The 258,052-nt window shown below is 44.6% G+C and overlaps 2 protein-coding genes across 3 annotated transcripts; one reads left to right on the top strand and one right to left on the bottom strand.

Moving 5' to 3' along the window:
- Positions 1-15,044: 15,044 nt before the first annotated feature.
- Positions 15,045-137,212, top strand: LOC115075977 (beta-1,4-galactosyltransferase 3-like). Of its 2 annotated transcripts, none has more exons than XM_029576989.1 (7): positions 15,045-15,094; positions 26,232-26,917; positions 72,489-72,724; positions 89,891-90,078; positions 102,984-103,106; positions 116,298-116,402; positions 135,060-137,212. In XM_029576989.1, the coding sequence occupies exons 2-7, from the start codon at positions 26,650-26,652 to the stop codon at positions 135,211-135,213; spliced, it is 1,074 nt and encodes a 357-aa protein (XP_029432849.1). In that variant the 5' UTR covers positions 15,045-15,094; positions 26,232-26,649; the 3' UTR covers positions 135,214-137,212. The 2 variants fall into 2 exon arrangements, with proteins under 2 accessions (XP_029432849.1, XP_029432848.1); XM_029576988.1 differs by lacking the exon at positions 15,045-15,094 and adding an exon at positions 15,160-15,625.
- Positions 137,213-172,445: 35,233 nt separating this feature from the next.
- Positions 172,446-201,181, bottom strand: CXCR3 (C-X-C motif chemokine receptor 3). The gene is made up of 2 exons (XM_029577258.1): positions 201,123-201,181; positions 172,446-176,490 (listed from the first exon to the last, which is right to left on the bottom strand). Exons 1-2 carry the CDS (start codon positions 201,132-201,134, stop codon positions 175,390-175,392), a joined length of 1,113 nt encoding a protein of 370 aa, XP_029433118.1. The 5' UTR covers positions 201,135-201,181; the 3' UTR covers positions 172,446-175,389.
- Between the last annotated feature and the right edge of the window lie 56,871 nt (positions 201,182-258,052).

Here is a 258,052-nt window from a genome sequence, read left to right as displayed (position 1 = left end):
TCCTCATAGAGGGATTGTTCCATCCCCTTTATCATTTTTGTCTCCTTCTCTGTACCTTTTCTAAGTCTGCTATATATCTTTTTTGAGATGGGGTGCCCAGAACTGCACACAAAATTCAAGATGAAGTTGCACCATGGAGTGATACAGAAGCATTATTATATTCTCTGTTTTGTTCTCCATGCCTTTCCTAATAATTCCTAGCTTTCTATTAGTTTTCTTGGCTGCTGTTGCATGTGAGCAGAAGATTTCATCATCTTATGAACGATGATACCTAGATGCTTTTCCTGAATGGCGATTCCTAATGTGGAAGCTTACACTGTGTAGCTATAGTTTGGGTTACTCTTCCCTAAGTGCATCACTTTGCATTGTCCATATTAAATTTCATTTGCCATTTGCATACCCAGTCTCTCAGTTTTGCAAGGTCCTCTTGCAATTTGTCACAATCCGCTTGCGATTTAACAACTTTGAATAATTTTGTGTCATTGGCAAAGTTGATCACCTCACTTGTTCCCATTTCCAGGTCGTTTATAAATATATTAAAAAGCAATGGTCCCAGAATGGATCTCTGGGGAGCTCCACTATTCACTTTCTCCAATGGGAAAAATTTACCCTTTAGCCCTACCCTCTGTTTTCTATCTTTAACCAGTTGGCAATCCACAATATTACACTGCCCCCTATCCCATGACTTTTAAATTGTATAAGGGACTTTGTCAGTTGCTTTCTGGAAATCCAAGTACACTATATCAACTGGGCTACCTTTATCCACAATCTTATTTATGCCCTCAAAAAATGTAGCAGATTGCTGAGTCAAACCTTCCCTTGGCTAAATCCATGTTGGATTTGTTTCATTAAGCTAAGTTTATCCATATGTTCAGGCTCCCTATATCTCTCTTATGCACAGACAAGTAGGCTCCTTCTTTCTCTCTCTTTCACACATATACAGGCTCCCTATCTTTCTCAAAATAAAGCACCGGCAGGCACCATCTCTTACATATACACATACAAATGGGCTTCTCTCACACACACACACACATACAGGCAGGCTTTCTCCCCCTCATATTCTCACTTATAGACAGAGAGGCAGACTCCCTCTCATTCTCACAGAGAGGCAGACTTCCTCTCTCTGTCTGAGAGAGACACAGGCAGGCTCCATCTCTCTCTCACACACAGAGAAAAGCAGGGTCCCTCTGTCTGTCTCAGATACACATACACAGCCAGGCAAGCACGTTCAGAAACACACAGACATAAACAGGCTCAGTCTCTCTTTCTCACCCATATCAATAGCCAGGGGCCTGTCTCACACATACAGACGCAGTCACCTTATCTTTCTTTCCCACAGATGTAGGCAGGATTTCTTTTTCTCACACACACACGAACAGTCTCACATACAGAAATGCATAAAAGCATCTTCCCTCTCTCTCTCATAAGCAGGCTCCCACTCACTCTCTGCTCTTACACATACATACACAAAGCAGGCTCCCTCTCATAGACACACACACACACACAGTCATTCTCCCTCTCCCTCACACACACAAACACAGATAGGATTCCTTTTCCCCACATTCATATACACAGAGAGCCAGGCTATCTCTTTGTCGCGCACACACACAGTGTCAGGCTACTTCTTTTTGTAACACACAGAAAGACTTCCTCTCTCTCTGACACTCATACATATCTACAAACACACAGGGGCTCCCGTCCCCTCAGTCAGGCAGGCATCCTCTCCCTCACACATATATACACAGAGGCAGCCTCGCACATAGAGACAGGCTCTCTTTCTCTCACGAGTAGATATTAAAACATCTGGCTATCTAAGTTAGCCAGATAAACTTATCTGGCTAGCTTAGACTGGATATTCAGTTGTGCAGCTGAATTATCCCCACATAAATTGCAGCTTAGCTGGACAAGTCTTATCAATCTCAATTTAGACCTCCTATTGTGCAGGTCCAATTTAGATAACTTATCCAGCTATGTAGCACCACCCTGTTACATCTATTGCCTGCCCACAAGTTATCCATCTAAACACTTAGCCAGATGGATGACTTATCTGTCTAAATGGCAGTTGTTGAATAAAATTGGATAGTCAGTGGCCGCCACTTCGCCAGATAGGTATGAATTACCCGACTAAGTAGTTTTTGAATATTGACTTCACTGTCTCTGACATAGGCATACAGAGGCCGGCTTCTTTTCTCTCTCACTTTCTCACACACACAAAGGTAAATTCCCTAAATGGGCAGACTTCATCCTGCTCTCACACACAGAGCCAGGCTTGCTTTCCCTCTTCCTCATATACACACAAAGGCAGGACGGCTGTCCCTCACACATATCCTATCCCTCCCCCCAAACACAGGCAGGCTCTGTCTCACACAATCGTGCATGCACATAGAGGCAGGCTCACTGTCTTACACAGACACATGCAAAAAGAGGCAGGCTCCTCTCTCACATCCACATACAAAAAGGCAAGCTACCTCTTTTCTCTCTGTCTCACTTAGGCAGGGTCCCCCTCTCACACACAAGAGGCAGGCTCCCTCCCCTTCTCACATAGAGGCAAGCTCTCAGTCTCTCAGGCGTAAGTAGCCTCTCTCTTGTTGCACAAACATGCAGAGGCAGGCTTAACTCTCCCTCATGTGCATACACACACAAAGGCAAGCTCTTTTTTTTTTCTCTCTTACATGGACAGGCTTCTCTCCTCACACACACAGGCAGACTCCTGTCACTCTTACAGACACACAGGCAAGTTTGCTCTCCTTCTTGCGCACACAAGCAGGCTTCCTCTCTCTCTCTCTCACATGCACCAACAGGCAGACTGCCTGCCTCTCAGGCTCCCTCCAGTCTGTCTCTCACACACACAGCAAAGGCTCTCCTCAAAAACACACACAAATACAGGCAGGATCCCTCTCGTCTAACACAGACAGGCACACAAATACAGGAAAACAGAGGCAGGTTGCTTCTCTCACACAAATGCAAGCTCTGTCTTTTTCTCTCTCATGCTTACATGGGCAGGATTCCTCCCTCTCTAACACATAGGCAGGCTCATATTTCCTCTTTCTCATACAAAGGCAGGTTCCTCACACACAGGCAACTTCTCTGTCTCACAAACAGGCGCATACCCAACCCCACACCCAGAGGCAGGCTCTTCATTTCACACACACCAAAGGCAAGCTCACATACATATAGGCAGATTCCCTCCCCCTTACACATACACAAGCAGACTCATCAATCTCTCACACACACATGCACGTTCTCTTTCTGTCTCACACACATGCATGCAAATAGAGACAGGTTCTCTCTCACACAGACACGCACAGAGGCAGACTCCTTATCTCTCCCTCATGCATGTGCACACATAAAGGCAAGTTCTTTTTTCTCTATTACACCCAGGTAGACTTCCTCTCTCTCTCTCACACACACAGGCAGGGGCATTCTCCCTCTTCCTCTGACACGTAGATAGGCTCCCTTTCCCTCATTTATTTAATTTAATTAATTAATTTAACATTTTTTTATTACCGACAGCCGTTTGCACATCGTATCGGTGTACATTTAACTCAGAACTAACAGGCGGTGCCTTTACATGGAACGGAAACTAAAATTAAAAGTTAAACAGGTATTACAACAGATAAGGTAAACAAATTAATAATAATTGAGAAATAATGTACAATATATTTACAAGAGAGTCAACAGTCATATGGACAAATGGTTTTCATACATCAAGTGGAGGGAGTACAGGTAGGCTCCCTCTCTGGCTCACACATATGCAAGATCCCTCTTACACACACAGGGTTGCTTTCACAGAAAGATTCAGGCTCTCTCTCTCACACAAGCAGGCTACTTCCCGCTCTCTCAGACAGATATAGGCAGGCTCCCTCTTTTTAACATGCAGGCAGGCTCACTTTTGTGTGTGAGTTTTATTTTATGCCATTTTTAACTTTTGTTTATAAATGTGTTTGAGTATATTATGAATGTGCAAGTTGTTAACTGCCATGAACTTTTGGATTATGAGCAAAATCTAAGTGTTGTATCTGTGGACTTGAGCTGAGGTGAGATTGGCTTTACCTGCAGCGAGGAGCCCTGCATCTTCTCTCTGTCAGCAGTCGGACCCACTTGAAGTAGAGACAGGTCAGGAGCTTCACCTTTACCAGCCCATGTTTCCCTTGGGTTGAGGCTTTGGGTGCCATGGCTGGTAGGCGAGGTTCATTGTCGATTGGAGATGAAGTCCAAGGCCCGACTAGGGTTGTAGGCAGGAAGCGATCAGACATAGCCAGAGTCCAGGCAAGGAACAACACCATCAGAGCTCAGGCGTAGCCAGAGGTCAAAACCATGTCTCTGAGGGAAAGGAACTGATAGGGCTTGGGCAGGCAAAGGCAGCAACAGGCTGGGCAGGTGAAGGTTGAATCAAGCTAGGAAGCAACATGCACTACTCAAGGTAGCTGAAAAAGGGAGCATCCAGGGAACTGCCCTTATATAGGGCAGCGCTGGTGACAGTACAGGAAAATTAGTTCTTACCTCTTAATTTTCGTTCCTGTAGTATCACGGATCAGTCCAGACAGTGGGTTGAGCCTCCTTTCCAGCAGGTGGAGACAGACTAAAACTTGCAGGATGCCCTATATCAGGACAGAGCCTATCCTCTAACCCTTCAGTATAACGTATGTCAAAGCATAAAACAATAACCCAAGAACAGGATCAAGCAAGTAACCAAAAAGCTCAACGGAGCAACCATAGATTAATGTAGAAGCATGGTATACCTATACGCTCTTGCATAAACTTGGTATAAAATAACCACCAAGGCTTCCAGTGTAAATGCTCAGAAATCTTGCACCAAGGAAAATATGAAAATCTGCAGACCTGCAAGAAAACAAGCTTCGAGAGGACAGAAGACAGACAGGGAAGGGCGTCTGGACTGATCCGTGGTACTACAGGAACGAAAATTAACAGGTAAGAACTAACTTTCCTTTCCTGTACGTACCCGGATCAGTCCAGACAGTGGGATGTACCAAAGCTTCCCTAAACTGGGTGGGACCGAGACAGTCCCGCTCGAAGCACTTGCCGCCCAGAGGAACCGAACACCGGAGGGTGTACATCCAGACGGTAGTGCCGAGCAAAAGTGTGCAGAGACGTCCAAGTGGCGGCCCTGCAAATCTCCTGCGGGGAGACAGATTGACTCTCCGCCCACGAAGTAGCCTGAGAATGCAGAGAATGGGCCTTCAGACCCTCAGGAAGCGGACGACCTTGACAAAGATACACCGAGGAAATGGCTTCCTTCAACCACCGTGCAATCGTGGTCTTAGAAGCCTGCTTACCGTGGTTGGGACCACTCCAAAGGACGAAGAGATGGTCCGATACCCGGAAGTCATTGGTGACCTGGAGATAGCGAAGCAAGACTCGTTTCACATCTAGACGACGAAGGTAGTCACCCGCCGTACCCGCAATCTCCTCCGGAGAGAACGCTGGGAGTTCGACCGACTGGTTGACATGAAAAGCGGAGACAACCTTAGACAAGAAGGAAGGAACTGTCCTGAGAGAAACCCCGGAATCGGAGAAACGCAAGAAGGGCTCGTGACAGGACAGCGCCTGAAGCTCGGAAATAGAGACCAGAAAGACAGTCTAGACTGTCTATCTCTTCGCCACGCTACGCTCAAGAACCTTGAGCGTAGCGTGGCGAAGAGGCTCGAAGGCAGCCGTACAGAGAGCACGAAGGACTAGGTTGAGACTCCACGATGGACACATGGCCCGAGAGGGGGGGGGGGGGGGGGGGGGGAGGTGTCTAACGCCCCTCAGGAAACTAATCACGTCAGGGTGAGCTGCTAAGGCATGACCGTCCACCCGACCCAGGAGAGAGCCGAGCGCTGAATGCGTAGAGAACTGAAGGAGAGGCCCTTAGAGAGACCCTTCTGAAGAAAAGAAAGAATCAAAGGAATCGACGCGGAGCGGGCAGGGACACCCGCCTCCGTACACGCGGACTCAAAAACTTTCCAGATGCGCACATAGGCCAGAGAAGTCGACTGCTTCCGGGCTCGCAGCAGGGTGGAGATGACCTCCTCCCTATAACCTTTGCGCCTCAGGCGACGCCGTTCAAAAGCCAGGCCGCAATACAGAAGCGATCGGCCTGGTCGAAAAATACAGGCCCCGGCCGGAGGAGACGAGGGAGATGACCGAGGCGCAGGGGCCCATCCACCGCTAGATTGATGAGATCTGCGAACCACGGCCTTCGCGGCCACTCGGGAGCGACGAGAATCACCGGTCCCCTGAGAACTTTCCCCACCAGAGGTCACGGGGGAAACACGTACAGAAGGACGTCCGCTGGCCAAGGTAGAGCCAGAGCATCCACGCCCTCTGCGCCGTGCTCCCTCCAGCGGCTGAAGAACCGATTGGCCTTGGCATTGCGCAGAGTCGCCATGAGGTTGAGGTGAGGAGGACCCCATCTGTCCACTATCAGAGCCATGGCCACGTCCGAAAGCTCCCATTCTCCCGGATCGAGCGACTGCCGGCTGAGGAAGTCAGCTTGAACATTGTTTTTTCCGGCGATATGAGAAGCCGCAAGGTACTGTAAGTGATGCTCCGCCCAAGCGAGGAGATGGCTGGCTTCTAAGGCTACTAGGGGACTGCGAGTGCCCCCTTGGCGATTGATGTAGGCGACTGTGGTGGAGTTGTCGGACAGGACTCGTACCGCCTTGCCGCGGATCAGGGGAAGGAACTCCTGAAGGGCCAGGCGAACCGCCAAAGTTTCCAGTCGATTGATGTGCCAGCGCGACTGAGTCTGGGACCATGTCCCCTGGGTGGACTGAGAAAGGCAGACCGCACCCCAGCCCAACAGGCTGGCGTCCGTGGTCACTATCGTCCACTGTGGAGCTTGAAGAGGCATCCCTTGCAGGAGATGAGGAAGAGACAGCCACCACTGTAATTCATCGGTAGTAGACTCCAAGAACGGAAGGACTACATGGAACCGCTCCGACACTGGTTGCCAACGAGACAGCAAAGCTTTCTGTAACGGACGCATATGAGCAAAGGCCCAGGGGACCAGATCGATGGTAGAAGCCATGGAGCCCAGGACATGGAGATAATCCCAGGCTGTCGGGGAAGATAGCGCAATCAGATTCTGGACCTGATCGATCAGCTTGAGGGCTCGCGCCCGAGGTAAGAATACCTTGCCTACGCAGGTGTCGAAGTGTGCTCCCAGAAATTCCAACTCCTGGGAGAGCTGAAGCTTGCTCTTGGAAAAGTTCACTATCCACCCGAGAGAGGCAAGGAGCTCCAAGACACGATCCACCGCCCGCCGGCAAGAGGTCTCCGACTTGGCCCTGATGAGCCAATCGTCCAGATAGGGATGGACGAGAATCCCCTCCCGGCGCAAGGCCGCTGCCACTACTACCATGACCTTAAGAACATAAGAAATTGCCATGCTGGGTCAGACCAAGGGTCCATCAAGCCCAGCATCCTGTTTCCAACAGAGGCCAAAACCAGGCCTCAAGAACCTGGCAATTACCCAAACACTAAGAAGATCCCATGCTTCGTGAAGGTGCGAGGAGCGGTCGCGAGGCCGAAGGGGAGCGCTCGAAACTGGAAGTCCTGGTTGAGAATGTGGAATCGGAGATACTTCTGGTAGTCGCGGTGGATGGGAATATGAAAATATGCTTCTGCGAGATCAAGGGAAGCAAGGAACTCTCCGGGATGGACCGCCGCAATGACCGCCCATAGGGTTTCCATGCGGAAGTGGGGGATCTTGAGGGCCCAATTGACCCTCTTGAGGTCCAGGATTGGGCGGAAGGACCCGTCCTTTTTTGGCACGGTGAAGTAAATAGAATACTGGTCGGCGCCAATTTCCCCTTTTAGGACTGGGACCACCGCCCCCAGATCCAGAAGCTTGGAGAGAGTCTGGACCACCGCAAGGGGAGAACAGAAAGAGATCTGGAAGTTCCCTGACGAGGTCGAAAGCGTACCCGTCTCTGATAATGTCGAGGACCCACTGATCCGACGTGATTTTGACCCATTCCTCGAAAAACAGGGAGAGGCGTCCGCCGAGGTAAGGGACCGAGGAATGGGTCGGCTGAACTTCATTGCGTGGCAGGTTTAGCGGTGGTACACACGGGCTGGCCCTCGCGAAAAGGCCGCCTGCCACGAAAGGACTGAGACCAGGACTGCGCACGAGAAGACCCCCTCACAGCACCGCCCCGCCCGCGAGAAGCGGAGCAACGCTGACCCCTGAAGCGTTGCTCCGCGAAGGACCGAGAAGACAGGGCGGTCCTCTGGAAGCTTATGGACCTTGTTGTCAGCCAAGGAGTCCCTAAGCTTGTTGAGGTCCTCGCCAAAGAGCATCTTACCTTTGAAGGGAAGCGTGCCCAGCCGGGTCTTCGAGGACTGATCAGCCGACCAGTGGCGTAGCCAAAGAAGCCTCCGGGCAGCCACTGCCGAAACCATCGCCTTCGCCTGGACACGCACCAAATCGTAGAGGGCGTCTGACACGTAAGCGCTTACCACCTTCAGACGTTCGGCTTGTTCTGCCTCACCTGGCGGAAGCTCCCGGGCGCAGAGTAACTGTTGGACCCACTGGAGGCCCGCCCGCAGCATGAGACTGCTACAGCAAGATACCCGAACCCCAAGGGCCAGGACGTCAAAGATGCGCTTCAGGTGAGCCTCCAGCTTACGATCTTGTGAATCCTTCAAGGCCGTGGAACCTTCCACCGGAATCGTGGTGTGCTTGGCCACTGCAGAAACATAAGAATCCACTGATGGATATCGCAACAGCTCCAAGCCCTCTTCCGGGAGGGGATAGAGCTTATCCAGCGCACGCCCCACCCGGAGCGCACCCTCAGGAGCCTCCCATTCCCGCAGGATAAGGAGCTTAAGCATGGGGTGGAAGGGAAAGGTGGAGCCTGGAGCCCTCCCAAAACCGGGTTCATATCCTTAGGGAGTGAGGCCATGAGATTATCCACGGAGGGACTTGCCAGACCCAGCTCCTCCAAAACAAAAGGGAGGAGGGGCGCTAACTCCTCCTTACGAAAAAGATGAAGGGCTCTGGGGTCATCCCCCTCTGGGGGGGGGGGCATCCGCCGAATCCGAGGAAGCAGCGGGGTCTGAGGACCTGGGAGACACCGGTGGGGGGAACCCCTGGGACCACCCGCATCTGAACTGGTCCCTGAGGCTCCGCGGCTGGTCCAGTGGTCAACGGCGCTGAACAAGGGATTTTTGGCGGGGGGGAGGGGCTTTCATCCATCTCATGCAGGCTAGCTAGATAAGATTTGGGCATGAGGAGGACGAAATCTGCGGAAAAAGGGACCCTGGATTTGCCGAGAGGGGGGAGCGAGGGAAGGTCAGGACCCCTCTCCTGGGGACCCGCAGGGGCCAAATCGGGGGTTAAATCAAAAAAATCCGGCCCCCCAGCCCCAGGGAGCACTGAAATCGGCCCCGATGAAAAATCCAAGATGGCGGCAGTTCCCAGGCTCTGCCATGCCGGGAGGAGTGGAGCCCCAGGCTAAATTTGCTTGTCCTGCCGAGGAGGGACCTTCCCCACCCGGCAGGCAAGCAGTGCAGAGGCCCTGATGCGAAAAACACAAGAAAGACAGGCTCTCAGCCGGGACATAGCTAAACCTCAGCTGTAGAAAAAAAAGCTGAAAAAAAGCTTGATTGACAGCCTGCACAGCAGGAGAGAGCAGGCGGGAAACCTGCTGCCTCCTTCTCTGACTGCCGGTTCTAGCCCTACTCTGACCAGAAAAAAATAAAAAAGCTGGTCAACTGCTGCAAATAAGTTAGAGGTAGGTGAGTACCTACAACTTATTGAAAGTTTAACACCTTTTAACTTTTTTTTTTTTTTTTTTTTTTTACACTGAGCGTAGCAGCGGGTTCAAAACCCTCTCTGCAGCCAGAGGGGGAACGAGGCCCAGAGAGCGTCAGTCCCCACACCTGGAAGCGTCCACGGACTCAGGACTATGCAGGGAACCCCCTCCTGCAAAAGGGGACAAGCCCCCCTGAGCCGGGCAAGAGCTGGGAGACGGACGTCTCCCACACAAAAAACAGAAAAGCACTAAAGAAGGCAGAAATTTCCTTCAGAGATCCTTTTTGTTTTTTTAAAAACAACAACCAAAAGAAGTACTTGCTTGAGCCTAAAGAGAAAGAGGCTGACTAGCCTACAGCAGAGAACCGAAGGGGAGATGCTGCACCTGCTGCAGACAGACGAACACTGAAGGGTTAGAGGATAGGCTCTGTCCTGATATAGGGCATCCTGCAAGTTTTAGTCTGTCTCCACCTGCTGGAAAGGAGGCTCAACCCACTGTCTGGACTGATCCGGGTACGTACAGGAATATGAGCGGCAGGGACTTTCCTGTCGCAGTCCCTTTAAATAGGCCAACATCAGGCACGTAGGCACCTAAGAGGAGATGCAGTGCTTTGGTAGTGTCCTGCTGCATGTGTTCGGCCTGTCAGCAGCATTTCAGTGGCGGGAGGCAGAGTGGCTAGCTTGGCCACAAAGTTAAGGGCGTTGGTTTGCAGGGGCAGCCTGCGGACCACCAAACACAACAGTACCCCACTCTTAAGCCCCTTCCTCGGGCTTTGGGTTTCCTGGGGTACCGCTGATGAATGTTTAGAAGGTTGGGGTCCAATATGTTAGAGAATGGCTCCCATGAATTTTCTTCTGGGCCATAATTCTTCCAGGAGATCGAATACTCTATTCTTTTACCCTCCGGTAGGAATCCAGGACTTCTTCAGCGTATATATTGTATCTCCATCAGCAACAATCTTCTGGGGTTCAGACAGCACTTTGAAGGGCTAAGAAAGTACTAGTGGCTTGAGCAAAGAGACATGAAACACGTCGTGGATTTTAAGTAGGCGGCAAGTTTAGCTGGTAGGTGACAGGGCCCACTTGCCATAATACTGAAAAAGGCCCAACGAAGCGTGGTGCCAGTCGCAGTGAGGGAAGCCGAAGACGTAACTGTCAGGTACTTAGCCAAACCTAGCCGGCGAGAAATAACAAGCTCCTCCCCATTTTTTCTGTAGTTTTTGGCTTTCACTAGCTGTCAGGTGCGTTTCCTGTAGGCAGGCTTCTGTGGGTTTGCATTTTCTAAGTTGCTGTAGAATTTTATAGCGCTTGATTGGCGACCCTAGCCCATTTACGTTCCAGGACACTATTTTGGTAATATCACCCATTGCATAAAATTGCTCGGCTAATCACCCCCGTACCAACCCCAAGGAAACTCAAAGAAAAACCGAAGTAAGCCTTTAACCGCCCCATAGTGGACAGATAACATGGCCTCAAGCATATCAACCCTACTAAAATGAGCAATTGACACACATTTCTCCCCTCATTACCCACCACCCCCCCTCCCTTTCCTCTTAATCCCATCCCCAATCCCCAACTACAAATACGTATCCTTCCTAATCCCCTTAAATGGGGAGAGAGTCACGTACTGATGCGGGCGGGTGCCCCGCTTCCTTCTTGCCCTCGCCGCCTGGTGCTTTATGGCTAACAGGCGGATGTAGGCTCGCCTCAGGCGTAAACAGTGCTGCATGTCCAATCCGATGCCTATCCTCAAAGAGATGTACCGCAGGAACGTAGATGGTCCTCTCCACAAAAGCAACTTTGAGCCCTGGAAACATAAGCAATGGGAGGATAAAAAAAAGAAAGAGAAGAAAATAAAAACACATAACAGTCCTAGCAAAGAACCAGTCCGGACACTACTCTGAAACATTCGATCCTGTTCCTCCCTGCAGTAGGGTGTGCCTCGTGGCGTAAGAGTCCCAGAGGTCCTCTCCCAATATCTGTCCCTGAAGGAGATATAGACCCAGCGAGGGCTAAATAGCCCGCCGTCCAAGGCGCAGTTTCAGGCACCAAAAAGAAAAAATAAAAAAAGAATCCAACAAAGAGAAAGCAACGTCCTCTCATGAGCAGGGGCCCCTGCGTTACATAGGAAAAGTCTACCAATTACAAGGTGGCCAGTCCTCACCACCATGTCAAGGCCATGTGCGGGTCATAAATTGTTGTGCAGCCTCCGAGGTTTCAAAAAGGTGCGTACGATTCGCGTGTCATATTTTGAGTCTGGCTGGGTACTGCAAAATAAAGCGAACCTGCTTAGAAAATAAAGTAGAGAAAATTTGAGAATAGCTCCGTCTCTGCCTGGAGACTTTGGCCGAGTAGTCCTGAAAAATGTGGACCCGGTGATCTTCAAAGGCCAAATCAGGTACATTCCGGTATGCCTGTAAAAGCTCCTGTTTGTGAGCATAATTAAGGACTTTGGCGATTACAATTCTGGGTCGAGTCTCCCCTTCTCGTCTCTGACCTAAGCGGTGAGCCCTTTCTATGCGAAAAACAGAGAGTAACTCCGGTAAATGAAGGGCATCCAGGAGCCAGCTTTCTAAAAAGGACCCCAAGTTCTTTTCCAAGAGCGTTTCCGGTAAGCCCACTAATCTCATATTGGATCTTCTGCTCCGGTTCTCCAGATCCTTGATTTTTGCTGCCTGTGCTTCCAGTTGCGATGCCATCGCAGTTAATTTTGTAGAAGCCGTGGTAGCGTCGTCTTCTAAGGTTCCCACACGCGTTTCAATTTGCTCCAGTCTTGGATTGAGGTCTGAAAGAGCCGTGTGAATAGCGGTGATCTGAGAGGATATTCACGTCCAACGCTTCCATAAGAATTGTTTTTAACTGCTCCGATATTGCTGGTGTAAGTTGGGTAAGGCAGGGACTGAGGGCGAATCTTGCGCCGCCGCCATCTTGGCTTCCCCAGGCTTCGGCTTATCCTTGTCCCTTTTCCCCGTTCGTAGAGGCATGCCAGCTGGTGAGCGCTGCATATAGTTGGTTATGGACATGTATTTAAGCCGTAGCACCCCGATTCAGTCCAAAATAGGCGGATTGCAGATTTAAAACAAAGAGAAATCGGAGCGGGGCACCCAGAGCCCTCTTAGGCACGTCCGACCTAGCTCACCGCATCATGTGACCCTCCACAACATACTTTTAAATGACTAGAAGAAATAGGATTAGGCAACAAAACAATCAGCTGGTTCAGATCATATCTAAGCAACAGATATTTTCAAATCAGAGATTCTATGTCAGAAAAAATAGACCTTCAGACAGGAGTACCACAGGGATCCGCCCTGTCTGCCACACTTTTCAACATATACATGCTGCCATTATGCCACCTGCTAGCCAGCCTGGGAATCACTCACTACATATATGCAGACGATATTCAATTTATATTACCCATTGATGATACAATTGAGAAAACCTTAAACATAGCAAACATGTATCTAGACATCATCAAACAACTATTAAATCAAATGGAGCTAGTAATCAATATAGAGAAGACAGAATTCCTTCATTTAGAAAGAAAAAAAAAACCATGGAGATCTCACACAACCCAATCACACTCAATAACAACAAACAAATGATACTTGCAGAGAAAGTCCGGAATCTAGGAATAATAATAGACACAGAACTAAGCTTAAAACAACATATATCCATAAAAGTAAAAGGATACGCCAAACTCGTGGTCCTCAGAAAACTTAAACCACTTCTAACGACCGCCAACTTTCGATCAGTACTACAAGCGCTAATATTTGCAAGCACTGATTATTGCAATACCCTTCTACTAGGCTTACCATACACCTCCATAAGACCACTACAACTATTGCAGAACACGGCTGCAAGAGTATTAACTGGAAAAAGGAAGAGAGATCACATTACGGAAACACTGGCTGAGTTGCACTGGCTTCCCATTGAACAAAGAATACAGTACAAGACACTATGCACCATACATAAACTAATACACAACGAAAACGCAGACTGGCTGAACACAGCCCTTCGCATACATGTCCCCAACAGAAATCTAAGATCAGCCAACAAAGCTCTTCTGACGATTCCATCAGTCAAGACAGCAAGAGTAACGCAGGTAAGAGAAAGGGCCTTATCCTTAGCGGGACCCATACTATGGAACTCCATGCCCTTGGAATTAAGACTACAAAGAGAAAACAAAACTTTCAGAAAAAATCTGAAAACTTGGCTATTCAAACAAGCCTTTCAGAAAGAGAAGGGAGAATAGAAGCCAGGGAAGTGCAAGGTACAAAACACCCACACAAACAGGAATCACTAAGGGTGTATGTTTTTGTTTTAATAGAATTCATCAGTAAAGGATAAGTTACTTATGGAATGAGTCCTTGACTCAAAACTGCTATAGAATTGACCGGGACATGATAGTGTTCACTAACATTGATTAAAACTATGTTACCGAACATTATGGCACCTGTGTAAACGGATAGAGGTTAATAGCATTACTTTGTGCCATACTGTAAACCGTTGTGACGGGGCCCACCTTAAGGACGGTAGAGAAAAATATTTAAATAAATAAAGGTTAGGACAAGTTCCTTGAGGGGAGAATTGCAGAAAGCCACTGCTTATTCTTGGGATAAGCAGCCTGGGATCTCTCTACCCTTTGGGATCCTGCCAGGTACTTGTGACCTGGCTTGGCCACTGTTGGAAGCAGGACACAGGGCTTGATGGACCCTTAGTCTGACCCAATAAGGCAAGTCTTGTGTTCTTAAGTGCAAGGTCACAAGGGTCAGTAGTGGAATTTGAACCCTGGGTCATGGCTCATTGCTCTAATCATTAGGCTATTCTTCCCTTACACTTGCACTCTCTCCCATGCTCACACAGACATTTTTCTCCGTCTCTAAACACACAAGCTGCGGCAGCAGCTTCCACCTCTATCCCCCTTTCCTTCCTTCCTTCCTTTCCATTCATCTGCCCACACCTTCCTTCCTTCCCCTCCAACCCCTCTCCTCACACCTCCCCCCCCTTTCTCTCTCCCTTCTCCTTCTGCTTTTACCCCTTCCCTTCTTAGTGAAAAGAGAAGGGAAGAGGAGCCGAGCTGGGTGGAGGTGAGAAGAGGGCGAGTGAAGCCTTCCCTTTCAGTCACTTCAGCCTCGGATCAGGAAGGGCAGCACAAAGCGGGACAGGAAGAAACCAGGATGAGCAAGAAGCAGAAGCAAAGGGCCCCAGCGTCAGGCTCAAGGGCGCACAAAGCAGAAGGGGACAAGCAGGAGGCCGAAACCAAGGTTTAAGCAAGAGGTCCTGGGCGGCAGCAGCAGCAGAACCGGCGGTGTGAAGGAGTCCAAGGGGGTGAGAATGAGGGGCCCTGGGGGTCACCGGGTCAGCAGGGGCCGAGCACTGGCCTGGGAGGAGCCCTTTTCTGTTACTGCTTCCTTCTCCTCCCATCGCAAACCTCTTTCCCATCCCCCTCTCCTCACCTTTTCTTCCTCCGGATCCCTCCCCTCCCCTCCCCTCCTGGGCTGTGGATGGAGGAAAGGGCACTCGGCAGCCTGCAGCGAGTTGCAAAGCTTTGGGGAAAGCAGAGTTGGGGGTTTTCTCTAGAAAGGAAAAGGATGGATGTCTTTGCCCCCTCCTCCTCTATTCTCCTCCATTTTCTCCCTCCCTCCCTCCCTCCTCGGCGGCGGCGCCGCCGCCGCTTCGGGAAGTTTTGGGGAAAGCGGGAGGGGTTTTTCTCTCCATAAACAGGAGGAAAGGTAGGAGGGCTCTGCGCAGGCGCATTGGGAGAGGGGGGGGAGGGGGCGCGCGCGCGCTGAGGGCGCGGTATAACGGTACCGATGAGTGCTCGCTCTGTAAGGCGCCCGGGTGCTGCCGTGCTCGCAGGTAAGGAGAAGCCGCCCCTCCCCCTCCCCGAGTAACGGTACCGGGGCTGAGGCCTCTCTGCCGGACGCCGCCTCGCGCCTTTATTTCTCCTCACTTTCCTGGCTCTGCGCCTGTAACTTTGCCTCCCCCCCCCCCCCGAGAAGCTCTTTCCTTGCTGTCATCAGGGCTCCCGCTTATACTGCGGTCAGTCCTGCCCTAACTTAACCCCACAAGGGAAGTGGCTTCGCTTCTGGAGGGCAGGGAATGGTCAGGACCCCGCTTTCCTGTGGCGGGCGGGGACCGCTTATGTGGCAACGCTTGGTGTCTTCCGCTCCCCAGACTGCTGCTCACGGGGCACTGCATGGGGCACTGCTGCTCACGGGGCACTGCTGCTCACGGGGCACTGCTGCTCACGGGGCACTGCATGGGGCACTGCTGCTCACGGGGCACTGCATGGGGCACTGCTGCTCACGGGGCACGGGACACTGCTGCTCACGGGGCACTGCACGGGGCACTGCTGCTCACGGGGCACTGCACGGGACACTGCTGCTCACGGGGCACTGCATGGGGCACTGCTGCTCACGGGGCACGGGACACTGCTGCCGGGGCACTGCACGGGACACTGCTGCTCACGGGGCACTGCTGCTCACGGGGCACTGCACGGGACACTGCTGCTCACGGGGCACTGCATGGGGCACTGCTGCTCACGGGGCACGGGGCACTGCTGCTCACGGGGCACTGCACGGGACACTGCTGCTCACGGGGCACTGCACGGGACACTGCTGCTCACGGGGCACTGCACGGGGCACTGCTGCTCACGGGGCACTGCACGGGGCACTGCTGCTCACGGGGCACTGCACGGGGCACTGCTGCTCACGGGGCACTGCATGGGGCACTGCTGCTCACGGGGCACGGGACACTGCTGCTCACGGGGCACTGCACTGGACACTGCTGCCGGGGCACTGCATGGGGCACTGCTGCTCACGGGGCACTGCACGGGACACTGCTGCTCACGGGGCACTGCACACCGCACTGCCCCCAGCCCCTGCTCCCCTCCCGCACTCCCCTCTTCCACGCTCATTCTCGGATGTGATCCCCCCCTTGATCAGACTTGGGGTCCACGAGACCCGCACCATCCAAGCTTCTTAGCGGTTTGGGAAGGCTCCTAGCACTGAGCAACTTTTTTAAAACGGGGGAGAAATCTCCAGGAAGTTGTTGATGGAGGTTTATGGCATTGGAATTTTGACACGGAAACACTAAAGATTTAATTACCCGGCTAAGAAATGAAGATTTTGCATATATGTAAATACATTCAATGTTTCAGAATTAGAATTTTCACATTTTGGTTTCAGCTGACCTCTTTCTTTATCTTTAGAGGAAGCTTACATATAGAGAAATGAGAGAATAATTTTGGATTGTAGGGATACCCAACCCAATGGGGGACTTGTTATAATTGTCAGAGCTGGAAGATTAAACCTGCTACAACAATTTTCCTTCACTGCTTTCCTTTCTTTGTCTCTTCTCTCCTCTCACTATTTCTTGCTATTTGCTGGCATATCTTTTTCTCCTTCCTTCATGTCTCTTCACTCATGTCCTCTCACTTAACTTCCTGCTTTTAAAACATGTTACTTAGTACAAGTCACACTTATCACCTCACCCCAATGACTTTTGTTTTCACGTCTATACAACTTTGTATAAAACCATTATACATATCAATTTATTGCTTGAATCCCTTGTACATATCTTATCCCCATGTGTCTGTTTTCACCCTCCCCCCGCCCCCCCTTTGTCATGACTATCCCTACCCCTCCCTCCCTAAGTTATTTAGTTTCTTGCTCTGTTACTGCATTTATGTTACATACTGTTATTTGTAAAGGCTTCTGCCTATATATCTTATGGTTGTAAGTTACTTGTAAACCGGCACGATGTGCAAACGGCTGTCGGTATATAAAATTAAATAAATAAAATAAATAAATAAAAAAATGTCATTTTTCATATTTCTTCCAAGCCGTCTCCCCCCTCCTCAATGATCCTCTCAGTTCCCCCTTCCTTCATTCTATTTTTTCTTCATGCCTCAGTTCCCCCCTTCATATGTGTCTTGTTGTCACTGTCTGTTGCTACCCACCACTTCCATAGCTGTAGCCACCCTCTCAGGCTGATCTAATAAAGCAGCATGGAAAACAGGCGCTCAGTGTTCAGCGCCCGGCCGCCTCTCCTGGGCTCAGTGTTCAGCGCCCGGCCGCCTCTCCTGGGCTCAGTGTTCAGCGCCCGGCCGCCTCTCCTGGGCTCAGTGTTCAGCGCCCGGCCGCCTCTCCTGGGCTCAGTGTTCAGCGCCCGGCCGCCTCTCCTGGGCTCAGTGTTCAGCGCCCGGCCGCCTCTCCTGGGCTCAGTGTTCAGCGCCCGGCCGCCTCTCCTGGGCTCAGTGTTCAGCGCCCGGCCGCCTCTCCTGGGCTCAGTGTTCAGCGCCCGGCCGCCTCTCCTGGGCTCAGTGTTCAGCGCCCGGCCGCCTCTCCTGGGCTCAGTGTTCAGCGCCCGGCCGCCTCTCCTGGGCTCAGTGTTCAGCGCCCGGCCGCCTCTCCTGGGCTCAGTGTTCAGCGCCCGGCCGCCTCTCCTGGGCTCAGTGTTCAGCGCCCGGCCGCCTCTCCTGGGCTCAGTGTTCAGCGCCCGGCCGCCTCTCCTGTGCTCGCGCTGTCAGGGAGGCGCTAGGGACAAATGTGCGCCCCTAGCGCCTGCTCTGCAGTGGGTGCCCAGGAGAGGTTGGCTGTTGACAGGTTAGAGAAATGGACGTTGGTTAATTGAGCATCTCTTTTCATAATCTGGCCGCCGGCACACTTTTTAAAAACTTTTTGTTCCTCCGACTTAATATCGTCACATTTTTGGGCTGCTCAGAAATTAACGCCTGCTCTGGGCACGACTTCATTTCTGAAGGTTAAAATGTGCGGGTCGGGCACACTTTTTTTTTGGATTGAGGGAGAATAGCTAATAGCCTTATCAACATGGATTTGCATGTCATGAGCGCTATTAGTTTCGGGGTGGGGATTAGACCGATGTTTTGGACGCGCTAATCCCCTTATGGAATAAAGGGTTGTGGACGCGCATCCAGCCATGGGTTAAACGGTGCGCTTGGCTGAGCTCACTGTATTGGATCGGCCTGAATAAGTTCCAGCAGTCCTGTCCAAATGTTTCTTTAGTTTGGCAGTAGTAAAATAGTACTGGAAATCTCCCCAGCCATCAGGCCGATCCAATATAGTGTGCTCAGCCAAACGCACTGTTTAACCCGCGGCTGGACACGGGTTTTGGACGCATCGAAAACACGCGTCCAAACCTCCCCCCCCCCCCCCTGCAAAACAGCACTCATCACGTGCAAATAAGTGTTGATGGCGGTGGTCATTGTAAAAAAAAGTGTGCAAGAGGCGTGGTCATTGTTAAAAAATACCATTCTAGAAGCACAGTCCAGATGTATTCCACACATTAAAAAAGGTGGAAAGAAGGCAAAACGATTACCGGCATGGTTAAAAGGGGAGGTGAAAGAAGCTATTTTAGCCAAAAGATCTTCATTCAAAAATTGGAAGAAGGATCCAACAGAAGAAAATAGGATAAAGCATAAACGTTGACAAGTTAAATGTAAGACATTGATAAGACAGGCTAAGAGAGAATTTGAAAAGAAGTTGGCTGTAGAGGCAAAAACTCACAGTAAAAGCTTTTTTAAATATATCTGAAGCAGAAAGCCTGTGAGGGAGTCAGTTGGACCGTTAGATGATCGAGGAGTTAAAGGGGCACTTAGAGAAGATAAGGCCATCGCGGAAAGATTAAATGATTTCTTTGCTTCGGTGTTTACCGAAGAGGATGTTGGGGAGGTACCCGTAATGGAGAAGGTTTTCATGGGTAATGATTCAGATGGACTGAATCAAATCACGGTGAACCTAGAAGATGTGGTAGACCTGATTGACAAACTGAAGAGTAATATTTATTTATTTATTTATAACTTTTTTTTATACCGAAGTTCAAGTAACAGGGTTACTTATCATTCCGGTTTACATTACAACAAGTAGCAAATAATGACAAATATGTCTTACAATGAACAAGGATGTGAACAACTTGGAGAACATAACTAGGAAAAAGAACAATGTGTGCAGTTACAACGAATTGGATTTAAGGGATATCAAACTAAATAGGAGGGAAATTAACTAATGGAGGGGGGAGGGGGGAAGAAGTTATTGTGGCTGAGTAAACATAAACTTAGGTCATGGGTAGCGATAGTCTGTGACAGTCTGTGAAAGCTATGGATGACTCAATAAATTATGGGAATGCTTGACCGAACAGCCATGTCTTGAGTCTTTTCTTGAACGTGGTAGGGCAATGAATCAGCCTGAGCTCAGGAGGAAGCAAATTCCACTCTTTGGGGCCTGCAGTGGATAGAGCTCTTTTCCTTAAAGATGTTTTAATGGGAGGAGCGTGTAGAGTGCCTTTTTGCGCTAATCTTAGCGGGCGGGATGAAGTGTGAAGTTGAAGAGGAATTCTGAGGTCCAGTGGAGTGTTGTTGAAAATGGCTTTGTGGGTGATTGATAAAAGTTTGTAGAGGATTCTAAATTTGACTGGGAGCCAGTGGAGCTTCTTTAGAATCGGAGTTATGTGGTCCCTTTTGTTGGATTTTGTGAGACACCTTGCTGTTGCGTTTTGTAAAAGTTGAAGAGGCTTTAAGGTGTTGACAGGAAGGCCGTGTAGCAGTGAATTACAATAATCGATTTTCGAGAAAATAATTGATTGTAACACTGATCTGAAATCATGGAAATGGAGGAGGGGTCGAAGCCTTTTTAGAACTTGGAGTTTGTAGTAGCACTCTTTTACCGTGGTGTTGATGAAACCCGAGTAATTTAGTTGATTATCCATGACGACCCCAAGGTTTCTGACTCGAGGGGAGAAAACTGAGAGCTGTGCAAGGTGAGAGCTGTTTAGTGGAAGGTTGCCGTCTTGAGTGATCAGGAGGAACTCTGTCTTGTTGGCGTTGAGTATTAAGTTAAGGTTTGTCAGGAGGTTGTTAATGGAGAGAAGGCAGGAGTTCCAAAAAAGAATGGTCTTGTGCAGTGACTCTGTGATCGGAATAAGGATTTGGACGTCGTCTGCATATAAGTAATGGATTAACTTTAGATCAGAAAGGAGATGACAAAGTGGGAGGAGATAGATGTTGAATAAAGTGGGGGATAGCGATGAACCTTGAGGGACCCCTAGTGTGGAACTGAACGGTGGTGATTCCTTGCTGTTGATCTTGACTTTATAGTTTCTGTTCTGGAGGAAAGATTTGAACCAATTTAGAGCTTTGTTTTTGATGTCGATCTCGGATAGTCTTTCGATGAGACAGTCATGGTTGACCGTGTCAAAGGCGGCCGAAAGGTCGAGAAGGATGAGCAAGCAGGGCTGTTTGTTTTCAAGATTCATGAGAATGTTGTCTGACAGAGATAGAAGAAGAGTTTCGGTACTACGGGATTTGCGAAAACCAAGTTGTGCCGGGGAGAGGATATTGTTATTGTCAAGGAATTCCAAGAGTTGTTTGACTATTCTTTCCAGGATTTTAGCAATGATCGGAAGATTAGCAATCGGGCGAAAGTTGGCTGGGTTATCTGTAGAGAGATTAGGTTTTTTTAATAAGGGTTTTAAAATGGCAAGTTTGAGGGGGTCCGGGACCAGGCCCTGAGATAGAGAGGCGTTGATGATCTGGGTGATGGGCTTCGACGTCTTTGGCGCTTGCTATAAGAAGGTTAGCTGGAATCGCATCAAGCGGGTGTGAGGATGGCTTGAGTTTCCTTAGAAGGTTTTCTATCTCTAAAGGGGATGTAAGATCGAAATCCTCTAAGCATGCCGTTAGTCGCGAGAAGGCTGAGGGATGTTGAGAATTGCTAGAGCTGAATAGCAGAGCAGAGGAGCATGGATGGTGCTGGGTAGGAACATTATTATCTGTACGGGAGGCGAGTAAGTTGATTATTTTGTTCTTGAAGTATGTGGCAAGTTCGGTGGCTTTAGTCGCAGCTTTGTCATCAGGAATAGTTGATGTTGGTGGTTTGGTCAGTGATGAGACCAGGGAGAAGAGGGCTTTTTGGGTCGTAGATGAAGTGATTGATTTTTTGAGAGTAGAAGTCTCTTTTTGTCTGAAGAATGACGATCCTGTATTTGTGCATGAGCGATTTAAAGGCCGAGAGGTTAGAAGAGGAGGGGTTCCTTTGCCAATTCTGAGCCTTTTTTCTAAGTTCATGTTTCAAGTTAGTTAATTGTGGGGTGAACCATGGTTTTGTTTTTTTTGTCATTGTTGGAACTGATGACTTTGGTTATAAGAGGGCAGGTTGCGTCTGCCACTTTGTTTGTGATTTTTAACCAAGAGGTCAGAGCAGTGTCAGCATCCGTAAGGTCGATTTCGGTTAACTCCGAAGCTAGGTGAGAGATGAGGGTTTCCTGGTTACATAACTTTCTGAGTTGGACTGTGGATTTCTGTTTAACCGAGGGGGTTGAATGTTGGTTTCGAAGGGAAGTAGAGATAAGTTTGTGGTCCGACCATGGAATTGGCAGACATTCGATATGCGAAGCTAGATTAAGGCCTTGGTTGATGAAGATGAGATCCAGCGTGTGTCCTGCTTTGTGGGTGGGTTCATTGATGAGCTGCGTGGATCCCATGCAGTTGAGGGAGTTGAGGAAGGATTCGCAATTGGAGGAGCGAGGAGTGACGTCCACATGAAGATTGAAGTCTCCTAACAGAATGGTCGGCATGTCAATGTTGATGTGTTTTACAATGTATTCTATTAATGGAGACGGGTCTGAGTCGAGATGTCCCGGGGGGGCGTAAATAAGGCCTAATTGTAAATGAGGGGATTTGAAAACTGAGAATTCAAGGGAATGTGAGGAGATAGACGAATGTAGCGACAGACCAAGATTTTTGTTAGCAGCGAGTAGCAGGCCGCCACCTCTTTTTTTCAGTCTTGGGATGGGGAATATGTCGAAGGTTTGTAGGGGGAGTTGATTGAGGAGGACCGAGTCTTCAGGTTTTAGCCATGTTTCTGTGATGGCGCACAGGTCTGGCTGTTCATCCATGAGATAGCCATATAAGAGGTGGGGTTTTTTTGCGAGTGACTGAGCATTCAGTAGAGTTAGGGAGAATAGGGTGAGACCCAGGAGCTGGTTGAGAGGTGAGAGCATGATGGGGATAAGTCATTTTTGTTGTTGTTGTTGGGTGGTTGAGTAGCCGAGTTTTGTTTCTGTGTGTCTCCTGCGGGAGTGTATGGTAGGAATGGCTGAGAGGAGCATGCCTGTTATCTGTGGGCCCAAATGAGCGGGCGTTTAGGCTGTGTGAGAGACGCTGGAGATCAAACGCAGAGGGAGTAAACTCAGAAGAGTACTGCAGAGTCCGGTCGGGTCTAGGGGCGTACAAAGGGGCATGCCCCTTTGTCGCGCCCCTTCGGCGCGCGACGCCGGGATGGAGAGCCCGAATTTAAGGGCTCTTACCTGGCTGCTTTAGGTAGTTTCGTCACTTCCTTCTTTTTTTTTTATTGGTTTTAAATTTGGCGCGGTTTTTCCTTCTGCCTTCTGGCTTCCGATTGGTTCGGAGGCCTGTCCCACGTGGGTTGAGCACTCGGGAGCGGAGGTTGTGCGTTTCTGCAGGGTTGGCGGGGCTTGGGTCCCTATCAGGGCGGCGCCGACTGCGGAGGGCTGAAGGTCGCTGTGGGAGCGCTGAGAGGTGAGCAGCGGAAAGGATCGCCGGGATGGAGAGCCCGAATTTAAGGGCTCTAATAAATCACCTGGACCGGATGGTATACACCCCAGAGTTCTGAAGGAACTAAAAAATGAAATTTCAGACCTATTTGTAACCTATCATTAAAATCATCCATTGTACCTGAAGACTGGAGGATAGCTAATGTAACCCCCAATATTTAAAAAGGCTCCAGGGGAAACTACAGACCAGTTAGCCTGACTTCAGTGCCAGGAAAAATAGTGGAAAGTGTTCTAAACATCAAAATCACAGAACATATAGAAAGACATGGTTTAATGGAACAAACCAAAGTGGGTAGTGGATATCGATGGACACCCATCGATATCCACTACCCACTCACGCTGCACATCTCTTCTAGACCCATCAGAGAAGCTTACAAGGGCTCGCTACACCCTCCCCTGGCCAAATCCACACTCCACTCATCCACCAAAGATCTAGCCTTCTCGACAGCGGCGCCAACCATCTGGAACGCTATGCCCCCTGACCTTAGACAAGAACCCTGTCTACTGACATTCAGAAAAAAACTCAAGACTTTGCTATTTCTACAAGCCTTCCCCTGCTCTGTGACCTCCCCAGCTACAGCAACACTCCAAGGTCCTCTAGTCAATGTACCCCAATTCTGACATTGTATATGACCTGATATTAGTTTTGAGTTACTCATGCCTCTGGCTCTTCCTCCTCCCAGTTCGATTACCCCTGTTTTATTGTAACTTTTCGCTATATTTGTTTATGTTAAGGTTATTGCCCCATTGTTCCTTGTTAAACCGATATGATATGATCTGTATCATGAATGTCAGTATAAAAAAGCACTAAATAAATAAAATAAAGTCAGCATGGCTTTACCCAGGGCAAGTCTTGCCTCACAAATCTGCTTCACTTTTTTGAAGGGGTTAATAAACATGTGGATAAAGGTGAACCGGTAGATGTAGTGTACTTGGATTTTCAGAAGGCGTTTGACAAAGTTCCTCATGAGAGGCTTCTAGGAAAAGTAAAAAGTCATGGGATAGGTGGCGATGTCCTTTCGTGGATTGCAAACTGGCTAAAAGACAGGAAACAGAGAGTAGGATTAAATGGACAATTTTCTCAGTGGAAGGGAGTGGGCAGTGGAGTGCCTTAGGGATCTGTATTGGGACCCTTACTTTTCAATATATTTATAAATGATCTGGAAAGAAATACGACAAGTGAGGTAATCAGATTTGCAGATGATACAAAATTGTTCAGAGTAGTTAAATCACAAGCAGATTGTGATAAATTACAGGAAGACCTTGTGAGACTGGAAAATTGGGCATCCAAATGGCAGATGAAATTTAATGTGGATAAGTGCAAGGTGATGCATATAGGGAAAAATAACCCTTGCTGTAGTTACACAATGTTGGGTTCCATATTAGGTGCTACTACCCAAGAAAGAGATCTAAGTGTCATAGTGGATAACACATTGAAATCGTCGGTTCAGTGTGCTGCGGCAGTCAAAAAAGCAAACAGAATGTTGGGAATTATTAGAAAGGGAATGGTGAATAAAACGGAAAATGTCATAATGCCTCTGTATCGCTCCATGGTGAGACCGCACCTTGAATACTGTGTACAATTCTGGTCGCCACATCTCAAAAAAGATATAATTGCGATGGAGAAGGTACAGAGAAGGGTGACCAAAATGATAAGGGGAATGGAACAGCTCCCCTATGAGGAAAGACTAAAGAGGTTAGGACTTTTCAGCTTGGAGAAGAGACGGCTGAGGGGGGATATGATAGAGGTGTTTAAAATCATGAGAGGTCTAGAACAGGTAGACGTGAATTGGTTATTTACTCTTTCGGATAGTAGAAAGACTAGGGGGCACTCCATGAAGTTAGCAAGTGGCACATTTAAAAGTAAGCGGACAAAGTTCTTTTTCACTCAACGCACAATTAAACTCTGGAATTTGCCAGAGGATGTGGTTAATGCAGTTAGTGTAGCTGGGTTTCTTGGAGAAGTCCATTACCTGCTATTGATTAAGTTGACTTAGAAAATAGCCACTGCTATTACTAGCAACGGTAAGATGGAATAGACTTAGTTTTTGGGTACTTGCCAGGTTCTTATGGCCTGGATTGGCCACTGTTGGAAACAGGATACTGGGCTTGATGGACCCTTGGTCTGACCCAGTATGGCATGTTCTTAAGGGTGATGGGAGAGAGAAATTTCATCTCCAGAGATTTGTCTGGCTGACTCCCAAAGTTAGCTGGACAACTCATTTGAATATTAGCCATAAATTCCTGAAAAGTTGCTTCTGCTCAGTGCCATGTGTGGCCACCAGAATTCACTTGTGTAACTGGTAAACATTTTTAAATGCATCTCTGATCACTAGTTTTCTCTCTGCCATTTCAGTTGTATCCCTAGACTGTGTAAATGTGTATTGCTCTCCTGAGTGCGCAGAAGGTGTGATTAAGTAGTTTACTTTGTGTAGTGCAAGGATGTCACCAGCCCAGCACATAGTACTTCCTTTTTATTAATGGTTGCATGTGCCACAGAGCTACTTCCTGGCTGGGTTATTCAGCATTTCTCAGTGCATGTGCTTGCCATGTGCCAGCTGGAGTATGCTACCGATAGGAAAAAGTACTGGTAGCTGCACTGTTCATGCATGGTTAATAGTGAAATGAATTTGGTTATCGGTGCATGCCTTGCAGATGCTTATAAAGATTCTAGTGTACTTGTGCTGTTTCAAATGTTAGCATTTCTGAATTTAGTAAACTGGTATCTTGCTTCCAGATCATATGGTAGTAACATGCTATCTCTTTACTCTTAGTAATTCATTCTATTTTAAGAGTCTGCCTCTGTTCGAACCGTTAAAAGGAGTTGCAAGCACCACTTGTAATTGCATTCTTTGTGTTTTTGTTTCTTTAGGCTGGATTATCTGGTATGCGGAGGATGTAGAAAGCAGTAGAAAGTTCTCTTGCTGGATGCGGTTTGTTTAAAGAGAGCAGCAGGAATTTCTTAAGGCTTTTGTATTATCAGCAATCAGCTCACAGGCTCCTAAAGAAAAAATAAAGTGCTTTGGAATCTCTGCATTTTTCTGCTTGCTGGTGACCCAAGCAGTCCAAGTTTTTTTTTTCACATTTTTAGATTTCAGAGGACTTCAAGTTTGTATCAGCTTGAGACTGAGCCATAATCTTACTTTTTCTGACCACACTGATCACAGAGAGACCTTGAAAGACTATGATCAGAAGACATATCTAAGTCTAGATTTGATTTTTTTTTTTTGGGGGTGGGGGGGAGGAGGAGTTATTTTTGGATAATTGATTTCAAAATTTGAGAATAGATAATGGCCTTGACAAAAGGAAGGTATTTGTTGCTTTTCCTTTGTGTTCAACTGGTGGTCATGGCCTTGCTCTACCGGGAGGGTTATAGGAAGCGTATGGCTTACTTCTTGGGAATTTTTTATAAAGGGGGTAACCCTTCCCTGCCAGGACTGGGCTCCTTCCACAACACATCTCAGCCTAATGATGTCTATGCCAACCTGAGTCTGATTCTGAAACCTGATCTACTGGAGGAAGAACTTCCTTACTGCCCGGACACCTCACCTTTCATAGGTAAGGAGCCCTCCTCTCATTTCGCAGTTGCAAATACCTGTGATTGACGTTCAAGGAAACACAAGCACTCTGAGGTGCTTTCATCATGAGAGTCAGAAAAATGGCTTACATTAGGGCAAGTTAGAAACTAAAAGGTACTGAGAGTCCTGGTCTGCTGACTTGTGAGAGTTAAATGATGGCAGTTGAAGCCCTAAAGGGGTGTTGCAAACGTGCTTATTTCTTTGTTGTGTGTCATGTATGTGTTCTGTACTGTTTTGCCTTGATGTGCAGAGAGGATGTGTTTATAATGAGCTTTCTTAAGAATCCATGGTGGTGGGGAAAGGAGGGTAAAGTAGGATCTGTGGCATTATAGTATGATGTTTGCATACTAATACCAATATATAAAAGTTTTAAATAAATAAATAAATTATAGTAAGTAGGGAAAATGGGCAGATGTGCATGGGCTATGTCGTACCTGTTGTGTGGTTTTGTTTTTTTTTTGTTAGTAAACTTTTTTGTAGCCTGTTTTCCTTTCCATGTATTTCAATGGAGTACAACTCTTCATTGGAGACTGAGGTTTCAAGGATGGGATCACTTTAGTTCCAGGAAATGGAACAATGACTTTCAACTTTCTTTTAAGCACAGGATCAAAGCTGGTAAAATTTTCAACGATGTGGCCAACCTCAGGCATACACAAATTCATGTAACTGTGTGTTCCTCTTGGTTGCTCAGCTCATCCACTGCCAGTTCCTTCCCAGCCAATTTCTCCCAACATTCTTCCCCATTTCAGACACTGTCCTGTTCCTGTCCCTCACACATTCTAACCCCCGATAAACCCCTACTCCTACCAGGCAGCCTCTGCCATCTTATCCTCATTTTCAACCCTTCCAAGCTGGCTCTCTCTCCCCATCAAATTCTCTTGAGGCTTGTTGCTGATGCTGCCTCCAGAATACCTATGCTATTTTCTCTGAGGACAAGCAGGATGGTAGTCCTCACACATGGGTGACATCATCTGATGGAGCCCGATGCGGCAAACTTATGTCAAAGTTTAGTTCATATAGTATTAGAAACTTTGACAAGGCATACTGAGTATGCCCTATACCATGCATCCATGCTGGGTCCCTCTTCAGTCTCTTCCGCGGAGCTGTAACCTTATCAGGTATGCATCCTCTGCCTGGGGGCATCCGGGGTTGCTGCTTATGCGCCCATATGACCCTGAAGGGATGTCTCATTCGCGTCATCAAATTGGATTAGCTCTTTGGGTCGAGGAAGTCTGAGCCATGGCATTGAAGGACCTGGGAGCTGCATCGATGGATACCTAGACATTGGCGGGACTGTCTGTTCCATTGATGCTGCCGGCAGATAGGGGCGCTGGAGACAGGCTGTTGACAATCTGGTCTTGGCCGAGGACACCGGATTAGTTGTCTTCAATATTGGCATCGGGGAAAGACAGGGTCAAGACCGGGCTGAGCATTGAGGAAAGTCTAAGAAGCATAGTCACTAGTCCCCTTCAATGCGCGGGGATGTACCGACTGTTGCCGCAATACCCCCGAAGCGATCGCACGGTGAGGAGAGCCCATTCTCTTTTGATGCCAGGGGTCCGCGATGGTCTCCAACCGGTCCTGATGTCAGTCGCCAATCTCCCTCAAGGGTCCGAAGATGATCTGGTCACTCCTCCTCCGCCCTCCCAGTCAGTGTTGGCATTGGCATCGTTTGAGGAGGCGCTGGAATGACGAGTCCAGCTGGAAGTGGAGTGGTACTAACTGCACCGGAGCCAGTGCTGCCCGTCCTTGTACTGCTTCTGGAGAAGCTCAACATGCTTATCAGTACGTTACTGACCCAGCTGGCGTCTGTTCCTGGGACAGTATCAGTGCCCAGTGGGACACCGAGGCCTCGCCCTACCGATATGGTGGTTGTTTCCAGTTCCACCTCGAGGAAGCTCCACCAAGGCCAGCAGAGATGCCGAGGCCTGTAGACCCCCATCTAGTTTTACCAGTGCCTGCACTTCTGGAAGACTTAGCACCTAGGGCCCCATCCACTACAGCATACAGTGAGGATGAAGGTTCCGATGATCCTACAGAGTCATCCAAGGACTCTGATGGTCTCCTATCAGACCCTTCACCCCCAGATAGATAAAGAAAATCCCCACCTGAGGACTTGACCTTCACAGGGTTTGTGAAGGTGATGGCTGAAGCCATCTCATTTCAACTTTTGATAGAGCAGGATGCCAAGTACAAAATGCTTGAGATCCTCCAGTTCATGAAGCCTCCTAAGGAGATTGTGGTGGTTCCGGTATACAAGATCCTTAAGGAGTTTCAACTGTGGATATGGGAACACCCCTTCACAGTGCCTTCCGTTTAAGAAGGCAGACAGGATCTACCTTGTCCAGAAGGCTACCGGATTCGATATGTGTCAGCTGCTTCACCAGTTGGTGGTCAAATCTGCCATCGTGAGGGCCAAGTGCTCTCAACCCATTCCTCTGTGGTCTGGGGAAGGACTACAAAGCGATGGACGCTCTTGGGAGTAAGGTGTGCCAAGGCACTATGCTTATTGCCCGCATTGCTGCCTACAACTCTACATGAGCCAGTACTTGCAGGACATCTGGAAGAAGGAGCAGGAGGTGGCTAAGCAGCTCCTCAACAGCAGCAAGACACCCTAATGTCACTGGTGCACAAGGGTCTGGAGTGTAGGAAACACAAGGTCTGTGTGACCTACGATGTTTTCGAACAGCATCGAGAGACTTTGCAGCAGGAATCTGTGCCTGTAGAATGGCATGGATGCGGACCTCATATCTCCAACCATATGTACAGGAACAACTTGCTGATGTCATGTACAGGAGAGCATCTCTTCGGAGATAGGGTGAGGGATGCTGTGGCCCAATTTCAGGACCACCAGGAGACCCTCCAACAACTCTCCGCCAGTACTCCTGATCCATCCTCCTCATCCAGGAGGCTATTGAGACTGGGGCCAAGGAAGTCTTTCACCAGAGGAAGTACTATCCTCCACCTCCTTGCTCCCGTCAACACCATTGGGGCTCCCGCAGCCGTGCCAGGCAGCAGAGAGCCCCCAGACCCCAGCCAGCTCTTCATGCAACTCCTGGGATGGGGTTATGACCTGGCAGTAGGGAGCGTAAGTCTGTTGCCTGTCCTCGGGATGATTGATCCTCTGGTTGGGGGTAGGCTGTGGGTTCTTTGCGAGCCAGTGGCCCAGTGTAACCTCTGACCAGTGAGTTTTGTCCATCATTTGCCAAGCGTACCAATTGAATCCATTGGGTGTCCTGCCAAATTGACCTCCATGCCCATATTGGGGGCAGGTAACGCTATCAGGAGGTACTTTCAATGGAGCTCACCTCCGTCTTAACGGCCAGAGTTGTTGAGCCCATACCACCAGGGCAAAGAAGGCAGGGATTCTACTCCAGGTACTTCCTAATTCCAAAGAGAACAGGAGGATTGTGACCTAAGGGCCTTGAACAAGTTTCTGAAAAAAAGAAAAGTTCAAGATGGTTTTCCTGAGCACCTTGATCCCCCTTTGCAAAAGGGGGACTGGCTATGCTCACGCAATCTAAAGGACGCATACACTCATATCAAAATCTTCCCAGGTCTCAGGAAGTATTTCTGATTTGTGGTGGCAATACAGCACTTCCGAGTATTGCAATTCGGGCTAGGGTCTGCCCCACAGGTCTTCGCAAAATGCCTGGCCGTGATGGCAGCGAACCTCTGCAGACTGGGAGTGCATATCTTCCTGTATCTGAACGATTGGTTAATCAAGAGCACATATCTGGCAGGGTCGTCAGGTACATGCGCTTGATCATTCGGGTGTTGAATACGGTTCTTTCTTAACTACCCAAAGTACCATCTCAACCCGTCACCTCAGTTGGACTTCATAGGACCCCTGCTAGACACAGCTCAGGCCAAGGCCTTTCTACCCTGCCAGAGGGTCATCGCCATGGCAACCATTGTGACAGAGATTCAACAGAGCCAGCAGGTGTCGGCCTGGCACATGTTGAGGCTGATGGACCAGATGGATGCAACCATCCATGTTACGCCTTTGGCATGTTTATACATGTACAGAGCCCAATGAACCCAGAGGTCACAGTGGTGCCAGGCCATTCAGGGCCTCCAAGATTGCATCCGAATTACTCCATCTCTCCGGGACTCATTGTCTTGGTGGCGGGTACTTTCCAACCTGGAACAGGGGATCTCGTTTCAGATTTTCCCCACTCAAATTGTCCTAACCACGGATGCATCTACTCTGGAGTGGGGGAGCTCATGTAGATGGCCTCTGTACCCAGAGTCTCTGGTCCACTCAGGAGCATTCTTGTTAAATCATCTTCCTGGAGCTTCGGGCAATCAGGTACATGCTCTGGGCTTTCAGAGATTTGGCTTTTCAACAAAGTTCTCTTGATCCAGACGACAACCAGGTAGCCATATGGTATATTATCAAGCAGGAAGGCAAGGCATGGCACTTCCTGTGTCAGGAAGCGGTCCAGATCTGGTCATGGGCTGTGACCCATGGGATGGTGCTTAGGGCCATGTACCTGGCCAGGACAAAGTACCTGGTGGCAGACAGGCTAAATTGAGCCTTCAGACCCCACGCGTGGTCCCTGGACCAGGGGCAGTAGCGAATCAGATATTCCGCCTTTGGCGGAACCGAGACTTAGATCTGTTCATGTTCTTCTGCACCAGGAAGGTGCTTCTGTCCTGCTCTCTGTACAGGTCAGACGGCAAACCAGCCTTGGATGCCCTTGCCTGTCATTGGGGCAAGGGTCTTCGGTATGCGTATCCTCCGATTCCCTTAGTAGGGACAGAGGGACTATGATCCTCATAGCCCCTCATTGGCTGAGACAGGTCTGGTTTCCACTCCTGTGGGAGCTGTCCATCAGGAAACTGATCAGTTGGGGGTCTTCTCCAGATCTCATGCACAGGACAGGCTGCGGCATCCTAACCTCCAGGCCCTGTCGCTCATAGCCTGGATATTGAGAGGTTAATACTGCAGCCACTTGATCTTTCAGAGGATGTGGCTTAGGTCTTTGTTTCCAGAAAGCTTTCCACTAGAAAGTCCTATAGACTGAAGTGGAGGAGGTATTCTTGTGGTGTGAGAAGAAGGCCCTAGATCCATTCGCCTGCCCCCCACAAAAACTGCTTGATTACCTTCTACACCTATTGGATGCTCGATTGAAAACCAACTCAGAGTTCATGTGATTGCAGTTGGTGCATACCACCATGGTGTAGATGATACACTCATCTCTATACAGCCTATAGTTGTACCTTTCATGCAGGGCCTGCTTCAGTTGAAGCCTCCCCTGAGGCCTCCCGCTGTTTCTTGGGACCTCAACGTGGTGTTAGTTCAGCTGATGAAAGCTCCTTTTGAGCACTGTACCTAGAAGGTTGTATTTTTGGTGGCATTCATTTCAGCGTGCAGGGACAGTGAGCTGTAGACCTTAATGACTTACCCACCTTGTACTAAATTTTATCACGACAGGTTGGTCTGCGTACACACCCCAAGTTCCTGCCTAAGGTGGTGATGGATTTCCATCTTAAACCAGTCAATTGTCCTGCCAATATTCTTTCCCAGGCTCCATTCGCACCAAGGCGAACGAGCACTGCATAATTTGGACTGCAGGCGAGTTTTAGTCTTCTATCTGGAGTGGTCGGAAGCCATTGCCAAAAAGACAATATCCAATTGCCTAGCAGACTGCATCTCCTTCTGTTATGCCCAGGCGGGACTGCATCTTGGGGGTCATGTCAAGGTTCATTCTGAAGAGCCATGGCAGTGTTTGTGGCCCACTTGTGAGCAGTTCCCGTAGAGGAACATCATATTACTATATGGATAGGAATGGCTGACGTGACAGTAGGTTTGGCCAGTCTATCCTTTGGAACCAATTTGAGGTGTAGATCTCAACTCTCCCAACCTAGGGCCCATTGCTTGGGTTCAGGCTGTCTCCCCTTTTGTTACTAGCAGCACCAGTGGTGGTGGTGTGCCTGTTGGCACCTGATTGGGTATCTGTTGGTCCCCTTTTTTGTTGGGGAGCAGACTGTAGCTAGAGATTCACCCACGTGTGAGGACTACTATCCTCATTGTCCTTGGAGAAAGCAGAGTTGCTTACCTGTAACAGGTATTCTCAGAGGACAGCAGGGTGTTTAGTCCTCATGAAATTGACCCGCCACCTCTCGGAGTTGGTTTGTTCCTATTTTTTATTTTAATCGTAATTCTACATTTCCTAGCGCGTAGCAGATGGATTCAGGACCAATGGGTATAGTGTGCTCCTGATAGCAGTTGGAGACGGAGTCAGATTTCAATCTGACGTCAGCACCAGTACATATACCCGTGCAGGAAGCTCTGCTCTTCAGTATTTTCCATCTCCATAGCAGTTCGGGACTCTATACACGCTTGCTCAGCGTTAGAGTATTCAAACCAAAGAAGAAAGAACAAAATTCCAAACAAAGAAGAAATCTTAACTCTCCAGACGAGCCCCGCTCTCCTGTGGTGATACCTAAGGGTCCCTCCCCCAGTTGAGATTTCCTGAGGTGATTTTCGAGATCCCTCAGTCCGGCAGCCGGTTCCTGGCGTGGACTTAGCCTTCGGCAATGGGAGTGGCTGAGAGGCAGCGGATGCAATACCGAGCGCGGCGGTGAAGATACTTCCCTTTCCCCCGCAGCCGGAGACCACCTGGAACGAAACCTGGAAACGTTGAGACAAAGTAAGGTAGAAAACATTTTCTAAGTCTCCTGTCTCTGAGGCTCGGATTGCCACACAGATCGCCTGCCGGCATCTGTACCATCGGGTTGATCAGCCCAGGCCGGTCTAGACCCCGATCGGATACGAGGTCCCTCCAACGTGGAGACCCTCTGGGGTGGTCGCCATCTTGCTCACATGGTCGCTGATGCCATTTCGTCGCTCTGTCCGCCTAACTGAACTGTGCGCACAGGGTAGAGCTGGGCGCGCACAGGGTAGAGCTGGGCACGCACATAGGTGCCGTACGCACAGCTACGCACACAACTGTGCCAGGCGCACAAGTTAAGGCCGTGCGCACAGTGGCGCGCGCATCCCGGCCTATACGCACATCTTGGGCACATTCAGAGCGCATAGCTAAGCCTCCTGGCGTGCACATTAAACGCACAGACCGGGGTTTCAATGACCTACGCGCACAAAACCATGGCACCACCAGCCAAGAAAACCAAGGCGCAAACCCTTTGCTCAGCCTGCCACATAAGAGCGGCGCAGCACTAGGAGGCCACGGCTCTGTGTCTACAGTGTGAGGAGGCCCTGGGAGAACCCGGACAAGGCCCTCCCCAGCCAGTACAGGAATTCGGATCCACTGATAGTACCCCTGACCTCTCTATCCCCAGCACGACCCTCCCTCAAAAGGGGTCCCTGGGGAACGCAGCGGCCTTTAATCTAGACCCAGGATCCTTCTCTTGGGTAGAATTCTTTAAGGATCTACACACCTTTGTCCACATGCAACCGCCACCGATGGCACAGACACATCCGCCACCAGAGGACCCTTGCCTCCCAGGGCCCTCCAGGCCTTCCAGTGCCGTGCTTCCCCCGGCCAAAAACCTCCCCATAGGCGACACGGACACCTCGGACGAGGATCAAGACCCCCTGGAGGAAGGGGAAATTCCTCCAGGAACGGAACCTTACCGAACCATGAGGCGTTTCTTCTCCAAAGAAGAGATACCAGATCTCGTGGCTCTCAGCTTGAAGGAGCTCGCCATTTCAGGCACAAGTGCCACAGAGGAACCAAAGACGAACCCTCTCCTAGAAGGGCTCCGTCAGGCCTCCTGCCATTTCCCCTTGCTGCAAGCCGTACAACAGCTGATCAACTTGGAATGGGATGCCCCGGAGGCCAATTTCAAAGGGGGGCAGGCCCTGGAAGCCCTATATCCACTGGAACCCTCAGCCAAAGATTTACTAGTGTTCCCCAAAGTGGACGCCATGGTCTGCGCGGTCACAAAGCGCACTACCATCCCAGTTGAGGGAGGAGCGGCACTCAAGGATGCCCAGGACAGACGTCTGGAATCCATCCTTAAACAGTCATTCGACGCATCAGCTATGTTACTACGGATTGCCGCCTGCTGTGCCGTGGTAACATGCGCCTGCTTATCCATGACCAGCAACACCGCACCTGGCGAAGCACTAGAACAGCGATATCCTTCCTCACGGATGCGAACTCTGACCTGATACACTTCAGCCAGGGGCATCTCATCCGTAGTGGCAGCCAGAAGGCAACTCTGGCTCCGAAGTTGGTCAGCCAAAGCAACCTCCAAGACGAAACTCACAAGAATGCCTTTTAAAGGAGCCCTCCTATTCGGAAGCGAACTGGAGAAGTTAGCCGACAAATGGGGTGAATCCCCAGTACCTCAGCTATCGGAGGACAAGAAAAAAAGAAGCCAATGCCCCTCTCCCCCGATTACCTAGGGGCAGAGGTTCACAGCATTTCAGACCCTACAAGAGTATATATCAAGCCCCTCGCCCTGCAGGCAGGGGCCAGTCCTTTTGGAACAAACACAAGAAGAGGGGAGCCGGCTCTGGCACAGGTCCCAGCATTATCCCACAACGAGAATCAGCCGATCCATCCACAGGAAGAAGCCATAGGGGGCAGGCTTGCCCTATTCTACCAAAGATGGGTCGAGATAACAGTGGACAAGTGGGTCCTAACCATCATTCGAGAGGGATACTATCTGGTCTTCCACAACATCCCTCTGGACAAGTTCGTGAAATCTCCTTGCCACGCACCCTCCAAGAGGACAGCAGTGGAAACTACACTGGCCAAATTACTCTCCCTAAAGGCCATAACGCCGGTGCCCATGCAACAACAAAATACTAGGCACTATTCCATCTATTTTATCGTCCCCAAGAAAGAGGGAACGTTCCGGCCCATCCTGGACCTCAATTCGATCAACCACTACCTGAGGGTACCACACTTCCGCATGGAAACCCTGTGCTCGGTCATAAAGGCGATACAGCCGGGAGAATTCCTTACATCCTTGGACCTGTCAGCAGCATACCTGCACATCCCGGTCCATCACGAGCACCAGCGCTTCGCAATCCTGGACCACCACTACTAGTTCCGAGTGCTACCCTTCGGGCTCGCCACAGCCCCTCGGACGTTCACCAAAATTATGGTGGTAGTAGCGGCGACACTGAGTAAAGAGGGAATCCTCGTATACCCATATCTGGACGATTGGCTGATCAGGGCAAAGTCTCCAGAGGAAAGTCATCAGGCGATCACCAGAGTCAAGGCCCTACTGGAGAACCTCGGGTGGGTTGTCAACACAAACAAGAGCTGCCTACAGCCCTCCCAATCCCTAGAATACCTGGGAGTCCGGTTCGACACCAGACAAGACAAGGTCATTCTTCCCCCTACGAGGAGAAGAAAACTGACGAACCAATTGCGAAACCTGCTGACAAGTCTTTGCCCCAAGGATTACCTCCGCCTCACGACGTCAACCCTGGAAGTGGTCCCATGGGCAAGAGCTCACATGTGACTGCTACAGTGCTCCCTACTTTCACGGTGGAACCCAGTGTCCCAGAACTACTCTATTCGACTGCAGCTCCCGGAGGAGATACGGAACAAGCTCCAATGGTGGCTACAAGAAGACCATCTGAGCAAGGGAGTAAGGCTATCCCCACCGACCTGGATCTTGCTCGCTACGGACACGAGCCTACGAGGGTGGGGAGCCCACTGCCAGGAACTGATGGCCCAGGGACAATGGGACAAGGAAGAATCGGGATGGAACATCAACCGACTGGAAGCCTGGGCGGTCAGATTAGCCTGCATACGGTTCAGTGTCAGGCTCCAGGGCAAATCTGTCAGTCATGTCAGACAACGCCATGACAGTTGCCTACATCAACTGCCAGGGAGGAACCAGAAACCAACAGGTGTTCCTGGAAATAGATCCTCTAATGGCATGGGCGGAAGCAAACCTACAAGGGATCTCAGTCGCCCACATCACGGGAAAAGACAACGTCACTGCGGAATACCTCAGCTGAGAAAGTCTAGACCCAGGGGAATGGAAGCTGTCGACCACAGGAATCCAGTTGATAGTAAAATGCTGGGGAACCCCAGCCATGGATCTCCCTGCAACCCAGTCCAACGCCCAAGTTCCCAACTTCTTCAGTCGCAGACTAGAGCCATAATTCCAAGGGATCGATGCCTTCGTCCAGACCTGGCCTCAGGAAGACCTGGTATACGCCTCCCCCCCCCCCCCCCCCCCCCCGTGGTCACTACTGGACGGGATCATCCGCAAGATAGAGCACCACAGGGGCCTAGTACTTCTAGTGGCCCCGGACTGGCCAAAAAGGCCGACGTAGACGGGCGAAGACTCGTGACGGGGAGCCCTCTCCCTCTACCTCCACACAGGGATCTGCTCCAGCAAGGCCCGATCCTCGACGAAGACCCAAATCTATTCTCTCTCACGCTCTGGCCATTGAGAGGACACGCCTGAAGAAGAGCGGATACTCTAGGGCGGTGATCGACACCTTGCTCCGAGCACGCAAGTTCTCCACATCACTGACCTACATACGAATATGGAGAATATTCGAAGCTTGGTGCGAAGACCACGACATCCTTCCGCTAACAGTCAAAATCCCCACAATCCTGGAATTTCAGCAAGACGGTTTACAGAAGGGGTTGTCTCTCATCAAGGTTCAGATGGCTGCTCTGGCCTGCTTCAGAGCCAAAGTGGAAGGCACCAACCTAGCATCTCATCTGGACATCTCCCGCTTCCTGAGAGGGGTCAAGCAGATTCGACCACCCCTAAAATGGCCAGTAGCCCTATGAAACCTCAATCTACTACTAGACTTCCTAGCGGGAGCCTCCTTCAGACCTATCCGAGGTCTGTCTCTACGATTCCTAACCTTGAAGACTGTATTCCTTGTGGCAATATGTTCGGCCCATTACATCTCCGAAATTCAAGCACTATCCTACTGAGAACCGTTCCTCAGGTTCACACCGGGATCCATACAGCTATGCACGGTCCCGTCCTTCCTCCCAAAAGTGGTTTCTCACTTCCATCTAAACCAAACCTTCTCGCTGCCATCTCCAGATGAGCATAAGGGCTCAGAAGAATCTCGCCATCTTCGCCATGTTAACGTTGGCAGACTCCTAGTCCGATACCTAGAAAGGTCAGAACCCGTACGAAAGACGGACCACCTATTCGACCTTCACAGCGGGAAGAAACCAGGGGAAGCAGCCTCACGGGCAATCATAGCCCGCTGGATCAAAGAAGTAATCAAGGCGGCCTACTTAGAGGCAGTCAAGCCTCCACGTCTACAAGTCAAGGCCCATTCCACTAGAGCCCAGGTAGTGTCCTGAGCGGAAACAAAGATGCTGTCATCCATCGAGATCTGTCTGGCGACGACATGGTCCTCCATTCACACCTTTGCCAGGTTCTACTGCCTGGATGTTCAAGCTCGGGAGAACACAGCATTCGCAAGGGCAGTACTAAGTGGGCCACGGGCAGCCTCCCACCCGGTTCGGAAGTAGCTTTTGTACATCCCATTGGTCCTGAATCCATCTGCTACACGCTAGAAAGACGGACCACCTACCTGATCACTTACCTGATAATTTCGTTTTCCTTGGTGTAGACGGATGGATTCAGTATCACGCCCACGGCTGCCGCTATGCACGAAAACCTCGGGTGTCAATTCCCGAGAGCAGGACAAATACAGGTAAGCCATGCTTCCCTTCAGCTAGGACATCCATAGTTACCGGGTGTCGGCGTTTCTCAGTTGAGGGCACTGGCGGTCTCCAGCTATAGTCCACGTCAACCAGTTGAAGTTGATCACGTTTCTCAAGTTATTAAAGTTAAACAAAGTTAACTAAGTTAATCAAATTATCCAGACATACATATATCTATCCACAATTGCTTTGCGAGGAGAATACTGAAGAGCAGAGCTTCCTGCACGGGTATATGTACTGGTGCTGATGTCAGATTGAAATCTGACTCCGTCTCCAACTGCTATCAGGAATACACTATACCCATTGGTCCTGAATCCATCTGTCTGCACTAAGGAAAATGAAATTATCAGGTAAGTAATTTCTCCATTAAGAGACTGAAGAGGGACTCCACATGGATGTGCCTAGTTAAAGTTCTAGGAACTTTGACATCTATTTTCTGCATCAGGGCTCCATCTGATGCTGTCCTCAGAACACCTGTTACAGATAAGCAACTCTTCTTTCTTCTTGCATTGAATGACACTCAATAACTTTGAATTGTGCAGTGCCTAACTCCTGAACTATTCTCGTAATCTCTTGAATAGCACAAAAGCTTGGGCACTTGCTGAGTGCCATGTGCTGCCGGAAGAACAGCTTTTCCAAAAGCATTGTCAGCAGCAAGCCTTTGGAGAAGTTGGAGGATGAGTGTCAGGGATCTGCACTTAGGGTCTGTGGGAGCCATGTTTGGCTTCCTGACCTTACAACGAAGAACATTGAAAAAGGTCTTGGGGACAGTTACAAACAACACAGATTACTGTAATGAAACCATCATCTTTGCTGTCATCTTTCTTCATTTTAGTTGAATTATGCATAAAGTAATGTATGAGTGATATAAAATTGCTGTCTTTCTCCCTTTATTCCATGTGCACTGCTGGAGTTTTCTCATACTTCTGAAAGATTAGAAGGGAAGGCTCTCTAAAGATGGTAATGAGTCCTCTTGCCAAAGATCCAAATGCATTTTGATTTTATAGAAAATCAGTATATTGAATAAAGATTACCACTATCGTCAGATAAAAATACTCTCAACATAAAGGGGAGTCTTGTGGCTGAGCTGGGAAGAACAGTGAAGACAAATATTCCACCTATCTTTTAAAGTTTTTACTTTTTATATGGCTTAGTTTTTTTTGTTAATTTATTTTGTTAATAAAATAGTTTTTCTGCCCTTTAACTTTGATATTCTCATCATAACAACTTCACTCTCCTCACAAAAAAAGTATGCCTGATTATAGCATGGTCTTTTATGTCTCTTGTCAAGAAGCCGAGATTGTGAACTTGTACTTGATGGTGTATGTCTGGGGAAAACGACTAACACTGGAGGGAAGAGAGAGCAAGAGGAAGAATATTTCCATTAGATGACACCATTGTCTGTCTGAATGAGACTATTTGACTCACCTTTCAGCAGCTGAATTTTTTTTTAATTTTTGTTTTTTACACTAAGCATAAGAAAAACATTTCTTTGCGGCATTTTCTCTTGTTTTTGTTTTGAAACTGCCATACTAAGCCAGCTCTAAAGGTCCATCTAGCCTAGCATCCTGTTTTTGACAATAGCAAATACCAAATATCAATAGGTAATTGGTGAAAATATATTAAGAAAGGTAAGATGTTCACTCATTGGAACCTGTTCCAGGCCTGAACCCAACGCGTCGTGCCTTTGTGGTAACCAGACAGTCCCCTACTGTTCCACAGTGCCACAGTTGTGTTGTGCCCATTGGCACCTTGTTCGGTCACTGTTGGTCTCGCCTGTTTGCAGGGGCAGTCTGGAGCTTGGTATTCACTCACATGTGAGGACTACCATCCCTCTTGTCCTAGGAGAATGCACTCGTAGAACAGCAGGATGTTAGTTCTCAGGAATCCCACCTGCCTCCCCACGGAGTTGGATTCTTTGGATTTGTTTTATTTTTTTCGCTTGTATTTTTGCTATGCTACGAGACTGAAGGGGGACCTTGTGTGGACGCGCGGACTGTAGCAGGCTGGGCATGCTCAGTCTGCTGGTCAAAGCTTCTAGAAACTTTGACAAAAGTTTTCTGTGCCGAGCTCCATCAGATGATATCACCAACATGTGAGGTCTAACATCCTGCTGTCCTAGGAGAACACCTGTTACAGGTAAGCAACTGCGCTTTATCCGTCTAAACGGCTAGCTGGCTCTATTTAAAGCTGTATGCAGCTAAATTCTGGGTCGATGTGGGGGTGGGTAGGATGTGTTTCAGAGTGGGCCAGAGTTAGCCATATAACTTATGTGGCTTACTCTGATATTTGGCTAGTTTATGTGGCTAACTCTGGTCGCACCGTAGAGCTGTCCTAAAGTTGGCCGGATATACATATCCAGCTAACCATGCAGGGCCAGCGCGTCCATTAGGCGAACTTTGGTGGTCGCCTAGGGTGCTGAGCTGTAGGGGATGACGGAGAGCAGCCACGTGGTGCCACAAACGGGGCCTATCCTGCTCGCGGCAAAGAGCAATAGAGCTGTGTGCTTCTCAGGGCCGCGAGCTGCACACAGTCTGCGCCGAAACAGGTGGGGGGTGGGGTGGGCAGCTAACTTATCTAGCCACTTGGTGGCTGATTATTAGTCCCCACTGTGTTTACAGCACTCACTACAACCATGCACGAGTGGTTTTATTATGATCCAAGTAGAATAGGAAGTTTTGGCAGGATAAAGCCTCTTTTTTCCAGCTGTTAAAAATGTAATGAAAGAGTGGCCAGAAAACAAATAACTGAATGACTTACAGACCAAGATACTTATTCTTTTCACAGACCTGCTGGGACATGTTTTAAAAGAATCAAAATGATCTGTCAGATGTGGATGCAAAATGGCAGGCTGATATATTTGACTTGTCCAGTTATAACCGTGGCAGCATTTTACACAGTGTATAAAAAAGAATGTTTTAAAATTCAGAGAGAGAGAAAAGGCTGGGTTGACAGCATAGCTCACATAGACAAGCCTGGACATATGTGACCAGAGGTAGAAATAAACCATGTGATAGTGGTCATGTGAGAACACCTGCATAGAAAGAAAGTACTCGCACCATGAAAGTTTTAGATTTGTGATGCTAAAAGTGAATTTGTATGAAACCCCTAAAAGACAGGAAATAGAAAGCAAGCAGCAATTGGCACTAAATAGAGATGGTAAAGATCTTTCTTGTGGACCTTGACACTGAATCAGAAAGATGCCCACTAGAAGAAATTCTGCATGTGAACGACGACAGTGAACGAAAAACAAAGTGACAGACACAGAGAAAGAGGAACTCCCATTGGATAAAAACATTTTGATTGGCTGGATTCAGTCTTTGACATCAAGGTTACTGATAATGCGGTGGATTCTACGGATATGGAGCTGAAACAAGCTACAGCAGATGCTGAAGCGGATTTGCTGGAAAAACTATAAGCAACAGAGGTAAGGACAAAAATCTTTAATGGTGATTAATCATTTGTTGTCAATTTCATGTCAGCATTCCATTGTATAGGTAAATGCATGTCTGGCGTGTGTCCGAAATACGGTCCCGTGTCGGGGCAGCAGCTCTGTGGATGACTGTGTACATATGGCGGCTTATATGGTGAATTGTTCAAAGTATCTACAAGAAAATTGTGATACATTGTACAGCAAGCATTCTTTCCAGATAAGTTCTTTAGTAGTACAAAGTTTTCAAGCGCTATGTTCTCAAGTACTGACTTTCACGTTCGGTGATTGATTACACTTCGGCAATTTTAATTCCATCAAAAAACCTAAATATTTTTCTAGTCCATTATATCTACTGGGACTTGGTTACAGTTTAAATGACTGATTATATATAAGGCTGAGCTTGAAAGTGTTTGTCTCTGATGATGACGCCTAGTATGAAGGTCATTAAAAATTGCATGTGCATCTTTATTGTATGATAATGGAGATGTGGTTGGTGTAGTATTACTTTGTACAGCTGATGAGAAAACATTTATGTGCTCCAGTCAACATCCTTATTTAAAACAAATAGATGAAATTTTTTTTCACTTAACATACAATTAAAGCTATGGAATTCATTATTGGAGGATATGTTACGGCAGTTAGCATAGCTGAGTTTAGAAAAGGTTTGGACAAGTTTCTGGAAGAGAAGTCTAAAAACTGGTATTACCAAGCATTAGCAACATGGAATCTATTTAAGGTACTTGTGGCCTGGATTGGCTACTGTTAGAAACAGGATGCTGGGCTTGATAGACCCTCAGACTGACCCAGTATGGCAATTTATGTTCTTAAGATGGTCTCATTTATCTAACTCTGTCTTCCTCTGTTCCTTGTGACCTTGCTTCTCCAACAGAGCAGAGGAGCTGCTAATGTGGGGGTGGGAGGGTTCTTCTGTGGCTCTGACGGTCTTCTCTATGTACTTCTCCAGGTTAGCCCCTCCTAACACCCGGAGACCAAACTCATTCCCTGACTGCTAAGAGCTCTTTGTAGTGGGTGCATACAAAGATCTCTCTTAACATGAAGATATTCACATGTGGCCCTTAGTGCAAAAGACTGGGCTTTCTCATAAATTATGCAGAGTCCAACCTTGTTACAACTCAAACTCTTCAGTTCATTGGAGCAAAGATCCATATGACCCTTTGCAAAGCATTCCTGTCCACTGACAGAGCTCAAGTCCTACGCTTTCTCTGCCTTCCAACTGCAACAGCAACATACTTGACAGTACACTGAGCTCTTGTTTTGTTAGGTCACATGACAGCTGCAATTCATGTAGTCTCTCACACATGCGATGCGTACAATGGGGACTGAAGATCCAATGGGTGTAGTACAGACAGCCCATGTCAAAAAGAATAAAAGCAACAACCTTAATGAAAATGGACATATCTTAGTGGCTGGCACCATCAGTCTTAACAGAGGGGAGCACTTTTTCAGATTTTGCCACACCAACTTATTCTCACAATGGATGCCTCAACACGTGGGTGCGGAGCCCATTTGCTTCATTTAAACACAAGACTTTTGCTCTCCGAAGGAAAAGAGCTTTCAGATCAACCTTTTGGAATTGAGTTATAAAGAATGCATTCCACACATTTGCGCCGAAACTTCAAGAGAAATGTGTGATTCATGTGGACAATTAAAGTAGCCATGTTTTATATAAACAAGGAAGGAGGGTCTGGTTCCAGGACACTTTGCAAGGAAGCAGTACAGATTTTAGAATGTGCAGAAACACATTCCATCATCCTACAGGTGATTTACTTGCCAGGGGTAGCAAATATGAAGCAGACAGGGTCTTGACCAAGTAGTAGCAAATGATCTATTTAGTCTCTAGCAACTTCCTTGGATAGATCTCTTTGCAACAGAGCGCAACAAACAATTGGACAGGTTCTGCTCCCATTCACCCAAGCCAACAGAGGGAATCCCTTGAAACGTTCTTAATTCCATATGCCAGGGGCCTTTTCTACATCTGTCTGTACCTCTGATAGCTCGAACAGTCCAAACATGCTTCCGAGAGGGAGCGAACATGATTCTTATTGCACTGGCATGGCTGAGACAGCCCTGGAATGCCTATCTAGTACAATTTTCCATTCATTCCCTAATACCATTGGGGAACAGTGCAGATCTACTAACTCAGGAAATGGGAACTCTACTCCATTCTAAACATTCCTCTCTCCAACTGACGACATGGAGATTGACGGAGAGTACTAGAGCTCTTCAGACTACGAGTATTTTCAAGACATTATAGTGTCTGCTAGGAAGCCTTCAACTCGGAAAAGGCATGCCGTCAAATGGTGACGATATTCCGAGTGGTATCTCATCAATAGAATTGGCCATTCACTTGACCTCTGAATACTTATTAGAATATTTTCATACTCAATCTCATCCATATGAGTGCATTTAAGCATAATAGTGGCTTATCAAACAACAAAGGATGGACCTTCCATTTCGACTCATCCACTAGTATCTCATTTTATGAATGGTCTTATTCATCTTTGCCTGCCAATCCATAAGCCTCCAGTTCCATGGGACATAAATGTGGTCTTACAAAGGCTTATGTTTCCAACGTTTGAAACTCTGGAGACAACCTTGTTAAAACACTTAACGTGGAAAGTGATTTTTCTCATCGCACTAACTTCACCAAGACGAGTTAGTTAACTTCAACACTGGTACACTAGTCCCCATACTTACAATTCCATAATGATAAGATCTTGCTTTGGACTCCTCCAACTTTCTTGGTGAAAGTGGTATCTGCATTTCATTTGAATCAAAACATCTTTCCACATTTTTTCCAAAACCACACAGTAATGACAGAGAGAAGACGTTACACATTTTAGACTGCAAGCAAGCTTTAGCCTATTACAAAAGAAGAACTCAGTCCATCAGACAGACATCCCAATTATTTGTCTCTCTTAATCCAAATGCCCCAGGCTCGGCAGTGCCAAAGAGAACACTATCTAATTTGATAACTCACTGTATTCAGTTCTGCTACACTGCACATTCTACTCAACTGGAAGGGTTGATTAAAGCTCATAAGAACATAAGAAATTGCCATGCTGGGTCAGACCAAGGGTCCATCAAGCCCAGCATCCTGTTTCCAACAGAGGCCAAACTAGGGCACAAGAACCTGGCAAGTACCCCAAACACCAAGAAGATCCCATGCTACTGATGCAATTAATAGCAGTTCCTATTCCCTAAGTCAACTTGATTAATAGCAGTTAATGGACTTCTCCTTCAAGAACTTATCCAAACCTTTTTTGACTAACCACATCCTCTGGCAACAATTCCAGAGCTTAACTGTGCGTTCAATGAAAAATAATTTTCTCCAATTAATCTTAAATGTGCTACTTGCTAATTTCATGGAATGCCCCCTAGTCCTTCTATTATCCAAAAGTGTAAATAACCAATTCACATCTACTCGTTCAAGACCTCTCATGATTTTAAAGACCTCTATCATATCCCCCTCAGCCGTCTCTTCTCCAAGCTGAAGAGCCCTAACCTCTTCAGCCTTTCCTCATAGGGGAGCTGTTCCATCCCCTTTATTTTGGTTGCCCTTCTCTGTACCTTCTCCATCGCAATTATATCTTTTTTGAGATGTGGCGACCAGAATTGTACACAGTATTCAAGGTGCGGTCAGGCATTATGATATTTTCAGTTTTATTAACCATTCCCTTCCTAATAATTCCTAACATTCTGTTTGCTTTTTTGACTGCTGCAGCATACTAAGCCGACGATTTCAAAGTATTATCAACTATGATACCTAGATCTTTTTCCTGGGTGATAACGCCTAATATGGAACCTAACATTGTATAACTACAGCATGGGTTATTTTTCCCTATAATGCAACACCTTGCACTTGTCCACATTAAATTTCATCTTCCATTTGGATGCCCAATCTTCCAGTCTTGCAAGGTCCTCCTGTAATGTACCACAATCCACTTGTGATTTAACTACTCTGAATAATTTTTATTATCCGCAAATTTGATAACCTCACTCATCGTATTCCTTTCCAGATCATTTATAAATATATTGAACATTACGGGTCCCAATACAGATCCCTGAGTCACTCCACTGCCCACTCCCTTCCACTGTGAAAATTGTCCATTTAATCCTACTCTCTGTTTCCTGTCTTTCAGTCAGTTTGTAATCCACGAAAGGACATCGCCACCTATCCCATGACTTTTTACTTTTCCTAGAAGCCTCTCATGAGGAACTTTGTCAAATGCCTTCTGAAAATCCAAATATACCACATCTACAGGTTCACCTTTAACCACATGTTTATTAACTCCTTCAAAAAAGTGAAGCAGATTTGTGAGGCAAGACTTGCCTTGGGTAAAGCCATGCTGACTTTGTCCATTAAACTATGTCTTTCAATATGTTCTGTGATTTTGATGTTTAGAACACTTTCCACTATTTTTCCTGGCACTGAAGACAGGCTAACTGGTCTGTAGTTTCCCGGATCGCCTCTGGAGCCCTTTTTAAATATGGGGGTTACAGCCACCCTTCAGTCTTCAGGTACAATGGATGATTTTAATGATAGGTCTGAAATGTTATTTTTTAGTTCTTTCAGAACCTTGGGGTGTATACCATCTGGTCCATGTGATTTACTACTCTTCAGTTTATCAATCAGGTCTACCACATCTTCTAGGTTCACTGTGATTTGGTTCAGTCCATCTGAATCATTACCCATGAAAACCTTCTCTGATACATCTCCAACATCCTCTTCAGTAAACACTGAATTAAAAAAATAATTTAATCTTTCCGTTGTGACCTTATCTTCTCTAATTGCCCCTTTAACCCCCCTCGATCATCTAATGGTCCAACTGACTCCCTCACAGGCTTTCTTCTTCGGATATGTGTAAAAAAGTTTTTACTGTGAGTTTTTACATCTACGGCCAACTTTTCAAATTCTCTCTTAGCCTGTCTTATCAATATCTTACATTTAACTTGCCAACGTTTATGCTTTATCCTATTTTCTTCTGTTGGATCCTTCTTCCAATTTCTGAATGAAGATCTTTTGGCTAAAATAGCTTCTTTCACCTCCCCTTTTAACCATGCCGGTAATCGTTTTGCCGCATTTACAACTTTCTTAATGTGTGGAATACATCAGGACTGTGCTTCTAGGATGGTATTTTTTAACACTGACCAAGCCTCTTGCACACTTTTTACCTTTGAAGCTGCTCCTTTCAGTTTTTTTTCTATTTTTCTCATTTTATGAAAGTTTAGAACGGGAGTCATGGATTTTCTTACTGTCCCTCCCTTCCAGTCATTAATTCAAATTTGATCATATTATGATCACCGTTATCTCTCTCACCAAATCCTGTGCTCCACTGAGAATTAGATCTAAAATTGCTACCTCTATTGTCTGTTCCTGAACCAATACTACCCCTAACTAATCAAGCTAGATATTTCACTTGGATGCAGCTCCATCTGTTAGCTTCGTGGACCCTTGGGCCGATCGGAACCAAAGGATGAACTGCTGAGCGAGGTGGCAGCAGAGGTCCCGACCGGGAGGCGGCAAGGACGGAGTCGTGGATGGCCGAAGGAAGAACCAAGGAGGCCCTATGCGACCAAGGGCTTTGGCGAGGAAGAGGGAGACTGTGGAAGTGGCGCAGAGGTGAGAGGATCTTCGCCCTGGAAGCCGATCCTCCCCCGAGAGGAGCTCGTAGGAGTTCGGCCGCTGGGACTTAGGAGATTCACCCTGGAAGCCGGAGTCCCCCCAGGAGGAGCCCGTAGGGACCTGGCCGCTGGAGTTAGGAGGACCCACGGGGGCCGAGTCAGACGGAGTCCAAGATCGAGTGCCGGAGGGTCGTCGTTCGCCAGTCCAGAGTCAGGAACCAAGGGATCACCGTAAGCCAGTCCGAGGTCGGAAGCCAGAGAGTCACCGTAAGCCAGTCCGGGGTCAGAAGCCAGAGGATCACCGTAAGCCAGTCCGGGGTCAGAAGCCAGAGGATCACCGTAAGCCAGTCCGGGGTCAGAAGCCAGAAGATACCAAGTCGATACAGGAACGCAGCAACTGGATGCTCGGTGAACTGAGAGAACCTCGTTGCAAGGCAGGGAAGGAGCCTCGCTGCAGGACTTAAGTAGGGCTAGAGCGTCTGACGTCATCAGGAGGCAGTCCAGTGGTTTCCCGCGCTGGCCCCTTTAAATTCAAGGCTCCCGAGCGCGCGCCTAGGGGGCGGGGCCAGCCACCGAGGGACGCCGGCTGCTCCGGCGGGGCGGAAACGCGACGGCAGAGGGACCTGCAGGCCCGGGAGAGGTAGGCCGACGTCGGGGCTGCGGTGGTGGAGGTCCCCGGAGGCCCGGGGAACGCGGCCCGGCATCGGAGCTGCGACCGGGTGGGTGCCGATCCCGGGGCTGACCCGGGATCGCAACACCATCACTGCTCTCTACATTAAAGGTGGGGGTGGAAGGGAAATAGAACCAAGAGCTAAGAGAAACAGATAAGTATGAGAGAAAAAATGTGTGAAGCTTGCTGGGCAGACTGGATGGGCCATTTGGTCTTCTTCTGCCGTCATTTCTATGTTTCAATTGCTCCAAGCGCTGCCTCAGCAGGAACCTTTTCACACTCCCCTGGTGAAGAAGTAGCAGGGCAGACAGCTAAATCTGAGATATTCTAAACTTCCAACAAAACAGGGAGGACGAAGGTGCCGGCAACAAAGTTCCACTCTGACCTCCCCCTACAGACACAAAGGCAGCATCATCACTCCGCGCTGCTGTCTGATGTGGAAAGTCGGCAGTCGCAGGAGCCAGCGGGAGCCGAAGATCTGAGGGACTCAAGGAGCCTTCCCCAGGCGATTCCAGCACTCCCTCTCCGGTACTCGCAGCGAAGACAGGTACCCCCTCAATTGTAGCCTAGCCAGAGGCAAATGTTTTGTAATCAGTCGCTGACCAGAAGGGACTGGGGGTAGATTCGGACCTTCCCTTTGCGCTTAGGTGGCATCTTTAGAGGAAAAACAGTGAGTAGAAACAGAGAGCGATTTAGCATGTCTGGCTCACACCGCCATCATGACCCCATTTATTGCTGCTTGTAATTGTTCAAGACTGTTACAGGTCCGTATCCCTAAAGTATTTATTTATTTATTAACTTTTATTTACCGACATTCGTGAAACACATCATGCCGGTTTACATAGAACTCAATTGGGAAATACAGTATAACAATATAACAATATAACAGTATAACATTGAAACAATAGGATGTTACTAAAACGAGAAGCAACAAACAGAAAAACCAAAAGCAAAATACAGCAAAATAAATAATGTTAAAGGAACATGAGGAGTGTAGTTTTGAAAGGAGGGTAGGCAGGGGGGGGAGGGCGAGGGGGGGGGAGGGTAAGGGGTAGAAGGTAGGAAGGGTGGGAAAAGGGGGATAAGTAAGGGAAAGAAAGGTATAGATAGAGGCAAAAAAGGGGAGAGAAAGTGGGAAAAGGAAGGGAGGGGGAGAAAGGCTTGTTTGAAGAAGTGGGGGGAGAGAAAGGCAGAAAAGAGGGATACCATGTACAGATGGCTAATGTACATGGAATCGCTTAACTAGGTAGGATTATGGAAGAGTTGAAGTAGGCGGTATTCAATGGGGTAAAAGGAATTCTTCAGAGGAAGGACCTGGGAAAGGGGGGGAGCAAGGAGTAAAAGGTAGAGCAAGGGGGCTAGGGGATATTAAATTTGGTTTGTGTCGGGGTAGGCCTGTCGGAAAAGCCATGTCTTGACTCCTTTCTTAAATTTGTGAAAGGATGTCTCTTGGCGTAGGAGGGTGGGGAGGGAGTTCCAGAGGGTGGGGCCAGCGACAGAGAAGGCTCTCCCTCTGGTATGAGTTGAGTGTGCTGTTTTGAGGGATGGGATGTGGAGAGTGCCTGTATGGGTTGTTCTTGTGGGGCGGTTGGAGGAGTGGTAATGAGGCATTTCATCGAGCCAGGTGTGGTTGTGTTTATGTAGGGTGTTGTGAAGGATGGTGAGGGTTTTGTATTGTGAGCGGAAGGAGATGGGCAACCAATGTAGGTCCTTTAGTATGGGGGTGATGTGGTCTCTTTTGTGCGTACCGGTTATGATTCTGGCCATGGAGTTTTGTAGAATCTGAAGGGGTTTGATGGTGGTGGCGGGGAGTCCTAGTAGCAGGGAGTTGCAATAGTCTAATTTTGTGAGCATGGTGGTCTGTATGACTGTGCGGAAATCATTGGTGTGGAGGAGGGGTTTGAGTTTTTTTAGGATGTTAAGTTTATAGAAACCCCCCTTAAGTAGAGTTTTGATGTGGGGTTTAAAACTTAGGTGCTGATCTATGAAGACGCCCAGGTCTCTTACAGACTGGGTCTGAGAGAGGGTTGTGGTAGTATTTTGAGGAGTGTTCTGTCGCATGGGGAGGGTGAAACGTTCAGGTTGGTTGGAGATGATAAGTAATTCTGTTTTAGAAGTGTTTAAAGCTAGATGGAGTTCAGATAACAGGGTGCTTATGGTGGTGAGGCAGGATTCCCAGCGTTGCAAGGGTTCGCTTATGGATTCTTGAAACGGTATGAGAATCTGCACATCATCTGCATATAGGAAGAAATTCAGGCCTAGGTTGGAGAGGAGGTGGCATTAGGGGTAGGAGGTAAATATGTCCTAATACTTCAGCATCTACTAAAATTATTGTTGATATGGCTAGATGCCTTTGTTTAACCACTATAGGGTATAGATAAAGTTGAAAAACCAATCCTTGTGATTATAGATGAGATCTTAATAGGTACCTGTTCCATATAATTCTCTCTTTTGTCGTGTGGGTATTAATGTATCGGCCTGATGTTTATATGACCGATCAATAAGCTGTCTGGGTTGTTCAATGCAGCTGTTCACTACAATCTAAAAATTGCTCCTAAAATTATACTGCAGACTGTAATTAGAGCTCTACTCAAAGTTAGCGTTAATAATGTGACTTTTAGAATGGTAGAACATAAGAAATAGTCTATATTTAAGGCATTGTATTACAGTAGGTTTTGTTATTGAGGCTTTTGGAGGCATAGAAATCTCAACAGGTATGGAACTGGGCTCTGTCAATGAAACTTCAAGATTTACTAGCTCAGTTGTTCCTGCCTTTTTTTGCCACCATATCCACTCTTGGAGTGTCATTGCTATCGTGATCACCCTGCTGTTGATATGGAGTAATCTTGAAATTATCAATTGATAATGTCTGTTCCTGTTTTTTCTTGTCCAGTATCACAACTATTCTTGGGTTTATAACTTTAAAAATAAGAATGGTTTGTGCCAATGTGGGCATAAAAGGTCAGAGTAAATACCCTGTCTTGGAAAAGAAGGCCAGGAACAAGTGAAGAGGGGGTGATGAAATGTCGCTATCATCCAAGGTACTCGACAAATCCTGTAAGGGAGTCAGATGATCTTCAGGGTGGGAAAGGAAGGGCAGCAAATGCAAGGCACTGTTTTCTTATACGGTGTAACCCCCTCCGTGCCAGGTAGATTATATAGATCAAAGTGCACCACAGGCATTCATGGAAACCACTGCAAGTCTCGTCCACATAACAATTTAGTGAGAGCTCGTTTTACGTTAGCATTTTCTGTTCCACCTTGCCACTGCTTTGAGGATGGTGCAGAGCACTGTATGCCAAAGTGATACCTAACACTTCTGCCTAGGACCAGTATGTTTGTGATGTAAAAGCAGGTCCTTGGTCATAGTGTAAGATTTTTGGAAGAGCTATTGCAGCTAACGACTTGATATCAATCCAGGTGTGTTTACCAGAGGTAGTTTTAACGGGGTATAACCAACAAAACCCAGTGCAATGGTCAACACGTTCCAATGCATGATATTTTCCATGATATGGTGGTAATACTGTATGTATATTCGGTCATAAGGATTAGTGGCACATGGTGGGGAGAGGTATGGCACTTCTGGTTATTTATTAGGATTTACCAATAAGCAAGGTTCACATTTAGGTAGCACTCCTTGAACCATCTTAGCCATATTGGGCCACCAGTATCTTTTCTTTCATTTCATCAGTGCCTCCTTATAAGTGACCTAAAGAGAAATGTGCCGTTTTAACCAATCCCAGCCATGCTTTTACAGGAGGTACAATTCGTAAACCTTCAGGCCTTAACATTTGACACATCCCTTTTTTAACTCCATAGGTGAAATCTTTTGGGTAGTCTAGCAGATTCTCCCATTCGTATCCAAGACTTGATCAAGTTCCTCCTTGAGACCTGGCATATAGTCAATAACCATAACTTTGATAGCATTGCTATCTGCCTGGGAGTTTCCCATTGTATGAGGGGGAGTCCCAAGAGCTCTGTTTCCTGGTTCATGTACAACTTGAATATCCTGACACTTTGAAAAAAGTTTGTTGATATTTTTCCACTTTGTTATATGTTCCAAGGGTTTCTTTTTGGCTGTGACAAAACCATTAGAGATCCAAGTAGGTAGGTCATGATGAAATGATGGTGCCAGATACGTGCTATCTGGGATAACTAAGATAGGTGCTGGTTCTTTCTGAGCCTGTTAAAGGCCAGTTCTAATGCTGCGGTTCTGCATACTGGACTGTGTGACCATCCAGAGTCACATTATATTGCTTCTTGATTTGAAAACCTGGAACAAATTTGCCTAATACTGTACCCATTCCGGCAGCATTGTTTTTGCTACAATCATCTGACTTGATAGCTGAGCCATCGGTATAGTACACTGATTCATATTCTGTTAGTGATCTGAGAGGTATTAAAAACTTATTTCCCCATCGCTGCTTCTATAGCCTCAGTGAGTGACTGCAAATCACGTAAGATTGAGTCATAATGAAAAACTAGTTATGGATCTTCAAAGAGAGCTAATCACTTCACTGATTTTGTAAGGTCTTGCAGTCACAGATTGGTTGGATACGCAAATGGGTTTGTAAGACCAGGGGCAAATTGACCTATCGGGGCATCAGGCATGCCCCGGTGGGCCGGTCTGGCCAATCATGTGGGTCAGTGTATGTTGGTCACAGTGGCTCTATGCTGGCAGAGCTGGAGCTTCCCCCAAGGTTCTTCAAGGTCTGCTGTGGAGGTGACAGCTGTGGCCATATCGGCTCCCCACCCCTCCCCAGGCAGCAGTGTGACAGTATGGGCTGGCTCCCTGCTCTTCTCCCCGAGCAGCAACAGATTAGTACTGTCTTGTTCCCACGTGCACCTCCCCAAGCAGCATCGTGGTGGTATAGGCAGGCTCCCCAAGGTCCTCCCAATGCAGCACCGTGGCGGCAGTGGCCGTCTCCTCAGGCACCCCTGCTCCTGAAGCACTGCAGCAACAGGAAACACTCTTGTGGCTGCCTCTATCGCTTCCTGTGTTAGCGGGAAGCAGCCAGCAGATTTCCCACGCTTTTGCCTCACTGCTGGTTGAAGACCTGCTGGCACCTCCTTAATAACGAACCACAGCAAAAAAATAATGATCCTTATCCCCTCCAGCATCGGGGCCTTATCATGGGACACCTCCAGGATTATCAGCAGATAGCCTTACCTGCATTCCTTCAAGACCTGTGTGAGCAAAACAGCTTGTTTAAAAAATATCTTCAGATGCCAAGGGGCTGAAAAGTGAGAGAATGCTAGTGAATATGTGGGCATGTGTGAGCAAGTATGCATGTATGTGTGAATGTGGGAGCATGAGCAAGAGCACGTGTGTTTGTGAGCAAGTATGCATGTATGTGTGAATGTGGGAGCATGAGCAAGAGCACGTGTGTTTGTGAGCAAGTATGCATGTATGTGTGAATGTGGGAGCATGAGCAAGAGCACGTGTGTTTGTGAGCAAGTATGCATGTATGTGTGAATGTGGGAGCATGAGCAAGAGCACGTGTGTTTGTGTTTGAGGACGAGCACGAGAGATAGGAGAAAGTTTGTGCATGTCTTCCCCTTCCCAGCCCCTAGCTAATCCACAACAATCTCATGGTGACTATAATCAGAAGCTCTCAGGTACCTAGAGTGGAGTATTTTTTCTTTTTTTTATGTTTATTATTTAATTATTGGGTAGTGTTTGTGTCTGCTGTTGTAAAATATTTTATTGGTGTTTGGGAAATGTTCAGAAATGTATATGAGTTTTTAATTAATAGATGTTCTATTCACCAGCTGTTTTTGAAATATGTATTCTTTTTATTAGTACGGGTTTACTATTATTGATATTATTTGGTTTTGAAAAACAATCCCCTGGGCTGATATTTTCCTGCAATCCACCCTTGGGTGAGACTAAGAGAGAGTAGAGAAATATCTTCATTCCTGAACATACCCAGATCAGTCCCGAAAAGTGGGTTGTATATCCCAACCAGCAGGTGGAGTCAGAGAACAATTAGGCTACATATCGAGAGTGCCACCTGCAGTTTACGGTTTTGTTTACGGTTGCTTCCTGAGGTGTTAGGCGCCTTCGTGGGCCATCTCTCAGTAGAAGCCGGGCGTCCAGGGAATTGGATATTCCTGTCAGGGTTTCGCCCGCCACAGTTCGGTGTCTGACGACCAGGGGCTCCTGGCTACTCACCACCATCTCTGCTACAGCTGCTCCCTTGTCTCCTGCAACAGCTTTTCTCTGTCTTGGTAAAGTTTAATTAAAAAAAAAAAAAAAAAGAGCTGTTTTCATTGCGGCTGACTGACAGTCTTCAGTGCTGAGGTAAGGAGAGGTGTAGGAGGGACTGGGTCTTTTAAGGCCGGCCGGGGAAGCTGTCAGCAGTGTTCCCCTCAGCTCCCGGGGCTCCGGGTCGTTTTCTGAGGGCAAGGTTGAGTTTGTTTCTCAGTGTGACTCGTTTACTTGCCGCTTCCCTGCTGGGGGCCTTGCGATTTCACTATAGACAGTCTCCTTTCCCACGGCACGGCTGTGCGCGTATTTTTCTCCTCATCCTTAGCCCGCAGCACGAAAAGTTTGTTTTTCTGGTCCTGCCTGACTGAAATGTTCTCCGCGTCGCGGCTCTAAGCCTTTTTTTTTTTTTTTATTCGCACCCTTTTCTATTCCACTTCAGACTATCTGCGCTCTGCTGCGGATGGGACCGAAAACAGAATCGCAGGCCTGCCGCACGTGTGGGTCACGCGGCCAGGCGTTAGATGCGGCCTCTTTATGCGCAGCGTGTTCCCCGGGGTTAGAGTGCTCTTCAGGGCTTCTTGCCTCCTCTCTCGGGGAGGGAACATCTGTCTCGGCTTCGCGGGAAGAGGATTCTCCGCGTGTTCTAGCCCCGGTGAGGGAAGACCTCACCGGGGGAACTGATGATATCACCCCAGCCGACTCTCCAGTGGGGGAGGGGGACCCGGAGGGGTTTTCCCCAGAATTTGTCCTCCTTATGCACCAAGCTTTCCTGGCAAGGAAACACTCGGCGGTAAAGCAGCCCTCCTGGAGGCAGGTTTGGACCCCACCTGAGAAAAGAGGTCGGGGTATGGACCCTTGTCAGCGCCTCTCTGATCAGGCTCACCCCACAGGGGATTCTCCCCAGGGTATGCGAGATCCGATCCCGGGGTCTGGGGGTGACACTGGCTTCTGGGGTAGTAGGGGCAGTAGACCCGGATCCGCGCCCGGATCCGCCTGATATGGATACTGATGAGCCCGATGACCCTCCTGTGGAGGGGGATGACCCCAGCGTGGTGCGTTTGTTCAGTCGGGATGAGTTAAGACCCCTTACTCCCCAGGTCCTTGACATTCTGGGACTTAAGGTTTCTCAAGAAGAGTCTGACAACGAGGGCATCAATCCAGTCCTCGATGGCATTAGGGGGGTCCCACAACATCTTTTCCTCTGCCTAAGAAGGTTTGCAAACTAGTGACCCGGGAGTGGGAGACTCCAGATTCCGGCTTGAAGGTGGGCAGAACTATGGCGAAACTGTACCCGTTATCGTCTGATGTTTTGGATTTACTGAAGATTCCAAAGGAGGACACCGCAGTCTCATCAGTCACGAAAAAGACCACTATCCCGGTTGCTGGGGTGGCTGCCCTTAAGGATATGCAGGACCGCAAGCTGGAGATCCAGTTGAAGCGAGCATTCAAGGTTGCCGCGCTAAGCCTTTGGGCGGCAGTTTGCGCTAGCCTCATGCAGAGGGCCTGTCTGTGTTGGGTCCAGGAGTCGGCTGCCGGGGCCGATACAGGCGACAGTGGGGCTCTGCAGTCCACCTGCCTAGAAGCAGGCATCACTTTGTATGATCTGGTGAAGATCTCGGTGAGAGGTATGGTGTCCTTGGTGTCAGCTCGGTATCTCCTCTGGCTGCGAAATTGGGCAGCGGATTTGTCCTCCAGGTCCCAGCTTTGTAATCTACCCTTTAAGTGCAAGCTCCTGTTTGGGGAGGATCTGGATCAGCTAGTAAAACTGCTTGCCAAATCCAAGGGCAATCTGTTGCTGGAAGATAAAAGATCTTCTAAGAAAGTCATCCCTCCTCGAGCTAGGTTTTCGGACTCTCGCTTCTACAGAGTGGGTAGATACTCCTCACCTCCTGCTTCTAAACTTGCTTTGGGGCGCCAGCAGTCCTTTCGAGGGGGTCACCGGCCCGGAAGAGATTCGGGACAACCTGGTGCAACGAGCACCCATTCGGTCGTCGAAGCTGTTGGAGGCAGATTATCCAACTTTTACATGGAATGGGCAAGAACTACATCAGACCGCTGGGTCTTAGAAGTGATCAGACGGGTATGCACTGGAGTTCTTGCGCCCGGTCCGGGAGGATTTTGAGGAATCCCGAGTGACCTCAAGTGTCAAGCGAGAGGCGGTCCGGGTGTCTCTACAATGACTTCTCGAGCTCAAAGCTATTGTTCCAGTTCCGGAGGCTCAACAGGGACGAGGTCAGTATTTCGTGTACTTTGTGGTCCCCAAGGAGGAGAGCACGTTTCGGTCCATCCTCGATCTGCAGAAGGTGAACCGTTGCCTTCGGGTTCCTCGCTTTCGTATGGAAACCCTGAGGACAGTGATGGCCACGGTTTGAAAAGGGGAGTTTCTTGCTTCTCTGGACCTCACGGAGGCATATTTACACATTCCGATCCGGCTGAATCACTAGAGGTTTCTGCGGTTCAAGGTCTTGGGACGACACTTCCAATTTCGAGTCCTCCCATTTGGTCTCGCAACAGCTCCTCGCACGTTCACCAAGGTGATGGTGATAGTGGTCCACCCGTATCTGGACGACTGGTTGATTCGTGCGAAGTCTCAGGTGGACTGCGAGAGATCAGTGCACACGGTGATGTTCACATTGTGATCCCTAGATTGGGTAAGCAATGTGCAGAAGAGTCACTTGGAACCCACTCAGAAGTTGATTTATCTTGCAGCACAATTCGATACCTTGCTGGGCAAAGTGTTTCTAGCGGCAGACCGAATAGGGAATTTGCAGGAACAAATACATTCCCTTCTTCGAAGGAACAATCCCACAGTGTGGCATCATCTTCAGGTCCTGAGCTCCATGGCTTCAACCTTGGACTTGATTCCTTGGGCTTCGCTCACTTAAGACCTTTACAGCGTGCGCTTTTGTCTATCTGGAGCCCGGTGTCGGAGCAATTCCATCTACCAATGCCTCTACTTCCGGAATCCAGAGCCTCATGAGAGGCTTCTACGAAAACTAAAAAGTCATGGGAGAGGAGGCGATGTCCTTTCGAGGATTACAAACTGGTAAAAGACAGGAAACAGAGAAGTAGGATTAAATGGTCAATTTTCTCAGTGGAAAAGGGTAAACAGTGGAGTGCCTCAGGGATCTGTACTTGGACCGGTGCTTTTCAAAATATATATATATATGATCTGGAAAGGAATACGACGAGTGAGATTATCAAACTTGCGGATGATACAAAATTATTCAGAGTAGTTAAATCACAAGCAGACTATGATACCTTGCAAGACTTGAAGATTAGGCATCCAAATGGCAGATGAAATTTAATGTGGACAAGTGCGCAAGGTGTTGCATATAGGGAAAAATAACCCTTGCTGTAGTTAAACGATGTTAGGTTCCATATTAGGACCCAGGAAAAATCTAGGCATCATAGTGGATAATACTTTAAAATCATCAGCTCGGTGTGCTGCAGCAGTCAAAAAAGCAAATAGAATGTTAAGAATTATTAGGAAGGGAATGGTTAATAGAACGGAAAATGTCATAATGCCTCTATATCGCTCCATGGTGAAGACCGCACCTTGAATACTGTGTACAGTTCTGGTCGCCGCATCTCAAAAAAGATATAGTTGCGATGGAGAAGGTACAGAGAAGGGCAACCAAAATGATAAAGGGGATGGAACAGCTCCCCTATGAGGAAAGGCTGAAGAGGTTAGGGCTGTTCAGCTTGGAGAAGAGACGGCTGAGGGGGGATATGATAGAGGTCTTTAAGATCATGAGAGGTCTTGAACGAGTAGATGTGACTCGGTTATTTACACTTTCGAATAATAGAAGGACTAGGGGGCATTCCATGAAGTTAGCAAGTAGTGCATTTAAGAATAATCGGAGAAAATTCTTTTTCAGTCAACGCACAATAAAGCTCTGGAATTTGTTGCCAGAGGATGTGGTTAGTGCAGTTAGTGTAGCTGGGTTCAAAAAAGGTTTGGATAAGTTCTTGGAGGAGAAGTCCATTAATGGCTATTAATCAATTTTACTTAGGGAATAGCCACTGCTATTATTTGCATCAGTAGCATGGGATCTTCTTAGTGTTTGGGTAATTGCCAGGTAATTGTGGCCTGGTTTTGATCTCTGTTGGAAAAAGAATGCTGGGCTTGATGGACCCTTGGTCTGACCCAGCATGGCAATTTCTTATGTTCTTATGTCTGTCATGGTGGCTGTCACTGGGGGGTGGATTTGGACACTCCGAATTGGCTGATAATCTCCACAATGCCAGCCTCTCAGGTTGGGGGGGCGGTGTGTTCAGACAGGTCCGTCCAAGGGCTCTTGTCGGCGATGGAAAGATCCTGGTCCATAAACTGGCTCGAGACCAGGGCTGTACGTCTGGCCCTGTGGGCGTTTCTTCCCTGGATCCAGGGCAGAATGGTGCGAGTCTTCTCGGACAATGCGACAACGGTGGCGTACATTAACCGGCAAGGCGGGACTTGAAGTCCCGCCGTAGCACTGGAGGCACGTCTTCTGTTCACCTGGGCGGCGCGCCATCTCGAGGGCATTGCCGCATCCCATGTCGCGGGAGTAGAGAATGTGCAAGCTGATTATCTCAGCCGTCAGCAACTAGACCCAGGGGAATGGGAACGAACTCTCGAGGCGTGGAATCTCATTTGCACCAGATGGGGGAACTCCTCAGCTGGATCTGATGGCAACGCAGGCGAACGCAAAAACAGTTCGTTTTTTCAGCTGTCGCCGAGAACAGAGCTCGGTGGGCATAGACTCTCTCGTGTGTCCTTGGCCCATGGGGATTCTGCTGTATGCCTTCCCGCCCTGGCTTCTCTGTCGCTTAGAGTGGCACCCAGGAAGAGTGATTCTGGTGGCGCCGGAGTGGCCACGTCGTCCGTGGTTCGCGGATCTGGTACACTTGGCTCTAGAGGATCCACTTCAGCTGGCTCATCTAACGCATCTGCTCCGTCAGGGGCCCATATTTTCAGATCGGAAGGATCGCTTCTCTCTCGCGGCTTGGCTTTTGAGAGGTGACGTTTATGCTTGAGGGGTTATTCAGAACAAGTCATTTCCACCCTCCTACAGGCGAGATGTCCAGCCACCTCTATGGCCTATGTGATAGTTTGGAAGCTTTTTGAGATGTGGTGTCAGCGTTCTTGCGACCCTTTAGCGGTGCATGTTCTTTGGGTGCTTGACTTTCTGCAACAGGGCCTCACTAAGGGCTTGGCATTAAATTCCTTTCGTGTACAAGTTGCAGCTCTAGGTGCCTTGCAGGGAAAATTTGACGGCTATTCACAGGCAGCGTATCCTGATATTGCTCGGTTTCTTAAGGGGGGTCAAACATTTGCGTCCTCCCACATTTGGTGTGTCTGGATTGGAGTTTGAATTTATTCCTGCGAGTTCTATGTGGTGCTCCTTTCGAGACTCTTCGTGGAGTTTCCCTGAAAGATCTGACTTTGAAAATGATGTTTTTGGTGGCCATTTGCTCGGCCCGTCGAATCTCAGAGTTTCAGTTGCTGTCTTGTCGGGATCCGTTTCTTCGGCTTTACGACGATCGGGTATCGTCACATACGGTTCCATTCTTTGTCCCTAATGTGGTTTCAGCCTTTCATGTCAATCAACTGTGGAGCTTCCGGGGTTCCCTATCTGGTACCGGGAGTTTTCTCAGAACAGAGACCTTCATCTTTTGGATGTGCGGAGCGCCTTATTGCGTTATCTGGAGGTTACCAATGACTTCAGACGTTCTGATCATTTGTTCGTTCTCTTTGGCCCAAAGAAGGGGGACAAAGGCGACCATATCTCCGTGGATTAAGGAAGCTATTTGCGCGGCATACATAGCCTGAGGGCGGCAGGTGCCTTTGGGTCTCAGAGCTCATTCCACTAGGGCTCAGGCTACCTCCTGGGCAGAGTGTCAGTTACTGTCGCCTCAGGAGATCTGTAGGGTGGTGGTGTGGTCGTCTATTCACACTTTTTTATGAAACATTACCGATTGGATGTTAAGGCTTCTGATGAACCATCCTTCGGAGAGAGTGTGCTTCGTGTGGATCTTTCGGGTTCCCGCCCAGTATAGGATGGCTCGGATACATCCCACTTTTCTGGACTGATCTGGATATGTTCAGGAAATGAAAATTGGTTCTTACCTGCTGAATACCACAGATCAGTCCAGAGGCCCACCCCTTTCTTCAGATACCAAAACACTGTCTTGGCCAGAACCTGCTTAAGTTTTTTATTGTTGAAGCTCCTTTTTTGCAGACATGATTCATGGAGCAGTTTTTAGCAGTTGTTCGGTCTGGTTTTTTTGCCAGCGATGAAGTGGTAGTCCGGAAATTTGGTTGGGTGCTACCCTTTGTTATCTAGTTCTGTTAGCATGGGCTTTGGGTACAGGTCAATACTGAGTGACTGCAGGTGGCCCTCTCGTTATGTAGCAGTGCCCAAAGTTCTAATTGTTCTCTGACTCCACCTGCTGGTAGGGATACACAACCCACTTTTCTGGACTGATCTGTGGTATTACAGGAACGAAAGTTAGCAGGTAAGAACCAATTTTCATGTCCCTTTGCCAGATCTCTTCCTTTCAAAATCCCTTTAAAAATTGCAGCCATTAGTTTCTCTACCAGGATAAACTTTTTCTCTGCTAGTGTAAATAACCATGAAACAAATTGCACCAGTGATTCAGTACCATGGTTCTAAAAATATATATATACCATGGTGTGTGTGTATATATATATATATATATATATATATATCTCTGAGCCTGAGATATAGAAACATAGAAATGACGGCAGAAGAAGACCAATCGGTCCATCCAGTCTGCCCAGCAAGCCTCACACTTCTTTTTTTCTCATACTTATCTGTTTCTCTTGGCTCTTAGTAACCTTAGGTTCTATTTCCCTTTCTCCCCCACTATTAATGTAGAGAGCAGTGATGGAGCTGATTGTAGAGAGCAGTGTAGAGAGCAGTGTAGAGAGCAGTGATGGAGTTTGATTAGTTGGGTAAGCGGCAGCATAGCTCTCTGCCGTTGAAGCAGAGAGCTGTGCTGGATATGCGTGAAGTATTAGTTTTTCTTCTCCCCTGCCGTTGAAGCAGAGAGCTATGCTGGATATACATTGAAAGTGAATTATGCCTTGAAAGTCACATTAACTATCATCAAATATTGAAAAGCCTAATAATTGGTAATTGAATAAGCCTAATAATTGGTAATACCTATAGCCCATGAACCCATCCCTGTTTTTTTGTTTTTTGTTTTTTTTCTTTTTTTAATTGGGAGATGGCAGCCCTCCATCCTTCCGCTCCGTGAAGGTGGAACACCGGCCACTGGCCACTGGCATCCCGCTCCGTTCTACCATATGTAATGCTTCAGAAGGATTACGTGCAGAGAGCACAGCCGCCTGATTTAAATCATCTATCAGGGAATTTAAACATGCTTGTGCTTCTAGAATCCAATTAATTTGTGGTCCTCCCTTAGCATCTGTTAAGATTTTATAGGGAGGTGCATTTTTTTCTGAAACATCTTGTATAAAACTTCTATCAAAATTTAAAAAACCTGAAATCAGATTACAGAGTGATCTCAAAACTTTTAAGAAAGATTTAAAAACATGGCTCTTTAAACAAGCCTTTTCCTAAAGAGACAGGAGGATAGAGAAAGTACAGGGACACGCAGAAGAGAATGAACACAACACCACTATCATAAAGTGCATGATATTATTTTATTCAATCTTACAACTAAAAAGTAAAACTTCAAACGAAGAGTAACTTAATAGTACACCCGGGCAAGACCAGCATTACTCAAATATTGATTTTATTTATGAAATTTTAACCGAACTTTATTGGCACCTGTTAGAATGTACGATAATCCACACTTACCTACCTTATTTTATGTGCCTATTTGTAAACTGTTGCGATGGTATATAACTTAGCGACGGTATAGAAAAGATTTTAAATAAATAAATAAAAATTGTAATTGCTTCAATGTGGTAGGAGATTTAAGTTGAAGCAATTTTACTTTAAATCTAGTGGTCAGACCATGACCTTCCTCTGAAATGGTAAAATCCAAAAACTCCACCATATGTTTCCCTATGGGAAGATTTCTTAAGGGAGACAATATATTCAGCCGCTCTTAAAATTGACTGACTATACCTTTATTAAAGTGTTTAAATGTTCATTTTCAGTGTGATCAGTAATATAGATATAATCTACATAAACTGAAATGTTAGGAAGGTGTTTCAGTAGGTTTGCCACGTCAGCCAAAAAAATGTTTGGGGAGTTCAAAAACCCCTGAAGCAAACACGTCCAAACACATTGTGCCCCTCCCCAAGAAAGGCTGTTAACCACTGACTTTCTACTGTAATTGGTATAGCCAAAAACCTATTAGGCAAGTCAGTTTAGTTTTGTAGGTATACCTGGAAAGCTGCAACAAAATACTATTCGAATGACAATTTTGTGCTCCTATCAAAGGAGTAACCCTGTTTACCTCTCAATAGTCTAATACCATTCTCCAGGCCTCATCTGGCTTGGGAACTGTAAAACTGTATTCATAGGGCTGAATTTTTGGATCAAGACCCTCAGTGTGCTTACATCATCAATACCTTTTTGTGTGACAAGTATGACTAAGTGATTAAATTGTTTTTGTATCTGTGACTATATGAATAGATTTGATCTTCTGATGTCCTACCTGGTTTTCAAAGGATTGCCAGAAGCACATGTATTGGTATAAAGCTCTTTCATTCTCTGCTTGCCATTGGAAGATAAATCGGAGTTATTAATCAGTCTTTTGATTTGTTCTTTGACATTAATACGAGTTGGGAATTGTAGTAAAAGGTACCTTCTGTATCTTATACCACGGTTCTTCATCTATACCTATTACCTGGATATCCCTTTTCCATCCATCTAGGTAACATGACCAAAACACGTCTGTCAGTTGAGTCCTATGTATGATTGAGATATTCCATTGATCTACTGGGGTTTCTTCTTTAAGCCAATGACTGGGAAAACAAGTTATCTCTACCATTGTGTCATAATGTCCTGAAGCCTGATGGTTCCCATATTTTCAACTAAGCAAGTTCATAGTATAGTCTATTATTCTTTGCTATTAGCGTTTTCTGTATTTGTGTTAATTTTTTTAACCTTAATTGTAGGTCTCGTCCCCAGTACCTCACTGTGGGCCTATCTTCGGGGATGGTTTGGTTTAACTTGGATCTGAAGAAGCTGGCTATTGAATTTTGGATTGGTTTTCTAGGGGTTGATTATCTGTACAGCGAAAGCTGATATCCAGGATCTCCTCCATACTGCTATGGGGCATATACCCTAGGGTGAAGATCATACCTAGGTGTTGGTTTCATTTCATTGCCCCCTCCTTGTGGTCTGTTCTCTCTAGGTTGGGCATCTCTAGGCTGTCGGTCAGTGGGCACATTTTGCCTCACGCTCTGCCACTGATCTCGCTTTCTAGGCTGATTAGTACGTCCCCTATTTCCTTGCTCATCTCAAGATCCTTTACCATCAAGTCCAAAGATACATAATATTTATGTTCTACGTGTTCTGCTTTCTCTCTATTCATGGCGTGTTACTCAGCTCTCCTGATCACAGCCACCACTAGGTGCGGAAAAGTAATAATACTTCTAAGTATATCCCAAAGCTTCCATGTGTAAATATTAGGCCTATCTTGAAGGCTACCACCAGCCCATTCTTCTTATTTATTTTCCCCATTGTATCCTCAAACCTGGAAATGGGGATTACACCCATCGACTAGGGCTGATCTGGCTATTTCCCACATGGCGGCCCTCTTCCGGAGTCAGTGCATACGAACTGTGAACCAGTGCATTGACTATTCTCCGTCCTATATCTGGATTGTTTACACTCATTACTTCAATTCCAGCAATCTTACTACCTAGCCATACCACAATATCCATAAATTTAGTGGGTGTTGATCCAATCACACCCTTATCTGAGTTATTGGTAATATAGCTATTAAAGCTGCTCCCATAGTGGGTCTCATTACAGCTGTAGGAGTGGCCCTCATCATATCTTCTGTAATGCTCCTTATTAATACAATTTCATTTCTACATTGGTTAGCATTTAAATTAGCCACCTCAGCTGGTGTGGCTGGGGAGTATTCTTCTGACAAGGAATCACCTGGAGTCCAAGGTTCCCTAGCAACCGGTCCATGCCTATTGATAGAGGCAGGAAAATGTAAAGCTGCTCCTAACCAGCCTGATACAGCTAGTGCTGTGGCAGTAACAGTTATTAAATCATGAAAATGTATTGTTACATCCACTATCCTCCAAGCAGGTACTTGTAGTTGGATGAGGGCTGTGGCAAGGTATCAAGGATAGGTACTTCATATTCAGATTCTCCTGGACCCCATCCCCCATGTTAGATTCTAAAAGTAACCTTCTTTCCATGTCCTTGCGCATTGGCTTCTAGTTGGAATGGCAATGCTGTTAGGTCTGGCAATGCTGAGCCTCCCTGGATTTTATCGCTGGCTAATGTAGTGTAATCGTAATCTCGCTCTTTTGTTATGCCATATAAATGTTATTAAAGTTCTACATTTTTTATTTCTTATCCATATAGGTAACATTTTTAAGCTGTCTAATATTTTTTGGTAATATCACCACTTTAATTACAGCACCTCTTCCCATTAAAGATAATGGGAATGCCATCCATTCTGTAGTAAAGCAGAAATGTTATTGATCACCGTTAAAATATTACACACACAACAGTTTTTCAGAACGGGCCAGCCAAATAACCTCTATACCTAACATAAGATCTATTTATTTATTTATTTATTTAAAGGCTTTTATATACCGGAGTTCATGTACTAGTACATACCACTTCGGTTTACACAGAACCAATATTGGAAAATTACATCAAACAAGTGGGTATAAATAACAAGGCTAACTTTGTAGGAACTTAGAACTTGAGGTAAAGGAGAGAACAGGACCAAGTGGTAACAGATCAATGTAAATAGCTAAATAATAAATACAAATTCTTACAATAAATACAAATGCTTACATATTACAGTTTTAATATTACAGTCTTAATATTACATATTAAGATATGCCATATTGGATCATACAAAAGGGTTCATCAAGCCCAGTATCCTATTTCCAACAGTGGCCAATCCAGGCCATAAGAACCTGGCAATTACCCAAACATTAGATAAATCACAAGCTACTCATTGCTTATTAATTACTGTAATAGCAGTTTATGGATTTTCCCTTTAGGAACTTATCCAAACCTTTTTTAAACCCAGCTATACTAACTGCTGGAACCACATCCTCTGGCAGTGAATTCCAGAGCTTAGCTATGCACGGAGTTAAAGAATTTTCTTTGATTTGTTTTAAATGATCTAATTACTAACTTCATGGAATGCCCCCTGGTCCTTCTATTATCTGAGAGAGTAAACAACCAATTTACATTAACTTGTTCAAGTCCTTTCATGATTTTGGAGACTTCTATCATATCCCCCCCCCCACTCCCAGTCGTGTCTTCTTCAAACTGAACCTCATAGTATCTATATTCCATTTCAAAGGAAAAGGGGCATTCCAACCATCCTTTTAAGATACCTGAAGGAGGAAAGCCTCAGATTTATTTTTAATCCCAAAAAAGTCCCAAAGGTCTCTATCGCTGTGGTGATCTATCCCAGATATTCTGTAGGGTTGCCAATGAACAACAACATAGCAGCAGCAAAGAGACTTACTTTGATATTTGTACACTCAACATAAATGCCTCCAAAACTAGGCATATCATGCATTTTGTTGGCCAAAGCCTCCAATAAGACATACAGTAGAGGTGATAATGGGCATCTCTGCCCGGTTCCTCTGTAAAGTTGAAAATGCTCCGATAACACTTATCTGCGCTATAGGCTTCTCATACAAGAGCGTGACCCATTTCAGGAAAGGTTTTCCGAATCATCTGAATTTCTCTAATACCCACCACAGATATGGCGACTCCATTCTGTCAGATGCTTTTTCTGAATCTAAACTAACAAGCATCCCCTCTTAATTTAACTCCTACTCCTTCCCATGAACAGCTAATACTGCTTTTAAAAGATTCAAGGAAGGATGTCAACCCTTGATAAACCCAGTCTGATCTGTGGAGACTATTGGTTTTATAATATTTACTCTATTAGCTAAAATCGCCACCAATATTTCAATGTCTTGGTTGAGGGATATCGGCTGGTAAGATTCTGGGCACAATAGATCTTTACCAGGCTCCAGAATTAGTTACCATTGCTAAATTATGGCCAGGTTCAAAATGACCTATCTCCTCAGCTAGTGTAAACATTCTTTAAAGGGACTATGAATCTCCTAAAATCTTATATAGCTCAGGCCCAAATCCATCTGGGCCTGGTTTCTTATCTAATTTCAATTGATTGATATATATATTTTTTTTAATTTCAACTTCTGAATCGGGCCATCTAATGCAGCTGTTTGCGTGAGTTCAAAAATTGCCTTATTTTGCTTTTTGATCATGCTTGCTTGATTAGAAATTATAAGACCCCTGAAGACTGCTTTTGCAGCTCTCCAATATGTTATGGCATTAATATCAGGTATGTTGTCATCTTGCTTATATTCCTGCCATTTGTTTCTTAAGAACTTAATAGTTGTTATTATGGTAAAGTGTAGGTGACATTTTCTACTTCAACTTCTGTCATCCTCTTCTGCCAGTTTTAAATCCAATGATATAATGGAATGTCTGAGTAGGGGACTTCCACAATCTTATCAAACCAAGTATCAGAAATTAAAAGCTAGAGTTCACTTGATGTGCATGAGAATAACATGAGAACTCTCTGTCCTGTATATGCAAAAATCTCCTGAATCAAGGAGCTATATATCTCTTGTGACATAAAACCAACTCCACTTGATTTTTCTTGCAGGTTTTGGAAGGGTTAGAATCTACTATTGGATTATTGGTAATATTAAAGTTGCCTCCTATTATGTAGGTGTACTGTGTCCATTCCGATATCTTAAAACTAAGGAAGAGAAAAAACTACGAGAAGCTTTTGTTAGGGATGTATAAATTAGCCAACACAAATTTAACCCCATGCAAGGTTATTATTATAATATACCGTCCATTAATATCCACATTTCGATGCTCAGCTTGAAGTCTATGCCTTGTGGATCATGGTGGCTACTCCTCTTTGATGGGTAGAAAAAGATGAGTGAAAACACTGCCTAACTCACTCTTCAGATTACTGTGCTGGACTTCCTTAAATCTCTTGAAGAAATGCATTGCTGATTATCATCTTTTGGAGAGTTGTGAAAACGTTTTTCTTTTTATGGGGGAGTGGAGCCCATCTATATTAAAAGAACACACTCGATCTATTTCCATGGAAAAGTGAACGGTGTACAGTTAAATTGCCAGTTTTTACTTTTGGTAGGCTCTGCAGCCTAAGCCTCCCATCCCTATTTTGTAAATTCCGCCCCTAACCTTTTGCAGTCCTTTCACTATCTGTTTCCTAGAATCCCTAGTATATGATAAAACAGACATCCATTTATACCACAGCAGCCACACCCATACACAACCCATATCTTTCACCCACACCCTCTTACAAATTCCCCCCACCCCCACTAAAGCAGAAACCTTCAAACTTCCTGTCCTTCAGCCAGCAGAAAATTGCTCCATCCTCTGAGATAGATTGTCTTCTGCCGCAAGATCTTCCTTTCTGCTCAAGCACAGGAGTCTCCTGGGACCAGCAAAATACAGGTTGAAGAATCTGTGTGTTTTGATAGTCATGTGGCTGCACGAACATGCAGGAACAGTCAATTGACAATGCCCAGCTATTATAATGAGCATGATACATCCTTGTCTGCTGACTAGTCAATGCTGCACATCTCTGCAATCTCTCATGTGAAACAATGATACATACCTTAGTTCAGTTTTCCCATATTATGGAGAGAGAAATTTAGTACCATTTAGAAGAGACTATTTCCATTCCAAATATCAATAGGTATTAAAAATGGTACCCCATAAAACTTATAGACTAGTTAGCCAGCAAATTGTGCTAATTCAGGAACATGGTAAAATTCAGTCAAATGCGCGTTCCTGTTTAACACTAAACATTTAACACCCCCACTGATAAAATTTGTAAAGTGCGTAACAAGTGTGTTTCCAACTTCCAGAACAGATATCGGGAAAACCAGAGAAGAAATGAAGTTAGTCATAACCTGAGCTAAGTTAAACAAAACGAGCAGTTCATTGCGCCATGTGATTCACTTTCTCCGCCCTTGAGTCAACTCAAGACACTATACCTTGCAGAATTCAGTTTCTCAACAAATACCTTTGCTTCTGCACTTAAAGTTATTATACGGTAATTGTTTCTCTATTATGGATAATACAAAGACATGCAGGAAATTGAAGCACGAACTTTATTCCCTTATGAAAAAGTTGTGTGCGTAATGGGGTAAGCTCACGCCAGGAAGACATAACTTTAATGGAATAGTCTAGGAAGAGCAGTATTTTGAATTCTCCATTTTTAAGCTCCTTATGCTGCAGATATGCAGTCAGGAACTACATTTTGTCGGTATAGTTGAGATATTTAACTATGATTTCTCTTTGTCTCTCATTGTTGTGACCAAAGGGGCCCATGTGGTGTACTGTTTCAACAATGACTGGCCGGCCCGTTGAGCTGAGGCCAAGCTCCTCCGGCGGCCATGTTTCGCAAAATATTAAAATCTTGTCTGATGTTAGGGATGCAAGGACCCTTAATATGCACATGTTGTTTCATCCACTTCTGTTTTCAAGTTCATCAGGCTTTTCTTCTAATGCCTTATTTTTAGCTTGCATTGCTGTAATGGAGGAGTCAACGGTATCCTGGTGGTCTTTGTTAGCTGACACCCGCCCGTTCAGCTCAGTTAGTCACGTTATAGTTTTCAAACTTGTCTATTAATTAGTCAACCAAGGACTGCAATTTCTGCAGTTTATCTGTCACTGAAGAGGTAATGGCATGCGCCAGTTCTTTAATCATTGCTTCCAAGATACCCTCAAGACTTGGGCCTACCTCCAACACCATCTTGACTTCAGCAAGGGCTGCTGTTTTATCAGCTCCTCTCCATTTTGGATGACTGGTCATTTCCGTGGATTTCTTTATTTCAAAATTATCCATGTAATCACACCGCTGGATATTTATTTGAACTTTCTTATATACCGCATCCTCCAAAGTTCGGGGCAGTTTGCAAAGCACATTCATAACTAATAAGGCATAAAATAGACAAAACTATAAAATAGACATAAAAAATGGAACATAGATGCATTAAGGTTTACTGCTGGTTATGTGCTTATAAGGTGTTGGAGCAGCTCTAAGCCACAGATTTTCCTCTTATCACTAGCCCCTAGGGAGAGGGTAGCTAGAGCTTCTTCTCAATGTGTCGCCACTGGATATTTAAACACGCTTTCCCGGTTGCCGGTGCTTTTGCAACAGGTCTCGTTCTCATCTCCAGGATTGCTCATTGCCAGTGTTCCCAGCATCTTCCTGCCTGTTGCTGTCTGTTTCCTGTGGGTCCTGTACCTCTCCTGGTTGTTCTTCAGTGTATGGTTGGTCCCTGTTTTGGTTCCTTCTGATTGCCCTGTGGTGTTTCCACTTTTGATTCCGTCTCCTTCCTGCCTTGACCCCAGACCTGATCTCGACTCTGTTTGGATCTCAGCCTGCCTTGATCCCAGGCCAAACCTTGTTGCCTTTCCTTTCGCTGCTTGTCTTGATTTCAGCCCACCCTTTCTCAAGTCTGTACCCTCTCTTGGATTTCGACCTGTAAGTCTTCCTGGCCTCCAGAACCCGCAGACGTAACCCAAGGGGGGGAGGAGGTTGGTTAGGCAGAAGATCTCCGTCCATGGTGATTCAGCACTATCAACTTAACAATAGTCCAGGGGCTCACCCCCCACTTTCCATGACACTTTAAAGAATAGGAATGAAAAGGCGAGTTCTTCAGATCCCGAGCAGTGCTCATAGCTGGATAATTAAGCACTAGTGCACAGAAGATATAATTACTGACGCTGCCACTGAGTTGTGAGTTATAGTGAGAAAGTTTGTTGGGTGCAACTAACGGAGCTTAATGCTGCTGTGAGTACTGAGCTGGTGGCAGATAAACAACTAAAGCTGAGAATTTGAGTTTTTTTCTTGTCTTAGTGAGCGTGTCTGAAAAGGGTTTTGAGTTTTAAATCAAACCAAAAGTGAACTAATGAATTGGATTGTACTAACCCTTGAATTACTTACACTGCACTTCTTTACCTTAACTGATAAGGAAGATAAGTTGACACCCAGTCAGAAAATCCCTATAAAATTTGGTTTCGCACATGTAAGGAGGTACCTGGTATCCCTATATGAAGGAATTTAATCTAATTTAATTTAATTAAATTTAATTTAATTAAATTGAATTTAATCTATTATACTGTATTATAGTTCATCTGTTCATTATATTATATTTGATATGTTCCATGTAAACCGCCTACCCGGCGTTAGTTATCTTTGTTAAATGTGAACCGGAGTGATATGTATTATATACAGGAACTTCCGGTATATAAAAACCAAAAAAAAAATAAATAAATAAAATAATGGAAACTAAAGAATAGCTGTTTCTTGTGAATGCAGAATTTTGTATCTTAATCCAAAGAACATACATTAAGCTGTGTATAAATAGGTAAGCCAGTTGCTACTAGTGTGATTAAGCTAAGTGAATCTGGCTCAGGGAGTTTTAAATATTGCTATTGGTTCTTGCCATTTCTTGTCTTATAGTACAAGAAATGTGCAACCTTAACCTGGGTCTAATTGGAACTAGCCTAATAAGTGCTGTAATATATTTTTGTTTTACTGTTTAGCCTTGAGTGGAAGATTCGTTAAAAGTTGGAGTGAAGTTCTGTGCCCCTCTCGTTTTGTTTAGATGAATAAAGTGTTCATAATCTGTATTAAGTTTCAAGCCCTATAAATGTGAAGCTGTTGACCGCCAGGACCTGAATTACTAGAGAGAGAGAGTCCTCAGAATTCAGGAGGGGAAAGGTCGCCGACCTGTGACTGAGTGACATTGGCCAATCACACTGTCACACTAGCTATTCACTGTCTCCCCCACACAGAGCCAAAGCAAATTGCAGCACCCCCTTTTGGAGCAAACCTCGTATCTGTCACAGATATAGAGTGGAGGAAGTACATGTTGATATACCTCATACATAGTCATTGTGGATTTCCTGAAATCTTGACCTGATTTGGCATTTCAGGACCCGAGTTTCCTACCTGTGTTTTAAAGCTTTGAATATTAACCTATAAAATGTATTATATTACGTATTTATGTATTATGTAAACATTGTCATACTAATAAAGTTATTTGAATCTAATATTTCATTGTGATTCTTTTTCAGGAGTATATGTTCTTTTCTCATGTTGAGTCATGCCTTTCTGCAGAGAATGGCAGTCAATCTGTCCACCTTGTTTAGATTGTGTGGATTGTGTAATGCTATTAGTGCTTATGAACCAAAGTACCTCAATTAAAATCCAGAAAAAGTTTGGCCACTGCAGATTTTTTATCTGCTCTTTTTATAGAGCTGAAATCCTACCAGAATCCTCCCTTTCATTGATCGATCTTCATTGACACATGCATCCCTCATAACTCCCAAAGCACATAAATACAATAAACTACATGATAAACTGTCCAATATTAAGAGATCCTCTAAAATTAAATTGTCAGCAGGTTTATAAAGTCTCACTGGAATATTTAATGCCCTCTGAAAAAAGTGGTAATGAAATGTGTGTAGGGCTCTTTTGCAACTGCACATGAGAAGGTAATTGAGTCCAGTAGCCTTTCTCTTGATATGCACTAATGTGATATGTTTTGGTTGCTCTTAGAGTAAATCACCTGGGTTTATATTGTATATTGGAGTGGACTTTTATTAATAAGTTGTGTGAAATTCCAACTTAAGCAGTTGAGGCAGACTGTCCCTGATCATGTTTTTCCAAAGTAAGGAGCAAAACAATCTGTTTGTTTTCCCCAACTAGGAGGACCAATCAGAGTTGCCTTTCCCCCATCATTAACTGTGGAAGAAATCATGCAGAAAAATCCTTTTGTGACACAAGGTGGCCGCTATAAACCCCCAGACTGCGAGTCCAGTCATAAAACTGCAGTGATCATACCTCACAGGAACCGAGAGCAGCACCTGAAGTATCTGTTATATTACCTGCATCCCTTCCTACAGCGCCAGCAGCTCAACTATGGAGTATATATCATCCATCAGGTACGATATTAGCCACCTCAATGCATTATCTACCGAATACTCCAACCAAATGCATTTCCCAGCAAGTATCAAATAGCTCGAAACATAAAAGATGTTGGCAGATAAGAACTGCCACAGGGTCTACTCAATCTCTGGCAATTTTCCTCTGCCACTAACATTCCTCTGTATCTGTCTCTGACATGTTTGAAATTTGCCACTATTTTGGCTCACTGCTAATGCAAGTTTCTTCCAAGTCTCCATTAGTCTCTCGGTGAAACAATTTTTTCATATTCCTTTTGAGCTTCCCTCCCATAATGGCTCTCGTATGAGGAAAGAGCTGTTCAGCTTGGAGACGGGTCAGCTGAAGGGGGGATATGAGAAAGGCCTATAAAATCTTGAGTGGAATAGAACAGGTAAACGTGAATCTGTTATTTACTCTTTCATATAATACAAAAGCTAGGGGACGCTCTATGAAGTTAGTAAGCACATTTAAAATAAATCTGAGAAAATTCTTTCACCCATTGCATACTTGAGCTCTGGAATTCATTGCTAGATGTTGTGATAGAGGCAACCAGCATAACTGGGTTTCAAAAAGGGTTGGACAAGTTCTTGGAGAAATTCATAAACTCTTAGTAACCAAGCTGACTTGGTACAAGCCACAACTTATCTCTGGGTGTTAGCAGTATGGGATCTGTTTACTGTTTGGGATCCTGACAGGTACTTAAGTCCTGGATTGGACGCTGTTGGGAACAGCATACTGGGCTTGATGGAGTCTCTGTCTGATCCAGTATGGCAATTCTTATGCTGTAAGCTTCATATGATCCCCTGTACGTAAGCTTTGTGGAATATATTACCCTGTGTTACCTTATTGAAGCCTGCTAGATATTTCAAGGTTTGTATCCTATCTCCCCTTAAGGAGTGAATGTCAGTGCCCTATTTTTGTGGCTCTCCTTTGAACTATTTATTCCTTATCATTGCCCTTTTTGTAGTGTGGTATCCTATTATTGCCAGTAGTAGCTTTATAATAAGAGATGTCTTACCTATTGATAAAAATTGCTTTTTTATCTTTCTGCTGTCCTTACTTATGGGAATTCCCTTCTCCTCAGCTGCCGGAAACAGAGTGCACACCCTTTTATTTGTCCTCCCTTGTGATGTCACGTCCAGCTATAAAGGGGTGTGTGGCTTTAGGCACTTGTCAATAATCTGTCTCCAACAAGCTATGGACTAATAAAGACAAGTTCGTAGTCAAGTTCCCAAAATCTTGGTTCAGCCATGGCCTGGTTGAGACTATCAACTCCTGAGCCAGTAGTTTGTAGGACCTGACTTTTTTTTTTTCCTAGTGGTAGCTACTCCCAGAGAGAAATCCTCTCTCTGTGAGGTCCCCTCGAGTTCCTCTCTTCTCGACCGCTCGCCTCGCCCCGCGCTGCCGGCGCAGACCCGCCAGAGTCCCGGGTCTACCTGACTACATGCGGCCGCCTCACCTCGTCCAGTGTTCCAGCCGCCGAAAGCAACGCCCACCTGCGACATCAGACCCGCGACCGGACCCTTTAAAAAGGCAGGTCGCAGGTGCCCTGCGCCTGGCATCACACGCCGAAGGAGCACGACAAAGGGGCCTGTCCCTTTGTGCGCCCCTTTTGTGCCACCCCCATTTTGCCACCCTCTCCTTCTGATCCTTTCGACTCCACACCTTCAGCACCTCCCCAAACATACGAACTCCCCCCTTCCAGCACACAACACCCCTGAACCATAATTAACCTCAACTTTGATAACCCTCCCTTCCACTAGTCTCCCCACCACATCCCCTACCAACTTTATTCCCCCCACAGCTACTTCGTCTCAGCCATTACCCCAAGACCCTATCCACACACCTCTCCCCACCCCGGCAGCAGCTACCACAACCAGTCCCCTTCTGTAACCTCAATCTCCTCCCTCCCTCCCCCATCTAATCTTACCCACATCATTATCTGATTTATTTCCACCAAAGAAACCGACCTGAACAGCCCATAGCCCCCCTGCACGTCCATGGACCACTCTCCTCTGAGTCCTCTCTCCTCTATAACCCCCTGCGCCTCCCCTGGCACAGCACACCCCTTCCTCTCGCTCATGTCCCTCCCTCACCTGACCCTCAGCAACCTGCCGCCACCCACCCAAACAACCATGTCAGCTTACCACATCCCTATCCTCAAGCACCTTTCCCACCAACACATAGCACACCACATCGCTAATCCTACTGCACACCGCAAATCCCTTATACCAATCATGATCTCCCCACTTACTCAACTCCTTGGCCTCACCGCCCTTTCCATCATACTATTCAACTCCCAATCCTTAGGGAAAAAAGCTCCCATACTCAATGACCTCCTAGACTGCAAACCTGATATCTGTGCAGTCACAGAAACATAAGAACATAAGAACATAAGAAAATGCCATACTGGGTCAGACCAAGGGTCCATCAAGCCCAGCATCCTGTTTCCAACAGTGGCCAATCCAGGCCATAAGAACCTGGCAAGTACCCAAAAACTAAGTCTATTCCATGTAACCATTGCTAATGGCAGTGGCTATTCTCTAAGTGAACTTAATAGCAGGTAATGGACTTCTCCTCCAAGAACTTATCCAATCCTTTTTTAAACACAGCTATACTAACTGCACGAACCACATCCTCTGGCAACAAATTCCAGAGTTTAATTGTGCGTTGAGTAAAAAAGAACTTTCTCCGATTAGTTTTAAATGTGCCCCATGCTAACTTCATGGAGTGTCCCCTAGTCTTTCTACTATCCGAAAGAGTAAATAACCGATTCACATCTACCCGTTCTAGACCTCTCATGATTTTAAACACCTCTATCATATCCCCCCCTCAGCCGTCTCTTCTCCAAGCTGAAAAGTCCTAACCTCTTTAGTCTTTCCTCATAGGGGAGTTGTTCCATTCCCCTTATCATTTTGGTAGCCCTTCTCTGTACCTTCTCCATCACAATTATATCTTTTTTTGAGATGCGGCGACCAGAATTGTACACAGTATTCAAGGTGCGGTCTCACCATGGAGCGATACAGAGGCATTATGACATTTTCCGTTTTATTCATCATTCCTTTTCTAATAATTCCCAACATTCTGTTTGCTTTTTTGACTGCCGCAGTACACTGAACCGACGATTTCAATGTGTTATCCACTATGACACCTAGATCTCTTTCTTGGGTTGTAGCACCTAATATGGAACCCAACATCGTGTAATTATAGCATGGGTTATTTTTCCCTATATGCATCACCTTGCACTTATCTACATTAAATTTCATCTGCCATTTGGATGCCCAATTTTCCAGTCTCACAAGGTCTTCCTGCAATTTATCACAATCTGCTTGTGATTTAACTACTCTGAACAATTTTGTGTCATCTGCAAATTTGATTATCTCACTCGTCGTATTTCTTTCCAGATCATTTATAAATATATTGAACAGTAAGGGTCCCAATACAGATCCCTGAGGCACTCCACTGTCCACTCCCTTCCACTGAGAAAATTGCCCATTTAATCCTACTCTCTGTTTCCTGTCTTTTAGCCAGTTTGCAATCCACGAAAGGACATCGCCCCCTATCCCATGACTTTTTACTTTTCCTAGAAGCCTCTCATGAGAAACTTTGTCAAACGCCTTCTGAAAATCCAAGTATACTATATCTACCGGTTCACCTTTATCCACATGTTTATTAACTCCTTCAAAAAAGTGAAGCAGATTTGTGAGGCAAGACCTGGCTTAAACACTCAGACACAGTTTTCCTAAACCAGCTACCCACTCTTATGAACTGTTCTCCATTCCAAGACCCAAAAACAGAGGCTGAGGTCTCCTACTTGCGGCCAAAAAAGGCCTTAAATTAAGACCCCTAAATATCGACACCCCTCCCAGATTGGAAATTGGCTTATTTAAATCACAAGACCTACAAATTTGCTTAATCTACGCTCCCCCTGGCCTACTTGAACACAGTCCCTCTCTACTCATTGAACTTATAACAGATAACCTGAACATAGACATCCCAGCCATCGTACTGAGAGATTTCAACCTCCTTGTGGATGCCACTCTCCCCTCCTCTTCCTGCAAATCCCTTCTAAACTCCCTTAACGCCTTTAGACTTTGAGAAACTCATCACCGTTCCCACACACAAAGCAGGACACTCGCTCGACTTGATTTCTGTCAACACCTGCATTCACTCCACTAATCCACCATCCTGCACACCTGTTCCGTGGTCTGACCACTCACTCATAAAAGCACACCTATCCATAAAGCAATCCCCTACACCCCTCCCCAAGCACAGCAGTGCCATACACTTCAGGAAACCCTGCAGTAAAGATGACTTAATCACCACAATCACCAGCTCCCTCCACAACCTAGACCTAACAAACTCCAACTCGGCACGCTCCACCTGGAGCAACTTCTCAAATAATATTGCCAATAATCTATGCCCCCTTACATCCAGAAAAATAAATCACTCGCACCACACTAAAAAAAGCCCTGGTACACTCCAGAACTAAAAAAAACTTAAGCACAACCTCAGACTGAAAGAAAATGGCGCAAAGACCCCTCCCCTAGCCAATTGGCTTCATACAAATCCTCTTTACACACTTATAGAACCACCATCCTCAAGACAAAGCGCGACCACTATGCAATTAAAATTCATAACTACCAATACAAACCCAAATCCCTTTTCACATATGTAGCTGACCTCACCAAAATGTCACCCCTTCGTCCCCATCGAGGACTCCAAAACCAAATGCAAAGAACTCGCCCAATTCTTCAATGATAAAATCGCGAAAATCCTGCTATGTTTCCCCACACCCACCCCCCTACCGCACTCTCTCCCAATGAACCCAAACGCCATCCTAAACTCACTTGACACAACCTCCGCCTCAGAAATTGAATCCATTCTAAAGAAACTAAACTCTTCCTCACACCCATCTGACACAGTCACCACCAAATCCCTACTATCTGTCCCAAGTACTATCGCCAAACCCCTGGCTGAGATAATCAACTGCTCACTCTCCCATGGTAAAGTCCCTGATTCCTTAAAACAGGCCGTAGTTAAATCCATTCTAAAAAAAAAAAAAACCCACGCTAGACACCACCGACCCATCTAACTACCGGCCCATCTCCAACCTTCCCTTCCTTGCAAAGGTCATGGAAAAAGTCATCAACACCCAACTCACAGACCACTTAGAAAACCATAACATTTTATTCTCCTCCCTATTCGGTTTCCGGACATTCTTCAGTACGGAAACCCTCCTACGCTCCCTCACAGACACCCTCCTTAAAGGACTAGGTCATGACCACTCCTACATACTCACCTTACTTGACATCTCCTCTGCCTTCTATATCATTAATCACAACATCCTAATCAGCCGCCTCACAGAAATTGGCATCTCAGGAACAGCCCTACATTGGTTCAAGTCCTATCTTGAGTACAGACACTACATAGTTAAACTTGGAAACTCAGAATCCACACCCACCCAACTTACCCACGGTGTCCCCCAAGGATCCTCCCTCTCATCCACCCTCTTCAACATATACCTCCTGCCCCTCTGCCAACTCCTCTCAGAACTTGGCCTCCCTCACTTTATCTATGCGGACGATGTCCAAATCCTCATTCCCATCCAAGAATCCCTTTCCAAGTCTCTCAAAACCTGGGAAAACTGCCTCATCGCAATAAACTGCCTCCTCACCAACCTCCACCTTGCTCTTAACACAACAAAAACTGAGCACATCATCATCTCGGCACACAATAACACAGTGCCCTTATCCGACAGCAACCCCTCCCCCCCTCGACCTCTTTCCAGCAAAACGTACGAAACCTTGGCGTCACCATTGATAACCAACTGAACCTAAAAATATTTATCAACGCAACCATAAAAGAATGCTATTTCAAACTCCATGTCTTCAAAAAAAAAAAAAACTGAAGCCTCTCCTCCATCTCCATTATTTCCAAACAGTCCTTCAAGCCACTATTTTCTCAAAAATAGACTACTGTAATTCATTGCTACTAGGCCTCCCCGCCTCAGCCATCAAACCACTCCAAATGCTGCAAAACGCTGCTGCCAAAAAACTAACACACACCCGCAAAACAGACCACATTACCCCAGTCCTCAAAGAACTCCACTGGCTTCCAATATCCTTTTGAATCCTCTACAAGAATCTTTGTTATACATAAAACCATACACAACTGTAACATACACTGGCTTGGCAATACCCTTCGCCTCCATACTCCCAACTGCCCCACTAGAACAGCATACAAAGGAACCATACACACTCCCTCGCCCAAAACCACTCACCTTAACTCCACGAAAGAGCGATTTCGATTGCAGGACTCACCCTTTGGAACACCATGCCTCCAGACCTTCGTCTCTAGAGCCAAGTACCCAAAAATAAAAAAAAACTAAAGACCTGCCTCTTTAAACAGGCATTCCCTGAATAACGCTCCACCCTCCCCTTCACCTTAACCTACCCACCATCTCACCTCATCCCTCCATCTTTTCTCTCTTCACCCTTCACCCCCTCCCCCTCCCTTTGGAATCCACCTCAGTCTTAAAAAAAAAAAAATCTCCCTATCCCCCCCAACACCCAGCCTCCCCCAATCCCACTTTAAACCACCTAATCCATGCCTTCCCTTCCCCCTCCCCGTCTCTACCTTTTGCCCCAAACTGCTCCCCCTACCCTACCTCTTCAGCATCAAATCCCCTTTATTGTCTCCTTGAATGACTTACCCTTCCATATGTTCTAATAATGGACTGTATATATATATATCCTCTATTCCTACCTAGCTGTATATTTATATGCATTTCCCCTATTTTATATCTATTTCCGCTATAATTATCAAATCTATATATTCTCTACTCCCTGCAAGCTACGTTGATCCCCCCTCCAAGTTTAATGCACCCTATTCAATGTACTTCGTTCAAGTTCTCTGTAAACCGATATGATGTACCCACGAATACCGGTCTAGAAAAGCTTTTAAATAAATAAATTAAATTAATTTTCTTAATACCCTGTAGAGTTCCCCTGGAAGGAGGAGTAGAGCTGCCTCGTCTCTCCTTAGAATTTTTCTCTATTTTGCCTCAACCTTCTCTTGTTTTATTGCAGCCTTAGAACAGTACTTTTCAGTGCTACAAAATAATCAAAATTGCTTTCTCAAAATAAAAAAGTCCACAATGGTGAGTGACTTTAGAAGTTGCATTTGTGGAAAAGTTATGCCCCTTACGGAGGGCCACAAACTGTTACAGATGCCTCAGGCCAGATCATGATCATGTTAAATGTAAATGTAAACCGATCCGATATGGTTATTTACTATGAAGGTCGGTATAAAAAACTGTTAAATAATAAATAAATCATCATGGATGTGGAAGAGTAGCCTAGTGGTCAGAGCAGTGGGCTATGAACCAGGAGACCAGGGTTCAAGTCCTGCTGTCACTCCTTGTGACCTTGGGCAAGTCACTTTACCTTCCATTGCCTCAGGTACAAAATTAGATTGTGAGCCCTCTGGGGATAGAGAAATACCTACAGTACCTGAATGTAATCCACTTTGAAGTGCAAAAAGCAGAATATGTAGATCTAAATAAATAAATGACTAAAAGAATTGTAATGCCTGTAGATGGAGGCTCCCATCCATTCAGGCCGAAGATATGTGGTAGAGTTCAGCAAGCAAAAGCGGCATCACTCATTGTAAACCTCATAAACTGCATTGAAGCATAAGCGCTCGAAGTGTGGTGTACTAGCACCATCAAAGCGACCATCTGAGCATTAAGCAGCATGACACATCCTGCACCAGCACACTTGATGCATGATGTCAATTAACAATTTTGCAAAGCATAAAATTAACCCATATTTTAGTGATTGATTAGTTTAGTCTTGTTGCTGGTCATTCATAAACTGAGTCACCTACTTGTCAATTTAAAAACTTTAGATTTTAAGACACCAAATAATTAAAAACTCCTTAGAGAGACAGATGTACTCCATATAATAAGCTTTAAATCTTTAGCAACTTAATAAAATGAAATTGCAGACAGTAGTCCAATAGCAAGAGGGGATAAGCTGGTCTCTTCCATCGATTGCCAAATGTATGATTTATCTGCCTATTAGTGAGATCTTGAATGTGTGCCTTCATGCCAAAAGCTCCTGGCTCTCAGAGAATGATCTCTGGAGGCTAGGAGGCAGACCTGCAGGAGCTGAGGCAGACAGAGCAGTTTATAGAGGAGACCTTCAGGGACATCATAGGGCAGTCTCAACTCTAGTCAAGCAGCCCTTGTGCTACTTTGGAGAAGCAAGGTCACCTGACAGGAGGCCCTCACCTTGGTTTGGCAGGAAGTGTTCCTGTAGCTAGGACCTATCTTCCAGGTGATGCTTTTTCCTCTCACACTGAGGATGTCTCCAGGGTCGTGTATGCAGGAGAAAAATGTTAGGACGACTGTTATAGTGGTTGATAAGATCATTGGAAATGTAGATGGATAGCTACTGGGCGTATCACTTAGTAACTTGTCTACCTGGTGTAAAGGTAACGGACTTCAAGTGCCACCTAGATAAGATTTTAGCATGCTGGGGAGGAGCTGACTGTCATGGTACATGTGATTACCAATGACCTAAGAAAGTACAGGAGGGAGGTTCTGAGGCTAAATTTAGGCTCTTTGTTAGGAAATTGAAATCCAGAACCTCCAGATTTGCTTTCTCAGAACCCCAGAGGCAAACTGAGCTTTAGAGTCTCACTGCATGGATGAGACGATGGTGCAGAGAAGAGGGTTTTAGATTTGTTAAGAACTAGGGAACATTCTGGGGAAGGGAGAGACTATTCCAAGTTAGATGCAAACCATTGATAAAGAAGGAAAAAACAGAATTTGAAAAGAAGCTTGCTGTGGAAACAAAAACTCATAATAAACATTTTTTTCAGGTACATTTGAAGCAAAAAGCCTGTGAGGGTGTCAGTTGGATTGAAGGATAAAAAGGGTACTAAGGGAAGACAAGGCCATAGCAAAGAGATTAAATGACTTCTTTACTGAGGAAGATCTGATAGGTGATGATTCAGAGGAAGTGAACCTTGAAGATGTACTAGGGCAAACTGAAAAACTGAGTAGCAGATCACCTGCATCACAGGGTATACATTCCAGAGTGCTGAAAGAACAAAAATTAAATTGCAGACCTACTCGTTGATAATCTGTAAACTATCATTAAAATCACCTAAGGTACCTGAAAATTGGAGGGTAGTCAATGTATCGCTGTTTTTTAAAAAGGGTTTCAGGGATGAGCAGGAAACTACTCCAGTGAGCCTGATGACAGTGCCGGGAAAAATGAGAGAAACTATTCTAAAGAACAAAATTACTGAACATTTCACCAATTTGCTACACTTTTTTTGGAAGACGTGGATAAATGTGTGCCAGTTCATATAATGTATCTGGATTTTCATAAAGTGTTTGACAAAGTACCTCAAGAAAGACTCTTAAGAAAATTATAAAGTCTTGGGATAAGAAGCAGTGTTCAGTTTTGGATTGAGAACTGGTTAAAAGATATAGGGCTAAATGGTTAATTTTCTCAGTGGATAGCCCCAGGGATTTTGTACTAGGACTACTGCTTTTTAACGTATTCATAAATGACTAGAGATGGGAATGAGTGCGGATCTAAAATTTGCTGCTGATGGGAGAGGGAGCATGCAGATTTGCCCTGCAGCAGCGGAGGGGCTTCAGGCTCGTGGAGTAGCAGGGGAGCTGAAGCAACGTGACAACCCCGGCATAGCTTTCTCCCTGGCAGCCATCTTGGCAGAACACAAACAGTACAGGAACCCAGGAAAGGGGGAAAATAACAAACGACACCTAGAAATTGAACTGCTTTGAGGGAGGGCAGAATAGTTTCTTCACGGGGATCTTGAGATCTTATCCCTCCCAAAGTATAAGTGGATTACTGTTTCTGGAGCACTTTCACGGAAGCCCTCACCTCATGGTCTTCTGCTGCCCTCTGCAGTCATCTTGCGGTAGCAGGTTTCCAGCAACCAGATTTCTGTAGCTACCTTTAAGAAGTGAAGCCTAGCAGCACTTTCTAAATTGCATGCTTTCACAGGAAGTCTCAGAATCTAAGTAGGGACTGAGAGGAATGTGACATCCCCAACCAGCATGGACGTCTAGCCCTACTTATCTCCCTCCCCTGGGAGGGAGATAAGTAGGGCTAGATGTCATCCCGCTGCTCCCAGAAATACAGCATAGGAAGCGGAGAACTTTTAGCGGTTATGGCTAGCAAAAGAAAACCGGTGGACCTCGCTTGCTATTCTATGATGCCAAAGGATCCAGGTATGCGGCCCTGGGTAAAGAACTCGTAGGACTACATGTAGAGGCTCAATCAGACCCTGGCGTACTGGTGGAGACAATTAATGGTGCAGCGGTGACCTCCCTCACTAAACAGGACTTTGATAAATGGTTCGCAGAAATTAAATTTTTTATCTGATCACTGAGAGAATTTGGAAGGCATCCGGCAGAGCCTGCGAGACTTAGGCAGCAGGGTGGAGGACGCAGAAGGGATAGTAGAAGGACAGGTTTTGAAGATGGCAGTGCTTACCACAGAAGTCCAAGAAATACAGAACCAGCAGGAAGATATTCAACTAAAATTGGAGGACTTAGAGAACAGGTCCAGATGCTCTAAGGGGCCTACCGGAGCAGCCTGAGTATTCAAATGGTATGGATGTATCCAGGAAAATATGTGCTGCCCTTCTATTCTCAGCCCCTGAAGCGGGGGGAGAAACAGAGGCGCACAGAGGTGGTTATAGAACGGGCTCATCGTGCATTGGGGGCAGCCCCCCATAATGCCCCTAAGGATCTTACCATCTGCCTTCATAGCTATTTAATTAAAGACGATGTTATGCACAGTGCATGACAAGTGTCACCCTTTAGCTGGGAGGGACACAAACTACAAATTTATGACAACCCCGGCTACACTCCGATGAAGGGAGGTGCAACTCCTGACTGCAGTCCTTCGGAACGAAGGCAAGAGATATCGATGGGTCTTTCCTTGGGGCCTTACCTTTACTCTGAAAGGAGTTACCTCTCTGGTAAAATCCATGGCAGAAGCCGTACTCCTTCTACAAGCGGCTGGCATCGAGATTGCCTCGCTGGATAAAGCGCAACAGTTTCTGCTCCTAGCCAGCCACAATGGCAACACGTGGGTAAGGGCGGCCGGCGATTTATCTGAAATTCGGAGAGTCAGCCCAGGACCATGCGGGGAGCGCCATCCTGAGGAGAATATAGCCCGGATGGCAGGGGGCAGAGTTTCGACGCACGTCACTTCAAATTGCTGGTAGAGAGCAAGACACTGATCGTCACATCATGGGGGCTCAGGACTGCCTCATCGAACCCAGATGAGGTACCCAGGAAAGCCTGGAATTCACCCCAGGACGCAATGCTGATGACTGTTCTATTCACTAGTGGTTTGGATTTTTGTATTGTTGACTTATTATTGGTACTTATTGTTGGCTAAGTCTTCAAATGTTACAAGTTAATTTAAAAATGGGGTTTATAAAATCGCCACAGCCCGTTTAAAGTGGTGGGATGAGTTACGTTAGACTGTGGGGGAGGGAGGAGGGCTATCCTCCATGGTTAGGGGCTCACCATTCTGGTGGGTGATTGGATTCAAGGGGAGGGGAAAGGGGAGGAGGGTGGGGAGTGGGAGGGAAGGTGGAAACGGGTACAAGAGGTTGGGGGGAGGGGGGACGAGTGACTAAGTGATGCATACTATCTGTTGACACATCTAGGGGTCCCGAGGGACTCATAATAGTGGGATGCCCTAGCGGCGGGAACGAGTCTCAGAGGAAATGTTTAGAGCTACAGTGTGACTTAGGATTTCTTATTTGGGCTATGCTGGGCTTGGGCGTTCACTATGTCTATGGGTGAGGTCTTCATTATGTTTAATGTTAAAGGGTTAAACTCCCCGTTTAAACGGCAGCTGTTGTTTAAGGAGCTAACGAAACTCTCTGCATCGGTAGTTTTCTTCCAAGAAACTCACCTCCGTCGCTGTCATGAACGAGTCATAGTCTCAAAGAGGTATCCCCTTCAATACTATGCTCCAGCTATAAATCAAAGGAGATATAATAGAGTGGGAATCCTCTCTGCATACGGATTATTGGTACACGTTTCTAAGTGTTATGCAGACCCTCAAGGCCGTTTTCTCCTCCTTAAAGTCATAATTCATGATTGGGAACTGGTGTTAGTGAATGTCTATTGCAGACCCACTCAGCAAAGGGAAATTTTAGAAGTACTAAAACAAGCCAACCAATTTTCTGGGCAGCATATAATTGTGGCGGGAGATTTTAATATCGCCCTCTCCCCATCCCTAGATACTTCTGCACAGACCATTTCAGGGTCTCATGGAGCACATAAGGCCATGAAAACATTTCATAAAGACCAGCAATGTGGTAGATATTTGGAGGCTGTATTTCCCCCACATTCGAAATTATTCCTTTTATTCACCTGCCCACAATTCATATACCAAAATTGATTATTTTCTCATAACTAAGGATCTTGTGGGAGCTACATCCAGAGTAGATATCGAGGCTATCACCTGGTCCGACCATGCCCCAGTTTGTTGGACGGTGAACCTGACATCAGCAGATACTGGAAGAAAATTTTGGAGGCTCAAGGATTCATTACTGCATGAGCCAAAATATTTTGACCATATCGCTGAAGTGATAAATTTCAATCTTCTCCTTTAATGGGGATGAAGCGGTCTCTCCTATTGCACAATGGGCCTGAAAGCGGTCCTATGAGGCCATTTTATTAGTATAGCCTCCTATCATAAAAAGCAGAAACAGGCCAAGAAAGCAATTCTATTACAAGAGCTGAGGGATTTAGGACGACAACACAAGGGGAAACCGGGGTCTTTTCCAGTTAGATTAGTAATTCAAAAGAGGGAAGAGATTGCAGCCCTAGATGTGGAGGGCATAGCCTTTTCCTTAGATATTCTCAAGCAGTGGCACTATGAATTTGGCGACAAGCATAGTAAACTTCTTGCCAGACGCTTACAGATAAAAAGAAATAGAGACATGATCTATCACATTAAGGCTAAACAGGGAAAGATGCTATTGCACCAACCAGAGATCAGGGCCAGGTTTCTGGAGTTCTGTGAGGAGTTATATCAACCGGAGGTGGCACCGTCTGAGGAACAGATTGCGACTTTTTTGCAGCCTGTCCCTCTACCAGAGCTGTCAATAGAGGGCCAACGCCAATTTGATAAGCCGATATCCCTATTTGAGATAGATTGGGCTATCAAGAATTTAAAATCCGGGAAGTCACCAGGTTTAGATGGGTAGCTTTTAGAAAGCCTTTCACCAGGAAGTCTTACAGACTGAAATGGAAGCGGCTCTCCGCCTAGTATGTGGGGCATGGCATAGATCCATTCACATGCCCCCTGCCCAGGTTCCTAGACTATTTGTGGCACCTTTCTGAGTCTGGCCTTAAAAACACCTCTGTCAGGGTTCATATAAGTGTGGTTAGTTTGTATCACTGAGGTGTCGCTGGAACACCCATATTGGTGCAGTCTTTAGTGGGTTGCTTTATGCAGGGTCTACTTCAATTAAATTCCTCTCTTCGGCCTCCTGTTGTGTCCTGGGACCTCAACATTGACCTAGCGTGGCTCATGCGTCCTCCTTTTGAGCCTTTGTGCTCCTGCGACCCGAAGTTCCTCACCTGGAAGGTTATATTCCTAGTGGCTATCACTTCGGCTTTTACAGTTAGTGAGCTTCAGGCCTTGGTTATGTACCGCCATACACAAGGTTTTTTCCATGATCGTGTGGTCTTGCATAGCACCCCACGTTTCTGCCTAAGGTCGTGACTAATTTTCACATCTATCAGTCCATTGTCTTGCCCACCTTCTTTCTGAGGCCTCATTCCCATCCAGGGGAATGGGCTCTTCATACTTTTGATCGTCAACTCCAAGAGAGGACTCGGGAGCTACAGCCTTCTAAAAGACCTCCTATAGCCTCGTGGAGACTTCTATGCTCAATCTCTCCCAAACAGACTGCGGGGACTGGTAAAATTACCTCCGAAGAGCCCATGCAGTTGGGGCCAGAGATGTACTGGGAGGGGGGAATCAGTGTGTGGGGGGCCAGAGATGTGCTGGGAGGGGGGAATCAGTGTGTGGGGGGGCCAGAGATGTGCTCGGAGGGGTTAGGGAGGGGGGAATCAGTGTGTGGGGAGCCAGAGATGTGCTGGGAGGGGGGGAATGAGAGTGTGGGGGCCAGAGATGTGCTTGGAGGGGGGTGGGGTGAGAGGAATGAGTATGTGAGGGCGTTAAATGCTATAAAAAATAAAAAAAAAAGTTTCAGTCTCAGGTGTTTTGGGCTTTTTTTGGGCTTGTTTTTTTGGAAAGAAGTGCTTGTTCTTTCATGAAAACCTGGCCACGCTGCTGCTGAGTTTTATATTGTACTTTGTATGGTACACTGCATTACTGCATGTGCATGATAGTTGGCATTCTTTAGTGGACCTCAGTTTGGTTTTGTTCACTGATAAAATCCGACACATTCTTTTCTTCTGCAGCACCAAAGGTCTCAGGAAACTGATATACGGTAATTCTTTTTTTTTTTTTCAAGCTCTTGTACTTAACTAAGGGTTAAGTTTGACATTTTTTAAGTCTTTTTTTTTCTTCTTTTTCAGCATAGCCCTGGGGACATCTCTTTTTTAGGGGTAAATTTCTTCACCGCAAACAAACTTGATTTTTCTTTTAAGTAAAAAGAGTAGCAGATTAGTGGGATAAAACACATGCTTTATCTGCATTTCAGTAAATCATTTGACATTTCCACACAGATAAGTGGAAAACAAACTAGCCAGTGTGGGATTTGAAATTAAACTGGGTGAGAACTTGGTTGTGCGCACAGTGAATTTCTGTTTTAGGGGAGCACTTGTTGCATGTAAACAGCTTTACTGAATTTTCATAACATCATAAGAACATAAGAAAATGCTATACTGGGTCAGACCAAGGGTCCATCAAGCCCAGCATCCTGTTTCCAACAGTGGCCAATCCAGGCCACAAGTACCTGACAAGTACCCAAAAACTAAGTCTATTCCATGTAACCATTGCTAATGGCAGTGGCTATTCTCTAAGTGAACTTAATAGCAGGTAATGGACTTCTCCTCCAAGAACTTATCCAATCCTTTTTTAAACACAGCTATACTAACTGCACGAAGCACATTCTCTGGCAACAAATTCCAGAGTTTAATTGTGCATTGAGTAAAAAAGAACTTTCTCCGATTAGTTTTAAATGTGCCCCATGCTAACTTCATGGAGTGTCCCCTAGTCTTTCTACTATCCGAAAGAGTAAATAACCGATTCACATCTACCCGTTCTAAACCTCTCATGATTTTAAACACCTCTATCATATCCCCCCTCAGTAGTCTCTTCTCCAAGCTGAAAAGTCCTAACCTCTTTAGTCTTTCCTCATAGGGGAGTTGTTCCATTCCCCTTATCATTTTGGTAGCCCTTCTCTGTACCTTCTCCATCGCAATTATATCTTTTTTGAGATGCGGCAACCAGAATTGTACACAGTATTCAAGGTGCGGTCTCACCATGGAGCGATACAGAGGCATTATGACATTTTCCGTTTTATTCATCATTCCTTTTCTAATAATTCCCAACATTCTGTTTGCTTTTTTGACTGCCGCAGCACACTGAACCGACGATTTCAATGTGTTATCCACTATGACACCTAGATCTCTTTCTTGGGTTGTAGCACCTAATATGGAACCCAACATCGTGTAATTATAGCATGGGTTATTTTTCCCTATATGCATCACCTTGCACTTATCCACATTAAATTTCATCTGCCATTTGGATGCCCAATTTTCCAGTCTCACAAGGTCTTCCTGCAATTTATCACAATCTGCTTGTGATTTAACTACTCTGAACAATTTTGTGTCATCTGCAAATTTGATTATCTCACTCGTATTTCTTTCCAGATCATTTATAAATATATTGAACAGTAAGGGTCCCAATACAGATCCCTGAGGCACTCCACTGTCCACTCCCTTCCACTGAGAAAATTGCCCATTTAATCCTACTCTCTGTTTCCTGTCTTTTAGCCAGTTTGCAATCCACGAAAGGACATCGCCACCTATCCCATGACTTTTACTTTTCCTAGAAGCCTCTCATGAGGAACTTTGTCAAATGCCTTCTGAAAATCCAAGCATACTATATCTACCTACCCGGTTCACCTTTATCCACATGTTTATTAACTCCTTCAAAAAAGTGAAGCAGATTTGTGAGGCAAGACTTGCCCTGGGTAAAGCCATGCTGACTTTGTTCCATTAAACCATGTCTTTCTATATGTTCTGTGATTTTGATGTTTAGAACACTTTCCACTATGTTTCCTGGCACTGAAGTCAGGCTAACCAGTCTGTAGTTTCCCGGATCGCCCCTGGAGCCCTTTTTAAATATTGGGGTTACATTTGCTATCCTCCAGTCTTCAGGTACAATGGATGATTTTAATGATAAGTTACAAAGTTTTACTAATAGGTCTGAAATTTCATTTTTTAGTTCCTTCAGAACTCTGGGGTGTATACCATCCGGTCCAGGTGATTTACTACTCTTCAGTTTGTCAATCAAGCCTACCACATCTTCTAGGTTCACCGTGATTTGATTCAGTCCATCTGAATCATTACCCATGAAAACTTTCTCCATTATGGGTACCTCCCCAACATCCTCTTCAGTAAACACCGAAGCAAAGAAATCATTTAATCTTTCCGCGATGGCCTTATCTTCTCTGTGCCCCTTTAACCCCTCGATCATCTAACGGTCCAACTGACTCCCTCACAGGCTTTCTGCTTCGGATATATTTAAAAAAGTTTTTACTGTGAGTTTTTGCCTCTACAGCCAACTTCTTTTCAAATTCTCTCTTAGCCTGTCTTATCAATGTCTTACATTTAACTTGCCAATGTTTATGCTTTATCCTATTTTCTTCTGTTGGATCCTTCTTCCAATTTTTGGCCAAATAAGTGTATAATGTTCTTTATAATCTAATACTTTACAACCATACATTCAGTTACCTGTGAAGTTAAAAGTTCAGAACCTGTTTTGACTTTATAATTCTGTGAGCACAATTAGGCCAAGAAGAATGTTAGCAAGTATGGGAAGTTAACATTTCCAGTTCATTCATAGCAGAACAGCACAGATAATGTTTATTCATCTCTCCTTCCTCAGGCTGGGAACTTCACCTTTAATCGAGCCAAACTGCTGAACGTAGGCTTTAAGGAAGCGATGAAAGATGAAGACTGGGATTGCATGTTCTTCCATGATGTGGACCTGATTCCTGAGGATGACAGGAATCTTTATACCTGTGACAGGTTCCCCAAGCACGCCTCCATTGCCATGGACAAGTTTGGGTACAAGTGCGTGTTTTCCTTCAGAATTCCTTTCTAATACGTACAGTGGATATATTTGTATTCCTTTTTGATCCCATAAGTTCTAATTTTGGTTACTTGAAGCCATGTACAAGTGAGCCTAAAAGTCATACAAATGTATTAAAAACAATATCCTTATCTTAAAAAAAAAAAAAAAAATCACACCACACACCACAGCACCAAGTTCCAGTTCACAAGCAAACTCACAACTGTTTCTAGCTGGAGCTGGCAGCCTGTGTAGACAGTCATCTTATAAACCTCAAGGAAGGTTTAAGAACTTAGTAGGTAATTTCCAATGGAAAAAAAGTACAGAGTTGTGCATCTCAGATGTCGAAATCCAAACAAGCTGAGCATGAATGAGGGCAGGGGAGATTGTGGTGTGGAAGATTTGAGATACTAATAACCGCTTGTCACAGATTTCGTCGAGGTGGGGTCCAGGATAAGGCAAATGTTTTTCTCCTTCCCACAGATAATGATTTGTGAAATAAATATTTTCTTAGCATATGGATAGGTGGATCCAGAACAAGTGGGTAATGCACCTCTACCAGTATAGGGAGACAGAACAAAGCTGACATCATGGTATATACATCCCTGCACTGACATGAGCCTGCCAGTATTCTCTGTCTTCAACACATGGTAGATGTGCATCTCCCTACTGGGGATTGCTTAAAGAAATTTTGATTTGCCCCGCTTTCCTGTAGTGATACCTTATGGTCCCTCCCTCAGTCGAGAATTCCTGAGGTGATATCTTTCATCCCTCCCTCATACGAGTGCCTTGGTCCAGTAGCTGGTTTTTCAGCTGGCATGGACTTAGCTGTAAAAAAAAACAGCTGAAAGGTAACTGGGTGCAAGAAGCCGAGCGCAGGGTGAAGGTCCTTGCATTTTCCCCCAACAGCCAGAGACCGACCTTGTACTCAGCTGGGATGGGCTGAGCTCAGGTAAAGAATACTTTAAATAAAAAAAAAAAAGTTAAGGGATTCCTCTCCCCTCCGGTCTCCATGCTCGGCCCATCGATCCAAAGTTAGTTCCTGCCTCCGGAGGAGCTTGGTGGGTTGAGCAGCCTTTTTGGTCACACTGCCCTCTTCAGTTCCGTCGGTCCGTGCTTGTACGCCTGGCTGTGAGTCCAGTTGGGCATCCAGTTTGTGCACCTAGTTGGGCATATAGGGGCGTCTACCTGAGTGCTCTTTTGTGCTTGCTATATCTGAAGCGTTCTGCCAGGAGCTCAGTTTTGTATGCTTCTCAAGGCACAGGTGCTGAACGCCTAACTTTTGGGTGCCTATTTTTTGCAGCATAGACACAGCTGGTCGCACTGATATCAGACGACTCTCAGGGCATACAGACAGCCTAATGGCACCAGTATCATATTCGGACATCTCAGCCCGGCATTCCCTCTAACTTGTGCCAGCGCTATTTGGAAGCTCAGGGAGAATTGCCTTCATCTGATTTTACTAAGCCTGGTTCTTCCCAGCTGGATTTGGGAATGGAACAAGAGCTGCCAGAGGTCTTGCTTGATTTTGTGGCTCCCCTAACTGGTTCTTCAGCGAGGGAAAGTAGTTCAGTGGGGGCAGGACAGATGCTTCCTGGTTTGGGCATGGATCCCTCTGCCTTTTCTTGGGTAGAATTTTTTATCAAGCACTGCAGACTTTTCTTCAGGCACAGTTCTCTGCCCCAGCCAGTCTTTAACAGATCAGGATTACAGGCTGAAGATTCCCGCATGTCTGGTGCTGCGGGTAAGCGTCAGAATACTCCTAGACCTGTTGCAGGTTTCCCAGATGGGGACTCAGATTGCATGGATGATGAAGCCGATCCTTTCTCCTAATTGATAGAGACATTCCTCTGGGATTGGAGCCGTATAGAACTATGTTGCGTTTCTTTCTCAGAGCTAAGCTGCCGGTGATCACTTTCCAGATATTGAAGATGTCTGGAAAGTGGGAGTACAGGGTGCTGAATCCATGTCTAAGCCAAAGAAAGATCCCATTTTGAATTCTTTGCTTAAGGCCTCATGTTTATTCCCTGTTACGGAGGCCGTTCAAGAATTGATTGATCTGGAATGGGGTGCTCCGGAAGATAATTTTAAAGGGAGAAGAGCCTTGGAAGGGCCGTACCCCCTGGATCCAGCGGCAAGAGAGCTTTTGCGCGTTCCAAAAGTGGATGCACTTGTATGTGCCGTTACTAAGCAGATAACTATCCCATTAGAAGGGGGAGAGTGGCCTTGAAGGATGCACAGGATAGGAGAATTGAGGCTATCCTTAAGCAGGATTTTGAAGCAATGGCAATGAATTTGCAGATAACTTCTTGTTGTTCTCTGGTGGCTCGCTCTTGTTTACTTCTCTCTCAGGAGGTCGGTGAGTCTGGTGTGAATTCCAGGCCAGTGATAGAACCGGCAGCTGCCTTTTTGACAGATGCGAGCTGTGATTTGGTCTGCACTTTTGGTAATAGCAGCCAGGCATCAGCTATGGCTGAGGAATTAGTCAGTCTTCAGTCTTGAAGTCTAACATTACATAATTGCTCTTTATAGGCTCACTCTTGTTTGGGAGCGAGCTGGAGAAAATAGCCAGTAAGTGGGGTGAGTCCCAAGCTCCTTAGTTACCAGAGGATAAGAAACAGACACTGTGCCCCTTCAGCATGAGAGGTTGTTCTAGTGCAGTGGTTCTCAACCCTGTCCTGGGGACCCCCCCAGCCAGACGGGTTTTCAGGATATCCACAATGAATATGCATGAGAGAAAATTTGCATGTTATGGAGGCAGTGTATGCAAATTTTCTCTCATGCATATTCATTGTGGATATCCTGAAAACCCGACTGGCTGGGGGGGTCGCCAGGACAGGGTTGAGAACCACTGTTCTAGGGGTTTGAATGTTTTCGACCCTACAAAGGAACAGCCTTTCAGAGGACTCGATCTTTGGGTAGATCTCAGTCCTTTCATCCCAGGTAGCCGAGATGGGGTGCAGGCTCGGGAGGTGGAGCCCCCCCCCCAATAAAGGTGTGCCAACCCACCCCCAGGGAACAGGAGATAGGGGGTTACCTCTGTCTTTTTTTTTTTTTTTTTAAATCAGAGGTGGGTCGAGATCACGTCAAACCAGTGGGTTCTGGAGATAAGAGATGGCTATGCGCTGTAGTTTTGCCATGTTCCTCGGGATATTTTCATGGTGTTTCTCTGCAACTCTCTGCAGAAGAGACGGACAGGGGAGCGTATGTTGTCAAGACTCCTCAGCCTGTGGGCTATGGTTCTAGTACCCACGTTACAAGAAAATATGGGCTGATCTCATCGGTACTAAGGATTCTTGATGAAATATTAGTAATCCTATCTGTATTTACTAATCCTGATTACATTTCGTCCTCAACAAAGCGGTGTTACAGTGAAAAGGAACCATAGTGAGACTGGTTGCAATTATTTCAAGGATAATGGTGGAATAATTATGAAGTATAAAATGATGTATGCAGTAAAAGTTGCCACATCAGTCTACCATTTTTTTGAATTTTATTCTATCGATTACTAATCTCCTCATCATTGACACCAAATACAATCAGTAATACACCTTGGTTTGCACATAGGCTTAAGCGATGTTTGACAGTTTTTTCATAATATCTCTTCTATTAATATAGCACAAATAACCGCAGTATAGAACTAATTCGATGTTTCAGTTGGAACCCCAACAAATACATCGCATTAACAAGATTATGAATTTCATAAAAATGAATAAGGTTAGTACAATCAGGAACACAGATGTGGCAATAAATTAATTCTCAAAGAATAGGAGCATAAATTATAATGATCTTACATACACCTTTTTAGAATTAATATAGCGGATCACACATAACAAGTGTGGGACACAAGATTTCAGATGTTTCACTCCGGGTCCATCCAACTAAATTGAGGTAAAATTTCAATTCTTTTAATTCCTTTGATTGATTTATGTTAAAGGTTTTTTAGAAAATTTCTTAGATAATTTATTCAAAATATGGGCAGACTGTGATAATTAGTTTGAGAAAAGAAATTTGTTTGAGAAGGATTTTTTACAAAAGAAGGGAATTATGATTTTATAAATGGTATTCAAGATTTTTCACCTCTCCATATTTTAATATCTCAGTTTACTGTCACCATTAGAATAAGAATTCTGTTGTCATTTTTTATTTATTTGTTTTTAATTTTCCATTTATTGGTTTAATTTGATATTAATGTTATTTATGAACATTAATCGTCTGTTCATATTTAATTTGAGTTTTTATGGATTGTTTTAATAAAAATGTTTATTTATTCTTAGCCCCTGAGGCAACCATTTTGTCAACGGCGAAACTTGGCCAGAGTTAGGCTGTAAGAATTCATACGTCTCCACCACAATAAAGTTTTGAAAAAGACCTTGGCGTCTAACCCTTGTTTTCTTCCTAATCTTCCACTCTTGCAAAGACTTCCTGCAATTTATCACAATCCGCTTGTGATTTAACTACTCTGAATAATTTTGTATCATTTGCAAATTTGATTACCTCACGTGTCGTATTTCTTTCCAGATCATTTATATATATACAAGCCGTTAAGCCCGTTAAAACGGGCTACATCCCTCTGTCTCTCACCTCCCCCTCATTCTCTCTCCCCTCCACCCCCTACCTCCCTCCCTCTCACCCACTCCTCCCTCTCCTCCCACTCAGTCCCTCCCTCCCACTCAGTCTCACTCCCTCCCTCCCCCCTCTCTCCCACTCTCCCTCAGTCCCACTCCCTCCCTCAGTCCCACTCCCTCCCTCCCTCCTTCTCTCAGTCCCACTCACTCTCCCTCAGTCCCACTCCTTCCCCCTCTCCCTCAGTCCCACTCCTTCCCTCTGTCCCACTCCTTCCCTCTCTCTCCCTCAGTCCCACTCCTTCCCTGTCCCACTCCCTCCCCCCTCCACCCCTACCTCCCTCCCTCTCACCCACTCCTCCCACTCCTCCCTCTCCTCCCACTCAGTCTCACTCCCTCCCTCCCCCCTCTCTCCCACTCTCCCTCAGTCCCACTCCCCTCCCTCCTTCTCTCAGTCCCACTCACTCTCCCTCAGTCCCACTCCCTCCCCCTCTCCCTCAGTCCCACTCCTTCCCTCTGTCCCACTCCCTCCCTCCCTCTCTCTCCCTCCCCCCCTCTCCCTCAGTCCCACTCCTTCCCTGTCCCACTCCCTCCCCCCTCTCCCTCTATCTCCCTCCCCCCTCACTCAGTCCCCCCCTCTCCTTCCGTCCCACTCCCTCCCTCCCACTCACTCCACTCCCTCTCTCTCCTCCCCTCTCACTCAGTCCCTCACTCTCTCTGTCAGTCCCTCCCTCTCTCTCTCCTCCCTCGCTGCCACCGCCGTTAAGCCGTTAAAAAGGGCTACATCCCTCTGTCTCTCACCTCCCCCTCATTCTCTCTCCCCTCACCCCCTACCTCCCACCCACTCCTCCCTCTCCTCTCACTCAGTCTCACTCCCTCCCCCCTCTCTCCCTCCTCTCACTCTCCCTCAGTCCCACTCCCTCCCCCTCTCCCCTCAGTCCCACTCCCTCCCCTCCCCACTCTCCCTCAGTCCCACTCCCTCCCCCTCTCACTCTGTCCCACTCCCTCCCTCCCACTCACTCTGTCCCACTCCTTCCCTCTCTCTCCCTCAGTCCCTCTCTCCCTCAGTCCCACTCCTTCCCTCTGTCCCACTCCCTCCCCCCTCTCCCTCTATGTCCCACTCCCTCTCTATCTCCCTCCCCCCTCACTCAGTCCCCCCCTCTCCCTCAGTCCCACTCCCTCTCTCCCTCTCACTCAGTCCCACTCCCTCTCTCTCCTCCCCTCTCACTCAGTCCCTCCCTCTCTCTGTCAGTCCCTCCTTCTCTCTCTCCTCCCTCGCCGCCGCCACCGGACGCCGCCGCCGCTGGACGCCGCCATGCCGCTGCCACCCGCCGCCGCCGCCGCTACCACCGGATGCCGCCGCCGCCACCCAATGCCGCCGCCGCCGCTGCCTCCCGCCGCCGCCGCTACCACCGGACGCCGCCACCACCCAATGCCGCCGCCGCTGGATGCCGCCATGCCGCTGCCACCCGCCGCCGCTACCACCGGACGCCGCTGCCGCTGCCACTGGACGCCACCATTGTTTTTTCTTTTTTTCTGACGCTGGCTCAGACCGACGTGCTCGCCCGCACATGCGCGGTAGAGCTGGTCTCTACTGCGCATTTGCGGCACGTCGGTCAAGCTTCGTTTATTAGTATAGATATATATATATATTGATAAGCACCGGTCCAAGTACAGATCCCTGAGGCACTCCACTGTTTACCCTTTTCCACTGAAAAAAACTGACCATTTAATCCTACTCTGTTTCCTGTCTTTTAACAGTTTTTAATCCACGAAAGGACTTTGCCTCCTATCCCATGACTTTTTAGTTTTCTTAGAAGCCTCTCATGAGGGACTTTGTCAAACGGCTTCTGAAAATCCAAATACACTACATCTACCGGTTCACCTTTATCCACGTTTATTAAACCCTTAAAAAAAATGAAGCAGGTTTGTTAGGCAAGACTTCCCTTGGGTAAATCCATGATGACTGTGTTCCATTACACCATGTCTTTCTATATGCTCTATGATTTGGATCTTTAGAATAGTTTCTACTATTTTTCCTGGCACTGAAGTCAGGCTCACTAGTCTGTAGATTCCTGGATTGCCCCTGGAGCCTGTTTTAAATATTGGGGTTACATTGGCCACCCTCCAGTTTTCAGGTACAATGGATGATTTTAATGATAGGTTACAAATTTTAACTAATAGATTAGAAATTTCATTTTCGAGTTCCTTCAGAACCCTAGGATGCATACTATCTGGTGATTTACTACTCTTTAGTTTGTCAATCTGGCCTACTACATCTTCCAGGTTCACAGTGATTTGGTTAAGTTCATCTAACTCCTCACTCTCATTAGTAAATACAGAAGCAAAGAATTAATTTAGTTTTTCTACAATGGCCTTATCTTGCCTAAGAGCCCCTTTAACTCATCGGTCATCTAATGGTCCAATCAACTCCCTCACATGTTTCTTGCTTCAGATATATTTTAAAAAGTTAATTAGTTTTTGCCTCTATGACCAACTTAATTTCAAATTCTCTCAGCCTGCCTTATCAATGTTTTACACTTAACTTGACAATGCTTATGCTTTTTCCTGTTTTCTTTTGATGGATCCTTTGTCCAATTTTTGAAGGATGTTTTTTGGCTAAAATAGCCTCTTTCACCTCACCTTTTAACCATGCCAGTAATTGTTTTGCCTTCCTTCTACTTTTCTTAATGTGTGGAATACATCTGGACTGCACTTCTAAGATTTTATTTTTAAACAGTGTCCATGCCTTTTGTACACTTTTAACCTTTGCAGCTGCACCTTTCAGTTTTCTTCCATTTTCTTCATTTTATCAAAGTTTCCCTTTTGAAAACTTAGTGTTTTTATATATTGTCCCCCTTCCAGTCATAAGTTCAAATTAGATCATGTTATGATCACTATTATCAAGTGGCCCCCAACACCATTACCTCTCACCAAATCCTGCAAATCTAAAATATCTCCTCCTCTCGTTGGTTCTGTAATCAATTGTTCCATGAAGCAGTCTTTTATTCAATCCGAGAACTTTGTCTCTAGCAGGTCCTGATGTTACATTTACCCATTCAGTACTGGGGTAACTGAAATCTCCCATTACTGCACTGCCAAATTGGTTGGTTAGTTTCCCTGATTTCTCTTAGCATTTCATCATCTGTCTGATCATTTTGGCCAGGTGGATGGTAGCAGACTCCTATCACTATACTCTTACCCAACATACATGGGATTTCTACCCATATAGATTCTACTGAGCATTTAGTCTCTTGTATGAAGTTTATCCTGTTGGACTCTATACCCTCCCGAATATAAAGTACCATACCCCCACCAAGTTGATCCTCCCTATCATTGTGACATATTTTGTACCCTGATATATCCCTGACTAATTGATTATCCTCCTTCCACTAGGTCTCTGAGATGCCAATTATGTCAATCTCATCATTTATTACTAAACACTCTAACTCTCCCATCTTACTTCTTAGACTTCTGTGATTGGCATACAGACATTTTAAAGTACATGTTTTGTTTGCATTAACAATGTGCTTTTCAGTTGATAGGGATAGTTTGGACTTCTTTAGCTCAGATGATTTTTTTAAATTATAAGCACATGGACTTTATTACGCTTTATTGGAACCTCCTTGGTGGGATGCCGTAACTCTCCTGTTTTCATTAGTATCCTTCAAAGATACATTCCTCCGAGCCATGCACTGTTGAGTGACTGTCTGCTTTCCCCCTTGTTCTAGTTTAAAAGCTGCTCTGTCTCCTTTTTAAAAGTGCTAGCAGCTTGGTTCCACTCTGCTTATGGTGGAGCCCATCCTTTCGGAAAGTCTCCCCTTCCCCAAAAGGTTCCCCAGCTCCTTACAAAACTGAATCCCTCTTCCCTGCACCATCGTCTAATCCTCGCATTGAGACTTTGGAGCTCTGCCTGCCTCTGGGGACCTGCACGTGGAACAGGGAGCATTTCAGAGAATGCTACCCTGGAGGTTCTCCACTTCCTTAGCCTAGGTGCAGGTTTGGCAAATGTTTTAGGTTGGTGTGAAGATCGAGTGGTTCTTCCTCATTCAGTTAAGATCCCTCTCATTTTGGAATTTTTGCAGGATGGATTGACTAAAGGGTTAGCCCTTAATTCATTAAAGGTACAGGTGGTGGCTCTTGCCTGTTTGTGAGGTCACGTGAATGGTGGACTCTTGTCAGCTCATCCAGATGTGGCCCGATTCTTAAAAGGAGTAAAGCATTTGCGGTTACTGGTGCCTTTGAAGAGTCTTAATCTAGTTTAGGATTTTTTTTAACGGGCTCCACTTTTCGACCATTGTGTAGCCTCTCTTTGAGGTTACTGACCTTGAAAACAGTGTTTCTTATGGCAATTTGTTTGGCGCATAGAGTATTTTTTTAAAATTTATTTTAACATGTTTTGTATACCGTATATTCGGTTTTGCCATCATGATGGTTTACATTAGGAGAGTGATATTAGAGTTTTAACAAATACAATTTAAAGATAGTTAGGTAGCAATGGGGGTAAAAGAGGGTTAGATTATATAGGGGAAATTTTTAGATTTCTGTTATAGAGTTCATGGTTTGATTAGTCTGTCGTAAGTTGATAGGATGGTGTCTTTGTTTTCTTTGGAGTTGTCTGGTTGGGAGTTTGTTGGTGTTGATAGTTGAGATCTTCTGAAAAAGCTCTGGTAAAAAGCCAGGTTTTTAATTCTTTTTTGAAAGTTTTGGTGTCAACTTGGGTTCTTAGATTTAGGGGTAAGGCGTTCTATAGCGATGGGCTGGCGATGGATATAGCTCTCTCTCCAAACTGCAGACCTTTTCTTGCTGGGAGCTGTTTCTTCAGGTGACTCTGGAGGCGATACAGCTGCTTTTGGGTCTGTCTTTTGTGCCGAAAGTGGTCTCGGATTTTCACTTGAATCGGTCATTTTTCCTGCTGTCTCTGGACAGGGAAAGAGATATGGAATATTTATTTATTTATTTTATTTAACATTTTTCTATACCGACCTTCATGGTTAAATACCATATCAGGATGGTTTACATCGAACAGGGGTAAAAATAACTAGGTAAAGGAAGAAACAAAGTTACATTAAACGAGGACCGTGAACTTGGAAGCTTAGGTAGCTGGAAGAAAAAAGATAAAGTTAAGTTAAAAGGAGAAATAACAAATTCCGGACTAAAGATAGTTCGGATTAGAGTTAGTCCACATGTTAGAGTTGGTATCCATGCTGGCCCTTGGATGTCGAGAAGCATATTTTGAGGTATTTGGAGGTTTCTGAACTCCTCAGGAAGACCGATCGCTTGTTACTTCTCCACAGTGGGAATAAACAGGGCGATCCAGTCGTGGGCTTCAATAGCCCGCTGGATTAAGGAAGTAGTCACGGCAGCACATGTGGATGCTAAGCAGCCATTGCCTAATTATGTTAGGGCTCAATCCACTAGGGCTCAGGCAGTGTCATGGACAGAGATTAGATTGTTGTCTCCAGACAAGTTTTGCCAAGCTGCGACATAGTCCTCTTTACACATCTTTTCCAGGCACTACCGCCTGGATGTGCAGGCCTGGGAGGACACAATCTTTGCGCGTGCGGCGGTGTTCGTACCTTCGGCAGCCTCCCACCCCATTCTGGAGTAGCTTTGGTTACATCCCCTTGTTCTGGATCCACCTGACCATATGCTAAGGGAGGAGAAATTACTACTTACCTGATAACTTCCTTTTCTTTAGTAAGGACACGTGGATCCATCTTCCCGTCCTTGACTGCTGGATGGTCGTGCTGTTTTCCTTCTGCTTGGCTGTGTATTCAGGGGTTACTGGTAAGTGTTGCTTCAGTCCCTAGACTAGTGTTATTACACTCTTTGTTTGACCTCCGTGTTTTCCTCTTGGCTTAATGCTAGAATGGTTATTTGTTAATAATCAAGTTTTGTTAATTTGTCCACAGTTGGTTTTTGCAGAGAATACAGGGGGCTAATGTCAGTGCAGAGGTATATATATACACCGTGATGTCAGCTTTGCTCCATCTCCATCTGCTGGTAGAGGTGCATAACCTACTAGTTCTGGATCCACCTGTCCTTATTAAAGAAAAAGAAATTGTCAAGTAAGTAGTAATTTCTCCATCTGCAAAATATACTATACTAACAAATATATAAATATTAGAGATGTGAATCGGAACCAGAATCGGATCCGATTTCAGTTCAGATTCACATCTCTATAGATGTGAATCGGAACCAGAATCGGATCCGATTTCAGTTCCGATTCACATCTCTAATATATGTGTATACAAAATATACTTTGCTAAAAACTATTTCCCCAAAACAAGAAATATTAAACCCTAGTGCTCACTTATGAGAATGAGCACATGTAACATACATAAGATAGTGAGAAAACAGCAGTAATAATAATGAACAGAATAGCTGTAATACAAGCAGGTGCTAATTGCAGATTACTTCCCTTTGTGAGTGGCGATTGCAAGCAGTTTCTTGGTGAGGACTAGATGGCTGAGGACCCCAGGTTATGCGGGATTGTGTCGGGTTGTAGCTCAGCAGAAGGCCATTCGTCATACTGGGTGTTGATCTTATGTCTTTGGTTGGCACATGTGCTGTAGAGTTTTCTTGGTTTCCTTTAGTCTTATACTATGTCTGTAAGCTAACGGGGTCATTCATCAAAGTGCATTATCACATTAACACCCGCGATAATGCTATAACACATGCGTTACTGATCACAGCATGTGGTGAGAATGCAAATTTGGCAAATTTATTCAAAAGGGCAGGGTTAATGAAAATGAGGGGCATTATTGCATCGTGCGATAGCGTATTGCATGCTTTTAACCTTGGAAATAACTACACCTTTTTTGCAGGCGTTAAGCTGTGCGATATACCTGAAACGGCCATAACGCAATTTATGATAAATATTGCAAATTCTTTTTCGGGCAGTTTTGGGCATGGGAGAGAGGGGGAAAGGGAGTGGAGTAGAGAGAGAGAGCCTTTGGGGTGGCACACATAGTAGTCAACTATTTATACTGCTATAGGAGGGCCAGCTTGTAACTCAAGGTGAGGTGTGGTGGTGTAGGGTTTTTGGGCCAGTTTTACATGCAGAGTGAGATGTACGAACAGCACAGTACACCTCAGTAAAGATTTGACGTCATTTGGAGTGAGGAAAGTCCCACCAAGATGAGATTTATACAATGTTCTTTTGCCCTAGCTTCATGCTCCCCTCCCCTCCCTCCCTCCCTCCCTCCCTCTCTCTCTCAGAATAATAGCCTAACTGGGCACTACATGAGTAGTGAAGTTCAAGTATCATGGGGTGAGAAACTTAAATGCACATTGTGATAAACTACATATGCGAAGCACTAACATAATGCGCAGTGCGGTAATTCTCAAATTATAGCCGCGCTCCTTTTTCTTATTGTGAACATTATCCATGCGAAAATTATATCGATTTTGATGAATCAAGACCTAAATATGGGTAGACACCAGGGTCTTTCCAGCCTTCAACTCTCTCTTCTTAAACAGAGCTGCTAGCTCTATGCTTCACTGAGCACAGGATCTCTCTGAGGATGAAAACATGACTGGACAAGGGACTAATGGAAGATTAATGTGACCACCAGGCAATTAGGCCCCAATTTGGTAAAATTTGGGAAAGGGATTGGGGTAACATATTTCTAATTTTATCTTCTTTTTGACATGAGAAACTGATTATGATATTCCCATAGTTTCATGCAATTCAGGGACTTATTTACTTCAGATTGATTGTTTCATCTATAAAAAGAAGAGGTAGATGATGTAAAAACTGAGACAGAGCGTAGTGCTTCTCCTGAGCATTTCACCAGAGAACTGCTGTGACTCTGTACCTCCCAAGGGTTACCTGTATTGCTTACTGATATGCAATAAAAAATGTTGTTTCTACAAATTTTGGTATGGCATCCTTGTGTCCGTGGAGAAGCGTCTTAAGCGTGTTTGACGCTTAACATGTTGTAGACTTGAGTAACATCATAACATTTTTCTTTATGGAAAGTGTGATGAGTGCACAGAATAGCCTTCCAGGGGAGGCGATGAAAGTGAAAATCATAAAAAGTATTCAATAACGCATGGGAGAAGTAAAGAGGTCCCCTAGTAAAGGGAAGCCAGAGGTCACTGAGCCTGTGCTATGCACCAGGAAGTAATTTGTGCAGATTAGCTTAGGGCCTTATGGTCCTTATCAGTTATTAATGTTCTGAGTTTGTTACACCATATGTGCTAAACTATAACAGGTTTGTAATTTTGAAGCTTGACATTACGTTGTTTTTCTGCTTGTTAGAGAGGATTGTGCTCTGTGTGTAGTACATTGCAGTTCTGTCCTAATGCTCACAATGGATTCTGATCCCATGCAGGTTGCCATACAAGACGTACTTTGGTGGAGTTTCTGCCCTGACCCCAGAGCAATACATGAAGATGAATGGCTTCCCCAACAATTACTGGGGCTGGGGAGGGGAAGATGATGATATTGCTGTCAGGTAGGATATTTCTGTCTCATATTAATGTCTTTTTCACATCAAATAATCAGATGCATGAAGCAAAGCCAGAGAGATGGACTGTTCTCATGGTGTGATCAGTTCTGCACTAATGCTTCAGCAGCTTACGTCTGGAAAACAATATTTGGGGTGGGGAGAGATTCTCTGTGGAAAATAATACAAATAGAGCATTAGAGAATGCAGAAGTCTGCAGCCATGATTATAACTGAAGCTAAATATAAGGAAGAGTATAAGCCTTCATTTGAAAGCTGTTCACTGGTTTCCAAAACAGGAAAGAGTGTATTTTAAAGTATTAATGCTTATTCATAATTTAAATAATTTACTAAAACTTCATGTAGCTGCTTGTGCTTTGCATTATAATTAGCAAAATATACTTGTCCCTAGTTTAAAGATTTTAGTACCTGATTCACTATGGGCTTTTTTACCATCCACAAAAAATGGGAGAAAAGTCTTAATGAATCTGGCCCTTAGATTGTAGGAGAAGTTGGGAAAATAGAAATGCAAAAATTAAAATGGAAGAAAAAATAACAAATACTATGGCATGGAAGGGGGGCAAGACTTTTTTTAAAAAAAAGATATATTAGTAATAGAAGGAAGTACAAAAGTGGCATTGTGAGACTGAGGTGAAGAAGAGAAATATGTAGAAGTGAAGGAAAAACAAAATTTCTTAACAAATATTTTTGTTCGATGTTCACTGTGGAAGGGCCAGGAGCAGGACCACATAAAACATACACACATAAGATTAGAAGTGAGGTAAACCTCAATCAATTTTCAGAAAAGTGTGTTCATAAGGAGTTAACTAAACTTAAAAGTAGATAAGGCGATGGGGCTGTATAGGATACATCCGAGGATATTAAGGGAACTTTCCTAGCGTGTACCAGATGGACTCAGGACCAATGGGTATAGTGTACTCCTGACAGCAGTTGGAGACGGATCAGATTTCAATCTGACCTCAGCCCTAGTACATAGACCCCTGCAGGAAGTGCAGCTCTTCAGTATTTTCCGTCTCCATAGCAGTTAGGGACTCTATGCACGCTCGCACAGCGTTAGAGTAATTTTACCAAAGAAAAACAAAATAAGAAATCTTACCTCTACAGACGAGCCCTGCTCTCCTGCGGTGACACCCATTGGGTCCCTCCCCCAGTTGAGAATTCCCGAGATGATTTCCGTGATCCCTCGGGCTGGCGGCCGACCCTCAGCAGAGCCCTAGCCTCCGACATTGAGTGAGGTTGAGAGGCAGCGGGTGCAACTTCGAGCGTGGCGGTGCAGGTATTTTCCCTCTCCCCCCGCAGTCGGAGACCACCGGGAAGCGCCGAGACAAGGTAGATAGAAATCTATTTAAAAGTCTCCGGTCTTCGAAGCTCGAGGAATCGCACAGGTCGCCAGCGGGCACCAGTGCCACCGGGTTGATCTGCCCTAGCAAGGCTAGACCCCGGTCAGATCCGAGGGTCCTCCTATGTGGAGACCCTCCGAGGTGGTCGCCGTCATCATTTTAATCTGTTCGCCGCCCTGTCTGCCGTTCTGATCCATGCGTACAGAGGCGAGCCTTGCCCACAAATACCTTGTGCGCACAATGTCGCGCACCCAAATACCGTGCGCACAAGCGACACGCATAGCCACGCACTTACTGTGCCAGGCGCATAATTGCGATCTGTGCGCACAACAGCGCGCACATCTCCCTGAGCGCGCACCAAACCTACGCTCACAGCTTCAATGCACCGGAGCGCACAACTGTATTTTACGCGCACAAGCCATGGCACCACCGGAAAAGAAACGCAAGGCTCAGGACCTTTGCCCAGCATGCCACATTAGAGCTGCACAGCATGAGGAGGCCACGGCCCTGTGTTTACAGTGCGGAGAGGCCCTAGGGATCCAACTCATAGCCCTCCCCAGCCGGTACCGGGTTCCAGCCTCTCGAACAGTATGCCGAACCTAGCATTGCACAGCAGGACCCCCCCTCAAATGGGGCTCCTCAGGGACACTGCACCCCTTAGTCTAGACCCAGCATCTATCTCCTGGGTGGAATTCTTCAAAGGTCTGCATACCTTCGTCCACATGCAACCAGGGCCTCCTATAATACGGCCACAAGCTCCACCAGAGGACCTCAACATCCCGGGACCCTCTATGTCCAGGGAAGTGATCCCACCACCCAGAAGCCTCATCTTCGGGGACACAGACAACTCAGATAAGGATTCAGAACCCCTGGAGGAAGGGGAACTCCTCTGGGGACAGAGCCCCACTGAACCATGAGATGCGTCTTCACCAAGGACGAGCTTCCAGACCTGTTCACACACAGCTTAAAAGAGCTTGCTATCCCGGGCACAAGTTCCTCCGGGGAACCTAAGACGACCCCCCTACTAGAGGGACTCCGTCAGACCTCCCATCATTTCCCACTATTACAAGCCGTCCAGCAGCTAATTGACCTGGAATGGGATGCCCCGGAAACTACGTTCAAAGGGGGGCAGGCTCTGGCAGCCATGTACCCTCTGGACCCGGCCGCCAAAGATCTCCTGGCATGTCTGAAAGTGGATGCCATGGTCCACACGGTTTCAAAGTGCACTACTATCCCGGTGGAGGGATGAGCAGCACTCAAGGATGCTCAAGACAGACGTCTGGAATCTATCCTCAAACAGTCCTTTGACGTCTACGCTATGTCTTTACAGATCGCGGCCTGCTGTGCCGTGGTGACAAGTGCCTGCTTATCACAGACCAGGAACAACACTCCCGGGGAAGCCCTGGAACCAGCAGTATCATTCCTCGCGGACGCCGCTTCTGACCTGGTGCACATCGCAGCTAGAGGAGTGTCATCTGCAGTGGCAGCCAGAAGACAACTCTGGCTCTGAAACTGGTCGGCCGACGCATCCTCCAAAACGAGACTCACAAGGATGCCTTTCAAGGGAACACTCCTGTTCGGAAGCGAACTAGAGAAACTAGCCAACAAATGGGGTGCGTCCCCACTGCCGCGGCTACCGGAGGACAGGAATAAGAAAAACCAGCGATCCTTCCCCCGAACCTCCAGGGGCAGAGTATCTCAACACTTCAACCCATATAGAAGCACATATCAAGCGGCCCGCCCCGCAGGCCGAAGCCAGTCCTTTCAGAACAAGCACAACAAAAGGGGAGCCATCTCTGGCCCAGGCCCCAGCCGCACCCCACAATGAAAATCAGCCGACCCGTCCAAAGGAAGAAGCCATAGGGGGCAGACTTGCCCTATTCTACCAAAGATGGTTCGAGATAACTTCGAACAAGTGGGTCCTATCCATCATTCGAAAGGGATATTACTTGGATTTCCACCACCTCCCTCCGGACAAGTTTGTGGAATCCCCCTGCCTTGGCCCTTCCAAGAGGATGGCAGTGGAAGCTACACTGACCAGATTGCTAGCCTTAGAGGCTATAACACTGGTGCCTCCACAACAAATAAATACTGGACATTATTCCATCTATTTTATCGTCCCCAAGAAAGAAGGAATGTTCAGACCCATCCTGGACCTCAAGGCGGTCAACCGTCACCTGAAGATTCCTCGCTTCCGCATGGAAACCCTATGCTCGGTAATAAGGGCGATACAACCGGGAGAGTTTATTACCTCCCAGGATCTGTCGGAAGCCTACCTACACATTCCGATCCATCAAGAGCATCAACATTTTCTACGTTTCTCGATCCTGGACCGTCACTTCCAGTTCCGGGCACTACCATTCGGGTTAGCCACTGCACCCCGGATGTTCACCAAGATCATAGTGGTGGTGGCAGCAACAATGAGGAAGGAAGGAATCCGCGTGCACCCTTATATAGATGATTGGCTGATCAGGGCGAAATCCCCAGAGGAAAACCACCAGGCAACCAAAAGAGTCAAAACTCTACTGGAGAGCCTCGGGTGGGTGGTCAACACAAACAAGAGCTGCCTGCAGCCCTCCCAATCTCTAGAGTACTTGGGAGTCTGGTTCGACACCAAACAAGACAAAGGTCATCCTGACACAGACAAGGAGATCAAAACTGATGACCCAGTTACGAACCCTGTTGAGCGAACTTCTCCCCACAGCATGGGATTACCTACAAGTCCTCGGCCTCATGGCATCCACACTGGAAGTAGTGCCATGGGCATGAGCTTACATGAGACCCCTACAACGCTCACTACTATCACGATGGAATCCACTGTCCCAGAACTACACTGTATGTCTTCAGCTCCCGGACAGAGTTCGGGCCAAACTACGATGGTGGCTACAAGAAGGCCATCTGAGCCAGGGGACGAGACTATCCTCACCAACCTGGATCCGACTCACCATGGATGCCAGTCTACGAGGATGGGGAGCATACTGCCAGGAGCTAACCGCCAAGGGCAATGGAACAAAGAAGAGTCGGGATGGAACATCAATCGCCTAGAAGCCCAGGCAGACTAGCCTGCCTATGGTTCGGTCACAGACTCCGAGACAAAGCGGTCAGAGTAATGTTGGACAACGCCACAACAGTGGCCTACATCAACCATCAGGGAGGAACCAGAAGCCAACAGGTGTCTGGAAATAGACTTCCTAATGTCATGGGCGGAAGCAAATCTTCAAGAGATCTCGGCCATCCACATCACCGGAAAAGACAATGTCACTGCGGATTACCTCAGCAGAGAAAGTCGAAACCCAGGAGAATGGAGGCTGTCGACCACAGCATTCCAATTGATAGTAAACCATTGGGGAACACCAACCATGGACCTCCTGGCAAACCAATCCAACGCCCAAGTGCCCAGTTTCTTCTGCTGCAGGCGGGAACCCCAGTCCCAGGGAATCGATACCCTGGTACAGACCTGACCACAGGAGACTGTTATACGCCTTCCCGCCGTGGCCCCTATTGGGCGCAATCATCCACAAGATAGAACACCACAGGGGATCAGTACTTCTAGTGGCCCTAAACTGGCCAAGAAGACCGTGGTACGCAGACATGCGAAGTCTGCTGACAGAGAGCCCCCTTCCGCTACCTCCACACAGAGACCTGCTCCAACAGGGACCGATCCTCCACGAGGATCCAGTTCTCTTACGGTCTGGCCATTGAGAGGACTAGCCTGAGGAAGAGCAGATACTCGGGGGCAGTAATTGACACCTTACTCCGAGCACGCAAGTTCTCCATATCCCTAACATATATAAGGATTTGGAGAGAGTTCAAAGCCTGGTGCGAGGACTGCGACGACATACTACGCACAGTCAAAATTCTTGCGATTTTTGGAATTCCTGCAGAACGGCCTACAGAAGGGATTGTCTCTCAACTCCATCAAGGTACAGGTGGCCGCATTGTCATGCTACGGAACCAAGAGCGAGAGCGGCAGCATAGCCTCTCGCTTTCTGAAAGGAGTCAAGCAGATCCGACCACCCCTAAAGTGGCTGGTGCCTCTTTGGAACCTCAACCTGGTCCTAGATTTCCTAGCAGGAACCTCCTTCAGACCTCTCTGCGGCCTGTCTCTCCGACTATTAACATTGAAGACAGTCTTCCTGCTGGCATTCGACCCGTCATATATCCAAGCTACAAGCACTGTCCTGCTGAGAGCCATTCCTCAGACTCACCCCGGGAACCATCCAGTTACGCAGTTCAGTCGTTCCTCCCCAAAGTGGTGTCTCACTTCCATCTCAACCAAACCATCTCGCTACCATCGCCAGATGAGCATAAGAATTCGTAAGAGGCTCGAAGTCTATGCCTTTTCAACGTCGGCAGATTCCTAGTCCGATACCTGGAAAGGAGGGAATCCATACGAAAGACGGACCATCTATTCGTCCTTCACAGCAGGAAGAAGCAAGGGGAAGCGGCCTCGCGAGCAACTATAGCCCGCTGTATCAAAGATGTCATCAAGGTGGCCTACGTAGAAAGAGGCAAGCCACCGCCTTTACAAGTCAAGGCCCATTCTACTAGAGCCCAGGCAGTGTCCTGGGCGGAAACCAAGATGCTGTCACTCGCCAAGATCTGCAGGGCGGCGACATGGTCCTCTATCCACACCTTTTCCAGGTTTTACCGCCTGGATGTTCAGGCTCGGGAGGACACAGCATTTGCAAGGGCAGTACTAAGTGGGTCACGGGCAGCCTCCCACCTGGTTCGGGAGTAGCTTTTATACATCCCATTGGTCCTGAGTTCATCTGCTACACGCTAGGAAATGGAGAAATTACTTACCTGATAATTTCGTTTTCCTGAGTGTAGACAGATGGACTCAGCATCCCACCCACAGCTGCCGTTACTCATGGAATTCTCGGATGACAACCCCGAGAGTGAGTGATTCACGGGTAAACCATGCTTTCTTTCAGCTAGGTCACCCATCCTACCAGGTGTCGACGTTTCTCGGTTGAGGGCACTGGCGGTCTCCAGCTATAACCAATTCAACCGGTTCAAATTATTTAAGTTAACCAAATTATAAAGTTAATCAAGTTATTCAAATTATTCAGTCACACATATATCCACAATGCTTTTCGAGGAGAATACTGAAGAGCTGCACTTCCTGCAGTGTTCACAGGGCTTTTCATGAGGATAGCCATAAATTGAACAGTGGCACCATATGAAGGTTCACTTGAAACTAAATGAGTCTCCTTACATAGCAAGTTTTGATTTATATTGTAAATCCTTGTGAGTGCTGGCATCTCTGTGCCACAAAACTGGAAACGTAACTTTGAACTCAGTTCTGTGAAACGGAGCCCTCTTATATACCTCCACTTGACAAAGCACCGTTGTGTACCATTTAAAAAAAAAAAAAAGCCAGGAAAACATAAAAATCAGTATGGAAATGAGTACTACGTGAATTAGTCTGAAACCCCAAAACATAAGAGTATATTTCAAGCTTAATGTAAAATAATGAATATTCAATAATAAAAAATATAAAAATAATAAAGATAAAAATGATATTGAGGATTCAAGGGACACTTTGGACGTAAGCGTCTAAGGTGAGGACATCAGTAAGAATGTTAAGGAACTACATTAAACCACAGAAACACTCTGTAGAAACATTATTTATTTACTTAAAATAAATCATAAAACAAAGATTACATTAGAAAATCCTGGAATATCCTTCAGTGTCTCTCAGACTTCAGTTGCAACTCCTGAAATAGAAAACATAAAAGAATGGATTTAGATTACTGGAAATACAGTGGGCCCTTGAGTTACGACCGGCTCGAGTTATGAACAATTCTGGTTACGACCAACTTTTCAGGTTTTGCGTTACGAACAAATTTTGAGTTACAACCAAACATATGAATATGAGAAAGAGAGCGCCTAGCCATAATGCCCTCATACTATGTAGGTATTTGTACCCTTGTATGAGGCCTACCTAGTTACTCGAGGTGAGGTTTAGGTAATAGTGTAGGTTTAGAGGCCACTTTGACATGCAGAGTGTGACGTATGAACAGAACAGTGCACTCTTATGAAGACTTGATGACCTTCGGAGTGAGGAAACTCACCCAGAGATTAGATTTGTGCAATGTTCTCTCAACCTAGCTTGATGTTACCCAGGTAGAAAGTCCATATGCAGATATCATAAAGGAACTGGTGGAGGAGGTGAAATTGTTGTTTCTGGTAGGCTAGGCACATATTATAACTTTTTGGTGAGTACACTTGGAAATTATTGGTGTTTCTGGTAATTACAGACATTATACAACCATTTTTTATTATAGCAATGGTTAGGTAAGGCGTGCTTTTGGGAGGTTTGGAATGCATTATGGATATTTCCATTATTTCCTATGGAAAAAATAGTCTTGACTTACAACCAACTTGAGTTACATCCAGCCCTCTGGAACCAATTGAGTTCGTAAGTCAAGGGTCCTCTGTATCTTAGACAGAGGAGAGGGGTTATTTGTAAGAGCTCGAAAAACCTACATGTGAAATACTCCACAATGACCCTTCAGCGAACCTATTGTCCACTTCTGCAGCTGGCTGTACAGGTGGATCTGGGGGCAAGTTTTTGGGGACCTCCACTTTCAGCCCAAAGTGCAACGCGAGGTTATGTAGCATGCAGCAAGCTATAGTAATGCATGCAACCTTTTCGGGACTGTACTGGAGGGCACCACCTGACCGGTCCAAGCATCTGAATCGTCCTTTCAGCACGCCAAATGTCCATGCGATGACAGACCGAGTGCTGGTATGTGCCTCATTGTACCGTCGTTCTGCTGCAATGTACGGGGCCAGGCTGTACACGGCTTACAGCTGTAGCCAGCATCACCTATGAAAGAGGTAATAAATATTGCATCTTTTTCACTGACAAAACACCAGGAAACACATATATACACAATAGTACCAAAATGCTTTAGGATAAAGCAATTAACTTGTACTGGTGCGTTCCTCCTTGCCACCTGGTTCTCTATCAAGACTACGGTTACCTACTGTTACTTACCTAGCATCCAGCCATCACCGTATTTCCCTTCGGGAAAATCGGTTCCAAGCAAGGAACGAGCAAGGAGGTAGGAATCGTAGCAGCTCCCCAGAAACCTCAAAACTGCATTCAGGATCCGTTGGTGGGCATCACATACCACCTGCACATTCATTGAATGAAATGACTTCTGATTGCAGAATGCACTCTCCTGAGCTGGAGGTAAGTGCGATATGGGTGCACTCTATTGCTCCCAATACATTGGGCATGTCATCTATGTAAAGAATCCACGCTGGATCTCCTACAGTTGCACTGAGTCCACTGGGAAATAAATATACTGTTACATACGTTTCATCATAGCCCTCAAGACTTGTCCATCCCGCAAACCAGTCCGACTGTATTCTGGAAATTCCTGTCGCAAAATAATGCAAAGCACACAGAAGTTTCACCAGCCCTGGGACTGCATGATTGCAAGAGGTGATGGGATTTATATCATTGTGCAGGTCCTGGTACAGGGTCTCAATTGCTCTAGAGCTGAGATGGTATCTTTGCACCCCTTCAGACTCAAGTAATCCTAGGAGAGTTATGCATGGCCGAATAACACACTGCCTGCAGGGTCTGCGGATGGCTCCGGGCCACACCTGGAAACATAATAACATAAGACATGCCATACTGGGTCAGCCCAAGGGTCCATCAGGTGTTTTTCTAAAGACCAACCACATCCTCAGCTTATCACAACTGTGTGGCTGGTGGGATACAAAAGAACACCTTGCAAACAGACCCGGAACTAAAGGACTCTAGTGCCAAACTAATGAATGATCAACTGTAACATGTCTATGTCACCGACATCCAACCCCAGGGTATCCTAATGGCCCAAAAATTGGACAGAATTCGAAAGGTTTCAATAAAAATGTAAAAGGAATAGAGTCATTTCTTAAGCTGTGCCTGCTCCATGCGGTCTGTATGGTCTTCTGTTGTTGGCAGGGTTATTTGCTATTGCCCACACGTGTAGTTGCCCTAATTCTTGCTCGCAAGAAAAGGGTCAACATGACCAGAAATAAATGGTATCCATTAGAGCAGTGGTTCTCAACCTTTCTAATGCCGTGACCCCATAATACAGTTCCTCATGTTGCGGTGACCCCTCGCCCCGCCCTCGCCCTGCGAGGGCGGGGCTTTGGTCATATGGGGGCGGGGTTATGGATGGGGTTGGATTTTAGTACATACTTATTTATTATGACATTTATAAACAGAACCACCATTCCTCATAAAACAATAAAATTAAGAAACATAAAGCATCAGTTATAATAGTAAAACCATACTAATAAAAGAATATTTTAAAATTACTGATAAATAGAATTTCTATTAATTAAAATCATATACATTTTTATAATTTCCCAAACACCAATAAAATATTTCAAAACAGCACATATATCAAATAACACACAATAATTAAAACTAATAAGGATTTTAAAAAGCCCCTGCTGTCCATACATGGGAGCTCTTGATTTCCAGTCACCCTGATATTGTCGAGGATTAGGAGGTTATCCTCTCTCTCTCACACATACACTGTCACATACATACACATTCATGCTCTTATACCCACCATAACCTCTCGCTCTCACAGACACTGATACACTCTCAGGGTGTAAGACACTCTCTCCCCCCCCCCCCCCCCCCACTCACACACACTCTTACTCCCCTGGATTTTCTCATACACACTCATGCTCTCACTCTTACTGGCTCCCTCACAACCTTAGAGCCTCTCAGATAAAACTCTATGCAGCAGAAATAATGCTGAATGTTGAGAATTGTGTTATGCAGACTAATCTGGAAAATGCACTAATTTCTACATGAGTCATAATGAATCAGTCCTCAGCTGCAGGCTTCAATTGATTATCCTGGCTCCCTTTATGTTTGCCAAATACAGTTCATGTGTAACAGCAATCCTAATTCTCCACCAGATCAAGCTGATTTCACATCCCACTTCATACTTTGTCACCTCCAGCTGAGTCAAACAATTAATCTAATTACTGCCACTGCTGCCACGTGGCTATTGGGGAGGCGCTGATTGCTGCTATTGGCACTGAAGCCCATTCTGCTGCCTCCTCTGTGCAGGCCCCGCGGGTTTCCACTTCCTCCATGTTGATCTCGTACATTGTGAGATCCACCATAGAGAAAGTGCTACTCTTGCACATTCCCAAAGATTACATGTGCCAATCAGTAAAAAGTCATTTATTTATTTTTTACATCTGCTTCCCTTTATTTTTTTGCCATTTCCTTTTATATTGCCTTTTTTTCTGTTTCTTTTCTCTCCACCTGTCTTCTTCCCTCAAACACACAGTCAGGTTCTCATTCTCACATGCATTTCTCTCTCAAACACACACACACACACACAGGATCTCACTGTCACATGCTCTTTCTGTCATGCAATCATTCATACACACAGTCACTGGCACAGGCTGTCTGAGTCTCACACACAGGCTCTCTCACACCCCCACATGCTGCCTTGCTCAAGCACAGGCTCTCACTGTCACATGCTGTCTCTTTCACACACACAGAGGCTCTCACATGCTGTCTCTGCAAACACACACAGTCTCTCAATTCACTCTCACACACAATCTCTCAACTCATCTCATACTCGCACACACCTCTCTCTCACCTCTGGGCCTCTTCTTTACGGGTTGCCACAGGATGGGCTCTGCAGCGGTCCTAGTCTTCCCGGCCCCGCTGTTCCTCTTCTGCACGCGGCTGACGCGCCTCCTCCTTCCTGCTCGTGCGGCTCCGGCAACATTTGTCTCCCGGGGCAGGGCGGGCAGGAAGTAAGTAGGAGGAGCACCGCGACGCGCTCTCTTTTGGGGTTGGAGGAGGCAGGTCTCCAGCTTCGCCCTGCCTCCCCGCAGCAGCTGCGGCGCCGTGGACCGGCAAAAAACCCCAACGGCCCGGTACTGGTCTGCGGACCGGGCCGTTGGGGTCGGTCCGCAGACCAGTTTTGGTCGAACGACCTGTGTTTTGGTCGAACGACCAAAACACAGGCGACCCCTGTGTTTTGGTCGTTCGACCCCCGCTGGGGTCGCGACCCACAGGTTGAGAACCGCTGCATTAGAGAAACAAAAAAGCAGGAAACCCTCAGGAACCGCCAGCTACCAGCACAATAATGCCAGTGTAAAGCAGGCGCAAAATTTCGAACCCAAAAAAAACCTGCTGAAGACGCACAAAGTTTGGCGCGCGTTACTTCATCAGGTACTAATACCTAATTGGTTCATTTAAATAAAATGTGCATTCCATTGGTGCTATTCCCTACGTGCAGATTTTGCGCGCACATTATGGAAGCATAAAACAGATAATGCATACGCATTCCCATTGCACTCGAAAAATGTGCGTTCAACTGCACGCTCGCCGCCGCGCTGAGCCAAATACCCCATATTGCATCGGCCCCTATATTTCTTCTCAGATTCATTATCTGGGAATTGTAATTGATCTGTCCCTTTCGCTTAACTCTCAAGTGAAAGCAGTAATAAAAAGAGTGTATTTTAAGTTACACAGTATGAATTAAAACTTTTTTTGATGTTTGACTTTAGGAGAATTCTTCATGCCCTTTTTTTTTTTTTTTTTTTCAGTCCTCAATTACTGCAACTGTATTTTGGTCTCCCACTGTCAACATTAAAAGCTTAGCAAGCTAACCATATTGGTGGCTATGAGAGTAGCTGCAGTCTTGTGCACCGTGCACTAGCTTCCTATGCATTGGCAGTTAAGATTTAAGATTTCAGTTCTCATTCACAAGGCCTTGAGCTTAGATGTCTTAATGTTTTTCAACATGGTACTAAAAATGTATAAACCCCCTTGAGTTCTGCTTCAAACCTCTTAAACCTGCAGTCACCATGTACCAAACAATTGTTGAAAACATGGGCCAGGATATTCGCAGTAGCAGGTCCTCTTCTGAGCTCCTTCTCTGATAACTTGAGCGCTGAATCTTTTACACGGATCTTCAGCTGAAGGCTTTTGCCATATCATATGGCATTACAAATGGGAAGTATGCTTGTTTGTTTTTTATGAGCACAAAAATTTTTTTTTAAAAAATTTCTCTTGAACTATAATGTACATCAGACCGATGATTATTTATGACTCGACAGCAGGGAGAATACTGAAAGTGTTCTATAAAAACTTTTTTCAGCATCTGCAGGGTGTTTTGAAGGTCCTCAGTTTAAAAAGAAATATTTACTGTTGGATTTCTTGGTGCAAGTCTATTAATTTAAAGATTTAATATTTGCGTGTTCATAGGTTTGTATGAGTTTGTTTTTTTTTTTGCCATATTCAGAGCTGTAGTTAGTGGGCTGCATTAACAGGTTAATAAATGTGTGTCTTCTATCTGATGGGGCTTTGTGCATGTGCAAATGTGTTAATGGGTATTGGATTTTAATAATTGTTTTCTTGACTTTTTTTTGTGTTTTGAAATTGGTTTTTATGAATGTGCTGATATTAGTTGCATAGAATTGTAGGTAGTGAGGATTACAAATTTTTTAAATAAATGTACAATTTATGATTTTAATGTTACTTATAATTACTATTACCCAAAATGTGTTGTCAATCTCAGAATGGACGTGTGTTGCACATAGCCTAACAGGAATGACCATGTGTAATTGCATTTGGACCCTTTTTTCTTAAATTTTCAAAAAAAAAAAAAAAATTTGTGGTGTTTTACAGGAATTTATGCTCAAATGAGATGACCACTAACTGCCCTACTCAGTCACATAACTTTTTTTTTTCAGTGCCATGTGTGCATTGCGTAAGTGTTGAGATATTGAACAATGGTAGTTTGCGTGAGACTGAATGTTGTATTTTTGTCCCTCTTTATCAGGGTTGCGCTGAGTGGACAGTTGATCTCTCGACCTTCAGTCCTTTATGGTCGCTACAAGATGATTAAACATGGACATGACAAAGGCAATGAGCAGAATCCAAAGAGGTAGGATCTCATGTAACTGTTACCAGAGCAACTCTCAGGTCACATCGCTCCTGTATTGTACAATCTTCACTGGTTACCCATCACTTGGCGTATTCACTCAAACTGATTACTATTATTCACAAGCTAATCCATAACAAACACTTGGTTATCTTCCACCTTGCATTTATACACTTCCGCTCGAGTCTTACGGTCCCAGAACCAAATGCTCCAACAAATATCCTCTCCAAAATCAGACCCAATTACCTGGAACTTCCCTCCCTGTGCAAATCTGACTTTTAACTGATCCCAAAGAATTCAGAAAGGCTCTAAAAACCCATTTACATGTGCTTTCCCAAAATAACTTTGGTCCGACTTGTGCTCCTTTTGATTCTTTATTATTTCTTCTTGCTTTTCTTCTTTTCCTTCCTTATCTACTCTTCTTCCTTTTTAAGAATATTTTATTCTTTTCCTTTTTTTTAGCTTATTCAATATCAAGTTGTTGTTGTATTTTTTTATTGTATTGTTTTTATATGATCCTAATTTTATGTATGTTCTTATTGTAAACTGTCTCGAACTTTGGAGGGTGCGGCATATAAGTATTTTAAATAAATAACATAAGAAATTGCCATACTGGGTCAGACTGAGATTCCATCAAATCAGCATCCTGTTTCCAACAGTGGCCAATCCAGGTTACAATCACCTGGAAAGTACCCAAAAATTAAATAGATCCCATGCTACTGACAACAGTAATAGCAATGGCTGTTCCCTAAATCAGCTTGTTTAATAGCAGTTTATGGACTTCTCCTCCAGGAACTTATCCAAACCTTTTCTAAACCCTTTTCTACACTAATTGCACTAACCACATCCTCCGGCAATGAATTCCAGAGCCTATTTGTGCGTTGAGTGAAAAAGAATTTTCTCTGATTTGTTTTAAATGTGCCACATGCTAACTTCATGGAATGCCCCCTAGTCCTTCTATTATCTGAAAGAGTAAATAGCCAATTCACATTTACTCGTTCTAGTTTCTTACAGTTTTGTATACCCTTATCATATCCGCTCTCAGCCGTCTCTTCTCCAAGCTGAACAGCCCTAACCTCTTCAGCCTTTCCCCATAGGGGAGCCATTCCATCCTATATATCATTTTGGTTGCCCTTCTCTGTACCTTCTCCATCGCAATTATATCTTTTTTGAGATGTGGCGACCAGAATTGTACACAGTATTCAAGGTGCGGTCTCACCATGGAGCGATATAGAGGCATTATGACATTTTCCGTTTTATTAACCATTCCCTTCCTAATAATTCCCAACATTCTGTTTGCTTTTTTTGACTGGCGCAGCACACTGAGCCGACGATTTCAATGTATTATCCACTATGACGCCTAGATCTTTTTCCTGGGTGGTAACTCCTAATATGGAACCTAACATAGTGTAACTACAGCAAGGGTTATTTTTCCCTATATGCATCACCTTGCACTTGTCCACATGAAATTTCATCTGCCATTTGGATGCTCAATTTTCCAGACTTGCAAGGTTTTCCTGAAATTTATAGCAATCTGCTTGTGATTTAACTAAGAATAATTTTGCATCATCCAGATCATTTATAAATATATTGAAATACACCTAGTACAGATCCCTGAGGCACTCCATTGACCTTTTTCCACTGAGAAAATTGACCATTTAATCCTACTCTCTGTTTCCTGTCTTTTAACCAGTTTGTAATCCATGAAAGGACATCACCACCTATCCTATGACATTTGAGTGTTCTTAGAAGCCTTTCATGAGAACTTTGTCAAACACCTTCGGAAAATCCAAATACACAGCATCTGTTGGTTCACCTTTATCCACATGTCTATTGACCCCTTCAAAAAAATTTAGCAGATTTGAGGCAAGACATCTCTTGAGTAAATCCATGCTTCCTGTGTTCCATTAAACTATGTCTTTCTATATGTTCTTTGATTTTGTTCTTTAGAATAGTTTCCACTATTTTTCCTGGCACTGAAGTCAGGCTCACTGGATAATAGTTTCCAGGATAACCTCTGAAGCCCTTTTTAAATGTCGGGGTTACAATGGCCACACTCTAGTCTTCAGTAGACTTAGTCTGTGTGTACTGCAACAGCAGTTTTCCATTATTATTATTTAATTTGTATAGTGCTACCAGGCATGGGCAGCACTTTACAAAGACACATAATAGATAGTCCCTGTAACTTGCGATCTAGTCAAGACAGACAAGATAGGTAGATAAAAAAAACAAAAATCTTAGTGTTAAAACAATTAGGCCATTACTGGAAAGAACTAAACCAAATGGGATATAGATGAGATTAAATAAGGAAGGGACAATTAATTGAATAATGCTGCAGGAAATAAGACCTCTTAAGTGGAGTGGGCTATGATACATAAAATACAAATGTAATACAAAATATGACAAAGTTAGTAAAATGCAGTAATAGCAAAAGTGAAAAAAATCTCACATACCAAGGACTTTGAAATTTTACAGCCGATACAGTGAAAATATCAGTATGAAATTAATAAAGATGATATATTGAACCTTTCTTCACACCCCCTCTCTTCCTCTCCGCTCTCCCACACCCCTCTCCCTCTCCTCTCACACACACACACGCACACATATTCTCTCTCACGGGGACCTTTATCTTTGAGGCTGATATTCAAACTTTAAGTTGAGATGTGCTCGCCGGTCCACTGAAGGACCTGTTTAATAGATCCCTAGAAACGGGAAAGGTGTTGCAGGTGGTTTTGCTTCACAAAAGTGGTTGCAGAAAGGAGGCTGGAAATTACAGACCAGTTGGCCTCACCTTGGTGGTGGGAAAATTAATAGAGACTCTGCTGAAGGAAAGGATAGTGAACTATCTACAATTCGGTAGGTTGCTCGATCCCGAGGCAGCAAGGATTCACCAGCGGAAGGTCCTGTTATACAAATATAATCGATTTTTTTCGATTGGGTGACTAGAGAATTAGATCAAGGAAGAGCACTTGATGTAATCTACTTGGATTTCAGAAAGTCTTTTGATTATGGTCCTGCATGGGAGGCTTGTGAATAAAATGAGAAGCTTAGGCATGAGCACCAAGGTGATGGCGTGGATTACAACTGGTTGACTGATAGGAGGCAGAGCATAATGGTAAATGGAACCTACTCTGAAGAGAGATCAGTGTTAAGAGACATGCCACAGGTATCCGTGTTGAGACTGGTTCTATTCAATTTCTTTGTGAGCGACGTTGCAGAAGGGATAGAAGGTAAAGTTTGTCTATTTGCAAATCATACTAAGATCTGCAACAGAGTAGACACGCCTGAAGGAATAGAGAGAATTAAAAGTGATTTATGAAGGCTGATTGAAGATTTGGCAGCTGGGATTCAATGCCAAGAAGTACAGTCATGCATCTGGGCTGTGGTAATCCAAAAGAGCTGTATGTGATGCGGGGTGAAGGTCTAATGATCATAGACCGAGAAGGATCTAGAGCTAATAGTGTCTGGTGATCTGAAGATGGTGAAGCATTATGACAAGGCGATAGCTAAAGCCAGAAGAATGCTGGGCTGCACAGAGAGAGGAATAACCAGTAAGAAAAAGGAGGTGATAATGTCCATGTTGAGGCCTCACCTGGAGTACTGTATTCAGTTCTAGAGCCCTCATCTCAAAGAGGATAGAGACAGGATGGAAACGGTTCAGAGAAGGGCGACCAAAATGGTGTGGTCTCTGTATTGAAAGATTTATGAGAGGCTGAAATATTTGAATATGTATATGCTGGAAGAGAGAAGGTGCAGGGGAGAGATGATACAGACCTTCAGATACCTAAAAGGTTTTAATGATGCACGAACTTCGGACTATTTCCATTGGAAAGAAAACAATAGAACTAGGGAACACAAAATGAAACTCCAGGGTGTACGACTCAACCAGCGTCAGGAAATATTTCTTCACAGAGGGTGGTGGATGCCTGGAACGTCGTTCCGGAGGAGGTGGTGAAGACAAAAACAAAGAATTCAATGGGGCATGGGTAAACACTGTGGATCTCTAAAGGCTAGAGAATGGAAATGAGAAAAGCATGCATGGGGGAAACTTGCTGGTGCAGCAGTTATTACCCTTATTTATTTATTTATTTATTATTTTTATTATACCGAGTTTCATGATAGGAATCACATCAACCCGGTTTACAATTAACAATGTGAGTAAAGGCAGAGAGTAACATAGTAAAACATTTCCCAATTCAACGTCACATATAGAATGAAACTTAACAGATATAATAACAATATTTAGGATGTGAGAAAGTTACAAAAAACAAGGAAAAATAACTAGGATCTGAAAGGGGGAGGAAACTGAAGGAAGAATATTAACAGAAGGCATGGATATTACTACCCTTAACCAATATGCCTTGACGCTTTTATTGCAACTGCAATAGTGCTCCCCATTTAGACAGCAGGGGGCAAAAGAGGAATGGGATTCAGGTGACACTAAGGGGATACTGATATGCAGACATAAGGAAAACAGCACAAGACTGCTTCTATGGCCAAATCCTAAAGGAAATGAAGAAAGTGTACATAAGTTAACTTGCTGGTGTGGCAGTTATTATTTATTTATTTTATTTATTTAGCGTTTTTCTATACCGGCATTCATGATTAGAAACCACATCATGCCGGTTTACATAAAACAAGGGGTGAGAACAAAAAACGAAAAAACAAGTGCAAGGAGAACAAAAGTTACATTACAACAGGGTCTTAAAACTGGGAAGAGAAATTAGAATAAGAGAGCCGAACGGTCGGGATTAAAATATTTACATTATTTACATTATGATATGAAATCTATTGTATAGTTTGCTGTTTCTTGTAAAATTACCCTCGGCAGAAGGCATTAAGGCATTAAGGCTTAACCAATAAGCCTTAATGCTTTTAATATAATTGAGGTAAACAAATATAAATAATTGGATAGATATTCTCATCTTATGAAGTTATTTAGAAATAGCAAATGGTCAAACTTTAATATAACTGCAACATTACTCCCCACTTTCATGGCAGGGGAAAAGGGGATTTGGATTCAGACAACAACAACCAAGAGGGACCTGACTTCTACGGTCTGGGATATTGATCTGCAGACTTAAGGGAAAAATCTTAGGGTTGCTTATACGGCCAAGTCCATAAGGAAAGCATGTCAAGCAGCACTGTCTGAATTTTCTAGAAAGTGCATCACCCAGTAAAAAAAAAATGTTGCTAGCTCCAACTTTTATGGTTTATCATAAGACTTGGGGATAACTACACGGAATGGAAGTTATTACCCTTAAAAACATGGGAGGAACCTGCAGAGTAGCAGTTACTACCTTAAGCTTGCTGGGCAGACTGGATGGACCATTTGGTCCTTTTTTGCCGTCATTTCTATGTTTCTATGTTTAATAGCATTAATCATTATTTAAAAAAAAGGGGAAATTATGAGACAATAAAAAAAATGGTTTCCGTTGGAAAAAAAATTCAGTAGAACTAGGGGTCACGACTTGAAGCTCCAGGGAGGAAGACTCAGAACCAATGTCAGGAAGTATTTCTTCACGGAGAGGGTGGTGGATGCCTGGAATGCCCTTCTGGAGGAAGTGGTAAAGACAAACTGTGTAGGATTTAAAAGGGGCATAGGATAAACACTGTGAATCCATAAAGGCTAGAGGATGGGAATGAAGAGAAGAGCCATGGGTGTGGATTACTGGAGTGGAGGCTACGACCTGGAGATTACTACCCTTACTCAATAAGCCTTCGCAAGGTTAATGCAACTCCAACATTGCTCTCTGCTTCAACGGCAAGGGGAAATGTGGAAAAGAGGATTTGCATTCAGACAACAACCAACAAGGACTGAACTTCACAATCTGGATAAACAAATAAGCATGGGGGGTAGCTTGCTTATTACGGCGGTTGCTACCCTAAACTAATTATAGAAACATAGAAATGACGGCAGAAGAAGACCAAACGGCCCATCCAGTCTGCCCAGCAAGCTTCACACATTTTTTTCTCATAGTTATCTGTTTCTCTTAGTTCTTTGGTTCTATTTCCCTTCCACCCCCACCATTAATGTAGAGAGCAGTGATGGAGCTGCATCCAAGTGAAATATCAAGCTTGATTAGTTAGGGGTAGTAGGGGAAGTAACCGCCGCAATAAGCAAGCTACACCCATGCTTATTTGTTTTACCCAGACTATGTTATTCAGCCCTTATTGGTTGTTTTTCTTCTCCCCTGCCGTTGAAGCAGGGAGCTATGCTGGATATGCGTGTAGTATCAGTTTTTCTTCTCCCTGCCGTTGAAGCAGAGAGCTATGCTGGATATGCATTGAAAGTGAAGTATCAGGCTTATTTGCTTTGGGGTAGTAACCGCCGTAACAAGCCAGCTACTCCCCGCTTTGTGAGTGCGAATCCTTTTTTCTTCTCCCCTGCTGTTGAAGCAGAGAGCTATGCTGGATATGCGTGAAGTATCAGTTTTTCTTCTCCCCTGCTGTTGAAGCAGAGAGCTATGCTGGATATGCATTGAAAGTGAAGTATCAGGCTTATTGGTTTGGGGTAGTAACCGCCGGAACAAGCCAGCTACTCCCCGCTTTGTGAGTGCGAATCCTTTTTTCCACATTTCCTCTTGCTGTTGTAGCTTAGAGCGATGTTGGAGTCACAGTAACCCATGTGTATGTTTATTAAAAAAAGGGTATTATCTCCAGGCAGTAGCCGTCATTCTGGCGAGCCACCCACTCTTTATTGACGGCCTCTTGATTTTATGGATCCACAGTGTTTATCCCACGCCCCTTTGAAGTCCTTCACAGTTCTGGTCTTCACCACTTCCTTCGGAAGGGCATTCCAGGTATCCACCACCCTCTCCGTGAAGAAATACTTCCAGACATTGGTTCTGAATCTTTCTCCCTGGAGCTTCAAATCGTGACCCCTGGTTCTGCTGATTTTTTTCTGACGGAAAAGGTTTGTCGTTGTCTTTGGATCATTAAAACCTTTCAAGTATCTGAAAGTCTGTATCATATCACCTCTGCTCCTCCTTTCCTCCAGGGTGTACATATTTAGATTCTTCAATCTCTCCTCATAAGTCATTCAATGAAGACCTTCCACCTTTTTGGTCGCCCTTCTCTGGACCGCCTCCATCTTGTCTCTGTCTCTTCGGAGATACGGTCTCCAGAACTGAACACAATACTCCAGGTGAGGTCTCACCAAGGACCTGTACAAGGGGATAATCACTTCCCTTTTCTTACTCGATATTCCTCTCTCTATGCAGCCCAGCATTCTTCTGGCTTTAGCTATCGCCTTGTCACATTGTTTCGCCGACTTCAGATCATTAGACACCATCACCCCAAGGTCTCTCTCCTGCTCCATGCACATCAGCCTTTCTCCCCCCATCGAATACAGTTCATTCGGATTTCCACTCCCCATATGCATGACTCTGCACTTCTTGGCATTGAATGTCAGCTGCCATATCTTCGACCACTCTTCCATCTTCCTTAAATCCCGTCTCATTCTCTCCACTCCTTCTGGCGTGTCCACTCTGTTGCAGATCTTAGTGTCATCCGCAAAAAGACATACCTTACCTTCTATCCCTTCCGCAATGTCGCTCACAAAGATATTGAAAAGGACCGGTCCCAACACCGATCCCTGCGGTACACCGCTTAAAACCGCTCTCTCTTCAGAGAGAGTTCCATTTACCATCACACATTGTATTCTGTCCGTCAACCAGTTTGCAATCCAGACCACCACCTCGGCACTCACTCCTAAGCTTCTCATTTTATTCACCAGTCTCCTGTGCAGGACAGTGTCAAAAGCTTTGCTGAAATCCAAGTAGATGACATCGAGTACTCTTCCTTGATCCAATTCCTTGGTTACCCAGACAAAAAAGTCAATCAGATTTGTCTGACAGGATCTTCCAATGGTGAATCCATTCTGCTTCTGGTCCAGCAATTCTCCCGACTGTAGATAGTTCACTATTCTCTCTTTCAACAGTGACTCCATTACTTTTCCCACCACCGAAGTGAGGCTAACCGGTCTGTAGTTACCAGCCTCTTCTCTGTTCCCACTCTTGTGAAGCGGGACCAGCACCGCTCTCCTCCAATCATTCGGCACCACTCCCGTTTCTAGGGATCTATTGAACAGGTCACACAGCGGACACGCCAGCACATCTCTGAGCTCCCTCAGTATTCTGGGATGAACTTCATCAGGCCCCATGGCTTTGTCCACTTTGTTTCACCAGCTCTTCCCATACATTTTCTACTGTAAATGAAGTTACATCTACTCCATTCCCCTCCAGTTTCTTTTTAACTAGTGACGGTCCTTCTCCAGGGTCCTCTTTAGTGAACACAGAACTGAAGTATTCATTTAATATTTCTGCCATTTCTTCGTCTCTCTCCACACATTGATCCTTTCCACCTTTCAATTTCACTATACCACTTTGAACTTTTCTCTTTTCACTGATGTATCTGAAAAATGTTTTGTTACCACTCTTTACCTCTTTAGCAATCCTCTCTTCCGCTTGACTTTTTGCCATCTTGATTAATTTCTTCGTCTCCCTCAGTTCTACCAGGTATTCTTCTTTGTGCTCCTCCTTTTAAGCCTGATACATCACATTGAATGTATATTCAGCGTTGCTCTCTGCTTCAATGGCAGGGGGAAATGTGGAAAAGAGGATTTGCATTCAGACAACAACCAACAAGGACTGAACTTCACAATCGAGATAAACATGCATGGGGTAGCTTGCTTATTACAGCGGTTACTACCCTAAACCAATTAAGCCTGATACATCACTTTGAATGCATATATAGCGTTGCTCTCTGCTTCAACAGCAGAGAGAAATGTGGAAAACAGGATTTACATTCAGATAACATCCAACAAGGCAATGATCTGTACAGTCTGGGTAAACAAGCATTGGGGTAACTTGCTTGATGCGGCAGTGACTATCCTTAACCATTAAGCCTTATGCTCACCTTTGATGCAACTCCAACATTACTCTCTGCATCAATGGCAGGGGATGGCAGGAAACTTGAATCAAACAGTTACCAACAAGGGCCCTGAAATTGGTGGTTGGTGAAACAGATACGTATGGGAAAATAAGTGTGGGAACTTGCTGGGCAGACTGGATGGGCCGATTGGTCTTTTTCTGCCGTCATTTCTATGTATCTATGTATCTAATGCACATCAGGTTAGTAAAAAAATAAATAAAAAAGCATTCTTCCAGTGAGAAATGCAGACAATCTCCCTTAGCAGCTTTTCAAGCTTATTGAACAGGCCTCCAATCTTCCCTGTATTCTGTTCCTATCAGCTCTGCTGTTAAAGCCGAAAATCTAATAGTTTCATTTAAGACCATTTAGTTCAGTCTATCACAGACTGCTAATGGGGTTGTTAGCTCTGATCTAAATCTTTTAGAAAGCAGGTCTTTATCTTGATATGCCTGATGAGTTTTCTTCTGATAGTAGATCTTTAGCACCTTTCAATAAATTGACAGCTTTAATAAAGTTACCTCTGCTGGTCTTCAACTGCTATTAAAGCAGATGAATTCTTCTTCTTCCTGCCTACATCTCTTACCATTTAAGTTCTGGAAAAATCTGGAGTTATGTTTGTAACCTATTATGACATCTATTATAAATAGTCTTACTTCTGGATTTCTTATTCCTGCTTTAAAATCTGCTAAGGTTAGGCTGGTCCTAAAAAAGCCCAGTTCAGCTCCTGATGACTTGGGCAACTATAAACCCATCTCTAATTTACCTACTTTCTCTAAAATTACTGAAAATGTCATCCTGTCTCAACTCCATGTTTATCTCAACAATACTCTGGTCTTCCACCCCAAACAATCCGGTTTCCGGAAAGGCTATAGTGTGGAAACAGCACTTTCTGCTTTATTAAATGAAATTATCCTAAATCTGATAAACACAAAGGAGATCAATATCGAAAACCTAGCCGTTCAGCTGGGATAAACATATCCGGCTAACTTAGATGGAATATTCAAGAGCACAGCTATTCTGCTGAATATCCGCAGACAAATCACTACTTAGCAGGTCTAATTTATCCATCTTTTGAACAGATCTAACTTACAGGCCGATACAGTACAGTGCGCTCCAACGGAGCACAATGTTAACCCGCCACTGGACACGCGTATTCCCTTACCCCTTATTCATTAAGGGGCCGAAAACGCGTGTCCAATCCGCTGAACTTAATAGCGCCCGCAACATGCAAATGCATGTTGATGGTCCTATTAGGTATTCCCGCGCGATACAGAAAGTAAAATGTGCAGCCAAGGCACACATTTTACTTTCAGAAATTAGCGCCTACCCAAAGGTAGGCGCTAATTTCTTCGGGCACTGGGAAAGTGCACAGAAAAGCAGTAAAAACTGCTTTTCTGTGCACCCTCCCACTTAATATCATGGTGATGTTAAGTCGGAGGTCCCGAAACGTTCCAAAAGTCTGGTTTCCGAGCCCGTGGCTGTCAGAACAGACGCCGGCAAAATTGAGCGTCGGCTGTCAAACCCACTGGAGGTGCTAGGGACGCGCTAGTGTCCTTAGCGCCTCCTTTTGCCCGTTTTTACCGCTGGGCCTCATTTAAATACAGAATCGCACGCACAGGAGAGGCCTATGCGCATACCGGGAGAGCGGGCAAATGCCCGCTCTCCCGCGGACTTTACTGAATCGACCCGTTAGGTAGATAAGTTATCTATCTAAGGCTGAATATCGCTATTTTAGCCAGATAAATAAGTAGCACCACCCCGATCAATGCACAATTTGTCCGGCTAAATAGTTAGCCGGATAAGTGACTTATCCAGCTATCTGTTGGCTGTTGAATATACCCAGATTTTCAGTGGCTGCTAGAAAGCCAGATAGGTAGCTGGATAAGTAGAACTTACCGTTTGAATATCAGCCTGAAAGATGTTCTAGTTGTTTTCCTCAACATATCTTCAGTCATCGATACTGTCAAGTATCATCTCTTGCTTCTACGTTTAACAGATATTGGTATCAATGGCACAGCATTGAACTGTTTAACTCTTCTCACTGAAAGAAATTTTCATATCAAATATAATTCTAAATCCTCTTCAGTAATTTGTGGTGTTCCACAAGGTATGATTTTTATCTCCCACTTTTTTAATGTTTCCATTGCTCCACTGAAGTTCACCATTTAAAGTCCGGTGTTCCACAAGGTTCAGCCTTATCTGCCATGCTATCACTAAACTTCTCGCAAGCATTACTGACCGATTTAAAATTTTTGCTGATGATATTCAGTTTATTATCAAAGTATAAACATTTTGGAAAAATACCCTAAATCACCTTCAGATTTGTTTGTCATCTATAAAACAATGGTTGCACCAGAACAAATTATCACTCAACACCGCAAAAACTGAACTCTTGTTGATACATGGACCTCATTCTACGCCCTCAATATGACACAATTACTCGTGACAATCTGACCTTCTCATTAAATAATCCCATCAAAAGTCTTGGTGTCACTCTTGATGCAACATTAAATCAGTTATTAAAACAGGCTTCTTTGTTAGCTGGACTACGTCACTTGTTACATAATTCTGATTTTCACATCTTGTAAGTGCACTTATTTTCTTTCATGTGGATTATTGTAATAGTCTATTACTAGGTTTACCCGAGAATTCTTTTAATCTGTTACAACTGCTTTTAAATTCTGCTGCTAGATTTGTATCTAATGCGAAACGCTTTGATCATATTACACCAATCTTGGAAAAATTGAAATGGTTACCTATACATGAACGTATTTGGTATAAAGTTGCCATGACCACTTTTAATTGCTGAGCTCTGACTCTCCCTCTTGGTCCAATGCCCTCTTAAGGATCTATAAACCAACTCTGGATTTAAGATCCTCTCAATGTGGACTATTGGATATTCCATCTGTTTGCCATGCTTGCCTTACTACAACCAGAGAAACTTCATTCTCGGTAGCAGCCTCTACTTTATGGAGCTCACTGCCACATGATCTCCGTCTTCAGGACAGCTTAAAAAAATTCAGACTCCAATTGAAGAACTTCCTGCTGCAGCCGGCCTATGGTTAATTTGTGCTGATGGTGGTTGGACCTTTTATTTTGTTTTTTCTGTTTGTTTTGTTAATTTTATGCTTGTTTTATTGTGAATCGCTTAGGCCTACTTTCTGTTAAGCGATCAATAAGTTTTAATAAATACAAAATAAAAATACACTGCTCGAAAGCCTTGGTTCTGGATGTTCTTTTCTTGCTGATGATGTTTAGATTTTAGTCTCCTTTATTTCTAAGAACCCGAAGTCATTGTTTAGTTTCAGTTTTTGTTTGTCCGAGATCTCCAGTTGACTTACTTCTCAACAGACTTAAGGTCAACCCTAATAAATTAGAGGCCATGTGGTTTTACATATGCAAAACCTCTAAGGGATATCCATCCCAAGTCATTGGACTAAGAGGTGCTTACCTCCTTAGGTATTGTTTGGCTCCCTTCAGTTTCACTCCACATATTTCAGATTTAGAACAGCATTCTTCTTATTTTTACGTTTTATACGCTGACTTTGCCCCTTTTTAGATCCATCTAAGACCTTGACCCATATGCTTGTTCTTAACTGTATGTTATTGTAATGCTCTCTTTCATGGTCTTGCTTCCTACTCAATTCATCATCTTCAATTAGTGCAAAATAACACAGCTAAATTATCTTTAGTACATGTAAGTATGACCATATGTCCCTCCCCTCTTCTTCAGGAACTTCTTTGGCTTCCCATTTCCTCTTATAGTCAATTTAAAACATTTTGTTTAATTTTTAGAGCTTTAAGTCATCAAGCTTCATCCTATCGTTTCAGTCTAATTACTTTATACCAACATACTAGATCTTTTCGATCCTCTCAGTTGATCTATTAAAACATCCTTCACCAAAGGAAATTGTTCTGGAACATACTTGTGAGATGGCGTTTAGTTTTCTTGCTTTTTCTTTATGGAACTCTTTGCTTTGTACTTGTGACTTGAGAAAGATTATCAGAAGTTTAGGAAACAACACAAAACTTGGTTTACCGAAGTTTATTTATAAGACCAATATTTGATGTTGATTTTAGTCTGATACATGGAATCTATTGACCTTTTGAGATCCTGCCAGGTACATGTGACCTCGATTGGCCACTGATGGAAACAGGATTCTGGCCTTGATGGACTTTGGTCTGACCCAGTATAGCAAATATTATTTTCTTATGTTTCTTCTTATGCTCTTGTTCTTATTTGTGGTTTATGATTATTTTTCTTTATTTTTATGTTTACATTGTCTTGATTTTATCTGGTTTTTATTTAATCTTTTTTCATTTGTAGTGTTTTATTTGTATATTTTATTGTATGTTATACTGAAATGTGATTTTTATTATTTCTGTTTATTTTGATTTACTGTAAAAAAAAAAAAATGCAATTCATTAAGTCAATCAACTAAACTAAACATACTTTCCTAAAGGTATCCAGTTACATGTAACCAGATAACTAAATCCTAACAGGCTATGTCTGAATATAACTGGTTAGGTTTTGAAATTATCGGACTTCGTATAGCCAGATAACTTAAGACTTAACTGACTATATTAAACTGAATATAGCTGATAAAAAAAAATGCAGTGGGCCAACAGTCCAATTTCCAATTCTGTCCTCAATATTTCACAAACAGTCCTGCCAGGCCAAGCACCTCTCATCCCCCACTGCCCCCCAAAAGCCTCCAGTACGCATAAAAAAAATGTTGCTGAGTCAGCAAGTCAGCCCCCCCCTTTCCTTGTTTTTGTTTTTTTTTCTTAATTTGGCACCCTCTCCTCATGAACCGCCATTCCCTGGATCTTGAAAACCACAGGTAGGAATGAGGTATTCTCTTAATTGATCTGGGTGCTTCCTGTTCTGCTGTAACAGCAACTCTGGAAGTGTTAAGCAACCAATGTTGCTGTCAGAAAAATCTCTGTGGGAGGAGCTGATAGGGTTTGGTCAGCTTTTGCTAAGGTTGAACAGGCAGGAAATGCTTCCTTCTCTTTTGGAGAAAGGGCCCCTTTCTATGAGATCCCACTGTAATGAACTGTAACACTCAAGTCAAAACACCACTGGTGGATTGCTTATTCTTGCATGACACGTTTTCACTGTGAGATTTTTAAAAACTACATGCTTGTGTTTGTATATCTATGTTCTAGGGCAACGATTCTCAACCGGTGTGTCGCGTGCTACTGGTCTCCCGCTGCTCTTCCCTCCTGTTCCTTCACCGAGCGAGAGAGGGACAATCTTCCACTGCTGCCGCTGCCGCCCGGGCTATCAGCACGTTCAAGCCCGGATGGGAACGGCAACAGTGTTAGTGGAGGCTGGCAACTGCGGCTGGGCCTTTTCTTCTTCTTGCAGCTGCCTCCTGGCGCGGAACAGGAAGTGATGTTGCTGCATGAAAAAGTAACGGCAGCAGCGGCGGCCCTGAGCAGTAACGTGGGCCTGGAGCAAAATCAGAAGCAGCCAGAAATCAGCACAGGAGACAGCAGAATTAGCCTCCTGTGGCCGATGGGATTCTTCTTTCTTGGCCTGTGGGGACTAGAGGAAGAGGCTGCTGCAGCTACTATTTGTGCTCAGGGGGGCAGGAAGTGAGAGAGAGCCAGCCTGTCTGTAAGTGAGAGAATGTATGTATGTGTGATTGAGAGTGTGCATGTGTAACTGTGAGTGAGAGCCCGTGTGTAAGTGAGAGCATTTGATTGAGATCATCTATGTAAGTGTGTGAGAGAGAGCATGTGTGTGATTGAGAGAAACTGCTCACAGAGGTGATGTGTGTATATAGGAGAGGCAATGGACTGGTCAGGGAGATGACTGGAGTATGTGTGTGTGTGTGTGTGTGTGTGAGAGAGAGAAAGTGAGTGTGGGAATGAGAAGCCTGTGCATGTGGAGAGAGCTAGCATGGGAGTGAGAAACCTGGGTGTGTGTGACACAGCATGGGAGTGAGAAACCTGTATATGTAAGAAAGAACATGAAAGTGGGAAGCCTGTGTGTGCGCATGAGAGAGAGAGACTGTTCGGGAAGGTGACTGGTCCCTCATTTGCATAAAAGCTGGCTTTAGCATACTTATCCAATTTGCATGCAAACAAGCAACTGGATAAACCTTGCATGTTGACCCCTTTTATCACGCGATGAGACCCTAACGCGATTTGATGAATGACCCTGTAATTTAGTTGAACAAAATGACCAAAACACAATTTATCCTAACTCATACAAAATTTCAAATACAGTAAATCAGACAAAAAAATATGTAATATTAAAAACAATCCATTTATTCCACACCAGACTCCACATCTTTTATATGAGTTGATTATGTTAGGATAAATATTATTTGGCCATTTTGGTCAATAATTATTTACCAATCCATTAATGTCTTTATTTGATCTAACTATCATCCAGGGACTCCAAATCAAGTTCTAAATAAAACATAATAGATAATGGCAGAAACAAAAAGTCTTATAAAAACAAAAAAAAATAAAATATATATATATATATATACCAACCAAAGCAACTAGGGAATAGGTATCAGATAAATAGTGCTCAAAAAATATAATCCACAGGCTCTTTTCCTCAATGGGCTTCAGCCAGCATCATATAGCTGAGCACAACGTTTTCACGTCATTTACTTATTCCCACCTATTATGTTCTTTAATACTCACTTTTAATGCTAATTTTGTTATTGTTCATTCTCATTTTGTTAAAAAATTCTTTCCTATTTCTATGTTTATCATATGAACCAAAATCACTTATATCTTGAAATAACTTCAAAAGCTTTCCCAAATTTTCAGTGTTTATCCCTTCCTGACTTTTGACAATGTTTCGGCAGCTTCTGCCTGCTTCAGGGGATTGAAATGTATCTTCAATAAAACAAAAACTCCAACATAAACCATTTATATTTTTACAAATAAAAATAAATAAACACGAGAACATACCTTCTTCAAAGACCATACATGGCGGTGGACGCTCAATCTGCATCACTCAATATCTGAGGATTTAACCTTTCAGTGGGTGTGGCCTCTAAACCATTCACAATCAGCTAAACCTTGCTCACAGAAATACTGACCAATTTCTTTGTTTAAGCTCATGGGGTGGCTGATTGGATTCTGTTATATTTAATATTTTGAGTCCCATTTGTTTTGTCCTGGGTTCACATTATACTGGATCTTGTGGACTTTTTTTTTTTTTTTTTGGGCTAATAAAATGGGTGCAGGTTTTCAGTGTGCATTTTATAACACCAATATTATTATTTTGTTTTAACTCCCAATGCAGTAAACTAATGCTCTGCTAGGGAAGAGGGTGGAGGCATCTCTGACAGGCTTTCTGGGTAAGTGGTGGCTGCTGCAGCTTACTCGGAGAAGTCAGTTATAATCCAGGTAAATGGGGGAAGCTGCCTGCACTGTGTAAGACTAATTTTCATTCTTCCTATGTCTACCAATTTGTTTAATGCGGCCCTGCTTCCCCTTATTTACTCTTGCACCTTCCCCCTATCCTAGTATGGTCACCTGAGGTGGTGGGGGTAGCATGGGAAGCCAGTATACTAAGCAGCAACTTGGCCAAGAAGCTGACACACTTAATAATGCCTGAAGTAGTGGGGCAAACAGGCACTCACTTTATATCTCTTCAAGCTTGGCCATTAGACTTCATGACCTTCTCCATTTTGACAGCACATAACACTGAATTCTGAGTCGTGTGGCTATCCTGTCTCTGGGTAAGCTGCTCCAACACACTCGGCTCTGCTGTGCCTTCCCTCGGCGGTCAGAACTAATCAGTGTTGTGCTCTGTTTGTGCAGGAAAGTAGGGACCACTTAGCATGTGGATCATGTTCGGTTTGTGCATAGGCTTGCAATAATACCCATTTATGTTTGGATAAGTTGCGCATGTTTCAGCCTAAGGCAAGGACGACCTGTACTTCAAGCAAAGTTGTGTATTTAATCTGGTGTCCTTGCAATTTGTTATATATAGGGAAAACTATGCGTATACTTAGAACATGCTTGATAGAGCATCGGAACGCACTTAAATTTATTTTATTTATTTATTTATTTTTAATTTTTATATACCGGAATTCCTGTATGCAATACAAATCAATCCGGTTTACAAGTAACGAAAAGGTTGCCCTGGTCTGGGAGGTTTAGACCAGGGTTATTTTACATAGAACATTGAACAATAACTAATCAAACATTGAACATTATTACAAGGAACATTGAAAGTAACAATAATATTTAACAAATATTTAACAAATATAAACAAATAACAAAATAACCTTATTCGTGTATTGAATAGTATGTGTGTGTTCACCTTTTTACAAGGAATTTTAGTAGCGTAAATGGTCTGCAGTAAGCGGTAATATAAAGGTGAATAATGACTGTTAAATAGACATGCAATTAAGCAAGTACGGGTATGAAATTAAGTGTCAAGGTGTTAGTGACATCCTGCAAAGGTTGGATCTGAAAGTCAGGAGGGTGCCTAGTTACACTCTGGGAATTGGAACGCTTGCCTGAAGAGCCAGGTTTTTAACCTTTTTTTGAACTCTGGTAGATTGGGTTCGAGTCGTAGGTCTGGTGGTAGCGCATTCCATTGGTGTGGTCCCGCAGTGGAGAGTGCTCTTTTTCTTAGTGTTGATTTGGCAGGAGCTGCGACTAATGTGCCTTTGTAGGCGTTTCTGATGGGTCTGGAAGATAAGTGTGGACGGTTGGGTTTGTAGAGATATGGGTGAGACGTTATGAATTGCTTTAAATGTCAAAGGCTGGAAGCCCCATTAGTCGAGCATTTTCTCACATCTAATCATTCTTTTGAAGATCTTTCTTTCAGAGTTTTGGAAGTTTTGAAATCTAATGTGCAAGGAGAGGACTATAATTTACGTCTCTTACAGGCGGATGAATCTTTAAATTGCAGATGGTCTACCCCGTGGACTTAAAGAAATTGATTGGACAGTATTTCTGTGAGAGAGGTTTAGCTGATTGTGATTGGTTTAGAGGCCACACCAGTTCAATGGTTAAGTCCTCAGACGTTGAGTGATGTGGGTTGAGAGTTCACTGCCATTATTTAAAATTGATCGGAGAGCCGTGTATGGTCTTTGAAGAAAGTATGTTCTCACTGGGTTATGTTATTTTTATTTTATTTTTATTTGTAAAAATATAAATGGTTTATGTTGGTGTTTTTGTTTTATTGAAGATACATTTCAATCCCCTGAAGCAGGCAGAAGCTGCCCAAACATTGTCAAAAGTCAGGAAGGGATAAATGCAGAGCATTTGGGAAAGCTTTTGAAGTGAAGAGAGATAAGTGATTTTGGTTCATATCATATACATAAAAATAGGAAAGAATTTTTATCAAAATGAGTTAACAATAACAAAATTAGCATTAAAAATGAGTATTAAAAGAACATAATAGGTGGGAATAAGTAAATGACGTGGCAACGTCGTGCTCAGCTATATGATGCTGGCTGAAGCCCATTGAGGGCAAGAGCCTGTGGATTATATTTTTTGATCACTATTTATCTGATACCTATTTCCTTTATAGTGTTTAGCTGCTTCGGTTGGTATATATACTTTTTTATAAGTTAAAGTCCAAGGCTTTAGTTGCTCTGAATATATTTGGAGAAAAAAAAGGGTCTGCCACTGGTTCATGCCTTTCTCCTCTGAACCCACTGCATATTTTAGATTGCGAGCTCCAATTTTTAAAAAATTTGCCAACTTTGCTTTTTCTGTTTCCATCCCTAGGTTTAACCTGCTAGCAAAAACACGGAGGACATGGAAGCAGGATGGCATGAATGCTTTGGATTATTGGCTGCTCTCCAAGGAGTATCTGCCGCTCTTCACCAACATCACTGTGGATATTGGCTCTGAGAAGGGGTTAAAGAAGCCATCACGGTAACCAGCAGCCCTGCCACACTCACTACTGTCACACACAGCTCCCTTTTCTAAGGAAAGAACACTGAAAATTGAAAACCAAAGAAATGAAGATGGCTCTAGAAGCTGTTTGGAAAGAGTGATCCCAGTGGGAGTGCTCTTGACTGCTTGCAGAAACAACCTTAGGCGTTCAGTGCTTACTGGAAAGTGCCTGGGGCACTGGGGCCCTGGGAGCATATCGGGATCTCTTCTTTATCTCTGGAGCCCAGCCTTGGCCTTTTTCCTCGTGGGCCTTGGCACTGTGCTATGCAGTATTTTCTTTTATTGAAATGAAAGAACAAGACTGACAAGGAGTCAAGTGCCTTTCTGGACTCCTGCACCCCTGGAAATTCTTCTTATTAAAGGAACTTTTCTTAAGTGCAATTTTTTAAGCATTGTGACCTGAGGAGACATTTCTTATATATAAACCTCTGCTGGGCACTTCTTTTTTATAAAGCATGCAGTGCGTGACTTAGCTTTGGAATTGCAATACATAACTCTTCTTTAAATAGTTGACTTAATTTTTTTGAAGGCAAGTTCATTTTTCAGAAACATCCTAAACCTTTCTTACTGATATGTCTCTGTTTTCATATGTTACTTCAACAGGTCTCTTCATGAGTTATTGGAGATGCATACTGAAATCCTTGTCTTTCTCAGTCTTGTTTCTTTGCTTTGTCTCTACCATTTGTTTATATCTGGTTGGTCTCATACGTTCATTCTTTCTCTCTTTTTTCCCTCTTTGCTCTTAGTGCTTTTTTAATGATTTTCCTCATCCTTGTGATCTTGTTTCTATTTGCTCTCTCTTCCTTTTCTTATTTATATTTCTCTTGCAATCTGTATTTTCCATTTTTTTCTTTTATTTTTTTTGTCTTGATATTTTTTTTCTATCCTTATAAACTCTGCCACTAACTTTCTCTCTTTCCATTTTGCACTATGCTTGTTTTTTTTCTTGTTTATTTACCTCTTTCCCTTTGTTCTGCTCTGTCCTGCTTTCTCCTTTTTTTTTGCATAAGATGTACTAGTAAACAAAATTCAGTTTCAGTTCTTTAGAGAATGTAGAATTAAAGGTCAGTAAACAAGCTATGGTTGATACCATCTTATTTATATTAAGTAAATCCAATAAAAAAGTATTGCTTACATCTTGTTTGACCTTTAATTCTACATTTGCACATGGACTAACGTAGCAACCACAACTCTTTGCTCAGTCTGCAAAGGGAAGGATGAGTGCGTGAATTGGGTAGTTTTGCAATAACCTATCACTTTTCCTAGGGAAGAAAGTAGAATTGTCAAAGGAAAGGCCCAAAAGGAAACCATTTAAAAGTACATTATTGTTCTATTAATGCAACAAAGAGATGCAAAGCGTGTGGCATCATAGCATTGGTTTAATGCTTTCAAGAATGATGATGTGAACCTGGGATATCTGTTTTGGGAGAATTGTAGTTTTGGGTTCAGTTGGATTAGCTTACAACTTAAAGTATTATATTGCAAAATGCTTGAAGGGTCAGAAATCTCTTATCTGAAGATAAGTTGATTCACTGTGTCACGCAAGTGGATCAAGTTGCTGCACATGACACTGAGTGAACTGCTGACAAAGATTGAAAGGCTTTCCTGCATTGCAAGAGGCCTTGCAGCTTCCCCCAGTTTCTATTTTTTCTGCCAACCTAGAGTATTCCAATAAGCTTAATTCTGCATTTGCATTTTTCCTCCTGGCCTCAGAGATTTTATTTTATCCTATCCAGGTTTTCACTCCTTTTACGCATATGCGTTCCCCAGTTTTTCAGTGTAAAACTGGGCAGTGGGCAGGCATCCAGTTGGATTTTCTCTCATAGGCATCTCTTCTCAGAAGAAAATTTTTATTTTTATTTCACATCATTTTTTCCTCACTGTATCAGATGTGCAAGACAACAATTTCACATTCTGTTCTAAGTGTTCACAAAAGATATCCAACATTGACCATTACAAATTACGCTTAATTTTGACTTGAACTGAAAGGCTGTGTATTTTCCTTGTCATTAAACTTAAGCCCACCTGCAAGAAACTGGCCTCAAAAGCTCAGCACACAATCTGGAAAACAAAAGCTCTTCCATCAAAACAACAGATGTTTTTCAAATCATATAGAAAATAACAAGAACATATATTTTTGTAAGGCACCGCATCAGCAAGCCTGATGGCGTGTTCTGTATGTGTTACTCTAGAACTGCCCGGACTACTAATCATTTGCGGCTAGATGACAACTCCTGTTGACGTATTTAAATGCACAATTCAGTGGCAAATGTTTGCATATATGTGTCCCAAATATTTTGTGATATGTCCCGTCTGTATTGATATACTTTTATTCGCCCGACAGCGGCCGGTGTTTCACTGCAAGATTGCAGCTTCCTCAGGGGAAATCAAATCTTAATTCTGTAAGCGTTGAAAGAGACATAATTACAACAAAGGGACCAAACATAAAGCCTATATATTGTAATTAACTGAAGTGTTGATGGAGAGCCAAACCTTTGTATCAAGGATGCCGTCTCAAACAATTCACGGGAACCGGGACAGAGACCGCTTGCGGACCAAGTATAGCTTTTTAAAGAGCCCGCGCTTGTATAGTGTCATGATGTCATGATGTTGCGGGTGCTATGATACAGAGACGCCAAAACTTCCCAGGAATCGATTACAAGAAAACATGTAGATCCAGCGATGTATTGAGTCCTGTGGGTTGTACAGTATTCAATCTATGAATCCACTGTTGCTCTGCCTGGAGTAGCTTGCTGATGAAATTACCACTGCGCCAGGAGGGCAGACATTGTTCTAGGAGCCAGGCTTTCAATGAATCAAAGGAATGAGCTTTTTCTACACAGTGTGCTACTAAAGGAGCTGATAGGCAATTCTTACTAAGGCAAGACCGGTGCTCCACTAAGCGGGTTTTGAAAGAACGTGACGTTTTGCCTACATACCAAAGATTACAAGGACACTGAATTAAATAAATTATACCTATAGTGGAACAATCTGTATGCTGTTTGAGTGTCCAAGTGTAATTCAATCGTGTGAAAAAAATCACAGAAGTAGAGATCATGATATGACAGACTGAACAAGCCCCACAGGCTTGATGGGAACCGATCACTTTGTTGGTGACTTGGTGGTATTGAGATGAATCAGAGTGTACCAATTGATCCTGTAAATTGTTGGCCTAAGTGAATGTAAATCTGGGAGTATCTTGAAATTCTTAATGTAATTGGAAAATTTATTTATTTATTTATTTAAATTCTTTTAATATACCAATGCTCAAGACCAGGTCTTATCGTACCGGTTTACAGTAAACAAGGGGTAACCAGTTAATAGAGCAAACAACAACAAAAGTTACATTATAACAGGGAATGTAGAACTAGGCTGATAGAGAGAAAATAGGTTAAACAAATTCTAACAAATTTTAAAAGTTAAGTTAAACAAATTCTAACTGGAGGGAAGGGCAACAGGAGGAGGGGGTGCTTACAGGATAAGAATTATGTACGATTTTATCTAGTATATGTGCAAAATTAAGTATATTTACAAATTTACATAAAGAATATGAAATTAAGCAAATGTGCCAATGATTATGTATAATGTTTTTTGTTGTATGGCTCATGGAAGAAAAAGGTAGAACACAGGTAAGTTTATCAGTACAGGCCGTGGAAGCAGAAGCCAGGTCCAATGAGCATATTTAGCTCGAGTGTAAGCACGTTTGATACAGCGTGCTGGATATCCTCTAGCCTGAAAACACGTGCATAGATCTTTGGCATGATGTTTATAGTCTGTTAAAGATATACATAGCCGTCGGACCCTGAGAAACTGGCTGACTGGAAGATTCTGCTTCAAAACACGGGGGTGAGTGCTTGTAAAATGAAGGAAAGTATTACTTGATACTGGGTTCCTGTATAGGGTGGTTTCAAAGCCATGTGCAGTCTTAAATATGTTAATGTCCAAAAAATGGATATTGTGGAGTTGTATATATGCTGTAAAACGAAGATGAATGTTCCGCCCATTTAACCAATCCAAAAATTGTGACATTTCTAATGTATCAATATTGAAGAGGTGTCTACAACTAGTGTCTCCAAAAATTGTAACATATCCTGACAATCTCTGATATATGAATCTTGAGTCAGTATACAAGATGCAAGAAAATAATCTATGAATTTGGACAGTGGTTCAAGAAGGGAAACTCTGCTAGATAGTCAAATGTTTGTGAATTTTTGGGAGTATATAAAAAAACAGGAACTGTAGGAAAAGTTTTCAGGAGAAAAGATGCCTCCTGTGACGTCAAAAAAACGGGGTACAATCCGGTTTTTTGACACTCAAACAGCATACAGATTGTTCCACTATAGGTATAATTTATTTAATTCAGTGTCCTTGTAATCTTTGGTATGTAGGCAAAACGTCACGTTCTTTCAAAACCCGCTTAGTGGAGCACCGGTCTTGCCTTAATAAGAATCGCCTATCAGCTCCTTTAGTAGCACACTGTGTAGAAAAAGCTCATCCCTTTGATTCATTGAAAGCCTGGATCCTAGAACAACTTTTGCCCTCCTGGCACAGTGGTAATTTCATCAGCAAGCTACTCCAGGCAGAGCAACAGTGGATTCATAGATTGAATACTGTACAACCCACAGGACTCAATACATCGCTGGATCTACATGTTTTCTTGTAATCGATTCCTGGGAAGTTTTGGCGTCTCTGTATCATAGCACCCGCAACGTCATGACATCATGACACTATACAAGCGCGGGCTCTTTAAAAAGCTATACTTGGTCCGCAAGCGGTCTCTGTCCTGGTTCCCGTGAATTGTTTGAGACGGCATCCTTGATACAAAGGTTTGGCTCTCCATCAACACTTCAGTTAATTACAATATATAGGCTTTATGTTTGGTCCCTTTGTTGTAATTATGTCTCTTTCAACGCTTACAGAATTAAGATTTGATTTCCACTGAAGAAGCTGCAATCTTGCAATGAAACACCGGCCGCTGTCGGGTGGATAAAAGTATATCAATACAGACAGGACATATCATAAAATATTTGGGACACATATATGCAAACATTTGCCACTGAATTTTGCATTTAAATACGTCAACAGGAGTTGTCATCTAGCCGCAAATGATTAGTAGTCCGGGCGGTTCTAGAGTAACACATACAGAACACGCCATCAGGCTTGCTGATGCGGTGCCTTACAAAAATATATGTTCTTGTTATTTTCTATATGATTTGAAAAACATCTGTTTTGATGGAAGAGCTTTTATGCAAAATTTTGTTGCATGGCCGGTTCCTTTTTTTGATACAGTTAGCATAAATGAGACATCTGTTTGTGTTGCTGCTCTCTGACTCCTTTCTTGCAATAGTCTCTTCCACTAATTCATCAACTTTGTACATAGCTCATTACTGTCCAATGAGAATGGGAGACTGATATAATGATAATGTTCTCAAAGAACACATCCCAAATTCATCATTATGGTTCTAGTGTCTAAACACATTATAAAAATAATAAAACATTGATTTTAACAAGCAGACTGTACTGGTCTGATCTGGAAGTTTGAGAAGAATTGCACGTGCATGCACCCTCATTATTGCTCGGCATTTCTTTGCACCTGTGAGAGTTCTGGCATAGTCTCTGGAATTGGCTCCTTATCTGCTTCCTGCTTGACTTAGCCTTTCTGTACTTCCTGGTTTTATACGCCCAGCACACAGGATGAGCAACAGGAAGTCCAGATGTCATCATCGCTGTTCAGACATAAAAGCTCACTCCTGTTGGGTGATGCCTGAGCAACAGGTCCTATTTCCACATATCCTGAGATTTTGGGGGTCATTTTCCAAGTGGCTCGCATGCGATACCAGGATGGGGGCGGAGTCGGCCCCGGAAGAGGAGGAATCGGGGCGTCACCAGGGCCGACTCTGCGAAGACACCTTTTCGCGTCCTAGTTCGCGCCCAATAGCTACACCTTCTATGGTGGCGTATTGGGTGCGAAACCGGCAGCGATCGCACCACGGCGGTGCAATCCCTGCCGGCTAGCGCAGAACCGCCCCCCCGTTTCGTCTCCTGCCCCTCATTACCTAAAGTATCGTAGGCCTGCGATACTTTAGAAAATGAGGCCCTTTGAGCCTTGGATTCTTGCCTTGTTTACTGCATGTGTAGTTTAGTTTATTAAATTTTATATACCGTCGTATCGGGTATTCCATCACAACGGTTTACAATATAAAAGAGTAAAATACAATTGTAGGTATAGCATCAATAAAACAAATTTCAAACAGTTGTGTAACTATAAAATAAATAATTAACGATTAATACAAAACTTGAACCATAAAACTGATACAGGATAAAAATTAGAAACAGTAAGTAAAATAAAAGATATAAATAAAAGGCAAAAACCACTCTTAAAAGTAGAAGCAAAAGTTACAAGGCCATTTTTTAGTTGGGTTCTGCATACACACAGTGGAATAACCATGTTTTGAGTTCTGATTTGAATTTTTTAGTATCAGATTGTAGTCTCACCTCAGTTGGCAATGTATTCCAGAGTTTGGGGCCTGCTAACGATACTGCACACTCCCTCACTTGGCTAAGGTGTGCTGAATTCACTGAGGGAATTGTTAGACCCTTATTTCCTAGTGTGTAGCAGATGGACTCAGGACCAATGGGTATAGTGTACTCCTGTTAGCAGTTGGAGACGGATCAGATTTCAATCTGACGTCAGCCCCTAGTACATATACCCCTGCAGGAAGTGCAGCTCCTCAGTATTTTCCGTCTCCATAGCAGTTAGGGACTATCTGCACGCTCTCAGAGCGTTAGACCAAAATTAAAGAACAAAACCGAAATTTAAAGAAAAAACCTACCTGAAGACTAGCCCCGCACTCCTGCGGTGATACCCTCGGGTCCCTCCCCCAGTTGAGTTTCCAGAGGTGATTTCTGTGGTCCCTCGGAGGTGAGCCTCGGTCCGGTGGCCGATTCACGGCAGGGACCTAGCCCCCAAATGCTTGGGCGCGACGTAGAGGCAGCCTCGATCCGGCGGCCGAATCGCGGTGAGGACTTAGCCCCCGATCTCGGGCGCGGCTGAGAGGCAGCGGGTGCACCCCCTCGAGCGCGGCAGTGGAAGGTATTTGCCCTCTCCCCCCGCAGCCGGAGACCGCCTGGACCAAAACCGGGAAGCGCCGAAGACAAGGTAAGGTGGAAATCTTCTACTTAATCCGGTCTCCGAAGATCGAGGAGGAGCACAGGTCGGCGATCGGAATCTGTGCCACCGGGTTGATCCGCCCTAGCAGGGCTAGGCCCCGGCTGTTCCAGGGTCTGCCCACGTGGAGACCCTCCAAGGAGGTCGCCATATTGCCCGCATCATCGCCGTCGCCATCTTGGCCTTGTTCGCCGAGCCGCCCGCCGTCCGATCCGAGCACACAAATTAAGCTAAGCGCACAAAATTATTTGTGCGCATAATCTTAGGCGCACGTAAAACCTTCTGCGCATAAGTTACGCGCACAGTACAAGGCGCACATCTGCGCGCACATACCAGACGCAATGGAGCGCATGAGAGCTCACGCGTCCACAGAAATGGCACCTCCAGAAACAGGAATAAAAGCTCAAGGCCTCTGCCCAGCATGCCACATCAGAGCCGCACAGAGCGAGGAAGCAGGCACCCTATGCGCACACAATTAGGAGGCCCTGGGAGATCCAGGTCAGGGCCAGTCCCACCCAGGGCCCAGTGCTAGCTCCTCAGGGGGCACCCCGGACCTAGCAGGCCCCAGTGATTCCATCCCACAGACGGGGACCCCCAGGGAACGGGCGCCCCTCAACTTAGACCCAGCATCGATCTCCTGGGTAGAGTTATTTAAGGGGATTCATGCATTTGTCAAAATGCAAACTGAACCCCGGGCGGACCAGCCATATGCGATACCGGAAGACCCTCATGCCCCAGGACTCTCGAGGCCTAGGCACAGGCTCCCACCACCCAGAAGCCCCACCTACGGGGACACTGATTTCTCCGAAGAAAAAGTCGAGCCCCTTGAGGAGGGAGAACTTCCCTCAGGGACAGAGCCACACCAAACCATGAGACGACGCTTCTCAAAGGATGAGCTTCCGGACCTCGTATCCCAATGCCTATCGGAACTTGCTATCCCGGGCCAAGGCACCCCGGGGAACCTAGAATGAACCCCCTGCTGGAGGGCCTTCGACAGACGTCTCGCCATTTTCCTCTCTTACAGGCGGCACAACAGCTAATTGACCTGGAGTGGAATGCGCCGGAGTCCTCATTCAAAGGGGGTCGAGCCTTATCAGCCATGTACCCCCTGGACCCAGCAACCAAGGAGCTTCTGGTGTGCCCTAGAGAGGACGCCATGGTTTGCGTGGTCGCTAAGCGCACTACCATCCCAGTGGAGGGAGGAGCAGCGCTCAAGGATGCACACGACCGGCGCCTGGAAGCCATACTAAAACAAGCATTTCAGGTGGCAGCCATGTCCCTGTAGATTGCGGCCTGCTGCACCGTGGTGACACGTTCCTGTTTATCCCAAGCCAGGAACAACACCCCGGGAGAAAACATGGAATCAGCACTATCCTTCCTCACTGACGCGGCTTCCGATCTAGTGCGCACAGCAGCCAGAGGAGTGTCATCCACAGTGGCAGCCAGGAGACAACTCTGGCTTCGAAATTGGTCGGCTGACGCCTCCTCCAAAACACGCCTCACGAGAATGCCTTTCAAAGGCTCCCTCCTGTTCTGCAACGAACTAGAGAAACTGGCTAACAAATGGGGCGACTCCCCATTACCTCGCCTGCCGGAAGACAAGATGAAGAGAAACCAGCGTCCTTTTCCCAGGTCCACCAGAGGCAGAAGCTCATAGCACTTCAACCCTTACAAGAACAACTATCAAGCGCCCCGCCATACGGGCAGGAACCAGTCCTTTCGGAACAAACACAACAAGAGGGGAACCAGCTTGGGTCCAGGCCCCAGCCGCACCCCACAATGAGATTCACCCGACCCATCCAAGGGAAGAAGCCATAGGGGGCAGGCTAACCCTGTTCTACCACAGATGGGTCGAGATAACCGGACAAGTGGATCCTAGCCATCATCTGAGAAGGGTACTACCTGGACTTCCTTCGAACCCCTCCGGACAAGTTCATGGAATCTCCCTGCCACGAACCCCGCAAGAGGGCGGCAGTGGAAGCTACACTGACCAGACTTCTGGCCCTCGAGGCCATAACCCCGGTACCCACACGGGAAACAAATACTGGACATTACTCCATTTACTTTATCGTACCCAAGAAAGAGGGTACATTCAGGCCCATCCTGGACCTCAAATCGGTCAACCGACACCTAAGGATCCCACGCTTTCGCATGGAAACCCTACGATTGGTCATTCGTGCAATACAGCCAGGAGAGTTCCTCACATCCCTGGACCTGTCGGAGGCCTACTTACACATCCCAATTCATCAGGAACACCAGCGCTACCTATGCTTCAAGGTCCTGAATCGTCACTACCAGTTCCGGGCACTACCCTTCAGGTTAGCCACTGCACCCCGGACGTTCACCAAGGTAATAGTAGTGGTGGCGGCAACACTCAGGAAGGAAGGAAGGAATCCTCGTTCATCCTTAGCTAGACGATTGGCTGATCAAAGCAAAATCACCGGAGGAAAGCCACCAAGCAACCAGCAGAGTCATAGCTCTACTGGAAAGCCTGGGATGGGTAGTCAACACAAACAAGAGCTCCCTACAGCCCTCGCAGTCGCTGAAATACCTAGGAGTCCGATTCGACACCAAGGAAGACAAGGTCAGCCTGACCCCCACGAGGAGATCAAAGTTGTGGGACCGGCTCCAGACCTTGCTGAGCGCCCCTCATCCCTCAGCATGGGATTACCTACAAGTCCTTGGGCTGATGGCATCCACACTGGAAGTTGTGCCATGGGCGCGAGCCCACATGAGGCCCCTACAGCGCTCACTCCTATCACAGTGGAGCCCATGGTCCCAGAACTACACCGTATGTCTATCACACCCGGGCAGAGTTCGGACCCAGCTACGGTGGTGGCTGCAGGCCAGCCACATGAGCCGAGGATCAAAACTATCCTCCCCAACCTGGACTCTACTCTCCACAGATGACAGTCTACGAGGATGGGGAGCACACTGCGAGGAACTAACCGCCCAAGGGCAGTGGAACGCAGAAGAGGCGGGATGGAACATCAACCGCCTAGAAGCGCGAGCAGTCAGACTAGCCTGCATGTGGTTTGTCCACAAAATTCGAAACAAAGCAGTCAGAGTAATGTCAGACAATGCTATGACAGTGGCCTATATCAACCGGCAGGGGGGAACCAGAAGCCAACAGGTGTCCCTAGAAATAGACCCCCTGATGGCGTGGGTGGAAGCAAACCTCCAGGAGATCTCCGCTGTCCACATCGCCGGGAAAGACAACATCATGGCAGACCTCCTCAGCAGGGAAAGTCTAGACCCAGGAGAATGGAGGCTGTCACCCACAGCCTTCAAGATGATAGTGGATCAGCGGAGTCACCGGACATGGACCTTCTGGCAAACAGATCCAATGCCCAAGTATCCAGATACTTCAGCCGCAGGCGGAAACCGCAGTCTTAAGGGATGGATGCCCTGGTACAGCCCTGGCACCCGGGGACTCTACTATACGCCTTCCCGCCGTGACCCCTACTGGGCGCAATCATTCACAAGATACTCCTACACAAGGGACTAGTTCTGGTGGCTCCGGACTGGCCAAGAAGACCCTGGTACGCAGACATGAGAAGACTGCTGGCAGGGAACCCCCTACCCCTGCCCCCACACAGGGACCTGCTACAACAAGGTCCGATCCTCCACAAGGACCCAGCTCAATTCTCTCTTATGGTCTGGCCATTGAGAGGGCTCACCTGAGAGAGAGTGGGTACTCAGGGGCGGTAATCGACACCCTCCTCCGAGCACGCAAGTTCTCCACATCACTAACGTACATAAGAATCTGGAGAGTATTTGAAGCCTGGTGCGAAGACCACAACATCAAACCACGCTCATTCACAGTTCCCGTGATCCTGGAATTCTTACAAAACGGACTACAAAAGGGCCTGTCCCTTAACTCTATCAAGGTACAGGTGGCTGCATTGTCATGCTATGGCTCCAAGAGCAAGAGCGACAGCATAGCCTCTCACCCGGACATGTCACGCTTCCTGAAAGGGGTCAAACATTCGCCTACCACTAAAGTGGCCGGTACCTATGTGGAATCTCAATTTCGTTTTGGACTTCCTAGCGGGAACCGCCTTCAGACCCCTACAAGGCCTGTCCCTTCGCCTGTTAACCTTGAAGATGGTGTTTTTGCTGGCAGTGTGTGCAGCCCGCCGCATATCGGAACTACAAGCACTGTCCTGCCGTGAGCCGTTCCTCAGGCTCACCCCGGGGTCCATCCAACTACGCACGGTCCCCTCCTTCCTCTCCAAAGTGGTCTCACACTTCCACCTTAACCAGACCATTTCGCTACCAACGACGGATGGCCGGAAGAATTCGGAAGAAACCCGTAGTCTCCGCCACCTCAACATCGGCAGACTCCTATCCAGATATCTGGAAATGTCCGAGCCCGTACAAAAAATGGACCACCTTTTCGTTCTTCACAGCGGAAAGAGACAAGGGTAAGCGGCCTCACAGGCAACCATCGCCCACTGGATCAAGGAAGTCATCAAGGCGGCCTACGTAGAAGCTGGCAAGCCACCACCTCTTACAGGTCAAGGCCCATTCTACCAGAGCTCAGGCAGTATCATGAGCAGAAACTAGAATGCTGTCACCTGCCGAGATCTGCAGGGCGGCTACATGGTCCTCCATCCATACCTTCTCCAGATTCTACCGTCTGGATGTTCAGGCTCGAGAGAACACAGCATTTGCAAGGGCAATACTAAGTGGGCCACGGGCAGCCTCCCACCAGGATTGGAAGTAGCTTTTATACATCCCATTGGTCCTGAGTCCATCTGCTACACGCTAGGAAATGGAGAAATTACTTACCTGATAATTTCATTTTCCTTACTGTAGACAGATGGACTCAGCATCCCACCCTTGGCTGCCATCATGCAGGGCCCCTCAAATGTTCAAGGGTAAGCTATGTTTTTCATTTACCTAGGGTATCCACCCTGCCGGGTGTCGACGCTTTCCGGTTGAGTACACTGGCGGTCTCCAGCTATAGTCAGTCAACCAGTTCGTTATTCAAGTTTAATGTTTAACCAAGTTATGAAGTTATCCAAGTTAACCAAATTATTAAGTTAATCAATCAGTCAGTCACACATATATCCACAATGCTTTTCGAGGAGAATACTGAAGAGCTGCACTTCCTGCAGGGGTATATGTACTAGGGGCTGACGTCAGATTGAAATCTGATCCGTCTCCAACTGCTAGCAGGAGTACACTATACCTATTGGTCCTGAGTCCATCTGTCTACACTAAGGAAAACAAAATTATCAGGTAAGTAATTTCTCCATTTGTCCATATTTAATATGAATTTCATATGAGACAGGAGTTGCTTGATAGCGTAAAGATAAACTGCAATTATATTAAATTCCTTTTCAATTGTATTTTCAATGGGGACCAGGGTTTGGATATCGTCTGCATAAATATAAAAATTCAAACCTAGCCCAGCAAGTAAATAAGTATACATTAAAAAGAGGGGCTGAGAGTGCAGATCCCTGTGGGACCCCGGTTTCAAGGGGAATCTTTTTCGACATCGTATTTTTAACCTTTAATTGAAATGAACGATTCCTAAGAAAGGAAGAAAACCATTTTAATACAGTGTCGGTGATTCCTATTTCAGTCAGGCAGTCACAAAGTAGTAAATGATCTACTGTGTCAAAGGCTGCGGTAAGTCTAAAAGTATCAAGAAATATCTTTGCCCACTGTCAAATCCTCTTAGCACAGTATCTACCAAAACGATCAATAACGTTTCAGTATTGAAGTATTTTCTAAAACCAAACTGATTTGGAAAGAGAATGTTATTAGTTTCGAGGTAGTTTGAAAGTTGCTTCTGTATAACTTTTTCTACTAGTTTTGCAATGACTAAATGAATTCTTTGCCTCCGTGTTTACTAATGAGGATGTTGGGGAGATACCAGTTCCAGAGATGGTATCAGGGGTGATGACTCAGACGAACTGAACGAAATCACGGTGAACCTGGAAGATGTAGTAGGCCAGATTGACAAACTAAAGAGTAGCAAATCACCGGGACCGGATGGTATGCATCCTAGGGTTCTGAAGGAACCAAAAAATGAAATTTCTGATCTATTAGTTAAAATTTGTAACATATCATTAAAATCATCCATTGTACCTGAATGCTGGAGGGTGGCCAATGTAACCCCAATATTTAAAAAAGGTTCCAGGGGCGATCTGGGTAACTATAGACCAGTGAGCCTGACTTCAGTGCCTGGAAAAATAGTGGAAACTATTCTCAAGATCAAAATCGTAGAGCATATAGAAAGACATGGTTTAATGGGACACAGTCAACATGGATTTACCCAAGGGAAGTCTTGCCTAACAAATCTTCATTTTTTTGAAGGGGTTAATAAACATGTGGATAAAGGTGAACCGGTAGATGTAGTGTATTTGGATTTTCAGAAGGCGTTTGACAAAGTCCCTCATGAGAGGCTTCTACGAAAACTAAAAAGTCATGGGATAGGAGGCGATGTCCTTTCGTGGATTACAAACTGGTTAAAAGACAGGAAACAGAGTAGGATTAAACGGTCAATTTTCTCAGTGGAAAAGGGTAAACCGTGGAGTGCCTCGGGGATCTGTACTTGGACCGGTGCTTTTTAATCCTACCTAATAAACGAAGGATGACCGACATGCCGCAAATGTGCAGTAGAGACCAGCTCTACCGCGCATGTGCGGGCGAGCACCTCTGTCTGAGCCAGAAAAAAAGAAAAAAAATGGCGGCGTCGAGTGGCAGCGGCGTCCAGTGGTAGCGGCGGCATTGGGAGGCAGCGGCGGCGGCGTTGAGTGGCAGCAGCGGCGGGGGCGGCGTCCGGTGGTAGCGGCGGCATCGGGTGGCAGCGGCGGGTGGCAGCGGTGGCGGCGGGTGGTAGCGGCGGCAGCGAGGGAGGAGAGAGAGAGGGAGGGACTGAGTGAGGGGAGGAGAGAGAGGGAGTGGGACTGAGTGAGAGGGGGGACTGAGTGAGGGGGGAGAGAGGGAGGGGGGGAGAGGGAGGAAGAGAAGGAGTGGGACTGAGGGGGGGACTGAGTGAGGGGGGAGAGAGAGAGAGGGGGGAGGGAGAGAGAGGGAGGGAGTGGGACTGAGAGGGAGGGAGGGAGTGGGACTGAGGGAGGGAGGGAGTGGGACAGAGAGAGGGAGTGGGACTGATTGATAAGACAGGCTAAGAAAGAATTTGAAAAGAAGTTGGCTGTAGAGGCAAAAACTCACAGTAAAAACTTTTTAAAATATATCCGAAGCAGAAAGCCTGTGAGGGAGTCAGTTGGACCGTTAGATGATCGAGGGGTTAAAGGGGCACTTAGAGAAGATAAGGCCATCGCGGAAAGATTAAATGATTTCTTTGCTTCGGTGTTTACTGAAGAGGATGTTGGGGAGGTACCCGTAATGGAGAAGGTTTTCATGGGTAATGATTCAGATGGACTGAATCAAATAACGGTGAACCTAGAAGATGTGGTAGGCCTGATTGACAAACTGAAGAGTAGTAAATCACCTGGACCGGATGGTATACACCCCAGAGTTCTGAAGGAACTAAAAAATGAAATTTCAGACCTATTAGTAAAAATTTGTAACTTATCATTAAAATCATCCATTGTACCTGAAGACTGGAGGATAGCAAATGTAACCCCAATATTTAAAAAGGGCTCCAGGGGCGATCCGGGAAACTTCAGACCGGTTAGCCTGACTTCAGTGCCAGGAAAAATAGTGGAAAGTGTTCTAAACATCAAAATCACAGAACATATAGAAAGACATGGTTTAATGGAACAAAGTCAGCATGGCTTTACCCAGGGCAAGTCTTGCCTCACAAATCTGCTTCACTTTTTTGAAGGAGTTAATAAACATGTGGATAAAGGTGAACCGGTAGATACAGTATACTTGGATTTTCAGAAGGCGTTTGACAAAGTTCCTCATGAGAGGCTTCTAGGAAAAGTAAAAAGTCATGGGATAGGTGGCGATGTCCTTTCGTGGATTGCAAACTGGCTAAAAGACAGGAAACAGAGAGTAGGATTAAATGGGCAATTTTCTCAGTGGAAGGGAGTGGACAGTGGAGTGCCTCAGGGATCTGTATTGGGACCCTTACTGTTCAATATATTTATAAATGATCTGGAAAGAAATACGACGAGTGAGATAATCAAATTTGCAGATGACACAAAATTGTGCAGAGTAGTTAAATCACAAGCAGATTGTGATAAATTGCAGGAAGACCTTGTGAGACTGGAAAATTGGGCATCCAAATGGCAGATGAAATTTAATGTGGATAAGTGCAAGGTGATGCATATAGGGAAAAATAACCCATGCTATAATTACACGATGTTGGGTTCCATATTAGGTGCTACAACCCAAGAAAGAGATCTAGGTGTCATAGTGGATAACACATTGAAATCGTCGGTTCAGTGTGCTGCGGCAGTCAAAAAAGCAAACAGAATGTTGGGAATTATTAGAAAAGGAATGATGAATAAAACGGAAAATGTCATAATGCCTCTGTATCGCTCCATGGTGAGACTGCACCTTGAATACTGTGTACAATTCTGGTCGCCGCATCTCAAAAAAGATATAATTGCGATGGAGAAGGTACAGAGAAGGGCTACCAAAATGATAAGGGGAATGGAACAACTCCCCTATGAGGAAAGACTAAAGAGGTTAGGACTTTTCAGCTTGGAGAAGAGACGACTGAGGGGGGATATGATAGAGGTGTTTAAAATCATGAGAGGTCTAGAACGGGTAGATGTGAATCGGTTATTTACTCTTTCGGATAGTAGAAGGACTAGGGGACACTCCATGAAGTTAGCATGGGGCACATTTAAAACTAATCGGAGAAAGTTCTTTTTTACTCAACGCACAATTAAACTCTGGAATTTGTTGCCAGAGAATGTGGTTCGTGCAGTTAGTATAGCTGTGTTTAAAAAAGGATTGGATAAGTTCTTGGAGGAGAAGTCCATTACCTGCTATTAAGTTCACTTAGAGAATAGCCACTGCCATTAGCAATGGTTACATGGAATAGACTTAGTTTTTGGGTACTTGCCAGGTTCTTATGGCCTGGATTGGCCACTGTTGGAAACAGGATGCTGGGCTTGATGGACCCTTGGTCTGACCCAGTATGGCATTTTCTTATGTTCTTATGTTCTTATGAGGGAGAGGGGGAGGGAGTGGGACTGAGTGTGAGTGAGAGGGAGGGAGTGAGTGAGACTGAAGGGGAGGGAGTGGGACTGAGGGAGAGTGAGTGGGACTGAGTGGGAGGGAGAGAGGGGGGAGGGAGTGAGTGAGACTGAGTGGGAGGGAGGGACTGAGTGAGAGGAGAGGGAGGAGTGGGTGAGAGGGAGGTAGGGGGTGGTGAGTGAGGGGAGAGAGAATGAGGGGGAGGTGAGAGACAGAGGGATGTAGCCCGTTTTAACGGGCTTAACGGCTTGTATATATATAAATGATCTGGAAAGGAATACGACGAGTGAGGTTATCAAATTTGCGGATGATACAAAATTATTCAGAGTAGTTAAATCACAAGCAGACTGTGATACATTACAGTACGACCTTGCAAGACTGGAAGATTGGGCATCCAAATGGCAGATGAAATTTAATGTGGACAAGTGCAAGGTGTTGCATATAGGGAACAATAACCCTTGCTGTAGTTACACGATGTTAGGTTCCATATTAGGAGCTACCACCCAGGAAAAAGATCTAGGCATCATAGTGGACAATACTTTAAAATCGTCGGCTCAGTGTGCTGCAGCAGTCAAAAAAGCAAATAGAATGTTAGGAATTATTAGGAAGGGAATGGTTAACAGAATGGAAAATGTCATAATGCCTCTATATCGCTCCATGGTGAGACCGCAAGGTACAATTCTGGTCGCCGCATCTTAAAAAAGATATAGTTGCAATGGAGAAGGTACAGAGAAGGGCAACCAAAATGATAAAGGGGATGGAACAGCTCCCCTATGAGGAAAGGCTGAAGAGGTTAGGGCTGTTCAGCTTTGAGAAGAGACGGCTGAGGGGGGATATGATAGAAGTCTTTAAGATCATGAGAGGTCTTGAACGAGTAGATGTAACTCGGTTATTTACACTTTCGAATAATAGGACTAGGGGGCATTCCATGAAGTTAGCAAGTAGCACATTTAAGACTAATCGGAGAGAATTCTTTTTCAGTCAACGCACAATAAAGCTCTGGAATTTGTTGCCAGAGGAGGTGGTTAGTGCAGTTAGTGTAGCTGGGTTCAAAAAAGGTTTGGATATGTTCTTGGAGGAGAAGTCCATTAATGGCTATTAATCAATTATACTTAGGGAATAGCCACTGCTATTAATTGCATCATTAGCATGGGTTCTTCTTAGAGTTTGGGTAATTGCCAGGTTCTTGTGGCCTGGTTTTGGCCTCTGTTGGAAACAGGATGCTGGGCTTGATGGACCCTTGGGTCTGACCCAGCATGGCAATTTCTTATGTTCTTATGTTCTTAACGATAAATTGGAAATGGGCTGGTAGTTATTTAATAGTGTATGATCGAGATTAGGTTTTTTTTAGTGCAGGTTTTATTGTCACACACTTGAGCACATCTGGTAGTTTACCTTCATTTAGGGATTAATTATTGATGCAATGGTTGGAGCAATTACATGGGCAATTGTCCTAAGCGATCCGACGGGAATGGCGTCAATTGGATGACATGCCGGGTTTAAGTTTTTAATGAAAAATTCTATCTCCATTGCTGAAGTAGTTTCAAACTTACTCCATTTGTTCCTTTCCTAAGATTTCATTTTTATTTCTTGCTTCAACGACAGGGGAGAAAGATTTAATACTTCACGCATTTCCAGCATAGCTCTCTGCTTCAACGGCAGGAGGGAATGAAGAAAAGTGGATCTATATACAGACAAGGACTGAATTATATAGTCTGGGTAAACAAATAAGCATGGGTGTAGCTTGTTTATTGCGGCAGTTACTACTCCTAACTAATTAAGCTAGATATTTCACTTAGATGCAGTTCCAACACTGCTCTCTACATTAATGGTGGGGGTGGAAGAGAAATAGAACCAAAAGGTTATTAAGAGCCAAGAGTAACAGATAAGTATGAGAGAAAAAAAAAGTGCGAAGCTTGCTGGGCAGACTGGATGGGCTGTTTAGTCTTCTGCCATCATTTCTATGTTTCCATGTAATGGACCTTTCCTTGGTTACTGGACCTTGCCTTGCCTGTCATCTGTCTTGATCTTTGCCTGTTCACCAGATCTCACCTGCCTTGACCTTAGCCTACCACCTCACCTTGCCTGCCACCTGCCTCAAATTTTGCCTGTACTTAAGACTTTGCTCCCTCTGGTCTAGTTGTGGCTCATCATCTGACTGCCTGTCTGTTTACAACCTGGACCACCTTCTTGCAGCACTGGCTTCAAGGTCTCACATGTCCAGCCAGTCCAAAAGGGCCCATGGACCAGCCGGAGGACTGCCCCATCATATTTTGCTCAGGTCATGAACCCAGCCGGTGTGCCACTTCCACACTTCCTCCAGAATCTTGCTCAAGCAGTCCAGAAGCAACAAAACAATCAGGTGTTAGTCTTGCAGACATTACATAGTCTCTTTTCTTGCCTACATCATCTGCAAATTTCATTACATCTACCACTCCAGCCCTAGTCACACCCACCTTATGCCTGACTATGCCTTCCTTGTATGACAGTGACCCTGGGGCTTGCAGAGGCTTCATCAACCAATGATTAATCCAGTTTTGTTTCTGAGAGTGTGAAGGTGGCATTTGTGATTTCTTTGCTCTTTGACCAGATTTGACAGTGGCATCTCCATTATGGAAAAGGAAAAAGCCCAGTTTCTCCATGCTACAAGAATTCCTAGTTAATTTTCAAAGAGTCTTTGACTTAACCTGCATCAGGCACAATAGTCTCTATTCTTCACCAGGTTCAGCTTTACCTTAAAAAAAAAAAAAAAAAATAAAAAATAAATATATATATATATATATATATATATATATATGATAGCTGATGCTCCCTCCAGATCCTTTGACCACACTGACGACTTTACAGAACCCCAGTACTCGATTGACCCAGCCAAGATTCATGTGTTCCCTCAGTATCATCTCCCTGTGTCCCTCCTGGGAAAACCATTGTGGCCACTTGCTTATGATGCAGGGTCTTGAAGTGGACACAAAAGTCAAAACTGGCCTGGCACCAGGGCTCTTGCAAGACTCTAGAACTACTCTCTGGTCCCTCATGGTGGCCCAGCATAATCAACAATGTTGTGGACTAATTTTCTTCTTGTGGCCATTGCTCACAACTCAAAACTCCTCAGCAGTGACCCACAGGACTGCTCCACCTGCTTCCTATTCCCCAGAACTACTGGACTCCTCTCTTAATGGACTTTATAAGGGGACTATCATCTTCTTCTGGTCACACGGTTATATGGGTAGTTGACTGCTTTTTGGAGATGGCTCACTTTAGTTTTCTGGAAGCCTTGCCCACTGCTCTTACCCTTTCTCTGTGATTCTTTCAACACGTTTTGTTTGCATTGTCTCCCGGAACACATCGTGGAGTTGAATTCATCTCAAAATTCTGGCAAGCGCTCTGCAGGAAGTTAGTCACCCATGGGTTCTCCTCTGCTTATCATCCTCAACCGAATGGCCAGAATGAGAGAGTTAATCAGACCCTGGCAGTGTCTCTGACATCGGCTCCTTGTCTGCTTCCTTCTTGACTCAGTCTCTGCTTCCTGGTTTTATAGGCCCAGCACCCTGAACTTCCTGTGGCTTCCCCTAATGATGTCACCGCTGTTCAGCCATATATACTTGTTCATTCTGTTGGGTGATGACTGAGCAACGGATCCTATTCCAGCATGTCCTGCGTCTTTGAACTTTGGATTCTTGCCTTGTTGCCACCTGTCTTGACCTTTGCCTGTTCACCGGATCTCGCCTGCCTGTCTCAACCTCGGCCTGTTACCGGATCTTGCCTTGTGTGCTGCCCTTGTCTGTACTTCGGACTTTGCCCCCTTTAGCCTGGTCATGGCCCATCAGCTGACTGCCTGCCTACTTGCCTTTCTGTTTGCAGATAGGACTTTCTCCTTCTAGCCCTGGCCTCAAGGGTTTACATGTCCACCTCCAACCAGTCTGAAAGGGTTAGAACACTGGGTTATGACCCAAGGTAACTAGGGTTCAAATCCCACATCTCTCCTTGTGACCTTGGGTAAATCACTTTACCCTCCATTGCCTCAGGTACAAAATTAGATTGTAAGCCCTGTGGGGATAGGGAAATACCTATAGTACCTGAATGTAATCTGATTTGATGTACACTTTGAAGTGCTGAATAGCTGAATATAAAAAAAAAATCTATATAAAATTCCATAGATATATTTATAACTACTACTATTAAACATTTATGTAGTGCTGCAAAGTTTATGTAGAACTGTACAGTCATAAGAGACAGTCCCTACTCTATGGAGCTTACAATGTAATCAAGACACAGATAATACAAATAAGAGGTTTCTGAGAATTAGAAATGGTGTTGACTCAAGATGATCTAATATTCTTTGTAAGCCCCGAGAATTTAGTGTGGACCAATATATTTAAATCTCTGCCCTCAGGGAGGGTAATTTTCAATGGTGTACATAAATCAGCACATAGATGCATAAGTTGGAGCATCTAAAATTACACCTTTGTTTTATAAACTGTTGGAGCGCACACACAGTTTATAAAATACTCATATCTCTGTCCCAGACTTACTTACGCATGTTAAAAAGTACACTCAGTAAGGAAGGTCCCCTAAAAAACAAAACTGAAGTCGGTCTAGGGTAGCCACAGATGTGAAAAAACAAAAGCAAAAACAAGACCGATGCCTTGGAAAGTAAATTTATTGAATACAGTGTTGCCCGACTCTGGCCAAGTTTCGCCTTTTTGGCTGCATCAGGGGCTGAAAAAAGTAATAATTAAATGTTCGACATATATAAATAAAAATTAAAAAGTTAAAAATTCAATCAATCCAATATATAAAATAAAACTTACATTAAGATCAAACAGTGTATGAGATCCATACAGTGAAACAGATACCATATACACACATAGAATGCCACAATATGAAGAAGAGCACCAACACATCACATATATTTGATAAGAACAGAGAAAAAAATCATACAACACATATAATTTAAAAACAAAGGATTGGCGATAAATCCAGAAAAATCAAAATAAAAAAATATTAAGACAATTACCTTATAAATCCAAACTCTACAAATGTGTTTACATACACATTCGTATAAGGGTGTAAATCTCAGCTAAAAAATGAAACATGCAGATTAGATATTTAATTTTAAACAATTAAATTCTCATTGTTTAGAGCTAATTTACAGGATATTTGATCCATAAAATCAAGATATTCTCAATGGGCCGGATTTTAAAAGGGTTACGCGCTTAAGCGTGTAACCCTTAAAAAAAAACCCCTGCGCGTGCCGAGCCTATTTTGCATAGGCTCGACGGCGCACGCAAACCCCAAGACCAGCGTAAGTCCCGGGGCTTTGCTAGGGCAGTGTGTCGGGGGGGGGGGGGGGGCATGTCGGTGGGGCGGTGCGATGTTCGGGGCGTTCCGGGGGGCGTGGTGCTGGCCCAGGGGCGTTCCGGGGGGCGTGACCGAGGCCTCCGGACCAGCCCCCGGGTTGGGTGATGGTGCGGCAGTGGGCCATCAGCGTGCGTGAGTTACGCATGCTTCGAGCAGGCGTAACTTGTACAATAAAGGTAGGGGGGGCGTTTAGATAGGGCCGGGGGGGTGGGTTAGGTAGGGGAAGGGGAGGTGAAGGTGCGGGGGTGGGGGTGGAGGGAATGGGCAGCGGCACAGGGCTCGGCACGTGCAAGTTGCATAAATGTGCACCCCCTTGCGCGCACTGACCCCGGATTTTATACGATACACGCAGCTACGTGCGTATCTTATAAAATCTGGCGTACTTTTGTTCGCGCGCGCGCTGTTTTTTAAAATGTACCCCAATATGTTTACATGACAAGCCAAATGTTTCCTTCCAAAATAGTTTCAAATCAATGCTTATATAATTACAAAAATCAAAATAACTAAACTCACTATTGTTACAAAATGAGTTGCAATTTCTAGTTGTTATTTTTCGTTAATATCTAAATGGTATTAAATAATTACCTATTTAGAAATGGTTATAATATTAATATTACAACCACTTTATATTCATATCTTGAAGATTATTCAAAAATTCTAAGATAAAAGAAGAACAAATAAACCAGACCATTCATTTATTTGGTTAATTAAATAATAAATACGCTACCATGCCATTTACTTTTGTTGAGCATAGCTGGTTAGACATTAGATATAATTTACTCAGTTTATAGCAATCATAAAGGTAGAGTTGAACATGCTAAGTTGATCCTAATTCGATTGTATCATGTAATATTGAGAGAGATATTTTCACCTTCATCATGATTCTATTCATGACATTAAAAATAAAACAAATACTTCATTAATTATTGTCTTTCCTAGTAAACCAATTTACTTATGATCAAAGGGGAATCTTTCTGCCCCAAATTGTTTAAATAACATGCCGTATATGTATATATTAAACATTAATTAAAATAAATTTAAACAACACTCGGGTGCTAAGATTCAGCCGCGCACAAAGACATGTGACAGATGAGTGCTACAGCACATACCATACTAGAATTCCAAATTTATTTCCTTTTCTCTTTTTGTGCTTAAATCCAAAATTATGACGATAGTAACACCACCACACTGTATGAGTAAGAGCTGTACTATTTTAACATATATCAGTCCCATTACAAGCCACAGTCAGCAATAATATTGACTAAATACTTTACATAATTATACAATCACAATATTATTCATGGAGCTCATAACATTAAAAATAAACAAAATTTCTTATTAACTGATGTTTATATACTACTTGTGGCGGTGTGACCATAACTGTGGCCAACCAATAACTTAGTCTTTCGTGGAGATCCAGTTTAATTTAGAACAAGGGATAAAATGTCCTCAAGAAATCTTTCTTCAGCCAAATGTTTAAGTAATTTACAGAATGTATTTAGTGCATTGATTAAAATATATTTAAACAATCCTAAGGGATACTGTGATTTAAGCCACGCACAGAGACAGGCCACATCGGATATGTGCTATCGCACACAGCGTGATAGATTACTTTTCTCTGTTTGTGCTGGCCACTTATTCTTGAGGCTTAAAACTAAAATTAGTTCAGTCAGTAAACCATCACACTGTTGAAACATATATCAGACCTATTACAAGCAATAATTAAAGTACTTCTTACCACAATATAAATGTAACAATCAGCGCCGATGTTAAACAAATCTACTTCATATTTGGTAACAAAATACTGAAAACTAAATAAGTTTCCCATAACATTCCATCTTATGGACATACCTTCGCTTGGTATTCACATATCTTAATTTCAACAAAATCCGAAAACTGTGCAATTCAGTCCACACACAAGGAAGTTGACAGCCAATGTGTGCTCCAACACAAAAGGAGCAAGTTTACAGAATATACAATCGTGATCCTCTTTATAACAAACCATTTAAAAAACGCGTGAAAAACTCCTTGATGTCACATCCTCCCCACAGCCTGTCAATCAATATGGCAAGCCGCTATTAGTTCACAATAGGGTGTTACATATGAACTTGAGTGTTTCATATAGTCTTTAAATATGTATACAACTTTTTTTATTAAAAAATATATTCAAATCAATAATTGTTCAACTATCCTATTTGATTCTAGTTTTTTTTTTTTAATTTAATGTTTATTAATCTTTTTCCATAATTTACAAGAGTAACAAGCATTTTTAAACATATAATGCAACTATATCCATCCTTATTTCACAATTCCAATAATGGAAAACAAGAAGAAAAAACATATAGATTATACATCAATACCAATAAGGATTTCAAATCACCCTCTTGTATTCATAGATAACTTCGTTAAAGTACGTATGTGGGGGATCCAGACGTCATAAAGAGCATTACTTTCCAAAAACTATGTCAAAGAAATCGAAAAAAAGGAGAGGGTGCACATTTTCATATTGCCCTTACTCTAAGATTCAGCACTCTCAGTTCCATAATTATCTATAAAGGATCGCAAGTGTGTAGGATCATAATACACATATCTGTTGTTATTAATATACATTAAACATTTACACGGATATCTTATTGTTATTTTAGCTCTGAGTTGTCTAGCTTCTTGACACATCTGTAGCATTTGCTTTCTACGCTGCTGTGTATTTCTTGCAATATCTGGGTAGATTCTAATTTTCTCCTCATAAAACAATTTTTATTAAAAAATATATTCAAATCAATAATTGTTCAACTATCCTATTTGATTCTAGGTTTTTTTAAAAAAACATCCCAATGAAAATTATTCAAAATACTCTATTATGGAATAAAATGTATGATATATAAAATAGTGGTAACTCGTTTTTAAAAAAACTAAATAAATTATAATTATAAAATTTATATCAAACTAAAAAATGTAAACAAAGTATCAAATATTTTTAATAATAAAAAATAATTTAAAACCAAAAGATTTACCGTGGATTATAATTTAAACAGTGAAAAAGAACTCTATTTGTCTCATCATGCAAACATTAAGAATTGCTGATTATATATATTGACCTAAAAAATTATAAAAAATACTGTAAAATCGATATCCTGATTTAGTCCTATTGAGGATATTGTGTTGAATTTAAAAATTAATCTGTCTTTGCTCTGTTCTTAATAGCACATTGTATAAATTGCCTCCTCTCCAAGACAGTTTTAGTTTACATAATACACAAAATTTGTAATCCTCAAACTTATGGTTATGGTTCCACTACAGGTTTGCCCTCTATTCTTCTATTAATTGCACTTCTATGTTCTACTAATCTTTTGTGCAATGGACATATGGTCTTTCCAATGTACCATTTATCACAAGGACATTGGGCCGCATAAATTACGCCTTCACTTTTACAATTCATAAAACTTCTTAGCTTAAAAGGGGTCCGCTGGCCATTGATCATAACAACATCTGTCTTCATATTTACACAGCATACCGAACAAGACCCATACGGACGGTGCCCCGGTGGTCTGATATCTTTAACAGGTTGTTGTGGAAGAGCTGAAGGTACCAAGAAATCTTTAAATTGCGTTCATGTTATTGGCGATAATGAGTCTACTGTTTTCAAAACATTTCAAGTTTTTGAGAATACTCCAATGTTTCCTCAGGACCTTAGTAATATTGTGTGACATATGATTGTAATTTAAAGGGCAGACAATAGTGTCCAATTGTACTTTTTTGTTTGCAATAATTCTTCCCTATTTCTTCTCAAAGCACGTTCATACCTTTCGTTAACGTAATTTACTGGATATTTCTTTTGTTTGAATCTTTCATTTCTGATGCTCTTTCTTTATGCACTTCATCTTTGGTACAACAAACACCGTAGTCTTAAAAATTGTGAATACGGTAAATTATTCATCATAGATTTATTGTGACAGCTAGAGTATTCTAAGAGTTTTAGTGTCAGTGGACTTCCTGTAAATATCCATGTTGAACTTATTATCTCTCAAAGTTATTAAAATATCTAAGAAAGGAATCTTTCTCAGAATGACATACTAAATTTCAAATTATTGTCTAATGTGTTTATCCAAACAAAGAAATTATTCAGTTCCATTTTATCTCCTCTCCATACCATAAATATGTCATCGATGTATCTTCACCATATCATGATGATATTTACATAATGTTTGTTTTTCTGCATTTTATCTTCAAATTTGGTCACATATAGATTGGCTATTGATGGGGCCATTGTGGTCCCCATGGCTGCTCCTTTGGATTGAATAAAAAAATCATTTTCAAATCTAAAGAAGTTCTTAGTGAGGGCTATCTCTGCCAATTCTAAAATAAACCAGGTTGGGATATGTTTATATCGATCACGTGTCTGCAAAACTTCTTTGATAATATCCAATGCTTCAGACTGCGATATATCGGTGTACAAAGATTAATGTCTAAACAGATTAATGTCTAAACATATAACATTATAATGTTATTTTCCTTAATTTCAAAATTTTCTATTGTAGTGATTGTCACTAGAATCTCTTATGTATGATGGTTTCTCACAGACATCACAGGATGGAGCCCAATCACGGAACACTTTTGTCAGTTTCTAGAACTGAGTGGCACCTACTGGGCATGCCCAGCATGGCACTAAACCTGCAGCCAGCAGGGGTCCCCCTTCAGTCTTCTTTTTTCCGCGCAGCAGTAGCCTCGCAGGTTAAGGAGCTCCACAGAGAGTCCTGACATGAATTTTCCTCACAGAATTACTAAAAACCTTCATACCCCACAGTGGTCCCTCCTTCGAATTTTTGACTCCGCAGTACTACGGTAAATTTTTACCTGTTTTCGGTTGATTCCCATAGGTCGATTCCCATAGGCCTTTGCAGCCTACTGGCCATCGATCATACCGTGGCTAAATTTTTCAAAGGCATGGCGTCGCACCATGTCTATAACAGACCCGCATAAAGTCTGTGTAATGTGTCTCAGGTGCGAGCATGATGTCCTGACTTGCACCAAATGTGCTTTAATGACACCAAAAGGTCGCAAGGCCAGAATGGAGAAAATGGAACTTCTCTTCCATTCTCAAACTCCGACGCCGTCTATTGCATCGATGTAGTCTGAACCGGCACCGTCCACTTCGCGCCAGTATCAGCCACCGGCCGGTGACCGTCCGGCGTCGCCGACTTCAGGGCCTTTGACCTCCCTCTACTTCCCCTCAGGACCAAGGGAATCGTTGAGAGAAACATCGGCATCGACACCGGAAGTCTCGGACCATCAATGAAGGAAAATCATCGACCTCGCCATCGTCCAAGCTGCTATCGAAGAAATCCTGTCCAGAAAAGGCACCGACCCTTTCTGCGACCGGGTCACTGAGGCAACCCTCACCCAGACGGGTATCGGGAGCCGCGATGCCGCCTTTAACGGTGGTCCCTCCGGCTATGCCTATTTCTTCCCTTCCGGAGCCGGGGCTGCTTGCTCCGGATGGTTCAGGAGGCTATCGATAAGGCGATACACAGACTCCAAGGTCCCCCGGCGCCGAAATCGGTGCCGGTCGCGGAACCGACCATCGATCCCATTCTGGCAGCATTGGCACCGCTGCTCTCGAAGATGGAAGCGCTCATAGCCGCTTTTCCACTGATGGAGCCTGGGTCACCAATGGCTCCAGTGCCTTCCCCGGTTCCTACAGGGACAGGTGCTGATCCCTATGACACCTGGACTGACGATTCATCTTGACACCGATGATTTTCCATTGCCACCTTCTCCTACTGAAAGTAGGAAGCTTTCTCTTCCAGAGGACTTGTCCTTCATAAATTTTGTGAAGGAAATGTCTGAATTGGTTCCCTTCCAATTACAGACTGAGCAAGATGATAGGCACCAAATGATGGCGCTGTTACAATTTCTGGATGCTCTCAAGGAAATAACCTCCATCCCTATTCACCAGGTTCTTTTGGATCTCCTCAAAAAGAACTGGGAACACCCTGGTTCTGTTGCTCCAGTCAACAGAAAAGCTGATACCACTTATTTGGTCCAGTCAGCCCCAGGATTCCAGAAACCTCAGCTGGATCACCAATCTGTGTTTGTAGAATCAGCCCAAAAGAGGGCAAAAAGATCAAAACCCCACTCTTCCTTTCCCCAGGTAAGGAACAGAAATTCCTGGATGCCATTGGCGGGCATGTCTTCCAGAGATCAATCCTTCTCTTGGATCGCCTCTTACCAGCTGTATGTGACCCAGTACAACAGGGTCTTATTCAAGCTTACCCTGTCATCGGGAGGGGAAACACCATTCTGCATTCCTCCATCAGGAGTCCTTCCGATGCCTCAACCATCAATGCCAATGCGCCCATCGGCGCCACCGATCCATCCATCGATGCCCTCAGTGCCTTCATCGGTGCCTCCAGTACTTCCCTCGATGCCTTCAGATCCTAGACCAGGACCTTCAGGAATACCATCGTCCCGACCTTCTTAACTTAACGGGTTACACGCGAGGCTGGACTCTCTTGAAAATGTGCGCAGCGCGCACAAGCCCTAGCCACACACACATAACCCTTTTAAAATCAGGCCATAAGTGCGTACAAGTGCATGTTATAAAATAGCCCTATTGTGTGCACATGTGAATGCAATTTTAAATGGATACGCGCCTATGCGCACAAATGTCACTTCTACTGTGTGAGTGGGGAGATTTTAATAGACGTGCACCGACACTATTACCAGTTTTCCCAGTTCATTCCCAGTTCGCCCAGGAAAGGCATAGGACTTCCTAGCCTCGCTAGTTTAATAGCCTCCCTTCCCCTTGTTAGCTCCAACCTTTAAAATCCCACTGATCTACCTAGAATTTTTTCTTTTACAACTTACACATCATCCATAGCAGAAGTAAAGTTACATGGCCGGGAACCCTGGTGTACCTGTGCACATAAGTATTTGTGTGCTAATTTCAAGGGGAAATCCAGGAACACCCATGCCCCACCCAGACCATGCCCCTTTTTAAACTTTTTTTTTTGTGTGTGCATAGCAGCAGGTGCATGCGTTGGACTGACGTGTGCATGTATCTGTTTTGGCAAATATTTTAAAGGGGCGAGATTGGGGAGGGTTTGGGGTGGGATTAATGAAAACGAGGGGCAATATCACACCGTACCTTAGCATAATGCATGCTATCGCATGTTTTAATGCTGGAAATAACTACACCTTTTTTACTGGCATTAAGCTGTGCGATATGCCTGAAATGGCTGTAATGCAATTTGCGATAAAGATTACAAATTGCATTTCAGCCATTTCTGGGCTGGGAGAGTGAGAGGGGGTGGAGTAGGGCGTATAGAGAGAGCCTCTGGGGAGGCCTTTATTGTAGTCAACTATTTATATAACTATAGGAGGGCCAGCTAATACTGGAGATGAGGTTTAGGTGGTGGTTTTGGGGGCAGTTTGACATGCAGAGTGAGATGTACGAACAGAACAGTAGACTTCCGTGAATATTTGACGTCATTTGGAGTGAGGAAAGTCTCCAAAGATGAGATTTCTACAATGTTCTCGCTCCCAAGTTGATAGTAGGGATGTGAATCGTGTGATCGATCGTCTTAACGATCGATTTTGCCTGGGGGGGAGGGAAATCTGATCGTCATGGTTTTTTTTGTTAAAAAATCGTAAATCGGGGGAGGGCGGGAAAACCGGCACACCAAAACAACCCTAAAACCCACCCCGACCCTTTAAAACAAATCCCCCACCCTCCCGAACCCCCCCCCCCAAATGTTTTAAATTACCTGGGGTCCCGTGGGGGGGTCCCGGCACGATCTCCTGCTCTCTGGCCACGGCTGCGTTAATAGAAATGACGCCGGTGGCCCTTTGCCCTTAGCATATGACAGGGCAAAGGTAGCGCCGGCGCCATTTTGGTTCCTGTCACCCAACGTCACAAGTGCAGGAGATCGCTCCCGGACCCCCGCTGGACCCCCAGGGATGTTTGGCCAGCTTGGGGGAGCCTCCTGACCCCCACAAGACTTGCCAAAAGTCCAGCGGGTGTCCGGGAGCGACCTCCTGCACTCGGGCCGTATTGCCAATATTCAAAATGGCGCCGGCGCTACTTTTGCCCTCACTATGTCTTACGGGTCGTATGACATAGTGAGGGCTTCAGGGAGAATTCTGCTGGAGGGGCGGTGTCACTGTCACAGTATGATGAGGCTGTGTAGCAGCTGGAGTCATGCCAGTACCCCCCCTTAAGACCCCTTCCTCCTGGGTCCCATTTTCCATGGGCGGTCATAGCTGGGTAAGCAAGGTGAGACGGCTGGGAAGTTGTTTGCCAAGGTAGGCACCGCTTGTTAGGCAGACACCCCCGATGGGTAGACTAGCTGTGGATAGATACCCTCTCCTGAGCAGACTGGCTGTGGACAAATACCCCCTGCTGGTTGGGCAGACTGGCTGTGGACGGATGGCTCCCAGGCAGGCTGGCTGTAGATGGACACTTCCTACTGGGTGGACTGGCTGTGGATAGGCACCCACTGCTGTGCATACTGGCTGTTGCCCCCTGCTGGGCGGACTAGTTGTGGTCGGATGTGCTCTCCTGGGTGGGCTGGCTGTGGACGGACACCCCTTGCTGGGCAGACTGGATCAGTGCTGGGGTGCACTACTGGGCTAGCTGCAACTGGGTGAGAGCCCATTGCTAGTCTTACTGGAACAGTTGAAGACTTCGCCTGGGCTGACTGGGTCAGAGCTGGAGCCTCCTCCTGGGCTGACTAGGTCCAGTCTGGAGCCCCCTTCTGTGCTGACTGGGTCAGAGCTGGGGCCCTTTCCTGGGTTAACTGGATCAGAGCTGGATGTGGGACCTGCTTGCTCAGAGTGCCTGACATGCAGGTCCAGTGGCCCAGTACGACTGAGATGCAGGATCACTGGCTCAGGATCCTTAGATGATAGAGCCATTGGCACAGAGTGCATGACTGTTTAATCCTCTGACATGGGGTGTGTGGAGCATATGGAGTCCCTGGCTCAGGTTCCTCGGAGGATGGGACCATGACACAGGGTGCATGTAAGATGTTTCCTGGCACAGGGTTTCTTTATAGCTGGAAGACAGACCCCATGGCGCCTCTTCCTGGATGCTGGGTGGCTGGATTCAGCATCTCCTGGACATTAGGTGACTGGAACAGTGCCTTCCTCCTGTTGCTACTGGGCTAGCTGACTGGAATCTTTTCAAGGTGCAGCTGGAGAGGCACACTCCTGTAGGAATAAGGCAGTGGCTGCAGGCTTCCCCTGAATCATCATCATCTCTAGAACGGGTATCTCCCCAACATCCTCTTCAGTAAACACTGAAGCAAAGAAATCATTTAATCTTTCCGCGATGGCCTTATCTTCTCTAAGTGCCCCTTTAACCCCTCGATCATCTAACGGTCCAACTGACTCCCTCACAGGCTTTCTGCTTCGGATATATTTAAAAAAGTTTTTACTGTGAGTTTTTGCCTCTACAGCCAACTTCTTTTCAAATTCTCTCTTAGCCTGCCTTATCAATGTCTTACATTTAACTTGCCAACCGTTTATGCATTATCCTATTTTCTTCTGTTGGATCCTTCTTCAAATTTTTGAATAAAGATCTTTTTGCTAAAATAACCTTTTTCACCTCACTTTTTAGCCATGCTGGCAATCGTTAGACCTTTCTTAATGCGTGCAATACATCTAGACCATACTTCTAAGATGGTATTTTTTAACAATGTCCATGCCTGTTACACACTTTTTACCTTTATAGCTGCACCTTTCAGTTTTTTTTAACCATTTTTCTCATTTTCTCAAAGTTTCCCTTTTGAAAGTTTAGGACGAGAGCCGTGGATTTACTTACTGTCCCCTTCCAGTCATTAATTCAAATTTGATCATATTATGATCACTATTGCCAAGCGGCCCCACCACTCTCACCAAATCCTGTGCTCCACTGAGAATTAGATCTAAAATTGCTCCCTCTCTCATCGGTTTCTGAACCAATTGCTCCATAAAAAACTGTTATTTATTCCATCCAGGAACTTTATCTCTCTAGCATGTCTGATGTTACATTTAGCCAATCAATATTGGGGTAATTGAAATCTAATATACAAAAATGTGGAACCCAAATAATTTTCAAGAAATAGCCTATGAAGGTGTCAGCAAGCCTTGACGTTATGTATCTTTCAATTAGACACTAACCGGTCTTATCGATCAATCACCTTCCTCATTTATTTAATTCAACAATTTTTATCGTTTTTCTTTTTTCGAGAGATTAAAAATGTCCTCCGTTCAAATAAGCAAAAATGACTCTTTCATAAACATTTAACAGCATAGCCCTACACAGGCCGGTGTTTCGCCGGGTGAGCTTCCTCAGGGGCATATAAAAACAATTAAAGTAAGAGCCAAGTATCTAGAAGAAAAATATTTAAAAAGTACCATTAATAATGTAGAGGAAAAAACAAGAATAGTACTTATCTCAATTCACCATGGCTACCTTCTTCAGCGGGACCAGACGTCTCAACCACTTACAAAGGAAACAAACGGAGGAACCGGAACCGAGGCTAGGCGTCCCTTTAAATACGCCCTTTTGAATTGACGTCAGCCATCGATGATGACGTAATCACTCTGCCAAACAAAATACTGTTAGTAATGTTTGAATTTTAACCCAAGAACGCATATAAATCCAGTTCATTATTCAATCCCAATGGGTAGACAGTTTTTAGACGATAGATCCAGCGTTGCTCTGATTGTAATAGGATACGCTCACGATCGCCACCACGCCAATGTGAAGGAACGTGATCTATAGCACAAAAACGCAAATCTTCAAAGGTATGTCCCTTATCCAAGCAATGTGACACTAACGGTTCATTACTCCTAGCATTTTTGATATTGGAGCGATGCTCGATCATGCGTGTTTTCAAAAGACGCTTCGTTTTTCCAATATACAGTAGAGAACATGAACATTCAATCAGGTACACGACCATAGATGATTCACAGGTAGTGTCAAAACGTAAAAAAATCTTATACCCAGAAGAAACAATCAATTGCTTACGAATAGTCATCGAAGATTGTCATCCAAAATCGGACTGATTATGAGAATGAAGTATTGCGCCAGTTAAATGACACTCGCTTTTACAAATGTTTGAATTCAGATCCCACCAATGAAATACAGACTCTTATTGATTCAGTTGTACAAAGTGGAATTAAGTCTGGTTTTTTTACTTTAAAAGAGGCAACTTTTCTGAATAAAAAATATCCACGTGTTCCTATATTTTATACATTGCCAAAAATACATAAAAATGTTGATCATCCACCAGGACGCCCGATTGTATCTGGCTGTGGCTCATTATTAGAACCGTTGTCTCGTTTTATTGATCATTTTTTGGCTCTGTTTGTTCCCATGATGCCTTCATATATTAGAGATTCTTCAGACATGATCACTTTTTTAGAACATTTGGAAATAGACATGACCAATCTAAAAATGATCACATTAGATGTGGAAGCGCTCTATACGTCAATTCCACAGGATGAAGCAATTGATATTGCAGAATCTTTTTTTGACCAACGTTTTCGTCCTCATCGGATTCCCAGTGAGTTTCTAGTACAGTTATTACAAATAGCCCTGAAGAAGAATTTTTTTGCTTTTAACGAACAATTTTTTCTTCAGATATGTGGTACGGCTATGGGGGCAACAATGGCCCCGGATTTGGCTAATCTCTATATGCACCATTTCGAAGAATCCATTTTTAAAGATCATCCGTTTCAACAGGAATTGCTTGTCTGGAAAAGATATATAGATGATATCTTCATGTTATGGAGGGGAAATGAAGACAGTTTTGCATCTTTTTTAGAATGGCTGAATTCGAAAAATACACATTTGAAGTTTACTGCTTCTATCCATTCAACTTCTATAACATTCTTAGATATACAAATTACGATTAAAGAGAATAAATTTATTACATCTTTGTTCCGTAAGTCGGTTTGTTCAAATACTTATCTACATTTTTCTAGTGCACACCCTCGGAACTTCAAATGTAACTTACCTGTTAGTCAGTTTATACGTCTGCGACGTCTTTGTACAACTACAGTAGATTTTGAGAAGCAATCTCGAATTTTATTTGATCGTTTTACTGCTAGAGGGTATCCATATTCCAATATTCGAAAGGCTTATTTGAGAGCCAAATATTCGAATCGTGACTGGCTTTTTCTCCCTCGATCAATAGAAGATTCTACACGTCATACTTGTATATTACCATATTCTTCAGTGGCTCATAAAATTCGTCAATCTATTCTCAGAAACTGGCATGTGTTACAGACCAATGATGTTTTTACAACTCCTCCGCGCATTACTTTTTCACGCACTATGAATTTAAAAAATTTCTTAGTGAAATCTGACAGTTCTTTGACATCATCGAGTTCTCAGCGGACTATTGGCTCACATAATCCATGCAATTCCTGTTCAGTTTGTCATTCCTCGATGACTATTCGTGAGCAATTGATTGTTTCTTCTGGGTATAAGATTTTTTTACGTTTTGACACTACCTGTGAATCATCTATGGTCGTGTACCTGATTGAATGTTCATGTTCTCTACTGTATATTGGAAAAACGAAGCGTCTTTTGAAAACACGCATGATCGAGCATCGCTCCAATATCAAAAATGCTAGGAGTAATGAACCGTTAGTGTCACATTGCTTGGATAAGGGACATACCTTTGAAGATTTGCGTTTTTGTGCTATAGATCACGTTCCTTCACATTGGCGTGGTGGCGATCGTGAGCGTATCCTATTACAATCAGAGCAACGCTGGATCTATCGTCTAAAAACTGTCTACCCATTGGGATTGAATAATGAACTGGATTTATATGCGTTCTTGGGTTAAAATTCAAACATTACTAACAGTATTTTGTTTGGCAGAGTGATTACGTCATCATCGATGGCTGACGTCAATTCAAAAGGGCGTATTTAAAGGGACGCCTAGCCTCGGTTCCGGTTCCTCCGTTTGTTTCCTTTGTAAGTGGTTGAGACGTCTGGTCCCGCTGAAGAAGGTAGCCATGGTGAATTGAGATAAGTACTATTCTTGTTTTTTCCTCTACATTATTAATGGTACTTTTTAAATATTTTTCTTCTAGATACTTGGCTCTTAGTTTAATTGTTTTTATATGCCCCTGAGGAAGCTCACCCGGCGAAACACCGGCCTGTGTAGGGCTATGCTGTTAAATGTTTATGAAAGAGTCATTTTTGCTTATTTGAACGGAGGACATTTTTAATCTCTCGAAAAAAGAAAAACGATAAAAATTGTTGAATTAAATAAATGAGGAAGGTGATTGATCGATAAGACCGGTTAGTGTCTAATTGAAAGATACATAACGTCAAGGCTTGCTGACACCTTCATAGGCTATTTCTTGAAAATTATTTGGGTTCCACATTTTTGTATATTTGATTTTGTGTTGTGGTTAACCACTGACTCCTTTGTGTGGGTAATTGAAATCTCCCATTATTACTGCACTACCAATTTGGTTAGCTTCCCTAATTTCTCTTAGTATTTCACTGTCCGTCTCACCATCTTGACCAGGTGGACGGTAGTATACCCCTATCACTATAGTCTTCCCCAACATACAAGGGATTTCTACTCATAAAGATTCGATTGTGCATTTAATCACATGCAGGATCTTTATCCTGTTGGACTCTATGCCATCCCAGACATAAAGCGCCACCCCCACCACCAAGATGCTCCTCTCTGTCAGTGCGATATAATTTGTACCCCGGTATAGCACTGTCCCATTGGTTGTCCTCCTTCCACCATGTCTCTGAGATGCCAATTAAGTCTATGTCATCATTCACTGCTATACATTCTAATTCTCCCATCTTACTTCTTAGACTTCTGGCATTAGCATACAGACATTTCAAAGTTTGTTTTTTGTTTTATTTATTTATTTATTTGTTTATTTATTTATTTATAGATTTTTCTATACCGGGGTACGTAAGTAACATCACCTCTGTTTACATTCAAACAGTAATTCAGCATTGCGCTTTACAATATAACATAGTAACTGAACGAATACAATACAATATATAACTTTGTATTAATAGAATATAAGCAATATATGAGAGATTGTGGAAATTAGGAAGAGTAGTTGAGGATTCAATTCATTAATAGTAGGCTTTTTTAAATAACCAGGTTTTAAGGTTTTGTTTAAATTTTTTGTGACAAAGTTCCTGGCGTAATTCAGAGGGCAAGGTGTTCCATATTGTTGATCCAGCAATAATGAAAGATCGTTCTTTTGTACTAGAGAGTTTAGTCAGATTGGGTGCTGGGATCTTTAGTTTAGCTAAAGTTTATATTAACATCCTGCTTTTCAGTTGACAGGGATCTTAGCTCAGGTGAGTTTTTAGTTACAGGCACTTGGACTATTCTTATTATTGGAACCTCACTGTTGGGATGCCCTAATTCTAATGCATCATTAGTATCCTTTGAAGATACCTCTCTCCGAACCATGTGCTGCTGAGCGACTGTTGGCTTTCCCCTTTGTTCTAGTTTAAAAGTTGCTCTATCTCCTTTTTAAAGGTTAGTGCCAGCAGTCTGGTTCCACCCTGGTTAAGGTAGACCCATCCCTTAGGAAGAGACTCCCCCTTCCACAAAAGGTTCCCCAGTTCCTTACAAAAGTGAATCCGTCTTCCTTGCACCATCGTCTCATCCTCGCATTGAGACTCCGGAGCTCTGCCTGCCTCTGGTGACCTGCACGTGGAACAGGGAGCATTTCAGAGAATGCTACCCTGGAGGCTCTGGATTTCAGCTTTCTACCTAAGAGCCTAAATTTAGCTTCCAGAACCTCCCTCCCGCATTTTTCCTATGTCATTGCTGCCCATGTGTACCACAACAGACTCCTCCCCAGCACTGTCTAAAATACTATTTGGATGACGTGTGAGGTTCGCCACCTTCACACCAGGTAGGCATGTTACCAGGTGATCCTCACGTCCACCAGCCACCCAGCTATCTACATTCCTAATAATCGAATCACCAACTATGACGGCCAACCTAACCCTTCCCTCCTGGGCAGTAGGCCTTGGGGAGATATCCTCAGTGCGAAAGGACAATGCATCACCTGGAGAGCAGGTCCTTGCTACAGGATCCTTTCCTGCTGCACCAGGTTGATGCTCTCCAATCATGAGACCTTCTTCCTCCAAGGCAGCATCAGGGCTGCCAGTCTGAAGTTGGGACTTGGCTACTATGTCCCTGAAGGTCTCATCTATATACCTCTCTGTCTGCCTCAGCTCCTCCAGGTCTGCCACTCTAGCCTCCAGAGATCGGACTCGTTCTCTGAGAGCCAGGAGCTCTTTGCATCGCATGCACATGTACAACTTCTCACCGGTGGGTAAAAAATCTTACATGTGACACTCGATGCAAAAGACTGGGAAGCCCCATCTTGCTGCTGGACTGCTGCCTTCATGTTAAATGTGTTCGGTTCCTAGTTAAGTTTTAGGTTGCTATGGGAGCAGGAATGCATACAATTAAAGTCCTCTAAATGTATGTGTATTCACTATATATCTGGTAGTGGCCTACAAGAGAATGATTAAATTCTTGATAAGGTGTGGGGAATTTCTGGATTTAAGTTAAAAGGCCGATTTTATTTATTTTTAATGTGAAAGTGTCACCTGCTTATAAATTAAAGGATGAGCTAGGGGTGGGTGGGAGGATAGAGAAATATAAACACAAACGTCTGTTTTTTTTGCTTGCCCTCTGACCAGCTATTCGATACAGACACACAAACCACTAAATAATATACCCCAAAGGGTTTCTCCTCCCCAACTCTTTAAGTTTTAAAAATTTCCCCAAGCAGTCCCGATTCTTTTCAGCCACCAGCAAGGTGATCCTCTCCTCTCAGTGATCGATGGAGTGTAGAGCGTAGAGGGGATGTATGGCTTCTGCATCCTGTTATTGCTCTGGTTTGGATGGTGCCACTACAGGGGAACACCACCCCTGTAGTGGCACAGGGCTCGGGCTTCTGGTAAACTATCCAAGCCTTGCTCCACCTTTATTAGCCTGTCCAGGTCTTGCTTCAGCTTTGCCAGAAGCCCGAGCCCTGTTCCAACCTTTGCCCTGCTGCCCTGTGCCACTACAGGGGTGATGTTCCATCCAGACCAGAGCAATAACAGGATGCAGAAGCCATACATCACCTCTACGCTCTAAGCTCCATCAATCAATCCAGCTGGAGCAAGGCCTGGACACCCTGAAGCAAGGCTTAGGCACATTGTCAAGCCTGGTGCAAGGCTTGGACTGGACACAAGAGGACAAGACAGCACAGAACATACAGGCCCAAAGGCAGCAATAGAAAAGGCCACAAAGGGCAGGACAAGGAGAGGTCTAAATAGGCCACAGAGCAAGGCTAGGCCAGAAGGCAAGGCAAGAGGCAAGAAGACCCAAAGGGCACAAGGCAAGGGTCAGAAGGCCCGGAGGCCACAAGGCAAAGCTAGGATAGGCTTGGGTAAGCTTCAATGAAAGAGTGGCTAGGGCAAGGAGCATAGGAGCAAGGGACAGACAGGATAATATAGGGCTGGAGTCTGGTGTGATGCAGGCAGGGAGTAAGGCGCTGATGGGGACAGCACGGCATGGAGCTTCAGAGAGACCTCTGCTGGTGGGGAGGCATCACTGTCAAGATACGATGAGGCTGCATCTAATGGACCCTCCAACCCCCATGTGATAAGGGCAATGGCTGGGTGGTGCTACCTGGGAAAACCCACTGCTGCCCAGGCATGCAGCCTAGGGGGCACTCTGGGGCCCTTCCAGACACCAGGAAGTCTGTTCTGAAGTTGTGTGTGTGTGTATGTGGGGTGGGGGGGGGATCCTTTAGACTTGCAGGGCGTCCATTCTATGTAAGGGGAGGATCAGGGGGTTGAGGCTTCTTCTGGTGGGGGTGGGATTTTTTGCATTGGGGGTTTCCTTGTGGGAGGTTCACTCTTGTGGAAAGGGGAGAGATTTGGAAAGGAGCAGGGCATTGCCACTTGACCCGTAATTCTATTTTTCTTTCTTTTGATCTGCCTATAGAGATAGCAGGGTGGGCAGAGGTTTATAGGGACGTCTGGGAGCAGGGGTCCTTTAAGAAGCAGAAGAGGAGCATTGGAACGTGCACTACTGTCTCAATGCTCCCATGGAAAGTGAAATAACACCGATCTGGCAAGCCACTTATTTTATTTATATAGAATTAGCTAATAATGATTTGCTTTGCATGCATTTGAAAAGTTTATGAATGCAAATTGAATGGCAAGCAGCTCATTACAATAGTGATGGGTTTTTGACCAAAATATCATGCGAAACCACAAATATCTTATGTTCTTATGATATTGTTGCAATATGGGTATATCAAGTAAAAAACTGCATTTTTCACATTTTATAACCTTATCGCAGCTTAGATAATTACTCCTTAATGATCAATGAAGTCATAAAAGCTTGACACAGGAAAAACATAGATAATACTAGCTGCATGTTAAATCTGCCTATTTAATATCACTAGCTGTCAGTTTTTGCATTGTAGAAGTCATAAGGTCAATATTCAATGGGCCAATGAGTGGTAACGTTACTGGCTAACTTTACCCAGATATTCAGTGGCAGATAAGTCTGCCACCGATTATTCCTTGCTTATACCTACATAACCTTTGTCCAGTAATTTTACTGACTAGACATTCCTAGATGTGCCCTGAATATCAGGGCTAATCAGATAAATGTTATCCACATGCCCTGCCTTGCCTCTTTTTAGATAGGCTTTACCCAAGTAAAGTTTCACCAGAGAGTTATAAAATTCAAATTTCAGGGTTTGTCAAAATAAAACTCTTTTGAATATTGACCTCTATATTTAAAGAATTTAGAGAAAACACACACATAGACAGATAGATAAAATAATGGTGCATACAAGATTTAAAGTCCTGTTTTCTTAAAGAAAGGTTCCTCCATATTACACAATACATTCCTAGGTTAGTACTTTAGTTTCACATGGGCCAGATGCCCATGTGAAAGGATTTGTTCCATTTTCTGTCTATAGGGAAAATGCTTAGAACATCACATAGAAAGCCGTGCAATGCCAATGTTTGCATACTGTTAAACTCAGAGATGATCCTGTCTTTCTAGGCTTATCTCCTTTTAATGATACTGTAAATATTGTGTCATGTGTTGTACAGTCTGGAACTTGCACAGATAACTCTTCCCAGGGATCTCCTAAGGTGCTCAGTTGTGTATGTCCATGATTAATGGCATTATTCCTGATTCCATGCAGACCTTTCATAGTGCACCCTCTGATCTCTTTTATAGGTTCATGAAGGTACACCAGACAAAAGTATCCTTTAGAGAAGAGGTGAGTCAGATGGATTCACAAGCCATATTTCTAATTACAGGAGATGCTGTATCAACCTTTTTCCTGAGTAATGGATGAGAGTAATGGAGAGTGCCCAGATTGCAGGAAAATCATTCTGATCAAACGTTATGGAACTTGCTTTCAGAAATAGAGAGTTTCTGATGGTCTATATTGTCCTAAAGAGGAAACTCTTTTATATCCCCGAATAGGAGGTCTCCCCAGACTCAGACCAGGTGGAGTTTCTCCTCTGAGGCTTCAAGTATTTCTTCATAAACTCTCTGCCAATACAACCAATTTGACTGAGAAGCACCAGGAAGTTATTCCTGAATTTGATACCAATGAAGGCATAAAGAAAGGGGTTCAGACAGCAGTGGAAATAACCCAGGCTGGAGGTGATAGACTTCCCAATATCAATCTGAGTATCCAAATCACAGGTTCGGTTGAGTACCTTGAGAGAGACCAGTGTGTCTGTCAGAAGGACCACATTATAGGGAGCCCAGCACAAGATGAAAGTCACAACTACAGCAACGATTACTTTTATGGCTTTGTGCTTCTGGAAACCTTGAGATCTCAGCAAGGTGCGGATGATCATAACATAGCAGTAGCCCATAGCACACAAAGGCAGGAGAAAGCCTACCACATGGAATAAAAAGCGCCAGACAGCCTTCCAGTAGTGTGCTGTGGTGGAACTGAAGTTGTGCAGACATTCTGTGGTATTATACCGATCTTCACTCATCACCTGAAGAAGCACCAAGTCTGGGATAGACAGTAGGAAGCAGAAGCTCCAAACAGCCAGGCAACTCACATGCACCAAATATATCTTGTGTTTCTTGTACATCTGCACAGCATGGACGATGGAAAGGTAGCGATCAAAGCTGATGCAGACCAGCAGGAATATACTTGAGTAGAAGTTGATCTTGAAGACTGAACCAATGATTTTGCAAAGGACGTCACCAAATATCCAACCTGATACAGCCTGGACTGCCCAGAAGGGAAGTGTCAGAACCAGAAGGATGTCAGCAATAGCCAGGTGCAGAATGAAAGTGTCCGTGCCTGCCAGAGTGTGCTTGTACGTCAGCATGACAGCTATCACTAGAAGGTTCCCAGACAACCCCAGCAAGAAAACCAAAGTGTAAAATATTGGAAGGAAGACTTTTTCAAAAGTCTGGATTGTGTACATGGTGCAGGGAGGAAGGCAGCAATTGTCAGTATCATTGGAGTAGTCATAGTAACTACTGTTCTCCATTAATGGTTCAAAATCTTCAGAGTTGAAAATCATCTTGGAGTGCAGGTCCTGAAAAGCAATAACAAAAGATTGAATGGAGAATACTATACTTACTTCCTTAAAAAATAATTGTGTTGCAATGTTTATTTTTATTGAAATGTATTAAATAATATACAAGCATAATTTATTTAAGGTGAAGACACAAAAGGCAAGCAAATCGAGAAACACATATCGGAGAAGGAGATAAGCTCAAAAAGCTCCAGTGACACACATTCTTCCACAGTATCATATCATATATAGTTTTATCAATAACAACAGAGACAGGACTAGCATTTGGATTCTTAAGAACTGCCTTACTGGGTCTGAGCAAAAGTCCATCAAGCTCAGAATCTTGTTTTCAACAGTGGCCAATCAAGGTCACAAGTACCTGGCAGGATCCCTAAAAGGCAATAGTTTCCATACTGCTTATCCAAGAGATAAGCAGTGGATTTCTGCAATTCCACCTTAATAATAGTTTATGGACTTTTCCTCCAGCAAATTGTCCAAATCTTTATTAAATACAGCTACACTAACAACTTTCACCACACACTCTGGCAGCGAATTCCAGAATTTAATTATGCATTGAATAAAAAAATATTTTCTCTTATTAGTTTTAAATGTATTGCCTAGTAACTTCATTGTGTGTCCCTTTTTGAAAAAGTAAACAACCAATTCACGTTTACTCGTTCCACTCCATTCATTTTATAAGCCTTTATCATATCCCCCCTCAGCCGTCTCTTCTCCAAGCTGAAGAGTCCTAACCTCTTTAACCTTTCCTCATAGGGACTCCAATCCATGCCCTTTATCATTTTGGTCGCCCTTCTCTGTACTCCATTCTCTGCTGCATCAGATAGAAACAGAAAAATCCCTGGTACTGCTTCAATCTCTATTCCACTCCTATCCTGCCCCCAGTTGTAGGGTAAATGCCAGTGACCCTAAACAGAATGTGCATCATGAACTTGAGGCCTACTGCTATTCAGACTGAGTAAAAAGTGCAGGCCTAAAGCAATGCAGACATGGAGTTTGCAGCTATGTGATTTATGGCAACTTTATGAGAGTCTGTTTTTCACACAGAGGAGGAAAGGCTGTGCTTGTTTCTTCATATCAGAAAGTTGTCATCGCCTCCCAAATGAGAGGAGGGCCTTGGACCACACCTGAGACATGTCCAGACCAGCTATGAAATGGGTATTGTTCTAGCACCTGTTTTGCTGATGGACTCTGAGCGTATGAGAGTATTTGCCTGTGTTGGGACCCAGATGGCGACATTTGCATCCCACCAATCCTGTGTCTATAGGAGGTAGCAATATCCAATCCATATCCATGATGGGAATCTTATAGAACTGAATGTGCAATGAGGTTTGACTCTGACTTACCCAGGTGGCAGCTTTCCTCATGGATTACCCAAAAGCTTGGTTTGAGAGCTTTGCTGTCGTTATAACTGTAAATTATCAGCTAAGACTGAGCTCTCATGCAGCATCGTTGCTCCATAATGTGACTGTAACTGTTTTGCCGGGAAAGACTTACCCTTCCTTTTTTTCTGCTGTCCTATCTCACAGAGATGTCTGTGAAAACCTTTTGGGCTTTATCTATTATCTACCAAAAGGGACTTGGCTGGATTAATCCTGTGGTGTTGAGACAGCCTCCTGTTACAGTAGTGACCCTGCACTTGTGCAGTACTATGGAGGATGAGGACATTGGCTTAATTACCTTTCAGATGGGCTAATTTACGGGCCGATACAGTAAAGTTCACGGGAGAGCGGGCGCGGCACGCGCACAGGACAGTGTCCTGTGCGCGCGATTCAGTAAACTAAAATATTTAAATTAGGGCCCGCTTATGACCGGAGAGCAGGCCTGCAGACTGGACAGAAGGAATTGGCCCGTAGTTGACAGCTGGGCGGCGGTGCATTGCAGGATGACATCCGCTACCAAGTCCCAAAAACTGCTCAGAGTATGGCAGTGGAAGAGGCGGTGTGTGAGCGTGCCCTCAATGGTCCTGCACTTTATACAAAGAGGAGAGTCCGTGCTCCCCATCTGGAAGCGCTGGACGTCAGTACAATAAAGGCAGTGCAAAATTTTAAACTGGACCTCCCTAAGTCCAATGTCAGGGATCTGTCTGTGCACCGCAATGAAGCATTGTTCCAGGTAAAGCGAAGATATGGGCAGGGCTAACTCTGTAGACCAGGGGTCAGGAACCTTTTTGGCTGAGAGAGCCATGAACGCCACATATTTTAAAATGTAATTCCATGAGAGCCATACAATATGTTTAAAACTAAATACAAGTAAATGTGTGCATTTTATGTAAGATCACACTTTTAAAGTACAATAAGTCTCTGAAAATATTACACCAGGCCTTAAGACACCAATACATCTCCTATTAGGAAAACGGACCAAGCCAGGCTGCTATAGAGTCCTACACAGAAACTACACGCCAGCAGAAAACCGCACCTGAATCACGTGCTGTCCCTCACCTAACATAGAATAAAGAGACCAAAACGCATAACAAGAAGCATGCAGAAAAAACTGAATTGGAAACTGCAACAAGCCAGAGTCTCTGTATGCAGTGTAACAAAGGAAAAAAGAAACATCACCCATCCTTATAAAACAAATCAAGAAATATAAAATCATCAGCAGTAAAACTGTACTAACAAAAAGAACATATTTCGAAACAGCTGATGAGTGGAATATCCAATAATTAAAAACTCATATAAAACATTTCCAGATACCAACAAAATATTTCAAAATAGCAGACACAAAGACCCAGTAATGAAAAATAATGATACAAAAATTTTTTTGCTCTGCATACCTGGGAACGTTTGATATCCAGGTGTCCTGAGATTGTTCTGAATTAGCAAGAGGCGGGGTGGTTTGCTTGCAACTTTCTCCTCTCTCAGTCACATACCAGCGCTCTCTCTCACACTGGCTCTCAATGACACACCTATACACACATGCTCTCAGTACTCACATATACACATGTTTTCTCTCTCTCACTTATATAGGCTCTTAATTACACATTTACACACATGCTGTCTATCTTTTCACACTTACACACACAGGCTTTCAATCACATACATACATGCTGTCTTTTTCTCTCACACACAGACTCATTCACATGCTTACAAACATGTCCTCTCTTTCTCTCATTTACACACAGGCTCTCAATCACATACTCACATGCTCCCTCACCTAAATCAGCTCTCAATCACACACAGACACACATGGTCTCTCTCTCATTTAAACACAGGCTCTCAATCACATACTCACATGCTCCATCACCTAAACCAGCTCTCAATCACACACAGACACACATGATCTCTCTCTTATTTATACACACAGGCTCTTAATCATACATACACATGATCTCTCTCACACACAAAGGATCTCAATCATACACACATACTCTTTCACACAAACAGGTTTTCAATCACAAACTTACACATACAAGTTCCCAATGGTAAACTTACATTCATGCTCTCTCTCTCACAGGCAGGCTCTCAATCACAGACATACTCTCTTTCACATGTACAGGCTCTCAATCATTCACATACATGCAATCTCTCACTCACACACACAGGATCTCAAACACACATGCTTGCTCGCTCATTCACTCTCTCTCCCCCACCCCCACCCCGGGAACTCGCGGCAGCAGCAGCCTCCTCCCAACGCTAACCTCCTTCATTTTCAGCCCTCGCGGAGGAGGAGTCCCATCGGCCGCAGTTGAAGCTCTTCATTTTCCTCCGAGCCGCGCTGCAGTCTTCTTTTCGTCGGACACTAGCGTGGCCTCTTCTTGCCGCGCAGGCACCCGATGCTCACCACTTCCTCTTCCGGGCCGCGGGGGGTGGGGGGGAGAAGAGAGCACGCCGGTGCCGCCGACTCGAGCTGTTCTGCTGCGTTCCGCCCGGGCTGAAAGCATTTTAAGCCCGGGCGGAGGAGGACCGGGGAGCAGCTGGGTCAGCGGGGGACTGGAAAGTGTGGCGACACTTGTCTGCGAGCCAGATGCAGCCATGGGTTCACGACCCCTGCTGTAGACCATTTAGTCGCCAGATGGCCTAGGTGACTCTCCTTGCACAAGGACCAGCCAAGCTTGACGCAACCGGAAATAGTATTGGCAAAAAGGGCCGTGCCAGATACTTTTTTATAATTATGGTTTTACTATTATGATTGTGTTATGATATCGAGGTGTTTGGTGGCTTCTCAGGGGCTACAGTGATGTTATCTACTACGGGGAGGAGCCCCGTAGGGAGAATGATGCACCGGGCTAGACTCAATAGCACAAACACAGAGAGAGTTTCTTTTATTGTACAGCAGGATAGCTGGTAGCAGTCTGTAATCCTTGGCGAGGGAGATCCATCCCACAATGGTGGTGTAAGGCCCCGATCCAGATGTCCAATAAGGCACTGTAGGAGAGACAGACCGGCAGATGTTAAACACACTCCCGTAGCTGAGTAGAGAGAATCCCAATGAGCAGTAGAGAGAGGATAGTGGTTAGCAGTCCGTGGTCCTCGGCAGAAGAGACCCGTTCCACAATGGTGTTATAGGGCCTGATGCAGAGAGGTAGCAAGGAACTGGTGACAGACAGACTGGTAGAAGTTGTACTCACTCTCTGTAGCTGATAGATGGATTTCCAGCAGGTTGAAGAATGGAGCAAGCACCAGGATAGACACACAGGCCCTCGAGGAGTGAATATCTGTAAGAGGATAGGCACCTGTAAATAAGCAGAGGGCCCCCGAGGAGCGGGTACCCAGGTTAGAGAACCCCAAAGGGTGAAGATAGCTTCCAGTGGATAGACGCGGTAGAGTAGCTTCAGACCGGGGCATACCGATCCTTGCTAACTCAGCAAGAGTCAGCAAATGGGCAACCTTAAATATGTGGAAATAGTGATGTCACTCGAGGGGGACGCCCCCGAGGTTCGCACCAACACTGCTACAAAGGTAGGGACACGCACACTCGCGTGCCGTAGGAGGCCTCGGGTCAAGATGGCCGAACGCCGCACCAGAGCCGCTCCGGGGAAGCCAGAGGGTGCGGCAGGGAACGCCACGGATGCCATACTCTCAAGGCTGGTGGAGAAAGCTGAGAGAAAGGTGAGGCATGTCGGGCGAAGTCGTCTGAGCCTGACGGATGCAACAGATTGATGGTTTATATATTTTGATTTTGTTTGTTTAATGAGGAATAATTATGTTTCTGTTTTTACATTGTTGCACTACATACCGAATCTGTCTTGTTGCGATTTCCAATTCAGTTTTTGTCGGCATGCTTCTAGTTATACTTCATCTCGTTATTCTGTATTTGGTGAGGGTTCATCTGTGTTCTGCATGTATTTTGCTAGCATGTGGTTTCAGCTTGACTTGTTCTGTTTTCCCAGTATCAGGTGTATTGGCGTTTTAGGACCTGGTGTAATATTTGAAGTGTTGCCTTTTCATAAGTAGATTGTTACTGTTTGAGTGCTGGCAGTTAGTGCTGTTTTCATATGGGAGGTTTACTATCTTGTAATTAAGTTTATGTAAAGCTTTCTGAAGACCGACATGCTTTACAATAGTCCCAATACCATATGACTGCAGGTGTCATTTTTGTAGATTTTTCAGGTTGGTACTACCAGTAGTGCATGTAAATAATATACATGTTTTAAGTGATATTTTTACCTTAGAACACTGAATATTCTTTTTCATGTAAAATCTGTTACAGTAAATATATATATTTTTAAAATTATTTGTGAGGAGGGTGGGACCAGGAGTGTGTGCAAGGCTGTAAGTTTTACCAATGACACCTAATACCCTCGCACCAGCTCTGGCTGCACTGGCTCCACAAGAGAAAGCAGGATTCATCTGGAGCTGTGCTACTTTGAGTTAGTGGCTCTCCCCAGTCTCGGCCAGGGCTTAATTTTCTGTTTTTATAAGCCCAGGGAACAGTAGGGGTCACTTCTTGTCCCCTCTCCCCTGGAGTCCATAGGCAGAGCAGAGCCTGGGGAACCATAAAAGCAGCAAATGGTGTAGCCTGCAATCATTGGGAATGCACTGGAGTGGTGGGAGGTTTGTGGAGAAGTGGAGGCAAGCTACAGGCACAGGAAGGAAGGGGGTAAGCCAAGAGGGAAGTGCCTATACAGTATTGGGGAGGCTTCTGTCTGAGGTGACTGCACTGAGCTCTGGAGCCAGGGAGTCTCTTAGAAAATGAGATTGGGAAAGGGAGGGGGGTGCTAGAGAATGGGGAACTTTACACCGTGATGCAGCAGTGCTGGACTGGAGCCACTCACTGTCAGGCCGATACAGTACATGTTAGCCTGCTACTGGATGCGCGTTTTCCCTTACCCCTTATTCAGTAAGGGGAGGAAAACACGCGTCCAACCCGCAGCACCTAATAGCGCCCTCAGCATGTTGAGGGCGCTATTAGGTATGTGCGCAGGATACAGAAAGGAAAATGTGCAGCCAAGCCGCACATTTTACTTTCAGAAATTAGCGCCGACCCAAAGGTCGGCGCTAATTTCTTCCGGCACCGGGAAAATGCACAGAAAAGCAGTAAAAACTGCTTTTCTGTGCACCCTCCGACTTAATATCATGGCGATATTAAGTCTGAGGTCCCGAAGAGTAAAAAAAAAAAAAAAAAAATTTTGAATTCGGCCTGTGGCTGTCGGGCCGAAAACCGGACGCTCAATTTTGCCGGCGTCCAGTTTCCAAGCCCATGGCTGTCAGCGGGCTCGAGAACCGACGCCAGTAAAATTGAGCGTCGGCTGTCAAACCCACTGACAGCCGCTGCTCCTGTCAAAAAGGAGGCGCTAGGGACGCGCTAGTGTCCCTAGCGCCTCCTTTTACCTGGATCTACCGCCGGACATAATTTAAATAATGATGGCGCGCACCGGCAAGTGGCCGGTGCGCGCGCGCCGGGAGAGCGGGCGTTCGCCCCCTCTCCCGCAGACTTTACTGTATCGGCCCGTGTGTGAGCACATAAGCAACAGTACAACATCATGCATGTCAGAGTGTCTGTTTCAGCGAGAGTGAGAGACATATACACCCATACACACTATGTCTGTGAGAGAGAGTGTGCGTTTAGGTATCTTTGCCTCTGGCACGACACACACACACGCACTCTGTGTGTGGGTATGTCTGAAAAGAGTGTCTTTGTGTTTGTTAGTGTGTAAGTGCAATAAAGTTTCTGCAATCTAAAAAAATCTGTTTGTGACTGAGCGTGGTGTCTGATACTAGCAACTGGTTCAAAAGCCAGACCAGGAATCCAGAATATCTCTTTATAAGAGATATAAGCAGATGTATAGGGGGCCCAACCAATTTGCATGGATGGAATGGGGGCTGCAACTCTGCTCACCCCTGGTCTCTAGAATGCGTTCAACTTCTTAGTTATTTAGAAAAGATTAAGTTTATTTTGGAGAAATTTTGGCTCAATTCTGCTGGGTTCCAGGGCTGACTTAGTGTGCTTTTGGGAGCTGTTGATACATGTGCTGCAGGGAAAGTGCATGAAGGTGTCAGATACCCCATGGGCTGGTTTTGAAAAAATCCCCCAGGTCAATATTTTCATGCAGTCTGCCCCTGGCTGGAGCTCAGACCGGTGGCAGCTGAAGAAAGAGAAGGGGTCCATGTGAGAGAGAGGCAGATTGCTTGTGTGTGTGTGTGTGTGTGTATGCTTGTGTGAGAGGCAACTTGTGTGTATGTGCGCATGTGCGAGTCTTTCTTGTGTGTGTATGTGATTTTATACCATGTTAATCCATGACAGTCTCATGACTGTAGATCAGAAGTTCCCAGGTATGGAGAGCAGAGTATTTTTTTCCTTATTAGTTTTAATTATTGGGTGTTATTTGATGTACCTACTCTTTTTTTCAATATTTTATTGGTATTTGAGACATTTTAAAAAATTATGTTTTGAAATATGCTTTTTATTAGCATTTACTAGATTTATTGATTTGATTTTACTATTATGTTTTATATTTCTTAGTTTTTATTGTTCGATGTTTTCTGAGCAGTAGTAATGTTTATTTTTCTATTGTTGCATTGTATACAGAGTCAGGCATGTTGCATTTTCCAGCTTAGTTTCTGTCTGCACATTTCTTTTTATTCTTTATGGTCTCTTTATTCTGCATTTGATGAGGGGTTGTCTATGTTCTGCATTTGTGAAATGAGGTGAGGTATTTTGTTAATGTATAGTTTCTTTGTAGGGATCTATAGCAGACTGGCTTGTTCTATGTTCCTAATAGGAGGGGTATTGATACTTTTGGTTTTGTAGTGTTGCCTTTTCATAAATAGGATTGTTACTGTTTGAGCACTGGTAGTTAGTGATGTTTTCATATGAGAGGTTTAATATCTTGTAATTTAGTTAACTCATGGCTTTCTGAGGGCCAAACCTACACCAACACATAGTAAAATAAGCCTAATATAATGTGAGTTCCAATTGTCATTTCCTTTTTTTTTTTTTTTTTGCAGGGTTTTCTGGTTGGTACCACAGCAGTGCATGTAAATATAATGTTCTAATATTTTTGTCCATTTTCATGTAAAAACATTAATATAAATGCATAACTTAACTGTGTGTGTGGAGAGGTTGGGGCTGGGTTATTTATATGTGTGTGCAGGGCTGTAAGGTTTGCATAAGTCTAGCTCTGACTGCACCAGCTCCATGCAGGAATGCAGGATTCCATCTGGAGCTCTGCTGCTTTGGGTCAGGCTCTCCCCAGCCTCACTCTTGGCCAGGATTTAATTTCCTTTCCTTTTTCTTAAGCCCTGGAGGAAGCTGGCAGCATGGATCACTTCTGCTTCCTTCTTCCCTGGAATAGGTTGGCAGAGCCTAGGGAACTGTAAAAGCAGCATTCTGTGTAACACACAATTAATATAAATGTGCCGGGGTGGATCCCTGACAGATGGAGGCAGGCTGCATTCATAGAAAGGGAGGAGTCAGCCAGAAAGAAGTGCCTGTGCAGTGTTACAGGCCGATACAGTAAAGTTCGCGGGAGAGCAGGTGAGCGCACAGGCCAGTGATTCAGTAAACCAAAATATTTAAATTAGGGCCTGCGGTAAAAAGAGGTGCTAGGGATACTAGCCCGTCCCTAGTGCCTCTTTTCGGACAGGAGCGGCGGCTGTCAGCGAGTTTGACAGCCGATGCTCAATTTTGCCGACGGTTCTCAAACCCCTTGACAGCCACGGGTTCGGAAACCAGACGCCGGCAAAATTGAGCGTCCGGTTTTCAACCCACGAGCCGCTGGCTGATTTTAAATTTATTTTTTTTTTATTTTTAACTTTTTTAAACTTTTGAGACCTCTGACTTAATATCGCCATGATATTAAGTCGGAGGGTGCACAGAAAAGCAGTTTTTACTGCTTTTCTGTGCACTTCCCTGGCGCTGGCAGAAATTAACGCCAGCCTTTGGGTAGGCGCTAATTTCTTAAAGTAAAATGTGTGGCTTGCCTTGAGCTACCCCTGCATGCTTCAACATGATTTGTTCTCTGCCCTGTCTTCTTGACACCTTGGCTCACAGGAGGCTTTGAAGTCATGCAGGCAAGAGCTGGTAGTTTCCATTTAGATCCTGCATCTATAGTTTGTTTGCCTAGGACAGCCATAGACTTGAGTGGGAAACATAAACAAATTAGATGAAAATTTTTATTTAAATTTGTTACACCCTCCATTTGTTTCAGGGTGCATGAAATGAAAATATACGTGACCCATTCATTTCAAATGAATTCACATCTCTTTCCCTATTTTCTGTTGTATGTGATTACTGTTCCATGTAAAGCTCCGCTCTCTGTTGAGCAGTTCTTCGTTTTATGTAAACCGGAGTGATTTGTAGTCCCTATAAGAACTTCGGTATATAAAAATTAAAAATAAATAAATAAATAAATAAATGAATGATTATATTATAAGAGATTCAATACATCTCAGGTTTGTCTAGTCCCATTCTGATTGTCTGAAGAAAATGGAAAGAAGGACTCAGGAGTTCCAAAGAGGACAGAATCATCATCTACCATCTGAGAAGTAGGGACCAGAATAAGTATCAGACCAAATGTCCATCAGCACTCTGAACCTGATCCTGACACTGACTAGAGAGTAGGATCTTGGTGACTATTGCAGTTGTGCCTGATTGCTGGAAGGGCTTTGCTTTCCTCTAAGGGAAAGGACAGTGTCTTATTGCTTGCTCCCTGCTTGTTTCAAGAGCTTTGTAAACTATTTTCTCGTCTCAGGGACCTTGAGAACTATTCTTACTCCTCCCAGTGAAAGGTTTTTTCTCTACTGCATCCTCATCTATGGCCTTGTTAATCAGCAAAGGTCTTTCTCCAGGGTTTTCTTTAGTGAATGTCAAACTGATATATTTGTTTAATATTTCTGCCATGTATTCAATACTCTCCACATATTGCTCCTTGTCACCTTTCAGTTTCACTACAACATTTCTGGCCTCTCTGACTCTCACGGAGCGACAGTTACTACCCTTAACAGAAACATGGGGGTAACCTGCACGGAGCAGCAGGTACTGCCCTTAACAGAAACATGGGGGTAACCTGCACGGAGCGGCAGTTACTACCCTTAACAGAAACATGGGGGTAACCTGCACGGAGCAGCAGGTACTGCCCTTAACAGAAACATGGGGGTAACCTGCACGGAGCGGCAGTTACTGCCCTTAACAGAAACATGGGGGTAACCTGCACGGAGCGGCAGGTACTGCCCTTAACAGAAACATGGGGGTAACCTGCACAGAGAGGCAGTTACTACCCTTAACAGAAACATGGGGGTAACCTGCACAGAGCGGCAGTTACTGCCCTTAACAGAAACATGGGGGTAACCTGCACGGAGCGGCAGTTACTGCCCTTAACAGAAACATGGGGGTAACCTGCACAGAGCGGCAGTTACTGCCCTTAACAGAAACATGGGGGTAACCTGCACGGAGCGGCAGGTACTGCCCTTAACAGAAACATGGGGGTAACCTGCACGGAGCGGCAGGTACTGCCCTTAACAGAAACATGGGGGTAACCTGCAGGGAGCAGCAAGTACTGCCCTTAACAGAAACATGGGGATAACCTGCACGGAGCAGCAAGTACTGCCCTTAACAGAAACATGGGGGTAACCTGCACAGAGCGGCAGTTACTACCCTTAACATAAACATGGGGGTAACCTGCAGGGAGCAGCAGTTACTACCCTTAACATAAACATGGGGGTAACCTGCACGGAGTGAGAGTTACTACCCTTAACAGAAACATGGGGGTAACCTGCAGGGAGCGGCAGTTACTGCCCTTAACAGAAACATGGGGGTAACCTGCAGGGAGCGGCAGTTACTACCCTTAACATAAACATGGGGGTAACCTGCAGGGAGCAGCAGTTACTACCCTTAACATAAACATGGGGGTAACCTGCACGGAGCGAGAGTTACTACCCTTAACAGAAACATGGGGGTAACCTGCACGGAGCGGCAGTTACTGCCCTTAACAGAAACATGGGGGTAACCTGCACGGAGCGAGAGTTACTACCTTGGGAAGCTTGCTGGGCAGACTAGATGGACCATTTTGCTCTTTTTCTGCCGTCATTACTATGTTAGGGATGATATTCATATCCCAGAGGCTAAATGAGTGCCTGAATGTGATTTAGGCCCATTACACTAGAATGAGAAAGCCCCTGAATTAAAGGGACACTCCATCTCCTTGAAACTAAAACCCCCAGATCTTAGAAATCGCCGAGTTTGACTGCCGCCAGAGTGCTGGAAAACACCGACTGTAGACCCTTGATCAGCACACTTAGTTTTATTTTAAAATCAGAATCTTAAATGATTAATCTTTCCTCCTCCTATGTGGGTTTTCTGCATCCAGGATCCAAACTCCTCCGTAATTTTGTTTTCTTGCGTTTATAAAGAGCACCTGGCATCCTGTTCTTCTAATTTGTTGGAGCTCTAATAACTAACTTTTGGTGAATGGAAAAAGAATACTCTGTTCCTTAATCTAAGGAACTGAGGAGCCATTCAGTGTGGACAGATGCTACAGAGTTTTTCGCGAGGAAGAATAAAAGGTTATGGTATATTTTGGTGTTGCTATAGTGTTGCCCATTGCGGTCCACCTCCTGCAGGGGCCCGGCCCACCCGGACAGATTCATCAATGTTGGTTCCCACAAGAAGCGCCCGACTGACTATTGCCGCAACGCCGTGGTTAAGTCGATCCCCGCGGTTTCCTCTTACTGAAGGGCAGCTCAGCCTGGAACCGATGCCACAGCTACAGGTGCGTTCCTGTCTGACGCCTTTGGATATTCTTTGCCTGCCACCTGTTCACTGCCTGCCTGCCTGGATCGCCTCCTGGACGCCGCTCCCACTGCTGCGACCTGCCCTGCCCTGCTATCCGCCTGCGGACGGCAGAACCTCGGGGGTTGTCTTCGGAGGGCGTTCTGTCCTGCCTCAGCCAAAGGGTTCACCTACGTAACTTTTACTATTAGGAATGGAAACTGCATGTGAATTGGGACCCATGTGCTTCCCTCTTGATGGTGTTAATCCCATATATAGTCTGGTTAGTTGGTGGCCTTCATTTGATTTTGCCACTGCCTCGTCGGGACACTATTCAGTGCCCTGTGAGTGTGTTTCAGTAAAAAGAAGTGTTAGTGATGAACAACTATGGAAAAGAAAGAGTGTGTAAAAGTGAATATGGAGAATGAGTTCATGTGGGGAATTGTTTTAAATGTTTTGTGATAAAATGTGGAAGTTCTTAGGTTTAAAGGCTGTGCAGGTATCAGGTGCTCCCTCAAGTGGACACATCTGGTATTGTTCCATGTAAACGCTGCCTTCTGAACACATCTGTGCACTCCTTCACCAGACATGGAGGAGACGGACAGGCTCATTCAGACTAAGTACCTCACGGTCATGCTCCCGCTTTTTTATATCCCTGTTGTGAGGATTGATTGGCAGAATTTATTTTATTTTATTTGTATTAATTTACCACAATTACAAAGCATTAATATCTTTGCACAGAAAAACATTAATCTTTTTAAAAGAAAGACATTATTAATATATAGACCACAAATCAAATTGGGGAGGGGGGGAGTCCATAGGAGGAGCACAAAATAAGAAACAAGATAAAGAAAATAAAATAGCTGTGACATGTGTGTCCTACCCTATTTGTATCCTAAGTTAGAGGGCTCTCGTTAGGGGAAGAGGATGGAAGCAGCCTTTTACGAGAATCAAGAAACAATTTAAGTTGTTCAGGAATTAAAAAAATATGTAAGAATCCTTGTTAAGCTTTACAATACATTTACAGTAGAAGGATATCTTAGTTGAAAAGACGTTCCAAGAGATTGGGTCTCCTGACGTAAAGATAGGGAACCTTTTCTCCTCTCTTAAGTGGCTTTGGCCAGATCAGGAAACATTTGAACGAGCTGACCCATGAAATTAACTCCCATATAATATATAACAATATATTATATAACATATATTATATATATTATATATATATATCATATATTATATAACATATATTATATAAAATATAATATAACAATGTCAGGAAGTATTTCTTCACGGAGAGGGTGGTGGATGCCTGGAATGCCCTTCCGGAGGATGTGGTGAAGACCAGAACTGTGAAGGACTTCAAAGGGGCGTGGGATAAACACTGTGGATCCATAAAGTCAAGAGGCCGCCAATGAAGAGTGGGTGACTCGCCAGAATGATGGCTACTGCCTGGAGACAATACCCTTATTCAATAAACGTACACATGCTTACTGTGACTCCAACATCGTTCTAGCTTCAACAGGAAGAGGAAATGTGGAATAAAGGATTTGCACTCACAAAGAGGGGAGTAGCTGGCTTGTTACGGCGGTTACTACCCCAAACCAAATAAGCCTGATACTTCAATTTCAATGCATATACAGCATAGCTCTCTGCTTCAACGGCAGGGGAGAAGAAAAACTGATACTACACACATCCAGCAGAGCTCTCTGCTTCAACGGCAGGGGAGAAGAAAAACTGATACTACACACATCCAGCAGAGCTCTCTGCTTCAATGGCAGGGGAGAAGAAAAAAGGGTTCACACTCACAAAGCGGGGAGTAGCTGGCTTGTTACGGCGGTTACTACCCCAAACCAAATGTGCCTGATACTTCACTTTCGATGCACATCCAGCATGGCTCTCTGCTTCAACAGCATGGGAGAAGACTGATACTTCACGCATATCCAGCATAGCTCCCTGCTTCAACGGCAGGGGAGAAGAAACAACCAATAATGGCTGTATAACATAGTCTGGGTAAAACAAATAAGCATGGGTGTAGCTTGCTTATTGCGGCGGTTACTACCCCTACTACCCCTAACTAATCAAGCTAGATATTTCACTTGGATGCAGCTCCATCACTGCTCTCTACATTAATGGTGGGGGTGGAAGGGGAATAGAACAAAGAGCTAAGAGAAACAGATAAGTATGAGAGAAAAAATGTGTGAAGCTTGCTGGGCAGACTGGATGGGCCGTTTGGTCTTCTTCTGCCGTCATTTCTATGTTTCTATGTTTCTATATACTGGAAATCATTACGCCTGACCAAGCCTAAGTCTTGCTCACAGATAAATGATACCAGAAACGCTGCTCTTTCAAAGGTCTCGGTGGTTGAAGATTCCAAGAATTCATTTCAGTTCCCTAAATCCAAAAGGTGTGGTGTGCCTCATTCTCTCTTGCTCATGAAAAATGTAGAAAATATACTTTATTAAATAAAGGAATGCTTTCTGAAGAAATATGTAATATCTCAGTCATGTACTTCCATGGCTGTTCACCAGCTGGCCTTGGAAAGTTCGAAAACCTTAAATTTAAACGTCTTAGACGATTTTCAACAAACTCAACTTCCCTGTTCAGAATCAGACCTTCCTGGACTAATGTTGCTTGCAAATTCTGAGCTGATTGCACTTGGTCCTCTAGATTTTGAATCCTGTTAGTATGGTCTGTTAGTTGGGAATTATGATCCAGGGTTAGAGCGTCCCGTTTAAAGAAATCTGATTAAATTGTAAGGAACATTGTTGAAGAGCAGGGCCCAGCTGAGCCACCATTCCCACAGAGAGTCCAATGTCACCACGGCCAGTTTGGGGAGGGATGGTAGAGGTAAACGCTCAGACATTAAAGATTGTGTAGAGAACGTAGAAGTCGAAATAGACTCAACTCCACTAGGGAGAGCTGCCTGAGCGATAGCAGAATTGTCAGAACAACCCACACTCCTCGCTATCAATGCCAAACACACCATCGGAGGCAACTCCCTCTACCACAGCTTTCGGAGGTTCCGCTCCCGTGGCTGTGAGTGCCAAGCCCGGAGGAGAAAGGGAGGAGTGTGCCGGAGGTGGCCTTAGCTCCGGGGGACTTAAAGATATTTCCCCAGACGAGACGGAGGCTCCTCTTCTGAATCTGTCAGCAGGGGCCCCGTTCCCTGGCAAGGGGTAGAGGCTAGCGAGCTCTGTGAAAGTACACGGACCTGAGGGAGGGGGTGCCAAGGGAAACACCCATACTCTACCCTTTCATTTTGGAGGCACAGCGACTGCAAAAACACCACAAAAGCTGAAGCTGTAGTCGGGCAGTGCGAGAGATGCTGCTCATATGCACCCATCCTCCAGGTTGGAGGAAATTTAGCTCCTACTGGCAGTTAGAGGAAAATATATCCTCCACTTTGTTTCTGTTTTTCTGTTCCTTTTCCCTAAGCTCTCAGCCTCTACAGGCGAAGGGGTCTTGAACGAGTGGATGTGCATTGGTTATTTACACTTTTGGATAATAGAAAGGACTAGGGGGCATTCCATGAAGTTAGCAAGAAGCACATTTAAGACTAATCGGAGAAAGTTCTTTTTTACTCAATGCACAATAAAGCTCTGGAATTTGTTGCCAGAGGATGTGGTTAGTGCAGTTAGTGTAGCTGGGTTCAAAAAAGGTTTGGATAAGTTCTTGGAAGAGAAGTCCATTAACTGCTATTAATCAAGTTTACTTAGGGAATAGCCACTGCTATTAATTGCATCAGTAGTATGGGATCTTCTTAGTGTTTGGGTACTTGCCAGATTCTTATGGCCTGGATTGGCCTCTGTTGGAAACAGGATGCTGGGCTTGATGGACCCTTGGTCTCACCCAGCATGGCAATTTCTTATGTTCTTATCATTTGGGAAAAATATATATAGACTAAAAAAAAAAAAAAAGAGAAAATATGTTTCTTTCTTTTCCTTAAATTCATTAATTTCTGAGAGAAGGGACATGTTCACGATTTAGGGTATGTTTACTTTTCATGTCCTGCTATCTAGCTGAGCCTATATTGTTCTCGGCATGGAGGAAGCCAAAATGACCACTGGTATAACCTAAATTTATGGGTCAGGATACCCCAGCCCCAGGGAGCTGAATGTGTCCTCCAGGGGCAATTCTCAGTTTTGTTAAATTCATTTGAATTCTTAGTATTTAACCAGAGTAGGGCAGTCCTGCTAAAGATCAGCTTGGGTAGAAGTCTACTAGGGACTGCCTCCAGCAAACAGCATGGAGGTGTGTTCTCTGCTATATCAGCCTCAGAAGAGTAAGTCCCTATCGTAAGGTGTCAAGGAAAACAAATTATCAAACAGCATGGGGAGAGAGGGAGAGAGAGAGATACACTAGCCATGATGCCTTCATACTAGATATATATTTATATCTCTATGGGAGGCCCACCTAGTAACTCGAGGTGAGATTTAGGTATTAGTGTAGGGGTTAGGGGCCACTTTGACATTCAGAGTGAGACGTACGAACAGAGTAGTGCTCTCTTGTGAAGATTTGATGACCTTCGGAGTAAGGAAACTCGCCCAAAGATGAGATTTGTGCAATGTTCTCTCAACCTAGATTGATGTTACCCAGGTAGAGAGTCCATCAAGCTAGGTTGAGAGAACATTTATTTATTTATTTAATTAAAGTCTCTTCTATACCGATAGCCGTTCGCACATCGTATCGGTTCACAAAAAACAAAAACTTTTGGGCGGAGCCCTTACAAGTAACCGAAGAATACAATTCACAGGGAAAGTGGATAAAACTGACAGGCATAACAAAATCAATAAATAAATACAACAACTTTAACATAATTTACAATGTACAAGAATCAGCGGTCATAAAGCATTCTTAGTTAGAGATAGGTGGATGATTCACAGTGGAATTTTTATGTAGGTGCAGGTGACATGGGGTAGGCTTGCTGGAAAAGCCAAGTTTTCAGCTTTTTTTTGAATTTGGGAGTGGAGGTCTCCATGCATATATCATGAGGCAAGGAGTTCCATATGGTGGGGCCGGCGAGTGAAAAAGCTCTGCTTAATAGTGGAGGAGAGTTTGAATGATTTGATGGATTGGGGACGTAAGGTTCCTTGGAGGGCTGGGCGGGTGGGTCTATTGGAGGTACGGGGGAGGAGAGGGGGGTTGATCCAATTGAGGTTTGAGTTTAACAGACTTTTATGGATGAGGGAGAGTGCTTTATAGAGTATTCGTGAGTGTATTGGTAGCCAATGTAGTTCGATAAGTGTGGGAGTGATATATTCTCGTTTTTTGGAGTTTGACAGTATACGAGCGGCGGCGTTTTGTAATAGTTGTAACGGTTTGGTGTGTGTTGCGGGGATTCCAAGGAAGAGTGCCTTACAGTAGTCTATTTTAGACAGGATAATAGACTGAAGTACTGTACGGAAGTCAGAAAAGTGTAGCAGGGGTCTGAGTTTTTTTATCGTTTGTAGCTTAAAATAGCATTCCTTTATAATAGATTTAATGAATGGTTTAAAAGTAAGATGATTATCAATGATGACACCTAAACTGCGAATGTGCGCGGGGAAAGTGGTAGATGCATATGCAAGTGGGATGGCTGGAGGCGGCTGCTTATTAGAGATGATTAATAGCTCAGTCTTGTTGGGGTTTAGAGCCAGGTGCATGTCTGTGAGGAGTTGGTTGATGGAGGAAAGGCAGGATTCCCAGTTTTGTAGAGCAGTTTGGAGGGAGTCAGAAAAGGGGAATATGATTTGCACATCGTCAGCATAAATGAAATGCTTGATGTGAAGGTTGGTGAGAAGAGTGGTAAGGGGAAGCATGTATATATTAGAGCAGCGGTTCTCAACCGGTGCGCCGCGACACACTAGTGTGTCGCCAAGCACCGCAGGTGTGTCGCGTGGCTCCCGGTCCCTCCCGCTGCTCATTCTTCCCTGCTGCCATTGCCGCCGGGCTATCAGCACGTTCAAGCCCAGCGGGAATGGCAGCGGTGCAAAAAAAAAAAAAGTTGTGGCATCCGCGGCTGGCCTTTTCTTCTTCCCGCGCCTGCATTCCCCCCCCCCCCCCCCAGACCCGGAACAGGAAGTGGTGCGCGGGAAGAAGAAAGGCCGTGCCGCAAGAGAACCCACGCCTCGCGCGCCATCACGGCACACATGGGGAAGCGCTGCTGCGGCCGTATGGCCAACCGGTCTTCCTGTTCGGGGGGGGGGGGGAGCGGAAGCGCCGCGTGCAGCTTCCGCTTCCTCCCCCCAATGCAGGAAGATCAGCAGCCTCTCCTGCTGCCACCCGTTCTCCTGCTATCTTCGGGCGTCGGGCCGTATGGTCCGTCGATCTTCCTGCTTGGGGTGGGGGAGCGGAAGCGTCGCGCACAGCTTCCGCTTTCTCCCCCAAAGCAGGAAGATCAGCTGCCTCTCCTGCTGCCACCGGCCTCCTGCTATCTTCGGGCGTCAGGCCGTATGGTCCGCCGATCTTCCTGCTTGGGGGGGGGGGGGGAGGGAGGAAGCGGACGTTGTGCGCTGCGCTTCCTCTATCCCCCCCCCCGACAGAAAGTTCGGACGCCCGAAGATAGCAGGAGTCCGGTGGCAGCAGGAGAGGCAGCTGATCTTCCTGCTCTGGGGGAGAAAGCGGAAGGGAAAGGAGAGAGCAGCATGAGCCTCCCGCGATCGATGGAATTCTTCCTTCTTGGCCTGCGGGGGCTGGAGGAGCAGCTACCGTTTGTGCTGGGGGGGGGGGGAGAGGAAGTGAGTGACAGAAAGAGAGAGAAGCAGCCAGCCAGCCTGTGTGTAAGTGAGAGAATGTGTGTGATTGAGAGCCTGTGTGTAAGTGAGAGAATGTATTTGATCGAGAGTATGTGTGTGATTGAGAGAAACTGGTCAGAGAGCTGATGTATGTGTATATGTGAGAGACAATGAAAGTGACTGCTCAAGGAGATGACTGATGTGTATGTGAGAGTGTGAGACAGTCAGGGATGTGTGTGTGTGAGAGAGAGAGAGAGAGAAAAAGCATGGAAGTGAGAAATCTGGGTATGTGAGAGAGCATGGGAGTAAGAAGCCTGGTGTTGTGGGGGTGTATGTGAAAGAAAGCATGGGAGTGAGAAGCCTGATTATGACAGAGAGAGCATGGGAGTGGGAAGCCTGTGTGTGTGCATGTATATGAGAGAGACTGGTTGGTAAGGTGACAGTGTGACTGGTGTGTTATGTGAATGTGAGAGAGAGAATGTGATTCAGGGAATGAGAAGCCTGTGCACGTGGAGAGCGAGCATGGAAATGAGAGAGAGACTGGGTGTGTGTGTGTGTAACAGAGAAAGTGATTATGGGAATGAGAAGCCTGTGCATGTGAAGAGAGTGAGCATGGGAGTGAGAACCTGGGTGTGTGTGAGACACAGCATGGGAGGGAGAAGCCTGTGTATGTAAGACAGAACATGGAAGTGGGAAGCCTGTGTGTGTGTGTATGCATGAGAGAGATCAGGTGACGGGTGTGTGTGAGAGAGAGAGAGAGAAAGTGATTATGGGAATGAGAAGCCTGTGCAGGTGAAGAGTGGGCATGGGAGTGAGAAGCCTGTGTGTGTGTGAGACACAGCATGGGAGTGAGAAGCCTGTATATCTGAAAGAGAACATGAGAGTGGGAAGCCTATGTGTGTGTGTATATGCATGAGAGAGATCAGGTGACTGGTGTGTGTTTGCGTGTATGTGAGAGAGAGAAAGAAATTGATTATGGGAATAAGAAGCCTGTACATGTGAAGAGTGAGCATGGGAGTGAGAAAGCTGGGAGTGTGTGAGATACAGCATGGGAGAGAGAAGCCTGTATACCTGAAAGAGAACATGGGAGTGGGAAGCCTGTGTGTGTATGCATGAGAGAGATCAGGTGACTGGTGTGTGTGTATGTGGGAGAGAAAGAAAGTGATTATGGGAATGAGAAGCCTGTGCATGTGGAGAGAACAAGCATGGGAGTGAGAGACTGGTGAGTGTATGTGAGAAAGAGAAAGTGATTATGAGAGTGAGAAGCCCATATATGTAAGTGGAACACGGGAGTGGGAAGCCTGTCTGTGTGTGTATGGCATGAGAGAAACTGTTCAGGAAGGTGACTGGTATGTTTGTCAAAGACTGGGAGATGATTGGTGTGTGAGAGACAGAAACTGGTCATGGGGGCATGACTGGTATGGTGTGTGTGAGAGACATGGGCCCTAAGGAAGAGGACCATGAGTATAGAGCTTAGCCACTACTGCTGCTTCTGGTGTGTGCTACAGCCTGCATGGAAGAGGAGTAGGAAAGCTGCTGGAGGGGGTAAGTAAAGGTGGCTTTTTAAGTTTATTTTTCTTGATTGACTGCTATTTTAATTATTTAATATTATGTGATGTGTCTGCTTTTTTTGAAATATTTTATTGGTGTTTGGAGAATTTTTAATAGTTTTTATGAGTTTTTAATTGTTGGATGTTATTCTGTTCATAGTTGTTGTGAAACATTTATTCTGCTTATTAGTATAGTTTTACAATTATTTCTGTGTGGGGATCTATAGCTGCTTGCTAGTTCTGTTTTCCTAATAAGAGGTGTATTGGTTTTTAGGGCCTGATTTAATATTTGTAGTGTTGCCTTTTCATAGATAGGGTTGCTCCTGTTTGAGTGTATTCCATAATACAGGTGTAACTGTGTGTGGATTAGTTTATGTGCATTACTACAGATCCTGGGAGTATGTTAGGTCGGTTCTGTGTCTGTTACAGAGATATTTTACTAGCATGTAAGTGTTTTATCAGTCTTATTTGTTGCGTTTTCTCAAGAGGACATGCATTGGTGGTAAACTGCTGTCTTTTCATAAGTAGGGCTATTGAGCCTGAAAGTAGAAGGAGTTTGAGTTGCTGTTACTGAGATGACACCAGAACCAGAATATCTTTTTTGTAGAGTGAGTTGAACGGGGAATGTCATAATTCTGCTTTACATCCATTATTGTGGATCAGGGGGGTTCCCGTGGATGCAAACTGTACATTTACATCTAGCCCTGTGACGATCATGGGTCAGTGTGTCACGCATGTGAGAACCATCTGTCAGGTGTGTCCCGGCAGAAAAAAGGTTGAGAACCACTGTATTAGAGGGTAGTGGAGAGGGAAGAGCCTTGGGGCACACCTTGGGGGAGACTGATGGGGTCAGATTTGTTGTTATCCACTAAGACAGTAAAAAAGCGATTTTGGAGATACGATTGTATCCAGGCGAGAGCATTACCAGTGATCCCAATACTCCTGAGGATGTTGAGGAGGATAGCGTGATTGACAGTGACAAATGCGGCGGAGATGTCAAGCATGGCAATCAGATAAGAGGATCCGGAGTCGGTTCCTCTGATGAGTGTGTCGTAGAGGGAGAGCAGTAAAGTTTCAGTACTTAAATGCTTCCTGAAGCCATGTTGGGTGTACGGGAGAATATTGTTTTGTTCAAGGTGATCGGAAAGGCGAGAGTTAACTAGTTTCTCAAGGACTTTAGCTAGGAGGGGTAGGTTGGAAACAGGTCTGTAATTAGACAATGTGGCGGGGTCAAGATTGGGTTTTTTGAGTAGCGGTTTCACTACTGCTTGTTTGAGAAAATTAGGGACTGTGCCATGCTCAAGGGAGCTGTTAAAAATATTCGATAGAGGTTTGGCGATCACTTTGGGTATAGATAGTAGAAGTTTGGAAGGGATAGTTTCAGAGGGATGGGATGAGGGTTTCATTTTTTTTAGGATGTTCTCTACTTCCAGGGAGGAAGTAGAGTCAAAAGAGGAGAGGGAAGCTGAAGAGCTGAAAATAGGAAGAATAATATTGCAGTTATTGTGAGAAAAGTGTGCTGTGATGGGGGAGACCTTATTTTTAAAGAAATGTGCTAACTCATTGCAACGATTTTTAGAGGAATTTGCTGGTTGTTGTGTGTGAGAGGGAGAGGTCAGGTCAGCAACCATAGAGAAGAGGGCCTTGGGGTTATGTTGCAGACCATGTATTTTTCTGGCATAGTATTCACGTTTAGTTTGGAGGATGGAATTTCTATATTCATGCATGCGTTGGTAGTAGATTGTTTTGTTTGTGGGGGATTGGTGTTTGCGCCATGACCTTTCAGCAGCTCTGAGCTGAGTTTTAAGATTTTTGAGGTCAGGTGTGTACCAGGGTTTTCTATGTCTACGGTTCGGGTTGACGGTTTTTGTTATTAGTGGGCAATGTTTATTGGCAATGTTAAGGGTGAGATTGACCCAGGTGGAGAAGGCGTTATCTGGGGACGAGAGGTCAATTTGATTGTCTATGTCCGAGCATGCTTGTGTGATGGTATCTACAGAACAGGTTTTGCGATATTTGAAAGATATGGGCTGACGGGGCAAGGTAGGGGGAATTTGTGGAAGAGTAAGTTTAGTCTGAATCAGGGAGTGATCAGACCAGGGTACTGCCATGCATGAAGGGGGATTGCTTATGTTGATGGGGGAGTTGATAAAAATCAGATCTAGGGTGAACATTGCACAAATCTCATCTTTGGGTGAGTTTCTTCACTCCGAAGGTCATCAAATCTTCACAAGAGACCACTGCTCTGTTTGTATGTCTCACTCTGAATGTCAAAGTGGCCCCTAATCTGTACACTAATACCTAAACCTCACCTCGAGTTACTAGGTGGGCCTCCCAGAGAGATATAAATACCTACCTAGTATGAGGGTATTATGGCTAGGTTCTCTTTCTCTCTCACTCTCTCTCCCCCTCCCTTAAAACTACTAAAAACAGCATTTGTGAAAACATTGCAAAGTGCGCACAGTTTTTCGCAAATGAAAAAGGTGTAGTTAAAATACATAGCACTTTGATAAATGACCCCCTAAGTCCTGGGCCTGAGTGTGAGCCCTGCCTTGTCAGACACTAACAGAAGATGGGTTACACATACATGCAATTTTCTGTAAGTAAATGATTTTATGCTCATAAATATATATGCATACAATTATAAAGCAAAACAAAATGAATGCATATCCCTAATATTTCATTACACTGCTCCTGTAGCAAAACTTAATTTAAAAAATAGTGAAGGAAATGGAAAATCAATGAGATCTGCTTTTTAACTCAAGTTAAATGAAATGTATCAAAGAACTTAATGGGTTGTTTGGTTTTTTTTTTTTTTTAAATCTCTGCAATGAAATATTTACAATTTTTAATAATTTTAGCATTTTTAGAAATACCCAGATGTGTCCAAAAATATATTTTGTAATAAACCTAATTTTGTCAAATTCAATCATTAACCCTGTTTCACAGGAATATAACTATTTCTTTTACAAGAATGTGAATATTTAAAAAGAGATTTTGCAGGAAAGACTGCATGGATTACATAGGGACAAAGAATATTGTCTCGGCCATGTGTGCAGTTTGGATTTCACCCTCACAGATTCCTGTGTTAAGGCATAGTTTCTAAATCCATCGTGAATCACAGACCACATAAACAGAAAACTGCAACTTTTAGTGTCTCAGACCACAGAGAGTTGTAAATTGAATAATACATTTCAAAAAAGCTCTATTAATAGAGTCCTACAGACCCTGGACACAAAGCATCTGCAGTCTACTGTATTTAATCCTAAGAGATGTCATGTAGGGACCATGGAGCCCAGCCTCTTGTCTCCGGTTCAAGGCACCCCCTGGGATATAAGCGATGGCTTTCTTTACCTGGACCTCTCCTCCAGGAACCACGCCGAACCCCTTCTACATCCCACTGCTGATTGTTGCTTTCAGGGAGTATCCCCTTCTTTTCGTATTATTTGAAAGGGTAAGTGACTGGTATTTATAAACCTCTGATGTACTCCTCTTAGCCCTCTCTTCTCCAAGCTGAATAGCTCTAACCTGTTTAGTTTCTTTTTCATAAGTGCATTCTCTGCTCTTTCTGCTTTTTCTAGTTCGGTTCTGCCTTTTTTGAGATCCTACATATCCCAGACACACAGGGCTCAATTTTCAAAGCACCACTAAACAACAAAATTGTTGCCTAATTGTAGCTGGTTAACTTTAGCAGAATTTTCAGCTCAACCTAACTGGCTAGGTTTTCAGCTGAAAATTTGTCTAAATTTGTCCAGCTATATTTAGGGCTACTACTTATGTATCCGGGGTTGCCTGCCAATATTTAACAGTCAGCTGTCTTAAGCTTACCCCAGGAATGCCTCTGTAGCCACTTCTTTTCTTGCTCAGTGAAATTTGGGGATAAATGAGGCCAGTCAGTAGGAGAAATGTCTCTGCTGTCATTGTTTCCCACAGACTTTCCCATATATCACTATTTACTCCTAAAAACTCTAGGTAGTTTCTCCCATCTGTCAGTGTAAAATTCTATAGATCCTGGACAGGAGCATCTCTTGTATATATAATCCTCTGGATTCCAGTCAAGCCCCATTTCCATCTATTCAGCACATTAGTTGTTATCTACTATGTTTATCTATCTGCTTTTACCTAGTTTACATAAAAAGCATCTGCAATCTGTCAATATATATGTACTCTTCAAATCCAGCACTTATACAGTCCCAAAATAAAAGCAAATCATGCAGATACTTACAAAATCACTCATGGTTGAAATGTTTCTAGCCTGAAGAAAGCAGGTACGGATGTAGCCCTGTGAAGTGAGAACCTGCGCGTGCAGGCAGGATGCAGTCTGCTGCGTGCAGTTACAATGACAAGAGGATGTGTCCGGGAGCTTACAAGCAGGTACGGATGTAGCCCTGTAAAGTGAGAACCTGCGCGTGCAGACAGGATGCAGTCTGCTGCGTGCAGTTACAATGACAGAGGATGTGTCCGGGGACTTTTCTTTCACGTGTCTGGCAGGGCTAATTGGTGCCCTATGCAGAACTGAAATTGGCACCCCTCCCTGATAAAAATGCAAGTAGTATTTACTCGCTAAATATGCTTATTTGCAAAATATGTTCAAGATAAACATTTCAAATAGAAAGTAGGGTGAAATAACTAACAACCCCCCCAAAATAAAGTACATAGTGCATTTAAAGGAGTCGTATATGAATCTTTTATCAATCTCTTGCTGCTACTGAGGTACTATCGGCACTGTGGGGTAGATATTCAAACCCTGGCTGGCTAAGTAGCCGGATAACTTAAGTTACAAGATATTCAGCAGCACAGCTATGCAGCTGAATATCTGCGTTCAAGGCGCTACTTAGCCGGATAAGTTAAATCCAGCTAAATTAGATCAGCTCTATGGATGATCTATCTTACCCGATTAACTTAACTGGATAAGAAAGAATACTGCTGCTGATCCGATTAACTCAACTGGATACATAGCACCGCCCAGAACCACCCACAAATGAGCCGGATAAGTCACTGATGCGCTGATTTTTAGCAGACCACTCGATAAGTAGGACTTATCCAGCACTAAACATACTTTCAATGTCGGGCCCAGTGTTAATTAAATGAACATAGAACCCATTAGGTAGGAGGATCAAACAAAGTCCTGCCAAGTCAAGTTACAAGTTGGCAAGTAGGTTAGTGGTTAGAGCAGTGAGCAGGGAAGCCAGGATTCAAATCCCACTGCTGCTCCTTATGACCTTGGGCAAGACACTTTACCCTCCATTGCCTTAGGTAGAAAGTTAGGGCCTATTTACAAAGCATTTATCCTTTAGAAAAGGAAGTGGGAGAAAACATTTAGAGGTGAATTTTAAAAGCCCAACTCTTGCATTAATTAGGAGATGTGCGAAATATGTCTGGCTCGCGCATATGCTCACGTGTGTCGGGATTTGCATGCACATGTGGTGCCCACTTAAAATTTGGTGCACGTGTGTGTGTGTGTGGCCAGGCTATTATATAATGTGTGTATATGCTCACGTGTGTTATAAAATGGTTGCACCTCTGGGCGAGGGACAACGAACACACACACACGTGGAACCATGTGCCCGTTTGAAAGTTACTGACTTAGAAAATAAGCCCCTTAGATTGGGGACAGGAAAATACTATAGAACCTGAATGTAAGCCGTTTTGAGTACCTGAAATGCAGAATATAGATTGGACAAATAAATAAGAGATGTACAAAGCAAGTCCATTTTGAATAACAAGACTGTGTAAGCAAAAACAACTCCCAGGTTTCTTGAGCATAATTCCGAAGGACTATATAAAGATGAGTTTTAGAGATGGGTATGAATATTATAGCAAGGGCACTGATATAAATCTCTTACCTTTCTCAAGTCACCTGGGCTGATAGACTGTGCGTGAGTCCCTGCCACCCTCAGGCACCTCAGCTGAGCTGCACTTCCTCTCATCTCCTGGGATCCTGGCTCGTCCTACTCCTGGGTGCTTGCCTGATGAAGAGTTCTCTACAATCCTCATGACCTGGGCCGACACCATCAAATGTCTTTTTTTGGTGCCTTCCAGTCTCTTATCAGGCACTCACACTATTCCCTCTTCTGTCCCCCCTCACATGGCTGACTCTTTATTTCTTGCACTCACTTAACCCAGGGACCCAGTTCTGCAGCCAGGGCGGATGGCAAGAAAATATTAAGTCTGGGGGATTATTTTCAAACCTGACCCACAGGGTATCGTACTCCCTTCTGCACTTTCTCTGCAGCACATGCATCAACTTGCTACGTCTACTCTGAACCCCGGAAGAATTAAGCCCAAATATCTCCATTTTTCTTAAACAATTAAGAAATAGAGCATATTATAGACCAGCAGTGAGTAAACAAAGCTGCAGACCCCCATTCCATCCATGCAAATCAGTTGGGGCCACCCCACAAGTCTGCTTAGCAGGGGGGTGGAGTTAAGATGGCGGCCAAGTGAGAGGTTGGTGAAGGCAGTGCGTTTCTTTTCCTCCTCAAGTTTTGAATCCCTTTTGCTTAGAAATGCCTCACACTAAGCGCAAGGCTCGGCTCAGGGAGAGCCAGCCACTTACCGCAACTGGGGACCCGACTCAGGCAACGATTCCAGCCTTCTTCGCCTCAACACCCATGCCAACAATACCGGGAGCGATGGCCGCAGTAGGCAGAGACGAAGAGCATGCGTCTCAGCCTCAGGCCAATGAGATCTCGCTAAGTCCCGGCGCACCCGAGACTCCCTCCCCACCACGGTGGCTGGAAGGCCGCGAAACAACGCAGGCAAATTTACAGAGGCATCTCGTGGGGTTTCTAACCCAGGAAGAGAGAGCCCCTGAAGGAACAGCATTGCCGGGAACGGCTTCCAGCATGACGCCGGATGAAGGGGAGGAAACAGCCCCTAGAGCCGCCAGCGAGGGTGAGTTTAGGCAATTGACTTCCTTTCTGGTACGGCCTGAAATTGTGACTATGGATAACATTTGGGATGCACTAGCTGCAGTTGAAAAAGCCGTAATAAATCTTTCTAAGATGTGTTTGGAATCGCATAAACGTTGTGCTGAAAGTGAAAGTAGGGCTGACAAGCAGGAACAAAAGTGCATGAGATCGAACAAAAAGTTAAAAGTTTGGAAACCTTTCAACATCATGTTATACAAAAAGAAACTGTGACGGATAAAAAGATAGAAAACTTGGAGAATGCTATTAGAAGTGCAAACATAAGAGTCCTAAATTTTCCAATTATTACTCTTATGACACCAATGGACTTGTTTAAAAAATATTTAAATGTGGTTCTGAAACTTCCAGAGGAGGCAATGCCCCTGATAACTAAAGTATATTACCTACCAACGAATAAGAAGGAAGAACAGCAGAGTCAAGATATACAGGCCCAGTTAAATATTTCTGAAGTACTGGAACTTTCAGTGGAGGATTCAGTAACAACAAGAGGAACTCTTTTTGTATCTTTCGCTTTCTTATCTGAAAAGAATAATGTCCTTAGGATGTTTTTCCGTAATAGGAATGAGTTATTCTATGGCCAAAAACTGCGGCTTTTTCCTGATATTTCCAGGCCAACACAAGAAAGGAGAAAAAAATTTATCCAATTGAGAGAAGAAGCGATGGTTATTTGCTCACAGTTTATTCTTCGTTACCCTCGCAAATGCGTAATTAAGTACTTAGATGTTGTTTATGTTTTCTTTGAACCTTCTCAGCTTCGCTTTTTCATAGATTCTCACCAACTAGCTGCGACATAGGAATGGCTGAGGGTGTAATAGAAATGAAATAGGCTGGGTATTGGTCACTGTTAAGTTCTTTTTTCATGTTTCCTTGAAGTTTTATGCTCCATAGAGTTTCCTATCTCACCCCTTCAATATTTCTTAACATAAGGAGTGGTTATAGTTAAAAATTGCCTTTTGTTTCATTTTTCTTTATATACATTAATGTGTAACCTATAATTCCAATCACAATGGTTTATTTGTGTAAATGGTGAAAATGTTATAAATAAAAAATTAAAAAAAAAAAAAAGTCTGCTTAGCAGAACACCTCATCTTAGTGACCCTCACCGAATACAAAATGAAGAGATAATAAAGTATAAATAGAAACATGCAGACAAAAACTGAACTTGAAACTGCAACAAGCCAGGCTCTGTATGGAATGGAAAACAAATATCATTCCTCACTAAACATCAAACAATAACATCAAGAAATATAAAGCATCAATCATAATAGTAAGACCAAACTCATAAAAAGAATAAATATTTAAAACAACTGATGGAAAGAACATCCAGTGATTACAAACATAACATTGTTTTTTAATTTCCCAAACATCGATAAAATATTTCAAAATAGCAGACACAGCAAACAACATTCAATAATTAAAATTAAAGCTAAAATAAGGCCTCCCTGCCTCTACCATCAAACCCCTTCAAATCCTTCAAAATGCTATGGCAAGAATCTTAACAAACACCAGAAAAACTGACCATATTACTCCCGTTCTCCAAGATCTCCATTGGCTCCCCATCACCTTCCGTTCCCAATACAAAACACTTACCATCCTCCACAACACATTATACAATAACAACTCACCCTGGCTTGAAGACATGCCACAATTCCGTCAAGCTAATCGCCCCATCAGAAACTCCCTCGCTGGCACCCTCCAAACCCCATCACTTAAAATTGGGCACCTCACCACCACCAGGGATAGAGCCTTCTCCATTGCGGGCCCTACCCTCTGGAATTCCCTACCCGTCAAACTCCGCTTAGAACCGTCCCTGAGCCATTTCAAAAACGGAATCAAGACATGGCTCTTTAAACAGGCCTACCCCAACTCCTCTCAATCCTAGTCACTGCTCTCCTTGAACCACCCCTGTTCCAACTCACCTCTGTACCCTCCCTCCTACCATCCCTGTACCCCACCTGCTCCCTCCCCTAGCGCCCCCTGCCTCCCACCACCCCGCCCTCCCACCCCCTAGCAACCTCTCCCTGAAAGAACCCCACCCTATTGCACCCTTTTCCCTCCACCCCTCCACTCCTTTTTCCCCTCTTCCCTCCATCCCTCCCAACCCCCCCTGCACCAGCTTTTTAATTGTACATACGTGCACCTGCCTCTGTCATATTGTAAATAAGTTTCATAAACTAATTTCTTAAGTGCACATGCCCCTTAACATTGTTTATTAGTTCATTTGCACTTCTAATCCTAATATGAATGCAAATAGTTGTAACTTCTTGCTGAATCTCTACTCCTGTACTTTTGTATATCTTCCAGTTAACCCCTCCCCTGTTCATTGTAATTTCCTTTCCTTTATCAGTTACATGTAAACCGACATGATGTGTCCTACGAATGCCGGTATAAAAAAAGTGTTAAATAAATAAATAAATAAATCCCCTGCTCTCCGTATCTGGGAACTTTAGATTCCAGTCACCCTGGATTGTCATGGATTAGTAAGGGGTGGGAGATATGCACAACTTTCTTCTCTCTCTCACACATGTGCACGCAAACTCCCTTATAGTCTCTCTCATTCATGCTCACTGGATCACACGCTGTCTCTCGTACATGCTCAGTGGCTCATATGTTCTCTCTCACACATATGCTCACTGTTCACATATGCTCAGTGGCTCACTCATGCCCTGTCATATTCATGCACACACATGTTTACTGACTCATTCTTGATCACACACACACATATGTGCACACAAACTCATGCAAACTCCTTTATATTCTTTCTCAATCATGCTTACTGGCTCATATGCTCTCTGTTACCCTCACACATAGGCCCACTGGCGTAAATAGTCCTCTTGCTCAAACATATGCTCATTGGCTCACTCGTTCTCACTCCCAAACATACTCTGATAACCACAATAAGCCCGACTGTATAATGCAGTCCAACAATGTAAAAACAGAAACACAATCATTCCTCACAAAACATCAAGCATTAAAAGACATCAAGATAAGACATCATTCATAATATTAAAACCATGAAAAGAATGAATATATCAAAGCAGCTGACAAATATAGGGAGCCCAATATTCAAAGCGCGTTCAGCGCTACTTAGCCGGATAAGTAGGACTTTTGTGGTTATGTACCGGCCTCTGAATATGCGCTTACGTTTAGCGGCTGCTGCTTAGGGACATAAGTCCCTTATATAGCTAAAATGTTAGCTGCATAAGTTGTGGGTGGGCAGTGGGTGGAACGACATAGCCGCATAACTTATGCAACTAAGTAGCAATATTTTGTCGTAGTCACATAAGTTAACAAGCTACGTTAGACGATTATAACTGATATGGCTAAGTACAAATACATATGCGTATATTCAGCGACCCAGCCCTGCCGCCGAATATACGGTATAATTTAGCTGGATAAGTTATATCTGGCCATGTTACTTAAATGGCCATCTTTCAATATTGGGCCCCTAATGATTTAAAATGTCACATAAATTTGTTCTAATATTTCCCAAACACCAATAAAATATTTCAAAACAACAAATACATGAAATAACACCCCTAAATTTTAAAATTAAAAAAAATTAATTAAAAAATCTCCAGCTCTCCATACCATTAAATAAATAAATACCTGGCATCTTTTCATTTTCCAGAGATTGCTGTGGATTTGGGTGAAGAAGGCTACACAATCTTTATCCTCTCTTTCTTATACACATGCGGGCTCTCACACAGACACGCAGATTCTACCTCTGATACACACATGCAGGCTCTTTCTCTCTCTCATGCACAGATGCAAGCTCACTCTCAAGCACATATTCAGACTATCTTTCATACAGCCATCCAGGGTCACTCTCTCTTTCTCATGGACACATGCAGGCTTTCACTTTTTCATGCACATATGTAGGTACTCTCATACAAACATGTAGGCACTCTCTCTCTTATACACATGGAGGCGCTCACTCTCATGCACAATTTCAGGCTCTCATGTATACTTGCAGACGCTCTTTCTCTTTCATACACACATGCAGGTGTTTTCTCTCATGCACATATTCAGGCTCTCTCTCTCTTTCATACACACATGCAGGTGTTTTCTCTCATGCACATATTCAGGCTCTCTCTCTCTTTCATACACACATGCAGGTGTTCTCTCTCATGCACATATTCAGGCTCTCTCTCTCTTTCATACACACATGCAGGTGTTCTCTCTCATGCACATATTCAGGCTCTCTCTCTCTCTTTCATACACACATGCAGGTGTTCTCTCTCATGCACATATTCAGTTTCTCTCTCTCTCTTTCATACACACATGCAGGTGTTCTCTCTCATGCACATATTCAGGCTCTCTCTCTCTCTTTCATACACACATGCAGGTGTTCTCTCTCATGCACATATTCAGGCTCTCTCTCTCTCTCTTTCATACACACATGCAGGTGTTCTCTCTCATGCACATATTCAGTTTCTCTCTCTCTCTTTCATACACACATGCAGGTGTTCTCTCTCATGCACATATTCAGGCTCTCTCTCTCTTTCATACACACATGCAGGTGTTCTCTCTCATGCACATATTCAGGCTCTCTCTCTCTCTCATACACACATGCACGTGTTCTCTCTCATGCACATATTCAGGCTCTCTCTCTCTCTTTCATACACACATGCAGGTGTTCTCTCTCATGCACATATTCAGGCTCTCTCTCTCTCTTTCATACACACATGCAGGTGTTCTCTCTCATGCACATATTCAGGCTCTCTCTCTCTTTCATACACACATGCAGGTGTTCTCTCTCATGCACATATTCAGTTTCTCTCTCTCTCTTTCATACACACATGCAGGTGTTCTCTCTCATGCACATATTCAGGCTCTCTCTCTCTCTCTTTCATACACACATGCAGGTGTTCTCTCTCATGCACATATTCAGGCTCTCTCTCTTTCATACACACATGCAGGTGTTCTCTCTCATGCACATATTCAGGCTCTCTCTCTTTCATACACACATGCAGGTGTTCTCTCTCATGCACATATTCAGGCTCTCTCTCTTTCATACATAATATCATACGATTATATCATCTAATATTAACTAAATAAGTTGTTTTTTGATACCATATTTTACTGTTTTAATGTTTTTGTTTTTGTTTTTTGTTTTTTTATACCATATTTTACTGTTTTAATGTATTGTTGAATTCAGATATTATTATTCTGTTACATGTACACGCAACCGCGTATTTTTGTTCCATGTACACCGACGTGATATCATTGATGAGCGGCGGTATATAAAAATCAATAAATAAAAAAATAATAAAATAATACACACATGCAGGTGTTCTCTCTCATGCACATATTCAGGCTCTCTCTCTTTCATACACACATGCAGGTGTTCTCTCTCATGCACATATTCAGGCTCTCTCTCTCTCACACACACACACACACACACACACACCTTTCAGGTGACATCCTTTCTTCTGGGCTTTGGCTGAGCCTATGCTGCTTATTTAATTTCTGAGGGGGAAGTGGAAGAAAAGCGTCCCTGCAACCACCAGATGCTTCCTGTTGCTGAGCCTGTAGGCCTTTCTTCGGGCCGAGCCCTCCCTTGGGCCATGTGGCCACACTGAGCCTTCCCTTGGGCTGCTCTGACACTTCCCTTGGGCTGTGACGAGTTGGGCTCTGTTGTGGCCCCCGCCAGCATCTCTCTCAGGCCGCATCGAGTTCTGCAGCAATCCCTCAGCAGGAGCTGAGATAACCAAGTGACCAGTGCCACCGGCCCACTGGGGGATGCCTGATCCCCAGATAGTGACTACACTTCTAGAGAACTATACGCATCACAATATAATATTCAATCTACAAAATGTGAATAAACAGAAGTCATAGTGGAGACTGAATATTATATTGTGATGCGTATAGTTCTCTAGAAGTGCAGTCACTATTTGAGCGTAGAGAACACCGTAATTTTATACCCTCTGTATTAGTGTTACCTTGGTGATCCCCAGATAGGCCAATCCGCTCCTGTCTGCAGCTTCCTCCCTCTTTTTGGTACCCTTCTTCTGCTAGACTGCTTTGTGTTCAGCACACACCCTGCCTTTTTTCACTATGACTTCTGTTACTGGTACAGTTCAGCCTCTTCTCTATCTTCCACTCTCCTTCCCCCATTCTGGACTTAGGGAGACCAGCTGTCCTGTTTTGGACCGGACAGCCCAGTTTTCCAGTCTGTTGTACAGTGTCCGGTTACAAGGGTAACCGGACACCATGATATCCGGTCCAAAAAGGCTTGCTCAAGTGCTGGCCAATCAGAGCAAGTTTGGCAGTGGTGATCCAATCAGGCCCCTATTCCTCCCGGTGCAGTTGCAGGACAAAGTGTGAGAGAGGAGACTCGTGCAGAAGCTTGGGCAGCTGAGCTTGTTCTTACGGCAACTTCCTATTACTTTTCCTTTGGCTGCGCTACAGGGGCATTCGATCATAAGGCAGTGTGAGGCGGGGGCTTGAGGAGGCAAAACGTGCCCTTCAAAACTCTCCATCTGCATTCCCCTCCCCCTGCCTTCAAGCCCATCAATGCGCAGCTCTGCTGACCCCTGCAGGCAGGGGTGGATTGGCTTCTTGGGGCTTCGAGAATGGGCTTCACCCAAATCCACAACAATCTTTGGAAAATCAAAAGATGCCAGGTGTTTATTTATTTAATGGTATGGAGAGGTGGAGATTCTTTAATTCTTTTATTTTTTTTTATTATTTTAAAATGTCCCCATCCTCCATTGTCCAGTCATGGTCAGCAGAAAAGTCGGCAGCCCTAGCTGGACTGCCTCATTGTCTGTCATCCTTGCCAGGCCCTTGGCTCTCTCCTACTTTCCTCCCTTTCCAGACATCTTCCTGCCTTGCTCTCTTGCCTACCATTGCTACTGCCAGCCCGGCAGTAGCAATGGTAGGCAGCCCGGTAGGCAGCCCGCCTTGCTTTCTTCCTTTCCCTCAGATTCACTTACTCAGCTCAGTCCTGGCTGTGGAAGGGTTTGGAAGGAGGGGAAAGTAGTGAAGGAAGCAGGTAGTAGGGGGGACACTATGGGAAGGAAGGGGAAGAATGATCTCACAACTCTTTGATACAATGCGTGCATGCTACCATATCAGCTACCATCGGGGAGCACCCATGGAGTTTTGCTGTGATTTTCCAGTTGATGGAAATGCTCTTCCAAAGATGCAATAGCTGTATCCACTAAAACATTAAATAATTCTATCTTGAAGTTTTCTTTAGGATCTGTTAATGGTTGACCCTGCCTTTTATAATCAAAAAGGGACTTTTTTTCTTTTGACACACAAATGTTTTTGAAAAACAGGTTCCATATCAAGATCAGCTGTTTCTCTTACAGAAAGAAATACACTTTCAAATCCAGTCTCTCGGAAGTTTTTCAGAAAATCTCGACACTTCGAAATTAGTTCAGTGGCTATAAGATGAGCAGCTTCACTTTGCATCTCCTTGATTATGATACTAACTCAGTAGGCAGTAGAGGAGGTCCGGAAGGCTCATCTGCATACTGCTCCCAGCATCCCCCGGGAGAGGTCACCGCAAGTGATCCAGGTATTGACTTGGAAGACTTGAAATCCGTGAAAAAGCACTTTTGTAGGCTATTGTGTGTGTGGGGTGGGACACCCAGAGTGAGTTTGCCACATATCTTACTCGCTCATCGGATCACATGGTCTCCTCTCAGTGAAGATTTTAATGAATGGAGAGTTGATTAATGAATTTCAGCTGAGGAGACGACAGGGTCGTCCACTTCCTCCCTTTTTATTTTTGCTTACCCTGAACAGCTAGCTATCAAATTGAGGCAACATCTGGAGTTCAAGGGGATAGTTATGGGGGATTTAGAATACAAACATACAGGGTCATTTATCAAATTGTGTTAGGGTCTTATCGAATGCGATAATGCCCTAACACATGCGATAAATACTGGATCGCAAAATATGTATACAAATTAAAAATTAGTATTCAAATGGGAGGAGTTTGGTCAGAGGAAATGTATGTGTATTTTCCTTATACTTCACAATGCACTTACAGGGGAAACGCAAGAAGTAAGACGCCCCCAGAGCCAAAACTTCTGTTTTTAACTCTAGAAAAGCCCTTCTTCTCTGTTGCGTTATTTTAGCTACATCAGGGTATATACCCACATTAGCTCCCATGAAATTTTTGTTGGGCTTCTTAAAATAAGTCCGCATAATATCTCCCAAGTCCTTCTCATTAAAAAAGGAAATCAGGAGAGTTGCTCTCTCCACCACCTCGTACGCAGACGATTCCAGGAACTCCGTAAGGTTTTCCAGAACATTGGTAGATATTGTTTGTCCCTGTTGAGACTTGCGATTAGGTAGGAAGTAAACTTTATCCAGTGGGGGAGATTTATCAGTGGAAATATATCCAAAACTTCAGTAAAATATCTCTTAATAGTAGAGCGAGGAAACTCTCCCACCACTCTTGGAAAGTTCAAAATCCTAAGATTTAAATGCCTATTCGCGTTCTCTAGATATTCAATTTTTTTATTCACGGTCCCAAAGTTCTGCACCATAGTAGATTGTACCATTTTAACTTGTTTCAGTTCTCCTTCCATTTTTTTCAGATTCTCTGTGGTTTCAAATTTAGATTTCCCCAAATTATCATTCATCATGCACAACTGTGAAGATAAAGTACTTATATTTGCAGAGCATTCATTCAAAGACTTTGCTAATATGGATGTTAAAGTCCACAAGGACTCCAAGGTGACTACCTCCGGTTTTTCGATATTTAAGATTTCGCCGGGACTAAGAGGAGTAATAGAAGTCAAGATCTCACCGCTTCTGTTGTTCTGACTCAACTCGTTATTCAGCTCAGGGCCTCCGGCGCCAATCACTCCAGCCTGCCTGGGACTCTGGGTGTCCTGCTCTCCCAACGCGTCCCCCTCGGCTTGAACAATGAAGGTACCCACTTCGGATCCTGAGTTTGAACACAGTGTTGGGGGCTCCCGCTCAGCTGGAGGCAGTCTCTGATCCAGCGGGCTGAGAGAAAACAACTCCATGGTCGGGTCGTGGTCTCCCTCCACTGGCCCGATAGCCGGATTAACCAGCCCACTCTCAACAGGTTTTGTGGTGCATTGTGCGATGGTTCGCTATTACCCCTTATAGTATAAGTAATAATAGCGCGTCTAAAATGAGCAGCCAAACGGGGGCTAAACGTCTGTATCAGCCTGTTTGAGTGTGCTGTCTTGAAGTTTTTCCTTCTCTGTTGACTTACTACCCTATTAATTAAAAGAAAAGGGAAGGAAAACTAGCTATGCTACATGTGATAATCTTCCGGTGGTGAATCCAGTATGTTCCCTTAATGTTGTTTTGTAGACTTGTTGAACATTAGCTAATAGTGAAAAAAAAGAAACGGATAAGCAATATTCCTCTTCTCTTAAACTGGTACAGAGTGAATAAGATGGTGTATATTCTTATGTAATGATAGTGTCAGTGTTTAGGATGGACTTTTCACTTACTCTTTCTCTCTTTGTAGAGTTCTTCAGTATTACCACAGCAGTTTGTGTTTATTCTGCAATTTCTGAACAGATTTTCCTTTTATTCATGTTTTATTATTATTATTTATTCTTTTATATACCGACATTCGTTGGAGTACATCACATTGGTTCACATTATAACAGGTGTGATAGCATGACAGGGGTGTCATACTATTTTACATTGTAACCTTAAACCTTAATGGATCAACATAGAACAAAAGTAACAATATAAATTAAGCATAGGAATTGAGGGAGTCAGAGGTTGACCTGGGCTATGGGGCTTCTTCAAAAATAAACTATGATACAATTTATGCAAAAACCTAAGATACAATATATACAAGGTGGCTGAGACAGTAATAGAATACACAGTGATGCGTGTAAACGATATATATCTTGTGATTAGGGAGTCTTAAGGGAGGTACAGGGGGGCATGGGGGGGGTGCGGGTGTATGGTGGAGAGGGATGAGGGGGGGAGTTAGCCTGTGTGTTGGTAGGTTTTGTGGAATAGCCATGTCTTTAATTGTTTTTTAAACGATTGGGTGGAGGGTTCCAGTCTGAGCTGGGAGGGTAGCTTGTTCCAGAGGTTGGGGCCAGCTACTGAGAAAGTACGTTGTCTGGTGGAGGTAAGGCGGGCTAGTTTTGTGTGGGGGATAGCAAGCAGGCCTGTGTTTTGGGACTGCAGGTTTCTCTGGCAATCGTGGGGTTGGGGAGGGTCAATAGAGCAGTTGTTTTTTCCATTGTAGATGGTTTTGTGAAGGAGGGTGAGGATTTTGTATTGTGACCTGTGCGTTTTGGGGAGCCGGTGGAGTTTTTTTTTAGGATGGGGTGATGTGTGATGAGCGATTGGTGTTTGTGAGAGATCTGGCTGCTGCGTTTTGCAGCAACTGTAGAGGTTTGTGGTGGAGGCAGGTAGTCTGAGGAGGAGAGAGTTACAATAGTCGAGCTTGGAGAGAATGAGGGACTGACAAGCCCCTGATTTAGCTTTAGGAAGATCCTTAAGAAATGTATTGGAACTTACTTTAATAAGATTTACCACCCAGATCTGGTAAATGTTTCTTGAGTGAATTTCAGCTGACAAAATTGAAATTTTATTCTGTGTTGGAGTTATAGATGTTTAACAGATTTTTTTCACAGCACTTGCTTTTTCTTAATTCACTGTGGCTTTCTCACCAAAGAACCAATATCAGCTTCATCTCAGTGAAATTGTGTCAGTCTGAGATATTTATATATCCCAGCGAATTAATCTCATTCACTGTTTCTCCATTCATACAAGTTCCTCACTAAGCTAAATATAAGAATTCCACGTTTTCAATATTATCTGCAGCTACTCCACCTCTTATCTTTGAGGTTTCTCATTTCAAGTGAAAAGAATATCTCTGAAATCACTTTCACTCACTTATTCATTCTCTATTATTCCCTCTCAGCCCAATGCGATATGGATGCGTAGAAAAGAGGCGCTTAACGCTGAGTGCCTGCTTCCCTAACGCACGCCTGGTCACCTCTCCTGAACGCGTGATCCAGTATTTAAATGAGGGATTGCACTAAAAAGGAGGAGCTAGAGAAAATTGTGCAGCCCTAGCGCCTCCTCGGCATCAGGCACCCAGGAGAGGTGGCTGTCAGTGCGGGTTAGGAAAATGGACGCTTAATACGAGCATCCATTTTCTCCCACTACTGGCAAAATATGCACGCACAAGATACACGGCCTGGACCATGTATATTGGGCACCCAGAATTTTTTTTTTATCTGGATCTGCTTTCTGGAATTCCTCCTACTTAATATCTCAATGATACTAAGAGGAGGAATCACAGAAAGCAGGATGTTTTGTTTTTTCCAATGAGCTCTTGAGCGCGGCAGATCTTTACACCGGCCCCAGGCTGGCGTAAAATTTGCTGCGTTGCAGTAGGCACATTGGCTGCATGGGAAATGTTTTGAATTGCGGGGATTAGTTAATAGCCTCATCTGCATGTACTTTACATGTATCTTTTAATGCTGGCTCTCTTGCTTTTATTGGCTTCTATTATTTTTATGAATTATTGAAATTTGTCTTTCTGTTTTGAAATGTCTGTAAACCGTTGTGACAGCGAGTCCAGACATCGGTATATAAAAGGCTAACAAACAAACAAATGAATAAATATTAGCTTCGCAGTGGTTTGGACATGCGTTTTAGATGCGCTAATCCCCGTATTGCATCGGGGGTTATGGATGCACGTCCAGTCGCGTGTAAAGTCATGCGCTCAGCTGAGTGCGTTATATTGCATCGGCCTGCCTGTGCTTTACTGCAGTTAGTGACTCCAGACAGCACATGTAAAATACTCCCGCTCCTTTTATTTCAACTGTTACTTTTTCTAAGCTCTGTAACTGTAAAAGAAGCACTTAAGTTCTCGAACGTCTTGCCACAGGGGATAATGAATGTGAATTTTTAGTGGCATTAAAATTAAATTACTCTCATAAGCCACAGAGAACATGGTCACAGTGCAATCTGGGGCTGGTGCTGTACAGTGCGCTCAGCCGAGTGCACAGTGTAAGCAGCTATTGGACGCGGGTTGTACATGCACTAACTAATCCCCTTATGCCATAAGGGGATTAGCGCCTTACAAAGCGCGTCCAATGCGGAGTGAATCAGCGCTCATCACATGCAAATGCCTGCGAATGAGGCTATTAGGCATTCACTGGATGCAAAAAAAGTAATGGGGCGGATTTTGAAAGGGTTATGGGCGTAGCCCGCTCCTGCGCGCGCCAAGCATATTTTGCATAGGCCCAGCGACACTCGCGTATGGCCCGGGGCTTGAAAAAAGGGCGGGGGAGGGGCGGAGGCGTGGCCGGAGCCTCAGGCACAGTGGCCATTTGCCGCTGGGTCTGGGATCGCGGGCCAGCTGTCAGCCGGTGTGCATAACCTACGCCTGCCCGGAGGCAGGCGCAACTTATAAAATAAAGGTGTGGGGGGTGGGTTAGGGAAGGGAGGGGCCTCGGAGGGAACGGGGAAAGCCATCAGGGCTCCCCTAGGGCTCAGCGCGCGCAACGTGCACAAGTGTGCACCCCCTTGTGCGCGCCGACCCCAGATTTTAGAGCATGCGTGCGGCTGTGTGTGCGTGTTATAAAATCATGCGTAGATTTTAAAATCTGGCCCAATGTGCGTCTAGGACGCACATCTAGCGATCAGAAATTAACGCCTGAGTGGAGCAGGTGTTAATAGCTGAGCGCTCTTAAAACTACAGAAATAACTGCTTTTCTCTACTGCCTCCTACTTAATATCGTTGTGATATTAAGCAGGAGGAAAAACAAAACTAAATAAAGTTAAAAAAAAACAAACTTAAAATAAACCCCACCAGCAGTCGGGTGGAGGAAACGGACGCTGAACTGACAAGCGTCCATTTCCTGAAACCCCCCCCGGCTGTGTGGCGTTTAGGAAAACCGATGGATGGCCGAGGCCGATCGGGTTCTCGTTAGGAAGAAAGTGCCAGGGGCTCCTGGGGGCGGGCGCTGGCCGTTCTGCGCATGTTTATCGCATCGGCCCCTTTGTGTCCCTACGTCAGCAGCTCCCTCAAGCTGATTTTGCTGCTTCGCACTGTTTGCAATCCATCCAAGCCGCGCGTAAAGTCACATAAAAAGCAAGCCCGGACCAGCCATTTCAGTTTTAAAGCGTTTTCCCACTACAGATTTTGAGATGCTTGATGTGGGTTTCGATGTTTTTTACTTTAATGTTGCCCATTTTTACCTGAGGAATGGACCAGTTTTACCTGATGATAAATTAACTTTTGAAAGATTTTGAGGGCTGACTTAAAGATCCTCTGCTCCTGTCCTGATATCCCTTTGGGTTGTTTTAATTTATTTTATTGCATTTTGAGGGTTTTTCAACACTTTCTGTGGGTACTGAAAATGCCACTAGTTTTACACTTTGCCCTCATCTGGGACCAGATTAGGGTTCTCTGTCACCTCCCCAGATGTCTTCTCTTGTGATGGGCTTTATATTCCCCTGCTGAACAAAAGAAGGCAGGTTGTAAGGAAAACCTGGCAAGGAGATCCAGTAAGGAAAAGGAGTCTGACTCCCACTCCCATGAGACACAGGAATTCTGGAAGGGGAGAACTATTTGTGCTTTAGGTCAGTGGTCTCCAACCCTGTCCTGGGGGCCCACCAGCCAGTCGGGTTTTCAGGATAGCCACGATGAATATGCATGAGAGAAAATTTGCATGCACTGCCTCCATAACATGCAAATTTTCTCTCATGCATATTCATCGTGGCTATCCTGAAAACCCGACTGGCTGGTGGGCCCCCAGGACAGGGTTGGGGATCACTGCTTCAGGTCATCAAAGGGCGGCAGGAGCCAAGGAGGGAGAAGGTTGAGAGCTCGTCAGGAGGGAGGGGTGAGGCAGGAACGGGGAGGAGAAGAGACAGAGGAGCTGCAGGTGAGGTTGTTGAGCAGCCCTGAGGGTGAGCCTGAGCCCATGGACCTGAGAGAGGAGTGCTGGATACACTCAGGGAATCTGCGAGTCGGGAGCTTGAAGTGAACACTGCGTGGGTGGAGGTCGTTGCAGCCGTAGTGAAAGGGGAAGTAAAAACTCCAGCTGCAGGCTACAGTAGGAGGTTTCCCCTAGAACCAGGCCCTCAGAGCACAAACCAGTCCTCGGCCGAGGAGGAAGCGAGCAGCAGGCACGAGGATTAAGGAAAGAGTTGCTTTATTACCGCATGATTTGGGAACCTTTGTTGTTTAATGAAGTACGGTAATAGAGACTTACAACTAGAGCAGCAGCTTCTTTCTGAAATTAAAGCAAACCATGGCAGCCTTTCCTTCCATAACTCTGCCCCCCAGCACTTCCACAGCTGTGCTGCAACCTGCCACTGGCTGCCTCCACAGCAGCAGCAGAGCACTCACTGCATTAAAATGCGGACACTTTCCCGGCACAGAGCCTGAGTCCCAGCAAGACCCAGGACACAGGAAAGAAAACACAGCCCTGTTCTGTCCAAGAGCCCGTTACACCACTGCCAGCCCAACAGCTACTGACACTATCCCGCCTGCCAGCCAGCTTCACCCGTACCAGCCAGGATAAAAAAAATCTATTTACTTTAAATCCCATTTTTTTGTCTCCATGCTACACTGGTAAGGTGGGGAATATGGTCAGAGATTCCACATTAGGAAATGTGAATGTATCCAAGCTGCGAAAGCTGAAACACAGCGAAGCTTTGGGAAGGGGAGGGGTGAAATATGCAAGAAAAGTTTGTGCCATCAGGAGTGAGTGATTGGAACACCCCAGGAGGCAATCAGAGCACCCAGAGATTCGGTATAAATCAGGAAGCGCAGTGGCCTTAGGACAGAGCCTCTGCAGGCACAATCGGACTGTAAAGACAGAATAAGAGTTGTTTACTAGCATCTTGATAGAATGATTGGAGAGGTAAGAACCAAGTACAAATAGCACAAAAAAAGATTATTCAAAGCAAGGAACATTTGGTAATAATTAGGGATCAGAAAGATGTAAGAAAATGAGAATAGTTGAAGTGAGAGAGTAAGGCGATACACCCAGTGGTACTGGGCCTGCCATGGCTTCAGGAGCACTCCCCTCACATCGATTGGGGAACCTTACAGATAGCCACCTGGGGCCCTAAGTGCCGCACCACCTGTCTCCAAGGACTATCCCGGCCAGTTCTATTCGTGGCTACCACTCCACTGACCCTGCCATTGCAATATGCCGAATTTGTGGACGTCTTCTCCAAAGAAAAGGCAGAAACCCTGCCTGAACATCACCCATTTGACTGTGCGATTGACCTCCTCCTGAGCATGATTCCACCGAGAGGGTGAGTTTACCCCTTATCACCACCTAAAACTAAAACCATGTTGGAATACATCCAGGAAAACCTCACTAGTGGAAGCCAGCTTCTTTTTCGTCGCAAAGAAAGATGGCTCACTGCGACCCCTGTATAGATTTCTGAGGATTGAACAAGATCACCAAAAGGACTGGTACCCACTACCTCTGATCCCAGAATTGCTGGATTGTCTTCAAGGGGCTAAACTCTTCTCCAAACTAGACCTTAAAGGGGCTTACAACCTCATCGCATAATACTCGAGAATGAGTGGAAGACCGCTTTTAAATCCAGGGATGGTCACTATGAATAACTAGTGATGTATTTTGGTCTATGTAATGCGCCAGCGGTCTTCCAGCATTTAATGAATGAAGTCTTTTGTGACATGCTCTACTCCAGTGATATTGTCTATCTCAATGATGTATTGATCTTTACCAAGGACATTCCATCCCATTGTCAAGAAGTCAAATGGGTACCTCAATGTCTATGGGACCACAAATTATTCACTAAATTGGAGAAATGTCTCTTTGAACTGGAATCCCTCCCATTCCTGGGCTTCATTGTCTCCACTACCAGTTTTCCCATGGACCCTGAGAAGGTCGCCAGCATCCAGAACTGGCCACAACCCTTTGGATTCCGGATGCTACAATCTTTTTAGGGTTCTCCAATTTCTACCGACATTTCATCCCACAATACTCTCGGATAGTGTCCCCACTCACCGCATTAATCAAGAAGGGGGCAGACTCTAAGCACTGGCCACCTGAAGCTATCATCGCCTTTAAAGAACTCAAGCATGCCTTCTTACAGGACACTTGCCTTTGTCACCCTGACCCCTCACACCCCTTTACTGTGGAGGTTCTCATTCAGCTATTGGCACCATATTAAGCCAACACTCTGCCTTGCTCCTACTTCTCTCACAAATTTACCCCGGCTGAGAAGAACTACAGTATTGGGGTCAAGGAGCTCCTCGCTATCAAGATGGCATTTGAGGGGTGGCAGCAATGGCTCAAGGGGGCGCAACAACCCATCACCGTGTTCACGGACCATAAAATCCTCAAGTATTTTAGCCGAGCTCAGCGGCTAAATCCTCGTCAAGCTTGGTTACTATTTATCAGCCGATTTAATTTCGTCCTTTGCTACAGACTGACCATGAAGAATGTGCACACAGACAAGCTCTCCAGGGCCTTTGTCACAGAAGACACTTCTGTGAGGCCTGCCAATATTTTTGACCCCATAAAAGAACTCCTGTCCACAACGCAAACAGTTCCACCAGGGAAAACCATGGTCCCCCTTTGTCTCAGGCAGAGAGTCCTGAATTGGGCCCATGATTCGCTCACTGCAGGACACCCAGGAAGAGCCCATACCTTGGATCTGCTACAGCGACATTACTGGTAGCTACACATAGCATGTGATGTTAAAGCCTATGTGGATTCCTGCCCAACTTGTGCCAGACAGAAACATTTGGCGGGATGCCCCTGGGGCCTGCTTCAGCCTCTACCCATCCCCAAGGAACCATGGGCGCACATATCGATGGATTTTATAGTTGACCTACCCCCTTCAGACGGCCACCGCGTCATCTGGGTAGTAGTCAACAGGTTTTCAAAGATGGTCCACTTCACTCCACTTCCTAAGTTCCCCTTGGCCCTGGAGTTCACCAGACTCTTTGTCCAGCATGTCTTCCACCTCCACAGACTCCCGCAACACATTGCCTCCGATCGTGGAATCCAATTCACCGCTAACTACTGGTGCTCGCTGTACAAGAGGTTTGGCATTCACCTCGATTTCACCACTGCTTATCACCCTTAGGGCAACAGTCTAGCTGAGTGCACTAATCGCACCTTGAAGGTATTCGTCCGCTCTTTTGTAAATGACAGACGAGATGACCGGTCCACTCTTCTCCCCTGGTTGGAGTTCTCTTTCAATTCCCACATTCAGTCTGCGACAGACTCCTCTCCATTTTTAATCATCTATGGGAGACAACTGGTGCCACCGCTGCCTACACCACTTTCAGTTCCTTCTCCCGCAGCACAACTCTCCGCCCAGCAGTTGCTGGCCCTCTGGACTCATACACAAAGGAACCTCTGCGAGGCGGTGGACAAGGCTAAAGGAACAGCTGACAAACGCCAACGACCGGTGCCTCTTTTCAATTCCAGGGATCAAGTATGGCTAAGCATTCGCCACATCCGCCCATGTGTACCTTCAGTGAGACTGGCCCCGTGATACATCGGCCCTTTTTCTATCACAGAGCACCTTGGCCCAGTCACCTACCGTTTGAGACTACCATCATCTCTGAAGACACATAATTCATTCCATGTGTCTCTCCTCAAACCACTGGTACTGTCCGGGCCTCAGCGAAGACCCCGGAACCTCAGCAACTGGTAGGGGGAGCAAATATACCAAGTAAAGGAGATCTTAGATGTGAGATGCCATCACAGAAGATGGGAATATCTGATTGCTTGGGTGGGCTTCGGGCCTGATGAAAACACCTGGGAGCCTGCCTCCAATATTCTAGATAAGAACTTACTCCGGCAATTCCATGCCTCCCATCCTGAAAAGCCTGGAACTTCTAGGAGGGGGTACTATTAGGCACCCCAGAGAGCAGGCCGGGTCCCCTCACCTGCACAGGCAGGAAGCCTGTTCCGGCTTCCCCCTCCATTGCCGCTGTCCAGTGCGGTCTGCCACCGTTGCGGCCTGCTCACTGATCTCCCAACGCCACTGACACCGAAGCGATCCTAGGGCCCTCTAGAGTGCGCGCACGCACGTGCCTTAGCCAGATTTAAAGGGCCAGCGGTGGGAAAGTTCCACGTGTCCCGGGATGATGACGTCAGGCAAGGCAGGTATAAATACCCTCCTTGCCGCCTCCTCTTTGCCTCGGCAACAGGTCCAGATACTTGTGAATGCGTGTTGTCTTTGTTTTGATCCCGACTGCCTACTGTTATCCTGGATCCTGCTCCAGCTCCCATCTGCCTGATTCCTCATCTAGTCTCTTCCTCGCTCCATGCTTTCTTGGATTGATCTTCTGGCTCCGACCCTGCTTGTCTTTTGGATTCTGCTTGTCTGTTCCTGCCTTGATCTTCTGCCTGGTTCATCATTTCTGCTTGTCCGCTGCCTGCCCTGACCTCAGCCTGGCCTCCGCTCCCCCTAGCCTGCTGCCTACTTCGACCTTTGGTATGTCCGACGTGTCTTCTGCCTGCTGTTGCCTGGTTCATTGCCTTGAGAGGCCCGCGCCTAAATCCTGCCAGCCCCGGCACCCAAGGGCTCAACTTGCGGGGAACGTGGGCTGGTATAGGTGAAGGTCCTGTTGGGTCTTCTCTCTCTGAACCGCCTCCAGACGACAAGGACTGCCAGGGGCCTCCCCTTGGTGGTAGCAACAACGTCATCTTGGTTCAAGGGTCCACCTTCCTTACATTTCCTTTATTTATTGGAAAGGAGTTGGGAATTTTCTCTTTTGGGGTCAGCTTCCCATCTGACCTAATTCTACTTGATTTTACTCTTTTAATCCATTTTTGAAGAATCTCCTGTAAGAACCTGGTCCCCTTTGTTGCAGTGGATAAGGGTACCCCTGGGATTAGGGGTAAGGAAGACCTGCAGTGTGTTGTCCTTCCCTCAGGGTATCAACCTGACCGTGACATGATGCAGAAGAGTTTCAACTTGAACTTAGGTGTATTTTTGGACTATAACTTCTATTTTGAGGCAAGGAACTCTTATTCCACCCCTCCTTCTCTCTTGCTTGATTTTTCCCTTTTTTCGGGTTCAAAGACTGTTTTTGTTCTAATGGGAGCTGCAGGTCTTCCTTACCCTTCCTTACCCCAAATCCAGCCTAGAATACAGGGACATCCCAATTACTGCAACTAGGGGGATTGGCTCTCACAGGGAATTTTAAAAAATTGTCTTAAGAGTACAAAGCAATTCTTAAAATACTGGATAGTCAAGTCAATGGAAGTTTACACAGGGACTCTTCCTTACTCTTGTCCCCAAAAAATTAGGAAAAATTAAAGCAGGAGACAGAGAGCAACCTGCTTCCTTGAAAGAGTAATAAAAACTCCACACAGATAGCTGGTGGGTCAGGATGATAAAAAGCTAGGACACACTATATCTGCATGTTCCTACATGGGGGAGCAAAACCCAAACTTTTTCACTTATTTCTTTATTACACCTCCCCAGTTAATTGGTGCAGTCTTTTAGTAAGGAGAAACCAAAGGTCCCTTACACACCAAATGAAGAATTTTACATAGTAACATAGTAATGATGGCAGAAAAAGACCACCTAGTCCATCCAGTCTACCCGGCAAGTTTCTTATGGTAGTAACTGCCGCTCCGTGCAGGTTACCCCCATGTTTCTTATGGTAGTAACTGCCGCTCCGTGCAGGTTACCCCCATGTTTCTGTTAAGGGCAGTAATTGCCGCTCCGTGCAGGTTACCCCCATGTTTCTGTTAAGGGCAGTAACTGCCGCTCCGTGCAGGTTACCTCCATGTTTCTGTTAAGGGCAGTAACTGCCGCTCCGTGCAGGTTACCCCCATGTTTCTGTTAAGGGCAGTAACTGCCGCTCCGTGCAGGTTACCCCCATGTTTCTGTTAAGGGCAGTAACTGCCGCTCCGTGCAGGTTACCCCCATGTTTCTGTTAAGGGCAGTAACTGCCGCTCCGTGCAGGTTACCCCCATGTTTCTGTTAAGGGTAGTAACTGCCGCTCCGTGCAGGTTACCCCTATGTTTCTGTTAAGGGTAGTAACTGCCGCTTCATGCAGGTTACCCCCATGTTTCTGTTAAGGGCAGTAACTGCCGCTCCGTGCAGGTTACCCCCATGTTTCTGTTAAGGGTAGTAACTGCCGCTTCATGCAGGTTACCCCCATGTTTCTGTTAAGGGCAGTAACTGCCGCTCCGTGCAGGTTACCCCCATGTTTCTGTTAAGGGCAGTAACTGCCGCTCCGTGCAGGTTACCCCCATGTTTCTGTTAAGGGTAGTAACTGCCGCTCCGTGCAGGTTACCCCCATGTTTCTGTTAAGGGTAGTAACTGCCGCTCCGTGCAGGTTACCCCCATGTTTCTGTTAAGGGCAGTAACTGCCGCTCCGTGCAGGTTACCCCCATGTTTCTGTTAAGGGTAGTAACTGCCGCTCCGTGCAGGTTACCCGCATGTTTCTGTTAAGGGTAGTAACTGCCGCTTCATGCAGGTTACCCCCATGTTTATGTTAAGATTAGTAACTGCCGCTCCATGCAGGTTACCCCCATGTTTCTGTTAAGGGCAGTAACTGCCGCTTCATGCAGGTTACCCCCATGTTTATGTTAAGATTAGTAACTGCCACTCTGTGCAGGTTACCCCCATGTTTCTGTTAAGAGAAGTAACTGCCGCTCTGTGCAGGTTACCCCCATGTTTCTGTTAAGGGCAGTAACTGCCGCTCCGTGCAGGTTACCCCCATGTTTCTGTTAAGGGCAGTAACTGCCGCTCCGTGCAGGTTACCCCCATGTTTCTGTTAAGAGAAGTAACTGCCGCTCTGTGCAGGTTACCCCCATGTTTCTGTTAAGGGTAGTAACTGCCGCTCTGTGCAGGTTACTCCCATGTTTCTGTTAAGGGGAGTAACTGCTGCACTGGGCAGGTTACCCCCATGTTTCTGTTAAGGGGAGTAACTGCTGCACTGGGCAGGTTACCCCCATGTTTCTGTTAAGGGCAGTAACTGCCGCTCCATGCAGGTTACCCCCATGTTTCTGTTAAGGGGAGTAACTGCTGCTCCATGCAGGTTACCCCCATGTTTCTGTTAAGGGCAGTAACTGCCGCTCCATGCAGGTTACCCCCATGTTTCTATTAAGGGTAGTAACTGCCGCTCTGTGTAGGTTATCCCCATGTTTCTGTTAAGGGTAGTAACTGCTGCTCTGTGCAGGTTACCTCCATGTTTCTGTTAAGAGTAGTAACTGCTGCTCTGGGCAGGATACCCCCATGTTTATGCTAAGGGTAGTAACTGCCGCTCTGTGCAGGTTACCCCCATGTTTCTGTTAAGGGTAGTAACTCCTTCTCCGGGCAGGTTATCCCCAAGCCTTATGGTAAGGGTAGTAATATTAACCATCAAATCCTAGGAAATTACTGCTACCACAATCCTAGGAAATTACTGCTACCACAATTTTTACAGGGTGAGCAGCCTTCTTGGTAATTCAGAGAATGCTGTTTGAGCGTGCTTTTCTTTTGGACTTGGCTGTAGAAGCAGTCCTGTGCTTTTCCCCTAATTTTTGTGTATCAGTATTCCAGCCCGTAAAAGTCAGGGTCCAGTATTGGCTGTCATCTGCATTCTTAATCCCATTCCCCCTCCCCACCATCCAAGCGGAGAGTACTGTTGCAGTTGTGCCAAAATCATGAAAGCTAATTGGTTAAGGTTCGTAATCCCGGTGCCTTCTGTTAGGGGTAGAAGCTGCCGCTCCATGCTGGTTACTCCCATGCACTTTTTCTTCATTCCACCTCCAGCTTTTATGGATCCACAGTGTTTATCCCATGCCTTTCACCACCTCTTCTGGCAGGGAATTCCAGGCATTCGCTGTTTTACCAGTAACCACAGCAGTTCTTCTAGAATCGGAGCAATGTGATCCCAGAAATCAGATGAGCCACAGTTTTGCAGGACCTGCATCACTTTAAGACAGGAAATAGGTAAACTAGCATATAAAGAGCTGCAATAGGCCAGTGTTGTTAGTATGAAAGCTTGAATAACATTATGAATGTCTGAGTCTAGTATGTATTTTAGGTGCCTATGCAACCATAATTTATAGTATCCTAAGATGAAGCTGGAGTTTAAAACTTAACTTTGTATCAAATGAAACACCCAGGTTCTAAGCTGAATCTTTACATAAAACTACATTTAAAACTAATCGGAGAAAGTTCTTTTTTACTCAACGCACAATTAAACTCTGGAATTTGTTGCCAGAGGATGTGGTTAGTGCAGTTAGTATAGCTGTGTTTAAAAAAGGATTGGATAAGTTCTTGGAGGAGAAGTCCATTACCTGCTATTAAGTTCACTTAGAGAATAGCCACTGCCATTAGCAACGGTTACATGGAATAGGCTTAGTTTTTGGGTACTTGCCAGGTTCTTATGGCCTGGATTGGCCACTGTTGGAAACAGGATGCTGGGCTTGATGGACCCTTGGTCTGACCCAGTATGGCATTTTCTTATGTTCTTATGTGAGTGCCTAGAATACAGAGAAACAGAAGATATTGCGATTTGCTAGGAAATTCTCATTTCTGGAGAAACATATTTCTGTCTTCTTGGAGGAGAAGTCCATTACCTGCTATTAATTAAGTTGACTTAGAAAATAGCCACTGCTATGACTGGCATTGGTAACATGGAATAGACTTAGTGTTTGGGTACTTGCCAGGTTCTTGTGGCCTGGATTGGCCACTGTTGGAAACAGGATGCTGGGCTTGATGGACCCTTGGTCTGACCCAGTATGGCAGGTTCTTATGTTCTTACTGAGATGTAACATAAGGTTATTTTTGCACATCCAGGGATTAATAAATTCTAGTCCCTTGGTAATCTGCTGTAATGTAGTTGACAGGCCTCCGCTTAAGGTTAATAAAACTGTATGTCATTTACATACATTCAACAGAAAAGCTTATTATATTAAATATAAATTATCCATGATGAATAAACATCATATCTGAAATGCAGACTGCATATTTATATTATGCCAAGATTATAATCTTCCATGCAAAAATAAAAAAATCTTGGCACAAAATAAATGTGCTGTCTGCATTTCATATAGGATCTCATTCAGCACTGATAATATATATTTCATATAATAAGCTTTTTTGTTGAGTGGGATCCTTACTATTGATGCATTGATTTCTTCTCTAAAAGATCTCTTTACCATTACTATTTGCATACAATCTACATGTAATGGCCTGAAGGTCCAGCAAGAAACAGAGAGGTCAGAGATAAACATTAAAAAGAGTGGTGAACAGGACCAATCCCTGAGCTTGGAGGAAGGATAATGAAAGCATTTTGTTGCTGGTGAGAGTGCGAATGAGAGAATCTACCCCCGAATTACTAAATCTGCACAGCTAACTTTTAGACTTTTGAAATAAACATTCTTCCAGCTCTGAGCATCTAAAATCAATAAATGTAGATGCCTGAAAAGTGGGTGAGGCAGGCTGAGGGAAGAAAGTCAGGTGCCCCGTGTAGGTTTCCAGTGCTGGTTGCATAAGGTGGGCTTTTCTCTGTCTGACGTTGGGCTCCTGGGTTCAGAGAACTGTTTTAGGAGCCTGTACTTATGATAAGATTGAAATTGTGGTCTGTACGATCATGATTGGAGGAATCTTGTGCCAGCTCTGCATTCGGGCGATTCTCTGTCATAGGCACCTCCGTTTTTATGAAGGTTTGGATGCAGAGTGCAATTCTTGTCTGGACAGCAAAGGCTAGAAAGCAGAAAAGAGACATCATCTCTGCCTCCGGCCCTCAGCTATGAACTTTTCAAACATATTTCTAATACGCAGGTCTGTTTCTGTAGAGTCTTTCTTCTTTGCACCTGTTCTCATCAGGAATTAACACCCAGACTGCAGGGGGGAGGCACAGGATGCCTCAGTCTTTAATTTTCACACCTTTTCTGCAGGCACGGCTGCTAAACTTTGTTTTTTACCTTGTGGTTTCTGGTTTCTACCAGTGTCTCTCGCTCTCTCTTTCTAACTCCAGCATTACCAGCAAACAAACTTGCAACAAGCACCCCCTGAGGACCTGAACAACAGAAAAACAAGAGACCACAGAGAACGGTTTACAGTTGTAACTTCTCCCTCTTTTCAGAAGCATTCCCTGAGTGCATTCTTTCATTTGATTTCTTTAATTGGCAGATAGCAAAATGTGCAAAGTCTTTTGAGTATAAATAGCAAATTAGTGCCAAGAAAGAATTTAGGGGTTGCAAATTCTCTGAAACGAAAAAGACAATTGCAAGAAAACTGTCTTATTTTCTTTTATTTCAGGAGGGCCTGCGAAACAAAAGTAAAATCGCCAAAATTACATCAAAATTGTTTTCATGTTACCGCACAGAAACACTAAATGTTACAAGTAGGTTAAAAAGTTGATTTGGGAGCGCAGTTCATTCGCTAGCAGTGTGGTCCCGTATCCCACTGGCGGGCAGAGTGCTGCCAAGGTTGCAAGGGGATGTTGTGTGCCCCCTGTCTCAGCACCTGCCACCAAGGGTAGACGAGCAAAGAAGTAACTTTATATTGCACTATCAAGGTCAAGAAGACAGCAGCAGAGGCAAAAACATGTAAGGCAAGTGCATATTTTGACTTTGCCAACATTGTAGGAAAGGGGCCTTGGCATTTTGGGATATGCATGCTTTGAATTTTCCAATCCTACTTAAGAACATAAGAACATAAGAAATTTCCATGCTGGGTCAGACCAAGGGTCCATCAAGCCCAGCATCCTGTTTCCAACAGAGGCCAAACCAGGCCACAAGAACCTGGTTTGGCCAAACACTAAGAAGATCCCATGCTACTGATGCAATTAATAGCAGTGGCTATTCCCTAAGTATAATTGATTAATAGCAGGTAATGGACTTCTCCTCCAAGAACTTATCCAAACCTTTTTTGAACCCAGCTATACTAACTGCACTAACCACATCCTCTGGCAACAAATTCCAGAGCTTTATTGTGCGTTGAGTGAAAAATAATTTTCTCCGATTAGTCTTAAATGTGCTACTTGCTAACTTCATGGAGTGTCCCTAATTTAACTCAATAGCAATCTAATAGCTGATATAATAAGAGTTGCTCTGGTTGTCTGCTTCTTTCCTTTGTGGAATTTGAGGAGACAACAGCTCTTTGTTCATTTGAATGTCTTTCTTGAGAATATAAATTAATCTTCAGTCATTGCTACCTGCAGCAGGCGAACTGATTGATGTTGATGAATTTTAGTGTCAGTCTTGGATGGAAGCTCAAGCCAGTGCTCCTAATAGCCAAAGGCAATAGCCCAGCCAGTGATTGTAAGGTTGTGCCTGCTGCCTGTAGGCTGAGGGTCTGTGCAGTGCTGCATTATAATCTGTCTAAGATTTCACTGGTTGCTTTGGCCTTGGTGTGAGATTGTTTGTCACTGTGTGTCTCTGTGGCCTGCCCTGGCCTCACTGCTGCACTGACCTCAGTGCCAATAAATTATTAATAATATTATATATTTATTTAATAGCTGCATTCCTTGTACATCATTACAATACACACAAGATGACTGTAGTGGTGCGCAGCACAGTAGTGAGTGTCACTGCCAGTGCCTGGCAGACAGCACTAGCAGTCAGTGTTTGTCACTTACAGTGATTGCGTGTGCGCGCTGTACAAGTAAGCATTGCCCTTAGGGTCTCTGTGCAGTGCAGGGCAGTGTGGCCTACTGACCACAGTGAGTTAATGCTAGTGCAGAGTTGCACTAATATCTAACAGGCCGATACAGAAAACCCCATGGGAGAGCCTGCGAGCGCCCACTCTCCCGACTCGCGCCCAGGCCACTCTCCTGGGCGCGCGATTCAGAAAAAAAATATTATTCAAATGAGGGCCCGTGGTAATAGAAGGCGCTAGGAACACTAGCGCATCCTTAATGATTCTTTTTTGACAGAAGCAGCGGCTGTCAGCGGGTTTGACAGCCGACGCTCAATTATACTGGCATCGTTTCTCGAACCCGCTGACAGCCACGGTTCAGAAAACGGACGCCAGCAAAATTGAGTGTCCGTCTTCCAACCAGCCAAGCCGCACATTTTACTTTCTGTATCGCGCGGGAATAACTAATAGGCCCATCAACGTGCATTTGCATGTTGCGGGCGCTATTAGTTTTGGGGGGTTGGATGCACGTTTTCCACGCACTATTACCCCTTACTGTATAAGGGGTAAAAATAGTGCATCAAACGCGCGTCCAACAGGGGGCTATCAGTGCGCTCTGCTGGAGCTCTGTACTGTATCGGCCTGTCTGTCATATTGTTTTGTGCTGCAGTGCTGGGAGTGGATTGGATTTACAAAGCCAGCCATTCATTACAGCCAGTTGATTTCTATAAATAAAAACGCACTAGAGCAGCAGATCTCCTTGTGCATAGTGGCAGTGCTGGCAATTATTAGTGCTGCAAACAGCCACTACTAATTAGCCAGTACTTAATTGCTGTTTGTGTGTGTAGTGTGTTGCCTTTACTGAGTGATCCACTTTCTTGTCACATATCTGTTGATGGATTGATTATTAAAACATAGCTTAGCACTGAGCAGTGCAGCACAGCACGGAGTACACTGAGCTGACGATTAAACCTATATTTCTGTTGTACTGTTGGTGGTAGGGTCATTTCATTTTCAGTTCTTTTGGCTCTGCAGATGCTGCTGAGAGCTGAGTGCAGGCTCACCACTATTACAGTGCTTTTGTTACTGTGACTCTGAACTCACTGTAGTTTTTGCTCACTTTACAGTGCTTTTGTTACTGTGACTCAGTGAACTCACTGTACTTTTTGCTCACTATTACAGTGCTTTTGTTACTGTGACTCTGAACTCACTGTAGGTTTTGCTCACTTTACAGTGCTTTTGTTACTGTGACTCAGTGAACTCACTGTAGGTTTTGCTCACTATTACAGTTCTTTTGTTACTGTGACTCTGAACTCACTGTAGTTTTTGCTCACTTTACAGTGCTTTTGTTACTGTGACTCAGTGAACTCACTGTAGTTTTTGCTCACTATTACAGTGCTTTTGTTACTGTGACTGAACTCACTGTAGGTTTTGCTCACTTTACAGTGCTTTTGTTACTGTGACTGAACTCACTGTAGGTTTTGCTCACTTTACAGTGCTTTTGTTACTGTGACTCAGTGAATTCACTGTAGTTTTTGCTCACTATTACAGTGCTTTTGTTACTGTGACTGAACTCACTGTACTTTTTGCTATTACAGTGCTTTTGTTACTGTGTCTCAGTGACGCATGTGCCTAAAATCCTTTGTACTACTTTTTACTCTTTCTTTTTTAGTCTAAAACAGGATGTTTCCTTGTTCTGTGTTTGCCCTGCCTTTAAGAATAAGTAGTAAGTAACTAAAACTAACTAGTGGTAATACTAATCAATCCTGCTGTTGCCATTCGGAAGAAAACATAGTGCTGTCTGGCAGGTGTTAAAATTTGGTAGCAACAAGAATACTGGTACTGGAAGTAGCACTAATATTAAAGCTTCATTTAGCAACAGTGGTGGCACTAGAAACAGGGGCATCAGGAACCTGGCCCCTCGGAAGAAACATCCGCTTATTTGGGAAGGGAAAGAGTGATAATCCTAAAACTTCTGAGGATGTAGATGAAGGCTGCTTGCAGGCTCAGGAAATTACTGATGCTGAGACAGCAGCGTCCTCATCTTACAAATTGTTTATTAAGAAAATTAAAACCATTCCTTGAATATCAAGATTTTTGGCTGGTGTTGCAGTCTTTAATTTTGAACCAAGACTATTGCAGTTCCCTGTACCTCAGTGTACCTGCGATTATGATACCCACTGTGGGTTATTCAAAATACTGCAGTACGAGTTCTGACTGGCACCCGGCTCAGGAATCCTAGAACACCCATCCTATATTATATTCAATGGCTTCCAATTTCCGCCAGAATTCAATACAAAGTTTTAACTTTGCTTCATAACTTAGGGCACAGGGACTCCTCACCGTGCTTAAATGCCTGCAAGACAATTACAGTCTTCTACAAAAAAGCTGCTAGATATCCCCACACCAAAGCTGGCCTGCCTAGACATTACTTGTAAGGGAGCTTTCTCTGTGGCAGGTCAGGCTGTGGAAATCCATCCTGCATTATTTGCATGACATCACTTATCCAAAAACATTTTAAAAGGCATTTAATCTTTTCTGCAGACGCATTTGACAGTTTAATGACATCATCAACACATTGAAGAAAAAACCAGAAAGCATGTCCAGAAGTAGAAGCTGTGCAATACTATAGAGCAGTCCTTCCCAACCTGGCACAGGGGCCACTTCCCATTATCACTTTCTCTTCTCATCCCTCTCCTCCCCACATCCCTGGCATCACCACCTTCCCTTTCCCCCCCCCCCCCCCAGGCATCTTTCCCACCTCTTCCCACCCCCTCCCATCATTACCCTCTCCCTTCATCCCCATCATCATCATCATCACTTTCCATCTCTCCCTGACATCATCTCCTTCCCTCTGCCTCTACCTCTCTCTCTCTCCCTCACCGCGTGGCATCACTGTCACCTTCTCAGTGCCTCCATCTCCTGGCATCATCACCACCCCTCTCCCTCTGACATCATCAATTTCCCTCTATCCATCCCCAGGCATCATCGCTTTCTCTTCACTCTCCCTCCACCTCCCCATGCCAACCACCTTCTCTTTCTTTTCTCTTCACCTTCTAGCATCACTTGCCCTCTCCCTCACTTCCTGCCATCATCACCTTCCCTTCTCTTGTACATAATTTTCTGTACTTAGGGCCAGGCACACAAGAACACTTAGACTCAGTAAACGGTATACAGTAAATTTTATTTGGCAGTAAAAGTGTTCCTGGGAGATGCTGGATACTGGGTGCCCTTTGTCTTTCAAAATGACCAGCATCTCATTGAATACAGGGAGTGACCCTTCTTTTATAGTTAAACATACAGTATTGCCGAAACTTCTAGAATTACGTTACTGCCCAAAGACTCATTTACAGAGACACATCATGCTGTGGTCATGACAACTTATCCTCTGAACTGCCCTGCCAGGTTTTACCAGGTGTAGCTCATTTGCCATCACTCTCCAGATACTCCTTTTGTCCTGTAAATGATCTTGTCCAGTGAGGTTTCAACAGAATAGTGCCTGAAGCTCCCGCGTCGGTTCCTTCGTTGTGACCCATTGAATAGCCCGTCCCTTCATGGTGCCAGCTTGTCTATCTGCTCAGAGACATTCTGCAAGTCATGCTCAGAAAGTCACTCAGAGTTCATTCAGCTCTGACAAGCCACAGAACAGCAGAGGCGTCTGGGTATTTTCCTTCTCAATGTTGGTTGTCTGATCAGGCATATTTCTCACTCTCTCCCTCCACACCCTATGGCACATTCATAACCCTTTCTGCACTCCACCCCCAATCCCTGAACAGCAAAGTCTGGGAGCAGCTTACCCTATGCTGTTTCTTCCTCCCTCTGAATCTCACCTGCACAGGGCCAGCGGGTCTCACAAGCCTACGGAGACCCGGGGCAGTTTCTGTTGCACAGGGCCAGCGGGTCTCACAAGCCTACGGAGGCCCGGGGCAGTTTCTGTTGCACAGGGCCAGCGGGTCTCACAAGCCTACGGAGCCCCGGGGCAGTTTCTGTATCACAGGGCCAGCGGGTCTCACAAGCCTACGGAGCCCCGGGGCAGTTTCTGTTGCACAGGGCCAGCGAGTCTCACAAGCCTATGGAGGCCCAGGGCAGTTTCTGTTGCACAGGGCCAGCGAGTCTCACAAGCCTACGGAGCCCCGGGGCAGTTTCTGTTGCATGGGAGAGCCAGCAGAGGGGAAAGAAGGAGCAGCTGCTGCTTAGTGCTGCTCTCCCACGCCCCCTGATGGCAGGAGAACACTGTGCAGGCCAGGAGGGAAATAGGAAATGAGACTGCAGCCGCCACACACTGCTTGAGAAATACTGCTATAGAGCCATCTTTTAAATAATGTTTGTAATGGCTTTGCTCACTTTGTAATATGTATGTTCTTTTTTTTTAATTATTTTTAATTGAATTTTATGGTTAATATAACATAGGCAATATACACTGTCAAAATGTGAACAATCAAAACCAGACTACCACACTTATTGCGGTTTATAACTTTAGATTAAGATTTAGGTTATCTCCTCCCCGAGGATCTCTAATCTTTCGAGTCTCTCTGCGAAGTCCTCTCTCCTGTATTCAAGGGATAGTACAATCCGTGACACATTCTTGCATGGAAATTGGAAGAGTGTTCCAATATTTACTCCAAATAGCATGGCACCTGGCTCCGGCGTCTTGCGACTTAGAATTAGCTGTCATGTAATCAAACTGGAGGATCTTATATAGTCTGTTTTTCCATTGTTCTACGCTTGGCTGCTCTGCTGAAATCCATTCGGCTAACACGGGTTGTAGGGCCACCAACAAAGCTTATCTCAGCAATGTCTTGTCATAGTCCGCCATAGTTTCCCGCGGTCCTCTGATAAGACGCAATAGGCATAGCTCCGGTATCCTGGGCCCTGTGGTCTTTAAAATATGTCCCAAGTCATTCGTCACAACTTCCCAATATGTTATAGGTTTTTCACAATGCCAGAAATTATGTATCAAGGAGCCCTTGTTCTTACTGTACACTACCTCGAGCAAAGCTATAGAGAGCAGGCTATAACGTTTTCTTAAATTAACAAAATCTCAGATTTGCAGAATGTATCCATTGTAAAAATGTTGTGAGCAGGGGAAGGATAATTGGTCATCTATCTAACAGCAACATGAAATATCACATGGAAAATTAATGTCGAGCATTGTTGTTTTGCAGAACAGGATGGTACACTGGTTGCTCATGCCCATACATCGACTACAGCAGCAGAAAGACCACATGAGCAGAGGAGAGATTGCAGTCCATCTTCATGTGTTACTTACTCTCCAGTCCTCACCCTCAGTACTACGCAGCCCCTTCCCAAGCAGCAGCATCAAGGTACTATGGAGCCAATGGGGTGGTGTCCCAATGCTGTGCAGGAAGCAGGCAGCATCTAAAGTAGTTATACAACATATTGGTGAAATGATTGCTTTGAATGATCAGCTGTTGCAGGTGGTAGAGAATGTGGGGTTTAAGCAACTGTTCCACCTCTTTAACGCCCCCATTACAAAGCTCGTTTAGCCATTGTATGATTCCTACGCTATATAAACAGTGCCATGCTCAAATGCAGACTTTTCTGGCAAAGGCAAAGAGGAGGAGCATCCATCTCCCCAGTGACATTTGGACTTGTATGAATGCAATGCATGCATAATTGTTCCTCACATCACACTACTGGCAGCTGGAATAGGCATTAGCTGAAAGCACCTCTGAACAGGGAGACCCATGCTGCACACTCATGCTAGACAAGATCCATACCTCAGAAAACATCTTGGAGGCACTACAGGGCATGATGGAAAGATGGCCTGGGCTAGTTAAAGGCTAATTAGTTCCCCTCTGCTGGCTCTCCCCTACATCAGAAACTGCTCGGGGCTGTGGAGTGGAGGAGTAGCCTAGTGGTTATAGCAGGGGCTACGAACTGGGCAGACCAAGGCAAGTCACTTTACCCTCCATTGCATTAGGTACAAACTTATAGGGTCATTTTCCAATTTGAGTTATGGTGTTTTTCCATGCCATAACGCATGATATCGCACAGTTTTAATGCCGAAAATAACTACACCTTTTTCACCATTAAACTGTGCAATGTGCCCATGATGCAAATTGCGATTTTTCACAAATTCTATTTTGGGGATTTTTAGGCTGGGGAAGGGCCTGAGATGTGGGAGGGGCCTAAGGCGGGGGGGGGGGGGGGAGAGATAGAGATAATACTTCTGGGGGGGTAGCAGCATAGTAAGCAGCTATTTATGCTACTATAGGAGGCCCACCTGGTAACTCGAGGTGAGGTTTAGGTAGTAGTGTAGACATGCAGAGTACGAACAGAACAGTGCACTCTTGTGAAAATTTGATAAGAACATGCCATACTGGGTCAGACCAAGGGTCCATCAAGCCCAGCATCCTGTTTCCAACAGTGGCCAATCCAGGCCATAAGAACCTGGAAGGACCCAAAAACTAAGTCTATTCCATGTTACTGTTGCTAGTAATAGCAGTGGCTATTTTCTAAGTCAACTTACAGTATTTTTTGCTCCATAAGACGCACTTTTTTTCCCCAAAAGTGGGGGGGGGGAAATGGCTGTGCGTCTTATTGAGCGAATATTAAAAAAAACCAAAACAAACCTAACTACAACCCTCCACCCTCCTGACCCCCCAAGACTTGCCAAAAGTCCCTGGTGGTCCAGAGGGGGTCCGGGAGCCATCTCCTGCACTCGGGCCGTCGGCTGCCAGTATTCAAAATGGCGCCGATAGCCTTGCCCTTACTATGTCACAGGGGCTACCGGTAGCCCCTGTGACATAGTAAGGGCAAGGCTATCGGCGCCATTTTGAATACTGGCAGCCGACGGCCCGAGTGCAGGAGATGGCTCCCGGACCCCCTCTGGACCACCAGAGACTTTTGGCAAGTCTTGGGGGGGGGGGGGGGGGTCAGGAGGGTGGGGGGTTGTAGTTAATTAAATTTAAAGGGTTGGGATGGGGAATGGGGACAAAAAAACCATTTTATGCCCTCCCCTAATTTGCTCCATACGGTGCACAGACGCCCGGGAACAGAGCCGGTTTAGCACACTATTTTTTTTTTTAATTTTCCTGCTCTGAATCCTAGGTGCGTCTTATGGAGTGAAAAATACGGTAATTAATAGCAGATAATGGACTTCTCCTCCAAGAACTTATCCAAACCTTTTTAAAACACAGCTATACTAACTGCACTAACCACATCCTCTGGCAACAAATTCCAGAGCTTTATTGTGCGTTGAGTGAAAAATGTGCCACATGCTAACTTCATGGAGTGCCCCCTAGTCTTTCTACTATCCGAAAGAGTAAATAACCGATTCACATTTACCCGTTCTAGACCTCTCATGATTTTAAACATCTCTATCATATCCCCCCTCAGCCATCTCTTCTCCAAGCTGAAAAGTCCTAACCTCTTTAGTCTTTCCTCATAGGGGAGTTGTTCCATTCCCCTTATCATTTTGGTTGCCCTTCTCTGTACCTTCTCCATCGCAATTATATCTTTTTTGAGATGCGGCGACCAGAATTGTACACAGTATTCAAGGTGCGGTCTCACCATGGAGCGATACAGAGGCATTATGACATTTTCCGTTTTATTCACCATTCCCTTTCTAATAATTCCCAACATTCTGTTTGCTTTTTTGACTGCCGCAGCACACTGCACAGATGATTTCAATGTGTTATCCACTGACGCCTAGATCTCTTTCTTGGGTTGTAGCACCTAATATGGAACCCAACATTGTGTAATTATAGCATGGGTTATTTTTCCCTATATGCATCACCTTGCACTTATCCACATTAAATTTCATCTGCCATTTCGATGCCCAATTTTCCAGTCTCACAAGGTCTTCCTGCAATTTATCACAATCTGCTTGTGATTTAACTACTCTGAACAATTGTGTATCATCTGCAAATTTCATTACCTCACTCATCATATTTCTTTCCAGATCATTTATAAATATATTGAAAAGTAAGGGTCCCAATACAGATCCCTGAGGCATTCCACTGCCCACTCCCTTCCACTGAGAAAATTGTCCATTTAATCCTACTCTCTGTTTCCTGTCTTTTAGCCAGTTTGCAATCCACGAAAGGACATCGCCACCTATCCCATGACTTTTTACTTTTCCTAGAAGCCTCTCATGAGGAATTTTGTCAAACGCCTTCTGAAAATCCAAGTACACTACATCTACCGGTTCACCTTTATCCACATGTTTATTAACTCCTTCAAAAAAGTGAAGCAGATTTGTGAGGCAAGACTTGCCTTTAGTAAAGCCATGCTGACTTTGTTCCATTAACCATGTCTTTCTATATGTTCTGTGATTTTGATGTTTAGAACACTTTCCACTATTTTTCCTGGCACTGAAAGGCTAACCAGTCTGTAGTTTCCTGGATCGCCCCTGGAGCCTTTTTTAAATATTGGGGTTACATTGGCCACCCTCCAGTCTTCAGGTACAATGGATGATTTTAATGATAGGTTACAAATTGTAACTAATAGATCAGAAATTTCATTTTTTAGTTCCTTCAGAACCCTAGGATGCATACCATCCGGTCCAGGTGATTTGCTACTCTTTAGTTTGTCAATCTGGCCTACTACATCTTCCAGGTTCACAGTGATTTCGTTCAGTTCGTCTGACTCATCACCTCTGAAAACCATCTCTGGAACTGGTATCTCCCCAACATCCTCATTAGTAAACACGGAGGCAAAGAATTCATTTAGTCTTTCTGCAATGGCCTTATCTTCCCTAAGAGCCCCTTTAACCCCTCTGTCATCTAATGGTCCAACCGACTCCCTCACAGGTTTCTTGCTTTGGATATATTTAAAAAAGTTTTTATGAGTTTTTGCCTCTATGGCCAACTTCATTTCAAATTCTCTCTTCGCCTGTCTTATCAATGTTTTACACTTTACTTGACAATGCTTATGTTTTATCCTATTTTCTTCAGATGGATCCTTCTTCCAGTTTTTGAAGGATGATTTTTTGGCTAAAATAGCCTCTTTCACCTCACCTTTTAACCATGACTGTAATCGTTTTGCCTTCCTTCCACCTTTCTTAATGCGTGGAATACATATGGACTGGGCCTCTAGGATTGTATTTTTGAACACTTTTAACCTTTGCAGCTGCACCTTTCAGTTTTTTTCTAATTATTTTCCTCATTTTATCAAAGTTTCCCTTTTTAAAATTTAGTGTTAGAGCTGCAGATTTACTTATTGTCCCCCTTCCAGTTATTAGTTTAAATTTGATCATGTTCTAATCAGTTGCCAAGTGGCCCCACCACCGTTACTTCTTTCCCCAAATCTTGTGTTCCACTAAGAATTAAATCTAAAATAGCTCCCTCTCTTGTTGGTTCCTGAACCAATTGCTCCATGAAGCAATCATTTATTACATCCAGGTTGTCTCTAGCAAGTCCTGATGTTACATTTACCCAGTCAATATTGGGGTAATTGAAATCTCAATACAAATACGTTGCAAACTACAACCTTTCTCTTTTTTGTGCAATTATTTATCTCATGTCTGTGGGACCATCATAACACCCACGGTTTGTAGGCAGTAAGCCTGACTCTAAACCACAACCCGTTGCGGTTTAGAGTCAGGCTTACTGCCTACAAACCGTGGGTGTTATGATGGTCCCACAGACATGAGATAAATAATTGCACAAAAAAGAGAAAGGTTGTAATTTGCAACGTATTTGTATTGAGATAGTGTGGCTCGTTGTACACTGATAATTAACTGTTAATATTAGTGTGGTAATTGAAATCTCCCATTATTATTGCACTGCCAAATTGGTTTGCTTCCCTGATTTCTCTTAGCATTTCATCATCTGTCTGACCATTTTGTCCAGGTGGACGGTAGTATACTCCTATCACTATACTCTTACCCAACACACATGGGATTTCTACCCATATAGATTCTACTGAGCATTTACTCTCTTGTATTATCTTTATCCTGTTAGACTCTATACCCTCCCGGACATAAAGTCCCACACCCCCACCAAGTTGATCCTCCCTATCATTGCGATATAATTTGTACCGTGATATAGCACTGTCCCATTGGTTATCCTCCTTCCACCAAGTCTCTGTGATGCCAATTATGTCAATCTCATCATTTGCTGCTAAACACTCTAACTCTCCCATCTTACTTCTTAGACTTCTGGCATTGGCATACAGACATTTCAAAGTGTGTTTTTTACTTGTTTTAACAACCTGCTTTTCAGTTGTTTGGGATAATTCGGTAATCATTAGCTTTGGTGATTTTTTACATATAGGCATATGAACTATGTTTGCTTTTGATGGAACCTCTCTGTTGGGATGCCCTAACTCTCCTGTTTCATTAGTATCCTTCAAGGATACATTTCTCCGAACCATGCACTGCTGAGTGACTGTCGGCTTTCCCCCTTGTTCTAGTTTAAAAGCTGCTCTCTCTCCTATTTGAAAGTTAGTGCCAGCAGCTTGGTAAAACCATTAAAATAAAATTAAAGAATAAAATACAATTAAAAGTAAAAGAGAAAATGAAACAATTTCCCGGTGGAGTCCACAGTCTCGGGATTACATGGTGAGGCTTCTCTTGCCATTAGAGGTGAGCTTCCACTTGCAGGAGCGGTTGCAAGCAGATCTTCTCAGGAAGAGTTTCCTTTGAGAAACTGAAATTATAGTACAAGGTTGCTGGGGCACTGAGGAGCATCAATCTACTGGAAGCATGTGCAGATCAGCTGGCATGCTTGAGCTTCACTGAGCTGCTAGAGGCTCAGACAGTCAGGACACTGTTGTAAGCCACCATGGATGCAGCATCCATCTTCTGGGCACACCCTTCTTCTGCATTGCTGGAAAAGACAATGTAAGGGCCATTTTTCTCAACAGTCGGAGCTTGGCCTCTGGCGAGTGGGAGTTGTCGGCCGAGGTCTTTCTGCTCATGGTGACGCTCTGGGGTCACCATTCTGGTTTTGTTAACGACTTCAGTCAATCCGAAGTTCCATGGTTCTTCAGTCACAGACAGGATCCAAAAGCTCTGAGTATCAATGCTCTCATTCAAGCAGAACCACAGGGCGGGGAACTATATCCTGCCCGCCATGGCCACTATTAGGTAAGGCATTGTGAAAGTTCACAAGCCAGACTGAGACCATGGTTCTGTTGGCTCCAGACTGACCCAGAGGCTGTGTCATTCCAGTCTGCAGAGACAGCTGGTGGGCAATCCTCTTAAATGTTCTCCCTGGATGGATCTATTGCATAGGGTCCCATTTTACATGATGATCATGGTCCATTTTGTCCTTCAATTATTGCAGAATGGTTTTTCTGCTGCAGTGGTTTCACTTTGCTCCGGGCTGGAATGTTTTCTATGTATCTTAGGGTTCGAAGTGTTTTTGAGGCCTGGTGTGAGGAGCCAGGTTCTCAGCCTCTCAAGTAGAACTTCCATTACGTTTGGAAGTTTCCAGTGGCAGTTCTTATCTCTTATAGGGGGGCAGGTGAATGGATGGCCTTGGTCTTCCCCTCTGCATGTGACTCAGTTCTTGAAGGGACTTAGGGTTGTGACCGTCGCTTCTCGACATCTTCACTCCGCCCTCCTTGGTGACTCCCTCTTGCTCAAGTGGAAGGTTGGCTGCCGCAGCGTCTTTCTGCCGACTCCTCCCGGCATCCCCAGAGCGGCTCGACGCTGCAATCCACCATGATTCACAAGAGCCTAAGGGCATGCGCGCGTCACGGCCCCGACTGATGTACCAGCAGTGGCGCGAACCTCAGGGGCGTCCCCCAGAGATGACGTCATCCGTACCGGATATATAAGGTCTCAGAAATCGCTAACTATCGATTTAGCAAAGGAAGAGTTTCTCTACCTAAGCTGCTCTGCTTCCTCGGACTTACCAGGGGTACCCACTCCTCAGGGTCCTCGCTCTCTCTTTGTTTTTCAGGTCACAGTCAGGAACCAGTACTCGTTCCTCGAGGACCCATGTTCCCAGACTGGTTGCTGAATACTTATTCTGCCTGGAAGTCATCGCTGCCTACTACACCAGTGAGTTACCATCTCTCTCTCAGAGCTTTCCCTGGAACCAGGTACTCGCTCCTCGAGGGCATAACTCATTCCAACACCTGGACTACTTCTAGAGACTAGGTTCTGTTCCTGAGCTCTGCATACCCTGCCTACTTACTATATTCAGTTTCTCTACAGCTCAGTTATCCAGGATCGCTGTTCCAGTATCTGAGGGACTACAGCCCAGCCGGGCACTTCCAGCTCACTACTGCCACCTCTGGTGGTTCAATATACTGTTTAATAAAAGAACGAGTGTGTGTCTGTCTCCATACTCTGAGCCTGATCGGTGGTCCCTCTCGGGATCTTCCCCCAGGGGCTTGATTATCTGCCACCGGCCCAAAGATCCACCAACAACTACTTCAAACACTTACACTTAGGAATCTTTGTCTTTCCTGGCAGTTACCGGTGCTCTAGTGGGACCTTTAATCTGGTTCTGGATTCTTGGCAGGTCCTGCCTTTCGACTTATTTATTTAGCCATTCTATATACTGTCATTCCAAGCGAAGTTCACAACAGTTTACATCATGACAAAGATATTATATGTAGCCAATTACATTCACATGTGTTCATATATATATATATATATCATACATTTTAGCAAAAGACACATACATTGGGTAGGGTGGTCAGGGGAGGTGAGATATACAGGGATGAGGTATTACTTTTAACACAAGGTGTTAGAGGGATATAAGGTAAAGGGTTGATAGACGAGGTTTTGGAAATATTTATTTGGGGTGGGGTGGAAAGTAAGGTGGTAATGAGATCTTTAATTAGGTTCATAATGAAATTGTTCATATAGGAACAAGTTCTGATTTAAGAAAAGATTAAGTTAGGTTATATGCATTTTGAAATTACCACATTTTAAGGTCATGTTTGAATTTCTTTGTTTCATTTAAATTCCAAAGAATAGGGCCTGCTATGGAGAACATAAGGTCTCTTATTTTTGTCTGGTGTGTATTCTGTACTGGTAGCACAGTTAGTAATCCTTTGTTATAAGATCTTAGTGATCTCTGTGGTGTGTATGGTAGTAGTGCCACCCCTACCAGGCTAATGTTGTCAGAATAGAGAGAGGAGTATATTAAAGTTAAGACTTTATAATGGATTCGGGGATTGTATTGGTAGCCAATGCAGAGCTATCAGAGATTGCAAGATGTGATCGAATTTCCTTGATCCTGTTAGCTGCAGCATTTTGTAGAAGTTATAGTTTGGTTTTTTTTTATAAGATCTTTGGGAGCTCCGAGTAGAAGAGAGTTGCAGTAGCCTAAGTTAGAAAAAATGAGGGTTTGTAGTACCGTGTGGAAGTCTACTTGAGTCAGTAGTGGTTTCAATCTAGGTAGTTATCACAGTTTAGCATATCCTCGTTTGATTAATTTGTTTACGTGTTTTTCCATTGTTAGGTTCTCATCGATCTGTATTCCTAAGTCCTGCACTTGGTCTGAGGGAGTGATATTGAAATTACCTAGGTCAAGTATTTGCAGGGGCATTGTTGGACGATTTCTTCTTAACAGAATGATTTCAGTTCTTTTAGTGTTTGGAGATAGTTTGAGATGGATAGTTTATGTTGGATGGCCTTCATGTGTGATGCCAGCGTCTGTACCGTTTTTGCAATAGAATTGGTACAAGGTATGCAGAACTGAATGTCATTAGCACATAGGTAGAAGGTGATTTCTAGATTGGATAGTAACTTACAGAGTGGAAGCACGTAGATGTTGAAAAGTTGCGGATATTGCCGAACCATGGGGGACATCAGCATCGATCAGAAAGATATCAGACAAGTGGTTGCCAAGTTTGACCTGGAAAGTCCTTTTAGATAAGGTGGTGAACCACTTCAATACAACGCTGTCAATTCCGATCTTTCTCAGCTGATGGCATAGAAGGTATGGTCGACAGTATTGAAGACTGTTGAGAGGTCAATTAGCACCAGGAAGGTCCGTTAAAGATACGAGTAAAGTCTCAGTGGAGCAATTTTTTTCTAAATCCGAATTGGTTTGGATGTAAAATGCGGTAGTCATCTAGATAGTCTTCTAGTTGTGATAATACAGCTTTTTCAAGAATTTGGGATAGAAAAGGCAGGTTTGATATAGGTCGAAGGATTTATGTTTTAGGATAGGTTTTATCATTGCTTGTTGCGCCCTGTCTTCCACTAGAGATTGATTGATTGATCATGGATGTGATTGTTGGAGTGATCGTGTTGTGTATTAGTGTTAAGGAGCTAGCTGGGTTGGGGTCAAGAGGGTGATTTGTGCATTCTAACTTAGCAATAATTTGCATAATTTGTAATTTAGATATACAGTCGAAAAAGGTCCATTTAGCTGGTTCATAGTTTACTTCTTGTTCTCTGGTCATTGGGTTACTTAGTCTGTTATTTTTTCGGACAAATGATTGGTGTAGTCGTTGCATGCATTCTTAGAGAAGCAGTTGTTGTTCGAGATAGAGGACAAAGGGTCCTTAATTAGGTGTTTAACAACTTCAAAGAGTAATATTGAGTTAAAAATCACTCCATGAATTTGTTTAGAAACATAGAAATGACAGCAGAAGACGACCAAATGGCCGATCCATTCTGCCCAGCAAGCTTTCATACTTATTTTTCTCATCTGTTACTCTGACCGCTGAGATCAGGGCCCTTATTGGTAACTTTTTGGTTCTAATTTCCTTCCACCCCCGCCATTGATGTAGAGAGTAGTGCTGGTGCTGCATCAATGTTGAAGTATCAAGCCTAAATGGTTAGGGGTAGTAACCGCCGCAATAAGCAAGCTACTCCCACGCCTATTTGTTTACTCAGCCTGTGCAATTTAGTCCTTGATGGTTGTTGTCTAGATATAAATCCTCATTTTTTCATTCCCTCCTGCTGTTGAAGCAGTGAGCTGTGCTATATATGTATTCAAAGTGAAGTATCAGGCTTGATTGGTTCAGGGTAGTAACCACCACAACAAGCAAGCTACTCCCATGTTTATTTTTTTTCAGCCTGTGCGATTTAGTCATTGTTGGTGGTTGGAATATAAATCCTCTTTTCTTCATTCCCCCTGCCAGTGAAGCAGAGAGCTGCTTGGATATGCAATGAAAGTGAAGCATCAGGCTAATTTGGGTTGGGGTAGTAACCGCTGCAACAAGCAAGCTACTCCCACACTCATTTGTGAATGCAGATCTTTTTTCCCACATTCTTTCTTCGCTTTGTTGATAGAAGCCCGGGATTGAGAAAGTAGTGATCTGTATTTTCCAAGTGATTCTGAAGACTGGCTTTTCCACCAGAGTTTCTCAGATTTTCCCAATAATTGTTTTGCATGCCTTAGTTCTTCATTGTACCAAGTTTTCTTTTGTTAAAGGAACATTGGTGAGGTTGTAATAATTTGTTATAATAATTTTGTTTGGATTGGGCTGAGGTTGTCTGCTATTTTTTTAACCATGATGTCCCAAGTGTCAAATGATATAGAGGTGTTGGGAAAGTTGAGGTCGAGAAATTTATCTTTTATAGTGTCAGCAAGTATTGCTGGCTATATCTTTTTTTCTGAAGGTGAATGATTGATGTTTGGGTTTTTGTACTGTTGAGTTGAGAATGGTTAGGTCAGCTTTTAGTAATTGGTGCTCAGACCAAGGTAGAATCGTGTGACAGGTATTTATCCTGCAATTGTAGTGGTTGGCGAATATAAGGTCTAGAGTATGTCCAGCTTTATGTGTAGGTTAAATTACATATTATGACCATTTCATTGCTTCCATGGTTCCTAGGAAGGTTTCACATGCAGGGGATTTGGTTGTTCTATCAACACGTATGTTAAAGTCACCTACAATGAGAATAGATTTGGGTGAAGGGAATACTTTGAATGCTTCGATAAGAGGAGAACAGTCTTTTTGAATATTCCGGGGGGACAGTAGACTGTAGCACCACTGTGGGCAAAGCCTTGCTTGTTTTAGGTCGGTCTTGCCTACTTTCCAAGACTTTTTACTTGACCATTCAGGCTCCACAGGGTGCAATTTTCACATGTGCGGTGTTAACTGGACTGTGGGCAACTTCTCGCCCTGTTCAGGGGTAGCTTTGGTACATCCCACTTGTAGGGATTGGCCTAGCTGAGTGCAAAGGGAAGGAGAAATTACTACTTATCTGACAATTTCCTTTCCTCTAAGGAAGGCAGGCCAATCCCTGACCCACCCCCAGCTGCTGATTTTTTGCCTTTGTTTCACCCTTTTGGCATGGACGTTGCAGAATGTAGTTCCTGCTATTCATTGGAGGACTGGTTTTACCCGGTTCCTCATTTTAGTGAGCGTTAATTCTTTTCTTTGCACGCAGGGTTCTCTATTGATTGGAAGCAAGTTAATATTTTCAAATATAATCAAGTTGTCCACAGTTTGGCTTTTTTTCAGAGAATACTGGGGGGCTGATGTTGGGGCAGGGCTATAAATCTGTGACATCAGCTTTTACTCCGTCTCCATCTACTGGCAGAGGTGCATAACCCATTTTTGGGGATTGGTCTGCCTTCCTTAGAGGAAGGGAAATTATCAGGTAAGTAGTAAGTTCTCTTTTTCTGTATGTATGTACGTACACACACACACACACACATATACACATACATATATATGTATACATGTGTGTATATGTGTGTGTATATATGTGTATATATATGTATATGTACTGCCTACCTTTCATTCATGAATTCACCTTACACTAAAAGAACATATTTCTGCTGCTTCCGGGAGAGCAGACTGTGTACCTGCTGCCAGAGATTGATGGTACGAGGGCTGGGACCCCCTGCAGTCCATGAGCTTCAGATATAGGGCCCAGGATATTCTGTCACTCCCTGCACGTTCCTGGGCTGCTGCAACTCTGCTCTGGTATGGAAGTAACTGTAACTTACCAGTAACTTCAAAATGGCTGATGATACACGCACTCCATAAGCTTAGGTTACTCTGTGGCTCAAAAAAACAATTTCCCATATATAAGGATTAATTACCCTCTGATAAAAGGGATTTGGCAAAAGAGAAGCCCCTGATGCAGTCTTGCACCACACGTGATGATATGTCGGGCTGGATTTCGCTTCAAAGTAAAGTATTGACTTTATCCTTACTAACTTTATTTTGGAAAATGTTGTTTAAATTCAATAATATTTTTTTTAAAACATATTAACAAAAAAAAGAGGACCAGTGATTAAATATGACCCATAATGGTGAACATTTAAAGTAACCAGGGGTGTTATGAAGGTCCTCTTAGACATCTTAAAATTACTGGGTGGATTAGAGAAAAAAATACAAAATTTAAAAAAAGGGTGTTTGCAATGTATTCAGACATTTATTTGAGGTTTCGGTTGCTTTTTTCCATTGGACTGTTCAGTGATTATTAAAGTAACACATGCCAGATGCAATATGTTCCGACCACTCTCGTTCCCTACCCCCACCCCTCCCACCACCACCACCATGTCCCCCTCCTCCACAAGTGCACACCAACATGCAGACATGCACATTCGCATTCTGGACTCCTCCTCCACATCCCCCTCACCTTCTCCATTATCCCCTCTTGCACACACTCACGCCATACTCAGTCCATACTCCTGCCTTCTCGCTTCATATTTGCACATCATTCAGACTCTTCCTCACCTCTCTCCACACAAACACACTCCAGACTTCTTCTCCTACCCCTCCGTGCGCGTGCAAACACCCACACACACACAGAGGTAGATCTTTAAAAAGTACGCCAGATTTTATAAGATACGCGTATAGTCACGCGTATCATAAAATCTGGTATCGGCGCGCGCAAGGCTGCACAAAATCAGCAGCCTGCACGTGCCGAGCCGCGCAGCCTGCCTCCGTTCCCTCCGCGCCCCCCCCACCTTCCCCTACCTAACCCACCCCCCGGCCCTACCTAAATCCCCCCCCAACCTTTGTTGGGCAAGTTACGCCTGCTTGAAGCAGCACTCGGGGGGGGGGGGGGGGGAATTGCCTCTCCTTCCTCTCTTCCTACCCCAACCTAGTTCCACAAGGAGAGGAATAGCCACCTCTTCACTTCACTGGCTTGGGCCTCTTCCCTTGAGGAGAAAAGACCCTGTGGGGCCCACACCATATTGGAGGGGTCACCGGGCCCTACCAGCCCATGGGCTGGCTACTCCAGAAACCACATCCTTGAAGTCCCCTTCTCGCAGCCTAGAAAAGTCAACTCCTACCAAATTGACCCAGTATTTATACGTTTCCTAGGACACTTCCCAACCTATCAAGAACTCCCACCAATAATTATAATATCCCAGCAACAACACTCAACATCACACCAACTGCCATCTGGTGGTCACTCCGCAGTAATATAGATTCAACAATTTATTTATTTATGCAATCACTTTTTTACCGCAAAGTCGTAAGGTATCAGTGCAGTTTACAAACTCTAAATACAAACATAAAATTTTGACTAAAACCAAAAAAGACAAGTTGTCCAAATTCTTGTATACAGTGAGAATTTAATAAGAGTTACACCCAACATTCCTGTCTTTGACGTTGTACTTTCAAAGTAATTCTGACATAGCATTTCTTAAATGTGGAAGTAGATAATTCACTTCTCAATGACTCTGGCACATTGTTCCACAATACAGGCTCGCCAATTGAGAGTATTCTCTCTGATTTCCCTCAGATGTACCGCTTTAAACCAAAGGAAGTTCAAGCAGCCCCTTATTTTGCGATTGAAGAAAGTGCAAGGGAATATACATTCTTAGGGCTTCCCCTGACCATGGAGTATTAACCTAATTAAGTAATTTATGAATTAGCATGAGAAATTTGTATTCACTTCTCCATGATAGAGGAAGCCAGTGCAGTTTAGTCAGGAGCAGAGTAATATGATCAAACCTCCTGACAATAAACAAGCTGCTGCGTTCTGTAACAGCTGAAATTGATGCAATTTCAAGTCAGGAAAATCCAGCAAGAGGGAATTGCACTCTCCAGATATGACAGAAGAAAAGAGTGAGCAAAAGACTAAAATCTGGGGACTCCAACAAAGGTTTAAGCAACAAATGGATCTTACAGAGTCCGGATCAGACATTGAAAGCCTAGAATCTAACATAACCCCTAAATCTCTGACAGATAAAGAGTTTTTGTAAATGCTGCTTCCTGTCATTGACAGCTCTCTCTCCCGAGCTTTGAATCACGCAGGAGCGAGTGAGAAATGCCAATAACATGAAGCAGAGACAGGACAGGGCAGGATGGAAGATAATGAGCAGTATGGAAGGGAGGATGGGACTAGGCAGGGGCAGAAGAAAGAGTGAGGGTAGGATAGAGACTGTGGAGGGGCAGGGATGGAAGTGAAGAGCAAGGATGCAAGTGGTGGCATGAGTTAGGCTGGTATTTTTCACCAGTGTGGGGTGCCAAGTTTAGTTTTAGCACAGGGCGCTGATTATTTATTATTTTATTTATTTATATACATTTGATAGTCTGCCTTTTCCAAGCTAGTCCCAAAGTGGATTACGATCAACCTGACTGGACCCTGACTGGGGGCACTCAATGCAATTAAAACTGAAAGCCACTAGTTTAGAAGTGCTACAGAGATCTTCCGAGTTTCTCCCAACCCCAAAAAGCTTCCCTGGATCATTGAAGCTTCTTAGGATCCAGGTCAAAACAGTCAAGTGCACCAGTCCTTGAGATCTCGGCTGGAGGTTGAGCACTGAGGGAGTCCTTACCACCAGTAACTCAGGGTGAGTCAGAATCCAAATATTCTTGGGAGTGCAGCTACACAGATGCTTCTGAAGAGGAGGTGTCAATGGGGCTCCCTTCCAAACCCTCTTCCCTACCACAGAGGAGGAGGACCTCTCCTTTTACAGGCTTTATCAGGAAAATAGCTGAGACCATTTTATTTACTTTACAGATGGAAGCAGAAGTAAAATGCTGGATCCTCCAGTTCGTGGAGCTCCCTAAGGAAGCTGTGGCTGTCCCAATCCATGAAGTCCTTCAGGAGGTGCAGGCGAGGATGTGGAAGAGCCCCCTCTCTGAGGCTCCCAGTAATAAGAAGGTAGATGCAATCTTTCTTTTCCAAACGGCTCCGGATTCAAAAAGAAGCAGTTAGCATACCAAGCTGTGGTAGTCAAATCCACTCAAGAAAACAAAGAAGTCCTAGAATTCATTCCTTGGTGCCTCTGGGGAAGGGATCTAGAACCCTTGATACCTTTGGGCGAGAGATTTTTCAGGGGGCTATGCTCAACACCCACATAACGTCCTATAGTTCTTCATGGGCCAGAATCTGAAGTTCTTGCTGAAGGAAATGCAAGTGGTGGTTGAGCAGCTTCCTCAAAAGCAGTAAGACAATCTCCAATCACTGGTGAACAAAGGGTTAGAATGTAGAAAATACATGGTCCGTTCAACATTTCTTTTTTTTTTGAGATGGCATCAAGAGTCTCTGTCATATGGACTGGAGCCTGCAGATTCAACTGCCACTGGACCTCAGATCCCCTCCCAGATGTGGAGGAAAGACTTGATGTGCCATGTAAAGAGAGAATCTCTTTGGAGACAAAGGATTTGGTTGCACAGATCAGAGATCATTGTGCAATGCTCCAACAGGTCTCTGCTGGCACTCAGGATCTTGCCTTGTTCTCCTGGACGTATCCAAGGATGGGGCAGAAGAGAAACCTTTTCCAGCGAAAAAGGTACAAGCCTCTGCTCCCTCGACCCCATACACAACAGGTCCCTCATGCCTGCCTGAGCCAGCAGAGGGCACCTAAATTCCAGACAAAACCCAGTCAACACCTGGAATGGAATTTTGACTAGATTATGGAGAACATAGCCAGTATTCCAATTCCCGTGCAAGAGGACCTTCCAGTCAGAGGAAGGCTACAGTTTTATGTAAACAGTGGCCCAGCATAACTTCAGATGTGTGGATCTTCAGTATCATCAGGAGAGGGTACAGATTAAACCTATTGGGTCTCCCATCAAATTGGTTCCCAGACCCCAACTGGTGGTCAGGTGACACATCAGGAACTGCTTCTCCCTCTTACTGGCCAAAGTGGTTGAGCCTCTTTCACCAAGACGAGGGGGTGGGGTGTTTAATTCAAGTATTTCCTGTTGCCAAAGAAAACCAAGAGATCCATCCCATCCTAGACCTTGAATAAATTAATCAAAAGAGAAAAATTCAAGATGGTTTCCCTGAACACCTTAACCTCTTTCTTGAAAAAAGGGACTGGTTATGCTCTCTCGATCTAAAGGATGCTTATATAAAGATTTTCCTCGGATCCAGGAAATACCCCAGATTCATGGCGCAAGCCCGTCACCTCTAATACCATATTTTGGGCTAGTCTGCCCCACATATATTTACAAAATGCCTAGCAATGATGACCATCTAGAATATTGGTGGTCAAGAGTGCACCTTGAGCAGAAGTCGAGGAATCGATGGATATGACCATCTGGGTATTGCAGTTACTAAGATTCATTGTCAACTACCACAAATCTCACCTGAGTCCGCTACCTCAATTGGAGTTTATCGGAGTTCTGCATGACAACACAGACAAGAGCCTTCCTTCTACAACAAAGGGCTACCACCTTGCTGTCTGTGGTGGAAGAGATGTCATCAGACTTCAGCATGGCACATGTTGAAGCTGTGAGCCTATTGGTGTTAATGGTACATGTTGCTCCCATGGCACGTTGTTGCAGGTTCACTTGTATGTGGATATGGTAAGAACATAAAGACACACAGCACCAGTATCTCCCTGACAACTCCCTCAGTGAGATCCACCATTTCAAGAGACAAAGCGTTATTCTGCAGGCCCCCTTCCTGACAGGATGTGTTACTTAAGAAAACACAAATCCACACTCACTCACACTCGAGTCAGCACACAACAGATACCAGCATAAGCAGTGTTTGTTATCAATGCTAAGTTCCATTCCAGAAAGCTAGGCAGAATACATAGATATAGCAAAGGCAATAGTTGCAATGATAATAATGTAAAATAAAAAATTTTCTTATAGTTATTAGGGCAGCTGAGTTTTTTTCCTGCTGCTGAGGATTTTCTCTTGCTGTCTGTCCCTCTACCATCTCCCTTCTCTGCCTCTGTTAGTTATACCCTTTTTGTCTATGTATCTGAAACCATGCTTTGAGAAATGCATACAATTTCCAAAAACATACATCTCCACATGAAGAAAACCTAATGAACAAGGGCTCAGTGGCTGCAGTCCACTCAAGACCTATGAAAAGGCATCCATGTTGCACAACTGCTCAGGCACTCCCTGTCCTGGTGGTGAGACAATTCCAATCTGGTCAGAGGAATTTTCTTCCAAATGTTTCGGTTTCAAATTGTCCTCACAATGGATGCATTCTTTCCTTAGCCGGGCAGCTCATATAGATGGGCTCTGCATATAGGGGCTGTGGTCCATTCAGGAAAAGTGCTATCAGATAAATTTCCTGGAACTTCGAGTGATACATTATGCTCTGATGGCTTTCAGAGAACAACAAAGTTATCTTCGTCCTAACAGGCAACTTAATTGCGATGAACTTCATCAACCAGCAGGAAGACATGGGCTTGTATCTCCTGCGTCAGAAGCTCATCCAGCTGTGGGACTGGGTCATCTCTCACAAGAAGGTATTCAGGGCCACATCTGGCATGCATGGATAATATTCTCACGGACAGACTGAGCCAGTCCTTGGAACTCCATGAATGGCCACTTAACTGGGGAGGGAGGTAATCAATCAGATTTTCTATCACTGCAGCAATGCAATGGTGATCTGTTCACATCTCCTTGGAACAGGAAGGTCCCACTCTTCTGTTCCAGAAAGAGGACAGGTGGCAAACTAGCATCTGACACCTTTTCCCTAGATTGGGGTAGGGCACTTCTGTATGCATATCCTCCAATTCCCCTAATAGTGAAAACTCTTTTGAAACTCAAAGAAGACTGGGACCATAATTCTCATAGCTCACTTTTTGTTTGATAGATCTGGTTCCCACTCCTCTGGGTGATGTCCACCAGGAAATAAATCAGACTTGGGACTTCCCCAGATCTCATTACTCAAGATCAGGGTAGGTTGTGCCATGCCATCAAGTCTGTATCCCTCACTGCTTGGAAATTGAGAGGTTGATTTAAAAACCCCCTGAGTTATCTGAAGATGTTCAAGTTCTTTTAGTTTCAAGAAAGGATTCCACTGGAAAATCCTATGGTTTTAAGTGGAGGAAGTTAGCTGTGTGGCGTGAGCAAAAGATCCTAGATCCTTTCTCCTGCTCCACACAGAAATTGCTTGATTAACTTCTACATGTGTCCAAATCTGATCTTAAGACCAACCCTGTACAAGTTCACCTTAGTGTAACTGATCATTACCATCACAATGTAGAAGGTAAGCCCATCTCTGTGCTGCCTTTAGTTGTCCAATTTATGCAGGGTCTGCTTCATTTGATGAATCCCATCAGGCCTCCCGCTCTATCTTGGGACCTCAATGCGGTTCTGTCCTAGCTGATGAAAGCTCCCTTTGAGCCACTGCACACTTGTGACCTGAAGTACCTGACCTGAAAAGACATTAAAAAAATGATTTTCCATACTGTTTCCATCAGTGGCCAATCCAGGTCATAAGAACCTGGCAGGATCCCATAAGGTAATTAGATTCCATGCTGCTTATCCTAGTGATAAGCAGTAGATTTTCCCAAGTCCACTCTAATAATGGTTTATGGACATTTCCTCCAGAAACTAATCCAAACCTTTTTAAACCCAGTTACACTAACAGCTTTCACCATATCCTCTGGCAACAGTAAATTCATTTAGTGTCCCCTAGTCTTTATACGTTTTGAAAAAGTAAACCACTGATTTGTATTTACCCATTCCAGGCCACTCATTTTATAGACCTCTATCATATCTCTCTTCAGATGTCTCTTCTCCAAGCCAAAGAGCCCTAACCTCTCTAGCCTTTCCTTATAAGGGAATTGTTCCATCCCCGTTATCATTCTGGTCGCCCTTCTCTGTACCTTTTCTAATTCTGCTGTATCTTTTTTGAGATGTGACCAGAATTGGAGGGCTCTAGAGGCATTCTATTCACTGTTTCATTCTCCATTCCTTTCCTAATAATTGCTAGCATTCGATTTGCTTTCTTGGCCACTGCTGCACACTGAGCAGGAGATTTCAACATCATATCCACAATGATGCCTAGATCCTTTTTCTGGGTGTTGACTCCTAATGTGGAACCTTGCATTGTGTAGCTATAATTTGGGTTGCGCTTCCTTAAGTGCATCACTTTGCACTTGTCCACATGTATTCCACGCATTAAGAAAGGTGGAAGGAAGGAAAAACGATTACAGTCATGGTTAAAAGGTGAGGTAAAAGAGGCTATTTTAGCCAAAAAAAATCCTTCAAAAACTGGAAGAAGGATCCATCTGAAGAAAATAGGATAAAACATAAGCATTGTCAAGCAAAGTGTAAAACATTGATAAGACAGGCAAAGAGAGAATTTGAAATGAAATTGGCCATAGATGCAAAAACTCATAATAAAAACTTTTTAAAATATATCCAAAGCAAGAAACCTGTGAGGGAGTCAGTTGGACCATTAGATGACAGAGGGGTTAAAGGGGCTCTTAGGGAAGATAAGGCCATTGCAGAAAGACTAAATGAATTCTTTGCCTCCGTGTTTACAAATGAGGATGTTGGGGAGATACCAGTTCCAGAGATGGTTTTCAGGGGTGATGAGTCAGACGAACTGAACGAAATCACTGTGAACCTGGAAGATGTAGTAGGCCAGATTGACAAATTAAAGAGTAGCAAATCACCTGGACCAGATGGTATGCATCCTAGGGTTCTGAAGGAACTAAAAAATGAAATTTCTGATCTATTAGTTAAAATTTGTAACCTATCATTAAAATCATCCATTGTACCTGAAGACTGGAGGGTGGCCAATGTAACCCCAATATTTAAAAAAGGCTCCAGGGGCGATCCAGGTAACTATAGACCAGTGAGCCTGACTTCAGTGCTGGGAAAAATAGTGGAAACTATTCTCAAGAACAAAATTGTAAAGCATATAGAAAGACATGATTTAATGGAACATAGTCAACATGGATTTACCCACGGGAAGTCTTGCCTAACAAATCTGCTTCATTTTTTTGAAGGGGTTAATAAACATGTGGATAAAGGTGAACCGGTAGATGTAGTGTACTTGGATTTTCAGAAGGCGTTTGACAAAGTCCCTCATGAGAGGCTTCTACGAAAACTAAAAAGTCATGGGATAGAAGGCGATGTTCTTTTGTGGATTACAAACTGGTTAAAAGACAGGAAACAGATAGTAGGATTAAATGGTCAATTTTCTCAGTGGAAAAGGGTAAACAGTGGAGTGCCTCAGGGATCTGTACTTGGACCGGTGCTTTTCAATATATATATATAAATGATCTGGAAAGGAATACGACGAGTGAGGTTATCAAATTTGCAGATGATACAACATTATTCAGAGTAGTTAAATCACAAGCAGACTGTGATACATTGCAGGAGGACCTTGCAAGACTTGAATATTGGGCATCCAAATGGCAGATGAAATTTAATGTGGACAAGTGCAAGGTGTTGCATATAGGGAAAAATAACCGTTGCTGTAGTTACACGATGTTAGGTTCCATATTAGGAGCCACCACCCAGGAAAAAGATCTAGGCATCATAGGGGATAATACTTTAAAATCGTCAGCTCAGTGTGCTGCAGCAGTCAAAAAAGCAACTAGAATGTTAGTAATTATCAGGAAGGGAATGGTTAATAGAACAGAAAATGTCATAATGCCTCTATATCGTTCCATGGTGAGACCACACCTTGAATACCGTGTACAATTCTGGTCGCTGCATCTCAAAAAAGATATAGTTGCGATGGAGAAGGTACAGAGAAGGGCAACCAAAATGATAAAGGGGATGGAACAGCTTCCCTATGAGGAAAGGCTGAAGAGATTAGGGCTATTCAGCTTGGAGAAGAGATAGCTGAGGGGGGGATATGATAGAGGTTTTTAATAGAGATGTGAATCGGAACTGAAATCCAAACCGATTCTGGTTCCGATTCACATCTCTAGTTTTTAAGATCATGATAGAGGTCTTGAACGAGTAGATGTGACTCGGTTATTTTCACTTTTGAATAATAGAAGGACTGGGGGGCACTCCATGAAGTTAGCAAATAGCACATTTAAGACTAATCGGAGAAAATTCTTTTTCACTTAACGCACAATAAAGCTCTGGATTTTGTTGCCAGAGGATGTGGTTAGTGCAGTTAGTGTAGCTGGGTTCAAAAAAGGTTTGGATAAGTTCTTGGAGGAGAAGTCCATTAACTGCTATTAATCAATTTTACTTAGGGAATAGCCACTGCTATTAATCACATCAGTAGCATGGGATCTTCTTAGTGTTTGGGTAATTGACAGGTTCATGTGGCCTGGTTTGGCCTCTGTTGGAAACAGGATGCTGGGCTTGATGGACCCTTGGTCTGACCCAGCATGGCAATTTCTTATGTTCTTAAATGTCATCTGCCATTTGGATGCCCAGTCTCGCAAGGTCCTTTTGCATTTTCTTGCAATCCTCTTGTAATTGCCCCATGACCTTTAAAGAAAAAAACAACTTTAAGACTTCGCTGTTCAAACAAGCCTTTCCTTAGTTACAGACTCCATTCTTGACCTATCCTTCCTCCCATCTTTTTCTCTTCGGAATGCTACCCATAAAGATGCTACCTCATGTTTTTCTACCTTTTGTTAAATTATCTGCCGCATTTATGTTATCCCATAAATATGCATCCTCTCAAATATGTATACCACAAGTTTGCTCTGCCCTTAAATGATGATACCTCATTAACATTTACTGTATAAATGCACTTTAGAAATATGTACGTTATAAATGTCATACCACTAACAATCAAGCCACCTTTGAATCCACTCTAATATACTACCGTTGTTACCTACTTTTCGCTATCGTTCAAGCGTAAATTGCTTACCTAAGCTTCCTCCCACCCTCCTTCCCCCACCTACCCCTATTAATTTTAGTCCCCTTATAGCTAACAGCCAGTTATGTTATATGTTATAAGTTTGTTATATGCTATATCAATTGTAACTAGTTGCGACCTTCTGCGCCATTCCTGCGCTTTCCGTTATCCTAGTTCTCATGACCCCTGTTCTATGTAACTTAATCTTTCTAACATTATAATTCCCCCTGTTCTATATGAACCAATATGATATGTTTACATGAATGTCAGTATAAAAGAGATTTAAATAAATAAATAAGAAATAAATTTAACAACTTTGAATACTTTTGTATCAGTAACGTTAATCATTTAACTGGTAATCATTTTACTGGTAGCCGACGGCCCGAGAGCGGGAGTTCGCTCCTGGGACCCCCGCTGGACCACCAGGGACTTTCGGCTGCTATGTATGATCTCTTGTGTTTCAAGACCTGCGGCGAGGTTAGCATCCCTCAGTGGAGGCCATGCTGACTGTTTCTCACAGAAAATGCTTGGACAGAAGAGTACAGCCTCCACTGAACAACAGTTCTGACCAGGCAATATATGAATGGCCCAAGGAAGCCCACAAATTGATTTTCAGGTTTTAAATGACCTGCGACAAAAATTTCCTGAGGTACCTGTAGTTGTTGTGTCCAGATGCATGCAAAAGGTTAGTGTTTAATTTCTGTATTCTGTATATGTTACGTTTTAGCTTTCTTACGACAGAGCACTCCTCCAGCCGAACCAACAAACGTACAAACACTTTCAACAATCTCCCAAACCTCTCTTCAATCAGACAGACACCTTCTTTCATCCATTCATCTCAGACTAAACCTTCTCCAGAATTCCACTCACCATGCACACTTACAATATCCCAATCATCCACAACCAAAGGAGAATACCTTCAACTAACACCACCAACGTCATACAAAAAAGAATTATCCCTATCATGACTTCTCCATTGAACCAACTTCTAGGCCTCACGCTACTCTCAGTAACCCTCTTCAATGCGCAATCCTTAACTAAGAAGACATATTCTCAATGATTATCTTTTGGATTCCAACCCAGACATCTGTGCCATCACAGAAACCTGGTTAAAAAACTCGGACATAGCCTTAACCAACCAACTACCCATCCAGACATATGACATTTTTACCTTCCATAGACACAAAAAAAGAGGAAGTGGACTTCTTCTAGCCTCCAAGAAAGAACTCAGACTGACCGCACACTCAATCAAGACAGAGTCCAAATTGGAACTGGGTCTAGTCAAGTCAAAACATCTACAAATACTCTTAGTCTACGCTCCCCCGGGAGTGCTAGAAATGGACCCTTCACCCCTCATAGAATCCATCGTGAAACATTAACTCAGACTTTCCAACAATGATCATGGGGGATTTCAACCTCCACACAAACGCAACACCTCTTTCTGCGAACTGCGAAGCCCTCCTCACCACCCTCGGCGCTATGGGGTTTACTCAGACCATCAACAGCCCCACACATAAAGCTGGACAGACTCTGGATCAAATATTCATCAACTCCAATTTCACTTGCACAGCAGAACCCACCTGTACCCCAATCCCTTGGTCAGATCATTTCCTGATAGAATCATCCTTCTCCACATACAAACAAACAGACACACACTTCCCCACACCTTTCTACCATTCAATTCAGGAAAGCATGTCCATCTGATACACTCAGCGATCAGCTCTCCAAAGAACTCTCTAACTTAGACCTAGCTAACCTCGACTCAGCCCTATCCTCCTGGCAAAAGATCACAGAAGCTGTCGCAAACAAATGGTGCCCTACAGTCTCCAAATCAATCAACCCAAC

Source organism: Rhinatrema bivittatum, chromosome 14, assembly GCF_901001135.1.
Source record: "Rhinatrema bivittatum chromosome 14, aRhiBiv1.1, whole genome shotgun sequence".
Taxonomy (NCBI): domain Eukaryota; kingdom Metazoa; phylum Chordata; class Amphibia; order Gymnophiona; family Rhinatrematidae; genus Rhinatrema; species Rhinatrema bivittatum.
This window is presented reverse-complemented; position numbering and strand designations above follow the sequence as displayed.

Coding starts and splice junctions, on each gene's coding strand:
- LOC115075977 (XM_029576989.1), top strand. CDS start 26,650: ATGGCCTTGACAAAAGGAAGGTATTTGTTGCTTTTCCTTTGTGTTCAA. Junction 26,918..72,488: donor GGACACCTCACCTTTCATAG/GTAAGGAGCCCT, acceptor TTCCCCAACTAG/GAGGACCAATCAGAGTTGCC. Junction 72,725..89,890: donor GAGTATATATCATCCATCAG/GTACGATATTAG, acceptor CTCCTTCCTCAG/GCTGGGAACTTCACCTTTAA.